Source organism: Mugil cephalus, chromosome 12, assembly GCF_022458985.1.
Source record: "Mugil cephalus isolate CIBA_MC_2020 chromosome 12, CIBA_Mcephalus_1.1, whole genome shotgun sequence".
In the NCBI taxonomy this organism is placed as follows: Eukaryota; Metazoa; Chordata; class Actinopteri; order Mugiliformes; family Mugilidae; genus Mugil; species Mugil cephalus.
In genome coordinates this window covers 6,388,491-6,632,283 of record NC_061781.1, presented here as the reverse complement: position 1 = coordinate 6,632,283, position 243,793 = coordinate 6,388,491, and the positions used below count along the sequence as shown (strand labels likewise).

At 41.6% G+C, this 243,793-nt stretch overlaps 6 protein-coding genes and 1 long non-coding RNA gene across 10 annotated transcripts; 5 read left to right on the top strand and 2 right to left on the bottom strand.

The window, feature by feature from the left end:
* Positions 1 to 6,118: 6,118 nt before the first annotated feature.
* twist2 (twist-related protein 2) lies at positions 6,119 to 9,494 on the top strand. The gene is made up of 2 exons (XM_047600139.1): positions 6,119 to 6,882; positions 8,931 to 9,494. Exon 1 carries the CDS (start codon positions 6,355 to 6,357, stop codon positions 6,847 to 6,849), a length of 495 nt encoding a protein of 164 aa, XP_047456095.1. The 5' UTR covers positions 6,119 to 6,354; the 3' UTR covers positions 6,850 to 6,882; positions 8,931 to 9,494.
* An 8,466-nt stretch (positions 9,495 to 17,960) lies between these two features.
* On the bottom strand, positions 17,961 to 142,047 carry hdac4 (histone deacetylase 4). 3 transcript variants are annotated; one of them, XM_047600382.1, is made up of 28 exons: positions 141,906 to 142,047; positions 127,992 to 128,210; positions 94,399 to 94,461; positions 70,874 to 71,059; positions 70,621 to 70,766; positions 69,312 to 69,462; positions 66,504 to 66,624; positions 65,052 to 65,170; positions 59,708 to 59,836; positions 59,267 to 59,373; positions 58,905 to 59,024; positions 58,287 to 58,500; positions 57,315 to 57,532; positions 53,072 to 53,335; positions 51,186 to 51,366; positions 50,606 to 50,739; positions 49,867 to 49,969; positions 48,164 to 48,210; positions 44,727 to 44,834; positions 42,894 to 42,949; positions 42,421 to 42,508; positions 40,901 to 41,020; positions 40,714 to 40,811; positions 34,770 to 34,888; positions 33,918 to 34,051; positions 24,696 to 24,780; positions 23,189 to 23,330; positions 17,961 to 22,768 (listed from the first exon to the last, which is right to left on the bottom strand). In XM_047600382.1, exons 2-28 carry the CDS (start codon positions 128,011 to 128,013, stop codon positions 22,729 to 22,731), a joined length of 3,315 nt encoding a protein of 1,104 aa, XP_047456338.1. In that variant the 5' UTR covers positions 128,014 to 128,210; positions 141,906 to 142,047; the 3' UTR covers positions 17,961 to 22,728. The 3 variants fall into 3 exon arrangements, with proteins under 3 accessions (XP_047456338.1, XP_047456339.1, XP_047456337.1); XM_047600383.1 differs by lacking the exons at positions 94,399 to 94,461; positions 127,992 to 128,210; positions 141,906 to 142,047 and adding an exon at positions 77,104 to 77,381; XM_047600381.1 differs by lacking the exons at positions 94,399 to 94,461; positions 127,992 to 128,210; positions 141,906 to 142,047 and adding an exon at positions 73,581 to 73,935.
* An 8,700-nt stretch (positions 142,048 to 150,747) lies between these two features.
* Positions 150,748 to 153,601, bottom strand: LOC125017838. The gene is made up of 3 exons (XR_007113892.1): positions 153,484 to 153,601; positions 153,265 to 153,361; positions 150,748 to 151,246 (listed from the first exon to the last, which is right to left on the bottom strand). It is a non-coding gene; the product is annotated as an uncharacterized LOC125017838 (long non-coding RNA).
* Positions 153,602 to 171,685: 18,084 nt separating this feature from the next.
* On the top strand, positions 171,686 to 180,996 carry LOC125017509 (lactase-phlorizin hydrolase-like). Its single transcript, XM_047600779.1, has 17 exons — positions 171,686 to 171,782; positions 172,592 to 172,634; positions 172,725 to 173,403; positions 173,495 to 174,143; positions 174,243 to 175,796; positions 175,895 to 176,160; positions 176,256 to 176,546; positions 176,650 to 176,848; positions 177,076 to 177,278; positions 177,362 to 177,468; positions 177,601 to 177,732; positions 177,837 to 178,060; positions 178,279 to 178,515; positions 178,909 to 178,956; positions 179,392 to 179,439; positions 179,535 to 179,582; positions 179,678 to 180,996. The coding sequence occupies exons 1-17, from the start codon at positions 171,695 to 171,697 to the stop codon at positions 179,887 to 179,889; spliced, it is 5,028 nt and encodes a 1,675-aa protein (XP_047456735.1). The 5' UTR covers positions 171,686 to 171,694; the 3' UTR covers positions 179,890 to 180,996.
* Positions 180,997 to 185,681: 4,685 nt separating this feature from the next.
* LOC125017511 (lactase-phlorizin hydrolase-like) lies at positions 185,682 to 193,781 on the top strand. The gene is made up of 14 exons (XM_047600781.1): positions 185,682 to 185,806; positions 186,613 to 186,655; positions 186,747 to 187,425; positions 187,519 to 188,161; positions 188,261 to 189,814; positions 189,911 to 190,176; positions 190,272 to 190,562; positions 190,663 to 190,861; positions 191,096 to 191,298; positions 191,383 to 191,489; positions 191,684 to 191,815; positions 191,920 to 192,143; positions 192,365 to 192,601; positions 193,039 to 193,781. Exons 1-14 carry the CDS (start codon positions 185,719 to 185,721, stop codon positions 193,248 to 193,250), a joined length of 4,878 nt encoding a protein of 1,625 aa, XP_047456737.1. The 5' UTR covers positions 185,682 to 185,718; the 3' UTR covers positions 193,251 to 193,781.
* Positions 193,782 to 214,557: 20,776 nt separating this feature from the next.
* LOC125017510 (lactase-phlorizin hydrolase-like) lies at positions 214,558 to 223,033 on the top strand. Its single transcript, XM_047600780.1, has 15 exons — positions 214,558 to 214,673; positions 215,483 to 215,525; positions 215,616 to 216,294; positions 216,382 to 217,027; positions 217,127 to 218,677; positions 218,772 to 219,037; positions 219,133 to 219,423; positions 219,523 to 219,721; positions 220,002 to 220,204; positions 220,293 to 220,399; positions 220,575 to 220,706; positions 220,819 to 221,042; positions 221,264 to 221,500; positions 221,935 to 221,967; positions 222,062 to 223,033. The coding sequence occupies exons 1-15, from the start codon at positions 214,586 to 214,588 to the stop codon at positions 222,271 to 222,273; spliced, it is 4,911 nt and encodes a 1,636-aa protein (XP_047456736.1). The 5' UTR covers positions 214,558 to 214,585; the 3' UTR covers positions 222,274 to 223,033.
* Positions 223,034 to 233,288: 10,255 nt separating this feature from the next.
* Positions 233,289 to 242,080, top strand: LOC125017513 (lactase-phlorizin hydrolase-like). 2 transcript variants are annotated; one of them, XR_007113850.1, is made up of 15 exons: positions 233,289 to 233,407; positions 234,154 to 234,196; positions 234,287 to 234,965; positions 235,053 to 235,701; positions 235,801 to 237,351; positions 237,448 to 237,713; positions 238,122 to 238,412; positions 238,513 to 238,711; positions 238,897 to 239,099; positions 239,183 to 239,289; positions 239,494 to 239,625; positions 239,734 to 239,957; positions 240,173 to 240,409; positions 240,638 to 240,686; positions 240,780 to 242,080. XR_007113850.1 is itself a non-coding variant. In XM_047600784.1 (13 exons), the coding sequence occupies exons 1-13, from the start codon at positions 233,314 to 233,316 to the stop codon at positions 240,400 to 240,402; spliced, it is 4,668 nt and encodes a 1,555-aa protein (XP_047456740.1). In that variant the 5' UTR covers positions 233,289 to 233,313; the 3' UTR covers positions 240,403 to 240,410. The 2 variants fall into 2 exon arrangements, 1 of the variants encoding a protein (XP_047456740.1); XM_047600784.1 differs by lacking the exons at positions 240,638 to 240,686; positions 240,780 to 242,080 and having other exon boundaries at positions 240,173 to 240,410.
* The last annotated feature ends 1,713 nt before the right edge of the window (positions 242,081 to 243,793 follow it).

Sequence of the window (243,793 nt, the reverse complement as noted above, 5' to 3'; positions counted from 1 at the left end):
GGGCAGCATGTGGGTTCTTTTGTGAAGCAGACTCACCTAAATAACTTACATAAAACAAACATCTGCCCCCTCAGACTAGAACGGTGACTCCCCAGGAGCCGCGCACCTACCACCGATCGCCATGGTGACCCAGCGTGTTGGCACTTTAATAGCTGTGAAACTCTAGTTAAGTGGCTCACCTGCTTTTCTCATTCCAGCGCCTCTTCTCAACACAACACTGCGCTTTTAGCCTCAGAGCTAATAACTCAGATCAGAGAGCGTGAAGAAAAAAAATGTGGTGTCGTCTCAGGCCGTCCAAGGGGCCTGCGCCGCGAGGGCCTTGTACGGCGAGGGGGGCCACACATTTGAAGCCTCCTCTGTTGAGTGCTGGAACGCTCTATAATGTCCTCCTTGGACCAGAAGTGCAGGCCTCCTGGTGGCCAGAGAAAACAATCAGTTAGAAGAGAAATAAACACGGTCAACTCTGCAGGTTCTCTGAGGCGTTAGCAGGATGTGTTAAGAGTGATATCAGGATTCGCGGTGAAATTAGAAGAAAAAATAAAGGGTAGCCACAGGGTCAGACAGATTTATTATTCTTGAGGATCAACTAGCAGAGCTGAGCGTGTTATTGGTGACACAGGTGACGCTGAAGGAGTGACAGTAGACTGTAAATGCCACCTCTGTGTTGACATCCGGGGATCTTCAGCCGGCTTTTCAGAGCCCAATCAGCAGAACAAACAACAGCCCTGTTTGCCAAGCACTGCCTTCCCCCAGACTAACCCCACTGTAGCCCGGCCCGACCGAGCCACCTGGCTAACACATCGCACTGTGAACCTGGGCCTGCCTTCACGCTAACCTTGGCACCAGGGTCACAAGTGCAGCTCTAATTACGCTAGACTATTTGTGCAGGGGGCTGCCCCATCAGCACCCGAGCGCTCGGCCTTTCTGTCATTTGTTCAGCAAATTTACTCTGACCCCACCATCACGACCCACCCCCCCACACCCCCTCTGTTCGGCCTGGTTAAAGTTCAGATTCTGGAAGTAGTACATGCATAATGAATATAATTGTGTTATAGCCGGCGTAATTGCTCTGGCAACTCTGTTTTATGTAACTGTCAAGTCAGTGAAGTGCATTTACGTTGAGCGCGGCTGAATTTAGCATTTGTGACTTTGTTCCAAGAGCGTTCTCTTATTGGACAAAAGTGATAAAATAAACAGTGTATCCTTCTGCACCCCACCTCAACACACACACAATCCATTTGTGTATACGCGTATAAATATGTAGTTCAGGTGGCAGAGTGGGTCAGCCATTAATCATACGGGTTCAACAGCTACATGTCGACGTGTAATCGAGCCGCATACTGATCATTGTGGAACGGTTTAGGCCACTTTGGACAAATCGCATAACGTAGTGTAATCCATATTTTTAAAGTTTCTTTTTAAAGTGTGCGCACTTTTCCGCTTAATTTTGTCCGACAGGGAGAGTTTTGAAACCAGGGCACCTTAGCTAACAGATACAGCGTGTCTGAACAGAAATGGACACAGAAGTGTAGATCATGATTCCTTCTCTTCGTGCACATCTCCCATAGGGTGTAAAGCCTCGGAGAGCCGCACTTCAAAGCCTGGCTTATCCATTTGATGGCCATAACTCTGCAGGGCAGCAGGGCAGAGTCAGGTATTGAGCATACAGGTTTTTTGGGGGGTGGGGTGGGGGTGGAAGGGGCGTGCATATGTGTGTAGGTGCAGGGAGGTTATTCTGCGCTGTTTCCCCTTCCACCCCAAGATATCAAAGCAAACTCTGACAGTGGGGGTCTCTGGCATCCCAGGCCCCTTTCCACACACAGGAGACAAAGCATCGAGAAGCGAGTCTGCATCGTATTAAACAAAGCCTAAATGCTTCAAGCTGTTACACACTCCCCAGTGAAACCTTTATGAAAGGGCCCCTAATGCGATTTCAGAAACACCTTGTCATCAAGCCTGGGGCAGAAGAATGGAGAGGTGTGGATGTATGAATGAATGGGTCCTTGGCGTTACAGTGAGTTGACTTTTTGAGTGCAGGTCCCCCCACAGTTTTATAGCTCAATATGTAGCTCTCACTGATATTGCCAGTTGTTTCCTCCACCGTAGAAGCCTCTGCTAAACACAGGCGCTTATTAGAAACAAGTGGCAGCCTCACTATTCCTTATTAAGAGCCAGCCTGTGCGTGCGCAGCAGGGACAGTGCATCTGAAGAAGATTCGGTTTTAGCATGAAAGAAAGCTATTGTTGTTTTGTCCTGGTTACCATTGTTCTTTTGAGGTTGTGTATAATCGCTGCTGTTTAAATAAAGGGCAGTGATGTCTTTAAGACATATTTTCTTTAATGCAACAATAAATTTGGATTTCCGTCGGCTCTGACGCGCACTGTTCAGAATTGACTTGTGAGTCACATTTTCACAATTTACTGGAAGCGAGCAGCGCAGTAAAACAGACATAGATGTTGTTTTTCTCAAACTCTGGCTACAAATCCACTTCTCACTGCAGATGACGGTTTCAGACGGAGACAGCGAAGAAGATTTGTCTGTTTTGTTTCCGCTTCAACTGGCAGTTTGTTTCCCATTGATGCGTGAAGCGACTGCACGTGAACGTAGCGGCCATCACCCCGGCCCAGTTCATTTAGTTCAAACAATCAAAATATCCCTAGTGAGTTTGCATCCCAGTTAAATGTGATTTTTGCGTCTCTTTCATCGGGTGTCCTCTGACCAGTTTAGATTGTAGCGTTGGGTATAGGACAGATATGTAAATGGTCGGTCTAATGGTAACACTGGGGCCACAAGTAGCTTTTAAAGCGACTGCACTGCTAGTAATAGACACAATATTGTGTGTGATGAAAACCAGCTGGGCCTTCTCTGCTGAACATCTTTGGTTCATCTTGAATCACTTTCTGACGCGCGCACACACACACTCTCTCTCACACACACACACATACAGTACAAGTGCAATTGTGAAGAGGCAGATGTAGGGACACAGATGCACATCATAATCAGGTGATAATGTACACTGTACATGAGTTTAAAACACACACACAAGTAGACATGTGCACACAATTGCGCATAGGCCATGGCTTCAATACTTTTTGCCAAGATCATTTGGGGTGAGCCTCACAAGTGCTTGGGATGGTGGGGTGGTGCTGAAGTCGGAGGTAAGTGATCCTGGCAGGCACATGGACAGTAAAATTCCACTCATCGCAGCCTCTAACAAATCATCCCTCCCATAACTTCCCTCACACGTCCATAACCCTCCATGTCAGATGAAAGTCTCTAGTGAATCATCGCACGTTCCTGCATTTGGCCTCTTCTGTGTTTTTGTCCCCTTCCTCCTTCTTTCCCTGAACCTGCTCTTTGTCTCTCGCCACCTCTCATTCCCATTCCAGTCATTCCTATTTACGAGGCCGGCTCGAAGGCCGGCGGCAGTGCTTGCGTGCTTGCGTGCTTGCGTGCTTGCGTGCATGCGTGCGTGCGACAAGGATGCATTTCTGCTGATGTGACAGCAGACAGGATCTGAGCTCATTAAGGCCATGCCCTCGACCCATGTGGAGCTGGTTTCCAAGGTGTCAAACAAGACAGAGGTACGTCATCCCGCTCTGCTGAATTATGGCCCGGGCTCATCTTTGATCTGAGAGGCAGGTCACCCCCCCAACACCCCCTCTGTCGCACTTCATTTTGCTGCGTATGCCTCTCTTTTTATCTTCCGTCAGTTCTCTCTTGGGGGTGGGGGTCTTGTGAGACTCATAGAGAATGAAAATTCCTTTCAAACCCGATGAGCACTGGGTGAGATGTACATGAATCATTTACCGTGATCCACAGAGGATTAAGGAGCACTTATAGACATTACAGTCTGCATTTCCCCCATCAGACCTGAAGTACACGAAATGATCAGTTCGACTTAACGATTTGATATCTGATCAATGCAATTGTGCTTTAACTGGGACAGGCTCAATCTATTAACACTTCTATGACGATGTTGACTTACTAAGAGGTTTTAATAGCATCGTTACTTTCAAGCCTTGCTGGTGGAGTATAATCAATCTGAGGCTAGTCCAAACTGTCTTCCTCGTTATGTGTTTCTTGTCTTTAGGTGCTTGCTTGTCATTGCCCAGAGCATACAGTGGATGGAAAAGTGCCGGCTGGGGGGCCCCCGCTCTCACCCCCTTTCTTCTTGCGGAGCGTGTATATGTGGAGCCGACCTCACAGACGCTGCACAGGATCAGTCTCTCACTCTGCAAGTTGCAACCTTCTCCCCTGGGCACGGAGGCCTCCTGCAGCTGAGGCAGGGAGCAGCAGGTCAGGGGTCATAATCAGGGAAAGTGTGTGTATGCGTGACCGTGGATGTGCTCCTGCGAAGGGGCGCGTCCTGCCGGCTAACCCTGCTTGTGTATTTGCATGCGGGACGCGGTAAAGATAAAGATGTTGTATAAACTAGGCCCATAAAATGTGGCCACACGTCGACCTGTGCTGGGGCACGCCACTGTTTGAATTAAGAGCTCTGGTGCTGGGTCATGGTGGTGTGACAGTAGCCATGATCAGTGGAGCCCAAAACACAAAGCAGACGGCTTTTCCTAAAGGCCTGAAGGAGTCGATACCAGGAGAATACTCACTGGTTTAGTAACTTTCAGGAGGTTCCAGCCCATTTGCAGCCTCCCTGGACATGCACACACAGCATGGACACTCCAGATGATGTCATGTGATTATTTTCACAGATTTCTCTAGCATTGAGGTGTGTGGTATAGTCTTAATTAGCACAACTGCTTCCTAATGGACTTGTTCTTACAGTTTGGATAATGACAGGTTTGGTTATTTAATTCACATTAACAGTTAATGCCTGGTTTCCCTAAGTCACAGCATATCATTTTAAGGTCACCTGCACTACTAAATTATGGTAACATTTACATCCCCGCACTCATTTATCTTTGTCGAGGAATGTCATATTAAACACATTATCATAACAAATGGAAAATAAGTTGAAATAAATAATTTTAGGTGCAATTAAATTATATTCTAATCCTTTTTTCAAAAACGTATTTTTATGACATTATGTAGATATATATATATTATGGTTGTTTGATTAATTGTTCATTTATTTTTTTTGCAGTTCATTGGAGCCGAAGTGCGCTGGCTTTCCTCAAAAACCCACAACAACACAGAGCCACAGAAAACTCCAGGGGTCAGTCAGCTGATCTGGACAAACTGCATTTTGGCAGCGGATAAATTCGTCTCTATAATGTGAGCCACCTGTGCAGCCTCGGCGCAGGGAAAACATGACATGACAGATGAAGAGGTGGACCGCTGACAAAACGCACGGAGACACCGTCCACTGGAGGTATCCGCGGAAACCGGAGAGCCCGTCGGTTGGTTTAAGCCTCTTTCCTGTTTGACTTCCACATTAAAGGAAGAGCGAGAGCGCGCAGACTTGATTCGATTAGAGATCAAGCGGATTGATTTCCTCCAGACCGGCGAGTTTGTGCGTAAATCGCCCTCTTGACACTGCAGTTAAAAACATTGTATTTGCTGTAGACGGACGGGTTGACTGCGTGTAAAAGGCCTTACACAGAGGGACTGCACGGTGGCAAAAAGCCATAATTCTCCAGGAACAGTTGGATTTTATGCAACTGTTAATTTGATTGTTTTATTGACCCCAAAGAGCTCTGATTCATTCTTTACTTTTATTAAAATCCAATAACTTTCCGACACATTTGTAGCATATTATAAAATATTGTATTTTTTCCCAAATCAAAGTTTTTTATATAAAGTATTTTTTTTAAATGTATGACAAATATTTCAAAAATCAGCAATTATTTCAGTAAATGCGTAACGAAAAATACATTTGAAACGAGCATAATTAGGTTCAGTGTGGTACAGCTATTTAAAAGTAATAATAATCTAAATAAGTCTAATTTTGTTGTCAGATGAAATGGTCTGTTCGATGGAACTAACCAGAAAAAGCACCCGTTGCTTTTGACAGAGAATCGGTGCCTTCTTCTAGTCATCCAGACACACGAAACCATGACTGGTCCCTCCTGCTTATTAGAGGACCGAGGCGCACACTAGCTCCCCCTTCGCCCTCAAAACCCCTCCCCTTCCACTCTGAAAGCTATTTAGCATCTGAAACCGGGATAAAGTTTCCAAAAAAATTTAAGGAAAAAACTTCCTGAGAAAGGAGAAGCGTGCCAACCGCCAGTTTGAGCTCCCTTCCCTCTGCAGTGAGCAGCGCAGAGAGAGACATCTTGAAATTATTCCCCTCATCTGCAAGGATATTTATACATTTTTTTTTCTGTAACCACGGCTTCAAAGGTGGACACCGTTTTTTCCTCTCTATCCCTGCATTTCTTCAAGAAAGAAATGGAAGAGGGCTCCAGTTCTCCAGTCTCCCCTGTGGATAGTCTGGTGACCAGCGAGGAGGAGCTGGACCGGCAGCAGAAACGCTTCGCGAGGAAGAGGAGGAACAGCAAAAAGTCCAGCGAGGATAGCAGCAGTAGCAGCCCGGGTCCCGTGAAGCGGGGGAAGAAGCCGAGTCCGAGCAGCACGCAGTCCTACGAGGAGCTGCAGAACCAGCGGGTCCTGGCCAACGTCCGGGAGAGGCAACGGACTCAGTCACTGAACGAGGCCTTCGCGTCTTTGCGCAAAATTATCCCCACGCTGCCGTCGGACAAACTCAGCAAGATACAGACTCTGAAGCTGGCTTCCAGATACATAGATTTTCTGTGTCAGGTGCTGCAGAGCGACGAGATGGACAACAAGATGTCCAGCTGCAGCTACGTAGCGCACGAAAGACTCAGTTACGCGTTCTCAGTGTGGAGGATGGAGGGCGCTTGGTCTATGTCAGCATCTCACTAGCACCCAGAGACCTTCATTTACAATGCCAAAGCGGTGGGTACCACAAATGAAACCAAGAAAATATTACTGATATTCACGTAACAGAAATAATACATTTTTAATCATATCTTGGATAGTGGTGAATAAACTATTCCTTCATTGCACAATGTATAAAAAAAAAATGATTATTATAACGAGCACTTCCCTGTAGGCTGACATAGAAGTATATGAGGCAGATTCATGGATTAGAAATTTCTTCACACATTTACATACATTTTATGCAAATTGGGGACTAGTTATGAGTGATTCGGCCACGTGTTTTGTATGTCAAGGGGAGTTGAGGCCAGATGTTGAGGTGATGATCGGCATGTTTCTGTGCATCGGCTGCTCACCAAAAGCGAGATTCCCGAACTGTGCGCGCTTGTGACAGATTTCACACTGAGGCCTAAGCATCTTGTCGGCGCCCGCCTGCGCGCCTGCATCTGGATGCGGGGGTGCGCGGGGCTCGATCCATCAGGGAAGTTATCGCTAAAGGTCAAATTACCGTAAGAATCCAGTCGAACGAGTGTCCGGTTCAGCATGTGGAAATTAGAACACTTGGTTTGTTTTGAGAAAGGGGGCTAGGCGGAGGGAAGTAGGCGGATTAACACAAATAATAGTTTTGGAACACTTTGACATACCAGGGATGAACAATATGCGTCGTCTGTTTCTGTTCTATTTTTTGCGTACAAAGACGTAAAATTATTTTTTTTGTTTTGTTTTGTTTTTTTTTTTTTTGCAGTTTATCCTTATCCAGTCTCCCTTAACAACATTTCATAATGAGCGTGGTGAAAAAAAAGCAGTACTGGTACAAAGCGCAGCTGTAGTGCCACCACGGGTAATTTATATCCACAATGAAGTGCTTTCCTGTGTGGAGACCGCAGGAATGGGCAGCCCGGCTGGACACGAAGGTTCAAGCCAGTGCAAGACAATAAAAACAGAGGCCCTTATTAACAAGCAGTCAGGATTTGGTCACGTTACTTTTGAAGATTCGGAGCCTGGTCTGGAGAGCTCACCAGTGCAGTAAGCTATCCAAAAAAATAGCTAGGAGATGTGTTTGTCATAAAATACGCAAGTGACATGTTGCATAATATAAGAAAAGAAAAGGTACAGGTTTGTTTAGGTCTTCTCTTCTTATTAGATGGTCGGCCGAAAACATTTGGGAATAAAAGCACAGGCCAAATGACACTAAATAACACTTTTCAGTTAAAACAACTGGGAGCAGGGTTTGTTTATTTCTCATGGGCCTGACGTGTAGTTAGCAGACCGCCCAGTCGTAACTGCTCATCAGCGAGGCTTTGTTGTCTTATAAACTAATCCCGGTGCCGCGGGGAGAGGAACGAGCTTCATTACAGTGATTTGTGTGAGCACAGTAAATTTGAAGGTGGATTTAAAAAAATAAAATAAAAAAATAATGTGGAACTTTAACTGGCCCCAGTGAAATGTAAAATAAAGCACTGAGATGTGGAGTCTGGCCTTTAGGACGCCTGACGCGATTTGAAGCTGCTCTTGAAATTCCTCCAAATAGTTTTTTCACACGTAGCTATTTAATTTAAATACATTGTTGACTAATAATAAACAACAGTCGTTTAGCTGCATGGATTCAAGCAGGTGAAAAGCAAAGGAACAAGAAGACATTGTTCGTACGTGCGAAAGGCCTTTCAAAGTAAACTTGAAAAATTGCGCCCTTGGTGAACGCCGTGGCGCAGCTCAGTAAAAACACCTGGCTTAATGGTGCTCCGAGGATTTGGCTTTTTATTGGTTTAGGCTTGTCCGCTAATCCACGGAGAAACGAAAACGCGTGAATTTACTCAGGTGCGCGTCTCCGTGTTTCCATGCAGCTGTGACGTTCAAACGCAAAACCGGTCCTGCTTTTTGTGCAGCCATGTGGTTTTACTCAGCTCAGCGGCTAATAATTGATTCATTAATGACTTCCCACATGCGAAGAGAGCCGGCGAAACACATCACATGTCCTCAACTCCTCACCCGAAGAAGACAACGACCTGGGTATTAAGTACTACGTTCATCTAATCAATATTCTCTCTTGTTTTCCTCCTTCACAGACTGTTTACTTCTACAAAGTACGAAGACCAAAGGGATTATTGGAGAACCCATCGACCTCAAAGGCATGGCGGAGAGACGTAACGTGACCCACAAACTCTAGGGGAGTGTGCGTGGATGCGATTCATCCCTTCTGACTGTCTGTCTGTCTGTCTGTCTGTCTGCGTATGAGGAGGAAGGAAAAAAGACGGAGCCCTGCAACGTAGGCCCAGAAGTGTTACAACGAATAGCTCGGATTTATGCAGAAGCAATCCTTTAATCGTTTCTAGAGGGAAATATATATTTTTAAAGACTCTAAACCAAAAGTATAAATATATATATATATATGAAGAAATGAACGCATACTGTACATACTCGTGTAAGTACGCATGTAGACTGTAAAAGGGACCAATGCAATTTAGACTCTTTCGCTGCATGGATCTATTTCACCAATTTTCTTTTTTTCCCCCCTTTTTTTCTTTTCCTTTCTTTTCTTTTTTTAGCAAATCTCCAGCCAAAATCCGTCCAGTGTACATTTTTGTTGTTTTTTTTTGCTTATTTATTAAATCACGTATTTTTGAACAAAATATGTTTCGTTTTGATTATTATTTCAGACGTTTGAGCTAGAACATACATGGTTCAGCTGAAAACATTTCAAATAAAATACATTAAAAAAAAGTCATATTGAGCCAATTATTTGGTCCAAACTGGACTAATATAACTAGCACATTAAATTTATTTTATTTTATTTTTTCTTTGGGTGTGAGAGATTGGCCTGTAACTCCCCCTCATGTTGTTATGGAAAAAAGCAGCGACTTAAAAAAAACCAAAAAAAAACAGGCCATAAAAAAATACAGCTTCATTAACAGGGCAGGAAATTTCGGGCAAGTTTTCAGCCATATAAAATGTTTGTCCGCTTAAAAACAACGCGTAATCTTTTCAAATGGCGACGCCTTTGGGCCCTTTAACGAGCAGGGAGCCCCAACAGCCGCAGATAAGGACTCAGCCCGCAGCACACCCCAACTAGACGACCGATAAATTGCTTTGAGTCTCTGTTAATACATTAAAACTGTTTACATCTCGTTTTCCCAGACGTGGTTAGATGCAATCTAAACACTAAAAGACCTCATTGTTAACGCGGGGCCGCTGGTGTAAATGGCAGGCTTGCTTCTCCGTGGTTGTTTCAGCTCAAGCTGTGCACTGTGGGTCAGCTGCTGACATTTTTTATTTTAAATAAGTCAGTAATTACAGTTTTAAATCAAACTCTGCATTTCTTATATAAACAATATAGTAGCATATTATATTTAAACCTTTAAGTGACATATTCAGTATTTATCAGCTAGACTCAATGAATGATGTAGATGATGATGACATAAAGTCAGCCTTGTGGAATGTTTTTTGGTACTGGTCTGTCTGATTTTTCTGGTGGTCAGTGAATGCGATCTGATGGAGGAAACACCTGTAAGCACGTGGCTCTATCCTCCTGCTGGTTCTTGAAAATGCTGAGGCGCATAACTCACATTATTATCCAGCCATTTATTCCAAGGTAACACATGAATGAATGCTGCCAGTTCTACAGACTCTGTGTTGCACTTTATTTAAAAAACATGACCTCAGCGATGATCACTGATTAACTCGTTTACCGACTGAGCAGTTCAGAAGGCCTTAGCGTGGACAAATGGCCTGTTTTCATTTCAAGGAATGTTTAAATTGAGTGATTTATGTGACATGAAGTGTGCCGTGACGCCGTGATCTCTGTGACTAACGCTGTGATATCTGTGACGACCTTACCCTGCCTTTGTGAAGACCGAGGATCAAGGCCTTTTAAATTTGAGCGAAGTTTCACTCAAGTCATCACAAGGTGGCGAAGACAGGGTCGTGACAACAACGAAAAATCAACGAGTGATTTCTATTAATGAGCTCAAACAATAAACTCTATTTTCCTTCACGATAGCTAAAGATGAACAGATGCCACAGTGTGCAGTCACTTTTGGCATGGTGGTCCTGGATGCTGTTGGGCAGCCCTTCCTACCAAGGTCGGATTATCCATAGGAGCCTGTTTGATACCTGCTCATTATCCCGGGCCCTCACAGCTGAGCGGCACAGAATCACCCGGGGCCACTGCTCCAGTGGTGCGAGAGATCCAGATGTTTCCCGTAAAATCAGACGGAAAAAGCTACAAAACTTTAATTTGCAGTAAAAAGGGAATAAAGTAAAGGTTTACACTGTGTGCGCGCCTCTAACGGTATTCTGTGTTCGTCTGGTTCAGTAAAAAAAATAAAAAAATAAAATAAAAAAAATCTAAAGGTTAACCTTATACCACTCTGGAGGCTGACGTTGGCTTGACTGCACTTCCCCAGTGTGTGCATGTTTGTTTGTGAGTGCGCTGGCAAAGCTGGAAGTCAGCTGTGTCTGCTGACACCATGGCAATCCGGAGAGCTTTCGTCAGACTTCAAATATTCCTCGATCTTTCTCTTTCTTCCTGGTGGAGGAAAAAAACGGATGAAATGAGCGTATAATAAGGACTATGAAATTAGACTACAATTTGGCAGAAATGTTCACTTTTCATGTGTTTGTTATTTTGTATTTCATGCAGCAGGTAATTGTCTTACAGGAAAGAAAATGCTTCACAAAAGGCCAGCCGGGAACGGACACTGAGAAATAGCATGAAAAAAGAAATTGAGTTATCTATTAATTTAATGAATTATTTTTGATTTATTCATTATATTTATCCACGTATATAATTCAGTCTTCCTGAGCTTCTTGTATAAAATGGTGAAATGATAAAATATAATGGCACATCAAAGCAAAAGTGAAATGTCTGTGCTTGCTGAGGCACTGAATCGTTTTGCATAAGCAGGGCCTCGCTTTAGCTGCAAACAGACAAACTAATAGAGCCATAAATCCTGGCACAGACAGTAAATAGATGAGAAAACCTGTCATGACTGACAGAGTTCAGGACAACACGGCAAAGCTTTGGCTTTCAACATGGCCCGGATTTAAAGGAATTAGCTTTTTTTTTCCTTCAGCTCAGCTCCATCTTTTCTTCATCGCGTTTCTTACTCTGGGTCTCTGGGACTTTCTTCTGCGAGGATGAGCACACACAATTTTACACATTCACCTCAGCGAGCATATATTACATATATGCACAGATGAAGACGTGGAGGTTGAATATGCTGTACACTATGGCCATTCATTAATATCATGAAATGTCGCTCTTAAGAAATCTAATATTATGTGGAAATGTCATAATCTGAAAGAACCAACATGATTGCATACGGACATGTTACTTAAATCTACATGATGATATAGCAACACAATACAACACAATACTGTCTGTGTAGAACCAGTGAACGACTCCCAGTCCCAGACCTTCCCCTCTCAGCCTGCCAGGATCCCGAGAAATCACTAACTCACAGCCTCAAACCTGAACCAACTTGACATTATATGAAACATAATTATACGACTGTACTTGTTGAAGTGTCCTCAAGAAGACACCTCGACCCCTCTCTCTTGCCGCTGTCACTAACCCCAAATGTAATCAGCGTGAACACAAAGCAACGCTAAACGACAAGATGCCACCAGCGTTTCCTCGTCTAAATCTCTCCTCCATTTCTCATTCCACCGAAGCTCACTTTCTATTTATTTATTTATGAAATCACTGAGCGCTAAAGTTCATGTCACTCTCTCGTCTTGAAACTGCGTACTGCATGGCTCATTGGGGGTTTCTCCCTGGATGACGGCTGTGCCGAGCTGGACTGGGAGATTCGGTTGTAAAACGCAGGCCTGCTCGGCTAACGTGGTCTCGCGCGGGTTCCTCTCTTTTCGGAGCGACCGGAAAAACACCTGTCACTTCTGATTTGCGACACACGGATAAACTCCATTGCATTTGATGCTGTTCCCACGTGAACAAAGTCTGATCTGTCATGTTGTTTTTTTTTTTTTTTTGTCTCTCTCTGTATGGGATCAGTGTTGTTGTAAAACCAGGGGACACAATCACTCAGAGCCCTGGAAAGCACAGAGAATGAATGTTTGCCCAGATGTTCTTGTTCATATCCTCTACGAGTGTCTCTCCACAGACTGTCCAAACATAAATGTATCAAGCTCCTTTGATATGTTTCTATAATATCAATGGTTATTACAGGGATGGACTGAGTTTAAGATGAGCATTATTTGAGTGGTGATGCAAACCCAGCCTTTAGCTTGGCACTGTATCACTCTGCTTCTATTGTACAGTATGTAACTTAGCCCTGAGCCTCAGAGCAGATCTTCTCTTCTGGCATTGTCTATCGTCCATCTGGTCTCATCTCACACACTCTCTTTCTGACACATAGCGCTGTGGAAAATAACAGCAACACTCACACTGAATCCTTCCGTTCCTGGATAAATCAGTGTTCTTCAGCCATTCTGGCATATCTGCTTCCTGCAGCAAGAGTCACATGAATCATTACCTTTCAACATCCAGAAAGTTAAATATAAATATATGAATCGAACTTACGCGTCGGTGATGTTAGCCAAACAATAATATCGGCTTCGCTAACCGGTTCAGATGAGGGACGCCTGGAAGATCACGCAAAGCCATAAACAAAAAGCATGAGCGGTAATCTTTTGTCATTACGAATGCATGGTGAATTTAATTAATTTTCAATGTATTCTTTTCCACCAGTAATAAATCACTGCTTTTGTTTGTTTTTCTTGGTCGTTATGATAAAAAAAAAGGGCCTATTGGTGATTTTGCCTTCACCGTGGCAACCATGAGGCTACATCTTAGATTGCCGCCCGGACAACCAATGGACGTGCAAGATTCATTTCTCTTTGCATCCTTATTATCATCGTCCGTCACCTTCAGCAGTGAAACTTGATCCGTCTGTGTAGGAGACAGGGGTCTGTGTTTTTAAGGGAACTTACCGACATGCTCCTCCTGCTTCGCTCTTCATTAGCACTAGCGGTGAGTCACAGGGGTCAGCAGGTCATCCTTCTTCAGTAGCATATACTTTCTCATGTATTCTGTTTTAGATAAAGACAAACTTAAAGTATTTACTCAATATATGCAATCCAGAAGTAAAGATTTTCATTAGTTATTTTTTAGCGTAGAAAAAATGGAGTATTTTAAACTTACTAGGGGGATGTTCATAGTTTAAAGGTCTAGTGTGTAGGTTTTAGGGGCAAAATGTATATAATGTTTATAATTATGCTTTTATTAGTGTTTACTTAGCTGTCTGACAATTACTATACTGTGAGCTCTTTATTAGCTACAGTAGCAGGTTAAAAATCAATCGACACTTTATTTCGGACACAGGGGCAATCCATATAACAATTTAAAAAAATAAAATAAAAAAAGAAACACAATAATAATAATAGACAAACAAACAAAACAGAAACGAAAAGGCTGTGTTCCTACAAAGCTGCCTCTACACTTTGTGTGCGTGTTTTCAGCAGCCACATAACTTCTGCTATTTACTTGGAAAGGGAGGGGCTTTTATTTGGTTGCAATCTGCTAACTCACCACTAGATGTCACTACATTCAACATGCTGGATCTTTAAGTTTTGACTGAGCATATTCAGCGGCTGGTCTTCTTAGTTTACATCTGCACCTTCTAACTACAATCAGGCCAGATCCATCTCCATGGCAATTGGGCAAACTTTATTTGCAGATATAAATGATCTGATGCATTCAACAGTACACATGAAGTCATACACAGCCACAACATTAAAACCACCAATGGGTGAAATGAGTATCACTGATGATCTTGTTACCACGTAATGTTTTTCTGGGAAACCTCCCAGCATTTATGTGGAGGTCACTTTTAAATGGAATTTCCCTTCAATCCTAGCGCCATGTGTTGCCCTGATAAGTGACGCACATGTGCGGGCAACCACTTAATGTAGCAGAAAACATTGTTCATCAGACCAAAGTAAGTGTCAGACTGGGCATTCTGACTTGCCTGTGGCATCAAAGCTGCAAGGCAACGGGATGCAGTGTGTTTTCTGACACCTTTCTGTCAGCATCAGCAGTCTGAGTTGTACAATAGTCTAATTAGACTAATCTTCACTCCCTACATCAGTCCTTGGCCTTGATGTCCCCAGTTCACTGCTTTTCCTCTCTTGGACCACTTTTGATAGGTACTGATCAGTGCAGACAGGAAACACTGTCACACTTTGGCCCTTGACAAGAAAATCTTTTCAACTTACCCATTTCTCCCTCTGCTAACACACCCAAATTGTAGGACAAAGTGTTCACCTGCTGATATGTGCCACCACCAGACATGTGCCATGATAACCAGATAATCAGTGTCATTCACTTGACCAGTGATTATTACATAATGGTGATAAAGATATGGCTGATTTGTGTACTGTATATGCATATAGTATAGAAATATGAAACCAAGAAGCTGAAGGACTTTTTTTTACAACTACAAATAGAAGATACTTTGTTTAGTTTGGGTAACCATTTAATGATATGTCCTTTCTCTACCAGAATAGCATGGCCTAAAGGGAAGTTCTAGAGCCAGTTATGTGACTGTGGAAAGACAAGCAGTCATTGGTAGCATGTGCTGCCACTCATCGGTGAACTTTGCCTCGCTGCTTGTCCTCCTGACACTTCAAGCTGACAGTGACTTAGCCTTGGTGTTATGTTTGCATAGCCCTTTTGATGTCACTGCGCACTGAAGGGCAGACTAAACACACGCAGTAACAAGGCAAGCAAATGATGCACGGCTTTTCAAATACACAACGGATCAGAAGTCCCAACTGGACTGATGGAACATCCAATGGAAAGAAAAGCAAACGGCTACAGGCTCCTCATGTGCGTTTCCATTGTTTCCAAAAATGGTGTGCTCGGGATGAAATGAGTACAGGGAAATTGCAGAATTTTTTTGGATTTTAGCCTTTTTCTTGTCATTTCCTTCTCCAAGTCTTCATCGACTTTACTCGAACGGGCCACATCTACAGTTTCCCAACGTGCCTGTGTGCGCTGATGATCCAAATTTGACTCTAATCACTCTTCTATAATTAGTTTTATTTGTCATCCGAGCAGCTGGCCAAAGCCTCATCGCCCATTTGGAGCCTTCACGAACCTGCAATTAAAAAGCGCGGTGATGAGCACAGCTGGGAGGATGAGGCCTTCTTTGAGCACACGGCGGCCGGGTAATAACAGAGCTAACTGATAACGACCGACGCAGCAAGAAGACGAGCACGGCAAGAGAGCTGCCGCAGACCAGAATGTCACTGCGGCGAAACAAGAGGGGAAAATAGAAAAGGGGGGCTTTCCAAGACTTCATCTCTGACTGACATGTCAGTCCTTTGTTGTGGCAAACAGACAGCCACCATGTGGGTTGGGCTTCAGGAGGGGGTAAAGTTCAACTAGCGGGGCTCCACCTCCTCCCTGACCCGACCTGACTCAGAGGGCGCAGGGGTTGCGTGTCACTACATGGCAGAGATACTGTGAACCGGAGGTGAGACGGGCAGTCTGTGTGTGTCACAAACGCTGTTGTTAGAGCATCCCCAGCCACAGAGGAACCATAAAGAGGGCACATTCCCTGCTTTACGGTCACCCTTTTACTTTCAGCATATGTAAAATGGCAAATATTGTCCCTCTCGTCTGCATTAACCTTATTCCCACAAGAAACCAAAGATGGGATCTTTTTTTTCTTTTTTTTTCTCGTTTGCCTTCGCCGCTGCACAGCGTCTCAAGCCTTCATCATTTACAGGGCTGGTGACGGGGCTACAAAGCCTGGAGGCAGGGGTATTATTTACCCTGTTACTCAGTAAATCCAGAGTTCGACTGAAAGCGGTGGAATGCATGTATGTTTATTTGAGCGACGGCAAGGCGGGATTGGTTTTATTTGCTTTTGGACTGTTGTCTTAGCGTTAGTTCCACCACCAACAGGGATCCACTGCTGTTTATTTGGACACTCACTCAGACCTCTGACCTCCCCAAATGGGTGGTTAATCCCGGTCAAAGCTACTGTGGGGGCCCTTGAAGCCATTTTCACCAATGATGCCTCCCTCTGGACTCAAAGAGGAACTCCACCAATTACAGGCATTTGAGGGCGTTTACAGGTTACACTACTTCCTAAATATGTGAGGGAGCTGTAGTTCAGAGTGCTACTGTAGTATTGACTATTATTATATGTTATTATAGCTCGGGCCTTTGTGGGTACAATTTGCATGTCTTCCCCTCTAAATTGACCCTAGGTGTGAATAGTTCTTTGTTTCTGTGTTAGCCCTGCGATAGACTGGAGACCTGTCCAGGGTGTACCCCGCCTCTCGTCCCCCAACGCCCACGACCCTAGCAAGGGTAAGCGGTTGTAGATGACGAGATGAAGCACTTGGAAGTGCGTAGTTAGAAAGATGTGAGCTTACCAGACCCCTGGAGGGTGCTCCTCACGTGTGACTGAGAGGCTGTGGTCACAGTCGGTTGCATGCTGAAGAAGCCTTGTATGTGGAATAATGTACAGATCTTTTCTCCTTCCGCACCAGTTTTGATCAAAACAATCATCATGAGCAGAGGCGGGTGTATTATATTCAGGTAAAAGTACTGTTACTTTGTAGAAACAAGTACCCATATAGAAGTAGCTGTGCATTATGTGTTCTGTATTCTCTATTCATCAGTAACACAAAACACACCACTCCCCTCCACTCCAGTGTGAGCTTGTTTGCCTGATGTACTGACCTCAGAGCGGCACTCACAACCAAAGCTTGCTGCGTATACTTCAGTAGATGTTTCTGGTTACTACCCACCTCTGATCAGAAGTTTGGCAACGCTACAGGACTGCCAAGGAAATAAGTGCGGTAGTCTTTAAAGCAGCAGGACAGTCGGCCATAGAGTAACATACAGGGCATAAACAAATGTTCACCGGCTGAGGTTAAATCTTCTTTCTGTCATGCTTTACAGTAGTTTAGATTGTGTATGAGGAGATGAGCACATCGCCAACATCTGCCTTTAGGCAAAGCAGCAGGGGACATGTTTCCCCACCAGAGCTAAATTCTGCTTCTTCTTTGCAGAGAAAAGCAGTAACCAATATTACAGACATAAAAACCAGACACTGCAGTTTTTCCAAAACAATACTTTATATTGTAGATGTCAAAGACAACATGTTAGAGCAAAGGTTCCCGAGAAAAATTGACTATTTCTGTAACAATGGTGGAACAAGTCAAAAACATAAGTGATAAAAAAAAGGAATATGCGTTTTATACATATGTAAACCTAGAACTGTTTCTGAACCACAGTGGTCATAGAGATAACTGGCTTATTTATTGGAATGGCGACCGTAACAATGACCAGGCGTCTGGATGGAGCCCTTTGATAAGTCCATATGTGACAAGGAACCAAAACGTCTTCCTAAAAAAAACAAAAACCCACCGAAGTCACATCTCGCCCGGTATTAAGAAAGAAAGTGTCCATTCTGTTGTTGCAGTTTACAAAGCGTCCCACTAAAACTATTGTTGTTGTTTTCTACATAAATACAATAAAATCTATTGTCTGTGCTAGATACATTTTTTTTTCCATTTTTCTTTTTGTAAAATATTCAACTTCCAGGTTTGATGATTCCATATGCTACAGGTATAAACACAACATGGAACGCACCCAAACTCCTCCCCACTAGAAACAAACAAACAAAAAAAGCAGTAAAAAGATAAAGTCAGTATGGATACAGTGAAAGTACTAATGTCCTTCAGTGCTTGATCCCTTGTTGTGCTGGTATGTGGTAGGGGACAGACAGACAGACAGGTAGGTAGGTAGGTAGGCAGTACATGCAGACATACAGATCATGCAGAGAGAGAAGAGGAATGGAGTGGAGTCAGACCAGACCACCTAAATAAACAGTTCTTCAACCTATGAGGGTTAAATAATAAAAAAAAAGATTTGCCTCATAATAAATGGAAATTATAACAAAATGGAATGTAATGCTTTTTTTTTCTTCTTCTCTTTTTGGTTACTGGACATTGTTTTAAGACAGTAAAGACAGATGGCCAGAGTAGCCAGACAGTGCTAGTTTTGGCTGCGTTTGAGAAACCGAAGCATTAAACAGAAGACAAGTCATGACTGGCACCGCTGTGCAAAGGTTCTGGGAATGTTCTGGGCCGGGTTACTCAAAAGCGTCTCTTCAAATGCCAAAGATGTCAGAGTATCCCAGCTGAGGTCATATACAGGATTGCCTGACAATATGCATTTTCTCATGCCGATTACAAATACCCTGTTAAGTATACAAACGTCGCACAACAAATGAGCCAAAAGTCACAGGAGAGAAAACAAGAGAGTTTGAGTAGGTGTCTAGTAGAAATGAATGTACGAAAAAAGCTGAATAAAACTGCCAACGCTTAGAGTTTAGGTATCTTTTGGGCAAAGCCTACCTCGTAGTAATTTACTGCAAACTTGAATCCACAAAAACTGAATTATCGGAGGTGATTTAAGTGATATTGTGTGATATTAAAGGTGTATCAGCAAAGAGACACAATCTGTCTGCTTTTAGAGGTCAGATACATTCAGTCAAATTGAGGGAATCTACTGTGTAGCCTCCACTTCAGTCATGCGACAATTTGCTTCTATTTTTCCCCCATTCCTTTAAGCCAGACACATTGATGCCTGTATAGTAAGAGCCAGGAGTGGAATTTCGTCATCCTCCAAGGATGAAAAGACGTGGGCTGCTGTAGGGATCAAACACCTGTGTTATTTCCTTTCTTTTTTTGGGACACAAGACGTGCTAAACTGCAGGCCACCCTGAAAACACACAGGCACCACCCGCATACCACAGCTGACGAATGAGATTACCGATACAGGCCCGACAGGTTGTAATTGAAATTAAATGTGGGGACATTTGGACCGATAAGAAAATAACTGATGATCATGAAAGCTCATTTGCGAAGTCATCTCTGTGATTTAAAGCGGGGGAACAGAATGGCTGCATTCCAGTTCAAATCCACCCTCCCCATTTTTCTTTCAGAGATGCTACGGGATGAACTTGTAAACCTTTAAGAAGCCAAACACATGTGAGAGAACAGATCATAACATCAGTCATTTTTAAGAAGTGTAGCATTCGGATTTTGAATTATGGTCTCATCTCGCTCTCTCTCTCTTTTTTTTTTTTGAAAATACCGAAACTTAATAGATGTCGGCCAAGATTAGATGTCATCTACGCAAGAAAAGTATGGAATAGTACAAATATGTGCATGAATTATGTGAGGCTGAGCAGAGGGCAACTGCACACCTACTGTAACAGTGTTATGGTACCAAAGGGATAAATAAAGCAAAAAAACTAGTCATCACTATTGAAAGACAAAACGACGGCCAATAAAACGCTGCTCCACCAGGACAGCACGGGGCTTTCAGCAACGCCCTGAAACAGTCGACTGTACGCAAGACCCACGAAAAGTTTTGCAATACCAACTTCAAAAACAAGATCATAGTATTTCATTATGTATAGATATATATAATATACTCATTTCTTTTTATATATAAATCTACTATGAACAGACGGTAAATACACAATTGTCCATCATTATACAAAGTAGAAACATTTGCTTCCTCCTCCTCTCCTGCTAAAAACCCTGAACCCAGAAAACGTGTTCCACTAAAATCAGAGTCTGGGCCCTCACCTGCTCTGAAGTAAGTCAGCTTTACAATGTAACAGAGGAACAGAGAGAGGAGAGAGGGGGAGAGAGAGAGGGAGAGAGAGAGGGAGAGAGAGAAAGAGAGAGAGAGAGAGAGAGAGAGCGCAGGACAAGTACAAAACAACAGGATAACACATTTAAAAAAGTACAAAAATAAGTCACTGGAGTCCACTGAAAGGGCGACAGAGTGAGGAAATCGACTCGGATGTGAGGGAAAGGTAGAAGTAGTCATTGACAGACGTACGTGTGTGTGTGTGTGCGTGTGTGGCAGGAATACTCAGGATATCAGTGTCCTATGTACAGTAAACAACAACGGTAACAGCTTGCAGATGAAATAAAGGCTGAAGGTAGTTGCCCAGAGGGCCAAACACAAGTTGGAAGGATGGTTACAGACAGGAAGTCTGACAGTGGCCACAGCGGCTGGTACAGTCTGACGCTCTCCAGTTACTGAGGCTGCTTCATCAGGCAGCTTTTCAAAGTTCTGCAAAAGGATGTGGTGGTGATTGGTGTGTTGCAGTCTGATTATTTGGCCTGGTTTCTGAATTCTTTTCGGATTCCGTTCCAAAATATTTTGAATACAATTTAAGTACTATTCCTTGTCTTTTTTAAATTTTTTATATTTAGTAATCTTTCCATTCATAAGATAAGATCTGATACAGTATCTGTAACAATAAAACTCCAACCCCACATAGGGTTAAAAAAGAAAAAAAAGAAAAGAGAAGCTGAGCTACATGTGCTACTTAAAGTCACTCAATATATCCGTTTGACCCTCCGGTTGTATCAAAAGAAAATTTGAACTTAAAACAACTAATATGTGCACATGTGTGTAATATTATAAATGTATAAAGAGCAGCCTGTGCTTCACTGTATATTGACAGACAAACACCTGCTTCATAGCACCTGACATTTGGGCAGCAGATGTGTTTAACAAGAGGCTGAAGATGTTAAACCAGCTGTTGGAGCCCGTGCAGGCCCAGTGAACCCTCCTGGAAAATCCCAGGTGGTGTGGTTCTTGTTACCACGGAGACACATTTGTCTTAAAGAGAGGGCTGGTCCAACAAATTGGCCTCTATGAGTAACTCCTTTCAGTCTCTCTGCAAAAGGTGAGACTATTCTGGTGTAGAAAACATCACTGCTATGTCTGTTATGTGTGTGGGGTTGTACAGAGAAGATAGTGTGTCATGCTTTGGCTCGTTATTGTCTAACTACATACATACCGTATGAATAGGATTCTACTTTCCAGGTCTTCTGCTGCTCTAGTAAAGTGCATGCTACTTAACTCTTCCCTCGGTAAAGAAGAACTAATGTCTATATGTTACATGATTATATGATAATACAAATCCCACCTTGAACTTCCTTTTAAACAGAGGCACCTCCAACTTGTGGCTGGGAACTACCTTCCAAGCCGAGATTGAAAATGAGGGAAAAATGTAAAGATGTCGGGAGAGACATTAGGTAAACATGCCAAGGTCCTTCAGTCTATGTGCCAACAACATGCAGGCAGTGGATGTCTTGCCGGGATCGAAATGTTCAAGGGGCTGGGGAGGAGAGACCTCGCTCCCAAAACCTGTTTTAAGGCTCGTTCAGTGGAGTTCAACAAAAAAAATCCACCAGGTCTGAAATAAAGGCACAAATGCACAGTCTATTACTGTCAGTCATTTTGGAAACCCGCTGACCTTTCCAATCTGTAATCTCCAACAACATTGGAAAATTGTTCCTTTCATTGAGACATCTCCATCAAGCGGGAATCCATCCTTAGTGCAGTCACAATCACGATAGCTCTGGTGGTCTTGTTGAAAGTGAAAAGATGAAGCTAAAGCACAGAGAAAACAGAATAATATGAAAAGTAGACAACTGTGTGTGTTTTCCAACTGGCAATCAAAAAGTACACCTGTCTAGTGTTTTAAAAGCACTGGCACTCGGGGCTGTCATTGTGGGACAGTTGAGTCAATCCTCTTAAATCCAACGTCTTGAAGAGCAATGCAAGGCAACACACTGATGCTGACCGCTCTGCTGATCAACGCACGCATCGCTTATCGTCAGTGGTCCGTTTCCTTTGAGTGCCACTTCTGTCAGCTCTGCTCGTCGTCTCCCGTAATAAGGTGCCATTGATACGGCAGGGTGACACAGAGAATTTAGGCTTGAACTGACTGGATGAGGATCAAAGATGAAGACTTGTCTGAGTGGTCACAGGCCAGGGATGTTTCTTTACATAGGACCCTCCTCTTCCATTGGTTCCTCTTCAGCTCTGCAAAAAAAAAAGATAACTTAAGTAGAAATAATGTTTGGTTACAGTACTGCATGTTAGTCTAGTTCTATTTGTGATCTTTTAAAATGACCATATGTGTAGAATCCAGCATGCTTTACACACCAAACCCACTAAACATCATCCTTATATCCTAGATAATACGCATTTCCAACTGCGGTTTAAAGCCAGAACAATGAATCTGCTTGCTTACAGAGAGCTGATTAGGAAAATCGATACCACTCCGCTGGTTTTTGTACTTTAATATTTTTGGACAGAGCCGGCTGTTCACCTGTTTCCACTCTTTGTGCTAAGCTAAGTTAAATGGAAGCCAGTTGGGAATTAGAAGCTGTTGTTGAGCTATTCCTTTAAATGCATAATGAGGTTAATCAGTCTCTGAGAACAGCTACAAACACCACATACCTCTTTCCGATGTGCTTGTTGGCGACAGACAAGGACGCCATGGCAGAAACTGTTTCGGCTTCCTCTGCATCACGCTGGAGGGCTTCGCTCAACGAACAACCCAGTGTGGAGGCGGAGCGCTGCAGTGAACGCCAGTACTTACCTAGAAGCAATGACAGGGTACATGTGTAACTGGAACTCAGTGTGAATAGGAGGCATGTGCATGTAGATGTATGAACAGTCTAGATCAACACTTGGTTTCACTGATATGCTGCGTTCACACTAGGGCCAACAAAAGTTACGTACTTTTTATGAGTGTGGCCAGCTACTGTCAGCAAGTTGTGTTCCAAGAGGTTCTCAAACACTCGTTTTAATTGTTGGATATTGTCATCCCTTTAACCCTTTATAGGGCACTCTAAATTTCAGCCCCAGTGTTGTTATAAGAAGACTTTGTTACTTTTGTGAAATTTTTCAAAATTTCTAGTTTTCATGGAGAAAATTAACATTAATGAATTTATAATTTACAGTTCCTCGCCCTTAGGTGGTACTCAAATGTAAACATGTATTTAGACAATTAGAACATAAGTGCTGATTCAGACACGTTAACATACACATTGTCACATTAGGCCATAGGTCTTCAACAGGGGGTCAGTGACCCTTTGGGGGTCGGTGGAGGTACTGCAGGGGGGTCTCAAAATCTTTGGTTGATTAGACATTTTTTTATATACATTTTTTTTTTAAATTTTACCCCACAAATTTAAAGAGAGCCTATTGAGTCTCCAGGTGAAATCCCATGTATGTAATTATGTTTATGTCAGGTTTGTTTATGTTCATGGCAGTTGGGCGGCCACTCTACTGTTGCACATGTTTGAAATTCAAAAAAATATATATATATTTTAACCTGTGCATTATTTGAATAGATTAATATTGAATGCATATGTACATGATAATTATAATGTGTATTTAAAAATAGAACTAGTTTAATACAGAACACATATAGTAGGTAGGGGATCTTAATCTTAATCTCTCCATGAGTTTGGGGGTCTGTGGAAGACCCTAGCATTAGGCAACTTTAGACCACTTCTTCCTGGTACCTAATAAAGCAGTTAAACTCAGAGTTCATGCAGAGGTGGACCTTGCAGACCACATTTGACCCTAATTTGACCTGAGAATGTTGCCTTGATCTTCTCTGATTGGCTGAGTGAAAACCACATGCTTCTAAACCTCACTGACTGGCACTAAAATGTGTGCCGAAGTTACCATATATGGTTCTTTGCCCCGTAAAGGATTAAAGGTACTGATTGACGCGTCCCTGTAGCTCTGAAAAAAGTTGAAGCCGGCTCAACTCTGATGTGTCACGTCTCAGTTTGTCACTTCGTATTGTTGACTTCCATTGAAAATGGATTGCAGCTCGTTGCCACTTGTGTAAACACAGCATTAAATTTGGCCACATATTATTTATAATGCTATGAGGAAAGAAATGTATCTGCCGACCTCTGGTGTGTGTAGGTGTATATAATCAACTCACTGTGAACTTCTATTACTTTCTCCATAGAGTGCACAGCATTGGCATTTGGTCTCTGTTGCAGTACCTCGTCAGGAATGGGGTCCAGCTGAAACAAACAGAAAATGATATCAAAAAAACATTTCCTGATTAACTTTTTCAATTAATCTTTGTGGTTATTTAAGACACTTGACACTGGACATACTGTGAACATTAGCTAAATGCATTAAATCTCTCAAGGATTTTTTTGTGGGTATGTGCAGACATGTAATTTTATGAATGTGACTGACAGGTGTTTAGGAGCATTGCTCCAAAACCTCATTTGAACTAATATGGTTCCCTTCTGGTTTAAAGGATCATTTCTGAATGTGGACCACAGCCCACCGTGGAGTCACTCCAAGAGGTGGGGAACAAGTTGGAGCTGCTGACACAATAGAAAAAAGGCCTGCAGATGCACATCTCCTCCCACTCACAGAGAGCTTTGCTATTCTTTGACACAAACTACAATGTGTGCTTTGTACTGCGTCCCACTCTAAGGACACATACAAGTGTACACAGATGCACACACTTGGAAACTGTCTGCACATACAAACACACATACTTACACTTGCAATATATCCACGCATACACACACACACACACACACACACACACACACACACCTCAGGGAACATAGTTAAGCTTATAAAACTCTCCAAGCCACAATTCAGAGGAAGCTGGGCTACAGTATTCCCCAAAGTGCCTTCCCTACCCGGAATGATTCAATTTCCCCCTTGGCCGACAAGATTTTGTCAATCTCATACTGCTCTACATTCCACCACAGAAAACATGCATCCAGCTCAGCTCAGTCACAAAACGAAGAGAGTAGAAGACCAACTGAGAAGCATGTAAAAAGAGACACAGAGAGAAAGAAATAAAGATTTGGCCTGAGATTTGGGAATAGAGTGCCAGAGAGGAGAGGAAAAAGTCATAGTTGGTTGGTCTCGCTTGGCCAAGGCTGGAAGTTTTCTTTTAATTAAAACAAATATTGTGTGGGAGGGGTCCACTGGGGCTGAGGGAAAAGGCAGTCTAGGGAGAGGGATACTTTAATCCTGCTATGGCACGACAGGCTACATCATGCGCAGAATGGACAGAGGTGCGTGCACACAGACACACACATAAATACTGTTCAGTCTGTGCACCAATTACATCAGGTTATTTGCTGTTTGACTGACACCATCACCCAGAACACTTTAGGATTCTTAAAAGTAGCATTGGCTTAATGGCCTAATTTGCGTGAAGGACATGACAGGCAATCTGCACATATTTTTCCAGTGACCGCACATCTAACCCTTTGTATTTCAACAATCTGTACATGTAATCAGTCAAACCCAAACTTTTTTTTCCCCACACTGCAATGCTTAAAATCAAGAGGTTACGCAGAAATTTTCTAATGACAAAGAGGGGTTGGTTGGTCCAAAAGGGAAGCATCTCACATGACTCACATAATTGCATGTAATTTAATACTCAAAATCTAAGGCTCACAGGAAGATACCAGTCTTGACACCATTAATCTGAGTTTGATATTTGATACATATGGCATACCACTATTCAGTACAATCCATGGCTTGTCAATAACTAACTGGATAAACACATGTAAACTGTCCATTCAATTCAGCTCACATTACACTTTTTCAGACCAGCAACAGTGTTGATTCACAAAATGCGGATCATTAGAGATCACGAGGAGAGCACTGCGGATGTCTTTTAGAAAATAAAGCAAGCCTCAGCAAAAGTGGCCAGAAGATGTCGGCTAAACAAATTAGCACACTGCTGGTAGAATACTTTCTCATGTAATCTTGACTAACCAGAGCTACAGTCAGCCTGGACGCTTCCTCGCTTGACTCGACTTATGTTGCTTTTAGAGATGGAAATAAATTAATGTAATATGTGTATGTTCAAATGTAATTTTGTTCTCCTTCTCAGTTTAATTAGGTTAAATGGCTGAATGAAGCATGTTAAATGCAAGCAGGTTTTCCATCTAAAGTTGTTATAACATTACTCCAATTGTGTTTACTTCTCCAAAACTCTAAGCTCAGGGATTTACATCATCAATCTTTCATTTAGAACTACTGTCAGGCTACAACCACCATCTACTAAGCCAGTCCTAGCCAAGCCCATACTAATCCAGCTTACCTCAGCTCCCTGTCAGAGCGAGGTCAGGGGTTCTCTGAGGTTTTTTCGGGGTTCACCTCAGAGCAGAGTTAGACAGGGCTAGCCTGTCATCTTGACTGACAGCCGGGCCTCACGCTTATAAACTTTAATGGCTCTTGTCAGGGTACTCCAGGGGCCCCAACACTGCAGGTATGGCAACTACATATAAGCGCGCACACAGACACGCAAGTGCAATATATACAAGCATACGTTTGTCTACCACATCATCCATGGTGACATTCCTGTTTATTTGAGTTTGTGGCCCTGGCCTTGCCTCCTGTATGTCTCCATCTTGGTGCCATCAGATTGGTTGCAGTTTCATAGAGGGGTAGAGAAAAGTCCTTTCAGCAGGATTTGACTGATTTCTGAGGAAGTCTACAGCTCTGTATAAGACAGTCGTCCAAAGCACAAGTTCCCGGTCAACAAAACCAAGACACCATGGAAAGCTATGAGCAGAGAGTGAGGAATGTACCCCGGTAAAAACATTCCTGAGGGAGGCTGAAACCAAAACAGTGGAAAGAAGAGGAATTCCACTTGTTCAGCAAAGGAAAAGTGCACAAGGCATTCATTGTTTACTGTTGTCCATGTGCATATGCTGGCGGCCACTGAAACTAGTTGATTATGTTATGCTAACTGAACAAGGTAATGATGTGTATTGTGCAAAAACGGTGACCTTTTTCTGCAATGGGTGTAGGTTTGCCATGTAGTTGGGGGGGTGGTGGAGAATGGTATGGCCCAAAGGGGGACAGGTGAAGTCGAGCGTCTTACTGTAACTGGAGTGCAAACACACGGAATAACCTCACTGACAGCTGCTAACAATTAGCATATTAGTCAGTTGTTTATCAAATAATTGCTAACAACCGTGGTTCGAACTGAGCCAACATCTGTTTGCGAGCAATCATCAATTAGTCCCGAGTTCAGAGTTGACTAGTGTAGTCGCCAATGTATCATTCATGAGCTATTTAACAAGAGAGACTTCACGATTACAGATTACAGTGGTGGGGGTGAATAAAACAGCCTGTAAAGTCCATTCAGCAATTTTCTTCCCCATAGTTCCCAGCTAATTTGAGCTGCTTTCAAAGGAAACCTAATGCTCATTATAGCAAAGTTGGTCTTAAAGTGCCAATAAAAGCACAGCTATATTTCTCAAACGAGTGAACAGTAAAAACTTAATGTACAAGCTATACCGGTGGGGAGGAGGATAGAAGGAACACCTTCAGGATGTTTTGGCTTCAAAGTGGAGGTTACCAAAATCAGACTTTTACACTTTGATTTTCTAGACTTATTTAAAATGCTGCAACCGTTAATATTGTTTTTTAAGTAACACACGGGACAGAACTGGGTTTTGCTATATTATATCAATTCTAAATTAATCTTTAAAACTCCCACATTAACGTAGTTTGGGGACATATCTGTCAGTAAAACTGGTAAAACTAAAAGCAAGGCTTACTGGTGTAGACAGTGTCATGCAATCCATATTTTGTGATTTAGGCTACAGTAGATATAGTTATGGCAGGGTTTCTGTTATGGTGATGTACTGGGTTCAAGACACTTCCAGACAATACAAACCTTCAGGCGGTTTGAAGCAACATAAATAAAACACAGCTGACCAGCTAATCCAGCTGTGCTCTTATTCTTAGGTCCACTCCGCCAAAACACACAGACAGACAGACAGACATGCACAAACTAAAATATATTCTAGGGAAAAAAAAAAAACCCAACTCATTCAGTCGACTCACTCCAAGAAGTCAAAAAGCGTTCTGACTGTTAGCCAACTGTTGCCCAGATGACCTTGTTTTTTTTTTCAGACTGGTGAGGCCTACCTTTCCCCTTTAGGCTGGAAATTCCTGGCCTTTAACTTCTTTCTAAGACGTGCTATGCTGTGAGGCCATTATCGGACTTTGACAATAAATGAAACTAATGAAACTAAACAAGAAAACATGCCTTTACTCTTTCTCTCTAGATCAGTTCCCCACTGGCGTTTTCCAGCCACATTCTTTGACCATTAGACTGCTGCTGAGATTATGATAAAAACACTTATTTCCTGCTTTTTTGATCTGATCAGAGACATTTTAGCCTCTTTTTTTTCTGCTATCAGCTATCATCACTCCAAGCAACTGAATGATCTGCCTTTGTTCAAACAGCTGACATCACTTGCTGCTAAAGGTCTAGAGAAGTCAAAAACATTCACATTTTTGTTGTTCAAGGCTTTTTCACGGATCTCGTGTTAAGTCCTCTATGCCAATAAGGCCTTTAGTTCTACCTCTTCTGTTGCGTTACCGATCCGACATACTTAGTTTGTTCTTCCCGAGTCCAAAAAAAATGACTGATGAAACAGAGTAATTATCACTTGTGTGACTGTAAAAAGAAAGTTTTCCCAGAAGTTAACTTGAGACTGTAGGTGACTCAATGGGCTTATGGTTCACGTGGACGCATGCCACACATTCCAAACCAAAGTCTGTGGTTGGTAATTAATATGAGGTGCGTTACATTCTAGACATTGTAGTTCTGAACTAAAAAGGCGCATTTTCAATTTCCATTTACTATTTGATCCTTTGACCCAGGCTGACCTGCTTGAAAAGGTGTGAGGGTAATGATTTTCAGATGTGTCTCAGTGACGGGGCCCCGGGTGAGAGGGTGACAAGGTGAGTAGGGTGCCCTGCAGGGCTGAGGCAATTGACGCCTACTGCCTATTTTTAAAGATTCAGATCCCTATGGCACCCATCCAGGGACCTCATACAAAACCCCTGCTGAGGCCGGTGCTCAGTGGGCATCTGAAACCTGAGAAGCAAAGCCTCTGGTCCAATAAAATATTTTTGCTGCAGGGCGGTGTGCGAGTAACGAGAGCATCCTTCAAACTCGAAGTCCTGCACACAAACCTCCCTGACAAGAAAAAGGATCCGCCCTGCTGAGGTGTCCTTGCATTCGTGAGGCCTTAGATGTAATGGCAGTGCTATGGCGGGATACTTTAGATTTGAGTCATTGGTGGCACAGTGTAAGTAACCAGAGTTAAGTTATTAGATTAAGCCTCTAAGTTTGCAAATTTCCCCAGTGCTTTAACTTTCTTTGACAGGTTTGGCACGGAGCAGTGCCTTCATCCAAAGATTAATAACATTGCAAGCATGATCCAAAGTCCAGTAAATAAGCCCCAGTCTGTCCATTATCAATTCAAAGTTCCTTTCAAGTTTAGTCGGTCCGCAGCTCTCAGTATATTCATGTCTCACATGACAGTGAACTTGCACTGTCACAGAGTTTAATTAATGTGATCATTTGTTACAGTTGTGTTTGTTTTGCTTCACATCCAACATCCACATGGAACAAGGCCATATATTTTTCATGAACTTATTTATAGCTTGGGAAATGTGGAAAGCTGGAAGAAGATGTTCATGTATAGATGTTTAGATCTCCAGGAATGAAACAGATAAAATAAAAGGGCTTATTGATTTTATTTATATGAGGTTAACTTGTTTTGATTTTTTAATCAAATGGTTAACATTTAAGGAAACCCAGCTGATATTTAATGTGATCAATACTACTCAAGTGACAGCACTGACTTGTTTCTGTGTAACACGACATTTATAAACACTGATGCTAGGACATGATAAACTGATTTCTATTAGCTGGATTTTTTTGAGTTTTTCTTACCTCCAATGTATTGCCAAGCCCTAAATTGACTATGTACAGTCAAACAACCAGCACACAACTACACTGAGAGGTGCGGTCTATAACTAATTAAAGCTGTAGAACTGAAAAACTGTAGAACTAGATCTCGATCTGTCTGCATTTGTACTGTTCTGAATGCCTCATTGGACATGAGATAATGTCTTTAGCAGGTACAGAAGCCATTCCAGTGACAACCAACACTGGAGGTTGCGCTTGTGGTTAGGCCTGCAGCAACACTTGAGCGTGGTCACTTTCTGAGAACAAAAATAAATAAATCTAATGTAATGTCAGTCTGGATAGTCCCTCCTGATATACAAAGCCTACTTATTCGGCACCCGTGGAGTCTGAGCTTGTATGGCAAGATAATTAGATGTGAAACCTGATTTTTAAAAGTGTTTTCAACCAAGTACAACATAGTGATAATGACACATACATATGTCACGGATGATTTTACATAATCTCACTTTTCAAACAAATATTAAACAAGTCTTAAAAAAAAATCAAAGAGGACAGGGGAAACGTCAGAAGATTGCTCTTAAAGTTAAACCTTTAATGACATGTTTTTAGTTTCCTTATTGTCCTGATGCTGTGATGTTGTGTGTAGTTTATTTCAAATCCATCTGAAAAAGTTATATTTAATTTTTGCAGTGTAGCTCTAACTGTATTTATGATTTCTTTCAGGATTTTTAAAGCAAGCATCCACCTAATGTGTTTGTATGTACAGTATGTGTGGCAGAGAAGATTTCCACAGAGACTTTTGAAGTGGTGACTTTGGAAATTTAGCAGCAGCAACGCACTAAAAGATCCTTAAGTAAAAAGGAGAAACGGAAGGACAGATATAATTGCATGTGTGTATGTGTTATAAATACAGGGGATAATTCTGACACTGGATGGGTGTGGTGAATGAGGGATGTTTGTGTACTACCTTCATCTGACACACAACTGGTTACGAGCGCTTGAGTGAAAATTGTAAACAGAAATCAACAGTGGGGCACTTGTGTAATGATTCATCAAAATCTGTGGTTGGAAAATCCAGTCTGGTTTATATGGTGAACATGTTTAGAGAAAGAGGGCCAAGAGTATGTGTGTTTAATTCCAGTTTTGCACAGAAGGATCATATATGACAATTTATGAAATTAAAATGAATGAAACAATTTTTTACATAACTCCAGATTCTGAGTACGTGTTTCTATAATTTAAGAAGCAACAGTTGAAACCAGAAGTTTACATACACTGTGTAAGAAGACACAAACCTTTTTTTCCACACTGTCTGAAGTTAAATCAGACTAAACTTCTCAGATTACCAAAATTATTCCTATTTGCTAAATGCCACAATAATGAGAGAGAGAATATTTCAGATAATTTGAAGTCAGATGTTTTCATGCATTTCCTTAGTATTTGGTAGCATTTCCTTAAATTGTATGACTTGGGTCAAACATTTGGGTTTCCTTCCACAAGATTCTCGCAGTAGTCTACTGGAATTTTGGTCCATTCCTCCAGACAGAACTGGTTTAACTAAGTCAGGGTTGCCTCACACGCATTTTCAGATCTGCCCACAAATCTTCTATGGGAATGAGATCGGGGCTTTGTGATGGCCACTCCAAAACATTAATTTTTTTTGTCCTTCAGCCACTTTGTAACTACTTTGGCGGTATGCTTAGGGTTGTTGTCCTTTTGAAAGAGCCATTTGCGCCCAAGCTTTAACTTTCTGGCTGATGTCTTGAGATGCTGCTTCTATATTTCCACATAATGTTCTTTCCTGATGATGCTGTCTATAGTGCACTAGTTATTCCTGCGGCAAAACAGCCCCACAGCATGATGCTACCACCCCCATACTTCACAGTTGGGATGGTGTTCCCAGGCTTACAAGCTTCCCCCTTTTTCCTCCAAATGTAACGATGCTCATTATGGCCAAACAGTTCCACTTTAGTTTCATCAGGCCACAGGACATGTCTCCAAAAATGAAGGTCATATGCAAACTGTCATCTGGCTTTTTTTATGTTGCTTTTGGAGTAATGGCTTCTTCCTTGCTGAGTGGCCTTTCAGCCCATGTCAGTATAGGACTCGTTTAACCGTGGATAATGACACTTACCAGCTTCAGCCATCATCTTCACAAGGTCTTAAACATTTGTTCTGGGGTTGATTTGCATGTTTCGGACCAAAATACGTTAATCTCTGGGACACAGAACCTGTCTCCTTCCTTAGCAGTATGATGGCTGGACATTCCCATGGTGTCTATGCTTGCATATAATTGTTTGAACAGATGAAAGTGGCACCTTCAATCATCTGGAAATTGTACCCAATAACCAACCAGGCTTGTGGAGCTCCACAACTCTCTTCCTGATATCTTGACTGATTTCTTTAGATTTGTCAAACAAGGAAGGAGTGTGTTTGAGGTGTGGCCTTAAAATGCCTCCAATTAACTCAAATGTTGTCAGTTAACTTATCAGAAGGTTCTAAAGCCATGACATCATCATCCAAGCTTTCCTTCAGTTACATCTTTGTGTATGGAAACATCTGACTTAAAAGAAAATAATAAAAAGAATCTCTCTCATTATTGTGGCATTTAGCAAAAAGAAATCATTTTTGTAATCCTAACTGACCTAAAACAGGAGAAGTTTAGTCTCCTGTTCAGACAGCAAGAAAAAAAAGTGTCTTTTTACAGAGTATGTAAGCTTCTGGTTTCAACTGTATGTTACTTATGTAGTCTTTAGTACCACTGTAATAAAATCAGTGTCGTAACATCCTGCTTTAGAATAATTTAGGATGTAACTCATCAATACTTGGATTTCCCTGATAGCACAAAAAGTGTCTCTCCCTGTTTCACTGAAGCACCAGTGATGGAGTACCACGGGGTAAGGGTTAAGGCTCCCTGTAATTGAAAAGGTTCCACTGACCATTTTTTTTAAATATTTTTTTTAATACTTTTTTCCTTATATATCATTACAAGAATACTTTGTATTATAATCTTTCTTCTACAAATATAAGCCGCACAAAGCAGTCGAGCATCTATATCTGTCTAAGTTGAAAAAAAAATTGTGGGAGGCTTAGTCTGTATTCTGCTGTAAACCATGAATCACAGTACACAAATAAAGCAGATGTCCCTCAACTGCCTTAAGTTTTTCCATCATTTAAACATACTACACTAATAAACCAATAATGTATTACTTCAAACAGATGCATAATTTAACAAGCATCACACTATATGGCTGATAGGATCTTAATCTTATATATTTTTTTGTAAAAAAAAAAGGGCACAACAAACTTATGTGTCAATAATAGGTGTTATCCTTAGCAGGTTGTGCATTTTATTTAATGTAGCAGTATATTCAAAAACAGGAACTTTTAAAATAATGGATTCATTCCCCCTCTTCTTGGTTCTAATCTTACCTCATTGCCAAGCAGTGCAGAGATGCAGGCTTCAGAGGCATCACATATGGCGGTGAGGTCGTGACCCCCCTCCAAGGCAAGCACCAAGCGACCGCCTGCCAGACCCATCAGCTGCCTGGTCAGGTAGCCAAGGCCTGGACACACAGGAAATGACAGCAAAGAGAAGACACACATAGGGTGGGGGCAAGAGGAAAAGAACGAAATGAGTCCCAAACTTCCTTTTTGGATATTGATCAAAGAACAAAGACAGAAAAAGAGGTTGGTCCATGGATGAAGGAATGGGTGACTGCATCAGAGAGAGGAAAGAGAAAGATAGTGCACTGTGGATTTACTGGAGGCCAAAAAGCAAGCTCTAATATGAGCCAGGTTTAATTTTAATAAATGCAGCTTTGCGTTTAGTCTTGGTCTCAGCCTTTGATGTTTTTCCTCCCAGGCGGAGGGGAGTTCTAATGCATGCATTCAGTCATACTTTATTCTCCCCTAAATTCTACCCTATCCCCTCTTCCTGCAATCCTCTCTAAACCACCCATATCCCCCCCTTTGACAACCAAGACCCCTGCTCTATTTGAGATCAGCAGGACGGTTTTAAAAAAGCTCTTTGCTGGCACGCCATGGTTTCTATCTGCATACCAAAGTCAGAGGCGCAAAATATGCAAAATATGTGCGTGTCAGTCTTTCTTCCATCAGAAATTGGTGTTGCGATGCACAGTAAACAACATGAGTGTAGTGGATATGCATTAAAATGCACTTTCATGATAAAATTGTCAATTGTATAAAAAGGGCATATGGTTTAGAACAAATTAATTAATTGGGTCAAATTAAAACACATTTACTGGATAGCTGTTTTCTTACATTTGGCTGTCAGTGTGTATCCTCCCAGGGGTGGGGCATGTCCGTCCACTGCGTCAAAGCCTGAAGATACCAAGACCATGTCTGGGGCAAACTCGTTGGCAATAGGCATGACCACCGTCCTAGAGTAACCAACAGAAAATCAACAAAGTCAACAAATGAAGGTATTTATAGTGACTATGGTGATGTAAGACATCAAAGAGAAGGAGGTACGTTTTCTGTCATCTTCGTGTTTCCTATATTGTGGCTTTTACAGTGATTGTTGTATAAAAACATTTGTTTTTTGGCTTGCTGTCTTCCATGGGGAAGGCCAGAAAAGAGAGGTTCGAAATCCAATGTGTCCAGTAAGAAGTCGCTGCACAACCCACTGCAAGAACAGATTTCATGACACCAACACTGGAAACTATCCCATGTGAATATAAACTGTTATATTTTCCCCACTACCACATTTCAAATGCATTTAACTATGTCAAAGGACGTGGAACTTACAGATGAGCATAAAGGCAGATTCAGATCTGAAGTACTGGGAGCACTAGTTCTACAAGGCAATGGTAGAACTGAAAGCCAGGTTCTGTGTATATATATATATGTATATTCAGTACATCATGTATGATTTTCATTACTTTACTTTTCAAGTAAAGAACACAAAAACTAATAAAACTAAAACAAATAGCAAAATAAATAGCAAAGTTAGTGAAATAATGATTTGCTTGATATAGGCCTGCTAACAACACTCTGAACATAGTCACCTCATGGCTTCAAAGAGGACGGGTGCAATTTAAGAGTACTAGACTGGTATTAAGATTAAATGTTTGCAGAGATAGTTTCCTTACTGTCCTTGTGATGTTGTGTGCAGTTTATTTTTACTTTTTACAGTATCTTTTGAAGGGATAAGTTTGGAGATGTGGCAGCAGCAACTCACTACAAGGTCCCAAGTAAAAAGGAAAAACGGAAAGACAGATATAATTACATGTGTAACGTGTGTCAAGTACGCAGGATAATTCCAACACTGGATGGGTGTGGTGAATGAGGGATGTTTGTGTGCAACCTTCATCTGACACACAACTGGTAACGAATGCTTGGGTGCAATGTGTCATACACAGAAGCCAAATCAACAGTGGGTTAATGTGTAAATAATTCATTGATTCATTTGGTTGGAAAATCCAGTCTTGGTTATACGATGACCAGGTTTAGAAATAAAGAGCATAGAGGACGTGGGTTTAGACCGTTATGTACCGAAAGATTAGATTATGGAAAATAAAATTAAACAAATTGGGGTGAAACTTTGTAATAAAAATATCAAACCATATGAGATTATCTACACTCTGTGTAGATTAAAAATACGAAACAAATGATTAGAAAACTTAATGTTCTGGAACTTAAAGCGTTTCTATAAATTAGGAAGCAGTCATCATTCACTAAACTAGGCATTAATACTAAGTATTTTAAAAGCCTAACCGACTTTAGGAAAGTATTATGTGTCATGGCATCGTGGTTTAAAATCATTTAGTATATCTTAGTTCATAAATAGTTGGACTTGCCCAGATGGCAAAACAAAATTCACTGTGGGACCGCTAGCCCTGCGCAAGAATTTTTTTGGGGTCTGCGATATTTGGGCAAGTAGTGTTTTGGTGAGGTCTCCGAGTGATGGAGTACCACAGGGTTCCGCTGCAGGTCCCCTGTACTTTGCTGACCTCAAGAACACGGTGCTGGTTTGCCGGCTGTGGGTGAGCAGCATGCCCTGAACTCCGTAGGCCACAGGTTTTTCCAGCTCTTGCTCACCACCAAATTATAACCTTGAGCCGTGCACACCCCACCCCCCACCACAACACAACACTCATACGTACACACAGCTGTCTGAGGGTGAGGCGGGATGTAGCATTAGGAGGTTTTTGGGAGTCCCAGACAGTAAGGATACACGCAGTGCGTGCGTCACTGTGAGCTAGCATGCATCTGGCAACATTTCAAAAGAAAACGTCATGTAAAGAAGATGAAAGAGTCTCAGTGAATAAGATAGAGATGCAAAGAAAAAAAAACAAAGAAAGAAACAATGACATAACTGAGCATGTAAAGACATAAAGGAACACTAGAAGGACAAGGTAAAAATGCCATGTACGGCTACAGAAAATCTGTCTTTGTTATAACATTTCATATACTTCAAGGAAAACAGCTGTCAACAACACAAACATCTTCACGAGAAGAACTCACGGATAACTTTGTGTGAAATTAAGATACTTAATTTTGTTCAGACCACCCAACCCCCGAACACATACACAGAGACTTGGGTCATTAACATTTGGGTCATAAAAGACCCAACACTAAAGGGAGTCGGCCACAAAGGCTTATGTGGGCTGACACACGACGCAAAGGAAAACCTTGACCACCAAGGATATTTCAACCGCAAGGGGCTCCTCCACCCCCTCCTCCAACCTTAAACACAGACAGAAACAGTTCTGGTTGCGATGCTGAGAAATGCTGGTGTCATCAGTTCAAGCTCCCTCCTCCAGGATTAATGTCTTGACATTTAAAGAAACAAAAAGCCGCAGTGATCAATTAGCAGACTGGCATAGAAGGAAGTGAGTGGTTTTGAGAAAGACTAATTGTGCGTGAATCAGAGGCTATGTATGCAGAGATGAAAAAGACTTTTGTTAATTAAGAGAGGGAAGAGTTTACGATGGAGCCGTAAGCTATGGGACATCCTGAGCAAAGTGTTTGCAATTTAAACCACAGTTGGCTCTCTCCCAGTTAGATTGTAGTTTGGATAAAATTACTGGCTGTTTTGTACCATTAACTTCTCTTTAGTATTGTTTGAGTTACCTGGCAACAGGTTCATTTGTCAGTTGTGGAGGTGTGATGAAAGGTGTGTGTGCGTATGGTAGGGAAGGGGGTGTTTGTATGTACAGAAAGCATCAGGAAAAGTTGTTCGGTTGTTAAACTATAGCACTTAGAATTGTAGTTTGTAATATTTGGCGACTTTTGAAAGACACTTTAAAAAAATAAAAAAGGAAATCAATGTGGCAACAGTTAAGGTCTACATTTACAAAGCTAAGACTAAAAGACTAAAAACTATTTTCGCTGGTATTTCCAGTGGTGGATAAACTGACTTTCTCATGGTGGAAGACATCCTTTACTAATGCCAGCATCTCTGCCCGTGCACACACATCCTTCCCGTGTCCCTATAACATCTGCTGGCTTTAACAAGCTCTGCTCTAAATAATTTTTCCTCCACTATTCACAATGAGCACCTTCAGTTTTTGGCACTTGACTACCAAGACGGTTTCATGTGCACGCAACTGTAATCACACAGGTTAATATAGTTGTAAGTCTTGGCATAGTGGTCATTTTTTGAGCCAAGGAAAACTTCCTCTCTAGGGAATTCTCATCTTTGTGTAATTACTCTAGTCCCTAATTTATCCATTGCCAGATCCTGATGATGACTTCTGATGCAATGAAATCCAGGACTATAATGTGAAGAGAAAAGGGCTGAACTATGGCAATGTAGTGAAGCATGGGATAGAAAAAAACAACAAAAAAAAAAACAAACAAATCATAGAAACATTTTTTTGTGTGAATATGTCCAATAATAAATCAGCTATGTCATTCTTTGAAAAGAAAAATAAACATGTACTTCTGCCAAACACCTCTTTTTCCGTGAGAAAACCATATCATCATCTACCTAGAGAACTTTGAATTATGGACTCTGTCCTTTAGAGGGTGCAGCGCTTGTCAAAGCAGCCAACAAATGGTTAAACTGCAGAACTTGAAGGCTTCCCCCTTCGTTCATAAAAAAGTAGAGGAGATTTGTAGGAGAGAGAGAGAGAGAGAGAGAGAGAGTATAAGAGAGCAAAAGAAATCACACACGCACACTTACACTTCAAAGCCCTGTCATCTGGCACTGCGGAGAGCTGGTTTGAATTAAATTTAATTCTCCTCCTCTCTCGTCTTTCCAAGTTCATGGTAAAAAAAAGGGGGTGAAGGTGGGAAGGGGAGGGAAAGGAGAGAGAGCGAGAGAGCGAGTGAAAGAGCGAGAAAGAGAGAGAGAGAGAGATGGCGCTTCTGGTTTTCATTAGGGCCAATTTTCTTATCTTTTTTCTCAGTGCTTTTTGGAGGCTCAGACTTGATCCCCTGCAAATGCAACGTGGCACCGGCCAGCAGAGGAATGGGAAGGTGCTGGCCGCAAGGCACGCATCCCCTCCTCAAGACAGAGGGGGAAGAAGCAGAGGACCACAACACACAGACAAACAATGAGACCCAAAGAGAGAGAGTCTGTATATGCTTACACGTGTATGAAAGGTGTATGCATGCGCACATCTGTTCCACTGTGAATTTGTCCATTTTCATTTGTGCATGTTCATGTATTATGCATTTCTTTGAGCTTGTGTGGAGCGCATTTATACCGTAGATGCACAGGTCTATGCAGCATCTGCATCTGTGTTACTTTGTGTGTGTATGTACAAGCAAGACAGAATTGTGTGTGTGTTAAATCTATGAGACAGAAAACAGGTATGCTGGTGTCCCATGGCGGTTATAAATTGTCCAATACTGCTGAAGCCTCAGGGGATTAAGTCACTCTACCTTTTCCCTTTATATCTTCAGAAATCTCTCATAATGCAAAGATTTACTAACTCGTGTTACACACACAAACATCCACCACATGCATGTTCACTCAGATGCATGAATGCATCCCTGGACAAATATGTCAGAACTACTGTATAAAAGAGTGCTTCCAGATGATGTGACTGGGGGTTTGCTCAGCTTGTTCTTGATGAATTTACTATAATTAGAAATTTTATTATTAACATACATTATTAATGACAAACAAATATTTCTGAGGTCAACAGGAAATATTGCGTGTCCACTCTCACTCAGCCGTCAGTTAATGACATAATTATGCACTGGACAGAGAACATTGCAGATATAATTGTGCAAAGTAGTCCAAAACTTTAATTTTCTTTCTCTTTTGATTTCAGTCTAGATGGAACTATAAAACTACAGCCTCAGCCCAGAGCTGTAGTGACAGCAATGTAAAATTTATGTCTTTTTTCTTCTTCTTCTTTTTCAATATTGAATTATAACAGCAACAACTCTAACGATCCAGCATGATGTGCACTCTCCTCAGCTATGGCCGCCAGTAATGGGTCCTGGATTAAAATTCATAAACAGTAAAACTGATGCTATACAGAGAAATTAGTCTTCATGTATAAGTTAGGCCAGTAGTATTAAACAGCATTACAAAGATCATTACTTTTTTTACCTGCACTGATGGAGCATAATGATATACCAACTTGTGTACAAGGTATACTGCAATAGCTGCTGGTTTTAGATACGGATTATAAATAAAGCCTCTGATATATATTATGCGGTTGTCATCAGTGCACATGCACACAGAAGGAGGATGGGGAGGGGAGATAAGAATAAAAGAGAGAGGGGGAGAGAGTGAGCACACAGGGTTCTGGGGTGCATTAGAAGGCTAAGGTGTGCTTCCTGGGAATTTCGTGCCGAAAGCTGCACTGAGACAGTGGCCTGTCGGTTTGATGTGTCGAGCTCAGGCCAGATGGACACACGGTTGCAAACATGGATTCATCTTCAAAGAGACCTGGAACAAATCCAGGCCTGCTCCTTTCCAGCTGTATGGACTGGAAATGTGTAAGAGACAAGTACGTGTCTGCATTGACTCTCTGCCTGTATGTATGTGTATGTATGTGTGTGTGTGTGTGTGTGTGTGGCAGGTTGTATATAGGCCCAGCTAGTGGACCTAATAGATATCAGACGTGGTATGAGAATGAGTCCCCTGTCTACTAAACGGCTCCTGACAGATAAAACGTTCTACTGTGACAGAAAGAAGTAGATTGTTGACATTTTTTTCAAAATTATTCCCTCTGATACACCGATATTTAAAGAAGTATGTCCATACAGTCGCTCTGCAGAGCACAAAATAATGTCTTACCTGAATGCAGCTAGATACTCCGCATCACCCATAGGAGGTTCCAGTCCTCCAGTGAAAGCCATGTTTACGTTGAAGCCTACACCAGTACCACTTCCCACCTATAATGCACAAACATACATAAATTCATTTGTGATGTCTTAAGTCAAACTTGTGAACCTGAAACCAGAAGGCTACTGGTCCTTCAAACCTCGTCAGGTGCACCACTGCCAGGGAAGAAGTTCCCATCATCGAAGCGATGCAGAGAAAGGTAAAGGACACTGGGGTCTGTGTAGAAGGCCTGCTGGGTCCCGTTACCGTGGTGAACATCCTGAAAACATTAAATAGGCAGAACTTAGAACCTGTCCTTTACTTATGACATCAACAAATGAGAATATGAGTATTTTGAACTTAATTATCCACTGACTCAAACTATCAACTAAACACTGGGGACATAGTAGAAGTTGTCCTGTCACCAAATGGGACTTCAACTTATTTAGAGCATGAATGTGTTTTACCATCAACCACTTGTACCTGCGCTTTAGATAAAGTAGAGATCCCTACACTACCAGACAGATACAATTAGTCTGGATTTGAGCTGCAGCCTGTTACAAAAAAGGATGGCCAGCAGGATTCAATAAAACATTAACTTCAATGGCAGTCCGCTTTTGCCAACAACATGACATCAATTAAATGACCTAATTTTCTATATCCAAAGAATGCTCTAAAACAACAGTCCTAAAAATGTCCCTGTTAGCCTGGGGCGAGTGGCATGACAATGAGCTCGCTAGTTGCGCTAAAAGTTCCCCAGCGACAGACAAGGAGGAAATGAAAAAGCTCTTCAAAGGCTTTTGAGAATGGCCATGACTAGCCAGGGATGCCACTGAAGAGAACTGCTCCTGGACACGACAAAGGCTTTGTCATACCATCTTATAAATTAGACTCTTTGAAAAAACCAGGGCAGTATCTGACCTAAATATTCAAGACCAAAGACCAAGACCAGGCTAAAAGGTCAGATAACAGCTGCTACATTCTTTAACTCGCACATAGATGGAACATTTGTACGAAAGCAAAAATATTATTCTAGTGGGAAATTTTGTCAGATGATGACAAATTTTACTTAAACTAAAATTACCACCTTGTGACTATATGTACAATATATGTACTATATGAACAACATTAGTTTACTTCTTTATCTGTTCAGACTCTATCTATATATCAAGTGAATATGCAAAACATCTGCAGTGAAGTGGACCTTTAAGCTTCATTGAAGCATCACATCATCGTTCTATCCTTTTGGATATTTGTGTGAAATGTTTTCATAATTTAACACATGGATTTGTGAGTTACGTTTATCTGCTCAGATGAACTGAATACCATGTGATGAGGTCAAGCCTTTGATGATCAAACTCTAATCAGTTCATCCTGGAGTCAAAGTGGACATTTGTGCCAAATATAAAGAAATCCCAACAAGCTGCTCCCAAGATATGTCCACAAGATGGGACAGAACCTGAAAACATAATGCCTATGGCCGTGGCTATTGATGGTGCAGAAGCCTAAAACCATTGAACAGTAACTAGCCAGAAGTAGTTTCTCTGTGTTAAGCCTACATACTCTTATGTGTCAATGATAATTAGCTGGGTACAATCACAATCACATGTGGTTGTACATCTATACACAAGAATAAGACAGAATGTAGCACAACCCACTGGGTTGCCTGCGTAAACTCACCCAGTCCACGATGAGGATTTTACTGACATTGAGCCTCTGCTGCAGGAGCTTGGCTGCTATAGCAACTGAGTTAAAATAACAGAAGCCCCTGAGGTCATAAAGAGAGAGGACAGTAAGAAGACAGTGGCATTTCCGGATATTCAGTATATATACACAGACTTAAGAAATACACCTTTCTCACACCAGACATTCAGACTTGTCACACTAGAGAAAGCACAGGTGCATTAATGACGGCTGCATTCCACTTGGAGAGGCCCAAAATCTGTGTGTGTTGGTACATTGTAATAGCTTCCACCTGTTCTTTACTTAATCCGGCAAGTTATAATGTCTGCTGTGAAAAAGGTCTCCAACACTAAGTATATCTTAAAACACAGGATACAGGTAAATAAGGACAAGTCACAAAGGAAGGCATGCAGGGTAGATCTATTTCTCAAAGGGAATTGAATGCAAGAGGATCCTTTTCTTTTACTTACATAGGCGTGCTCTCCTCAGCGTGGTGTCCAGGTGGTCGAACTACAGCAAAACCATTCTGTCAAACAAGACAAAAATCATTCACACCGTGAATGTTACACACAGTTGTTTCCAAAGACACTTTTTTCTTTCTCTTTGAATGATAAGATGGTGCCTTTACAAACCCATTCATCTGGGCAACGCACTGAATATTATATAACATTCACTTTAAATTTATAACTCAGGATCTCCTCATGATCCAGTACAAGTGGTGGCTAATCCTATCACAACTGTAGTTCAAAAGAACATTAGAGACTTACAGTGGATCTGTTAAGGGGAGCTCTGTGAAGTGGATCTGTTAAGGAGAGCTTTGTGAAGGCAGTGTTTCCAGCTCCCACTTCTATGTGGTGACATTAGATCGATGTTTGCTCTGATGCAAAGCGAGGCAAACCGGACTAATGATGTTGAGTCAGCTGCTGTTGATTAGCAGCCAGTCGGAAGATTAGTGTAGCGACAACAGCCTCAGATGGTTTGAGGACACCCGGTAAAAGAACTCTGCACCACACGTACCTTATGTACTGTCAGTGTATGAGAAACATGGAGAAGTGTGATAACTAATTAAAACAGACAAGAAGAAGAAAGTAGCAGTGGATTGAGAGGTTGAAATGTGCGTCTTCTTGTTTTTATTAAGTAGTGGCAGCCAAACTCCAGCGGAACACTAACGGTGTAGGTGTTTTAACTGAGGGTTTAAATTTGTTAAGACATACAAACCCATGTTTGTATGTGTGTGTGGGTGGGTGGGTGGCTTGAGCAGATTTATAGCGTTCTCTGAAGAGTTGTTGGTGCAGGTGGAACTTGGTCACTTGGCGGTGGAGGATCCTCAAAGAACCATCTGCGTGTGTGCAGACTTGTGCGCATGAGCATTAGGAATCCTTTGCATTTATGTGTTGCGATCAGGTTAAGCTGATGGCATCTCAATTCCTGGTTTTAGCAAGAGGTCAGCCACGAAACTGCATTTTTCTTTCGAGTTGTGCAACGCCTTTGGCTATCAAGCTGCGATACTGCCAATCATACAAAGCACTGTATAGAAATGACCACATAGTGAGGGCTGAGAGCTTGCAATTCCAGCCAGAAACCACATGGGTGTGCAGCATGCCATGCTATCGTCTCTCTCCAAGGAATGTGATTAGTCTGTGGTATATTGTGCTAAGCTAACGCTAAGTGCAACGGCTGCTCTGCAGGTGGCTTTGGTGTAATACTAATAAAAGAGGCCTGTTGGTGTGGACTGCTGGCTTTTGCGGTGCCTGTGCACCGGGCCTCCCTGCTGGGTTCAAACAGTAAGCAGCCTTCACCACAGACTCATGAAGGCTGGCTGGGGGGCAAGGCAAGACGGGGTGGGGATGTCTGTCTGCGGAGGTGCTAATGATGGTTCTGGAAGGAGGTTTTTCTTGAGGTGTTTAGAGGTGTGGGCGGATAGCAAAACTCCACTGCTGAGAGGATAGGTTGATCTCATAGTGCTGAGTGTGACAAAGTTTGATTAACTCAGCAGAAATATTTTTAAACACACGAATGGAACATCGTCTCCGCATTGTTGTTTCTGTATGCGGCTAGAACTGAAGGCAGCACAATCTGACATGCAGACTAAAATCAGAACCCTCAGACTAAGTCATGGATTTATTTTGCCCAACACAGCTTGGTTTCACGTTGCACTTAAAGGTTATGACATGCACACACACCAAAAGGCCACACAGGCATGACAAACACACAATCCTTCAGTCAATCCGGTGCCCAAAAATATACTGCAGCCCCAGCAAACAACCATGACTAATTTAAGTCCACAGAGCATCCAAACCGACCTTCAGTTCTCCCGATGCTACTTTGAAGACCAGCTCCACCACAGAGCCGACAGCCAGACGAGCTGCGCTGGATGAATGGACCTCATTCCAAATGGTGTCGCTGTCCACCTGCCAATACACACAAACACACTAACAGTCATGTGTTGTTTATGAGACATTTTTGAAGTGAGCCAAAATATGCAACTTCATACTTCTTTCCATTTATTCATTTATTTATTTGTTTAATAATGGCTGGCACGCTTGATGCCGTCATTTACGATACTTCAGCGGGACAGGAACCGTAAAGCTGTGAGCACATTTGAAATCATTTAGCTTGTGTCATTTCACAGGATCAAAGTCGGTCTGTGAAAGAGCGTCTGCTCTGAGTGAAGAAGCGACAGCGGAGGGCAGGAAAATTTATTTGCAGAGAGAAAACAATAGAGAGCAAAAGTATGAGGCAGTGAGACATATTTAGAAGCTTAACCATACAGTCTACAATCTGCACGTAGCAGGACAGACTTTCTGAACATTTGTTTTGGCCAGAGGGACATGATATTGTAACTTTGTCTTTTAAACAGAACCAGTTTCAGTTATAACAAAATGAAAACACAAAATAATTCATAAAAAAAAACATTATTTACTCACAATCAGTGGCTTATTAATTCTTTCTAACTGACCTGAAATGTTAAATTGATGTGTGATTAACGCATGCACATTCTGATTGTATGACTGCAGCCCAAACCGTAGTTCAGAGAGTAGAAGAAGAAATCACAAAGTGATCAAAGCAATAGATACGGTGTGGAACGCAAGCAGAGTTTCACGTGCTGCCGCAGCAAACAGTTTTATCCCGTGAAAGGGCAGTAATAGGCCCTGTAGTGTCAAAACTGCCAAAAAGTCTCCCAAAGTCCAAAAGAAGCATAAGAAAAGGAAGTCAAAACGTAATTATACAGTCTACTGCAGAAACAAGTGAGCTGAAATAGATGAACAGCGAGTTCCGCTTCAAAGTCCTGACAGATCTCTTGACAAGACCAAAGTTATGGGAATTTTATGTCGACGTGAACCGAGTTATGAACAGAGCAGGGAGCTTTCTGAGCAGCTGATGTTTATAAGAGTAACGCACACCTTTTAAATATCCCAAATAAATATCCTATCGGGGGGAAAAAAGTGCAATTAATCTGAGCTGCAGCGGGTTAACTATGGAAATCATGCGGTGAGATATTTGAATCTGTTGACAGCCCTAATATATTTATTTTATGGAGTGAAAAACAAAATTCCAGATTGATTGTGTGATTGTGTTCGAGTATGCGCAGACACAGGGCAGGCATTCAGTGGTCAAGCCTGATTAATGCTGAGGCACGGCTGGCCTCACAGCCCCAATCACAACAGTACATCCACACACATGCATACAAGTCAAACAGACCACAATATTCTTTGTGATTGATTGTACGCAGGGCCGTGCACAGGATAATATACACACCCTCCATCAGGCATGGCAGATACTGCAGGCAGATGGAGCACATGATAAACAGAGAGAGCAGGAGCTGGCAGAGGAAAAGAAGAAAAGGAAGGTCTGTGTGTCAGCGTGTTTGAACTGTACACACATGTGTGGAGCGGGCCCATGCCAGAGCTCTAGCCAGGCTTTCTGATGGAAACCCGGGGCTCTTCCACTTTGAATATGTTAACTTTAACCTGCCAGTCTGCCCTGTCAGACAGCCGGCCCTTTCATCCGCGCCGATGGCCTTTCAGTCAGTCAACTGGCCGAGTGGAACATTAACCTTCGCCACCCAGTCAGCTCCTCACTCCTCCAACCAGGGGTGTGTTGAGCCAGTGGACAGCTTTTCAGCCAGCCGGCCCACTTTCCCCTTCTCTCCAGTGACGGAACTGATCAAGGCTGGATGATTGCTCCATAATAACATCCACAGAGAAGAAAAGGAGCTCTTTTTAAGTTGTGCCAAGAAAGACTTGAGTCATGAAACAAAACTATGGGCGTTCAGCATAGAGTAAAGACACAATGTATAGAGCCCGTTGTTGATGAGTGACTAATGGAACCGAACTGGAGGAGAGAAAAATGGAGAGTAAGTGGGAGACAGTGTGTAGTAGCTCAGTCAATGACAGCAGGAACGAGCAAATGAAGAGTCAAGTGAGTAAGTGAATGGGAAACTGAATCATATATACAAGTCTGGCTAATGAGCACAAACAGATGCTGCTCTAAAGCAGCATGTGGAGACTGAGTGGTTTATTATTTCCCATGTTGATGTTAGTTTTGCCTCGAGCCAGGAGTGGGACACAAACTAGTCAGGAAAAAGTGAAAGGAGAGCTGTGTGTGTGCGTGTGTGTGTGCGTGTGTGTGTGTGTGTGTGTGTGTGTGTGTGTGTGTGAGGTACAAAAGAGCGGGAACGTGCCGGTATGACGGAATGATGGTTCTCCGCAGGCTGACAGGCTAATTTCAGACCCCCTCCTCTGTGTGCATGTGTGTGTGCGTTATGACTTGTATGTGTGTGTACGACAGGAAGACAACAATTTAGTTCCATTTGCCATTACAAAGAGCAGAAAAGTGCGGTGCGGAGCTCACACTCTTCTCGTTCCCACCGCAGCAGCAGCAGCGGTAACCCCAAAGGAGGGAAGGAAGGGGGGAGAGAGATGGGGGGAGAAAGAAAGATAGCCTGGAAGCATGAGGGATGTGGAAAAGAAGTAGGGATGGAGAAAGTATAGGGCGTCTTTATAACTCCTCAACAATGCAAAGAAAAAGACACACACACGTACAGGTGTAAGAGTCCGATGAGATATCGGTTCAAAAGACAGCACCTCCAACACTAAGCAGCCGTCTAAATCACTGCCTTAGCACACAAACATCCCTAAACACACTGCTATGCACACAAACAAAATCATGCCCCTTGGCGTGCGCACACACACACACACACACACACACACACACACACACACACACACACACACACACACACACACACACTAAGCTCGTAACATCTGGTTATAATTACCAAAGCGGCGGAAAGGCAAGCAACAGCTTTTGTTGCCTCTGGTCCTTGAGGGGCGGTATTTGTGTGCGTGCGTGCAAGTGTGCAGAGATTGTGTGTGCGTGCGTGTTTGTTTGGTGGAACAAGAACAAATGGGACCATTATTTAAGCAGGGGGCAGAGAGAGAGAGAGAGAGAGAGAGTGGGTGAAGGAGAAACTGTTATTATACTACTATTTGATGATTTTGAAAGCAGGCTCAGTTGTTTCATTCCTCAGTCACACGGAGCAGTGCCAGATGGGTATCGATTCGATTAGCATAGTGTTGTGATAAATCACAGCAGTCCATTACGACAATCTTTCCACTGAACACACCAGTGTGGCAATTTCCAAGAAATATCACGCACACAAACTACGAATACTTAATTAGACTGTGAATATTTGTAAAATGACTAAAGAAGGGGAAAAAAAAAAAAAGGGACTTACCCCAATTCCTCCACATGGTAGCCTCACAAACATGGGACTTACTGAGCCTGAAAGAGGAGGAAGTAAATTAAGAAAGAGGGAAAGCATACGAGGTGAAGAGGTAACTTTATGTACTCACAAGCAGGAATGGGTACATGACCCCTAAACCTGAGCGTTTGACTTTCTGACCTTTGCTAACAGTGAGAGTACACAGGGGCATGCTGTAATTGGGCAAGGTGAAGAACAAAACAACCTCACAATCGAGCCTCTCGTCAGACAGAAGCAGGATTTCGGGCCAAAAAATATCAGTTTTGTCGCTTTAAATGGAAAACTATAAATCTACGAACTGAGATTTTTGGCACGTCGGAAAACAGCCGACCGAGTATGACTGGTGTCAAGTGAAAACAACAATTACAATTTTACGTTTTTAACAACACAATCTCATGTTTAAAACTGTACACAAACCCACTGCTTATGTGTATTTATGAGTGTAGCAACGTAACAATGGAAAGGGACAGTGAGATATTTTAATCCAGTACATATTTGGTCAATATTCGGCATTTGCGGTCGCGTGCGCAAAGGGGCTGAGGGAAAGCATGAAGAAGGAGAAAAGAAAGAAGGAGAAAATGAAGACGGGAAGAAAAAGAGAAAGACGAAGAACAAGAAGAAGAAATAAGAAGAAAAGCAAGAAGAAAAAATGAAGAAAGGGAAGAAGAAAAATGAGAGGAAGAAGTCTTCCTCAGGCATGGCTGAGTCTAAGGAACCAAACATGAAAAACATTGAACTTATTTTAATCCGGTGTTGACACCTGAACCAGTGTTAAGCTTCAGGAGTACGACAGCAGACCTCTGAGGCTCAACGGGTGAAACGTGGTCCTCACATTACCAAGTTTAAGGGTCCACGTCTCATTGAGCCAACTACTAACCTGCTAATAATGTGTTCAACAGTGTCTAACCAAAATAACTCCTTCCCTACCACATATATAATATAATCTCTGTCAATACTTTAATCGCTGATAAATTGTCACTTTATATTTTTATAGCAGTTGACATTTTCACGTTCTTCTTCGGCCACACTATCTCTGGTTGTACGCAGTCCCACCTGTTTGCTGAATCTTACTGGAGTATCTGGTAATACTCCTCTGTAAGCAGTAATAATAAGAGGAATTTATGTCTCCACTGGAACGAAAGCTAAGATCACCACTGGGGTTTGCCCCTTTGCTTTGCACATCTACTCACAACTACACACTCGCACACACAGACGGGCTCGGCTACACCTGCACTTCAAGGCCAGACCTAAGTGACTGAGCAGCCTGTGCGACTTTCAGTTTAACAGCTTCAGCGGGTCCTCGCCTTATCGTAACACCTCCAAGACTTTATTAGAGCGGACCTTTTGTTATGACATGGTTAAAGCATTAAAGCAGATTTCTTTAGCAGGTGCTGCAGATTCATGGCGTTAACATACGTGACGGCTTCGTCGGAGACTACAGCCTGCTCAATTTGACAAAGTTACTGAAGGCTTAATGACGGATGTGTACATGTAAAGTGAGGCCGAATGTATCTGTGAGACATGTCAGCACCGCGGTTAGTGTCATTCATTCATATTAGTAAAAAAAAAAATAAATCTTCCACAGTTCTTTTTTTAGACTAAACTAGAGGGAATCTATGCTTGCACATTTGGAATAGATATTGATTTGAATGTGCGTTTGCTCGTGTATGTCTTACAGTCTAGTTTCTGCCTCAGTGGGTTAGTTCCATACAGCAGGACATGCGCTTCAGAGTGAACTGTTTGTAACTCCTCCAGAGAGGCCTTCCTTCCACGGATACACTGAAAACAGAGAAGCATAGAGGAGAAAAAGGAAACAGACATTAGATTAAGTCTCTATAATCGACATCTAAACTGTGAGTAGCCCAGAGTGCTGCGTGAAGGTAGTTACACTAAATCTCACGTTATCTCGTCTTGTAATTACAATGAAATAGTGCATATACAACGTCTCATGTAATCAGGAACTCAGAGACAAGTATTATATAATTTTTTTAGTGTGTTTTAATGGTGAAGTATCAATTGAAAACGGAATAACACTGCCCCCTTCTGGTTGTGTTTACCACCTGCACTTGTAAGGTAAAAATGGATTTTTAAGGGCATTTAAATTAAGACTTTTCAACTGAACAAGTAAACAAACAACACATTACAATGAACACAGATATTGGTAATACATCAATAAATCTCTGGGATGATGCATCTGAAGAAGACTCTTAACATTTTATTCATCTTTCAATAACTGCTTTATTTTTTATTAATTATCCAAATATGCATTCAAACGTTGACAAGGTGTCATTATTATCTGGGACACTGGACACTTAATGGACACTCTTGCACGGAAACATTATTTATTTGTATGTCATTGATAATACACTGACAAAGCCTCACGTCTCCTTTGGTTGAGTCTTATTTTGACGTTACCTCGCATTGCGCCCTGAGGCCCGTTTCCTGCAGCCGGGACCAGATGCTCTGAATGCGGCCAGCGTGCTCTGGATGACTAGTGGTGTTGCCGCACATACACTGGTGCTTCTGCATCAGAGAGTCGTACACTAGGCCTGGAATATGCACACAAAACCATGCACAAATGTGAAAAGCATGCGGGTGAGAAAGCATCATCTGAAAGCAAACGGCTTCAATCAATCCAACTACAATCACAACGCAAGATATGTTGTGATTATCTCATTGTAAACAAAAGATCTTATGTAAAAGGTCCAGAGAAGTGTCGTACTTTATAGAATGAATTACACTCATAATGGTTTATATCGTCAGGGGAGCCGCAGTGCCTAGCAACAGAACTATGTAAATACACGGCTACTGTATGTTGCGTCATCATGCTGTCATTTACAGTGAAAGGTTCCTTTAAACCTGCAATCAGCAAGAAGAAAGCATGTGTCTATATTACTGTCTGGCACTCTGTTCTGTAATTTACTTTGCAGTGAATGCACAAATCAAAAGCAGCATTTCATATATGGCTGTGGTGTGTAAAAGTAATTTAGCAGACCTGTAGTAAATCGAGGCTTGGCTGGAGGCTCAACCATGGGGAAGGAGGCAGAGGCTGGAGAGGACTGAGCCCTGGACAGGGGACGGTGTCCTGCAAAGTTGACTGACAACCCAGCTGCTTCCATGGAGGCTTGGTAGTTCCTCAACTGGTGGATCCGCTGCTGCTCTAATATCAGAGCCTGCTGCTCACACACAGACACACACACACAGACACACACACACACGCACACACACACACACACACACACACACACACACACACACACACACACAGATACAGTATGTAAAATAGTTGGATGCAATATATTTATCATGCCAGAAGATGGCACCAAATAGTTGCACATTCCAAGCTGCTATACTAAACAATGGAAGCTGAATAAATAAAGATACCGTGTTGCACCAGATTTCTGTTATGTATTGATGATGGAGCACCACTTTTTTTTTTGTTTTGTTTTCTTTAAATGACAACCATCACACAAATTCTTAATGTGAGCCTACAGCTGTGAACAGTATGACTTTACCTACTACTATAAAAAGGACATGGGACACTAAATAGAAAACCTCTATAGTCTCAACTTCACATTATGATTTTTTTTCACTATATAATTTCAAAGTAAGCCGCCTCAACCACCGGTTACCAAAAAAGGCAACCGAGTGACCGATCACATATCAGTCCACGTGCATACATGGTCGGATGTGACAGTATCAGATACACGCTTGGAAAGCCTCCGTGCACATCGGAAATGAATATTTCAGTGGTCTTTCCACTCAAAAGACTCTCACCAAGCAGTCTCCTGGTTTTGTTCTGATGGGTGTGTCTGCCTACACTACGGGCGCCATGGCGACAGTGAGAGGAGTGCCTGATTAAATTTGACCGGGCGGACGGCAGGGATGGGCTGGACAGATGAGGACGCGGTGTCCTGACTGTGCACGAGGCCGGCCACAGACTGACTGCTCGCAACGCAGAGATGAAGAATGTGTGCTGTGTGCATCCACAGACGGATGGAGTAAAATCGGTCTGGGTGAATATTTGCATGTGAATCTCCACACAGAGTTATGGTAGGAACTTGCCGGGAGTAATTACATGTACACAACTCATAGCATTAGTGTAGCATGTGTTTTTTTTTAGTGCATTATGCACAACGTGGAAAAGAAATGACCGAATCTGCATCAGTCTGGGAGAAAGACAGATGAAATGACTGTCTCAGTCAGTCACTAGAAGGTCCGTGTGCCACTGATGTCAGGCTGTTTTCATCCATTTACCTCCATTACAAAGTGACTGCATTTGTGTGATTTGTAAATCCTCCGCAATGACTAGTTACTGTCAGTTTGGACCGTTATGAATATACAGCACATAATGAGATCATGTAATACAGTCAAATGTGATGGCACCTTTGGGTGCAATAAAGACTTTTATCATTTTTAATTTATGTTATCTGCATTTTAACTGACTCTAATCTCATGCCCAGTCATTCTTCAATTACCTTTATTAACTCTTTATCTCAGTTCTCCTTTTTTCATTTGTTTCCTCTTTCTTCATCCAAATGTCGCAAAGCACCATTTGGATTTTATTATGGGCCATGTTTCAACCCATACAGAGAAAAAAAAAAAAAATCTCTTCATGCAGCTGTCCAATTAGAGCCATTTTGTTGTTTACAGTTTCAACTCCACGGTAATCAGATACCATGGATTACTACGTTATTACTCTTCTGTTTATCGCCCCATAAATCCCACTCAAAACATTTGACTGACCATGCAGATCCGTCCCAGGGCATGAGCATTTGCCACCACAGCTTCCCGGCTGGTTTCCTTTTACATCTGCCCCCTCTTCTACTACAACTCCCCTCTGCGCCTTTCCTTCGCCTGCTCCCCACCCCTCACTCTTACCTGTTTAAACACAAAGTCCTGCTCAGCCTGCCTCTCCCTCTCTTCCTGCTCCTGGGGATCTGGAGGCTCTTGCTTGATGACAACCCCCCGTAGCAACCCCGCATCCTGCGCAGAAGTGGAGGAGGATGACGACGAGGACGAGGAGAGTGCCTGGTGCTCCCTGAGCTCCTCTTCTGTCTCTTCTGGGTGACTCTGGTGCTGCCTGGCCGGCCCCGAGGCACTGGAGCCCGCAGCCGAGACCTGATCACCCGGCTTTGACATGATCTGGTGGATGAAAAGAAGAGGTCAGGTCAGATGTCTGACAAGGCATCGCTGTAATTAGGGGGTCTGATCTTCACGGTGTCGTGTGCGCTCACATTAACACGGAGCGCTTTCAAATAAACGTCAGGCTGAGATAAAGGTGGTAATTGCTGCAGTAATAATGCAGCGCTATTAATAATAACAGAATCCTGTCAGGACAAAAGGACAGGTTTAGCTTTAACAGCATGAGAGGAGTAAAGTCTGGGTTACAACTTAAAATCCATCACGGTCAAAACTGTTTGAGAACAAGACAACTTTTAACTGATTGTTGGCCCATTTAGGATGTTTTCCATTCCAAAAATAGATGAGTAATCTGTCTGGGTATAAACACAATGTAAAAGACCTTAAGGTTAAACAAGCAAAATCTAACATTAGCCAGGCCCTCTTACTTTTTGCACACATGGAGATAAACCTGCTCTGTACTCTGGACTCAAACTAGCTGGTCCTTTATTTGTTCAAAGCACCAAGATAGAAAACAGACTTTTCAAAACGAAAAACTATTTGTAATTCATATCGCTCGCCATGCTCGAGCCTGCAAGAGAAAAGGCAAACTGAGCAGAGGGCATGAGGGAGGAAGAGTGGAAGAACTGTGGAGGGGTTATTGTAGTAATCTTGTTGTGGCAGCTGTCCCTGTCCATGTCGTCAAAGACCTCAGCCTTGATGTGCAGGTCATGATTGGACTGGACCACTGTTTGTGCATGGAACACACACACAAATATGCACGGACAGACACATACACACACCCACGTACACACACTTGGCTGGCATATTGCCCAGGGAACGGTCCATTGACGTCAGAGAGCAGGCTCTTGCCTCATCCTAGTCCCTCTTCTCCAAACAAACTCAAAACACTCATCCACTCCTGCTGCACTGATTCTCACTCGTCCTCTCCTTCTTGTTTTTCTCTCTTTCAGTCTTTCAACCCTTCCTTTTTAACAGAGGAAATAGTTGCTGGGATATGAACCATACGGGGGACAGGCACTAAATAAGCCTGTTAAATCAGCTGGAAGATGGAGAGCGCGGGAGGTGGAAAGGGGAGGTGGTTGTATACACAAACACTTGACACTAGTTGACTCTATGTATCTATCTCTCAAACTTCAACAACAATATAATGTGAGTGAGTATACCGCAAAATTGTCTTAGCTGTCTCAGGTAATTAATGGCAGGCAGCAGGCTCAGGCTGGAAGTATTTCAAGATTCTTTCATTGCTGGCAATATCTCTGACTGTTAAAGCCAAAATCTGAAAGGGCCCCATTTCACTGCTGCCTGCTGCTTGACTGAAACATTTGAACGAGGAGGACTGCAGTTGAATCTTGTTTCAAGTGTTAGATATTAAAGGACAGGGTAAAAAATGAAACTGAAGATAATATTTACAAAGTAAACTATAGTTAAAAGTAGCACTACACTTGTAGGAATTGCATCTACTTCCTTGTGTCAAACACAAAGAGTATGTTAGATTTTGAGAACTTGACTTGAAGCAAGCAACATTACTTTGGTCTCGTTTTAAATTTGCTCTTGAGTGAGTTCTTTAAAGGGGTAAAACAAACAATGACTAGCCTGGGAAAATATGTTACTCTAAGAACGGGACAACTGGAGTTACAAAAGCCCAGACTGCTACATGGTACATGTTACAACGAGAAAGCATCCAATCCATTTTAGTAATAGATCAGTTTTATTCAGCACGTTAGCAGTATCTGGGGTGGAAGTCAGCACCTCCAAGTGTGAGACCACAGTGATCCGCAAGTTTAACCATGTCGGGGTCTTGTTTACAAGTGATAGTAAAATGGGGCACGACATAGACAATCAGGCTGGTGTGGTGCCAGCAGTAATAAAATAGTTGGACGTGACCACCTTTGGTGGAGAATAGAGAATGGAGAATAGGGAACTGTGGAATAACCTGATTAGTCAGCTGCCAATGCAACCCAACTTTGGATAAGAGGACGAAAGTGGATAGTTGCACTGACATCAGCCAGAGCAGCCACAGTAACACGCCTTTAGGTGGAATATCTAAAATTAGCTTATCCATATGACTTGGGTATATTGTGGACTTGATTTAATGTCACAAAGCTCCTTTAAGACGCCGTCTAGCCTTTTGTTGAAAGAGGCCATTAGCATATGAACAGAACCTTTGTAGTTCCTCCCTGTTGTTAAGGTAATTCCTTGTAGAAGAACTTCTGTTGTTCTAGGTCACAAACCTGTACAGCAGTGATTAAGTCCCCATCATTTTTTTCAGCTTTTGGTGGCATGATGTTACTCTTCCTTGAACTGAAAAGCAAGGCCTCAGTATTTTGACTGTTCCAGCAGGTGAGAGTCCAGTAACTTTGGAATAGAAGTCCCCCACAGTAGGATAGAGATTGACATTAACCCAGATTAATTTTCTAGGGGAGATATCACAGAGGTTTATTTTGATTTTAGTTGGACTGTCTTAAATCCAAGCACTCAGGACGCCGTGCCAGACAGGAGGACACTATTCAGAGGCATTCATTCAATCCATTCACTGATTGCCAAATCTTTATTACATGTCCTGATAAGATCTTCGGGTGTAAGCGGTGTGAGGTTTAGTGCCTAATGTGTTACCAAGTGATATTTAAAGTATTGGGCTTGAAATGACAGATTCCATTTTTCACTGTTCAATAATATGAAATGCATGAAAGTAGTACCGAGTGTCTCCTGGTTCAAGTTAACCGAATGACCACCATTTTATACACAGTAATTTTCTTAAGATAACTTCATCTTGTCATGGTAGTTAACACTGTGGGCATCTTCTGAAAAACTGACTTGGTTCCTTTTGTTTTAAATAGAATTAAAATGACTATTATTGTCCATGGGCCATGGGTTGGTTTGAGGAGCTTACAGAGGTAGTTATCCTGCTGATGCGGAGGTTTACACATGTGGTTCGCATTTATAGACATTATAAACATTTGTGGCTGAAGTATATTACAGCAAGAATTGTTTGAGAAAGTGCCAAAGTACATTTCCATGTTTTCTGTGATCACATCTGAGTTTTTTCCTCTAACTTAACACTAACATGGGTGTGGTCAAAACAGACAGACAAATCACAGATGTTTGAAGATTTCTGCATTAAGTATTGCGGATTGTGAAGTATCTGGTGCAGATCCAGCTGAATATCTGAGAGGTCAGAGCATGTGTAATATGAAGTGCCCGTTATTGATTTTGCACAATGTTCCTTCATGATAAATGGTGATGATACTATTCAGGCTGGGAATAATAAATCACACAGCTACAACCCAAAGCAATATAAATGCAATCTTGTGATAACATATTATGACTTTTTTGACTTTTTTGGTTTTTTTAAAATGCCACGCAAAAGTAATTTTATGTCTATTTTAAAAGAGCATTAACACAGCTGTCAATGTTATATAAAAAATGACCTGGTTTAACATTAGAGCTTGACTAATTACATGGACGCACAACAGTAGTCCACAAGCAAAGCGAGTCACGAACGGCCCGACAACACAGCATAATGGAGAGTAATCCTCTGAGAATTACAGCACAAACATACACAGAGACACACACACAGACACACCAATGCATACAAAAACAATCATCTCCTTCTCTACAATGACTTTATAATGTCAAAACACCCAGCATCACCTTGCACACATACACACACTTCCACAGAGAGTCAATGAGTCACATTTCCTGTGTGTACATATATGGAGGCAGCTTCCTCTAGTGCACAGTTGCCAGGGTGACAGGAAGAAGTAGGGACACAATGAGCGCAGACAAGAAAAACTGGCTAAAAGACGTGCTGATTGCAGCCTGATTCATCCTGCTCTTGGAGAAAAGACAGGATTCACAGGAATTAACCGAATCAGTGTCATATAGATGGACAAATACTCCTACAACTCACACACTCACGCTCACACACACACACACAGCTGTTGCTTCTTATACGCCACACATGCACATGTGGAGATACCTTGTTGATGATGTGCTGTTGCTGCTGCTGCTGGAACAGTTGCTTGTGCTTTTCCAGGAACTGCTGGTGCTGCTGCTGGACCACCAACTGCTGCAGGGCCTGGGCCTGTCCACACTGCTGCTGAGGCAGAGGGGCCGACTGGGTTCTCCCCAGGGGACGGTGGCCCCGTACAAGCTTGGACACGGAGGGTGATGGCAGTGGTAGGCCACCCAGCCCAACTATAGAAAAAATATAACAAAAACAGAAAGTCGTCATAAGCATTTTGAATAAGCTGGGTACACAAAGTCCTAATGAAATAAGGCGTATTTTACGTCATTTTATCTCCTAAGACACATTAACTTTAGACTGTTTGTGTGTTCCTTTTCACTTCCAAGTAGTTTTAACAATTACTCTGTAGAAGTGGCCTTCTATAATCCCTTGTATTGTATGTTTTGTGCAGCAGTTCTCCTAGAATCCCTGTAATTATGTTGAGGAGAGCAAAATTACTGAAAGGGATGTTTTGAAACATCAAAACGTGTGTTAACTGATTCAAAATTACTGTAATCACATCAACCAGTAAGAATATAAAGCATGCATTAAATATACTGTAGTTACTACACTCAAGTATTTGTACAGTTCTAATGTTGAGGCTCAGCATTTCAGCACATTTTCACATCTGAATTAAACTGCCATGCCTCAAATTTACTCTTAGTAGCTTTACACCAGCGTAGAAGGTCACTGGAAAAAAATACCACCTGTATAAAGTTCAAACTCAAATCACTTAAATGAAATCACTGACTAGCACCAGCTTTGTATCTTCCCTGCCTTGTAACTGTTCCTATGCCTGTTTCTGTGTACATACACCACAAACACAAAAGACTACGTGATAACAGCAATTTGCAGCATAGTATTCTGGAACTGGATTCTTCTGGCGGCCCACACAGCGTCAGTAATTTAAACACCAGCCAGTGACCGGCTGCGGCGGCTACTGACCCATAGGACTGTGGCTCTGCTCCAGCAGCACCATGTGTTGGAGGAGGGGGTTGTGACCTGCCGTGCCCCCTCCAGCACCATCTCTCTCCAGCGCTGAAGATGCCAAGTAAGGGGGCAGGTGGGCAGTGGGCAGGAAAGGAGGGGTCAGTGGAATGCCCTGCTGTAACGCAGGCAGTGCCAGATGACTCTCACCATCTTGATGTCCTGAAACCACCTGCAAGGAGACGGATTGAGACGCGAGGGTGAGGCGAGTAAAGAGGCGGGCCGAAGCAGAGAGAGGCAGACAGTCGGCAGAGTCAAACGAGGCAGAAAACAGTGAGATGGTGAAAGATGGAAAGACACACGGAAAATGTGCTGATGTCAAAAAATCACAGATGGGACAAAATCCACTAATGGACCTCAAACTCCATGTGGCTACCCAAAATGAAAACTCAATGATTGCTTGATTACTCAATTATTACTCTCTGCAGAAAAAAAAACTGAATGTTATCAGTTAGTTTACATGTATTCCAATACCCTCTGTGATCCAAGTTTGGTCCATGTTTTGCAAAGTAAAGACTCTTCATGAGTGATGTTACATTTAACCATAATATAATATTGCATATTAAGTGTACTCACAGTGCTAGCAGGACCCGTGGCTGGCAGTCCCAGGGTGATGTTAGGCAGAGAGGGTGACGTATAGAGAGACAGCTGGCTAAGAGAGCCTTCTCTTGCAGCCAACCTCTGAAGCAGAGCGGCCTGCGGACACACATCCACATAAGAGTCGATGCTTGCACACAGAACACACTATTACATACATCTATTCAACTGCCCGTACTTCTCTCTCAACCACACACACACAAACACACACAAGACAGACTGAGATTGAGGGCTCCATTAAAATAAACTGATATCTGACATCCTGAAGTCCTCTGGTCACCTGCGTTAGGGTTAGGGTTACATACATGCTTCATTCACACATGGGCAGCCATGCTGTTTACCTCTCCTGGGCTGGTGGAGACCGTGACCCCATTCTCATTGGGGATGTTACTGGAGCTGTTGTTGGGGGAACTGGGACCTGAGCCTGGGGCACTGTTGCATACTGACTCTGGAATAGACATAAAACACAGGACATTACACAACACATTACATGTTTTCTGATTTACATCTAACCAAGACAAGAGAGCTTTCTGTAGTAAAACGAGTGTGACCATCTATTTCAATGGTGTGTATATTTATAGACAATTGAAAGACAATAAATAAACTATATATTTGGACAAAGATGAAGATAACTATTTATTTTATGTTACATGACAAGATTTGAAGCAACACGGGTACAAACTGTGGTTCCAGGTGGAGTATATTTTTCACATGATTATTGCATACTTGATGATGATGCCACCTTCAAACAACAAATAAAATCCCAGACCAAGAGTACCCACCAGCCACGTCCATGGAACGCTTCTTGGCAGTAGTGATGGGTCCGTCTTTCCTGCGGAGCAGAGGGCTGCTGCGACGCTCTGTCACCTTCTGCTTTAGCCTTGAGCGAAGCTTTAGGTTGGGCTCAGAAGCTGACGAGACACAGACATCACCAGTGATTTCATTGTACGCCAACATGAGAGCTGAGCAATTTAGACTTTCTGTTAATTTGAACGAAAAAGAAAAATAGACGAAATCCATTTGTGCTTGTTCCAACTCATTTACCACATGTGTAGCAGATAACTAAGTGGATAGATCTGAGCAGCGCCGGGGTTAATTTTTTTTGATTTCCTACCGAGCCCGTGATTCTAAAAATACTTGAGTGTTACAGCCACAATTAGAAATGAATTTAAAATCGCAGAGTAGCTCTAAGCCGTTATTCTGGTAGATGGTAGGGTCACACAAGTGCAAGCTTGTTTGTTGGCATGTAGTGGTGCTAACAAGCTTGTCCCTACAGGCCACACTGTATGCACTGGCCGGCGGATTCAAGAGCTGGGGTTAGCCATCATCATGTGACAGTGGGAAAGAGTGCAAAACCAGAGGAATCTGCCAGCTGGCAGCTTTCTTGACCCGATGCTTAATGATGCTGCCTCCATGCTCTGCTAATGAACACTGCTTGTTTCCAGACACTTCCAATTACAAAATAACAAAAACAGCAAATATGTGTGTCTGTGTGTTTGTATACTTATGACGTTGAATGTGTGGTTCTATATATATGTATATATATATAAATATATATCAATATAAAAATGTAAAGGACCTGCAAACAGATCCTCCTGTCCTGGATTGCTCGTGCGCTGTGGAGGTGCATTAGCATGTGTCACATGAGTGCAAGAATGAGAAGAGGCAAACATAGAAGGACAGGCTCTGACGTTTTCTGGACTGGTCTTGCGTCGGGTGTCTCTGTGCCAGACTGTACCAAACACAGGCAGTTTTATCCACTCCTCTACTGGCTTCCTTCCGTCCGTTCAATTAGTTAAAGCTGGATGGTTGACCAACAGCTGACCCCGTGCTCGTCCCATGACCTTGTATCAAAGAGGCCATGCTACGTTCAAAAGCCTCACAGACGGAGGTGGGAGTTGTTGGTACAGCCAAGTAGACGCAATTAATTCTTCTTTGTGTATTTTTTGTTTACTCCATATTAGAAGATGTATTCTGGGTCAACACAAACCCTCTGGCCCCTGGAATGCCTATCGCAACGGGGTAGAGGATGAAGTTTAATGCACTTCAAAGAGGCTCAAGCTCTCACTGTAGCTCCTCATCAGCGGAGGAGATATTGTCAATATGCAGCGCCTAAGTACTTTTTCAAATGCACTCTTGACTTTAAAGGGAACAATGTTGCTGAACTTATCACAGTCAATTATTTAAAAAAGACCTTCTTCTAAGTGGAGGGCACTCTTTCAAAGTATTTGTTAAAAGGGGTGGGTCAGGAGAAAAAGCCCTGCATTAGTTAGCTGGAGAGGACGCAGGAAGAAATGCAGAGTGCATCAAATTTTAATTTTCGTCTGTTGCGTGCTCAATTGTAATAGATTGACCAAAATCTAATTTTCTCTATTACAATTAACATATCGTTTTACCGACGCAGCACATGGAAGCACAGCAGATAGGCACATTATATGAACAGCAGCATGAACATGCAACAAAATCTGATATTCTATGCTGAAACCTTTGCCATCAAAAAGTAGACCAGAGTACCGCATGCAGTTTTTACAAAGTCAATTAGGTGTCACAGGAAACTTTCCCTCCACTGTGAGGAACAACCTGGGCAACCGAGGTGATAGGAACTGTGGACAATCTGGTAGGAGCCAGGAAAGGAGAAACGAGGCCATCAGAGATAGAGGCAGGGGCGTTCAAGGTTGTTTGCGCGTCCTGAGTGATTACAAAACGGACAAATGAAAGGAGTGGTTGGAGAAAGAGGCAAGCTAAGTAGAAATTGGAGATTAGAGGGGCGGTGGGAGGACAGCAAAGGAGACAGAGAAGGAGTCTGGAGCAGGAGGGGTGTACTTTACTGGGCACCGGTCGCCATGCGGGTGTTCACCTCAGGACGCAGTGACTTTGAAGGGTGTTAATGCCGACTGGGCAAAAGCGCACCAGCCTGCACACGTGCGAACACACTCGCTGCAGAGGGCCCAGACTGGTTTTACTGCTGATGCTGGCATTTTACTGCAGCCCTTACTCCCTCCTTCACCTCCATCCATCCCGTCCTCTTCTCTCGCCTCCTCTAATTCCCCACGTCTCGCTTTTCTCTGGAATTACTGCCTCTGCCCTTCACTGCTGTGTCTTTATGTGCAGACTTCAAGTAGCCATTCTCCAATGGGTAACTGTCCTACTTTGTGAAATTTATGACCTAAAAAAGCATTTCTAAAACAGTTACTTAACTTCTCATCCTTTGTTGTCAGGACACAAGAGCAGACACCATCGTGTGTTTTATGTGATTCCGTAGTGGTAATGATGAGCTTGACACTTGGTCTACAGCTCACTCCTGGGTGATAAAATCTCCTTTGTGTGTATTTTATTACATTACATTTTAATTGTGTTATATGACCAAAACTTGTCAATCTTGGAATCTGGCTTTAAATTACACACCTCATAAGAAATATCGATGCTTAGCGGCTTTAGTGATTCTCTCTATGTGATTTACTCACATAAAGCTGCTCAAGACAAAAAAAAACAAAACAAGATCTCTCAGTGATCTGCTCTTATACTTCAAGATGGCCATTAAAACTAAACAAAATCCAGATTAAACATCTGCATAAGTGGTACTCAGTATTTCCATAGGGACTTTCCACACGAACTCATCAACATAGCTTCCAAGAAACATCTCATGTGGATGATACATTAGAGAAATAGATGGGATGGACATGAGCAGAGTGATGGACCAGGAAGGAGTTGGCCAATTTGAACATGAAATCAAAGGGATCAGTTCAAACTTGACTGCATTTCAGCCAAATTTCTGTGTAAATTACATATTTTACGCACTCAATCTTATCAGAACCTAAAGCTGGGCATGTTTCAACTGGTAGAGAGAAATAAAATACCTCTCCACTCAATCGGATAGCCCTTTGATGAATCAGAAACATCTCACGGTTTAACAAAAAAAAAAGTAAAAAAGCAACTACTATGTCGTCGTACAAACAATAGGATTTTCAACAGAGTATATACCAAGTGGTTCCACTTTCCACTGCAAATATGTTGCGGGTTGGGGATGTCGAGTTGGCTTTTCAGCTAACTAAAATACGGGCGTTCTTAAATTTGACATTTGACATTTTAGTGCGCCTACAAAAAAGATATATCACAGAGCCGGTTGACAGTTCCTCTCTGATAGTTACTGTACAAACATGAGGCCTTCACGGGGTTTTAAATCCCGTGGGTGGGTTTTACGTTGCACATATCAAACTGAAACTGAAAACGTACCAGAACAACCGGTAAGTGTCACTAGTAGACCCAATGTAAATTCCAGCGCAAACAATCTATACAAAAATCAGCCTGTGTGTGGGATCAAAACTAGCAAGATGATTCCAAATAAGTGACTGATGGTTTTAAATGTAGGACGTGAGGGAGACTTTCATGTTGAGAGTCGACACGTTCGCTTTTTTCCGCACTGAGGCAGAGATTTGCCACCTTGCCAAAAGTTCTCCGCATCAAATGCGATGGCCAAACTGTAATGATCTTAAAAGTATGAAAGTGTAGCTGTTGTCCAGTGCAAAGTGTGCTCCAGGAATGTCTGTGTGTGATAGTGCGTGAAACAGTGAGGGAGACCGAGGGTCAGCATGACAAGTCTGCCTCTGTCATGAAGGCCTTACGGACTTCCTGCCACAGCATTCAAAGTAGCCCTCTGTGTTCTGAGAGCCATCCTCACAAGGCCTCTCGGACATGGACAATGAACCCTGTTGTAATAAACTGTACGCCTCAACATGCTAGACAGAAAAAGAACTTTTAACGCGGATTTATAATTTGCACGGGTGTGTGAGCAAAATGTAGCAAAAACGTCATGTGTGACGGCTCCAGTCGTCAGAGGAGTGCGCAACTGTGGCGACTACTGTCACGCGTTTCCTCTCGAACAGAGTTCCTATCTGTCAGCGAGGCTAATCTGATCTATGTCTGCTCACTATTGACACAACAGTTCCTCAACAGCTGTGTGCGCCTGTGTGCAGTCAGCATTCTCTGCGCCTCTCCTCTCCTCAGACTAAGACTCAGACAATGGCCAAAAAAGACATGTCACAGTCTTCACATATGCACTGTGACGTGTGTTTAACAAGCTGCTTGTTAAGGTCTGCCTCAGTGAGAGCTGTCATTCGTCAGCAGTGGATATTTCTCAGAAGAAAATTCCTGAATTACACCTAAGTGTCACAGTGAATGTGCGTGCCAGGAAATAAATATCATTCCTGCCTTCAGCTCATAGCGGGTGGGCAAGAGTGCAGAGTACACAGAGTTTGGCCTCCAGCTGTGAAAGCAGCCAGAGATACCGCCAAAGCAGCTGCTGACACTAAGTGAATAATCACAACTTGGCCATACGAAATGTGGACAGATGGACATAGTCTGGTGCGTCTAAAAGGCAGAAACTGCAGTTTTCCGTGCCTTCTAGGACATTTCACAAAAGTATTAAAGAGTAACATTGTTGGACATAATGTAATCCCTGTGAAAGAAGCTGTGGGATGATATATGTGTCATAAATTCTATACTAAAAGCTGACCATAAGTAAGTGATTCATTTCAGTTTCAAATCCTTAACTACTTCCACGTTACTGACTGTAGAGTCTCAGAGCTGTTTAGGATCAATCCCCTCCTTAAGACTTTTAATTTCCTGGCAACTTGTTTGGCATTTCCATTTCTACACTTAGGCTTTTTAGATTAAATAAAAACAATATCATGTGTCATGTTAGTGGATGAACTTTGCGTCCCACTGGATATAGCCAGATTAGCTGTTTCCCTCTTTAGGCTAACTGGCTCTTGACTTCATATTAATCGCATATTTTCATCAATCTCAAACATTCCTTTAACTTATTGTGAAAGATCACAACATGGAAAACGATTTTCCACTAACCCCAACTCTCATTTACATAAAAATGGTTGAAAAGAAAGACTTTATGAAATAACTTTTGAGATCTTTAGAATATTTCAGGAGCTCCTATTAATCCTCCCATGGCTGACTCCTGGTTCCTGACTGGGAAACCTAATAAGCCAATTATACTTGCAGTTTCTAAAGCAGGAAAAAAGGAGATTAGTGCGCTATTCTCAAGGGGCAAAGAGGAGGAGGAATGCGGATGTCAGAATGAGTTGTACGTCAGCAAGGCCTTTCAGTCCGTACCTGTTTTGCGTAGAGGGAAGTCGTCCTTTGAGTCATATGTGCCCAGCAGTTGATGGTTGTAAGCTGACAACGCTGTTTGGGGAGGGGAGCTCTGGTCCAAAGAGCTATGCTGGGTTTTTCTACAAAAAGACAATGAAGAAGGCAATTAACCACTTTGACCCGAGAGCCCCCTTACAAGCTTTCATATAACGTGAAAGTTGCGCAAGTCAGTCCAAGCGAGGTCTGGCTCCAACACTGTGCTTGACTGTTCATACACAGACACAAGAGGAAGTGAAAAAGCTGGCTCCTATCTTCCTCTCCAAGGTCAAAAATGCAGCCGAGTCTGGACAACAATGTGCGTGGAATGAGGAAAGAGGCAAATAACAGAGAAATCCTAAAATTTAAAGCCTTCTTTGTCTTTATCACTTTGAGACAGGAAAGAGATTGAGGTCTGGTTTGCTGCATGAAGAAGCATAAAGACAAAGTGAGAGATGCAAGATGACTAGAAAGAACGGAGGAGAATATCAACAGGTAGAAGAAAGGGTGAGGAGACTACAGAAATGAGAAACGGTGGATATAGATCCACTGGCAGCGCAGTCCTCAGATTGTTCTCTCTCCTGTCTCGGTTGAAATGCTTGACTGCTTAAAGCCTCTTCAAATATTTAAAGCGGAGGAGATGTGCCATTGTCTTTTTTTTTTTTTTTATTCTCCCTCTGCCCACTTCAAACATACGCGCACGCCACGGCACACCTCAAAGAGAGCCAGCTGTCAATCACCCACGGCAAACACCGGCAGAAGAAAGCCTCACCGCCTCAATATTTTCTCTGCGCTTTAGCTCAGAGGGGGCTAGTGTTGATGTTGGAAACTTGACGTGCGCACAAAAGCACATCAGTGACAGACGCCCACACCACAGGGGTTCATAACAGCGCAAGGGTTTGCCATGTTTGCAAAACCGGGATGAGGAGAGACTTTTTACGTCGCTCATCGCCGTTCGATTAAGTTGCTGCCTTTTGTTATCTAAGCAAAAAATGAAATTGCCAAACTCGGAGAAATATCAAAGAGTTGTAAACGTATGAAAAACGATACATGCCGCCTCATATCTGATAGTGGTGAAAACAAAAGTGGAGTAATACACAGAAGATACTGATCTAGAGTTATTTCAGACGTAAGACTTTTAAGTCATGCAGCTGCGTTTAAAGACGGTTACTGTGTGGTGACGCAAAGAATACAGGAGTGTGGTTTTTATGTGAAATGCACACCTATCGGTTATGCTTTTGTGTTTGTAACCACAAATAAATTCTCAGCTCATAATTTAACAGACAAATAATCAGACCAACCATCTATTCCTGTATAAAAAAAAACTATTTGGCATTCATGTACTAGTCTAAAATTGGATTATAGAGTAAAATACACTTGGTTTTTGCTACACTCCTGGTCACGTGAGGTTCTGTAGTGGTGGGCGGTGACACTCACCCATACCAGTAGCGTGGGTCGCTGGGCAGACAGTGGTTTAGGTTTCGCTGAGCCAGGGCTTTCTTCTTGTTCAGGACAAACTCCTGAAGTCGCATCTTTACCTCTGTACTGGCAACTGCACCTACACGGAGACACAGAGGCCAGGAAAACAGTGAGCGTAGGTGAATGTACCAAAATTCTTCTCTTTTCACGCACAAACGCACACACACAGCCCTTTGGCCCCGCACGATAACACATCTTTCGGTGTTTAATGAGAATTTTGGGCCTCGGGTTCAATTTGTGACACTAACAGAAGATTATAACAATATCCACCCGCACTGCAAATAATAGGGTCCTGTCTGCAACAAGCAGCGCGCGCCATTATGCATCGTTTTCACCGAAATCCCACAGAGACGACATCCGCGCTCTGTAACTCGCCTCGTAGACGCACATCAGGAGTTTCACTCAGCTCCTGGTCTCTCCTCAATTATCACCCTCATTTCACAGCTACAAACATATTGTCCAGGGAGGTGAGTGAGCGGGAGGGAGAAACCAAGACTGAAAAAAAAAAATAAAAAATAGGTGTTTTCAAAAAAAAAAAAAAAAAAATGGAAAAACAGTGGAGGTGTGTTTTTATTAGACCGTGACAGTGGGGGTGATAACAGGTGATGTGTTGAGCTTGTGACAAGAAGAAGTGGTAAATGTGGAATGTGGAAGTGGCAGCAGCTAATAGATGTTCTCTAAATCATGGTGCAGCCGAGAGTGCTGACATCCCAATATGTCTGCTTTGCCGCGGAAGCAAATTGGCTTTTATGAGACTGCCTTCTTTGCAATTTAGTGCAGTAGTTAACAAAGCATCCCCTGTTTACTGCCTCAAACTGTAGGCTCACTTTGCCGAGTGCAGAATGGCAACAACAAGTATGAATAGAAATACTATTTTCAATGTATGGAATGTAAGTGTTAGCCATATCCAAAATACGACGCACCAGTCAAAGGTTTGGACAAACCTTCTCTTATGGAAATTTGTAGTTTAGGTTCTTCAATGTAGCTGCATTTCTCTTTGGTGACAGCGTTGCACACTCTTGGCATCGACAGAATGCCAAGAGTGTGCAAAGGTCAGATAATTGTGGATGGTAGGTCACCCTGTTCATTCTTGGCAGTCTCCTAATCAGCTTCATGAGGCCACTATGGAATGGTTCTCCAACAATCTACATGGAGTTCCCAAAGGTGTCGAGCACCTGTTGGCTGCCTTGAGTTGAGTCCAACTCAACCAAAACCATCTGAGACGAGTATATGTCAACATACCTCCTGGGTATGTCAGGGCTATTTAAGCAAGGAAAGGGATGACGTGTTTTGCGTCAGATGACCTGACCTTCACAATCACCTGGACTGAACCAAGATGAGACAGTTTGGGATGCGTTGGACCACAGAGCAAAGGCAAAGAATATGACGAGAGTTCAACACCTCTGGGAACTCGGTCAAGACTGTTAGAAAAACAATTCCAGATGAAAACTGACGGAGAATAGCAAGATTGTTCAAAGCTGTCGTGGATGCAAAGGATGGCTACTTTGAATAATTAATTCATTCTGTTATCAATTTGCTGTAACCACTTGTCCTCTGGAGACCATCCCATCTGTCATTGTGTGAGAAGCAAGGTACACCCTGGACAGGTCTTAGGCCATTCACACACACATGTACGCCCAATTAAGAATCACCAGTTAACCTAATCAGCATGTTTTTGGAGAGTCAGAGGAAGCTGTAGTACCTGGAGATAGCCCACTTTTTAACACTATTCCTTCATTGTTTTGATGTCTTCAGTTTTAATCTGCAATATATAACATGTTAAAAATCTAGAGAAAACCCACTGAAAGAGAAGTCCAAACCTGAGACTGGTTCTGTTTACTATTTCTACCATGAAAATATGTGCATATACCCACTGACATGATGACAGGGTGAATCCTTCCCAGTTCCCACAATATAAGACCAATTGAAGTAGCACAGAAAGCGGGTGAAAAAAACATTTTTAGTAACGTGTAGGGGCAAACTCACTTTTATACTCACAAGCCGAGCCAAAGTCAAGCCTTTAATGCCGCCTTCCATTTATGTACTATAAAATAATTACAGGAACAAGAAAAGCAATTTGCTTGGCACTGCTGAAATAAATGCCACTAACATTCGCCTCTGCCAGAAAAATACGCAACTGTATTAAAGCTCTTTTCAGTATCAGTATCAGCAGAGTCAGTCCAAGTAAGAGCACTCTGCAGCTAGGTCAACATTACGTGCTAATTAATTCAGATTAACTTTGGTTGCGTTGGTTTTGTCTGTTAGTAAGTCGATTATTTGATGAGATTTGGGAACGATTTTGCACAAATAAAGAGACAAATGTGTTTGGAAGAGGAAAACATGAAGGACTGTAAAACCATTAACCCGGCCTTGGCCGCCTTATTCTGATATTCCCTGCGGTGAATGTGTGAGGTCAGGTTGTTCTAAACTACATTTGCTGTGATGGAGGGGTTAGAAGAGCCAAGTCTCATGTGTTAATATGACGTTTGTGTCTCAGTGCAGGTACAAAAGATGTTGGCAGCATACAGGAGAGTGGGTATATGCACGATCGAGCGTGATGGCTTTATTTTGAGTTCACTGGAGTACAAAAACATTAGATTTGAGAGTTATTATATTTTATTCTGTGTTTTTCAGATGTCAGAAACCCTGGTGGCATTCGTTTACTCTATGACAACAACTGCTCTGTATTTCCTTGATAATATGCTGCTCACTGTCTTTAAAAAAAAAAAAAAGAAAAAAAAAATGTCTCTAGCAGTTTCTACTTACTCTCTTGTCCCCTCTCCTTGTTTTTGAGCTGCTGGAGTTTGTGTTCCCGCTGCTGCTTCTCCAGCTGCTGCTCGTGACGTTGTTGCTCAATCTTCCTGTGATGCTCCAACAGCTCTTGTTGGTGCTTGAGCGCCAGCATGTCTTGTTGGTGCTAGCGGAGAGAAGAGGCCGAGGACATTGAGGGAGACAAACGGGACAAAGCAGACACAGGACGTGGATTAAGGATGCTGCACAATAAACAAGCAAACATCGACGCTGAAACATGCTGTCTGGACGAGGCGTAGCCGCAGCACTTTAAACATCACATCAGGGGGCTCGAGTGTTGAAGCGGTGAGTGAGCAGATTGGAGCACACGCATTAGAGTTATTTTCAGTTTGAGGCGATCTTCCTCGCTGACTGGTTTTGCGGTCGTGGTAACACCAGAGTGAGGCTTTTTAGACCTGCATTAACACAAGGTTTACTGGGGCAAGGTTCCCATGGAGATAACCAACCGGCCAAAAACTTGCCTCCAGGTCAAATAACGGTACACCATGCCCAATTAAATGCACATATCAACTTGTTTTTCTTCTTTCCTCCACAAGGTGGAAAGGAATCTTTGTTTTTTTTTTTAAGATTTCAAAAATCCCTTTATTGACCAATTACAGGGAAACAAATAATTCCAATAACCATCACTACAAAATAAAACAAGGATCCTTTTTTTCCTCTAAATTAGCATAAATTAGAAAAAAATGAAACCAAACTTGTCAACTTTTCAACACAGTATGTAAGAAGTTAGCAACCAACCCTTTCCAAAAGAACATAAAATATCCCCAACAGCCCATTTGTCACTGCAGACGTGTATATCGTCTACCATCCTATAACAGGAGCGCTCCACCCAGAACAGAAGCCGTAACAGTCCCTCCAGAACCAGCACCGGCTGCCAGAAAGACAGATAGTTCACGAGTGTACGGAAACTCTTCTTGTAGGGACATAAATAAACAAATGAAAAGAAAAAAAGAAACTTCCCCAAGACCCTGAAACTGTCGTTTTAAAAAACGCAGTCAGTGGAGGACACGGAACAAATAAATGTACCAAAGTTTCATTCAGTCAACAGAAAAATACACTCCTCCTCCAGCTTTGGATCAAGGTGTGCTCTGTATCTGTCTGTAGCTACTGCCCCATGTGCAACCCACCCCTGGAGGTCTGCTGTCAGCTCTAACACGAGAGACTTGTACAGAGGCCGCCAGCTGCCTTTCAGGGAAACGTTGGTGCCAAAAAACTCACACCGCCTTGAGGAGAGGAGAGGAGAGGAGAGGAGAGATTAGCTCACCTTGATATGTTCTTGAAGTTGGGCTTCATGTTGTCTTGAAAGTTGTTCATGCTGCCTCTGAAACTCTGCAATCAGCAGCTGCCTCTGGAGCTGCTGCTTGTGTTTGAGAACCACCAGCTCCTGCTGCAAGTGCTGCTCCTGGTGACCTGCAGGAGGTTTGGAAGACCGCATCAACCACAGTGCGTAGAGAGAAGAGTGCATTGCAGACAACGGTCAGGATGTCTTAGAACAACCGGGGATCAGCGCCACCTACCGATGACTGGCCCGTGGCCGGTCTCGGACGACCCTGCGGAGGAGACCGGAGTGGGGTGGGGTTGGGGGACCAGGCCAAAGGGGGGCTGCTGGTGGTGAGGGTGGTCCACTACGCGCAGGTCCATGGGAAGGATGGCTGTGGAGGTGGGGGGCACCTGCGTGGGCAGCACTGCTGTGCTCACATCCACTGATGGAGAACAAAGACAGAGAGGGAGGAGAAAATGTCAACAGAAGAAAATTCGGGTCATTTTGCTTTTTAGATTTTCCTATGACAGTAAAATTATGCAACTATTTGAAGGTAATTTCCTTTCACTTCTCTTTAACAGCAGTCAAAACACCCTCTTCACATCAGACAGATGAACACAGTTACACCAGCTGGCCTGGCGCTGCAGCCTTGGCAGTTGCGCTCAGCATTACACTTCGTACTAGTTTGTGGTTGCTTGTAATGTTTGCACACTGACGACTTAAGTCCGTTTTATACTTGTACATATTGGATAAGAGCATTAGCGCAACACCAGAAACATAAAATGTGTCTGAGATCACCAGAGCATCAGCCGGCGCTGCGGTGGGAGAGCTGTGTGTAGGAAGCCTCCCAAATATAGCCTTTACATAAATCCATGCAACCCCATCCCCACAACACGAGTGGCGTGCAGCGAGGATTTATTCACTTCGTGTGCGCTAACACTTGTACTGAGTACTACTCTACATTTTCAACTTGCAAGCGCAAAGCTGGAAGACATGCCAGGCGAAATACAAGCAGCAGTACGTCCAAAATACACAGCAGTTTTGTCGCAATTAACTCAAAAACTCGAGATTAGACACAATCTGTAAAATCTAAGTGCCTGATACAAAAAGATTAACGTTTGTTTGCCTGCAACATTTAATCTGCTTTATATGACTAATCCAGTGCGGCAGCACAAGCCTGTCGGGATACGGAAATATGAATAGTGAGAGCAAAATTTAAAAAAAAAAAAAAAAAAAAAAAAAAAGGGAAAGGGTAATATCCCTGCTCAAGGGTGACATGCAACAACTAGGTCACAAGTGCAATCAGATTATATGTCTGCAACAAGTAAACAACGCTGAAGTTACATGTTACTTCATACTGGAGAAATACGAAGAAAATGCTAATCCTGTACCAACTTGGCATATGATTGAAATACAGCATGCTGGGATCAAACGCAGCCAGCACACTGCCTTATTTGAACTGCTTTTGGGTTTAATTTTGCAGTCTAAAACTGAGCTTGACATGAGAAGGTGTGTGAAATGTGGGCGACGTCAAGAAAAACCTGTTAAAGTAAAAAACAAAAGGGGAAAACGAGTCATCAAATGCATTCAGCCCTAATAAATTCAGGACTTCGAGATCAAAACCTCCTGTGTATCATTCAAGTCTCTCCTGATCAATATCTCCTCAGTGGGAGAACCACCTTGCAGCACGCCAAGCCCCTCTGCTCTGATCAATACCATGAAACCAGTGCAAAGCACCCCCCTCCAACCCCCCCCACACACAGCCTATCGTGGATGTCCGGGCATCCCCCAGTGACCAATGAGGTGGCGATGGAGTTGCAGTTACTTGCTGAGATAGCCAATGACATCTTTGGTACCGGGCAGGTTTTCAGTGCGGGAGGAAACTTGACACCACCCAGTGGGACGGCAGGGAGAGAAGAAAGGGTGTGGCCAGGCCAGACATGCTGGTGCTTCACTGGCTCGCTCTGGATGTATCTCTCTACGTGTAAGGACTTGTTCGAGAGCTGGACGTCGAGTTACTTTTTTTTTTTTTTGTATTCGTTCGCTTGAAAATACGAAGGATCTGTGCTCACGTTCAATGGAGCAAAGGTGGAGGGGTTAATTCAAAGAGTTTAGTGACCAACCACAGACTTCTGAATGTTGAGAAAAGTAGAAAGTCAGGTGAATTTACTCTAGCAGTGAACGATACTGCTAGATTTGGGATCGAGCCGATACCAAGGAAATACAGGGCCAGTATCACCGGTATCAATATCGATACTTTTTTTTTTTTTACAATTAAGTGAGACTCATCATTAACCTGAATCAATCTGAATATAAATTATTGTTTTTGTGATTTGCCCTTCTGATTATTAAGTAGTTTAAATCCTGCAAAGTTCATAAGTAAATACTAAATACTTTATTATCACAATTAAAGTTTATGTCCAGGAACAACACAAAATTATAACTTGAGAATTTTGAGTGTTCAGAAACTATGATACAATTATTAAACTAAATCTCTCTCTTCACTTCTTTGTTTTTTAAATAAACAAAATTATCATATCAGCCGTACAAGAGAGAAACTGAAACTTAAGTGTCGATCTAATTACACTGTTATCAGTCAATGTTGGTACAGAGCTGGTACAGCTATTTGGATCGATCCATTCACCACTGGCTATCGCGGTGACGGGATGGAGGGGAAAAAAAAAACTGCGTGTACATGTTAAGTCATGCCTGGACCTCTGACATACGAGCGGGTACGCTTGTCACCTCATTAGAGGATGCCACTGGTCGTCAGCGTCACTCCGAGTGGTCGTTGCCAATCACCCGTGCTATCCAAACAAAGGCGTTCCCACTGACCCAGAGTAAACTTCCAGCCCACCACTTCTCGCATTTGCCGTGCACGCATGGATTTACACAAACATGCCTGTCAACTGTTTACACACATACTTAATAAGCGCCGGACATCAAGGTCAAACAAACAAAACCTTTTGTGTGTCCACCAGCCACGTCGGTCACTTTCAAACGGAGCGCCACTTCGCACACTGGGGTCCGTTCAGAGGGGTCCAGGCCCCGGCGGCGAACACGCATGTCACCTCGGAAACACCCTCATACGTGCATATGGAACGGTTTCCCCATATAGACGGGAGACGGCAAGGACACGAACGCCATCCCAACTTTGCGTGCCCTCGACCGGCTTCCTCTGTAGAGATTCACAAAGGCTGTTTGTTTTCACCGACTCAGACAAACTACACAAAGAAAAAAAAATAAAAATTGCATTCTGCTTCCAAGCTTTCACATGCACACACAAAATCCAATCAATCCTTACTGGAAATGCACGTTTTTACAGCGTCTATGAAAATATAACAGTTACTTTTGCTTTCAGGAAGTTTATCTTGAAACATTTACAGTAAAGAGGAAGCTCTTATTGTTACAGAATATTCTTAGATATACAGCGAACGCTGGCACAGAAGGCGACGTGCAGTATCGTGATTCATAAGACAAACAAAGCGGAGGGAGGACCGAGTCTGCTGTCAACGTTTGTTTTCATGGATGTGTGGTTATAATTTTAATCAGGTGCGGCCCCCACAGTGTCCAACTCGGGAGAAATTAGCCTTAAAGTTATCAAACAGGATCGACCAGAAAAAAAAAAATATGCACGTGTGCACGGCTAAGAATGTCAGAAATGATGAATGTTGCAGCGGCAACTGTACGGAACGATAAAAACTTTTTTTCAGCGCTGAGTGCCTGTGTAGGTGTTATTGTGTTAACGTGGCCGGACCTCTGATCAATGGCTGCAGAGGCTAAAGCAAGGCATGAAGAGAGAGAGAAAAACAAAATAATGATTATGGCCACTTATCCTCAAACCGAGGGGCTGCGAGTTCAGGCGGCACAAAGGGAGACAGAGATGGAGGGAAGAAAGGAGGTGGTGTAATCACTGCTCTCAGAGGCTAACCGCACTGGCTGGCACATTAAGACAACACAGAGACCCACTGCTCGCTGCAGATTGCGATGTTGTATGCACGCACACACACACACACTTAGGAACCTTTTGATAACCAACGTGTATTTACAGCATATTAACACATGGGCCTACACCTGATGTGTCCAATCTGAGACATTCATCGCATTCTGACATTTCGTGGCGACAGATAAATCGCGGCTTTTGTGATGTTCAGTTGCCCCGTGATAGGAGAATTTACGAATTTAAAGAGCCGCCTGAAGTTTTGAAGAATCCTTCTCGTGTCGCCGACAGTTCACGGTCAAGCTGACACCGCTCTGAAGGCTCACATCACAGCTATAGCGCGGCAGCTCTTCAGAACAACAATCGTCAGTGGCGTGTTTACTGTAAACAAAGCCCTGGCAGCGGCTCGCAGACAGGCAGGGGTGACACGCAGCAACACAGCAGAAGGGGTGAGGGGACAAGGCACCTGTGAAGCAATTAGCCCAGCCGACAAGGACGCCACTCTGCGACTGTGCGCGCGGGGTTACGGCGCCGTGTCACCGGGAGCAGAGGTGCCTGCATGAGCTGAGTCACCGTGACAACACCAGACACGAGTAGTCCAAACATACCTGCCGCAGGCAAGGCCCGAGCGGCTCAGACGTCAGGGAAGCTGACATTTACCGAAAAAAAAACACCAGTCTGATGTGATGCTGTAAGAATGCGTGTGGAGACCACTTATGCAGTTGATCAGATAAAAACTTACATGTTTCCTACGACGCCGCGGTTTAAAAATGGATACAGCGGGCTCAAAGTGTGTTTAAGCCCAGTGATGCTCAGCGGCCTCTAGGAAACATTAAAGCTACGAAGGACCATTTAAGCTATGAAGGGGCGGAAGTGAGATAAACTCTGTTGATTTCCAGACAGGAAATTGTGTTTACTTTGTGAAAATCCCGTCGAGTTGCGAGATTTCCCTTCCATAGGCACGATGATGTGAAATCTGGCTGAACTCGCTGAGAACAAGGCCGGGGCTCTTCTTCCCTCTCTTTTATCTGTGCATCCATCACTTGCTGCGTCCCTCTATCTCCGACTCTGCCCATCCCTCCCTCCCTCCCTCCTCTCACCCCCTTCTTCCCCCACCCCCCCCACCCCCCGATCAGGCTAAGATTATGGATCACACAGACGGAGTTATTTATAGACTGGGATTCCCGAGGGAGTTCCTCGCCCCACAAGGCATCTGTGCGCTCAGAGCAGCCCCATGCATGTTTACTCAGCTTATGAGGAACAGGCCGTGCACGCTAATTCACAATTCAAACCTAATAAGTTAGCGCGATGGAAAAAAATAAATAAATAAAACACAGCTACACGGTGGCAGAAGTGACATCAGCGTAAACGCTGCAGATTGGGAATGAATAGCAGTCGCTGACATAATGTCACCCCGCCGCGAGTACCACGGACACAGGTGCTCACGGAGGAGGGAAGCAAACACCATGGTGACTGTGGGATTGTGGCCAGTGGTTGGTTGGACAGTGGAGGTGAAGGAGGGAGGGAGGGGGGACGGGGGCGGACGGCGAACCAATGACGGTTGACAAGTAAGTCAACAATTGGCTCGCATGTGCATTCAGCTTTACTGTCAAGCGTGGCCTGGGCGTGTGCAGCGTGCGCGTCGGTTAATGTATGTCTCACTGCACGTCCCTGGAGCGCAGTAATGTGTTGGAGCCTGCGCCGCCACCTCTTTTGTTTTCTTCCTCTCTCTTCTTCTCTGACGACAGCTAGTCAACGCTCCCACACACTTTTTCAACCGAGATCCAGTTCTTTAAAGAGCTGCCTCAGTCTAGAGGGTTCTCGTTTGCACAAGAGCTTCGTGATTTTAACAGCTGAGCTTTGCAGACACAACACATGATCCGAGACGGATGAGGCGACGCAGCGTGCACGGTGCAAACTAAAGTTTCAGCGTGCGACCTTTCGAAATGGCAGATAATGTAATCTGGAAATAAATAAAGAGAGCGAAGAGCAAAAGAAAAAATGTAATTTGTGTACTTTTTCTGTGAAAACAGAACTGATGTTGAATGCATTTTAAGTGCTGTTCAAATACATAAACTTTCATGCGTAATCCAGCGCCAGCGTGAACGCACACTTCGCTCGTGCACAATAGACTGTGAGGAGGGACAGACCGCTGCCATCTGCTCCATTCAGTTAAAGGCTGCGCTGAGTGGTGCTGAGCGAGCCTCCATACATCAGTGCCATTCAATAAACACTGTCACCGCTCAAAGCCGCACACACCCACACGGCGAGCGGACGCGCACGCACACACACGCGACCGCACACACTCCTCCAGTGAGCATACATTCACAGGCACACATCCATAGGCTATCTACTCAGCACATGCAACCACAAACTCAACTCAAGCAGCACAGCAGGCCAACGCACAATTGATCACTTAACACAACAAACCCATTTCTATCGTCACAAAAAGCATCTCCAAACTAACTCGGCACAGGCGGGTAACAGCGTTCCCCTACGAGCTATTTAAAGAGTAATTCTCACATGAAAAAAAAAACAGCTCTTACCCATCAAACTGAGCCGTGCTGTCCGGTTGTTGCACGTCTGAGTGTGGTGTGTAATATCTGAGCGAGGGAGGGACAAAAAAAAAAGTGTGTTTGTAGCCAGAACTCTGAACGGATCTGTAAAGTCCACTGCAGCGCAAACACACAGCGGAGCAACCGGGATTACAGTGTAAGAACCGAGGTGTCTCTGCCTCTCCGTCTTTCCCACACTCCGTCTCTCACTCCGTCGCTCCTCTCTGCTCCTCTCACTGACGTGTTTTGCTCTGCCCTCCAGCTGCCACTCGCTCTCCCTCCCTCTGTTGCTCTGGTCCCGTCCCCTCCCACTCTCTCTCTCTCTCTCTCCCTCCCTCCCTCTCTCCCTCTCTCGTTCTCTGTGACATCAGAGGGCAGTCTCAGGCATGTCGAGCATTTTATGAGCGTCGCTCTCTCCTAAATCATCGACCAACAGTGAGGCACACTGCGTCACACTCTGGCCACATTCTTAGGTGACTAGACAAACTCTGCTTCTCTGCCTTTATTTTTGACTGAACGGGGCTCAGTGTAGCGCCTCTCGGTCGACTTGCTGCACAGGCACACTCGCGTTGCTGTCTCCTCTCCATCGAAAAGCCTCCTACACACTAGGAACGCCGACTGTTTTGTGAAGTTGACTTGCCAATAGATGAAGCTCGGTTGTGGACTACTCATACAAATAAATACTGACTACAGGGAGGGTTTGGTATGAGCCTCGTACTTACAGAGTAGACTTCTACGTCTTTCAGGTCTATTTTCAAATCACACTTATTTTAGTAAGTCATCACTTTCCACTGTATATTACGCCAAAATGCTGTGATTGAGAGGGAGAAGACTCAACCGATCAACATGAAATGACAGTGAAATACTGAAGCGAGGCTTCATCAGATTTATGCCCGAAAAGTGAGTTGAGTATTAGCGAGTTCTGGATTGAATGATAATGAGCAATTAGATCAGCTGAAGGACTGCCTTATCGAGTGGAATCAGTCCACTAATGACAAGTGCTCCTCTGTGGGTGTGACGAGTATCATACTGTCGTATCAATAGCCACTTTGATATTCAGGGAACAGAAGTGTGCAGAAAAAGCCAGGATGGCTTGACTTAAAACTGAAAAGATGTTTACTGAATGAGTGTGCAATTGTATCAGGTAATGGCAAAAGAGTCTGCTTTGTGATTTGCGATTAGTCATAAAGACTCATTGACTGGAGAAGCAACAGCATGTCGGTAATGACGAAGAGAGAAAAACAAGTCGGACATAAATACAGAGAAGTTGACTTGACGGGCAATAAGCGCCACAAATGACAGTTGAACTAGCTTCGGTTTTGCGGGACACGTCAACGATCATATGCATTCTCTTCCATTGTTTTATATGAGCAGTCAATGTCTGTCCCAAACAACGCCTTTGCTGACAGGTTTTGTTACGTAGTAGTAGTAGTAGTAGTAGTAGTAGTAGCATAAGTAGATTATCTTGTCCAGGTGCCGGCGATGGAATATAGAGCTAAAAAAAAAAAAACATCAGTGTATATGACAGCTATACATTACATTTTTATGTGATTTTGTAATTTGCGATTGTTTTCTAGCTGGTAGTTAAGCAAAGTCCAGCACCGCCAAGATGGCGACAACCAGACCCACCACACTGCGCTTCAAAACAACTCTTCAGGAATGCTATGCAGAGCAACGTAGGCAATCCTTAAAGTCACGACTATGGCAACCAGTAGTGTTTGTTTTGATTTTCATGGGAAACAGTTTTCTCTCCCACTGAACTACATAAAGAGAAAATGAAAAAGATGTGATGTTAAACAAAAAAAAAAAAACTTCCCTATTCTATGTACATTACAACAGTAGATAGCTAGAGATCACGTGATAGGTGAGAATATGCACGAGTTAACGAGGCATGTGTATTAAAAACAAGGAAAAATGGTGTCTTTAGACCAGCAAGAAATGCAACAAGTGAATGACACTGTGAAATCCAAGTGCACGTAACCACAGTCTAAAGCAGTGAATGTTTTATCCTAATTAATTGGACTCCATCTCAGGGTGAGCGTGGACGGAGTACCGCCGGAATTATCGACCGTCGCCTCTGTTTAAACAAGCGACGATTAACTTAATTTGTCCGACACTCGCAGGTAAAACAAAACTAACAGAGCGAGGGAGACGTCAGTCAAGTCTGCACAGGCCCACGCAGTCTTTAGAAGAAATCTAATGAGGCCAAATTAGAGGAGACACCTGCCAGGGCTGCCGTAGGCGACTCTGCAAATTAAGGGATCAGGCTTATTTATACTTCTTTGTTTAGTTTCAATTCTGTCGTAATCAAATGTTATTGTTTTCAATTTCGTTAATGCACAGAAGTGAAATATCTAGTCTAACACAACTTGTTTATGTGAAGAATGAAAACAACTTCAATCACTAATCAGATTATCTAAGTGCATGTGTACATTGTTCACACACGTCAATCATTTTTTGGGTGCGCGTCAACAAATGTGTTTGTGCGCACAGGTGTGCATGTAGGTGCATGTGGGGTGGACTGCTTCCATCTGTGCAAGAACTATTTTTAAAATTCGGCGTAGAATCCAGGAAGCCGAGTTATGTTTGATCAGACAACACACCTACACACCTGGCTGAGATAAAGGTCTGCATTATCAGCCTGTTCTATGGCGCTGACGTCAAAGCTTCATGCAGTCATGACACCGATAACAGCCAATGCTACTGATCCCAAACTACAACGGCTTTCACACACGCACACCTTTACACTTTTAGAATGGGGAGAATCCCTTGTGGAGGGGGCTGATGCAGTAGGCAGGCTGGTGGGCCGGTCTCACAGGCAAGAAACGGTAGCAGTGAGTATGCAAAATGAACAATGCGACTCATGCGAACAGCTTCTGGAAATGTGTTTGGGTCAACATGGCATGCAAATAAGAAAGCTTGCTGAAGGCTGCCCATGCATGACTAGGCCTGCTGAGGAGAGCCACAAAGTATAGAAGCAATTAAAGTTAATTTGCGTACACCAAGTGGAAAAACACATATATGAAAAGACCTGAATCCAGGGCAATGTGCATTTCACAACAAACAAAGCTGCGTCAAGACAAAGAAAACACACGTGAGATCTTGTTTTCAGTACTAAACACTTGAAACTTTCTCATGAAGCTGTACACGGATCAGCCATAACATTAAAACCGCCTTATAGCACCTCATAGCAATGTCACTCGTTGATGGCAGCAGCCATCCCCAGCAGGATGCAGCCTCACACACATGCAAAAACGGAACAAATGAAAAAGAACAGCACAAGGTGTTGACCTGGCCTCCAAATTCTGTGGGTTGATCTACAGAGGCCCCTCCCCTCAACCCATAGGACCCAGCGGCCCCCGCTAACAACATCCTGTGTCATTCCATTCGCTGATGACTCACAACTGTTTTGGAGGCATAAGGGAGACCAGGTGGTCAAAATGGCACACTTGATTGTTGTATATTATGTTGTACAGTGTTTTCAGTGGTTCAAACTCTTGATTCTGAAAAGCAGCAGCAATTTATAAATCATATCTGAGAACTCCAACTGTAAAAATATATGAGTGGCTGTGATTTGTTCATTTTGAGGCTGCGAGCGAGGGCGTCCTTCATCTGACGCCGTCATTAAGGCTCTTGTTCAAACAGTGAGAGACAGCTGTTCAGAGCTTATCAAAGACCAAGGCGATTTATTGTGTTTAACTGAAGAAGAGTAGGATATAGGCTGCAATGTTCCAGTGAAAGTGGATTTTAATAAAGACAGCAGATGTCAGAGGATGAGGTTATGGCCAAGCGATTCAAACAGAATAAATATCTGGTCCACAAAAATTTCGTAATATTCTCATGGCTACGGCTGATTTTAAAGTAGGATACTGCTTCAAAAAAGAACTCCTAACAAAGAGGAAGTATGCTGCTATGGATAACAACACCACTGATCAATACACATGCGCATGTATCGGCAATCCCAGTTTTTAAGTTAATGGCAGGAAAATATCACCCAATACAGGACCACGTACCGGGACTTGAAGCATCTAATGAACATGGGTGAGGCATGTTTGCTCATTCGTTCAAAACAATATGCATGAATCTGTATGAAAACTAGAGACCTTCACCTATTGTTGTCAATATATGAATCTGAGGCTTTTGCAGTTATTTCTAAAAGCCTGAGAGGGAACCAGAGCAGGCGATAAGTGAGTGTATCTGAGATAAATAGCTTGTGTAGCTATCTGCATCAGAGTCAGTGTGCATGTGTGCCTTAAATAATGCATGTGGCATAATGATTGCAAGGCATGCTGAAGTACACAGTGTGGCAACCAGGCAGACAGGACTGATGAATAAGTAATGGATGGCGTCCGACTCGTAATGTACACACATGAGCGCGCGTTCGCGCACACACACACACACACACACACGACGCATGCATGCAAACCATAACCACAAGCCTGCTCATTCTCATGAGGAGGGGAAGACAGTCACTCTTATTTTTGTACCTCCTAATGCTCTCGTCTTCCCCCCTCCTCTTCACAGTGACAGGGGGATGGTGGGACGGAGGGGGAAGGGTTGCTTTTTTCATCCATCTCCCCAGAGAACCCCCGACCCAACTCCAAATATGTGAGATGCTGTGTCTTTTATTATTGATTTGGGTTATTTATAATACAAGCGCCGACTCCCTCAATAAACCCCCCTTCACGTCTCCCTCTCTCTTCACCTCTGTCTTCCATCCCATTCACCGGTGTCTTGGGGATCTCAAAATAAACACGATAAATCTTCTATTTAAAAAAGACCATTAACAAGTTCTAAATAACACCTTTCTTTGTTAAATAAAAACATAGAGAGGATTTCTACTTGTGTCAAGTTGACAAAGAACATAACAACTCCGGGCTTTCGGTGATTTCCCAATTTTATGGCATATGGCAAAATAAAGTGGAAGTTTACACAAAGTTTGTTGTGGTGCGAAAATCCTGGGCACGTTTAAAATGAAGCAATTAAGTTTGCTTGTGATCATGCGTTTCCCGAGAATTGTGAATCACACCGACACACAAAAAGGCAAAGAGACAGAAGATCAATATACAAAGCTATAAAACTGGGAGCTGTTGTCTCTTGTTGAATAGACACACATTCATAGATACAAACAGATTTGGCTGAATGACAATGAATTGTAGAGAAGTTAATACAGGAGAACATCCTCAGAACCAAGATGCTGTCCCGCTGGGCTGTACACAGTGTGCATTTTAGCAGAGGTGTCAGACATGATAACACATACAGGGAAAATAGTTGCCAGCCATTCGACTGTTTACAGGAGCATGCCTCCAAAGCGAAGCAGTTCATTGGATATTGGAGTGTTCTGATGGCTAAATGGAAATGGACAGGGAATCGCTGAAAACAGCAGCGGTAAAGTAGCACAGTATCAGAGGGTCATGGTAAAGAGGGAGCCCAGTCAGTTTCCATTCCTACATTCACCTGTGGTGATCACCTTCAGTAGTGGTGACAGAAGGAATACCATTGGGGAGGCTGAAATGAGGTTCCTCTGTAGGGTGGCTGGCCATAAAAATGAGGCGAGGACCTCCGGTTCCTCAGATTCCTCAGAGCGCTCCTATGAGTGGCCTCATGTAGGCTGATGTGGTTCAGGCATCTGGTGAGGATGACTCATTTTTTGAGGTTTACCAGGTATGGACAGCTGGGAGGAGACCAGAATTCGATGGAGAGATTACATGTTTCTTTTTTTGGATTGCTCAAAAAAACTGGCTAAACAAGGTATGTCCCTTTCCCTAGCAACATATTCTAGTTGCTAGGGAAAGGGACATACCTTGCTTAGCCTGTTGGCAGCTAATGGAAATGAATAGATCTCTAAAAACTGAAAATGACACATTCATATCTTTACATCTCTGATTATCTCCGATTATATTGGCCAGTATTTCCAGTCCATTTTACACAGAAGACACCACTCGTAGGCACTTAAATCAAAGATCTAGTTGGATTTAATGTCCTGAGAAGTATGCACATAACAGTATCTATCTCTGTCCAGCAAGATATGATCTGAAATTTTAAATTGTACTTGCAACTTTTATAAACTCAGTATGATCATGGAAGGAAATTTCTTCTCATGTCATAGCTCATGCATGCAAATCAGCGCAAACACAAGCAGTCATGGTCTTAGTGAGGTACTTCCCCGTATTGTTTATTCATATAGGGATATTTTACACCGCTAAATTCACCCTCTGTTATATACATAAATGACTGGGGGTCGGATGCAGCTCTACAACGCACTAAACAGTATTAAGATCAAATTTCTTGTAGCTGCCAATCTAGCAAGATCTACTACAACACGTGAAACAAGAATCAAATTCTTGTGGGAGAGGACCTAGAAACACCAGTGCTTCAAAACACATTCTTAAAAACCAGACAAGGAAACAAAAGGAAAATATTTGAGCCGTTAGGTGCAGTGGGGAGCTCTCATTCATTCATATTTTACACCCTCTCCTCCCATCTCAATGGTAATGCCTTCCCCGTCTGTGCCGAGCTCACGGCAGACACAGAGCCATTAGCCGTCAGCGATGCTAAACTGAACTTATGAAAGATGTCAGCTCGCCACACTTCTCCTTGTGCTCTTAAAAATCACATGGGTCACAGGAGTGCCCTTGTGCACAATACTGAGATCAGTCTACGAAGTCTTCATAGAGGGAGTGCGGGCGAAAACAACTGGTCTAATATGGGCTTTGTCAATAATGTAAACAGAGAGAGGTAGTAAAAATAGTTACAGGTATAAATGGAGAACCACATTCAGGCGTAACACAACAAACAAAGAATAGAAAAGAAATATCCCCGCCAATAAATTAGTGGGAAATCAGAAGGTTAACGGTCTGCAGGTGATAATATAGCTACTTTCAGAAGTGTGATTATTTTGTACATCAGCGGGCTATCTTCCGTCTTCTCAACTGGTCGCAATTCTATTTCACTTAGAAAACCGCTACAGATAATCGCAGAGAGCCAACCATCATCTATTTCTTCACTTAAATGCGCCTGTGGTCAAACACAGTCTATCACTGACAGCCATTAGGCTGTGGGTTTGTGTGTAATAAACTCCTCTTCCCGGACCAAGCAAGGCTACCCCCTGGTTGTGATGGTGTCCTGGCCAGATGCTAGCAAAGGTCTGAACCTTGGAGTGGTCATCCATAATAGATAGCATCTAGAGGTCTGCTCTAGGTCCATATGGTCCTGACTGAGCTTTTAAAAGCCTTAACAAAACAAACACCTCTGCATTAATGAGCAAGTTTAACAGGAAGTGAGAGGGTAAAGCATAGCTAGAGTCAAATCTACATACTATCTGTCGGTTTATCTTAACATACACATTAAGAGAAGAGACACACTTCATTACTATTGAGCAACTACTTGAAACGCCTACATTTAGAGAAAGCTACGGTGATACCTGTCCTCCAACGAAAGCCGGTGTGTTGCCCCTGGGTGATGACACATTGGTGAACTGGTAGTACACTTCTTTCTTGAGAAGTTCAAAAGTAATGAGACAGGGAACAACCAGAGCAGCAGAGTTCATCACATAAAGGGCAACACAAAAAAAGGACACAAGCACAAACAAGTAGCCCACAGACAACGGCTACATTATAAAATTTGCCTTCACTCCACAACAATTTCCTGGTACAGTTTATTTTCCTATGGCAGACAAAAAGCTACATAAAAACAGCACAAAAAAGGTTCCCCGTATTTCTGAGTGGAAGCAGACGGCTACGACAGATAGATGTGCAACCGGAAAGGTCGTACAAATGTTCTGCTGGAGCTTTAAAAAATGGCAGCTGCCAATCAAAATGTGTAAAAAAACAAAACGAACCATGCTGAGCTTGATTGCAGCAGTTGCTGGATTTATTTCAACACTTCGATTTAACAGGATGACAATATTCCTACACCCAAAGATAAAATGACAACCTGAACGTTTCAGACTGAAATCCATTCATAGGGACTGCCTCAGTGATTTCATTTGAAGTTGTTTTAAAGTTTCCAGCTGAGCTGAAACTTATGGTAGCCACTAGGGGTGTAACGATTCATCCACTACATCGATGAATCGATTTATTTTCCTACGATCCAACTACATCGATCTGTGCTCGGCAAGTTGGCTGTCCGGACGACATACATCGATCTAATATCGATTTAAAAGGTCATCAATCGACTGGATCGATACTAGGAAATAACGCATTGGATTAAGCACATCAGAGGATCAGCTTAGAGTATTTACTTGAGAAACACTGTAAAACTGGACAAACTAAATTTACAAATTAGTTTTATATACCGAGAACACCGTTATACAAATATGCGCTAGCTCCCGGATAACGTCAATGGCAAAATTAATTATGCTAATGCTAACATTCGCCTTCACGTCTCCTTGCCTCTCCGTCTCATCCCACCAGCGGCACACAGTGACCTGAGCAAAGGGAAAACAACTCCATGAAACGTCGGATGATTTAACGTGCAGTGTCGGTCACCACCATCAACAGAAGAAGGTCAGCGCTCAATAGAGGAGATTATAAACAGAAACGGACATGTGGTGTTAAACTTCTGGGTCATAATAACCTCGTTCTTTATTGATGAACTGAGCGCCATCCAGCAGATCAAGACACTTGAGGAAGTTCAAAAAAAGTGACTGTAACCGGTAGATTAAGAACCCAAAGAGTAGATACTGAGCGAGATAGTTATCTGTTGGCGGCCTCTCCTAAATGAATGTAGAGGAAACACTGAGTAGGTATTTATTTCAGTCACACTGGTTTAATTTTTGGCTAAAAAGTTACTGAATCGATTTCAAGCCACTGAATCGTTTCGGATCGTATCGTTCTAAATTAACTAAAATTGTCCTTGAATTGTATCGGCAACCAAGAATCATGAATAAAATCGCTGTTAAAACGAATCGTTACACCCCTAGTAGCCGCTGCTTTGATTAAGTATTTAATGATTAGAGTAATTAAAATACTTTGTGTAAAGACAGATGTTCACGTTTAGTCTTTTGAGGGGATTGTATTGGGGTGTCCTAGTAAACAAGACATGAAGACGCAAACCCTTCAGTCTTTCCCCTTATTTACTATACTCTATATCCTCTCATTATTATGCTGCTAAGTTCTAAACCAAGTTAACGATTTAGTATGTATTCATACAAACAGACTGACCAAAGAATGCTCATTCTCCAGATGTCTTTGAAGACCACACTTGCCAAAACGCACCAGGTCATATGCAAAATTTATAGCATGGCAACATGGTAAAATCTTCCTCCCTCCACACAAGCTCTCTCACAACCTGCTGGAGCTGTCAGGATAATGGCACTGATGCAGACAAAGTAGGTTAAGGCATTGCCTGTTCTGCTGGAAGACAAAAACAAGTCTGGCTCTAAGCCCTCTGCCATACTATCTTAGACCTGAATGTGACGAGCATGTTTCTCTTTTAACAGGGTTGACATGAAGGCCACTACCTCAGGCTATGTCTGTAAATATAATTAGACACTGGAACACTGCCCTGAATTCCCCGTTTAACTCCAGTCTTTCTCTCAGGGTCAAATTCAGTTTCACCTTGTGCTCTCTGACAGCCCTAGCTTTTTTGTTTACCATGCTACCTTAAACCTATTCATTGTGACTTCCTTGTATCATATTCAGATATCAAATGTAGGTTCTGAAACAGTGCGTGAAAGGAAATATAACGATACATTCCTGAGTATGAGATGAAGCAGAAGATTTCCAAGTGAACAATTTAGAAAGATCCCTTGGGCATGACACGGTCTTTAGTGTGCGTGTGTGTGTATGCACTTGTCTGCAATAGCAGATTAGCACAAAACTAGCAGCTGCCCACCAACTCAACACGTAATTGGCAAAAAGAAGCGGAACCCATGCCAGGTCAGGGAGTGAGAGAGGTGGAGAGGTTGTTAGGTGGCTCTGGCGGCCCATCTGGGGGGGGGGGCTTGGACCAGGGCCTGATAACCATGTGGGCCCCCTGGTGAGCATGTGTATTCAGTACAGGTGGTCTTCCATGGGGAAAAGTGGCGATTTGGGCAGGTGTATACTTTGAGTGTCAGTTTTGGGGGTGTTGGACTTAAAATTCAATATAAGGTTACGTTGTTTTATCTTTATTTTATTACTTTTTTTTTATTATTATTCTGGGGATTCTGAAATAGCATTGCTAAACACTTTAATGTCCCACACCGCTGCATTAACTGTGCCGAAATAGTGACGAATAAGTGAAATCGCTGCTGGCAAGTCTCAGGCTTTGCGCATAAAAATGACTGCAATAAAAACAGAAATAGTGATAATAGGAGACTATGAATAGAAATAGATGAAAATGAGCCCGTTACACAACTGAATCCGACATGTCTCAGAAACCCACCCCTCCGAAATCGTCATCCTCTTACATTAACAAAGTAAAGCAAACAAACGCTCATATCAACAATGTTAGGATTAAGGTCACGCATTCAGTCATGCGTAGAGATACAAAAACGGCATGTTCCTGTGAGTAGGGAGGGAGGCAGCAGGGGTCTGGCTGGCAGACAAGCGTCTGGTCATGGTGACCTACAGAAGGGCTGTCCTCTGGAAGACACCTCGCTCTCCATCTCGGGTTTTTCTACACTAATCTTGCCCGCTTTCAGCAGCACTCTCCCCTCTCTTCTCTGCCCGTATCTCGTACTTCCAAGTGCGCGCTGCATTGTGTAGACACGTTCAGAACCAAATTTCTGCAGCGTCAGGGCTGGGATAGGCATTTAATTGTGATTGCTAAGATTATGAACCACGGCGTCCTCTCAAAGATAGAAAGTGCGTAGCGTGCAGTGAAATAGAAATGCAGAGTGAGAAAAAAAATTGGCCCAGTCAAAAAGGGGAAAAAAAAAATAAAAAATGTTTCCCTTCACTTTTTTGTGATTTCCTTTCCAGAGTTTTGAAATGGTAATGAGTGCGGCGACATTAGCATAATGTGCCTTTCCTCACCCCTCTTTTTCTACTTCTCTGGGCCCTCTTCTCTCCAAATTGGTCGCCTCCTCTATCTCCCTCTTTCACCACTCCACCCCCATTCATTGCATTTATCCTCCACACTCCTGCCTCTGCCACTAACTCGCCCTCAGATTCTTAAGTGCTCATAGATTATTGACAACTCTAAATAAATATAAGATTAGCTGCTCAGCCAGAGGACAGGAGTTGGCCAACAGGTCCGCCACTTCCTGCGTGAACCGCTCTGTCAACTTGCTCCCCTGCCTCTTGTTTCGCTAAGCCTTTATATCGGGACTTTGCAGACAGAAAATGGACATGTGTGTTAAAGTCTTAAGACTAAAAAAAAAAAAAAAATTTAAAAAAAGACACAACTGTCACTTCTCTTGCAGATTACCAGTGTGCACACCAGGCAGACCCTGATGAAAGGAGCCCTAACGAAGCCGTTCCGTAGCTACGAAACCACTTCTGGTTGAAATTATCCATCACTTCTGCTCCTTCTTCACTCCACTCTTCTATTTTTCCATCCTCTTCTCTCAATTTGTCTTCCTCTCTCCTCCTCCTCCTCCTTCCTCATCACTTCTCTCACCTTCCCCTCCCTCCCCCTCACTCCCTGCAGCGTCTGTGCTCTGACAGTTATGTGTGAGTGGAGCGTGGGCTGCTGCTAATTTGTGCAGAGTGGGAGAAAGCTGTTTTGGCTCGCGGAGAAGACGAAAAAAAAAAAAAAAACACAGCCCAGTTTAGCCTATGCGGTGGAATGGATGGACAGACATGGCATGCAAACACACACAAACCCACACACACACACACTCATTAATACATGTTTGTTTAGCCTGTACGTCGTCACTCCCCTCACTTATGTCACGTGCATTCACAGGTACAGATGCTCAAACCTACGTTCGCATCCGTGTGTGGAAGTGACTCCGAAAGGTGCTGACTTCTGTTCCTCTTACACTACCTCCTCCTGTGTGCAATTTAGTCATCCTGATTAATATGCACCCAAATCTGTCTCCATCAGAGAGCCTTCCTCATCATCCTCTTCCTTGATGCTCCTCTCCATCCGTTTTTAAATTCCACTTTAGATTGATCACCGACTCTGATTAGCGCTCATTTCTACCTTTGATTGAAAAGAAGAAAAAGTACACAACCTCACACTGACTGATGACTTTAAGGTTGGCGCCAACTGCAGCTGCTGCCGCATCATTAGGGTGTTGCTGAAATGGACTTTATAACATAGAACATACAGGCACCAGCGCGCACACACAGGAAGTGTCACTCTTGCTCTTGGCACACGGTTAATTCATTCCAACACATTCTATGAACGTGTTAACAGAGCACTGGATTGCACTTATTCCAATAAAATGCCGTTGTCCTGATTTTGGCAGGCATTTAAACATTTAGTTATTCTTAGGGCTGGAACAGACAGCGCTTCTCAACTAAATGTATTCAATCTTGTGATGCGGCTGTATATAAATGTGTAATTGGTAACAGGTGACCAATCCCCATCTGGACAACTTTCATCCGTTTGTCTTCAACTTCAGCAAACTTCAACTTCTTAGTATTTACATGAATGATATATATAGGACTGGTGTTTCTTTGTTTTATATTTTTTTGAGTGCATGTGCAATTTGGGTAGTGTGAATTACAAAAGGTTTTTCTTTCTCTCGGGTTCGGTTTCTTAGGTCCTCCAAGAACCAGTGACTTCACTCAGTGCAAATACATGCACAGGTTAATCGAGCTGTGCTCAAAATTCAACTTTCTGAATGTGGTACTTGTTCCAGTTTACATGCAGCGGAGAAAATCGAATAACTGACAGGAACACGTCCTCCTCCTCCACACTAGGTGGCGATACTTTCAGCAGGTTAATCCCGCCTTATACGGTCATATAATAAACAACCGGAGTCCATTGCAACAGACCGGCATTTCAAAAAACAACAAGATGGATAATAGTCCAGTTTTTTAAATCTCATACATAATGTGCATGCTGCAGATAGGCTGCACGCTAACCCTCAGGTGGTTCTTCTACTGCCTCTGGTTAGCTTCTTCTTCTGCAACCGTGTTTCTTGAATGTTTTTGTTCCAGGGTCATATGCCAGTGCAGCGGTTGTGGAGCATGCGCACACGCGTTGTCTAGTTAAAGTCTGATTAAGGCGTGTACATGCCGGAGAAAAACTATTTCCACTCGCATTATCCTGGTGTCTTAGTTGGATAATTTTAGTCGAAGAAACAGTTTACATGCGCTTAAGTTATCCAGTTAAAGTCGGATCGAGGCAATCTTTTTTTTTTTCCATGTGAATGTAAATGTACTGACTGGTTCCCAGAAAAGCTAGAAGCAGTTTCAGCACCTCTAGGAATCCAGGTGGGGTGCTCTAGTTGCTTGCTGGCATAGCAAACTACTTGTGTTTCCAACAACAAAAATACCATATTTGGGTGCAGAGGATGCTACAGATAGACAGCCAGCGTATTTATTTTATGCAACGGGGTGAGGACGAAGCAACACAGAGGACTTGCAGTGGACTTGCGAGTGGACGCAGCCAGCAGGGGCCGTCCAGAAACAAGAGCAGCCCATAGCACAGTAGCGTCTGGTGGTGTCTTTGCTCAAATCGCTCTTTGACGCCAACAGAAATTGAATCATTCTGCTGTCAAGCATTTCGGCGTGGGTTGTTTTTGTTGGACACTGACACCAATGCCAGCACTGATGGAGCCTGTGTGTGTGTGTGTGTGCCTTACAATGCACAAAAGTTTCAATACCCATTTGGACAGACGTGTCCTGGTGAACTTCTTCAAGATCCCAAAGATAATTTGGAAAACACAACCAAGACCAGCAGGACCAAGGGCAGATGACCACCGAGTGACTAATGTTGTTATTGTCACGTAACGCCATGTTTGGCCAACAAAGTAATATCTACAGGCTAGAGCTGTGATACACCGCAATGTCGAAGCACTTGTCTAAAACATGCTGCACTATTTACGAGGCTTTTTGTTACCCAGATGTAGTGTTGACGGATTTAGTGTCAAGCGCTTGCATGCAACACATCCTAATACATGACAGCAGTGAACTCGGCTTTCTCTGTCAACGAGCCACTGATCCAATATTTTCATAATAGCAGGGAAAGTGCAACAAACCGCAACAGGCCATGCTTATGACAGCAGTGTACTCAAGGTCCTGGTTCCATCTACATGAGACAGCTGTTAGAGGTTAATCTCTAGCTGTCACTATTACAAAAGAACATGGGCTTACAAACCACAGAAAAACCGTGCTACGTTACCAAATACCGTGAACTCACCGACCAATACGCTTCTCCATCTCTCAATATGCTCACACACCCACACACCCAGCTCAGTCTCTCTGTCATTAGGGAGAAACTTAAACTACCTGTAAATGTCAAAATCATTAAAATAATTTCTACTAAGACTTATGTTGGTGTAAATGGACTATAAGTCTACCAGGCCTACTTGCAATTTGTTTTCTTCACAGAATAAAAAAAAAAAAAAAAGAAAAAAAAGAGAGAGATATCTTAGGGAGTACTACAATGTTCTAACCAGTCTAAAATCCCTTTTCCTCCCAAACTATGATCCTTAATTAGGCTCCTTCTTTAATTATACTAAAACAAAAACAAACAAACCAATAAAAAATGTATAATGATGTAATATGTACTATAGTCCCTGGTATATTGGAAAAAACACATTCAGAAAGAAAAAAAAGAACATAAATAATAGGTTTCGTTTTCAGACACAGAATTCTTAGATAATAGAATGATGTTACTTAAACCTCGACATGTTTCCGCCAATGGTAAGTTGACGTAGTCTTATCACCTGATGTTACCGAGGTGTGACCTGTCAGTTTTGACAGCGGTCAATCCGATTGGACAGTCATGTTCCTCACTGTCCAGGTGTCCGAGTATTCAGTGTGAGTATGACAAGTATCTCTTGTCTCTGTCCATCCTCCCCAGGCCTCACTTCTCTGATCCAACGTTGGTGTCTGTCGTCTTCTGTGCGGATGACTATAACCTTGTTCCAGTCCATGATATGATTTTCTCTTCTGCAGTGGTCGGTTATGGTTGATTTGTATTTTTCTATGTGCGCCTTTTCTTTTATTGCTCTTGTCTTTTTTTCCACACCTCATTTGCATCAGCTGATAAGACCACGTTACCATCGGTGACACTTCTGAGCAAGGCCTGAACATGTCAAGGTACGAGTAACATCATTCTATTATTTAAGAAATCTGTGTCTGAAAAAAGGAAAACAAAACCTATTATTAATTGTAAAAAAAAAAATAACAGCATCAAGCTAAGAACGTCAACGCATATGCCTTCCAGTTGTCGTCTGGGACAAATATGACATGTCCTCAAATGTTTTTATATCACATCATTTCATATAAATGTGGAAAACCACCCATGACTTCAGAAGAGAGGTGTCTTGTAATTAGTTGAAAAGAAGTTGGCTACACACATGTAGCACCCAATTAGGTGACACATTATACTTTAGGCTTTATAAATAGTCAAAAAAACAGGGTGAGTTTGGCTAAAAAAGAAGGCAATACAGAGGTTAGCGTCTTGTTTCTCTTTAGGTAGTAACGATTAAGTCCACGATGCTGAGGTCAAGGTGGCTCCTTCATGTAGATTCAGATTTTATTTGGGGGATAGTCCATAAACCAGGATGGATAGACAGGTAATTGTGTCTATGAAGCAATCTGAGTACCAATAGTGCATTTTTATTCTATAGAAAAACACGGCTGTTTACCATTTACTAATCTGATGTCTACTGATGGCACTGCGGGAGGGGTTTAAATCATGTGTGCAACGCTTTACGCGTGTACATGTGTGTGTTTATGCCATTACATGTGTGACTCCTACAGGCTGTGAAACATGCCATTAGCAGACTACGGTTCCAGGTTTTGGCACCCATATCTGTGACATCACTGCTGCATCAGCATTTCCTCCTGCCACATGGAGCAAAAATACCGGTTGTGGGTTGATGACATGCTGATGTGGCGTGATCATCCTACACTCCTGTCAACAAGGACATGAAGTTCAAGGAAAATCTGTTCTTCTTTTTTAAAAAGCGTGTGCACATGTGCGTTGACATACAGAGCGCAAACTCTAAATGGAGTTGATCTCTGAACAACACATTGGCAACTAAGTACTAACTAAAAAACAACAAGCAACGTCAAGTGGTGGAAATGATTACATGCTTGGGACCAAATGACAAGTGTCCTCATAAACAGACTCTGACAGAGTGTTGTCTTAAGCCACACATTAGCAAGTAAAGGTATGACCGCGGTTATCACCAAATCCCTCTCCGAGCGTCAACGTTCTGTAATCACACGTGCTGCTCCACACGAGACTGGATCCAACACTCGTATTTTTAAACCGCCACAAATAGGAAAATCTGTTCCCATGTAGGTTCTAAAAAAAAGTCTCTGTTCCTTCTGCTCAATGTAAAGTATGTCAATCATGTGAAATTTAACTGATGGGAAGCGAGGCATGAGACAACTTTGAGCAACATACACCAGTCAGACATTACATTATGACCACCTTCCTAATACTGAGAAAATGAACCGCTAACAGTAAGGGAAACGGAGAAGTGAAAGCTTCATTCTTAATTTCTGAGCTCCCAAAAAAAAAAGAAAAAAAAAATCTGGCAGTTGAAATGTTTTGGCTTACTACAAACTTTCAACAGAACTATCCCTCATCTATATTTGGCCTCAGACGGGAACAGTTGGCATTGTATAATAAATCTTTTTTATTTCCCCCCCAAAATTGGAAGTCTGTTATTCTTTGATAGATACACTGATCAGGCATTACATTATGACCACCTTTCTAACATTAGTCGTCTATAGTCGGTCTCTTTAGTAGGTAGTCCTGTAGGTCTCCCCTTGTGACTCATTAGTGAATAGACATGGGTCTGAGGGTGTCCTGTGGTGTCTGGTAACAGAATGTTGTTGGGGGGGGCTTTGGGTCCTATGGGTTGAGGGGAGGGGCTTCTGTGGATCAACCAATAGATAACTGGTCAGTCAATGTGGTCAATTTTTAATGTTGTGGCTGATTGGTGTGTGTTCAAGGATTTTGCACTAGGTATAAAAAAATATTATTTGTTCGACCAATAAATCACAGCATCTTTAGAGCAGCAAACGTACATCCTTTAATAAATAAGACTGAGGAGGCATCTCATGGACCCTGTCTATTAAGGTAGTTTGTCTGTGCTCTTTTAGTTTGAATGAACCCAACAATCGCTACAGTGCGACTTAAAACCACTGCGATATCAGTCCATCACCACTGATCCAAATTCAGTTTACACTCAGACACACACACACATAGAAGTCCTACCAAAATGGTTGCGTGAAGTCGGTTTAATAAATTCCAGTGGTTCCTCCTTGCTGGTCAGGCCACCTGTCAGAGAGTAGGAAAAGCCAAGTTAAGCATGATCATCAGTGCGGCAACAAAACTAACATCCAAACGGGCTTCAAATGAATTCTCAATTATGCTCCACTCTGCAGCGCTGGATTAAGCTAAATAGCATTCATTTCACCCCTTCTAGCCCTCATTAGTGAGAGTATTTACCCTTGGATTAGGGCGCTGAGGAAATTAGGATTAGTGTAATCTGAAGGAAAGTTAAGAAAACAATGGTAGAAAGACAGAAAAAGAAAAGAGATCACGAGCAACATGTCAAAGCCCTTACTTAAACTGATCCACATTTCAGACTGCCGTCGATTCCATTTGCATATATGCAATTGTTCCATTAATGCAGGATATTCTAAAAATGTTTCATGTCTATGCCCGAGAAATCCAACGTGATTAATCTGGTGTAGGAGACTGTCAGGAGCCTGGCCCTTAAATGTGTTTTCAAAGCCTAAACAGACACAGGCCTTCGTCTTACCATAAATATATAGTGCAGTCGATGATAAAACATAACAGCAATAAACAAGCGATTAAATACCAGAAAGACCAGCTTTTAAAAACTATGGTGGGATACACATGCAAACATGTAATCTACCCCTGCCATAGTTGATGTATTTAACTGAACTGACAAATTCAAGATAAGTATCAGGATCTGAGTCTGGGGCATTTTCTAGCCTATACAGAGAAAACTATACCTGCGTGTAATTGAATTGTTCTAAACTGTCTCAACAAATACCTTATTCGATGAACTGTTCGTCCTTTAAAGTTATTTTGTCAAATTACTATCATAACTGTTAAAAACTAATTATACAGTGAATGAAATGTACGCACATAGAATAAGATTATGACCATCTGTCTTTGCAGTAATAACGTGGATATTGGATTTAGCGACAAATAGTTCAAATGTGATGGTCGTCTGAACTCAATCTGAGCTCCTTATCAGATTTTAAACAGCGTTGGTAACGTCAACCTTTCTGAGCAACCAACACAAATAGCTTCACATTACATGAAGCAAAGATGTCGTCTGTGCCGCTTTAGCTTCAGTTTTTGAGTTGCCATTCATTTCCCCTGCAGCCTTAAATACATGAACACATCAATGCCCGCTAAGCAAAAGCAAAACTTGTCCCCATGTTTCAGGAAACATAACTGGGCTGATATGACACAGTCACTACTGTTAAGACTGGCAGCTGGTGCGGATGGTGGGGTCAGTAATCCTGCAGTCATCACCACCTTCAGGAAGCAAACTCTCATCAAGTTACACATTTCCAACTGTGTCTGTACTCAGTGGGTGTCTGCAGATAGAGAGCTCAATACTCCAGACAAAAATCGCGTCTATGACTCGTAAACATTTTTAAAGACGCCCGCGCTTTGCTGACTGTAGGGGAAACGGTACGTAAGTTTGGAAATGTCGCTCATGCAAAGATCGAAAATGTTAATCGCCATCATTCCCGACTCAGTGGAGACAAACAAGAGGAAAGAAAGTCTAGAGGGGAAGAAAGGAAAATGTGAAAGGAGACCATGTGCTGTGTCACACATGAACGAGCAGCAGCACATGACATACCCACAACTACTATGGATTCTGTTTTTCTGGGTTGCTAGGCGCTATTTTCAGCCTAAGCAGACTGCTCCATGATTAATACATGACAGAGGGAGGGGCTGAATTAAATATTCATATTGTACATACAAACACATACACCGCATGCACTTCCTCAATGTTAGATTATGGGCGAAGCTCGCTTCCTTTTGTTTCTTTAACAGAGAAGAGAAGAGAAGAGAAGAGAAGAGAAGAGAAGAGAAGAGAAGAGAAGAGAAGAGAAGAGAAGAGAAGAGAAGAGAAGAGAAGAGAAGAGAAGAGAAGACTTGAGCCGAGTATTATAAGAAAGCTGAATACAGTATGTGCATGCATGTCAGTAGGGTGGCAGTGGCAGATGGCAGAAAGATGACACCAGAGCTTGATGGGCAAGAGACAGGCCAAGCAATCACACACTCAAACACACACAAAGGAAGAGCTGGAAGTGTAAGTGACTGTTCGGCATCTTCCCTCTGTTGCACAACAGCCATCGCCTTCGTTTTTCACGTTTCTCTTGAAATCCCCTCAAACAAACACAAGACATACACCATGATATGGTATGGGGAAAGGGAGCGTGGCGGAAAATGTGAATGGCAAACATGCATGTGTGTGCGGGCTGGGACGTGCAGGGAGAGACTGTATGGAAATACAGAGGGAAGAATGAGTATATTTATCTGTGTGTACAGGAAACGTATCTCATGGAAAGCAGGCAGCTTTATAGGTTGTCCACAACGACCTCTGACGCCTGAGGAGGAAGACGGGTCAAGTGCTTTCTGCCTTTACACACAGTGATGAGAGAAAGTCTCCATGGGAACCACAGCAAACAAATACACAGAGAGAGAGCGAGAGAGCGAGAGCGAGAGCGAGAGAGCGAGAGAGTGAGAGAGAGACAGAGAGACTTTTTTTTGTTTTGTTTACAGATTAAGAGTGTTCCTTCACATCGAGTGAGTGCTATAAATACTAGCACTACTCTTAAAGAGCCTCAATATCAAATAAACTGGGCATGGTTGCATTTAAGGGAACAGTGTGTAGGGGCTTCCATATATTTTATGTTTCCATTATCTGGAAATAACCCCGTCAAATCTACCTAGGGAGCTGGTCCTTGTCCAGGGAGCCTTCCATGATGCATGCACCATATTTCTATAAACCAAATACTGCCTTTCACGTTTATACGTAGATGGCGTCCTCCATAGCAAAGGTATGAGTGAGGGAGGGAGGGGTATTCAGTTGGTTGCAATCTGAAACCTTACCACTAGATGTCTCTCAATTCTGCATGCTGGTCCTTTAACAGTACGTGGCTAGAGGAGCACTCACAGTGCTAGCTATATGGGCTGAATAACATTTTGGGCAAGCGGTTTCTCTCCATTATGTGAAGCAAGTTTTGTTGATTACACTTTACATCAAGAGACACATTACTGTTCTCATGGAGAGGGGGAGGAGCGAATATTGTTGATGCACACTGCTTATCTCTGCAGAAAAGTACAATCTATGACACATAAGGTAGCCGTTTTATTTGGGAAAATATGTAGTAAAAAGGAAGCATCTTTTAATCTCCAAGTCATCTATCATGCACAAATTGTAAACACACCAAAAAGGAATATGTTTTAGTTTCCTAGAGCCTCACATTGCTTGATTTGTATGTCACTGTTTCACTTTAACAGGACTGGATGATAAGAAGTGGATTTTCAATTTGTTAATCAATAACTTACATCTGGATAGCTACTCCGGTGACAGTATGGAACCCTCCAGCCTGGTCTAATTTCTTGTGCCCTGCTCAAAGCATGCTGTTGATTAACTGTCTTCAGCGGCCAGTCGTAATAGATCGGGGGCCTATGTGCACAGTCCACTGGATCCGTGTGCAAGTTTTTACTAATCCATAATGTGCAAATCACTTCGCTATTGTTTCACAGTTTCGGTGCAGAGAGGACCTTTATTCAATAAAACTATTATCTGCATTTATGGCAGTAACAAGAGATAAAGTTCAAGAGGGATGAGAGAGACAGATTCACTGACACTTACAGCTCATACTGTGGTCTGAGCTCTGGCTGTTTTAGACTCCATGAGTGACAAGAGGGCCACTTCAAGCAGAATGAGGTTGTAGTGGAGCATCACACTATCACAGGAGGTAGCTTTGCTGCGTTAACAAAAGACTCATTTGGTATCGACAATTACTAGTTAGAAGACATGTTTGTTGCGTTTCTTTTGTAGCAATATGCGATTATCAAAGTAAGTAATGTCCTGTGGGGTATTTTTGCAGCTTGGTGATTGCCTTGTGTTACACTAATGTTTTGACCTGTGCCATATGCCCCTCAGGAAATGTTACGCATATTCCCGAGTAGACACATACACACGACCATAAAAGTTATGACAAAGCACATGTGTGCCTTCAAGCCTAGGCCGGAAAGGGATTTGCTCTTGTTCCATGTGACATGTCCATTTGTAAAAGCCTAGATGTATCGACAGACTTCCTTGTGGATAGACATACGTGATCACCACATGGAAAAGGAAGAGGGGGAGTGCCAAGTTACCGATGCCTGGCAAAACGACAAGTTGGCTCAGAGGCTAGGGCAGGAAGCAGGAGTGTCTGGTTCAGTAGATACACACCCGGTCTACAGTGCTGAGGGGAGCCCTTTCGCAATGCAAAAAAAACATACACACAGAATACCTTCAGAAATATGCACATAGAGAGTGGCACACAGTATGGTCGGAATATGTAGACGAGCTCTCTTCCTGCTAGTACACCAAGGCACAGAGTTGCCTTGTTCTGGGAAACCTTTACCTCTACCTGCCCATAGCCGCCATCCCAACACTGTGCCAGTCACGCCAACCTGTCTAGTCCACTGTATCTCAGTCTGGTGTATTCTGAGCCCTCAATATCACCATCAGAGCTCTGCCACCCTCCACTCCTGCCAACTATGCCATCCTGTCTGCTGAGGCTCCACCAAAATTGCCCTTCTGCTACAACCAAACTCTGAGCCAGTCTGAGCGTGTGCCAGCAACGCCAACCTGTCACCGCCACTCTAAACCACAAGATAATCTGCTGAGAAGCCAACATATGAAGAGATTCATTCCAAAATGAGAGATCCATCATGTGACTGAAAAAGTACTTTCTACCAGATCAACTTCCAATTTGCTGCATTTAGAGGAGAGACTCGACTCCCTCTTCGAGGCGGTTTACTCGAGGGGATTTAAGTTTTATGGCACGAAAGGACGTCATGTGGTTTAGAAATGACCCCCTGCATCTGTGTTGCATGCTTCACAGAGGCCCAGGAAAAGCTACCTCTGTGTTTTACTCAAATCTTTGAGACATCACCCCCAGATATGATGTCAAGGCTTTGTTCATTTACGTTTCCACTTCATAAAAAAATCAGATAAATACTGTATCACGTGCATATTTGTAACTGCTTCAGTTAATTTCCAGGTCCGGATTATCATAAACTGTATTTATTCCCTTATTAATCCCTCATGGGGAAATTCTTTCCCTGCATCTATTCGTTAACACAGTAGTGTGTACACTTGGAGCAGGAGACCACTAGCATAGAGCCCAGGGAACAATTTGGGGGTTAGGTGTTTGCTCAAGGCTCCTTGGCCATGACAAGGTGGATGACAACTGCATGACTGCATGGATTCGTACATGGCTAGTATTATCACAGGACCTTTAAGTATGGAGAGACATAGCAGGTCATTTGCTGTGTACTTTTCCCTTTACAAATGGCAGGCGTGGCTGATTCATGCATTTGATTCTTGCAAATTACTAGAGGTCTCCAGGTAATACTAGTCCACACATGATGACAGTCACACTTTAGCCCCATCCGGATAAGATTAGTTTTACCTGTGATTTAGAAATGACCCCCCTACATCCCTGTTTTATGTGGCACATTTGCATGGGATAATAAAAAAAAAACTCTGTGGTTTACTCAAATTTGCTATCCATAGACATCTCTCTGCTACTTTATGCTTCACTCACTAAAACGTCAGAGGACATTTTACACTTTTTGACAGCTTTAGTTACTTTGCAAATTTACTTAACTTATAATAACTTACAATAACAAATGCATTTTAAAAAATAAGGCATGATGAGGAGGAAATTACAACCTGGCAGTATGTCAATCAGCCCCACCTCTTCTGATGTACACGTTAATGTTTGATTTATCCGTCTAAATGGGTACATGGGTCAGTGACATCTTGACTTTGTTATGTTACGAGAAATAGGGTGGGTAATATGTGGTATAACATTTAATGTACAATTTACAGACATGGCTGATTCACACGAGCTCAAGGTCAAAGACAACCTCCGTTACCATTACAAATCACTGACGGTTCCAAGGTAAAACCAGTCCAGTGCGAAAACAGCTTTAAGAGTGATAGTCACTGAAGAATAAGCCTGTGTGGCTTTCAACCTCTGAACAACACGGTCGGGTTCCGGGCGGAAATTTGTATTGGTCAGACAATCCCGGGCTTCCTGGATTTGTCCCATCATGAAAACACCACGCTGTTTTCCCACATGCGAACTTATCCAGCCCAATGACACTGATTAACACCTCGTGAAAGAAGAAGTAATCTGCGAGGCTGTCCTGTTACCGTGGAAACTTTGTAAAACGAAGGTGGCATTCCATCTAAAAACAGGAGGCTAACTTGCCTGCGCTATGATGATCGACTTTTACGTTAAGTCGTTGACTCCGAGTCTGTTGAAATTACTCCACCTACAATCACTGATCAGCTGAAGGTACGATTTCAGTCAGATAAGTCTTTAGTTATGTGGTCTTTGGACAATAGCACTCATCATCATACGGGAGATCACACACTGACTTTCAGAAGGAACTTTTATTACCAGGTCATTAGTTAAATTAAAATTACCAAAGATCCATCTATTGCCACGTTTTACTACAGCAGAAGGAGTAAGAGTATACACATAAGAGTATACTGTATGTCATGTATTTATGTAAAAATAATTGGTATTTTTTGTGGGTTCGAATACCCATGGTGAAAGCACACGCAAAGACAATTAAAAAACTGTGTTAGTTTCAATCCATTACAAAACACATGACTCTTTACGCTTACTCTGTGCTCTGTTTGATAAGTTGAATAATTATGAATAAATGCACGTAGGCAAGTAATGAAAGAAAGGTGTCATGTTTGGGTTTCATAACACACAAAAAGCGGGAGATATTCTTTGTTTTTCCTGTGAATGAAGCACAGCATATCTGGAGGTTTTTTGGCTCCTTCTGCTGCCCTCTGAACGTATGCGCAGGACGAAACCCATGAATAACATCTTACCACTGCGCTGCTAAAAACCACTTGTTGGTGCTGCGGCCATGTTTACCAGCTACTCATCACTTCCTCTGGGCATTTCAAACCTACAAGACGAACCACAAACTTGACTTTATTTAGACTGCTCCGTCTTTTTATGTGTGTGTTTATGTGTGTGTGTGTGTGTGTGTGGTCTTCTGATGGTTTTAAAGGACAAAGCAAGACTATAATGAGTTTATAGTATACATACAAAATATGTTTGTGTGTAGAACTACAATCATACAAGGACGGTCAGTGGAAGCTTCTGTGGAAAAGAGCGTTTCCATACAATATAACAAATTTGATATTTCATAAAAATAATATTTCTTTTGTGCTCTTTAATTGCCACCTTTACTTAGCAGCTGTGGCTCAGTAGGTACAGCAGGCTTGTGCACAAACCAGAGGGTTAGAGTTTCAATCTCCTGCTCGTGGACGACATGCGCTGAAAACAGAATTGCTCCCAGAGCCCGGCACTGATGAGGCAATGAGTGCTTGCATGAACGAGATGTGTCATTGTGACTGTGCACTGAGTACCAACAGGTAGAAAAGCATTGTATACATACATTTACTTTTACAAAAGGATACAAATGCTTGTATATTCAAATGTGTGTATTCAACATTTTCTATGAGATGTACTTAGTTTTCTAAATGTAGATATTCCCAGTATTGATTCACTGTGTCAGCTGTTACAGTCTCCAGCTCTCCTAGATCCTTCCAAAGTAAAAGCCGGCAAAGCCAATCACTGGGTACTGTATATTCACGTGCAGCATCACAAACACACAACAGAATCAACGACTTAGCAGGAACATCAGTCAAACTTTAATGAAACCATCTGAATCCAAATATTTCCATAGTGAACTGCCACAAACTGTCTAATAAACCAGTCCACCCTTAGTACAGTGCACATGTCTATAAACTGCAACGATCCACACTGACCTCAACCAGGATAATCACACATACACACACACACACACACAGTTTAGATTTTAGATTTTAGTCAGATGTTCTGGTTTCACAGTTCGTCCCCCTCACTGCAGCTCAACACACACAATAACTGCTCCCAATCAGAGGCCATGTGGTCTAGCAGCAGGCAGACAACATGAAGTGAGTCCACAAGGGAGACAGGAGATCCATGTGACACGTAAGACACCAGCTATCCGAGTGTGTTTATGAGAGGCCTGAAAGTCTACTAAAAGAAACAGAGACATCTGCACGGGAGCGGAGGGGTCACTGGGTAAAGAGAAGGGCCTTTCTGTTTGGAAGAGGACGACACATGTGGACATCACATGGTAGATTCCACTAACTGGCTACACACTAGGTCACAAATGCTGCAGTATATACAGCTGTATACAAAAGTTTCAAGGGCCATGGTCAAATACTATATTTTATAAATGTTTCAAGTGAAAAGAAGTAAATAGAGTCAGCAGAGCAAATACTCATAACAACCATAAATGTTACTGCTGTTACTTTTAAGGGTGTTGAGGTATTATTATGATATGCTCACTATGCTCCAAGACCAGTTGTTATACATCTGCAAAGTAACTCTCTATATCAGATGTTAAAGTAGTGCGCCCAACCCACATGCATCACGGTTATTCTTCTGAATTTCAGTGCAAGTTTGTTTTGTAAGCCCAGCTGACAAAGGGAAGGAAAAAAAAAAGAAAAAGTAGAAGAAATTCCACAGAAGATCTCAATGCTACATAACTGGCCTATAAGGTGTAGCTTTTAGCTTAACTGAACACCTGAATATCAAGGGCTAATCTATTTCTCCTCCAAAAGTGAAAGAACAAAATGGATTTTTCTCAAGCCGAGGTGGTCAATAGATCGTACTGCACCGCACGCCAATACCACCTGCTCAAAAGACATGGATGAGACCACATGATGATGAAAAAAAATTTTCTCTGAGTATGAGTATGAGTATGAGTATGAGTATGAGTATGATGCCCTGCTACAGCACCTTGCAGGCACAAGGCTACATTTTAGAGGTCAAGAGAAACTGAAACTGGACCTGAAAAGCCAGTGGAGTTAATTACACCTTTTGTGTACTACAGTCTGTTTTCACAAGACCTGTATTCACTGTGTGTGTTGATGCCTGGAATATGGGTGTGATTCCCAACGTGTCCCGACATGCTGAATTATGTTAATTGTGTGTGTGTGTACGTGTGCGTTTCTGTGCGTGTCGTAGAGGCCTGCGATTAGCTAGTGTTCCTCTACAGGTTTGCTGCGTAAATTTGTGGGTTTGCCCACAAAGTGAAAGCAGTGGTACGCCCAGGTTTCTAAGTCAGATTATGGGAAGTGGTTGGGTTCTTGCCCATTCTGTATTCCAATTTCATTTTATATTACTGAACAGGTTTTTCCTGGATAATGAGCAGTCTAGGTCTATGTTGTACCCTACAATTTTAATTGTCATGAATGGGTTTCACGAATATTAGCCATTAGACTGACTACATCTTCGGGGTCTACACTTTTTTATACTCACACTCCACAATAAACTGACAACTACAACTTAGCCGATGACCGGTAAAGATGGAAGAGCGACGTGAACGTGATTGTTTGGAGCAAAGTGGTTCAAAAGCTCACCAAGTTACAACGGAGAAGAAGTTACGATGCCAACTTCAAGATAATGGTAATTAACACTACCGAGTCATCAAACAGCTGCCAAGCAGCGTGAAAACACGGAGTCACATAATGTCAAATGGCGAGCACAAAAAGAAAACCTTAAAAACATGAACAGACAGAGAAAAGCATTCCGGAGGCCGCTGTAAAGAGACTGACACGAAATTGTGTGAGTATGTTACCGAAAAATGTAACAAAGGCTTCCCCATCACCAGTAATGGACTGACCTTACAATGCAAGTATGGTATCATACTCAATGTATGGGCATATCAAAATTCCTCATGTAAATAAACCTCTGTAATCTTGATGAGAATCTCTGACACTCAATAAGAAATTAAAAACTATTTGAAAAGATTGGAAATAGGTTGGAAAGTAGTAGCAGAAGTTGCACATTTGGTGCAAAATTCTTTGCAACTTGGCATCGTAAGGCAACCCTGTTTATCTTAAATGGTCATTTAATCATTCATTGCAAACTATGTTGATTTAATCACCACGCAACATTAATCCACAAACTCTGCCCAAAACTCTGAAATCCAATTCACTCTCATCAGCGATACAAGACAACGGTAGAGAAAATTAAGCTGAAATTCAAAATGAAACTGAAATGGAAAGTACTCCAAAGTCCTCAAGGTAACTGACCTACGTTTCTTTCCAACTGGACGCAGAGTAAAAGCAAACAGACGCCACACACACACACACCCATACCCCCACACACACACACACTTCAGATATTTCAAGACAAATGATCAGCTTCACAAGTCCACCAACAAATCATTTGACATTGCTGTATGACTCTGGAAATAAGACAATAAAAGTAAACTTTAATATTGTACAAATCAATACTTTTACTGTGAGGAAAAGCAAACACCTGTCCAATAACTCAGGTTTGTCAGTGGTCCTGAATTAATACAAATAAAAGACAAGGATGATGCTTTTGAGACAGAAGAGAGCACAACATTTTCATGCAGTGTGAACCACTGCATTAGTTGATCCTGGCAATATTGTCAATTACGCACAACAGCTGAGATAAGGTGCAGGATATCCTGGCTCACCTCAGCCAAGCATCGTGGTGTTCCCAAATTCACTGATAATTTAAACTGGAGATGAATCATACTCCCTGTATAAAGTAAGCATGCTACACATACAGCATTAGGCAGTTGATCGCCTCCTTTCTCTTGTCTGTTCATTCCATTTTGGTTCCTCCACTAGAATGTGTCCAACCAGTGGCTGTCCCTAACTAATAAAATTCTTCCAGAGGGAGAAAGAAAAAGCTTCAAAGGAATTCCTCCAGTCGATATGAGAGCCTCCATAAATCCCCAAGTCCCGCTCTGTCTCCATTTTCAGCACAAATCCTCCGTGTGTGTGAGAAACCTACTCACACCTCACCATCACACTCCTTTCTTCTAAATCAACTCTTTCTACACTCATTTCAGCCAATCTCCTTCATTTTAAAACTAAGGCACTGCAGTACAGCTCTAACGAGGACCTTTTTCCACCTTTTGCCTTGCTTTGCATTGGATTTAATGGCAAGCAAAGATTGGAAAGTCACAAAAGACCAAAATGTTGTCAATATTCAGCATTCTTTCAAATAAACACTAAAGGCCAATAAAAGCAAATACCACCAAAGGAGATAAAAATGACATATGATCCTAAGTGTACCTGGAAATATTCTGATGGGTAGACCTTGCATAAACTAAACCTTGAAAGAAGAAAGCCTCCATTTCTGGCCAATTAAATGACATATAAAACGATTGCATTGGGATAAGATATGTCTTGTAAATGTTGAATTTATCTGTTGGTTTTTGGTTTGAGGTATAGCATACAAGTAGCTGTAAATTCTCATCAAATTGTGGTTTAATTTCTCGGGGAATAAAAAACAAACAGATGTAAAACATTATGCAGCAAACAGTACCGGGCAATCATGTAAAAGACATACCACAGATCACACCAAAAATATATTAAATGTATTGGATTAAATATGATAAAATAAGCGAAATGCAACAGATGGCACAGAGAAATAAACTGTAGGTATCTTGGGGGATTTATCAGTGGATGACAGGAAGGCACATGATCCATCTGCCTTCAGATGTAACACAGAAATGATTCATACTGACCACAATGAAGTTTCAAAACATGGGAGTTCTTTTCTGTCCCAGGGTGGGGTTGTTGCTGAACGGAATTAAGAGTTGATATCGATATGGTGTGCTTTATCAGCATGTTAGCGCCTTTGAGAGATAATATGCTGGCCTTGCAGGAAAATCGTATGATGCAGTCCAGAAATACCACAATCTACGCCTTCACAAAAAAAAAAAAAAAAAACAGTAGCTGGAGAAAACTCACGCAACATGCAAGAGGCCATGAACCAGACTCGAACCGGACCTTCTCGCTTGGAAGGCATCAGTGCTAAACACGACACCACTGTGCAACTGACGACATATCATCACATCAATAGAACCACCAAACGGCAGTGTTCAAGAGCTCACTGTAACAACAACAGAAAACACACCCAATACACAGCAATCAATATATAAAGTCACCACATACACTCACTGGCCGCTTTATTGGGTACACCTGTTCAATTGCTTGTTTACACTAATAGCTAATCAACCAATCACATGTCTGCAATTCAATGCACTTAGTCACGTAGATGTAATCAAGACAACTTGCTGAAGTTCAAACCGAGCATCAGAATGGGGAAGAAATGTGATTGAAGTGACTTTGAACGTGGTATGGTTGTTGATGCCAGACGGGCTGGTCTAAGTATTTCAGGGACTGCTGATCTACTGGGATTTTCACGCACAACCGTCTCTAGGGTTTACAGAGAATGGTCCGAAAATAACCAGTGAGCCAGAGTTGTGTGGACGAAAATGCCTTGTTGATGTGAGAGGTCAGAGAACAGTAACTCAATACCATCTCTGAACACATAACATGTTGAACCTTGAAGAAAATGGGCTACAGAAGCAGAAGACCACACCGGGTGCCACTCCTGTCAGCTAAGAACAGGAAACTGAGACTACAGTTGGCACAGGCTCAACAAAGATTGGAAAAATATTGCCTGGTCTGACGAGTCTCGATTTCATCTGCAACATTTGGATGGCAGGGTCAGAAATTGGCATAAACATGAAAGCATGGATCCATCCTACCTTATGTCAACGGTTCAGGCTGGTGGTGGTGGTGTAATGTGGGGGGATATTTTCTTGACACACTTTGGGCCCCTTTGTACAAATTGAGGATCGTTTAAATGCCACAGTCTACCTGAGTATTGTTGCTGACCATGTCCATCCCTTTATGACTGATTATGCACTATGTAACAAAGCTCATATCATCTCAAACTGGTTTCTTGAACACGACAATGAGTTCACTGTATGCCAATGGCCTCAACAGTCACCAGATCTCAATCCAATAGAGCACCTTTGGGATGGTGGAACGGGAGATTTGCATCATAGATGTACAGCCGAAAAATCTGCAGCAACTGCGTGATGCTATCATGTCAATATGGACAAAAACCTCGGAAAGCATGCCACAAAGAATTAAGGTAGTTCTAAAGGCAAAGAAAACTTTCACTAGCAAAGTGTACCTAATAAAGTGGCCAGTGAGTGTATAATATACCAAAGCCAAACAGCCATTTCAGCTCCACAGACAGGTAAACAGCTTGGTTGGTTATGTCCCCCACACACACCCACACATGTATCACCAGTTACACGTTACACAAATTCCATTATAGTTCAAGCAATATTTAAACTAGATTATCAATTCCATTTAGATTAAAAATAAATTAGACTTACCAAGCCCTTTTCGACAGCTCCGGTTGACCAAGTTTTCTGCTTAAACCACTCCCGGTTGAATGACCTAGTTTTGTCTTTTCCGCTTGAGAAATGATTAAATCCTCCAGGCGATGTGGTCTCAAATCTTTTATCTCCAACTTCTGCTCAGGTAGTTAAGTCCTACATTGCACACTAGCCAGGTAGTCAATTCGATTCATCACGCAATCAATGAATGACACATGAATTAGTTCCCGTTAGGTGCTATTATGTATAGTCAATGATGTTAGCCGAATTAGCGAGACCTGTGCAGTCCCCGCCTGGGGATTCAACGAAATGAAAAGCCACTACCCAAACTGAAATGTGAGCTCGTGCACCGTGCCCGCGCATTCACGCACAGCAGTTCACCTGTCCACAACAATGCAGACCAGGGCCATCTTGGCTGTGCCACACCGAGCGGAAATAGAGACACAGCATCAGGCACAACGAACTATTCACACACAACTCCACTACGATAAGTGTCTACAGAGGGAATGCGTTGATCAAATAAAAACTGCAGACTATTAATTCGGAGCAAAGTTTAATTTATTATTAACTTACACCGAAAACTTATAAAAGTGTATAATCCTCCCCTGCACAGCAGCGCCCTCTGGTGGGGCCGTCCGAATGCAAAGACGCCACTGGTCGGCTCACACCATTCCTACCACAGTCAATCAATTCCAAAGAAGGCATGGCCAAAATCCTGGTAAAAATGTTACTGGAAACTGTACGCTTCAACCCCTTTGAATCAGGGCGTGGGTTACCAGGTTGCAGTGACAGATGGATAGAAATTGTATGCAATCTGTAGTTCATTTGTTCCTTATGGACAATCTGACAACGTCAGTAACATCACACAAACAAAACATATGAATCCATGTGTGACAACTGCTCCACGTGAGCAAAGGGCCTGGCAAACTATGGGAGTTCCCTGTAAGAAACAACAATACTGGAGGGAGCAAGTATTGGCAAGTAAGCTCAAAAGAGGAGATGCTAATTTATTGTGACAATAAATGCATTGCAAGTAAATGACTGTTGTTTGGCACAAATATATTAAAGGGAATAGCTGGCAACAACAATAAAGAATAAGCCTAACCCATTTCAAACTGTTGTGAAAAGAAAGCCATGAGCAGCAGTCAGTAACCTTTCCTTCTTCCAGTACATTCCTGGAAAGAGTTATGAGAGGTACAGCAAAAAGTCTCGTGGGTCAGCAGAAATAATCTAAACACATCAGCATTAGAGCGAGAACCAAGGCCTGAAGAAGTAGGTGGGAGGTGTTACTTGGTCATTTTAAATGATCTACCCCAATTTTATAAGCTGGAGTGGAAGAGGGAGGAAGGAAGGAAGCAGAGGAGGGGGAGAAATAAAGAGGAGAAAAGGGTGGGTTGAAATCTGAACCACAGAGGAAAAGGGAAAAAAAAAGACCTGAACAAGGGAGGGTGTTAACTTTTAGAGCTGGTTAATTTATAAGAACAGAAAGAATTAACATAACACTCTGGTGCCATAAACTAAAGAACAAAGAGACACATATTAAATGATGAATATGGAAAATTTTTATACAATAAGCCAAGGCATTCCCAGTAATTAGGAAGGAATTTCTTACATGTGGCTCTCTCTGACGTCAATCCTGTACCTTCCCAGAGTTTGCTTTCTCTTCCCCGGCGCTGTGAATGTTTAGTGTTAGGCTGCTTTTGGCACACCTCCTGGACTTGGGTGCTAGAAGAGGTTTAGTGCGGAGGGTGGGGTTTCTTTGCTTTTTTAAAAAGCAAGCAAGGATGAGCATGGTAACCCCAGTTCAACTATTTGGCTCTACTGTGCTTCTGCACTGTGTTTATATGTACATCACTGAACGGCAAATGAGTGGAGCTGAAAGGGCCCAAAAAGTTTTAGCTATTTAGAGAACGCTGCTTAAAAATCAGTGCACTTCAAAAGACATCTTAACAGACAAATTGTGGATTGGCGCAATCTAGCAAAATAAATGCTGCACGATGAAGGCCATGAGGCCCAGGTTTGGAAGAGTCTTCAGAGATTAGATTTTGTCAAACATAATTACTGCTGGATATATGTAATGTAATATATTTCAATCTATACACACGGATCGCTAATCCAATCGAATCGAATCCAATACACATATTAACGCCAAGAGCATAAGTCAAAACATGATGATTTAACGCTTAAAGAATAGTGCCAGGACCTTGTGTAAGAAAAAGTAAATGAATAGCAGCAGATCAGGGTGAGTAGAAGGTTGGGTCCAAACAGGAATTCCAGCAGTGCAAAATAATGTATGATGGCGTGATATCCTTCAGTAAAAGTAATACGGGGCCATACATGCGAGGTCTTTGGCAGCATCCATCCGGCACCGCATTAATAAGACTAAAACAATCTCGTAGTACATTACACACAGCAGCCATCTGCTTTGCACTGTGATCTGTGCGGCTGCTGAAACTGAGACAATAGCTGAAATGGACTCAGCCTGGAAACAGAATGGTGTTAATATATATTTGTGTGTGTGTGTGCACGTACTTTAGCCATGCACTCACCAGCACATCACATAAACCAGACCAGGGGATTATCTGTAATAATACTGACTCACTCAGGTTTTAGCGAGAGTTTACTGTGGGATTACAGAGCAATCTGATGCTGGGTGGATTGTGCTGTCATTATGATTATTAATATCCATACAGGGCCCTGATTTATACTGTATGTTTCCTTTACCAGGTGTCCTGTTTGCACGAGCATGCAAAGTCACACTACACTAGAACTGCGACCCTAGATATACAACAAAAAAAGCTAAATAGAAATAAAATAAAATAATATATGTGTGCATTAACCAATGGAAAAGTGTTTCAATGCATAATATCAATGCGGAACCTAGATTACAATTGGCTAAAATATTATAAATCATTTAGTTTGGGTGTTTTATTTGAGAACCTTTTCATTTTCTAATTATCTGACTTAAAATGGCTCAATAACAAATCCATTCACGTTGTTACAAATTGTTGGATATTTCCAACCAAGTCCTTCGCTGACGACCAGGATGCCCCTGAATCCATCCACTTTCCCAACCAAATGTCTATGGGAACAAGCCAACTGTGGGGATACTTACTTTGGGCTTAGTTTATTTGCTTTTCCCCCTCTCTCTACGTGCCCGCTGCAGGTTTGCTTGGGCTCCTTCGCTGAGCCTTGTGTGTGGATTCGTAGTTCCCATGCCATCTGATGTCAACAAGCTCCTTCAGCAACACTAATCCACTCCTGAAACCCCCCCAGATCAGTTAGCAATGGCAACAAACTGAAGGGCAGCCAAGTTTCGCAAAAGTGTTGTTTAGAACTCAAGAAATCCAACCCAGTGCACTGCCCATAACTTTTGTATAGTGAAACAAAAAAGAAAATTTGAAAAATAAATCCCAGTGATCAGATAAATACTACATAAGGCTTCCATATGATACTAAATGTTACGATGAGGTGAAAATTGTTGTTTTCACACTAATGGTAAGAAATGGAATGAATTCAGGTCAATGGAAAAACATCATGTGTAAAAGAAAACATCTAACAAAAATAAAATTAGGCATTAGGCATTAAGGCATTCAGATGCATGTGAAAAGATACGTCAGATCACATTTTCATCCTATGCAATATAGAGGGTGCTTTCCCTGTTCAGAAAACTTAACTAACCTCCAAGGTCAATCTCCACGCTCCTCTCCACTAGTGAGCAGTCCATTAGCCAGCTCATCTTTCCTTAAACTGCTGGCATATATGGAGAGCCAGTGCTGGGGAGGGCTGTGCTGAGATGACAGAACTGTCAACAGGGGCCCCTGACGACGCAGAGCACTGCCATTACTTTCATCTGAGAGGATGGGTTAATTATAAGATTTAGTTTCTAATATGGAGCCTTTCAGAGGAAGTGCAGAGCTTATACCCGGTAATTAGACATAAATCGTTTGACTGAAGCAAACGCAGGGATGTGGGGGAGGGGACGGTTGAGTAAGATCACATGTTGTCTGTAGTAAGGTAGAGATACAGTTTAATCTCCTGAAAACACGAACTGAGAATTTTAAACGGCCTGGAAAAATAGTTATTAGCCATGCTAGTGGTCTTCCTACAAGACGGTTGCACTGTGTTTCGGTCCCTATTAGGTTACTACTCTAGTCCACACTGATCTATTTTAACAACTACTGATGGATTATCATGAAATTTGGCAGAGATAACCACAGCACCCAGAGAATGAATCCAAACTATTTTGGCAATCCTCTGCCTCTGGAGTAAAATAACTACTGATCCTGCAGAACTACAAACAGATTCCCATCACTTTGTGTTTACTGCTCACAGCTAGTCAACATGAAAACATGAGGCACTTTCGTACCAAGCAGTTCTGGGGATTCTCAGAAGTTACATAGCTACATAGCTCCAGGGGCTATTTTTCTATCCCAAGTTTACACCATCAATAGGAACAGAGATGTAACAATATATTCAGCAAGGTAGTTGGTATAGCAGTGCATCTTTGTTTTATGCACCATACATTACCAAACAGCAACCCTGTATATGGGCTCAATAAAGTCTGGATTTCCATTTCTGATCCTGCAGTAAACATCAAGAGCTGTGGCTTCCATTGGGAACACCACCCACCTAGACCAGACCAGGCACCCCCACCCCATAGCAATGACACTTCATCCCCAGCTGGATGCAGCCTAACACACGCACACACACAAATGGTCAAGGAACAACTCAACAACATGAAAAACAGCACAAGGTGTTGACCTGGCCTCCAAATTCACTAGATCCCAAACTAATCAAGTATCTGTGGGATGATTCAGAGGCAACCCAACCCCCTCAACCCATACGACCCAAAGACCCCCACTAACAACATTATGTTCCCAGACACCCTTAGAAGAACCATGTCCACTCTCTGATGAGTCACAACTGTTTTGGAGGCACAAGGGAGACCAGCACAATATCAGGAAGGTTGTTCATAATGTTATGCCTGTTAGGTGTATATCTCTGAACATCCCTAATGTGTGGGGGGAAATTAAAACAAAATCACAAAGAAACAGCATAAAAATGTGGTTCTCAGTTATTGCAATGGGGAAACACGAATAATGTGATTATTCCAAAATGACCTTTGGTGACACAACATCAGTATATTGCAGCAGTTTGTGCAATATACTTCCTATTATGTGAAGATTCAAATAATTAAAAATACAGTATAGTGCATTCGTTTGGACCATAGTCCAAATCTATAAACGGATTCTATCAACTGTGTCGAGGCAGCATAATAATACCAACTACACAGCTAGCTCAATTGGGCACTTCTGTTAGAAAAAGGTCCTCTGATTCTCCAAAAATGCCAGTCTAATTGGAAGTGCTCACACACTGACCTCCTCAAACATTGGTGAGAACACCGGCGGCCTCACTGAGTAGAAATGCTTGCCGCATATTTCGAGAGATTGATGACGGTAAGATGTCACAGTCAATGAAATGATATCACGTGACTCATGTCAATGAAGCAGCTACCGAAAAAAGATAAAATTAAACACTCTGGAAGTCTCTCACACTAGCTAATGTGTGACTAAACACGCTACAATTACAGCCTTTTACCGCTGGACTCTGAAGCGCCATTTCAAGAGTCAGTCATGATAGATCCGTTATTCAAATAAAAATGGAAAAATGAAAGGGACTGACTGTGCTCGTCCTGAACAAATACACAAGGAGCGTATCTGCATATACAAATAGATAAACACTCAGGCTTGGCTCAGTCCTTACACCAGTTTCCTCACTCTAATTACAATTAAAATAGTCACGCTTGTTTTCATGCAGCATAAGCAGAGCGTAGAGCTCAGAATGGCTCACTTGTTTGTTGTGGTCGTGATGACAAAAGGGTTTTCAATAGTGGGGGCCTATATCCAGCCTGACCTCTGCCAGCAGAGATAGACGGTTGTCCCTTTCCCTGGCCAGAATATTAGCACACTGGTCCTGTACGCCATGCTGGAGCTGAGTGGTTGATTGTTCAAACCCAAGTACAAGTGCTTTCCTTGAATGGGGAAACCAATGAATTGTTATCATGTCAACTTCATGTCAACACAACCCTGCAGAAAATCCATTTTGACAGGGATCTACAGAGGATTCTGCAGCCTCAATGCAGAAGCTCACCTCTGACCTTCATTTCAGTATCCCTACCTAATTATGCACATCCTTCAAATCGTTCCAATGTGCTGCTCAAAACATACATACACAGCAAAAAAACAATATACCATCAAATATTATATGATTGCAATTTGCTTTTTAGTGTTTTTGTTTGTTTTTAATGACCTGATTAAGGCATCTACTTTTATTTGTTGTAGAAGCAAAGTCTCTGGTTAGATGGTAGTCTAATGGTATTAACGCTGTCAGTGTTGTTAGAGAACTTTACCTCATTGGTTACTGCAACAGGCTGACCTGATCCCTTCCAGCAGACGTAATACTAAGGTCATAATAACACCACTTGACTCAACTACTTGGCTAAATTAAAAATCATTTTGAAAGTTAACTATGATAGAAGTATACTGTCTACATACATTCTGTGGTAAAACCCACTTTGACAAAGGCAACAGTAAATCTCAGCCCTGAGCTAGACTGATGGGGTTTGTGTATTTGCTTTTTGGCATAAGACTACCGTGTGTCTGGTGAGAACAAAAGGGAACTGGGGGCCCAATTAGATCTGTGCTTGCAACAAAATGTCCTCTGTTCTCAAAATAAAATACATGTGCGAGAGGGGGAAAACACTGGAGAGGGAAGATGACTGGTATCTATTTATAGTGCCCTTCCTGTCCTGTCACTAATAATCATTAACGCAACTTGCATCAAAATAAACTTGGCATTTATTTGTTAGTGCTGAAGTGGAGTGTACTGTGCTATAATTGCTAAATAGATTTTAAATGCAGAGCGTTTTCATTTTGACGTGATGTGTCGCCGCATATGTCAATTTAATGTTCAGCAGATGGTCTTGAACAAATGCCCCTGATCTGTTTTAGTCTAGTTTGGCATTAGGACACAATTAAACATGCATCAACTAAATGGTTCATTTAAAGAACCGGCAAGACATAATTACCATGTATTATTAACTTTTTTCATTATATTTTATATATCGGCCCTTTTTCGGTTATGGGCTTGGTACAAAGAGTCACAAAAAAACAAGTTAGTAAGGGGTCTAAAGTGTTATAAAAACAAAAACATGTTTTTGAGCCAAGACACATTATTGCATTAAAAATACATTAACGTACTTCTCTCTTCCATCAAATCTCCATTAAAGGCTGCAGCAACCTTCAGCGCCTAAGTGTCGCTTTCTACACCAACTGTTTGCTACGAACCGTTCAGTCCACATGGCGCTCTCAGAGTGCATCTTTGTCAGGTCAAATCAACATTCCCACAGAAGGTCCAGTGTTTTGCGTGTACCACACGACATGTAAGCATGTTCCTTTGCATTTCCATGCGAGGGAAATGCTTACTGTGTGGCTTGCCATTGCACGGACGCTCATTAGACTGTTAGCTCCCGGTGCAATCGTGTGAGAATGACAGTAGGCCTGATGGATGCAGACACAAAGGCAACTTCATAGTCAGGACGACAAAGAGGAGACAGTTTAGTGTGAGCTAACCAGCAGCGACACTTCACTAAGCTGTAGAGGGAGAACAGAAAGAAACTTGTTTCTCTGTAAAAGTTTTACATCATTTTACAGCAAAATCCACCTTCTATAAAACCCTTAACTATGCCATGTATACTGCATATATGACGACATTAATACGCTGACAGAGGAAGAATAAATCAATGTAAGTACAAATCTTTTTGACCATTAACTGTGGTGACAAGCTTACAAAATAACCGGTCACAGTGAGCCATATTTTTTATTCAACTAGCGTGTTCCCACACCTAATTTATCTAGCCAGCAACAAGTCTACACCATACCCTTGATGCTTCATTCATCTAATAGGCCACTGCTTCTGAAAGCTGGAGAAATGAGCTTGTATGTTATGCTAATGGATGGAAGAGAAGTCTGGTAAATTACCAAGTGGGAGGACAACAAACCTAATTTTCAAGCAATTTGACTGATGACGAGAGCTGCTGAACTCAGTGATCTTGCATAGATTGTTATAGCAAGTTTCCTGGTGAACCACAGTCTTCACATGGGCTGTGGGGAGAGAGGATGCAATGAGAGCTTTATAAAGGTATATGGCCACACAGGATAATAATGTGCTATATATTTCTGGAAGAGTGGGTAGTGGGGAGCACGGACACCACACAGCGAGACGTTTTTGGGTTCAAATCTAGAACCCCAGCCTTTCTGTGAGGAGTTGCATATTCTGTTGCGTGTTCTCTGTGGGTTTCCTCCCACAGTCCAAAGACATGCTGGTTAGCTTAATTGCTGATTCTAAATTGGCAGAAGGTGTGCACGGGAGTGTGAATGGTTGTTTGTCTTTCTGCGTTAGACCTGTGATAGACTGGTGACCTGTCTAGGGTGCCTGGTGATAACTGGGATGGGCTCCAACTGCCAGCATTCCTCCTGAGAACAAGTAGTAATAGATAATGAATGAAAGAATATCTGTGGAAGAGATATTAGAGTAACTGTTATTACTGAAAAAAACAAAGAGTTGTTGCATTTATTTGAAAATAAACCAATTTAGTCCCGAGTGGTAGAAGAATTTAACACTGAACATATAACTGTGGATGAGCTGTAACTATCTAAGACATTGTAAGTCATATGCAAACAATATACAGCATAGACTGAATGTGTTGGCTCAATAACACTCGTCTGATTAAAGTTTAGATTAAAGGGTCAAAGGGCATAAAGATGACCTGCAGTTTAGGTTTCTGTTATGTTGACACAGAGGCTACAGCGTTAATGAAGACCCCTACGCAAAGCCTAGTGCTGTAACTGAGCAACACCTTCCCAGAAATGAGTTAAAAAGGACTATGGACTGTAATCCTACGGCGCACACGGTTGCTGCACAAACTCCGCCTCTTCTTCTTCCTTTTTCAGCTCAGTTCTTCAGCAGAAACAGCGCCACACACATGCCTGGGATATGTATGTATGGGATATACCTTTCTAAAATTAGATGTTGTTGGTTGGTTTTGCAATGGAACGACCTTCACGGAGAAATTCTCAAAACGATGCCAAGGAAAACTGGAGGGAAAAAAAGATTGTTTTGGTATGTGTAAACGTGGCCTAAATGTCTCACACCGCGTTACTGCGTGTAGGTCCTACAATACCCTAAAGGCGCCTTGAGACGTAGCAGAAGTTATTCACTCTGTCCACGCAGGCACTGCTTAAAAATAATCACACCGGTCCTTATGAAAATGCAAAAACACAACTGAAGCAATGTGAAGAGCATGAGAACAGGCTGTAATACGGCTCTAAAGCCATGTTTGTCAATCAGAGGGCTGACAGAAAAGCATCAGTTCACCAGTATCAGCTTCAACAGTTTACCAATGGATTATGTATCAGCGGCCTCAACAGTGAAAGAGTAACGATGTAAAAATAAAAACCTGTTGGCAAGATTTGCATCAGCGCTGTTTTATCCATGCCATACGAGATAATTGTACACTCAAACCAAAAACTCTACACATCAACTTTGCAAGGAGTTTTGCCAAACTTTCACTTTCAGTGACCAAGCCCTGTATTTGCATGCAGGTTAAGCCTTTATTACGCAAAACATGTGGGATTTAATTCATGACTCACAATGCAGTGTTTTGCAGTGTGATCCTCTAGTGTACACTTCAAACTGATCTTTTGTTGTTTTTTTTTAGCGTTGAAAAGAAAAATCAATCTCACTGAGATAAAAGGTTTGTTCTCATCTTGATAGCTGCTTGCCCCTTCTCTGAAGATGTGGTTACACAATCTGTCCTTAGTCTTTGTGATACACAAGAGATAGCCCATTAGATGTTTCTCTCAAATATCAAAACATGGAAAATTTTTTATTACTGTAAAATTTTTATTCTACAAAAAAATAATAGTGACAATACAGCCTTGCAGTTTGAAGGCAAACCTTTTGAAATTTGCCATTTCAAATAGTGTCATCACTGGTAGCTAGAGGAGATATCGATTTGAGGTCTATTGGAGCATGCACAACATTATGACCATAACGATCTTGTGACAATTCAACGTTCTGCTGGGAAGCGTTTTGACCTGAAAGTCATTCATGTGGATGTTACTTAGACATGTACCACCCACCGAGACCAGACCAGACACCTCCATCACACAGCATTGCAACTCCTTGATGGCAGGATCCATCCCAAAAATGGTTAAGGAACAATTCAAAATAGACGAACAACAGCTCAAGGTGTTGACTTGGCCTCCAAATTCACTAAATCCCAAACTGATCGAGTATCTGTGGGGTGATCCTCCCCTCAATCCATAGGCCCAAAGACCCCCACTAACAATTTATTCTGTTACCAGACACCACAGGACACCCTCAGAAGGTCCATGTCCATTCTCTGAGGTGTCACAACTGTTTTAAAGGCACAAGGGAGACCTACACAATTTAGGAAGGTGGTCATAATGTTATGTCTGATTGTGTAAATACGGAAGCAGTTACCAACAGTTCCAATCAAAGTCCCTCTGAGTTTTAATCTTCCTGTTTCCCCTTAATTCGCCCTCTCTGTAATGAGCTATGTTGTTGGCCACTTCTATTTGTGTTTTTATCCTCATTTGACTATTTAAAAGTTCAGAGGTCTTTGCAGTTCACTCTGTGAGGCTAAATATACCTGAAACATAAACTTGACATTTTGAAAATAAGCCACCCACTCATTTCTCTCCCAACATCCAAAATAGCAAGCTTGTTTATCCAAAACACTGATAATGTCCCAGTACTCCTCTTTATCTCTGAACAGTGAGTCCAAAAAGTATAAATATACAGCTAGTTGGTCTGGGGCGAGGGTGTCCAGACTACAGCCCGCGGAATATAGCCCAAACATGGGACTTGCACTTGACTATAGTGTATTATTTAGTTTTGAGACCTTGCACCTTAAACGCAGCAATGTCTCCACAAAAAAAAAAATCAAAGAAGACTTACTCCTGCCCTGCCTACCATCTTTTAATCCAAAGGGCACTGAAGCTGACAAAGAAAATCTTAAAATGAAAACTACCTGAAAGTGGAATGTTTGTTGGTTTTGCAACTGACATTAAACAATCATTGCAGTGTGTTTTAATAATTCAGGGAACTCTATGGGTAATTATCTTAATTGTTATTTAAGAGATATTTTCTAAGAATGAAGGCCTTTTTTTCAAAAACTACGCACATTCACACGTGCGAGCTGCCAAGAGCAACCACAGGAGTCTACTCTTGGAAACTGAGCAGCTCCACTGGAGCAGTTGCAGTACAAAAGTTTTGGGGAAAAGCTCAGAGAGACGAACGTAATACATAATACCACTTATGTCCTTAGATGTATAAGTGGGTCAAAAAAGACCTAGTGAGGTCGTTTTCTTGCCACATCTTCGTAACGAAAAGTTGTTCACTTCATATTTCATTCATTTATTCTTTTTTTGTACTACTTCCCCAATTGGGTCAAAAATCACCCACCTTCATTTCCAATGGAATTACATGGGAACCTTTGTCGATATCAGTAAAAAAAGCAAATATCACTCGGTATATCGGCCAGCTGAGATATCAGTCAATGTTTAAAATATTTTTTAAATAAGTTAAAAAAAAATGTTACAAAATTAAAACTAAAAATATTACAAACATGAACCCATTCTTGTGGGAACCAAATTATAATACAACATATAATACAAATTATGAATGTCATGATGAATTGAATTTCATCAAAACCATGAATTATGAAAAAAAATCATAAAAGTGGCATAAAAACACATTAATTCTAGCCCAGGTCATTTTTGACCCACTTATAGAAAAGCGTAGGGTCCAGTCACTTGTGCATCTCAGAATTACACAAAACCTTCTATCCCTGGTTCAATCTAACCTATTTGTGATTTGACTTCCTCCTCCTCAGATAAGAGCGGTCGTACACCATGTGTGGCATATTAAGACTAACCTCTTGCTACAGACTGAATTCTAAACACTTATCTGGAGACATGATGGTTTAGTGCTTTTAAATGCGCTTATAAAAGCCATAAGCATAGCTCCACTTGGAGAAGGCTGGTTTGCAGCTCTGTGCAGTGAAAGCAACAAACTGGCAGGGTTTGATGGACTGTGTTTAATCATGATCTTTCAAGCAGGCCAGGAGTGTAATACCTGCTGCTGCTGGGGGCATGGACACCAGCTTCTGACAGAGAGAAGGCTCATATCCAGAAAGAGAAACAAAACTCTACAATCTAAAACTAAAGTAGATAACTGTATTAGCTGCAATGGCTTCTCAACAATCACGTGTTGCGTCACTTATCTTCTTCCTACAACCACCAAACAAGTAAACACCACGTGAATGTAATCGATGGTCAATTATGCTGTATTTAAAAGTTCTGCACTCCACAGTGGTTATAACCACCTTTATATCAGCTGAACCACGTGAAAAGATTTTGAGAATTACATTTAGCATTTGATGTCGACTGGGACGTGGATGTTTTAGAATTAGACAGTCAAGTAAATTTTCCTGAGCCTCCAGTGACATTCATTATCTTGTCAAAAAACAACATTTTGTTAGGAAGTCCGTGAAGGAATCCATGATCAAACCACAATTTGAGGGTTGAGATAGGAGTCAGGATTTTTATGTTTTGTCACGGCTGCGGGCTGGAGGAGGATGGGTGAGTCACTTATAACTGATTGAAAATCTATGGAGCGGAGTCAGTCTGAAAGGCATAAACCTCTGAAAACATGCAAACTTTCTGTATTCATACATTTTCCCTGATGAGCAGGACCTGCCTCTTTAAACCACAGCTACGGTGGGCACAAACCTGTGAGGGACGCCAATCGTTGTAAACACAACAGCTCCATGGGGCATTTCATGCATTTTTAGTGCGCTGCAGCACACAGAAGAGTCTGAAGGCCTCAGATTCAGGGCTTATGCTCGGATTAGTGCCTGAAAAAGTTCATTCTGCCCTGGGAGACCCAGGGAGCACTGAGCCCTTCCTAACAGGGATTGTGTAACTGCTGGGAACTTTTGATTTTGTTTTGTTCATAGAAGCAGGAGGATTACATCCTCAGAGACCCACCTGACCCGCCTTTCTCCACTCAGTTTGTCCCCTGTTGAACCCATACAGCAGATTGCACCTTCCAGCCAGATGGGAAATACAGCAGCAGAGGGATTCTCTTCTATTACAGTGTTGGGGATGTTCGCAGGGCATTGGTTTTTAACAACAATCTTTCGCTCATATTGTAAACTTGGCAGCAGATGTGATTCCTTCAGGGTTAATCCTCAAGGTCTTGCATGTTGGTAATCTCCTTATGACAGACTAGGCAACTGGGCTATTATGACAGCTGTGTAATGTCATCAAAGGTCACTGGCTATATATATTTATAGCGTTGGCTTGTGTTGTTAGCAGAATGCCCGAGTTCGGCCTCAACTCTAAGCTACGGTCATAGTTTTGCCGCTGCTATAAAACCCACCGAGTGGCAATTACATGTTGTTCCCACAAAGTAACAGCACTTGTGGTACGTGTAGAGTTCCAACTCAGATCTCTTTACTAGGCTGTCTGCTGAACCATGCAGCGTCAACGAGGATAAAGGTAGACACAAACACAAGTTATCGTTATGGTCCTATTTAGCAACCAAATCAAGCATAAAAGCATTATCCAATTACACAATGATCTTTGCTTATTTTAAATAACGCCGCGCAGCAGTTCGAGCACAAAACCATAATTTAATTCTGAGCCTCTCTTCTAGCAGAAGCTTTGAGCGCTTAATAAATTCTTCCTAAGGCCACACACTTGTTTTATCTGACAATAAGATTACTCGAATGGAATATCCTGGAAAACTGTGGAGAGGAAGACAATTAAGCAGCAGTAATCTCATTTCTCCACAGCAGCTTCCATTGTTCTCCCAGAAAGGCTTCGGTTTAGTCCGCTCCAACTCTCATTCCAATCCATCTTTCCATTGAGAAATATTGTGCGGAGCCAAGGATAAATTAAAACAATAACATTTCGGCTCCACTCAAACGCAGCAATCAAACGCGAATAGGAGAGAGAGCCTTTGTATCCCTCAGGCTCTTTGAACAACCACTAGATAACAGCGGCCGCTATGAGTGCGGCTCCGAGCACACTGAGAACAGTGTCACTCTCTGTTAGACGGCCTTAATAACTTCCTCTGAATAAGCTCCTCTCGCCTTGGTGTGACTTCAGTCATCTTTAGACAACTTTCAGAACGTTCAGACTAAAACCATCAATTAACACCCCGAGCCTCTTCCTTGTGACAGTGGCCTCTGTAAACGAGGAATCATCAGCGTGGGCCAGCAGGTGTTAATCTCCCTTTTTGAAGATTATGCTTCACTTTCAGCCGCCTGGCCCAGACACTATCCACTCTCTTCTAATCCACCACTGCAGGCTTTTGATAGCTCCCACTGCGAGTCTTTATTGCAGTCACTGATTAAAACTGGGAGCCGGAGAGAGAGAGAGAGAGAGAAAAAAGGCAGATACAGAAATAAGACTGACGGAAGAGAAGGAAGGGCAAGTGAATAAATTTAAAACTATTTCACAAGCTAGAGCCTAAAATGCCTGAACGGTAGCTGCCTTTGATTGCCTCTAAATCTAATACTTAAGCTTCAATTACATTTAAGGAAAAACCTGACCCAAAATGTCAAGGTCCAAAACATTTATTTCACATTTTAACGAGAAATAACACCTCCAGAATATCTTAAGAAAAAAAAAATCAGACCTCACATTTGTGGTTCAGTACTGCAACATACTGTATATACAGCACTATTAATAAATTACTAGAACTAACTTGGACAAGACATGAATTTAAATCTGAAAATAAGATTTTTCCAATTCCAATATAACAAATATCCAGTATTGTTTTATAAAGACACTGGATAGTTTTGTTTTGTTCTGTATTTTTTTGCTTTATTTTGTTTTTCATGCCATTTCTTACATCCTGTCATCTGGCATCTTGCGAGACTAGTTTGACAACACTGGTCTGGTGCAATGACATTAGTCCATGAGTGACGAAGATCCAAAACACACAGGAGAACACCGTTCCGCCTGAATGCTGATGTGTGCCAGCATCTTGGATTAAAAAAAAAAAAAAAAAAAACAGAGACGAGCAAAACCATATGAAGGATGTCTGCCAACCAGAGGTAAAACACTGCGGGAAAACCACAATTCTGAAAAACTGAAACCTCGCTAAACGAGAATCGGACCGGTTCAGGAAATCAGTGGCTGTACCCTGCCCTAGAAAACATTCATGTCTATCATCACTGCAGTAAAAAAATTGGAAATTTAATCCTGTGGTGGCACTGCGAGGCTCCCTCAATCACAACAGAGAAAACAACAGTCTTATCTGGCCTTAGCTGTTAACACTCCAGGATCACTTGTAAGGCACTTATTGTGCTCTCTTTTCGCTCGGTCGTGTCTCTCTTCCTCTCTGAATAATCGCTTGGATAAAATGTAGACATAGCTGTGTTAGTCCCAAAAACTTGACATGAATTATTCACAACCATCTGCCACAGATCAGCAGTCTGAATAAGAGTAAAAAAAGTGAGGTGTGATGCTTTTTTTTTTTTTTTTTTTGGTTCATCCAATTTTAATGTTTTTGTATCTTAAGCAAAAAGAAACACGGGCCTCCAATATATTACCTTTTGATTCAATGTAATATACAGACACGCTGTTCGTGATCAAAGAGCAATTCTCGTGTTTATCTTCAAAACCAAGCTCGCACCTGGTACCTCGACGCTACCGCTCTGCTGCAGCTGCAGTTCCATGCAACCAGCTAGTCCAAAAACTGCAAAGAAAGTGAAGGGGTTTCCTTCCGAGCACGGGGTGTAAACGAATGTCAGGATGGAGACGTGAGAGAGCAAACAGGCACATATATTCACTGGATGAAAGAAGAACAGCAGAACTGTCCAAAAACAATAAAAGCCCGAAGAGAAATTCAGCTATGACTAAATCCAAGAGGGAAAAGGAGTTGTCTTGGTCTCACTTTGCAAACACCCAGAAGTAAGCAAAAAAAAACACACATTCACCAAAAGCATAACTACCAGGCAGCAACCAATACATCATCATGTACACAACACGAGGAAGATGCTTGTAGACGAGTCATAGAAGTAAAAACCGTGACTGAGTCCTAAACCCAGCATTAGCTTTTTAACAGACGGACTGTACGGGGTCTGCTCAGAGCATTTAGAACGCTCTATACAAGGTCTCCAGCAGCAGACGGCCCCTCTCTGTTTGTGTTCCAGGTCGGGGAGTTGCTGTGCATGACGATTTATTGACGCAAGACCCCCCCCACCTCCCACCCACCCACCCTCAGCCAGGACCTGCCGCAGATTACTGCTGCTGGAGAGAGGAGAAGATGGGAGGGAGGGGTGGGGAGGGAGGTGAGGGGACAGAAGGGGAGGGGCTCGACGGGATGAGAGAGTTTTTCTGTGTGTGTGTGTCCCAGCTCAGCCTCCAAGGCCATAAACCCGGCTCCAAAATGCCAAGCAGCATGTCAACATGCCAGCCTTTGCCACCCAAGTTTAAGTCGGACAGAAAGGCCCCTTCATTGCTCTAAAATAGCGGTTTGAGAATAGGAAATGATGATCTGTCATATGTGGAAAAAAGCCTTCGCAATACTGCGCAGACCGGAGGGCGACAAGGAGAAAATGAACTGCTAACAGGAGGGGAAATAGAACAGTGAAAGCTTCATTCTTAATTTCCGAGCTCCCAAAAGAAAAATCTGGTGGTTGAAATGTTTTGGCTTAGTACAAACTTTCAGCAGACCTATCCCTCATCTATTTTTGGCATCAGATGGGAACAGTTGGTATTGTATAATAAATCTTTTTTTCTCCAAAAGTTTGTGTTATTCATTGATAGATACAGTGATCAGGCATAACATTATGTCCACTTTCCTAATATTGACTCCTGTGATGTCTGGCAACAGAATAAGTTGTTAGTGGGGGCCTTGGGTCGTATGGGTTGAGGGGAGGGGCCTCTGTGGATCATCCCACAGATAGTTGACCAGGTTGGGATCTAGTGTACTTGGAGGCCAAGTCAACACCTTGTGCTTTTCTTCATGTTTTCTGAGTGGTTTCTACACCATTTTTGTGTGTGTGCATGTATCAGGCTGCATCCTGCTGGGGATGGCTGCTGCCATCAACCAGTGTCATTGCTATGGGGTGGGGGGGTGGGTGGTACATGTAACAAGTGACATCCACATGAATACCAGGTCCAAAACTTTCCCAGTAGAACATTGTGATGCCACATGGTGGTCAATTTTATTTACTTCTACCAGTGGTTTAATGTTGTGGCTGATTAGTATATGTCAGCGATCATCGACTGGCGGCCAACGGGCCAAATCCAGCCCACCAAACCGTCCAATCCGTCCCGCAACTGGATTCCAAAATTGTAGATCAAGCAGAAAATGCGGTCCGCACTATTAAAGCAACTGAAAACAGCAACAACTGAGACTCTCAACTATCAGTAATCTCCGCCATATACGGCACTTTTTAATGAGGACAAACTCGCTGCACTGTTTAAACACAGTTTCACACAGTTATAGTTACACAGATTTTTACGTAAGTAACAAGTAACGCATTTCTGAAGGTTGGCATGGTAAATGCCTACTTTTCAGTCCATTCGCCATTAAAGGATCTGTTTTCCCCATCAACGTTTTGAGAGTGCCATTTTAGCCTACCTGTACTAAGAGGCCTTTTCCTTCCACTAACTAAAACTGTACTGAAACCAGTGATGACCCCATCGAGGCTTTGTTTCAGCTGTGTTTGCTTTTCAAGTGGTCTATTAATAAAGTTTACTTGAATTAGGTTGAGGCAAAATATCTCTAGCACTCCTGGTGGTTGACTGTGGTATAAGTGATAGGGGCCTGACTCATAAAGGCTAAAAATGCCTTGAAAGAAATTTCAAACTAGATGGGAAACTGTTAATTCAGCTACTCGGATGGGTAATGAAACGTCTTCATGAAACTCTACTAGTCCAGTTGCCTTTATTCAACGCCTTTTGGATTTATCAATAAAAGCGCAAGCAATAAAAATAACACCAAAAATTATATCACAGAGAAATTGTAATCCTAAACCAAATTTTAAAAACTTGAAACATAATAGACTAATCAGAGACACAGCATGGAACTGATCAAACAGGAGGGAAATGAAAGAGGAAAATATAATCCATGCTGTTACGTAAGTGAAACTTGCATAACGGCATGAAAAAAAGAAGAAGATGAGGGAAGGAATCACAGATATCTTTGGCCTGTGCCAGCATTCGTCACTATGTGACAACCTGAAACATCCACTCCAATTTAAACCCCTTTGGCTAAGAAAGTGACCATCTTTACAAACAGAGCCCAAGAGAAGGTGACGCCAGCAGGCCCCACTGAGCCACACAGGGCCGCTGGTACCGGAACAATGACTCAATGGTAGTGACATCAATCTGCTGAACACGACCAGGACAACCAAAGCATGATGGGGAAGGACACAATTGGCCTTTTGTCGATGTTGGGCAGTAGCTGCGTAGGAGGAAAACCCGGATCTGTACCATGGCTGTGTTTGAGGGAAAAGGTTCTTAAGAAGACCACATGAGCAGCCCTCATTGGTTGAGGTCAAGCACACGTTCCAGTTTTAATTATGCGAAGGCAGATAGACATCCAAAGAGAAGTGAAGTGCATCCAAAAAGACATTTCAAAAGAAAGTGGATTTGGGGAAAACCTAAAATGAATTCTGCCTGTGGAGAAGTTTTTGTTGTAGTAAAAGGCAATCAAAAAATAAATGAATGGTAGTGATGTCATCTTGTGAAAAAGAAGACTTTGAGTTACAGAATACCTTGAGAATACACACTAATCCATGGATGGAAAACACAAAGGATGGCTAAAATAATAAAAACATCTCCACAATTCAGTGTTCTGCTGGGAAACTTTTGGGCCTGGCATTCATGTAGATGTTTCTAAGACATGTACCACCCACCTAGACCAGAACAGACACCCCCACCCCACAGCAGTGACACTCCTTGGTGGTGGCAGCAGCCATCCCCCAAATTCACTAGTTCCCAAACTGTGTCTGTGAGATGATCCAACCAAATTCCCCCACTAACAACTTTCTGTTGCCAGACACCACAGGACGCCCTCAGAAGACCCATGTCCATTCTCTGAAGAGTCACAACTGTTTTACAGGCACAAGGGAGACCTACACAATACGAAGGTCATAATGTTATGCCTGATCGGGGTATATAAATAAAGAGCTGCATAAGTTGTAAAAAGATAGTGTACTTCTGCCCACCTGATACTTTCGTGAAACATGCCAGTGACTGAATGTTGGGGGTTTAAAGCAGAGCTACAGAAAGGAAGTGTGACACACACGGATAAGACAGCAACACAACTCAGAGAAAAGATGAAAAGATGTCATTGAAGACAGTGCACCAAACTATTCCAAACCACCAAACTATTCCACTCTTTTGGATAAAAGCTTCATGCACTCCACAGTAGAGGGATCAGCCCCCCCATCAGAAAACCAAAAACCAAACTGCTCCTATACCAGTGAAGATCAGAGCCTTCTTTAATGTTTTGCTGTTGGCTTAGATCAGGGGGGTCAAATTCGTTTTAGTGCAGAGGCCACATTCAGCCCAGTTTGATCTCAAGGGGGCCAGACCAGTAACACAATGCCCTATTAACCTATAAATAACATCAACTCCAAATGTTTGACTGTTTTTAGAGCCAATAAGTACAAGTGGAAGGACAGTTCATTAAATGCAAACATTTTCATAACAATAAATGTAACGAACAACTGGACATTCCTTAAGAAAAAGAAGTGCAATAACTGTTTAGTTCTAGGTCTCACTGTTGAGTTATGTCCACAGCTTTTACTAATGCTGTGTGAATATTAGGAGTAATAGGAGTTACTGTCATTGGAAAAACTGCAGTTAAAGTCTTCAATGCACTTTGCAAATTCATCCTGCAGGCCAGATTAGACCCTCCGCTAGATTGATGTCGCTTTCATCAAGTGATTCTAAACTATGCAGCTACCCACTCCATGTAAAGAGCATTATTGACAAAGAGCATACTACGACTACAGTAGTATTCATATTCATATTCGTATTCACATATTCATTTCTGCTGTAGATGTTACATTATGAAAGCAAATATGTACAAGAAAACAGTTTCCCATTGTAAAATCCAATATTTTTAAAGCTTACCTTGTCGACTATGAGAGCTCATGGTTAGTGCTGGTGAAGACTAGCCTGGGAAGGACAGGAGAGCAGTGGGTTTGTCAGTGCGTCTGCGTGGCCGATGCAGTGACCACCATTTAGGGCCAAGAAGAGAGGCAGTCGTTTCTCAGGAGTTCATCACGTCGAGCCACAGGTGGAGACCTCGGTCATGAGCAGAGGTAGAATTCCGTCCACCAAACGATCAGACTGTGAAAAGCAGATGCAAATTAGCATATTCATATACACATGATATTCCAGACAGAGGCTCATGTACATATGCACACATTTTTCTCTCTACCAACCCTTGTTTACCTGAGACCATGTATGGTCATTTTACAGACCAGAAAGGAAAACGCACCTGCATGTTCCAATCGTTCAAAGAACTAATGCATGAGTTTCCCTGTAAGTTTATTTTCCACCAAGACTTCCTCTAAACTTTCTGCATAATGTCAGGTCTACTTTTTTCAACCTGTCTACCTTGATCTAGATTCTGGCTAATAAGGCAGCTGATAGCAATTACTGTGAGCAAATTTAGACAATATAAAACAATTGAATTTTAAGTGCAGTAAAACATTCTAACTATTGCGACAACAATAATCCTATTTAAACATTTTACAAATCAACTGTTTGATGCTAGACACCAAGTACAACTGAACTTCATTACAAATCTTATCGAATAAAAAACAAAAAGTAACTGGATTTATTATGACAGAAAGAAATCATGAGAAACATATTGGGTAACCACATTTCTGCTTTTTATTAAATGTTGATCCATCTGGGTTTACTAAAGTCACAGCAAGTGGCAGTCAGCACTGTCTGTCTACACCATAGACTTTATAAATATGGATGGCGGAACAGCTCCTCTAAAGTGAAGCCAAAGCAAGTAGAGCTCCCCCTGGTGACTGAGTGCAGTGTAAGTGATAAGCTCCACCTCAACCATGTTAGTGGGCGGGACTGGGACCAAATTAAAACACTAAAATACAGTCAAACACATTTTATTTTAAGAATGGTTCTAGTCATTTTAAGTAATTCATGTAATGTTGACGCATGTTCAAGCTTCATTTTTTCAAATAAGTTTTATTTTAGTTAGTTACTTGATGAAATAGATACAGGATGTGACACAACTGGTGGTCGCCATGCCAAACTCTCCATAAAGTGGTTCTGTGAGAGTTGTAAAAACAATGTGTGCAGTGTATATTCCTACATTTCCTATTACCTGGTGGAGGTAGAACATAGTATTCATAATTAAAGCATTCATAATTAAATGAAAACGAGAGTGAGTCGTGTGCTCGGGTCTGCACACAGTCATGAAAGGCTTCTGAAGAAAACGTATACACCAATCAGGCATATCATTATGACCACTGACAGGAGACGTAAACGTCCACCATCGTAGGACACTTCAATGTTCTGCTGAGAAACTTAGACATGTAGGACCCACTTAGACCAGACCAGGCACCCCCACCCCATAGCAATGACATTTCGTAATGGCAGCAGCCATCCCCAGCAGGATGCAGCCTGACACAGGTACACACACAAAAACTAATTCTTAGGAACAACTCAAAAACATGAAAGGTGTTGACCTGGCTTCCAAATTCACTAGATCACAAACTGATCAAGTATATGTGGGATGATTCACAGAGGCCCCTCCCCTCAACCCAGAGGACCCAAAGTCCCTCAGAAGACCCATGTCCATTCTCTGATGCGTCACAACGCGCCTGATTAGTGTATATTATCAAGTGCATACACTTCGTGAAATATCATGTGTGTATTAAATGCAATTAGGGCTTTGCAAGAGTTTTAACACTGGCTGGCTAAATCTTTCCTTCCACAGCTTGCACGGTCAGCTGGGAGAGTCAGTGCCTAAATAAAAGGCTCTTGCCAGTCATAAAATCCTAAATTAAATGCAAACAAAGACCTCGTGAAAGCTTAGACTTACCTCTGAGTAAACAGCAGAAGAAGAGGAAGAAAACTTTTTGTACTGTTTGTATGCCTCATGCAATCAAAGTTTCAAGGAATATGTAAACACACACAAACACACACACAGAAGGCTCCGGCTATTCAACCCTAACTGGCAGAAACAAAGATCCACCTCTGTCACACTGAACAGGTGTCAACAGAGCACAAGCAAGTGGCAGGGAGAGCTTACATAAATTCACATTTCATTTGCTCTGATTATCACTTTAAAGCTACTGAACAGAATCATTGGTGGGAAAAAAGCTCATTGTGGAGCAGAGGCAAAGTTGTATAAAATGTCATGGAAACACATTTCTTTAGGGTCATACGCCGCTTATTGGGGATAGCCACTGAAATCTACAACAACATAAAAACACTTGCTGCCACCAGATTAAAGTGACAACATAGACATTTAAATGCACATTCTCATCTTTCATTCCTTCAGCGTGATTCTACAACAAAGTATGTCATTCATTCTTAAATTTGAGCCCAGCTCCTTTTAGCATCCTTCGGGCCAGAGGTGAAATAACCAGAGGGGAGACGTAGATGCCTGTGTGAATGTCTGACATGGGTGCATGTTTAGTCAGAAGCATACAGACAATACTTATATGGCCGAGGGGGACACTCAAAGAGGGTGTTGATGGATTTGCTGAAGCGTGAGGTGCCAGAATAAAAGTGTCTCAGCTGGACGGCAGCGGTGCTATTCTCAGATCAAGTTGCCCATTTTTGTCAAAGGAGTCGTCTGTCACATGAGAATCCAGACTGTGCTTTTACAGCCTGTAATGCTGTGTCAGTGGAGACCTCAGGCAATTAGTCCTCTCACACCCTCCCTCTTTGAGACGCGGAATATACATGTGTGTCTAAGGGAAGACAGAAATATTCCTTTACAGACGGCATCAACCTGTTGTCAGAGGTAATTTTAATTTCTTCTAGAGGATTTTACTTTATTTTCTCAAATTTCAACTGTTACTCAGGGATCACATTAAAAATAGACCCTTGTACAACCCAAAAGGTATTTTTCACCTCATTTTCACAGACGGACACCCTCATTGGACGAGATTTATTGCTCTCGTGCACTACAGTCTGAATCTGGAAAGGTTTCATGCTGCTTGACAGGAAAACAGCTCTCAGGACCCCTTAATGGACTTCATTTCCCAAGCACTCCGAGCATTGCCGGGAGTAATCACAATGGCATAAAAATAACATGTGGTCGGATAGCGAGCAGTAAACAACAATTAAGAGACCCCTTGCATAGCTTATGAAATGAATCATTGAAAATGCACTTGTGCCATGAAGACTGCCTCAGCCTTTCTGCTCTAATTGACTATAAATTATTCAGATGGCGAGTGGGATTAGTGGCATCGCTAGTATGCCACGGATTGACTGACTTTTCTTTGTCGACAGCAAAAAAATACTTAAGGTTCACAGCCAGATGTTAGATACAGATATTCGGTTAGTTTTCTTTTGGGGAAAAATGGAAAACCTTAAGAAAAAGCTTTGCATTATCACGTTCAGCAAAGCGAATGTCAACATGTCTGACGGCCGCCGATTCAGTTGCAGACATGACTCATCTTCTCTGAAAACAGGGAGGCTCAAAGACAAGTCGTACAAGTGACTGGGTGACAAAGACACCGCTACACTGGAAGAACGCAGCACGAGCGAGTGGCTGAGCACACGATCGAGAAGAGAAAGGGACACGTCACCTGGCGCGAAGGGATCTGCAGAAAGGCATCATTCGCTCCTGCTTGTTTGCAAGCGAACACGGTCACTAATGACCACAAGACATCACAAGAATCAACTGTTGGCTAAACTGAGACAAGATCGCAAACAAGACGGGCCGCTATCAGATGGCACAGGGGGATTATATTTTCCTGCTGATGCATAGCTCTGATAGCTTAGGGGGGTGTTTACAATGACCAAGCACACGTTCAAACATATAACAGTGACTAATGTGATAACATAAACTATGAGTGGTGCTTACGTTTAAATGTTAAGTATGATAAAACACTGAAAAAGAACACTCATTGTGGCCACAGTCTTCCTATTTTCCCTTGTTTATACTGATACTAAGTAATGTGTCACTACCTCTAGTAGGTAACAGTGATGCACCTCCAACCACCATTAATCAAAGGAAGAAGTACATCTTACTGTCATGTGTTGATAGAACCTGAGTTTAGATGCCACCGTGAAAACTGAAGAAATACGCAAAGCCAGAGACTACTGCACTAAAGGGCTCTGTACAGAACTATGAAGTTAGAAAATCACGAGCAGACTGGACTGTTTCCCGAGGAAGCTGAGATCCTCCAACCTGTGCCTCAAAATGCTGGACATATTTTACTTAATATTTTTATTTTTGCTGTGGCAGGCACTCTGGTGGTCTGCTGGGGGAACAGGGTTGATACCAGTGACACCACCAGGCTGTACAAACTGATCAGGGAGGCTGGGTCTGTCATTGGTTGGAGAAAGGAGACTTTTAAAGCGGTGGTGGAGGCTAGCACACTGAGCAAACTGTTATCGATCCCAGATACGATAACCCTGACTACCCTCTCCACCATGTAGACAAAGGAGCACCGTCTCTAAAAGGCTCAGACAACTTTGTCGTCTCAAGGAAAGCTACAGGAAATCTTTTCTGCCATCAGCCATGAATCTGCACAACTCATCTGTGTGTGTGACGGATGACATTGGACTGAGCTTAATGGGCACAAACACAAAAAAAATTATTTAATGTTTTTGAAATGAGGCATCTTTGTGTGTTTCACAAGTGTAATTTTTTCTTTTCACACTGTACATTTATGCATACATGACAGAAAAAAAGAAAAACCGGTAACATACACACAAGTCCACTGATGGTAATGCGTAATCACATGTGCCGTTACCTCGGAAACAAAAGTGGATCTATTCTTGGTCAAATAAAAAGCAGGAAGTGGCATGCTGTGAGCCAAATTCTACTTATTTAACAGAAGCCCAATCTACTTCCCTTTCTTTATTACTAACATTCTTTCAAGACCACCCTCACTGTTACTAAGTAACTTTGTAGTTTCGTTTCAAATACCGTATCTACAATACATAATTACCCATTTCACAATTTAGAAATCTTCCATTCGGCACAGAGAAGATTTTTTCACGACACTTTTCTAAGTGGGGTGTAACTGAAGAAGTTCAGTCTTGTGTGGCCACTGTGAAAATGAGATGTTTTCACATGATCAGACCATAAAATGAAACCATTTTCTGTGGGGGAGGCAATGACGTCTGACCTGGAACAAATCTAGAACTTAACAGTAAAACTGCTTAAGAAAAAGGTAACATCGGGATCAGATTCTTTTGACTTTTTTTACACTGTTTACTTTCGTTGATCTGGATTCATAGTGTGACGTTTACCAAGTAAAAATCTTCTTTACAATCAGACACTAAGAAGCAACTTTCGCCACAGGCATCCAGTTTTATGAATAAACAGAGCAGGGAATGAAAATGACACAAAATCAAAAGACGCAGTGAATGGAATCCAAACTAAAATTACGATTTGGAGAGATGAAAATAAACTGATATTTGGAACGTCGCTTCCCCTTTCAAGCAGCTCTCTCATCACTGGAAATGCTTGAAAGTAAGAGAGATGAACAGATGGGTTTCTGTGCAGAAGACGTCATTACAGAGGCATAGAGGCTTGTTAATAGCCAAGTCAAGCTCCAAAGTAAAAGTCGTTTTATAGTAAACTGTAGCAACCAACACGTCGATGGAAAATGTTCAATGAGTCAACAGGAACATGTAAACACGGAGAAATCTGTGTTGGTAACAACAGTTGATTTTGATCTTATGACCTGCTGCCAGATCAGCCATGATTCCTCTCCTTTATCGTCTCTGTACTTCCTTTTAATCACTCCCTGTGTGTCACTATCATCTCTTCCGTGTTTCTCCTCTAATCATTGAGCAAAAAAAGAAGAACGATGAACCAGTCAGATGCCGTCATTACACTGCTCACCTGTGATTAGCCAGACTGTGTCACGTCAATGAACACATAGTAACGTTATCATCAGGCCACTGAATGAAATAACGATCATTTTTGTTAGCAAAACTAGCAAATGCAGTGACGGAGGGTGACGATTTAGAGTATGTAGTAAAAAAAACATTCCACAAAACTCTACAGCAACAACTTAAGATAAAATCTGACAGCAGGCCAACGCCTAAACTAAAGGTATTCAAACTTTTAATGTCTCTCGCCCAATGACGACTGGGATGGGCTCCAGCAAACCCCCCGCGACCCGAGTGAGGATAAGTGGTAGCAGAAGAGGAGATGAGAATTACATGTGCACTGAGTGGTTGCTGGTAGCACTAAACGTATTATTTTGCTGGCCAGTGGCCGCTGAAGTTACATGAAATAGAGACACACAAGCTGCAACACACTTTTTTCTGTCCCTTAACTCCTAAAAAAGCAGATAGATTAGAGTTTTTGTCTTAACTGAAAAAAAAAAAAAAACACTGTTGAATATTAAAGAACTTGGGAGGATATTTTTGCAGTCAATCTGTAAACACATATAAAAAAAAACAAGGTAAAGCAGCTTTCGGATCAAGATCTAATAGTGCATCTGCGTATCTGTCAGTGAGTGGGACGTGCTCTTCAAAGCCTGCTGAAATCCAGCTTTCCCGGCCTTATGTAACATTATCAAGTTTGTGCACGGTCAACAATTGCAATAAAACCCTACCAACCAACCCCAACCATAAATATGTTGATACTGCAAACTGGCTTTGGGCTGTTTTAAGTATTAGCACCACATCTCTTCGCATTTTGTTTGCAACAAAAAGTTGCATGCCAGAGGACCACTGGGGCCTATTTGACTGTGACAGTGCGGTGAGGGGGGGGCAAGGTGGTGGGACAGTTTGCACATTCCTGCTGGTTGAGTGTGTTTGTGCACCACAGGTACCGCAGCTCATACCCAACACTGCCGTGGCATTAATGGAGTCTGTCAGCGTAACGTCCATTGCGTGTGTACAAACAAGCATGCCTTCCCCAACTGCCAACCACTTGCTAACTGATTTTGGGGGACTGTGATGGGTTCAAAGTCAGGGCAAGGTTCTGGCAAAGCCCAGACGAACTAAAACGGGTTTATTATTGGAACTGTGAGGCACGGCAGGGTGCATGGGGCTGAATGTGGGAGAATGATTCATACACCACGAACTCACTGGGTGACCACAAAGATCAACACAAGGATTCATCAAGCCTCAAATCACATCAGTTGAGGCAGAAACTGCCGGTATTGTTGCCCAATGAAAGCTCTAGGTCTTTGTGTGCTTTTATTGCTGATTCTTCCTCTTTTCAACATGTACTGCTGGTCAATATCCAGCAGTTCTTTTATTATTAATTTGCATAGCCTAATGACAAATGTGAATTGCCTGTGCAATGATTGATTTCCCTGACCTTTTGTGTGTTAATGCTTATGTAACCCAAAAATGGATTTCTACTTCCTCCCATTTTCAAAAACTAGTGATGGTGCATATTAGCTAATTTGCCAATTCAAATGACATCATCACCATCATTGGTGATGGATTTAGCCTTTAACTGTACTAGCGTCTTCTCCACATTGTGTGTAATCGAGAAACCAATACAGATGTCTTTTTTTCCTCAGTCTTGAACAGAGTAATATGGTGAGCCACAACGAGCAGAAGAGAAGACACATCGGAAGCCTTTACAAATTCCTGTTGGGTTAATGTGTCTGTGAAGTACAGGGAACTGTCACCTTACTTGTCCCCGAGCACAACCGTGGTATTAATAGACCCCATTAGAATCCATTAGCGTGACAACATCCAATAAAATGTCCACAAACAAGGAAGCAAGTATTTCTAGTGCCAGTTTGTGCAAAATAATGGGTTAGAAAGTCAGAACTGGGCCCTGACACGGCGGCACAGCGGAACTGAGCTAAATGAGCTTATTAATGAGATTATGAAAGGGATGGTTCAGGACGTTACAAAAAAAAAATCTGTGCTTCCTAATTGGTAAGGTAGGAGGGCTGCACGATAAATCGTTAAAAAAAATCGCAATCTCGATTCACACATGCACGTGATCGCATTTTGAAACATAACGACTCTTAAGCATTTTGTTCCACGAGCACATCACAAACAAATGCTCCCATATCTTCCCGCCCCTAAAGGCAGCACTGCCGCTGACTCCTCCCTCAACCTATGGTGAAGCTCTTTACAACACTGATTCTGTCAGTGGAGGAAGCGCCTGAAGTTGAGTGTGTGGAAACAGTGAGGGAGAGAAGCAGAGAGAAGTCAGCGGTAAAGACAGTTAAGTGGATGGCGAATAAACTCCAGGTGGTAATGACGAGAGTCGCCCACAGACACGAACCCAAAGGTTCGCATTCAGCACTGTAGAAGTCTTTTGGATTTAAGAAGTCTCAATGTTTGATGCTCTACTTGAATGACCATTTGAATGTTTTTTTGTTTTGTTAAAAATTATCAGTGCAATAAACATTCTGTAAAAAAAAAAATCGTGCCGAAGAATCATGATCTCAATTCTAAGCAAAAAAATTGTGATTCACATTTTTTCCACAATCGTGCAGCCCTAAAAGGTAGAGTTGTGCAAATTAGTCCATGAAATGAATGGTCCAACATGCTGCAATGACTGCAAACTAACTTAAAGATAGACAAACGCAGTCGATCTCCCAGGTAGAACTCCAGTAAGTACAAAAGCTGATGTGTAGCAGAATTTTGGATTTAAATTGTATGTGAAACACTTGTGTGAAAATCTCTTTCATTATTGCATGTGTTCAATTTAAAAAAAAAAAAAAAAAAAAAAAAACAGCGTTCCAACTGTGTGTTTTGCTCTTTGAAGAAATTTGGAGTGGTGGCACTAATTGCAATAGAGATAATAAGACAGAGATAGTAACAACAATCTGACCTCCACCAATATAAGTCATTTAGCTTTCAGAACAACAACTGCAATGGGAGGAGCATCGATTTAACTGTGTGTGAAATACACTTAAATTAATTTCATTATTACGTATCGAATATTATTGAGCTACGTCTCATGAAGCAACAACTTTGCAACAAATTTGCTTTAAAATATCATTACGTTAAGAAATACTGTCTTTCCCATGCACCCACCCATGTAAAGTATGGCCTAAAATCATACCCCAGATTCAAGATTACAGATTAAAGCAATGCAGTGACGACTTTTGAATAACTGATGAAGAACTGTAACAACACGTGGCTGTGACTTCGTAAATATGACGTCTGCATGAACTAGGATGACGCGTCACGTTTACATTCACCCCCAATTACAGCAGCTCCTTAACATCTTTCATGCTACCTCAATATTCACCCACATATCAGCTTTATTAATCATGATGATTAACTGTGTAGGTTTCCCACAAATAGGCACGTGTGGTTTTGTCTAAGATCTAATTTAACTATCAATTACTCTCAGTTACTCTCAACTCTCCAACAAAATCAGAACGCAAAAGCGTCTTTAGACTCGCACACACAACGGGAACTCTGCTAAAACAGGAAACGTTCTTCCTCTCTTCCCCATCAGTGGTCTGTAAAGGCCGACATGCAGCATATTGTACATTCAACAAATAGCATGACAACTGAAGTGATTTACACAGTAACAACAGAAAAACTGCAAAGTCAAAGTTATCTGGACACTTCCTCTTAGTGCAAGACGTAACAGGACTCTGATCACTACGAATGATGTTTCAATCACACAACTCATTCAAGAAACAACATCTCTTGTGGCTGCTTTTCACTGCGATCTAATGAAACCCTTGCAGAGAAAGTGTCATCATCCCCTATCCCTCCACAATGAATTATTTCATGTGACCAACGAATAATTACAGCCTGGCGTCTTTGCTGAGTCCTTTAATAAGTGCTTGCTCTCTGTTTTGCACAACAGAGCCTGACGTGTGTTTTTTTTTTTTTTTTCCCACATGTGAAAATCTAAAATAACTCCAGTGTTATCTTGGGCATACCTGACGGCATGCCAGGTATGTCTTCATTAAACAACTAAATAGTAGCAGTCCAGGCTTCCTGGAAAGTTAAGACTAAAATAACTGGATGAGCATTTGGATACATTTGTATTCCCCGTCTTCTCACTCACTTGCTGTGTTTACATCAGTGCTTCAAGTGTGACGCTGCTCTCTCTACATATTACACTCTGGTGTACTGGAAGTTTTCTCATCACATCAGCAGTTGTCACAAGCAGCTCATACTGTCTCCTTGATTCATAACGGCCTTTATACTTCGTTACCCACGGGAACAGCACACGTCGCTCACTTCTTCCAGTCCTCTCTGACATTACATACTGCTCACGTGTTTGTTCCCGAGTAAAGGCTCATTTAACCCTCCTATTATCCCCGGGGTCAATTTGACCCCAATCAGTGTTCATCATTCAAAAAATTAACAGTAGAGGGAAGGTCAATGTACTGGTAGCATGGGGTTATTTATGCAGTCAACAAATAAACAAAGTGCCTGACACAAAAACTTGGTCAACGAGCTGGTGTAAATCTTTTCTTTAGGGAAAAATGTGTTAGTAATATTTAAGGATAAGCAATAGGATATACTGAAGCAGATACATACCACTACCAAGTGGACCAAACACAGCTCTTGCAGTTTGCGCCACCACAACGCGCATTACATTTCTGTGGAGGTGCACGTCAGCCATGGCACTAGGGTCTGCGTACAGTTTGCACCGTCACCATAGGTTCTGCATCAATTTCATGCAGACATCTAAACTACTAGTGTTACGCCACGCACCGGCACCAACAGAGTCCTCCATTGCATTTACTGCACCACACACCAAAACCAGTTTGAATAGCTAGAGAGTAGTTCACTCTGCCAGAGGGAAAACTGGACATTAAGCATAGTGTGACACACCAGTTTGTTGAATAAATTTAAGGTGAAAAAACTTTTCATATGAACACTACATGAACGGCCGTGCTCAATTATTGGCGGAGCTAGAACAGGCTGGCCGGCTGGGAAGGAATTTTTAAAAAGACTGTGAGGGCTGCTGAAAACCTTTGATAATTCAGCAGGAACATAAGTACCCAGTAAACATTTCAATGCGGGGTGGGCATCAGGGGACGTGACAAGCTCCTGGGAGATGCACGTTCTCACCTGAACAGAGGAAGAAAAGATATATGAAGTGGTCAAAACTCCCACTTACTACACTTGTAGTATAAGCAATTCTCTTATTAGACAAAAAGTTCAGGCCATTCACTGAGTTTCTGGGAGGGACGGACGCATGGTCAAAATAAAACAGTAGTAGCAAAATGTTCAGAAAAGTGTAAAGACAAACAAAGGTGGAATCGACAAGGGAAACACCGTGGAAAACAACGGAATGGTCTTGGTGTTGTCACTAAAGTTTGGGACAAAACTACCTCTTAAGTCTTTTTTTGTGCATTTTTGACGTTTCAAGGTGGGAAGAAACTCCTTGTGCATGACAGAAATGTTCTACTTCAATAATGTTTTGCGGCATGTGAAAACGTACGTTCGCTTACCAAAACATTAGGTACTTTATGACTGTGAAGGTTATCAGTAAACTCCTCACCAGTCCGTCAGAACTGAAGAAGCTACTCGGATGGATGGTGAAACGTCTTCAAGAACCTCCACAAGGTACATTAGTGAGAATGAACGCGTTATAGTGCAACAGACCTGAACTAAACCCACATTCTAATGTTCAGTTTTTGTTGAAACTTGGAATGAAAGGTGGCATTGGTTCTGTAGGATCATAGCTTGTGGTCGGGCTGGATGTAACTACTGATTTCCTGGAACCAATTCGATTTCAATTCACAGGGTCCAGATTTGATTTGATTCATGAGGAGATATTTCAGCTTTAAAAGTAAAACTACTTTTAATTCCAGAGGTTTGTGATATTTTCACAATATTTTTATCTCTGCTTTGCTTTTTCCCAGCTATTCTCTGTTGTCACGGTTTTAAATGAAACCAGCTTCAGGCCTGACTGTTCTGTCATGATTTGGATATGTCCTCACACGTGGACTGATCTCACTGTGCAGACTTGTGACATTGGTCATGCAAATACCAGCCTCACAAGATATTTCTACAGAGAGGCAAGGAATGTTTTTCTTTTTTTTCTTTTTTTTTAATTGCTCCAAGGATTTTATGAGTCAATGTCGGCTCTTTCATATCAAGATAGAGCTGAATTGCAAAACTTCTTCTTCTTTCTTTCTTTTTAGCTCAAACTTTGTTGTAGTGTAGTTAAGTGTTTCTGTTATTTAGCTTAGTCCACTGTGTGAAATAGGGCGATGAAAATAACAGAAACATGTGCCGGTTCAATACAATACAATTCAATAATACTACAACCCATCCGCCTGCACAACATCTGCATGGGACAGATGACACTCTCAGTTATTGTTTTTGCACATTTGCACAATGGTTGTTTGGTTATTGGTTGTAAATTGATTTAATTTCTTTGCAATTTCATTCTTTTTATTTCTTTTATAATATTCACTAATTTATAATTCTTGTAAATACTGTGTATACAGATTTAGTTTTTCTATTTTTTTTTTTGTGTCATCTATTATACATGCTGTCGAGTGCCTGTACATTGCTGGTGCAACTGTGATATTTCCCAGTTTGGGATTAATAAAGTATCTACCCATCTACCTATCGATCTATCCATTCATCCATCCATCAGTCACAACCTCCAAAATGAAAATATAGCTGAATCTACAGCTCTCTTGGTTGTTTCAAACAAATGCTGAAGACCAAACCCTTCGTGAAGCTCAGATTTAGAGCAGGATTGTGAAATTAGAATTAAGCCTGAAACTGTTTATTCATAAAATTGAATGATTTCAATCAAGGTGAAGAAATATAACCTTTGTAAACATGGCCACTCTATGTAGGAGTTAAGCTCCTTAAAAGCTTCAAAAATAATAATAATAATAATTAAGCATTAGCAGACTATCAACCGTACAAAGAAGTGCTCTAAAGCGAATATCTACTTGACAATACTGACAGAGCAGATCATAGTTTTCATCTGCATAAATCAGAGCTCTGTTCTCAGCAGCTCTTCCTTTATGAGAGGAACTCAGACTTCTTTTTTTCTCTCTCTCTCTCTCTCTCTTTTCCAGAGGGCTGCTGTGACCTTGTTCCTGTGGGGCCTGGAGTTTACAAGCATGCGCCAGCAGTCCTCCAGAGCTTGTAACGCTGCTGAGGGAATAGTTTCCACTAGTGAAGGCTTACGAGAGTCTTAGCAGAGCAGAGGCGCAGCCCCGCCGCTGCTCTCCCGTGTTTACACTAAAGGGAGACACAAGTTTACACCCAGAGCTGTGGCAGCGGCGGTCCGACCTCAGCACGAACCTCCATCACACAAACACTGCTTTCTCCTCAACGCGCACGGTTACACGTGAACGCAACCCGAAGGACAACTGCATGTAATCCGGAGCAAAACCGAAGCACAAGGAGACGACTCATTTAGTGCGCTAAATGTCACGGGGGAGACAAAACTCCCCACTACATCTGGCAGCTTTTATGCTAACCCCTTACTTGGTAGGAAAGCAATGTTGACAGCGTACGGCGCTGTTACACGCAAAAAAGAAAGTGAAAAGTTTGGATAACAGTGGTCGTCCGCTGTCCATAAAGTTTACTTCGCCGACATTGCAGCCGGGTTTTAACTATAATGCTAGCACTGGAATTAAAACTCATTCTCAAACCGAGCAGCTAAAGCCGAGTAGTCCGAAGTTTAGATTTTTTGCTTTTTTAAAATGCACTCCAAACTGTCTGCGAAGATAGCATTGCGCAACATTTACATTACACCTTGCTTCTGCTAAATATAAAGTCCCTATCGACGTCCCATGAAAAGTCAGGTACAACAGAGCAACTTAAGACTCCGAAAAAAAATGAAGGTGCAACAACCAAGAAAACAAAAACTACTTTTTTTGAGACTCGTTCTGAACGTTCACACCAAAAGACGACAAAAACAAAGACGGAGACTACCTGAACTGAGCACCCTCGGGCGCAAATTGCTGCTCCTCTCCCACTCTCCAAGAGAGCATCCGCGGTGCAGGGTTTTAGGACCCGTCGGTACTGTGAGAAAACCATTCAGCCTAGCCAGCAGCAGCTCCGCCATACTGAAGTAATCACGTGCCGGGCTGCCTCCTGGATTTCCGTAGTGGGCGGGGTCTGAGGGGCAGTATGATTGACAGCGAAGAGGAGGAAAATCTGTGAGTGTAAGCATGAATGAAGTCTGTCCATTCTGACAGTATGCCACACCGTTGTGTATCCTCTAACTCAGGGCTATTCAGTTACAAATTCAGTCGGGCCAAATTTAAAGTTCGAGGAATTCCAGACATTTTACCTATAAATCAATCTTTTAAATGACAAGGGCGTGTCGAAAAGTGCACAAACCACAATAACAGAGTTGTGATTTAACAGAAGTAGAAATATTTTTTCACTTTATTAAAACTAAACTAGCAAAGTGCATTTAACTGAATAAAAGTCTTTTAGAACTCCAACGCCCTCATGGCAAATTAAAAACAAAGGTTTGAACTCAGCGGTGAAATAAGTAAGCGTTGTCTTCATTTGTCAAATCTACATCAGTGTTGAAAAGGACACATTTTAGACCCCGAGCAATATTTCAGAATATTCACAGCCCTCTGCATTTCTTCAGTTCAGTTCAGTTCAGTTCAGTTCCGTTCAGGTGGGCGAGACAACAGGCTGGGTAAGGGCTGGTCCTGGGCTGCATGTGGCCCATGGGCCGCTATTTGAATAGACCTGCTCTAACTAATCAGCAGCAAGGGTTAAATACTGTGATGCTCCTTTACAACCAAACACATCAGTAACTGTATTTTTATCGTTCATTATAATATTAGTTTGATATCCCGTTATGCCACCGCTCCTCGTTAAAGACTTTACAGTGAACTCTTTCTTTTTGTGACAGGATTGAACGCTCCTTTGATTTCAATTATTTGTTTATTTATTTATACGCAGGAATCATCAGGTTTTACATGTTACTGAAACTCTTGACACGCTTCCCAACTCCATACCATACAGCACAGACTGTCCTCCAGCAACATTTCCCCTCAGTTCAATGCACTTCTACCGTGACTAGATATTGTAACCCGCTTCCTTGTGCAACCTCAGTCTGCCTCACCTACTTTTGTTTCCCTTGGCGATTCCCAGGCAACCATTTCCAGGAAGACTTCCCAAAACTGCACAGAACGTGTATCAACGTGTCTCATTCAGCAGTGGGTTTAATGCTCAGGTGTTGGAGAGATGCAAACCAGCAGCAGATTTTCCAGACCAGAAAAGTGAGGCTGTTTAAGTGACGTACAACGTGTTTGCTTACAGAGGTTTAGCAAAGAAGAAGACAAACACGATACTATTGTGATAAAGCTCATGAAAGAATGGGGATGGCGCGTCTTTGAACAAAATGCTCCCTCAGATGTAGGATGATTATGATCAAGAAAACCAGTTGGTGCTTTCAGTTACACATATTTGCACGTCTGTAAGGTGAGAAGGTCAACTCCAACTTCCTCCAACGGACTGGAGCAGGTCTGTTTTGTTGTTTTTGTGTTGTCTGATCTAAGCTAACTATCAGTTTTCACCTGTTTCACCAGTTTTTAGCCAGTATTGCGTGTGTCACACTCCGCCCCACAGATACTTGATCAGTTTAGGATCCAGAGAATTTGGAAGACAGTTCAACACCTTATGATGCTCTTCATGGCTGCTATGGGGTGGGGGTGTCTGGTCTGGTCTAGGTGGGTGGTACATGTCTAAGTAACATCCACACGAATGCCAGGTCCAAACGTTTTTTGTCTTTTGTGGCTGATATGAATAGTATTACTATTTTCTAATGTGATTTAGTTGGACAATGTAGAAATTTAAGCAGTTTTTGTATTTTATTAAAAGAAAAATATTATGAATGTAGATCTTGAGGGAAGCAACTTATCTTAAGGTACTAAAGTCATCATTAACAATACACAGCGCTAACTGTTAGCGGCCTAATGGTTCATTTTTGAGCATTGGCACACAAGACCCTTTGTATAACCGCACACTGAGACACTTTGGATCCACTCTGAGACACTTTAAATTACCTGTATATTCTATGTAAATTGGACTGTATATTAATTTCTGTAATTCTCACTACCTCATTCTTATTCTATTTTTAAAATTATTTTATTTATTTTTTGGCTCTTATTCTATGTCTATGTCCGGTTTATGTATATTCTTTGTTATCTTGGGAAGCTTGGACAAAACAATTTCCCTGTGGGCATCAATAAAGTGATCTTGAATCTTGAATTGATTTCCACTTAATAATTTGAGTGCTTTGAAATCAACAGTTTACTTTAATAAAACTTAAATTGAAGGTGTATTGCTTTTTTTTTAGAATGTGTTAATTTTTCTACTCAATTATTTGTAAAATACTTAACAACCTAATAGTATGGTTTCAGGAAAGGTAGCTTTTATAATCATCAGGCGGGAGTCCACAGGGCTGTCACAGAGACAAACAACCATTCACACTCCAAGAATCACCAATCAACCAGTAACCCAGTTTCAGGGAGAACATGCAAACTCCATCCAGAAAGGCCCCTTGAACCCAGACCTTCTCGCTGGGAGGCATCAGTGCTGACCACTGTGCTGCCCTATACAAAGGTCCAATATCCAAAAGAAGTTCAATTTACATGCTCCATGTGCTCCAGTAACATGGAGCATTGCCATTTCTTGGCCCAAAGGACTTTCAGGACAAAAAGACATTTGGCCAAATGTGTTTCTGAAAAAAATCCAAAAAAACGTCCTGACATTAGGCGCACAAAACAAAACCAAAATAAACTTAACTCACACACTTTGACTTGAATAAAAATAGTAGGTAATCGAAGTGTAATTTCAAGTTAATGTAATCCACAGAAGCAAACTGCCACGACTAAAGCATGACTAAATAGTACAGTTTATTTTTATTAAACAAAGAACATGGGAAGACACTATTTTACACGACACAGATTGACGAAGAAATGTAATGAACTGGAGTGATGTCCTGTTACGTGGTACCTGTGTCCTAATTCACCAGCATCTCGCAGCGCACAGTGTGTGTGCATAGTCAATGATCCGATGTAAGTGTTGCACAACAGTATAAGTGTCAAGCTTGAAAGGACACCTGATGCTGCCACAAGTGCTGCAGCAGTAAGACTGAGATTACGTTAACGCTGACGCTCCAAGAGTGCGGGCTCATCTGAAAAAGAGGACACCTCAACCTAGCGGAGCCTCTCTTCTCCAAAGAAAAACACTGACAGCATAATAAGTATCCGCTCAAACAGGGCCTGTCCACATTAGCAAGTGAAGGAAGCTGATTTGGACACGGATGGGACAACTCAACCCAGCCACACTCTCCGCTGACAACATAATAAGTACTCTCCGGAACTCCTTAGTGGCTGTGCAAAATGGAATACATCCAGATTGTCTTCAGTAATGGAAGCAGCTATGGCTCACACCATATGCCATAATATGACAGTTACAGAGACTGTGTTAAGACCCACTTTTTTTGTTCGTCAATATAAATTCTAAAATGACGCACTGAATGTGCACTGGAGGTAGAGGAGTTAGACATACCTCTCGGCAGGTGACAGGACTGTTACAATATGAGGCATGGTCTCGTTAAAGAAACCGATGCGGACACCTCCTCTTCCTGTACCCGCCAAACAGATTTAATGCCAAAAGAATACAGAAGACACCACTTCAGAGCTGTGGGTTTGCTTGATTTGTTAAATTTCTGTGAATACCTGCCTGCCTGCAGTTTTTGAGCTTCTCTTTTGCACTTTGCTTAATACTCACATTTCTTTCTGTGAATTTGACAATAAAACAACCACCGTGGTTTGTCCATTTCTCTAATCCGATGCCCCGTAGTTTGTATCTATTGACGCAGCCACGTTCACAAAGTCCTCCGGGGGATGGATATTGATGCTAGATGCACCAGCATGGTCACTGACATGTAATGATGAGATATTTGAGAAAAATGCTGTGATCCTCTGTGTGATGTCCTGCTCCCCCTACAGTTCTCTGCTTGGATCTGACTTGCTATGTCATGCCTGTGCCTCTTCGATGCCAGTTGTCACCCCTTACGTTGATCTCATAAATTTATATGCGCACATTCCAGCAGGCTTGGTAGACCTGACAAACCAGTATGTGGTATATCAATTTTACAAATAAAGCTGTGGTTTCTAGAGAAGGGTGTGAGAACTTCAGACTGCTCAATCTCTGTATTAGGTCCAAGTCAGCTATTCTAACACAAAGTTCAGAAAACACAAAGGACAACACTGGTGGAAGTGGGTGCAAAGTTACGTTCTTGACAATGTTGTGTCAAATAGGACACCTTTGTCAAAGAAAGCCCCTGGCAGTTGTTCAATTCAGCCTGGTAGAGTCTTCTCTTTGGAGTCTAGAAGAAATCGTCAGGATCATCAGCATTCATTTTGATCTTCATTGCCAGCAACAAAGGAGAGCAACATTACAGTGCACACAAAGTCCACCACAATCCTACTCTGAAGTGTAAAGGCCTTTGTTACACTGTTAGAAATTGTCATCGTCACTGTTGCTGAGGCTTCGTGACCTTGGAAGCCAGGTGGTCTCGTTTATCTGCACCATGGGCTGGAACGTTGTGGCCCTGAGAGCCTAGTGTTCATTCTAATGCAGATTCTTGATTTCTTCCAACTACCTTTTAGGTTTTTCTAGGTTCATCCACTTGCATTACACCAACAGCTTCAGACACAGGCTTTACAATTACACTATGACAACAGAGGGATCCTGCACTAAGAGACTGAAGCTAAAGCCCTTGTTATCAGGTTTTACCGTATTCTCATAGTGTCAGTCCTTTGCAGCAGTGGGCTGCTCCCATATTAAAACTAAAAAGCCTATAACAAACACAAACTAGTGAAATGGATGTACAAATGTACAGACTATGTGTGGTTACAAGTGGAATGTGGAAAATGGTGAAAACGCCCGGCAGTGTTCATGACGACTGCGTAGTGGCAAAGTCAAACATTCATGACTATGAGGAATTGTGCTGGAGGATGAAGATGTACTATGATTCTTGTTTTTATTCTGGTATATACTGCATATTACATGATGAGGGAATATACCATGAGGTGGTTAACCCACACAAACTGTACTTCACCTTGCTGTACTTCAGATGCTGAACGCTGCACTAGTGTTATACTGCATATACGAAAGCAATTCTCCTTTGTATTTATGGCTGCTTTTGCTCAACAGTGTCTGCAAGACTAGCAGTGACACTGTCCCTGAGCAAAATGTTACTGCGGCTTTGCAATATGACAGACTTCCAACCTCCCACTCAGCCTTGTAACTCCAGAACAGACTGCAATTTGACTGAGCCCAGAAGAGTGAGAAATGTACTCACTGAATTCTTTCATCCTTAATTAACCACAAATAAGCAGATTGTGTTTGCTTTGGTCGCTCGTCTGCCCTTGCTTTGAAAAAGGTGCTTACTGATCATGATTCACCCTCAATACATGTGAGTGGTTGTCGCCATCAGCCACTGGTCCAAACTGCTGCGATCCCGTGTCCTTGTAAAAGAGGTGCATGAGGTGGGGGATTTTTTTTTCCACTGCAATTTTCATCATGTCTGTCCTCCACATGTTTCAGGGCAAATGAGAGTACAACCACTCCCCTCTGTTTTCTTCTTCTTGACTTCACTGCCTGAATATCTGTGTCAAATCGCCTTTAGACTCATTGTGAAGATGTAGCTTTGATATTGCCTCCACTATGTCTAACCATTTTTATTCCCGGAGACTTCCGTGGTCTTGTGGTGAGAGTCCAGCTCTTTGACCGTGTAGGTCCTGGATTTGTATGTAGGCACGAATCCCGATCCACGTCGCACACAGGATTGGATTGCAACCCTCCACCAGCCTGTAAAGTCAGGGCTTACACCCGCGTCTGCCTTGACTCACAACGTGTCTATAGAAGATTAAATGTATTTAATAAAAAGCTATTAAGCGTGGCGGAGCGGAAGTTATAATTGCACTGACATTTAGAAACATGCAACAACGAACATGCTGTGTTTACTATAGAGACAATGATCACACAGTACAGTGCGCCGATAAGGAACTTGTGCTCAAAATCAGGAGAACCAATGCACTTGTGGTGGACTACCAGAGGAGGGGAAGTGAAGATGGTAGGGTGATTGTCTGAACACCAGGATCTTTGACCACCTAATTCTATTCATTCAAAACGTGAAGAAATTCCTCAGATAGAGTGTATGTGTATACACACACACACACACACACACACACACATATATATATATATATATCCGTGACGGAAAAGTTTTGTAGTGCGAGACCAAGACACCAAGTGAAAAAATTAAAATACAAAGAGGGCCCCCAGAACCCCCCGCCCCAGATTTATGACTGCAATGACAATCATAACCCATTTAGACCCTACCATGCATTGACGTCATTCCCCTTCCATTGCCATTGCCTGTTTTAATGTTCTAGGGTGAATAGAAATATTCTTCAAAACAAGCTTCAAATGCTTGGTGTAGATGGATGATGCATCTACATTGAGGCTTTTGCTACAGCTTACAAAGTAAAGAACAAATACCCAGACATGTACTTGCTCAATCTGTTTTATCACGGGTGCATCAGGAAGGGACTGTTGTGGACTTTTGGTAGAGATTTGTCAGAATTCGTTTCATGAATGAGTAAGCTGCTGTTCCAAATCCAGAATGGACATCCTGCATCCTCCATCCTACACAATGTAGACTTGAAGTCCAAACTACCAAGTAAGCAAGTCTGAAGTTCATGTATTTGGTACTGATAAACACCTCATGTCTTTTCTTCTATAGCACTATTATAATGTTGAATTTTTTTATCCGACATATTTAAATAACAATGGTGTCTATTGCAATGGATTATGGTACAATTAGGCTCTTCAGCACCACCAAGGTAAAAAAAAAAAAAAGGTATATGTAGTATTTTTAGGGTGACTATAAACAGCTAAAAAATAATGACATCTCTATCAGCACAAGCTCCAATCTGGTCAGGTAGCTTTTATCTTACCAGTTATAGTTTCCCTGAAAATATTATTAGCCTTGGTTTCAGGTGATAAAAGATACCGTCAGGGAGACAAAATATTAATCCATCTTTATTGGATTTATGAAAGTTAAAGGATTAGGGGGAAAAAAGAAACGGATTTATCATTATCACATCATTAATCATTATCAAAGCATACTGACTTAAGTGAGGACTTCTATATTGATATCGATTACACAGGCTAACTTTAATGTACAGTATGCATATGTCAGCTGATTTCCCAACACGGGGGTCAGGAAGTCTTCCCCATTACATTTTGAAATGTATTACTAAAAAGAGTCCATTTTCAAAGCGGTGAAATCACTTCAGGTGGTGCCCGGGAATCAATAATGTCATAATACATAGTAATAAATGTGTTTGTTAGTCATGTCATTTAAAATAATAATCAGAATGCAGTCAGTGTCGCTGTGTCTGTTAAATTTAACAACAATGGATTCCAAGAACCCTTTTAAGCTGAAGCCATACTGTAACTAACAGAACCTACCATTCGCGCAGAACTGTCCTGAAAGCTTTGCAAACATTAACTGCCAACGTATTCCATTTTAATCAGTCAAAATCATGTGTTTTATGTCTTTGTGGCAAAACACAAATAAGCCACAACTAATTCCTCTCTGCTAACAGAAGCAGCTTGTGCACCCGGCCACTGTCAACATCTCTCCAGAAAAAGCTCATACGGGACTTTCAAAACACCTGCTTCATTAAATCTGGCTGTGCTTCTTCCAAACTCTAACTGGTAATTGTATTTGAGTACCCAAGCCATCCAAGATCTCCAGGAAACACACTCTTTATGCCTCTGTAATATTGCTTTGACAGCAGAGGATGGATTTCCTGCACGTGATGACGGGAAGATCAATCCCTCCAAACCAAACGATAACAGAGCATTCTCCAGAGAGCACAGCGTTGTCTTTTAGGAGATAAGCTAACGTTTGCACATTCACACGCTGTAAGTTAATGCCACTCAAAGTGGGGGAGAGGAGCTAGGACGGATGCCAGGACATGCAAATGTGGCACACATCATAAACGGGGGAAATTGCTGGTGCTGCTATACTGCAGCGCAGAGAACAGGGTTTTACTTGTAACCCTTCTCAAATAATCTAATAAAGTTCCTCTTTGCCATTATCTTATTTAATTTTAAGATTTCAGCCACCCACAGAAGAAGGGAAAAAGCTAACAGGGCGTGTGTTGGTGCATCCAGATAACGTAATTAAGGCAAGGGTTTTAGTCCTTTCTGTCATGAATGCTCAGCTCATTGATTTAGCGCATTCGTCCAGTGCAGAGACAACTTACTGCCAGACACAAGGGACTTGTATCCAAGAAAGGCAAGATTTCTGACTCTAAATGATGCACGTTTGGTATTACAGCACACTGATCGTTACGTCAATTGGTTTTATGGGAAGGAGGAAGAGGCCTGTGGACTGTAATTTGCTATTTGGCCTTCTCAGGTGTCTGATCAGACACATTAAGCTAATTAAAGAAGATAATTGAGTCCATGTTTTCTCTCCAACACAAATTATTACACATCATTTAGTCACTGGCTCACATTGGGGAACACTTTAGAGGGACATACGCAATTAAAGTGCTGGTTTTAGTGCAGACGTAAAGCTGTGGTTTCTGTGAAACTATTTTGCCTCAGATATTAAACACTTTTGGAAAATGTTTCCAAAATGGCAACAAGGAACAAATGCGTAGCACTTTAACAAATAGGATCAAATATAATTCAGCGTAATGGGACACAAATGTAAGCCGTAACAACATGCTCCTGTTTAATCAAAGCAATCGTTGGAACAAAAGACTGGAGAAGTGGAATATGATTAAAGGGAGTATAAGAACATACATAAGTGGTTTGGGACGTTATAGCTTTTCCTCTGCTGCAGGTTCAAAGAAGGATATCCAGACAAGGAGAGCAACAGCACACTTCTACACTGTGCATCCTTCCTCCACACTTTAAGGTGTAGTGAGTGGATAAGAGGGATTAATGGTCTCCATGGCACCGAACACCAGCCAATCCTGTTAAGCCAAGCCAGGCACGGTCGCAGTGGTTCGTATGTGCGCGGTTTCAGTGATCCCTAGTGTGCCTCCTGACGCCAAGGATCGGTCCAACGGCTGCGATCATGCCAGCCTGCATGCTGCATCTTGGACGTTCCACTGGGTGTTTCAGGCTTTGTCGCTCTCCTCTTCTCCCACTGAACGTTCCGGTGCAATTCATGAGACTTGGGGATGGTGTAGTTTCAATTGAACCTTTTAAAACAAAGTAACAAAATAAAACACTGAATTTCTTTTCAATTTCATAATCTTTAATCAGCCTCGTGACCAGTCCATCCAGCAATCCAAGTTCTTATCCCATTCCATTCACAGACCATTAATGCTGGACCCTTGTGATAATTAGACATCACTGACTGGACTACTACCAGCACCAGTATCAGTTCTGCTCTAACAGCAACACAGACATTCAATTCTAAGCGCATCCATCTGACAAATCCTCCCTTTGATTTAACATAAAACCAGAACAGTTTCTAATTTTTCTCTCTTCTTTCTCTTATGTTTTCATTAGATTTAGCTTAAGGGTGGATTAGGTGCATAAATGTTTCTGGAATCCAACAAGCCCCTGTTTTTGTTGGAGCAAATATTTGGTGTTGCAGTGCCTGCGCGCCTACGCAGAACCCGAAACAAACGATATACATTTTCTCCTTGTATTTAGCTTTTAGGTTCCAGACTTCATGCTTGTTTCCGGGCCTGTGCAGCAATGCTCTTCAGAAGCATCTGAAAGGGACTAAAGAGGTGTGGAGAGCACTTCCAGCAGAGTCAAAGTCCTGTGACAGTGTGATAAACAGAATGCCACCTTAATCCGCCCGACAAGTTGAACACATGAGAAAGAGAGCTCCAGGAATGACAGTGAGGTGGGAAAGGCTCTTTCGCGTTTGCAGTCTCCAGATGTGAGCAGCATTACTGTGGTAACAGTGGATTATCAATCATCTATTACATAACCAGAGCTGTGCACTTACTCCCTCTGGATAAAGAGTCGCATTGTGCTGCTTTTGTTGTACAGTACAGGGGCAGACTGCTTTACAGCAGTTAAGTGCTGTGCTGTTGCAGCAACAAACGCAGGAGGGAATATGTGCATACAGGTCATTTCCAAAATCAAGCAGCCCATCGGCTCTCATCGCGCAATTTCATTCTTTTGTTCATGATGGAAAGAATACATTTGCATCATTCATCGCTAACACAGGCTCCCATATGTTCCACTTCTCTGCATTTACAATGCATGCATGTTTAAGGTAACCGCTCATCATGCCGGACTCAAATTACATGACTGCTCGAGCCAATTAATGTTCCCTCCACTCATTCATGCATTTAAAACCACTCAGGTCTGAATAATAATTAGCTGTATTTGAATATGTACATATTGCTCATTTCAATACTGGGAAGGCTTTAAACAGACCTCCTATTAACCACGATGTGCATTCTTACTGCATGCATAGTACGTGTTATTACCATGCCTATTCTTTTTTAGCGGCGTCCAAATTATTTGTGGCGTCCCAAACTGTGCATGTAGTGTATGCGCTCGTCTTTAAATTGCATTTTTGTCAGCACTAAAACTATAGAGTATAATGGTTCATCACTCTGGCTGCAACTAAAACTCTGTCATGTAAGTGGAGGCATCATGCACAAAGTTCCAGCCATCGCTCTGCTGAGTTACTGCAAATCATGTCTGATTGTCTGAGGGCGTGACCTTTGAAAGTAAGTGCCACTCAAGTAAACACATAAGCACTTGATAAACATGTGAAGCAGGCTGGGCTTGAAAACCTAATTAGAGTGAAGAGGCTCATACATTATACAGTATTTTGAACAGGTAGGTTTTTCCAGATGTAATAGTTCGTCTTCGTGATGAATCGTGTTGCGTTCACCTCAGCGCACTCTGGGAGCCAAACAGTGAAGGTCTACAGGGAATGCAGGTCACTCCAGTCAACAGTCAAATCCCCCGGGGCAAACCTATCTCTCCCTGCTAATTAGTGCAGTCCCCGGTGAAATTTAAACTCATTTATTCTTTCTGAAAGCACTTTTAATTTTGATTGCGTGCTCAAATCAAGCAGAAGAAATTAAGCCGAGTGCTTTATTCACAGCAGGGCTGACCCTCATGCTGCAACAAGTGGTTCCATTTAAGCTATCTGTTAGGTCACTGTTGGCATTTCCATAAAAAAAACCTAAAACTCAAAGATAAGCGTAATCCAAGCTATCCAAAAGAAACTAAAACTCACCATATATGCCTTGTTTAAAGAACTACTGGTGCCACAACAAAACCCTTAACTGCCACAAATCCAAAGGGCCAATCCCACTCCAGCGATCAGTGCAGCACTTAAAGACAAAGGCAAGTCTATTAAATACAAATATAACATAAAAGAAAACGCTAATCACAGTCAGGAGAACGACTGTTGTAAACCTTTACTAAAGAACCACTAAGTGAATGGCAGACTCACATTTTATAAATAAAATCCATCTGCAATCAAATTCAATCCATTTGATGTTGTTTACATCAAACAGTCCAATACCTATGTAGTCTGGTTTACTAAGGAGGCAGGTGCAGAGATGTGATCACAGGAGGAAGAACATATATCACACACCTGTGCTTCATGAGCCTCTTAATGGTAGAGGTGCTCCCACCCTAATTGGCCAGATTACCCCTGGGTCCTAGTGTTCCTGATCTGGATTCAGAAATCTCCCTCTGTCCAAGCATCCCCAGAAGTCTTTCTAGTTTTTACTGCTGCAAAAAACCTCAGACACCATGCCAGTCAATTTGTAAGTAATTTGGTTCCGCTCATAGAACAATGCAGCATCACAATATTGCCAATTATTTTTAAGTAAAACACAACAAAAGCTTCCATTATACACCAATCAGGCATAACATTATGACCACCGTCCCAATATTGTGCTGGTCTCCCTTGTGCCTCCAAAACAGTTGCAACTCATCAGAGAATGGACATGGGTCTTCTGTGGGTGTCCTGTGGTGTCTGGTAGCAGAATGTTGTTGGTGGGGGCCTTTGGGTCTCATGGGTTGAGGGGAGGGGCCTCTGTGGGTCATCCCACAGATACTTGATCAGTTTGGGATCTCCAGTTTAGAGGTCAGAGGCCTGTATCACAAAGTGAGCTCAACTTATCAGATTTTACTCCAACTTATCCAACTGAACCTATCCAGAACAATGACGATCTGTCAATCTGTCGAGTTGATAAACAGTTAACACTGGTTATCAACTCGTTTGTCGGTAACACTTTCTATGAAGGTTGTATTCATAATGCCCTATGAATGCACTCATAATATTTTATAAGGTGTCTATAAAGCATCATAATGCTCATTATTACCATCAATACATATTCACAAGTCGTCATAACCAACTTCATCATGCATTATGACAACTGGTTATGAATGATTATAATTTTAATCTGAATAGTGCATTATAAATATGTCAATATCTGCCTAGTCACTTGTTAGTTTTATGATGCATCATAATTACTTTGCTTAATGTGTATAGTGATGCATAATGAGTTTTGACTTCTACAATAATCCTTTATATCTGTAGCTATAAGTATATGTAATAAAGTTATAATTATGTATACATCTCCCTACAGCATACACTTATAAACAGCTATGCAATATCATAAGTGCTATTTGTCAGCTCTAAGTAAAGTGGCAAGAATATGACACTATTATTAACAGATATAAGTTACTATGAGTAATTAAAAGGTGCAATGAACTTAGTACCGAGTCTGGCATCTTTACCCCATATGCACAATATTATAAATGACTATGTTAATATAATAGGTGTTATTTGTCAGCTTTAGGTAAAGTAGAGCAAATGAGGTGTTGTTATAAATAGATATAAGACTATTCAGAATGATTATCAATGCTCTGAGCACATTACACAAACACATGAATCACATGAAACAGGCCACAAAAGTGGCACGGCGTGGTCCTATACTATGTCGTGGTGGTTATCATTGGAACAAAACTCACAATGCCACTGAAATCTATCTTGGGTCATTATGAAATTTTCCATATGCATGCCAGTCTTGCAAATGATGTGATGCAGGCATAAAACCTGTGTAAAATCATATAACAGTAAATAGGCCAACAGCCCAACAGTAGCCACCAAGCGACCTAATTATTGACTTCCCCCTAATCAAAAATATACCTACTCAGCACTCATGCACATTCTATTTATATATAGATACTACTATTACCCGTTTGTCTTGTTGTGAATAAGTGAACACACACGTATAAGGGCAGGTTCCAAGGCAGCAGATCAATCACAATCATGAGCACTAATTCGCCAGAAAAAAGGACAGTATACGTCTCCTATGAGGAGCAAAGACTGATTCTCCTCAAAAATGAAGAAGAAAAGTAAAACTCACTCAAAATCTCGAAAAGTCAAACACTGTGTAATCAAAGAGACACCAAATGGCATGGTGAAGGACTGCAGGTTGCATAAATGTGTAAATTACACATCAATGGCTCAATGAGTTTACATTTAACGAAGCCACGAAACCCAATCACGGTGCTGGAACCGCGTCTATGACATTTCGTCTCATTCCCCCACATGTAAGAACGTGGGAGCAAATAAAAACCAGGCACAAAAACATAATTTTATCTGGAGAGTTTCTTAAGATTTCTTAATTCTATAATGTTATGTGGGCTACAATAAAGCTGGAAGCTGATGCCACAATTACATCATATCAATACAACAAGTTGTTGTCCTGAATGAAATTATCCTGATTCTGAGCTGTGTTTGAGCTTAGCGGGGACAAATGGCTAAAATATACTAGTCTTTGTGTGATTATCTCCTGGAAGATGCGTTCACGCCGTAACACTCTTCTTGTGATTTGGGCTCCAATCTCAATCGGGTCTTCAATGAAAGGGCACGTCATTCTTTCCCAAACACCTGATTGGCCGGTGGGTGGAGCCGTTGATGGATTCACATAAATCCTGAAAGTTACCCTGACCCGAGGCAGGTTAGTCGTTAAGTTACCATGGTAACTTACCTTGATAAGAATGAATCCAGCTTTGTGATACCGGAAACCCAGGGTTTACCCTGAAGTTACCTCACTAAGTCTGTAACCCTGCTTTGTGATACAGGCCTCAGATCAACGCCTTGTGCTGTTCTTCATGTTTTTTGAGTTGTTCCTTAACAATTTGTGTGTGTGTGTGTGTGTGTGTGTGTGTGTCATTGTTATGGGGTGGGGGTGTCTGGTCTGGTCTAGGTGGGTGGTACGTCTACATGCCCAAAAGGTTTCCCAGCAGAACTTTGTACTGTCACAAGGTGATCAGTGTTATTTACTACACAATGTTATCTCTGACAGGTGTACAACTTCATGAGAAACATTCAAGACTTTAGTACTGAATACAAGATCTTATGTGTCTTATGTTGTTGTGAAATGTACACTGCATTAGATTCATGTATGTCATGTGTTTTTCCACTTGTTGTACGCAAATTAACTTTAAATGCCTCTATTCTTAGTTGCTCTTCTCAGCAGACCTAGTCATGCACGGGCAGCCTTCAACAAGTTTTCCTATTTGCATGTCATGTTGACCCAAACAGACTGAATTGTCACAAGATGGTCAATGTTGTTTACTTCTCCTCTCAGTGGTTTTAATGTTGCGGCTGATTGATATAGTTAGCTGAAGTGGTAGTCGGCGGAAGGTCAACTGCGAGTTCCTCATCCATTAAATGATAAAGTTATTTTTACTGACATCAGTGCAACGCACAATGGAGAGAAGACCTCTGAGATAATGGTGCATAAGAGGCAGAAGGAGGGAGAATTTTCTGTACTTGTCCAGACAGTGAAAGACAAGGACAAGGCAATGCATTTCAGACCAATCACAGTCATTGCCTGAGTCACAGCAACGCGCAGTTACCTTTCCAGAGAGGTGAACATCAGGCTGCAGCATGCCTGCACAATAGAGTTGATGCAGAAGCATAAATCTACCATTAGATTTTGCAGCTATGCTGGCGGATCAGTGGGACTGTAGCAATGCACCGCAGTGCTTTGAGCTCAAACAGTAACATTCACACAGTGGAAAATACATGCTGATGTTTGGCAGTTAATGTCCACTTTACCATGGTTACAGTGTTAGCTTAACATGCGTGCATGCAAATACAAAGAACAGCTGAGGCTGATGGAAATGCTAATGACCAAACCCACATGATGGAAATGTGGGTTAATCATGAACAAAAACTCTCAGACACATGAATGCCTTAACTTAATAATGATAATAACAGTGAAGTGAAAAATGATGGGATTATTAAAGATATTATCTCCTGGCATGCTATCCACTAGTTTTAGATGAGGCAATCAAACCTCAAATAGGAAGTCTCTGGGATTCATCATCTAGGGATGTATGTCCGTGCAACAAATGGCGCCAAGCAACTAAGTGCCAAGAGTGTTTGTGGAAATGCACAGTGAATATTTGTATCATATTTTGATACAAATATTCACTGTTCACTAGTGATTGAAATATTTCACTTAAAGCAATAAAGTCGTCATCTCAGTAGTGTCATGCACCTTCTGTCCATGAATGTCTACCCACGACTCCATGGCAATCCATCAATAAGCAACCAACTTTTCAATTCCTGGGGTCATAATGCTATCATGGCATTAATTCTCTTGTGCACTGCTACTTCTGTACCATTCATTTGCTTTGCCAAAAACAGTTATGGGTTGTTTGGAGGAAATGGAACTGCAGCCAGAGTTACAATCACTGTGAAGTTTATGTTTTCTAGATCAGGAACTGTGACATCTATGTTAAGCAGCAGGCAACAGAAGACACAGGTCCTTGACACTGTAGAGCTGTGGTTGGCGTTGAACTGTTTTAAACTACTTTGTTTACAGGAAATGATTCAGGTTTTGAATAGGTATTGAAAATGTCAACCAGTCCTCCTTTGTGTATTTGACCGTGTCTCATATGCGCTGCAGTGGAGGCAATGAATGGCATATGAGTCAGTCGGTGACTCATATGGATTCAATTGGTGGCTCTACAAAGAAAACCCTCAGTGTAACCCAGTTTAATTTTTTCCACTTTCTGCATTTTTGCCTTTATAGCGTAGTGAAAGGAGGGGGAGCGAGAGAGAGACGACAACATGTGGCAAAGGTCACTAGCTGCGATGTTTAGGTTCAGGAGAAGAAGCTGATGAGACGGTTTCAGTGTTGTTTGACTTGACTGTCAAATACACTGTCTACAGCAAGCTCACCAGGTCTCTTTGCTACTTGTTAATATACAGCATGTCTTGTAAAAAGTTGGAATTGCCCCCCCTCCCTCCCCGACGGAGAATCTCCGTCAACGCTTGTCTTTCCTATTTAAAGGCTTACCTTAATTTTGCAGTGTGTCTGTATTTTACAGTTACACAATTGTACTAAAAGTACGGCATCTGCTTGACTCACACGCAAGAGATACGCGCTTAAGGTGGTAACATGAAGAGCTGCCATGTAATAGCAGGTGGTTCAGAAGTTAGTCCAAACAAAAGAGAAATCCACTGGAAGGTGCTCCAACGAAAGGTGGTCCAGAATTATCTAAAAAAAAAAAAAAGTCAAAAAACACCAAGAGCTGGGAAACACTAGGAAATGCCGTCAAGGACCAGAGAAGTGAGGAAACAGACACATGGATGACTGATGACTAAATGATGAAGGACAAGGGAAGAGACTGAACTATATGACTAACGAGGCACAGGTAAGACTGAGGGAGGAACGCACAAGGAGAAAGCAATCACATGATCATCCCAAAGGAGGGAAAACACTGATGGAAAGTAAAGCAGTACATGAAACAGCAAAAGAAGATGTGAAGAAACAGGAATAATTTAAAAACACTGTATCAAGTCACACTGTCTGCCTGTAGCCAACAGCAGCGGTGCGTCATCATTACCGTAATGGCAGCTTTTTTCTGAGAAAGCGCAACTTCCTAGTGTTCAGCCACACTGAATTTTGTCCATTGGTGAGTTACGGTAATTCAGATACTGGAAGCTTTTTTTTTTTTATGCACAGGCGGATGTTCAGGTCTTAAAGCGTTAAAGCATATCCAGTATTTATTTATTTTTTATTAATTTTCAGCTACTGAGAGACGTGGATGAGCAGTGTATCATGTACTTAGCCCTCGAGGTCGTAGTCACCAAAGCTGAAATACTTACTAAATCAGCCTGGGACAATTCCACTTGTTGATCATCTTCCACCTCCTCTATCACTGTTTAAAAAAGATTCTTTGCAGATGTGTGTTATTGAGAATGGAAAGCTCTGACGGGCCTAGCAACAGTAGCCATGGGAGGCGAGCTAAACAAACAGCTTTAGACACGTTTGTAGAAAGGGTATTTCAGCAACTTCAAAAAACACCACGTTATGAATTATTTGCTGAAGTAGTTCCTGAATTTAAAACGATGAGTTATCCACAGAGCAAAATCACAACATCTGTGATACTGAAGGAAAATGAAAGAAAAACAGCTTGATAGCATTGCCTACAGTCCTTTATTCCACGTTATGTGCGGCAAGGCTCTCATAGAACTAATTAAATCTCTCCTCTACCTGATGATCCCGAACGTTCTTGAGTGTTCCAGTGTTCATCGGTTTGTTTTTCGGAGTGAGGAGACGGTGGCACAGGTTCTGCTCAGCGGGATGAGTGAGCCTGGTGGGAGGACGGCCGACTGCATCCTGTCATGGTGAGGCTGTTTCTAATTGTTTCCCGGAGACCAGTGGCACACCAGACAGCCAGACCTAATTAGGATTTACAAACAATCCAACCTGCCAGACAAAGTTGTTGAAGCCCATTCTGTGGGTGGAGGCGCGTAATGACTTTGCAATTATCTTCTCAGAAATGTGAATTTATAGTTTTGTGCACTAATAGTTACGTCACAGCCTGACAGCTGACTGCATGACGGTTGTCATGATATATTCAGGGGAGAGGGACATTTTGCTTCTAGAAAAGTTTATTTTGGCCACTTATCGGCTCTCTCACGGCTGTCTCCTTTGGTACACTGCGAGCATAAAGCAAAGGCGGAAACAAAAAATGTGAAATGCAGTAATAAAAGCAGCATGTGGTAACTCGTGTTTCTCTTTTCCCTTCTGAAAATTAAGTGCTATAATCAGCAGAGACTCGAAACTGGTTTTGGCACACAGTAAACATTAGTGAACAGTCTGAAGCCACAGAGAAACACTAAGCTGCATACCAGCTGCTGTGTGCATCCTGCCTCATGTCCTTTGAAGTGCTACAGGCAACCAGGCCGCGTGAAGAACGAGCCAAGATGGACTGCGGATGCCAAACGGCATACACTACCACGTCAGAGCCCAATGCAATCGAGCTCTGAAGCGGCAGCAGTTTTATGGATAATACAACATTACATGTCTGACCAGAATTTTCCCCGAAAGAACTATGAGGATTATTACACGCGGCGCACATACATCTGAGTGTACAAGGCTGGCATGTTTGGCGGAAATAGCAGTAGGCACAGCAGTCTCCACAACACAACAGGATCCCTCTTTTCAATTTCCTGCTCCACTTTCCATTCCTGCTTTATTTCGTGCAGGGACCTGTAAAGGGGCATTCGCGAAGGGAGAACGCAACATTTAGCTGATATGGCACCACAGAGCACAAAACGAGGAAATTGACTCTGTCAAAGGCAATACTCACGATAATGATCTCAATAAAAACAAAGTGTGATTCCAAACGGGGTTGGCAGGATTGCCCCCAGAGATTTTACTCGTAACACAGATGTGGTCTCTAACTGGCTTTAAAACAAGTGCTGTACATGTCAAGCTTTAGACTAGCCTGTTGGCTGAGGGGTAATCGCTTCCCTTATCCAAACTAAAGCCTGTCTTTAGTAGTTTGATATCAGAGCTGAGTTGAGCAGTGTTGATGTGTATCCTTTCCTGGCAAACACCTCGTGTCTGGTGGAGAGACGTTCTCACATGCTAGGTTGTTTCAGTCTGTATCAAATTAACGGTATACGTACGATGAGGCCTTATTCTGGACTCACGCCTCATGGACTTTGTTTTACACCAATCTCATGTAACTAGAGTACTGCCTGAGTGACTCAGATTGTCACTCTTTACAATAACATTTACAATAACCTAAAGGTACCCAAAGTGCTTTACCAAAGCCATAGCCACAAAACAATACATAAAAACCCAATTGCAAAGTGCTACAGTGCTGCACGGTGTACAACAAACTCACGGAAGTACATGAAATAAGTACACCTAAAAACGAGACTGCGCTCAGAATTAAATCTCAAAATGTGGATCTTCAGCTTTGAATTAAACAGGCCCAGATGAGTAGGGGTGTGAATGTCGGCGACTGCAAAAGAACGATCACCCCACTGTTTGCATCTCGACCTTGGGACTTCTAAGAGAAGCTCACCTGAAAAAAGCAGCGGCCCTGCCATGATCGCAGTGACACAGTAAATCACTTGAAGCACTGTGCAGGATGTGGGTGGTTGCCTTTGAAATGTAATACAGTTTTGATTGTGCTTTATGCTTTATACTGTAGGTTGTTTAAGGCGATACACCAATCAGCCACAACATTAAAACCACTGATAGGAGAAGTAAATAACATTGACCATCTCGTGACAATACAGTGTTTTGCTGGGAAACCTTTAGACCTTGTATTCGTGTCGATGTTACTAAGACATGCACCCCCACCCCATTGCAGTGACACTCCTGCGGAGTATCTTAGCTATTCCTAGGACTCTTTTGTGGACTGAGGCTTCAGGTGATGGGAACTGTTGGAGCCACTCTCCCAGGTTCTCATCTGTTCTCTCTTCTTAACCTGCTTATGATCCCAGCGGGGTGCCTGATCTGCTACACACACGTACAGTGGTGGAAAAAAGTTTTACAGTAATAATGAAAGTAATATTTAGCAAAGTTCAATGTGTCATCACAGACAGCGAGGTGACCAAGACCAGCAGCACTCATGCATCCCCAAACCACGAAACTGCCTCCACAATTTATGACAGTATGTACTGTGCATGCTGGAGATAATGCTTGGCCTGGCCTTCTGCCTTCTGCGTGCTCTCACATTAGCAGGAGGAAGATAAAGCTGGAAACTGGACTCATCTGACCACAGAATTTTCTTCCTGTTCCTGACTATCCACTTCTTGTGTGCTTGTGCCCAATAAAGCCGGGCTAACCTCTGTCACTCATTGATCAGGGGCTTCTTGACAGCCTTGTAGGACTTTAAGCTATGATCTAAAAGTCACCATGTACAATAAGGGTGGAACACTGGTTTGACGACTGCGGTTGGAGCTCCTGTGATGTCATTCAGCAGTTTTCCCTGCACATGTGGACCAGGATGCGGCCATTTCTTGCTGAAGAAAGCCTTGGACGCCCAGATCTTAGTTTGTCTTCCAAGCTGTTGGTTTGTCTGTATTTCTGCAGAATGTATCCAACTTATATCCAACTGCTGAAGGACTGCATCTGCATGTCCGGGCGGTCTGTCAGCAGCTGTTCCCCTCCTGGCTGAGAATCTGTATCTTCAGGTGTGTTTTAGCCATTTTTGTGTGTGAAGAACTTTCAAATGGACTGGCTGTACACATACACGAAGCACGGCAACAGAAAAATGTGTCTTTTAATAAAAAGTGATATATATATACAGCATACAGACATATAGTGGGGTTGTCTGCCTCTCTGTGCCTCCGCACCCCCACCCGTGACCCTACAGAGAACAAGCAGTTACAGAAAATGAATGAATAAGTAATTCATCACAGCAAGTTCCGTATCAGAGTGGATAATATGTCATTGTTGCGTTTACAAATCGTTTCCACAATGTTGGAAATGGACAAACTAGTGGTTGAGGCGCACCAAACACCCAAAACATTCCCAGTCGGAATCCACATTTGCTGCCATGACGCTCTTCTTATTGCCTGGCAGCTGTTGAGCTGAGCTGCAAATCTAATAAATAATTGCAACAAGATGTACTGATCTGGTGCTTTCTGATGCACTTCGACAATTAGACTCATAAAAGAAACACACAGCTACACACTCCCCAACCTGTCAGTCTAAGCTCAAGATTTGTGTTACAGAAGGTGCTGGTTCCAACAGCTCAGCTGGAAACATTCTTGAAGTATCACATTGCTATTACTGGAATGAAAATAGTCCTCCTCCATTTTGGTAGGCTCTGGTTCCAGTGTCCCATCCCACACAGTTCTTTAACAATAATGTTATCCTGCGCTAGTATTTCCAATGGGAAGATCTCTGCATCTTTCATGGAAAGACTGAAAGGGTAAATGCACTCCCGCTTTCCAAAAATCCAACTCTTTGCTTTGCAGTGTAATTTAAGCACTCATTGCATAACAGACTGGATTAACACACGAAATGTCAAATCTAACTATGCGTCACACACAGGAGAATATGTTTTGTTTTGTTTTGTTTTGTCATGGTGCGAGTAACTTTTCCATCAGCGGAGGTTTTAGAAGGGAGCAAAGATGGCGTGTAGCAGTCTGCAATCACCATCGCTCCCCCTCCATGACACAAGGGGGACACTTCCACACAGCAAGCATTCGATTAATGCAACCGTCTCATCTTTGTACCAGTGCAAAACACAGCATGGAGAAGTTGCACAAAGCGTAGCAGATGTATTGTACATTTTTTTTATGTGACTGCGTGTTTGTGCATAGGGTGTTGTCATGGACACAGACAAAAGCTTAAAGTGGCACCTATTGTGACATAAGATGAAATTTAAATGTAAATGAATTCTTCTATGTAAGAGGCTTATTCTGAGTTTATCTACAACTGTACTCAAATACACTGATGAGAAACCTTCTTTTATTAGATTTTGGGTCTGCATGGGTTTTCTCCAGGTACTCCGACTTGCTGGTTCACTGGCGATTCTAAATTAGGTGCATGCATGTGAGTATGAATTGTTGTCTGTGTCTCTGTGTCAGCCCTGTGATAGACTGGAGACCTGTCCAGGGTGTAGCCTGATGTTGCATGGTCTAAGTTGATACTGATTGTGCAGCCTGTTGTTTTTTATTTAGTGCACACACTGTGGATAATTATTGAAATCGAATACAGTTACACATAAATGCACATAACCCAGACAGCAGGAGGCATTCATACATGTGCAAGTGATCGAACATTTATGCAAGTTAATCAACTTGACCTAAAAACATTTCATGAAACTCAGAGCAAATGTGTTTTCCTGCAGCGTGACTCATATCCCATCCTGACAGACTCTGGGGTTTCACATATTGAACAGACCCCGTGGTGATTAGAGTCGTTGAGGAACAAGCCGGGGAGATGCATGCACAACAGACACCCGCCGTGCGTTAACACATACATCCCGTTAAGAAGGCAGCTCACTCTGCACACCAGACGTAGGTGTCCTGGCAGGTGGGAGCAAAGAAGATGTGTATTTTCCCTCCACACTCATGTGTCAGGTCACTGGTGAAACCAACAGGATAGAAGTGTGGATGCATCTTTAAAGTGCACATTAAAGAGTCCTGGGAAATTAAATTAAATAAAATACCCCTTCTCAAAGAACTATCATAAAGATAGACCTCAGTAAACTCAGTAAAAGATTAAATGTTTTGCTCATCGTGGTCAAAATCACAATGAATGACTATGTGGCTATTAAATGTTTCATTGGATGATTCATATTGGTCTCTTCATGTGCTCTCCTTATTTTATAACTTTATTTAACCTTGATTTACATTTCCGTTATTTATGAGTGTTTATCAGAAGTAAAACTGCTACATCATGACAGATGCAGTCAGCGTCTCCTGCCAAGCTATTTATTGGCGCCATCCAGAGGCCATTCACTGGCACTGACAAACTGAATAGAGCGCAATTACAGTCTTCATTCATTCATGCATTTTCTGTCACCTGTTGTCCTCTAGGGGGTCGCTGCAGGGCTGGAGCCTATGCCTGCTGTTACTGGGCAAGAGGCGGGGTACATCCCGAACAGGTCTCCAGTCTATCTCAGGGCGAACACAGAATATTGAATATTGCATTTCACCAAGTAGACTCCTTGATACTAACTTCTGATTAATATTAAGGTAATTCGACCCAAACTCATACAGCAAGTACATTTGAAATGTGAGCTCAAATAAAAGTATAAAATGGGAAACTTTGTTTTGCATTTAAGAGACTTGATTGAAGGAAGAGTTTACATACGCTCATTTGAGCAATTTGAGTTATGTTCCTAAATCCAAATGGAGTGATCATAGAAACCAAAATGTAGGAACTCAAACATTTGTTTTGCTTCATGTTTATGGAATCAAAGTCCTTTTACTACTTCACCAAATGACACCCTCAAACCTCAAACTACTCATATAACGTTTCATAGGGCAATAGGATTTGAACTGTGTAAAACTTATTTTTTTATTGTATCTTGATTGTTCAACCAGATAAAGAAATCTTCTTCGTTAAAAAATAAATAAGTGCCTCTCCCTCAAGAATTCGTACTGAATTGCCTTCAATCAAGCCTCTTAAATACAAAACAAAGTTTGCCATTTTATAGTTTTATTTGAGCTCAAGGTTCAAGCACATCTGAGTTGGGGGGAGGGGGGTTAAGCAGTCATCAAATGTTACAAAGAGTCACGTTTTACTTGTCTGTGTGTTTTTTCCTGAGCGTATTACTGGGTTTATATAAACAGGAATGTGGTGTTTCCTGAATTTCTCCAATACAAAACGTAAGGGATGACGGTGTTCTTCCTCCTGTTGTCCTCCTCTTCTCCGTCCTTTCTAGGATGTCTTTTTGAGCTTTTCACAAAGGCCCACTTGGGATATCCACAGTTTCAGAGTTTGTTTGATGTGTTTCTGCTAGTGGTTGAACCCCCTACACTTTATGCAGGAAGTAATAACAACATAGACGCCATGTTGATGAAGATAGGTGAAGAGCCCCGTGTGCCGTTGCAGCAAACTTATAAAGTGTGTATAAATACGTCCTCACAAAAGATGTAGCCCATACTACCGTGACATGTCAGTCCTGAAACACAACCCATGTACTACTAACAACTTCACGTGCAGTAACAGAGAGACAGAGGCTGCAAATCAACAGTCCTTTGGTGAAATTAATTGCCTTATTACACCTTTAGCTGTTGTACACAGAAGAGACTTTGGAGATATATCACTTTTTTATCCTAAATGGTATCATCTTACAACACACTGTGAAGTTCTATTAAACACTATTGGCGGTGCAGATTTAAGGCTAAACATATCTGCAGTGCAGAGTATTCATAAGCGCATGTGTTAATGTTCAGTGTTATGTTCTATTAGTTGACATTGTCGCTGTGGTTGTAGAATGCCTTTTTGCCAAGTTACAGTCGCATATAAACCTACACACTATCTTGGGCACAACTTGAAACTCATCATTTCTTCTGAACTTTCAATTTCCCTTAAATAGATCTCTGAAACTGCCATCTCAGATCATTTCCCTGTTATCTTCAAATTTATAGCCCCTTCACCAGGCAGCAAGCCTCTTGCCCCATCCTGGTGCATCATCTCATTATCACTTCCCCCATAGCATATAAATTCACTGCTGCATTCAGGGACTCAGTTTTTTTCCCCGACAACATTCTTTCCTCCTTCCACACGATTTGCTCTCTATTGGACCATATTGGCAAAAATATACCAAACCACGAGCAGATCCCAGACGGGACTCTCGCTGATTATCAGAGAGCTCTATGGGAGGCAAAATCTTAGTGTCTCTCTGACATCATTTCTAGCAGCAGTCACTGTCCCAGGGTGCTATTTAACACAATCAGTCCCTTTGTAAACCCATGTACTTCTGCTGTAACTGATGTCTGAAACGCCATTTGTGAAACATTTCTTCACTTTTTTTATTGACGAAGGGAATTCTGTCAGACAGGTTGGGAGGAGGAGTTTCAATGAGGATTTTTCTGTTGCCTTAGCTTATTCTGACGTGTCTGGGCAGTTTGAGTTGATTTCTCAAAGTGTTGACACCAAGTGTCCAGTTGCCTTAGTGCTGTTGGATTTTTTTACTTAAGTGGTTTATGCCTTACTTGTCCAGCAGAACCTTTTCTGTAATGATCAAAGACTTCTCTTTCCTGTTGGGCCCCGCAAGGTTCTATTCTTGGACCGATTCTTTTTTTTTTTTATTGCACGAATTGTATAATATTTACAATTACCTTGCAGGAAAGCCTCAGTAGCTTCTTTTGTGTGAGATGCTACAATATGTATTGCGGGCAAGAGTACAGATTTCATTGTTGCAAAGCATTACATTCGACTGTGTTTTAATGTGTAATATCATTGACTAGTCAACGTAGATTTGACTTCCACCACATATTAGTTGACTTTAAATAATCCAAAGATGTTCAACCCCTAGTTTCTGCTCCTTGTCCTCACAGTCCAATCTTGTGGCTGCAGAAAGCATGAAAGTGCTGGGATTTAAATTGACAAACGAGATCATGTGTTCTGTCATTCTTAGAATGGTATCTGTAAGTTAAAACCTATTCCCTTATGCACCTTTGAAAAATAGGTTATCACCAAGAACACCTACCCTCAACATAAATCACAGTAATTATTCTCACATTTTTATCTTTAACTCAGTGATGATAATAGAAATCTGACAGCACAATAGTTTTAACCATATTGTTATTCCATCCATCCATTTTCATCCTCTTATCTGAAGATGGTGTGTCAATGGTTGTTAACAGGTTGGGTAAGGTATTCCAAATGTTACGTACTCTTTTTATTGTTCATATTTTTCATGCTGAACTGTCTCAATAAAATCTTGTACCAATTAACATAGCATTTTATGAAGACAATCGTGCAGGTATTCACTGTGCTGATACCAGAGTTATCACATGTTCTAGATTATGACTTCTTTTATTTAATTGTGTTTTCTGCCCTGAAGGTTTCTAGCACCATTGCATTGTTAGTCAGGTTGGATTACATCTCTTTTTACTGGAAACCTTCCACTGGTTTTATGTAACATAGAACAGACAGTGCTTATCCATTATAAAAGAAGCTTTATTGTTTGGTTAGTCATTTAAATTTGCCAGGATGAGTTATCTGTTTCCAAGTCAAATCCAAGTCAATCCACTCTGAATCTCCTTTGAGTTCGAACTTCACTCCCAGTGACACAAGAAAATAAGAAGAAATGAATGAGCAATGCAGCCAAATGTGCGATACAAGGTTCTTACAAGACAATACTTTTTAGTGGCACACACACTGCTGATACAACTAAGAGCCATCAAAGTCAAGTTCACATCTGAGCCATCTTAAGTAAAAAAAATGCATTTAATTATAACATCTCTGTCTATATCAGGAAGTGCTGTGGGCCAGGATGCAGAGAAGCAATGGTGATCCATAGCATCATCAAGCTTAATCAAACTATCACTTGCAAGAAAAGTGCCAGCTGCTTCCCCCCTAGGATGACAAGTGTTCAATTACATTGTTGATATGTATGTAGGAATATTTATATATATATATATCCTCCTCATATTCTCTCAATGTCCAGTAACTGACAGGCTAGAGATATTATTTAGGAAAAAAGACATCTGTGGATATAGTATGAAATGTATTATATACAAGCACTTTTCCACACAGTGCCATGTAGGTCTAGATTTTTTCCCCTTAGTAATAAAAACCTTCATTAAAAAAAAAAATAAATAAATCTTCTAAAAAGTCTCATATTTACATTTGTTTGATGGTCTGAAACATTTAGGTGTGACAAACATTCAAAAAAAGAAAGAAAGAACTTAAGAAGGGGCTAACACTATAGACTCACGGCTGTAAGGCTATACATATCTGTTGTTGAGCGAGATCCGCATATTAGTGTCAAACTGATCAATGTATACTTCAGAGTTGAAGCTTTCTTCCCTCTTCTATGTGCACAAGACAGTCCAAGAAGGACAAACTATCTGCAATGATGATAGTTCAGAGTTCAGAGATTCCCCTTTCAACCTCCACTCCCCACCAGTCCCTTAGAACTGGAGAAAAAACTTGGATGAGTGGCAAAACATCTTGTCAATAAAAAATCTACAAATTCAGTTTCCCTTTTTAAACACTTTTTGGACATACCATGACCTGGATGACTGAGAATCCTCACAGACATAAGTCTTAGTATGAACATTTGCCAGGATGTCACATAACCTACAATGGATGAAAGAACTGAGATTTAAATCGACAAAATGAAGTATGTGTTTTGTCATTCTTGTCACGTGATGATAATAAAAATCTGATAGCTCAGTAGCTTTAACCATATCTTTATTCTATCCATCTTTGTCCTCTTTTCGGAAGATGGGTCTTACTGGGTGTTAACAGGTTAGGTTAAATATTACAAATGTCCAAATCTTATGAAATACTGCTTTGTACTCTTTTTGTTGTTCATTGTTCATATTGTTCACACAGTCTCAATAAAATCTTGAACCAATTAACATAAAGTTTTATGAAGACATATGTGCAGGTTTTCACTGTGCTGATACCAAAGAAATCACAGTCCCGCCTAACAAGGGCTGGACTGCTTTTTTACTCTATCACTATGTACCCTACCGTTAACTTAGCTCCTCTGTTGGGACACCCTTACCCTCCTGGACTCTCCATTTCTCCAGAGATCTACACAGCATCCCCCTGGACCCCGTCAATCCTGAGTGAGGTGACTTGGAAAGGACCCTACACCCACCATGTTCCTACCAGCAGCACATGCTTCTCTTCCTCTGTCAATCCTTCCACATCTTTTCTGTCCTTTGATCTCCCCGAGGTGTAACACTGTCCTATCTGCCGCACAAGATCACTACACTCAATAAAGATCAACAAACTAGCTCCCACAGAGGGCTGGTGATGGCCACACACACGCACTGAAGCAATAAAATATTCAGCTGCAAGACTATAACTGCATCGGTCTCATATAATGTTGACTCCCTGTGGTGTTATCTTTGTAGACGAATGCAAAAAAAAAAAAAAAGTAATCACAAGTTCCGGATTATGACTTTTTCGCTTTTTCATTAAATTGTGTTTTATTTGTCCTGAAGGTTTCTAGCACAACTATATCATTATTCATGTTGGATTAAGTCTCTGTTTTGTGAAGATCTTCCACTGGTTTTATGTAACATAGAACAGATAGTGTTTTTCCATTATAAAAGAAGCTTTACTGTTTGGTTAGTAATTTAATTTTGGGTGGAGAGCATCTCCAAGATAAAGTAGTTTTATAAGCTGTAATGTACCATGTTCATGGTCATAGTTGGCTGCAGTAATGTTAAATGAATAAAATCATCATCTTAATCTCTGAATCCTTTGTCTTTGACCTTCACCCCCAGTGACACAAGAAAATAAGAAGAGGGGAAATGAGCAATGTAGTCACATGTGTGATACAAGTTTCTTGTACCATTTTTCTTGAATTACTACTTTTAATTCTTCTAAATTCTTTGGTTTGCACTTTGAAACACACATTTTGGTAATCCACCACAGATTTTCAATGGGGGCTCATGTCCAGGAATTGAGCTGGCCACACTAAGACCAAGTTCTACTGGCCCTGGATGTGCAGCAAGGGGCATTTTCTTGTTGAAACATCCAGTTTCGACCTCGACAGAACAGTGCACGTGCAGAAGGGAGCAAGTGGGTTTGGAGAATGGCACCATATTTTGGCATTGGTTCAATGTTCCATCGTAGACAGTGAGATGACCAACACTAGCAGCACTCATGCATCCCCAAACCATGATACTGCCTCACATTAGCAGGAAGAAGATAAAGCTGGAAATTGGACTCATCTGACCACAGAATCTTCTTCCTGTTCCTCACTGTCCACTTCTTGTGTGCTTGTGGCCAATAACGCCGGGCTAACCTCTGTCACTCATCGATCAGGGGCTTCTTGACAGCCTTGTAGGACTTTAAGCCATGATCTAAAAGTCCACCATGTACAATAAGGGTGGAAGACTGAAAACTGGTTTGGTTGACCACTGCTGTTAGAGCTCCTGTGATCTTTCTTAGTTTGTCTTCCAGTCTTTTAGTTTGTCTCTGTTTGTGCAGAATGTATCTCACTTATATCCAATTGCTGAAGGACTGCATCTGCACTTCCTGGTGATCTGGTGGCAGCTGTACCCTTCCTGGGTGAGAATCTGTATCTTCAGGCGTTTCCTTCATTAGGTTCCTTGTTTTAGCCATTTGTGTCTCTGAAGAACTTGCAAATGTACTGGCTTTATATAGACATGAAGCACGACAACAGAAAAATTAGTTTTTTAATAAAAGCCGGCCTTCATCAGTATATGTGTGTGTGTGTGTGTGTGTGTGTGTGTGTGTGTGTGTGTGTGTGTGTGTGTGTGTGTGTGGAATCACTCTTAGGTCTTTAAGTGCAAAATTTCTTTTAGTACAGTCACAGAGAGCCACTGATGAAGGCCGGCTTTAATTAAAAAACAAATTTTTCTGTGTGTGTGTATATATATATATATACATACATACATATGGGGTTTGTGTATGTGTGTATTATAGATAAATATGACAATTAGTAATGAATAACCTAAAAAAATCAAAAAACAGCCTATTTCAAAATCGAATTTCAAAGTCTTCAAGCACGAGTTGGAAGCAATTATCACTTGTGTGAGTCCAGAGTCTCTCTGACAATAACACACACTGCAAAATTATATAAGTACTTGGATGTGATATTGATCTTAATTGTTTAACAATCCAGTCAGTAAAAAACACTATTGCTTTAAATACCATGGTTACCACTGGATAATTTTAGTCCATCCACTGAAAGCCACCATGGACAAGCAGTTGGGGATTTTGTGTGTGTACTTTTTGTGTTTGTATGGAAGTCTGAGCAGCGGGGTGAACGGAGATTTTCCACAAGGTAATTGTCTTTACATAACTCAGTTAATGTGATATGGTTAGTGATTATTATCAAGAACATACAGAACAGAATATTTCTCTTTTATGTATGTAGGTGTATATTTCTTGTAGATGTGTAGTTTTCTACTTTTCATTCATATACATTTAAGTACAAAAATCGTCTCTTTCTGAAAACATCATTTGTTGTGACGAATAAACCAACAGCTGAAAAATGAAATCATAAATCAAATCAAGGAAAAGCTAAAAGTCTTCTACAGTTAAATTCATAGTGAAAATGTCTCCGCCTGGTATCACCCTCAAGTGTACACATCTAACTAATAGCATATTTATTTGATATAAAAATAAAAGCTCTAACATAAATTGCACATTTACGTAAAGATGCTCAACAACATCAAAACAATGACCAAGACCATTGGAACCAATTCTCAGAATTTTCCAAACCAAACAAATTATAACGGAGCATTAAAACTACAAGTCAATGTGCAAACTGTAATTAATACAATTAGATTCTTGAGAATATTTTCATATTTCAGCATTGGCAGTAATTAGTTCAAATTGATCTTTATATGGACGATTAAACTTGTACAAGGAAAATCACACACAAGATGTACCACAAACTTATTACCGGTACTTGCTTTTTAACAATCTGTAACACTTAATTTCAGATTTGTTATTTAAACTGACATTGTAGACGACTACAGCATGAAATTCTAAATGCAGACTGGTCAAATGAAGATTAAAGATGATGCCATATTTAATTTACTCAATGACAGTATAATTGTCAGTAACTCTGTCTTCAACACATTACAGTCCTGAAGAACAGCAAGCTGGACAAGCACGATGTTCGAGTCAGGTAAGAGTTTATCCCAGTAACACACATATGCCTTTCCAGTGATGTTTTCATGTGTAATTATGTTTTTTATGCATATCTCTTTCCTAAAAGTCTGAATGTTCCAGACCACACTGGGATGACAGTGTCTGGAAACAGTTATCAGAAAGTCTGGCAGAAGTTTGGGATCCAGAGCACAACTGAACGAGATGCTTTCCTTAATGAATCATTCCCCACTGGATTCAAATGGGCCACCTCAAGTGAGTCCTTCAAGGTTGAAGGTGCCTGGAAAGCAGGGGGGAAGGGAGAGTCCATCTGGGACCATTTCGGCCATGAAAGGCTAGCCTATGGGAATCAGACGGCTGACTTAGCTTGTGACAGTTACAACAAGGTGGATTACGATCTCTACCACCTGCGAGGTCTTCAAGTCAACACCTACCAGTTTTCCATCTCCTGGGCCCGTATTTTCCCTTCAGGCCTCCGGGGCAGTCAATCAGAGAAAGGGGCTCTCTACTATGACAAGCTGATCAATGCTCTCATTGAATCTGGCATAGAGCCTGTTGTTACTCTCTACCACTGGGATCTGCCTCAGGCTCTCCAGGTCAACGGTGGATGGAAAAACACTGCCATCATTGAAGCCTTCAAAGACTATGCAGACTTCTGCTTCTCCAGATTTGGAGACAGGGTCAAGACCTGGAACACATTCAGCAGCCCTTGGGTGGAGAGTTATGCTGGGTATGGCACTGGTGAGCATGCCCCCAGCATAAAGGATTATGCTGTTTCGTCTTATCAGGTGAGAGTTATGTGCTAAATATAATTAAATTGTATGTGGTTTAAAGGTTGCACTGATGCATTAACCTTATAATTTGCTTTTGCCTTTTAAGGTCACTCATAATATGCTCAAGTCCCATGCTGAGGCCTGGCATGTCTACAATGACAAGTATAGAAGCACTCAAGGTGGGAAAGTGGGCATTGCACTGAACTCTGACTGGGCTGAGCCAAAGGATGCGGTCAGACCTGAAGACATAGAAGCTGCTGATCGCTACCTGCAGTTCATGCTAGGCTGGTTTGCACATCCCATATTTGTAAATGGAGATTATCCTCCAACACTCAAAGCACAGGTTGAAAAGAAAAGAAGTGATTGTCCACCCGCTGTGGCTCCAGTACTTCCAGTATTTAGTTCCTCAGAAAGTCAGAGGATAAAGGGTTCTGCTGACTTTTTTGGATTAAACCATTATACTTCTCGTTTGGTCAGAATCAGTAATGGTGGGTGTGCTGCTAATCCTCAGGGAGTTGGTGACTTCCACACACATGTTGACCTCTCATGGCCTTCTACAGCTTCTGACTATATCTATTCTGTACCATGGGGACTTAGAAGGCTCCTAAACTACATTTCCACGGAATACTTGAATGTTACGAAAGTGCCTATTTACATAACTGGGAATGGGATGCCAACAGAATACAGTGGGGACAGCCTGAATGACACCAGCAGAATTGAGTACATGAAGAGTTACATCAATGAGGCCCTGAAAGGTCAGTGTTTGGAAACATGTCTGATAATAAATATAAATAAATATTTAATGTAGGTGGGATTAATTCTTACTTTGTGCTTTATGTGCATCCATTTCATAGCAATTGTCACTGATGGAGTGGATGTTCAGCGATTCACAGTGCAGTCACTCATGGATGGATTTGAAGGAAAACAAGGCTACAGCCAGAGATTTGGTCTTCACTATGTCAACTTTGAAGTTCCAGATAGACCAAGACTCCCAAAGCAATCAGCCTATTTCTACAACCAGCTGATCAAGAAAAATGGTTTTGGTTCACTCAAATCTAAAGTTTTCAGAGGGGTAGAAATGCCACTTACCCACCGTTCAGCAGGTTTACCAGCATCAGAGGTTCCAGCTAAATCAAAGGTTGTCTTCGAGAAGTTCTCACGTCAGTCAAAATTCCAGAGATCAGTGTATCACTATGGCAGTTTCCCACAAGGCTTCAGTTGGGGAGTTTCATCTTCAGCCTATCAAATTGAAGGTGGATGGAACGCAGACGGGAAGGGGCCCAGTGTCTGGGATGTCTACACTCACAAACCTGGCAGTGTTGCTAGTGATGCTAATGGAGATGTAGCCTGTGATAGTTACAACAGACTTGATGAAGACCTGTACATGCTGCGAGCTCTGGAGGCGAAATCTTACAGATTCTCTTTGTCCTGGTCCAGGATCTTTCCTAATGGTAGGCGTTCCTCCCTGAACCAGAAAGGTGTTGACTACTACAACAGACTCATTGATGGCCTCTTAGAATCCAAAATCACCCCCATGGTGACACTCTATTACTGGGACCTCCCACAGGCTTTGCAAGACATCAGTGGATGGGAAAATCCTCAACTGATTGACATTTTTAATGACTTTAGTGACTTCTGCTTCGCTACCTTTGGCAACAGAGTGAAATTTTGGATGACCTTCAACCAGCCTCACACAATTGCGTGGTCAGGATATGGAATTGGACAGATCCCACCGAATGTTCATGAACCAGGAACTGCTCCGTACAGAGTTGCACACAACCTGATCAAAGCACACGCCAAGGCCTACCATACGTACAATGACAATTATCGCAATTCCCAACGTGGTTTGGTTTCCATTGCCCTCAGTACTGATTGGGTTGAACCTAGAGATGTCAATGATATCCGTGAAGTGGCGGCTGCTGACCGTGCATTACAGTTCCAACTGGGTTGGTTTGCACACCCCATTTTCAAGAATGGTGACTATCCTGATATAATGAAGTGGCAAGTTGCAAACAAAAGTGACCTACTCGAACTTCCACAGTCAAGGCTACCTTCCTTCACTGAAGAAGAGAAGAAATTCATCAAGGGAACTGCTGACATGTTCTGTATAAATCATTACACAACAAAAATTGCAAGCCACATTACAGCTCCATTTGACCCTCCGTCCTATGAATCTGACTGGGATGTTTCACTAACAGAGGAGACCAGTTCGCCATATACGGCCTATATGTACCAGAGAGCTGTATCGTGGGGCTTGAGAAGACTCCTTAACTGGATCAAAGAAGAGTACGGAGATCCAGACATTTACATTACAGAGAATGGAGTGCCTACAAATTCTTCTGTTAACATCTGGGATGATATTGAAAGAGTTTTTTATTACAAGACCTATGTCGACGAGGCTCTCAAAGGTGCACTGCTATAAACAGATTTCATAAAACACATTTTATGATTACCATAGCTGTTTTACATTTTGATAGTTATTTTTTGTGTGTGTTTGTATTTAAAGCCTCTCAGCTTGATGGTGTGAAGGTGAAAGGCTACGTGGCAACATCACTAATGGATTCTTTGGAGTGGCGGAATGGATACAACTTTACATTTGGTTTGCACCATGTGGACTTCAGTAACCCAAACCGGCCAAGGTCACCCAAGTACTCTGCTCATTACTACTACCACATCATGAAAGATAACGGTTTCCCTACAAATTTAGAGGAGAAGATTTATGGACATTTCCCAAAAAAATTCATTTGGGGTACTGCTACAGCTGCATACCAGGTAACTGTTGAAATGACGCCCCAACATTAATGCTTGAATTTCAAGTACTCTGTTTTCATCTATTGGAATCTTTCTTATACATTTGCTGTTTACAGATTGAAGGGGCTTGGAGAGCAGATGGAAAAGGTCTCAGCATCTGGGACAAGTTTGCTCATACTCCAGGGAAAATGGCGAATCAGGACACTGGGGACTTGGCCTGCGACAGTTACAATAGAATAGAAGATGATATTAAGTTATTGAAGCAGCTTAACGTGTCCCATTATCGTCTCTCCATATCCTGGCCAAGGGTACTTCCTGATGGCACCACCAAACACATTAATGAGGCTGGAATCAACTACTACCAAAGAGTGTTGGATGCTCTGCTTGCTGCAAATATCCAACCATGTGTATGTTTGATCATTTCCAGCATTTTAAAAAGAAGAAAAAAAAGACCCTGTAATGGTAAATTGGTCAATTTGGTAATCTTAACTATTTTTCCTTTACTGTCAGGTCACCCTGTACCATTGGGACCTTCCGCAAGCTCTGGAAGATGTTGGGGGCTGGGAAAATGAGACTATTGTTGACAGATTCAAGGAATATGCTGACCTAATGTTTAGCCGTCTGGGCCCCAAAGTGAAAGTTTGGATCACCATAAATGAGCCGTTCAATGTAGCTTATATTGGTTATGGCATTGGAATTGCTGCCCCAGGTATGTTTGAAGCTTTATTTTTTTTTAAAAAAAAAAAGAAAAGAAAAAATGGTTCTGAGCATTTTCATGACAAGTTATTTAGCAAGTTTAAGTTTTACCCTGCAATTTGTCATTGTTTAGAAACAAATTGTACTCTGTAAACCAATTATTGGCCAAAACATGGTATTTGTAAACCTAATCGAGCACATTGGCTTCAAATGTGTCTATTAATCTGTCTGTTTTAACAGGGTACACTGACCGACCAGGCACTCTGCCCTACATTGTTGGTCACAACATTATTAAAGCACATGCTGAGGCTTGGCATGTCTACAATGACAAATACCGGGCCCAACAGAAAGGCATGATCTCCATTTCCGTTAACTCTGACTGGACAGAACCCAGGAATCCCTATAAGCAGGAAGATATTGATGCAGCTGAACGTGTACTGCAGGTACGCCAATTCTTCATTATTTTACAAGATATCTGTACGGCAACAATCTCAAACAGGCTCTTATTTTGTCTCTTTTTGTGCAGTTCTTCATTGGGTGGTTTTCCCATCCCATATTTAAAGGTGACTACAGTGAGATGATGAGGACAATCGTTCGAGAACGGAGTCTGGCTGCTGGTCTACCACAATCCCGGTACTATACAGACTGAAATTCTAACCAGAAAGAGAAATAAAGTATATACAAGTGTATGTTTAGTACATTTGCCAATTATGATTTTAAATTGCTATTTCTTGAGTAAATTCAGTTTCTCCTCCATTGTTTTAGACTGCCTGAGTTTACTCCAGAGGAGATCAGAAGAATCAACGGCACCTATGATTATTTTGGATTCAACCATTACACCAGTGTCCTGGCATTCAATGTGGACCATGGAAACAATCAGCACTACGAGGCAGACAAGTAAACAATACCATCACCTTTAAATGCTGATTAATTCACATAATTTCTCTCTTTATTGTGCATGCTGTCGGAACTTTAAAATCCAACTGATATGACCTTTACAGGGGTGCAGCAGTAATGTCTGATCGTACCTGGCTGGAAGCAGGTTCGCCCTGGTTGAAGGTTGCACCATTTGGATTCCGCAGGATACTGAGGTTCATCAAGGAAGAGTATGGAAATCCACCACTCCTTGTAACAGAGAATGGAGTGTCAGAGCATGGCCCTGTTGACCTAAATGACATTCACAGGATCTACTACTACGAAAAATACATCAACGAGGCACTCAAAGGTATCAAAACACTCTCGTGGAATATAATTAAGACCAGGACAGAGGGAAGGGAGAGACAAAGATAATGATGTCTCATATAAAGTATGGCTGCAGGAAAATAGTTTGTGGCAATTCTGTTCTTTCTAATAAAAAACTAGACACTGGATTCTAGTCATAAGAAATAAACATTCATCATGAGTATTTGCAGTTTTTAGAAATTGATATTTGTGTTCTTTCAGCTTACTTGCTGGATGGAGTGAATCTTATTGGTTACACTGCTTGGTCAATGATGGACAACCTGGAGTGGAACGCTGGCTATACAGAAACATTTGGCCTTTTCTACGTCAACCGCTCAGACCCTGCACTTCCTCGAATGCCCAAGGCCTCAGCATCATTTTATATCAACATGATAAAATGCAACGGATTCCCAGACCCTGCCTTAGGACCCCATGAGTGCTTGAACCCTGACACTGGAGGTAACACAGATTTGGTCGTTACCTGTTCTGAAAGATGAATGGATGGTGCAAACGATAAATGCATGTATATGAATACCACATTCATATTGTGTGCACAAACACTTTAAAACTGTAAAAACAAGCAGATGCGAAGCTTGTGAGAATGCAAAGCAACTGCCTTTTAAACCAACAAAATAAAGCAAGGTATAGTGGAATTAGTTAGAGGCACTTGTTTGCAGATGTTTTTTTTCTTTGGACAGAGTCGGGCTATTTTTTATGAGAGATTGGTGTTACTGTCCCAACCCAGCAAATAAGCCTTCCCAAAATAATGTAACCCAGAAAAAAAGTTTACATTTACTGTCATCAGCTTGTTCCAAATGAAAATTATGTCCTTGTTGTGTGTCTTTTGTACAGGAACAACTACGCCAACGACTACCACCACTGTGAAACCCGTGACTGGAGGTAAATAGATGTGGCGGTTAGCGCTTCTGAAAGATGAATTAATGAATGCAAGGTGCAAACATTGACTACATGCAAACAAATACCACATTAATCTTGTGCATACAAAAACTTCACTGTAAAAACATGCTAGTGCAAGTTAAAGGAGGACTATTTGTTTGCCAGCTGACTTCCTAGAGTCTTGCTATCACTGTGAGAATGCAAAGCAACCCCTGTTAACAAACAAAATAAAGGAAGGTATACTGTTAATTAGTTAAAGGCTCTTGTAGGAAGACGTTTTTTCCTTTGGACAGAGTCAGGCTAATTTTAGTAGAGAGTGGAGTTACAACCCAGCAAATAATCCTTCCCAAAATTATGTAACCTGAAAAAAGTTTAGTTTCACTGTCATCAGCTTGTTTGAAATGAAAATGACATCCTTGGTGCCTGTCTTTTGTTCAGGAACAACTAAGCCAACGACTACCACCACTGTGAAACCTGGGACTGGAGGTTAAGTGACACAGATTTGATGTTTACCTGATCTGAAAGATGAATGGTTGAGTTCAAAATAAAAATAACATCTTTGGTGCCTGTCTTTTGTTCAGGAACAACTAAGCCAACGACTACCACCACTGTGAAACCTGAGACTGGAGGTAAAGTGACACAGATTCGATGTTTTCCTGATCTGAAAGATGAATGGATGTGTTCAAAATGAAAATTCCATCCTTGGTTCCTGTCTTTTGTGTAGTAACAAGTGGACCAGTCACTGACATTGCTGTGTGGTTCCTGGGTATAAAGCTCTCCGCCAGTGACGCTGAGGTTGGACTCAACACCATATTTGCTCTACTGGTTGTCGCAGTGTTGGGAGTCGTGTGTTTGTCCTTGTTCGCTGTTAAGGCAAAAAAACACTCCAAGGGAAAGCTCAATTTTGAGAGTATGCGCCTGGAGAAAAGATTTTAAGGGTGAACAAACTCAGATGTAATAGTCCAAGTCCTTATCATAGGCACATATACACAGGTTAACTGAAGGCAGCCTATGACACTATTTATTTAATGTGTTTAGCATACATGATCTGCATTACATTGTGAAACAAAAGATATTGAACCACATGTCCACGCTTGTGGCGATTTTCTGAAGTCCGTCATCTGTTGTGCTATTTATCAGTACCATTTATTTTCTGTTAATAATCCAGTTTCTTATGTGAAATAATTTGTTTATAAGGTTAAATATAATTGTGTTGTACAGATTAAAATCATATCATGTCTTGATGAATATTCAGTCTTCCAGGTCATGGTACAAAAAAACTAGCCTGAACAAGGGCAAAGGGACTTGTAGAGTTTCCTGAAGATGTTTTACCATTCATCCAAGAAGACTCTACAGTTCTGATACACATAGCTCCTCTTTAACCTGGAGCTGTGTGGCGCAGAAATCACTCAATGCCACTAGAGGTCACTGTAGGATTACACTGTCACAGTCTTCTGAGCACCTGGCAACCAACCTCACAGTTAAGGCTCTTTCAATGTGCATTACTTTACGATGGAATCAGTATTTTAGTGACAAGCATATGTGATATCGATGCTATAAAATGGTTTTCATCTGTTTATCCAATAAGTTAACAACTACAAGATACTGCACCTTTAATTCTGGACGATGTTAAGGTGTTTCTGACATTTGTTGTACAAACTAATTTCATGTTTTAGATACTTGAGGCACTGTATTACTGATTATTCAGTACAATAATCATATAACATGCTTCCTGTGATAATTCTACGGTATAGTTACATGTTTTAGTGGTGTTCATCAGTTAGTGTTTACTGCAAACATTTTCCAAAATAATTTGGCTTTAAACTAGTATTATGTGATATTATTCAGATCATGGGACACCACTTTAACAAGAGTTTATTTGAATCTGTTCTCATTTTCGTGTAGAGTTTAGGATGAACTTGGCTTGAATTTGCAAAGTATCGGATTAGAAAATGTATCACCTCATCCAAATAAAGATTTTGCTGTATGATATTCTCCAAAAACTGTCATTGTCTTTTACAAATATAGAAGATTTTTTTGTGATTTTCTTTGTGTGTTTTTGAGTGTTGTGAATCCTGTCATAAAAAACACACCTGGGCTACTTGAAATGTGGCATCTGTTGTAAAGAAAAAACACTGACCAAAGTACCAAAGTACTAGCAATACAAGAATTATTTATTTATTTATTGTGGTATGAAAGTAGATGTGAGTGATTTCTACATTGAGACATGTAATAGACAGTGCTGATCAATTATAAAAGAAGCTTTATGCTATTTGTCAGGGTGGAGAACATCTTAAGAAGATAAAGTTGTTTTGTAACCTGGAGCAAAGGTACCATGTCCACGGTCAATGCTGGCTGCAGTTGATTCATTTAAAGTGATCTGTTTCCAAATCAAATAAATAAAACCACCAGGCACATACAGATGCAGCTAATTTTTAAAACCGAGACAGAGAGTATTTTATCTAGACAATACTTTTCACACTGCTGATACAACTACAGGCTATCAGAGTCCAATATATTTATATCTAATACATCTGAACCATAGATAGATTCTGGTAATCTGGTGATTCTGTAATAATAATAATAATGAATAATGCATTGGTTTTATATAGCACTTTTCCATTCTAGATGTTCAAAGTGCTTACAATTGATTGCATTATTCATTCACTCACACAGTCACACCCTGGTGGCGGTTTACAGACGGAAACGTAGCTGCCAAATTTCAGCAATGCCCTCTCCAACGAGCACCAAATATCACTCACCTACAAGCACACACCAGGGAGCCAATGTAAACCTCTATCTTATTATAAAACATGAAGTCTGTGCAGGTCAAACTGACACACACGCAAGCATGCACGCACACACGCACACATCTACCTACCTACCTACCTAAAGTTTGACGTAAGAGGGCCCATTGTATTATTGTAAAAAAAAACAATAACATGATGACTTTGATAATATGATTGACACCTGGTAGATATCTCATCTTATACTACCACTAGAGTCGAGGGGGTTGCTGGAGTCTATCCGAGAGAGGCGAGAGAACAGGACAGGTAGCCAGTCCATCGCAGAGCTAAAGCAGAGACAAAAAAACATTCACACTCACATTCAATTTACAGTCACTAATTAACCTAACAAGCATGTCTTTGGGGGTGGGAGGAAACATCATCTTAAGATGATGACCATACTGGATGTAAGCTGCTATTGTGTGCATTTTCTTTTACATATTTTATTTTTTTAAATACTGGAGAGTAATTATTTTTGTCATTTTAGGTTCTTAGAAATGGTGACCAGAGGTGTTTTACGTTGGTGCTTAAATCTAAATTACTTAACCACATATATTTAGTCAATATCAATTACATTTTGTCAGATACATACCAAATATTAATTGATTTTTGTTGAATAATTGCTTTGTATTTACTAGATATTCTTGAGCTGTGTTAACAGGGATGGGGCTATATACACCCACCTGGGCTGCAGCTCTTTGTTTTTTAGACTGCTGCCAACTTGTAGTGTTATTTCATCAAATTTCATTTTTACAGTTCCAGTTAGGGTACCTCCCTTGTAATTGAATACCCTAGTTGCACTACAGCAACTAAATTAAACTGTATCAAGTTCAAGTTCAGATGAAAAAATTCTCTTGTGAAATATTTGTGAACCGTTGACCTCCATCTCAAAGAATCGGAATCGAGAATCGTTTAGAACAGTAATCAAAATGAAGAATCAGAAAAGGAACCGTTAAAATCCAAACGATGCCCAACCCTATTGACCATTGCAAACAAAATAAAATAAAATAAAAAGGTTATTAAGATGCTCCGCTAAGCTCCTTCATTTGGAACAAAAGGGAGCCCTGTCTCAAGATGACAAAACTTCAAGGTGGTGGTGGTGGTTTTGGCAGTGGCACTCACAGTGAACAGGAACATGTAGTAGAACCTGGGCAGTAAGGCCCAGTGAAGGTTTCCAGGCAGATTTCTATAACTCCAGCAACACATGATGACTGAAATATGATTGGATGAAATCTCAAATGCAAAGTTGCACTGGCAGAAGCACTGTAGCTGAGAGGCAAGATGTTATTGGAAATGATCTAATAAGATTTAAAGCTGATTTGTGCACTTTTTGTGATTGATATTGTTCAGACTGAACTACCTTAATGAAATAATGTACCCATTAACATGGCAGTTTGTGCAGACATTTATGGAGGGTATGGTTTCATTGTGTTGATACCAAGGTAATCACAAGTTGTGGTTTATGAATTATTTCAGTAAATTGAGTTTTATCTGGCCTGAAGATTTCTAGTACCACTGTATTGTTAGTCATGTTCGATAAGTCTCCTTTTTGTGAAAACCTTCCACGAATTCTACGTAACATAGAAGAGTGAGTGCTTATCCATTATAAAAGAAAGTTTATTGCCTGGTTGGTAATTAAATTTGTAACCTGGAACAAAGGTACCATGTCCATGGTCATTGCTGACTGCAGTAGGTTCATTTAGAGTGGCCTGTATCCAAGGCGATTTAATAAAAACATAATATGTCTTTGAACTTCACTCCCAGGAATGTTAAGTGTTCAATCACATTATTGAAATGTGAGAACATTGTGTGAAGGCTTTCATAAAATATCCTCTCAATATAGATAATGGGAATCCATTGTCCACGACCTGATGAGTGTCCTTGGACAGTTCAGATTCAAGTAATCATTAAACACAGACAGCAGCTCGTATCACTCAATAAGAATTCGGATCTGTGAAACATGACAGGATAGAGATATCATTTAGGAAAAGAGATAACACCAGTGGATACAGGATGTAATATGTTCCACAATAAGGTACTTGGTGATCACGCCAAAAAATCTGGCGTATTGTGCGTGTCATAAATAAGACAGTTAGTAATGCATTATTAGACTCTCAGATGTGCTTAAAAACTATACTGTATATATACACATATACCAGCCATATTCTCAATGTACTGGCAAAACAATGACTAGTCCTGAACTTTTATACAAATTTAGTAACTGAAATTAATCCTGTAATTCTGCCCAGTGGGACGCTGTAAAACAGGTGGGACGTAGTTATGCAGATGTCATGGTGCTGCCACTCACATGTGAAGTCGAGTCTTTGAGTGATTATGCAGAAAGTTTTGTGGTATTTCTGTTAAATATATTGAAAAGCAGCACAGTCAGAGAAAATGGATAACAGCCTTCATGCAGTGATGTGTTTCATGATTCACTGAATCATTTAGTCAGCAGTCAAGATATTTTTAGATTGAATTATTTTTTACATTTTGTCAGACAGTCTCATATTGATGAATTTATTTATGAACAGGTTCAAGAAATAGCTTATGGTCTACTTTTAAGTTTAAATAACGTACTTACTATGATTAATTTACCTTTTTTATATAATAGAAAAAATAATATGATTATGAATGATTCATTTGTTGCTTGTTAAAAACTGCATTCAAATATTCATGTGGTCCAGGATCACAAAAGGTTACAGCAGGTGAAGGCTGTTATCATAACAACATGTTATACTCTGTACCAGGTGTCTTGTCTATAAAATGACCTTACTAGGAGGTCCTCTATAGATACAGGTTCATTTTATGAGAGGGTGACAGATCAAATTAACTCTGTGGGTGAATCTCACCTGAAATCAACATGTATATTTCCTACTGCAATAACAGAAACTCTAAACAATCTTAATACATTTTAAGCTTTGTGTTTAAAATATATCCATATCAGACTGATCAGAAAATAGCTACATAAGCTTAGCTACGTGGTTGAGCTTGAGAAACAACCTACACGTGTCCAAGGTTTAGCATTAACTTAACCTGATTTCATGTTATGTTCATACTGATTTATGCAACCTGCCTGCTGGTCCCTCCACTGGACATCCAATAGAAACTCCAGGATTTGTTTTGATTCATATTTATGGAACCAAAGTCCATTGACTCCCCCACAAAACCTGATATTAATTACACCAAACCACTCACATAATGCAATTAGATCTGGATTTTATAAGTTTTACCTATCATTGAACCTTGAATGTACCAATAGATAAAGAGATTATTTCCTCTGAGAGTTACTTTCTGTCATTGATTATTAAAAGTACCTTTGTGTTTGTGAAATTGGTTGCATAAGGAGCATTTCACTGGCCGTGCAAGTACTCAGAATGATGAATAAGTTAAATGCCACAGGACACATTTAAAGTAAAGCAAGGACATTTGTTACATTATTTTTTTCTTATCATGCACATTTCATAAAAAAACACCTGTAAAACACACAAAAAAGTGAGTGAATTCTATGTTGGCGATATTTAACCTCTCATAGATTCGATTAGTCATGTTTCTGCAGCTCAATAGACTGAGTATGTTTGGAGGTAACAGTTGGATGGATAGTGTGTCAGAGATTTGAGTTGACCTTAAAATACTTCATACTTATATACTCTATTGTTTGAACTTAATTTTCTACTAAGATACATTATTTACGTGTGTGTTTAAATAAGTGTTCTACTCCCTGCCTCATTGCTTGAAATAAATTAATATTTATTGTATTTCAAGGTCTTCAAGCATGAGCAGAAGTCGGAAGCAGTTATCACATGTGAGTCCAGAGTGTCTCTGAACTTATGACACAGCTGCAATAAAACACTGCACACGTGCAATAATTGTAATGTCACATTAATCTTAATTGTTTAACAATCTACCCAGAAAAAAAAACTGTTGCTTTAAATACCAGGACTACTACTTGATAATTTCAATCCATCCACTAAAAGCCACCATGAAGAAGCTATTGGGGGTTTTGTGTCTGTATTTTTTGTGTTTGTATGGAAGTCTGAGCAGCGGGGTGAATGGAGATAATCTACAAGGTAAGTCTTTACATAGCTCAGTTAATGTGATATGGTTAGCGATATTACCAAGAACATACAGAACAGAATATTTCTCTTTTATGTATGTATGTAAGTGTATATTTCTTATAGATATGTGTTTTTCTACTTTCATTCATATATATTTAGGTATAACAATCTTCTCTTTCTGACAACATCATTTGTTGTGACAACTAAACCAACAAACTGCTAAAAAACAAAAAGAATATATCAAATAAAGGAAAAGCTACAAGTCTTATACAGTTAAATTCATAGTGAACTCATATCTCTGTCTGGTATCACTGAAAAGTGTACACAGATAACTTGATAAAAATAAAAGCTCTAGCACAATTTGCAACATCTGCTGAACAACATCAAAACAATGACCAAGACCATTGGAACCAATCTTCACTATTTTCCATAACCAAACAGATTATAATGGAGCATTAAAGCTACAAGTCAATGTGCAAGGTGTAATTAGTACTACGGGATGATAACAATAACAGTTGCAATTGTTGAGAATGTTTTCATATTTATCACATATCAGTGATTAGTTCAAATTGGTCTTTATATGGACGATTAAAGTGTTACAAGGAAAATCACACGCAAGATGTACCACAACGTTATTACTTGTTTTTTTACAACCTGTAACAGTCAATACAGATTTGTTATTTAAACTGACATTGCAGACGACTACAGCAAGAAGTTATAAATGCAGACTGGTCAAATAAAGTTGAGAAGATGATGCCATATTTACTTTACTCTATGACAGTGTAATTATCAGTAACTCTGTCTTCAACATATTACAGTCCTGAAGCACAGCGAGCTGGACAAGCAGGATGTTCAACTCAGGTAAGAGTTTATCCCAGTAACAAACATATGCCTTTCCAGTGATGTTTTCATGTGTATTTATGTTTTTTTATGCATTTCTCTTTTTTAAAAGTCGGAATGTTCCAGACCACACTGGGATGACAGTGTCTGGAAACAGTTATCAGAAAGTCTGGCAGACCTTTGGGGCCCAGAGCAGAGTGGAACGAGATGCTTTCCTTAATGAATCATTCCCCACTGGATTCAAATGGGCCACCTCAAGCGAGTCCTTCAAGGTTGAAGGTGCCTGGAAAGCAGGTGGGAAGGGAGAGTCCATCTGGGACCATTTCGGCCATGAAAGGCTAGCCTATGGGAATCAGACGGCTGATTTAGCTTGTGATAGTTACAACAAGGTGGATTACGATCTCTACCACCTGCGAGGTCTTCAAGTCAACACCTACCAGTTTTCCATCTCCTGGGCCCGTATTTTCCCTTTAGGCCTCCGGGGCAGTCAATCAGAGAAAGGGGCTCTCTACTATGACAAGCTGATCAATGCTCTCATTGAATCTGGCATAGAACCTGTTGTCACTCTCTACCACTGGGATCTGCCTCAGGCTCTCCAGGTCAACGGTGGATGGAAAAACACTGCCATCATTGAAGCCTTCAAAGACTATGCAGACTTCTGCTTCTCCAGATTTGGAGACAGGGTCAAGACCTGGAACACATTCAGCAGCCCTTGGGTGGAGAGTTATGCTGGGTATGGCACTGGTGAGCATGCCCCCAGCATAAAGGATTATGCTGTTTCGTCTTATCAGGTGAGAGTTATGTAACAACTATAATGAAATTCTATATGGTTTAATGGTTGCACTCATGCATTAACCCTATACATTTTGCTTTTGCCTTTTAAGGTCACTCATAATATGCTTAAGTCCCATGCTGAGGCCTGGCATGTCTACAATGACAAGTATAGAAGCACTCAAGGTGGGAAAGTGGGCATTGCACTGAACTCTGACTGGGCTGAGCCAGACTCCTCTAAACCTGAAGACATAGCAGCTGCTGATCTCTACCTGCAGTTCATGCTGGGCTGGTTTGCACATCCCATATTTGTAAATGGAGATTATCCTCCAACACTCAAAGCGCAGGTTGAAAAGAAAAGGGATTGTCCACCATCTGTGGCTCCAGTACTTCCAGTATTTAGTTCCTCAGAAAGTCAGAGGATAAAGGGTTCTGCTGACTTTTTTGGATTAAACCATTATACTTCTCGTTTGGTCAGAATCACTAATGGGGGGTGTGCTGCTAGTCCTCAGGGAGTTGGTGACTTCCACGCACATGTGGACCCCTCATGGCCTTCTACAGCTTCTGACTATATCTATTCTGTACCATGGGGACTTAGAAGGCTCCTAAACTACATTTCCAAAGAATATCTAAATGTTAAGAAAGTCCCTATTTACATAACTGGGAATGGGATGCCAACAGCATACAGTGGGGACAGCCTGAATGATACCAGCAGAATTGAGTACATGAAGAGTTACATCAATGAGGCCCTGAAAGGTTAGTGTTTGGAAACGTGTCTGATAATAAATATAAATGAATATTAAATATAGGTGAGATTAATTCTTACTTTGTGCTTTATGTGCATCCATTTCATAGCAATTGTCACTGATGGAGTGGATGTTCAGCGATTCACAGTGCAGTCACTCATGGATGGATTTGAAGGAAAACAAGGCTACAGCCAGAGATTTGGTCTTCACTATGTCAACTTTGAAGTTCCAGACAGACCAAGACTCCCAAAGCAATCAGCCTATTTCTACAACCAGCTGATCAAGAAAAATGGTTTTGGTTCACTCAAATCTAAAGTTTTCAAAGGGGTAGAAATGCCACTTACCCACCGTTCAGCAGGTTTACCGGCATCAGAGGTTCCAGCTAAATCAAAGATTGTCTTCGAGAAATTCTCACGCCAGTCAAAATTCCAGAGATCAGTGTATCACTATGGCAGTTTCCCACAAGGCTTCAGTTGGGGAGTTTCATCTTCAGCCTATCAAATTGAAGGTGGATGGAACGCAGATGGGAAGGGGCCCAGTGTCTGGGATGTCTACACTCACAAACCTGGCTCTGGTATTGCTGGTGATGCTAATGGAGATGTAGCCTGTGATAGTTACCACAGACTTGATGAAGACCTGTACATGCTGCGAGCTATGGAGGTGAAGTCTTACAGATTCTCTTTGTCCTGGTCCAGGATATTTCCTGATGGTAGGCGTTCCTCCCTGAACCAGAAAGGTGTTGACTACTACAATAGACTCATTGATGGCCTCTTAGAATCCAATATCACCCCCATGGTGACACTTTATCACTGGGACCTCCCACAGGCTTTGCAAGGCATCAATGGATGGGAAAATGTTCAACTGATTGACATTTTTAATGACTTTAGTGACTTCTGCTTTGCTACCTTTGGCAACAGAGTGAAATTTTGGATGACCTTCAACCAGCCTCACACAATTGCGTGGTCAGGTTATGGAATTGGACAGATCCCACCAAATGTTAAACAACCAGGCACTGCTCCGTACAGAGTTGCACACAACCTGATCAAAGCGCATGCCAAGGCCTACCATACATACAATGACAAGTATCGCAATTCCCAACATGGTTTGGTTTCCATTGCCCTCAATGCTGATTGGGTTGAACCTAGAGATGTCAATGATATCCGTGAAGTGGCGGCTGCTGACCGTGCCATGCAGTTTGAAGTGGGTTGGTTTGCACACCCCATTTTCAAGAATGGTGACTATCCTGAGACAATGAAGTGGCAAGTTGCAAACAAAAGTCAGCTCCAAGGTCTTTCAGAGTCAAGGCTACCTTCCTTCACTGAAGAAGAAAAGAAACTTATCAAAGGAACTGCTGACATGTTTTGTGTAAATCATTACACAACGAAGATAGTAAGCCACATTATGGCTCCATTTAATCCCCCGTCCTATGAATCTGACTGGGACTTTTCACTAGCAGAGGAGACCAGTTCACCAGTTACAGCGTATTTGTACCAGAGAGCTGTATCTTGGGGCATGAGAAGACTCCTTAACTGGATCAAAGAAGAGTACGGAGATCCAGACATTTACATTACAGAGAATGGAGTGGCTACAGATTATATGACCACCTGGGATGATATTGACAGAGTGTTTTATTACAAGACCTATGTCGACGAGGCTCTCAAAGGTGCACTGCTATAAATAGATTTCATTTCAACACATTTTATGATTACCATAGCTGCTTTACCTTTGATAATTATTTTTTGTGTGTTTGCTTTAAAAGCCTCTCAGCTTGATGGTGTGAAGGTGAAGGGATACATGGCAACATCACTAATGGATTCTTTCGAGTGGCGGAATGGATACAACTTTAAATTTGGGCTGCACCATGTGGACTTCAGTAACCCAAACCGACCAAGGTCACCCAAGTACTCTGCTCATTACTACTACCACATCATGAAAGATAACGGTTTCCCTACAAACTTAGAGGAGAAGATTTACGGTCATTTCCCAAAAGATTTCATTTGGGGCACCGCTACAGCTGCATACCAGGTAACTGTTGAAATGAAACCCTGTCATTAATGCTTGAATTTCAAGTACTCTGTTTTCATTGATTGAAATCTATCTTATACATTTGCTGTTTACAGATTGAAGGGGCTTGGAGAGCAGATGGAAAAGGTCTCAGCATCTGGGACACGTTTGCTCACACTCCAGGGAAAATGGCGAATCATGATTCTGGGGACTTGGCCTGCGACAGCTACAATAGAATAGAAGATGATATTAACTTATTGAAGCAGCTCAACGTGTCCCATTATCGTCTCTCAATATCATGGACAAGGGTACTTCCTGATGGCACCACCAAGCACATTAATGAGGCTGGAATCAACTACTACCATCGAGTGTTGGATGCTCTGCTTGCTGCAAATATCCAGCCATGTGTATGTTTGATTATTTCCAGCATCTCAAAAAGAAAAAAAACACCCTGTAATGGTAAATTGGTCAATTTGGTAATCTTAACTATTTTTCCTCCACTGTCAGGTCACCCTGTACCATTGGGACCTTCCGCAAGCTCTGGAAGATGTTGGGGGCTGGGAGAATGAGACTGTTGTTGACAGATTCAAGGAATATGCTGACCTAATGTTTAGCCGTCTGGGCCCCAAAGTGAAAGTTTGGATCACCATAAATGAGCCGTTCAATGTAGCTTATATTGGTTATGGCATTGGAATTGCTGCCCCAGGTATGTTTGAAGCTTTATTTAAAAAAAAAAAAAGAAAAAAAAAAGAAAAGAAAAAAGGTTTCTGAGCATTTTCATGACAAGTTATTTAGCAAGTTTAAGTTTTGCCCTGCAATTTGTCATTGTTTAGAAACAAATTGTACTCTGTAAACCAATTATTGGCCAAAACATGGTATTTTTAAACCTAATAAAGCACATTGGCTTCAAATGTGTCTATTAATCTGTCTGTTTTTACAGGGTACACTGACCGACCAGGCACTCTGCCCTACATTGTTGGTCACAACATTATTAAAGCACATGCTGAGGCTTGGCATGTCTACAATGACAAATACCGGGCCCAACAGAAAGGCATTATCTCCATTTCTGTTAACTCTGACTGGACAGAACCCAGGAATCCCTATAAGCAGGAAGATATTGATGCAGCTGAACGTGTACTGCAGGTACGCGAATTCCTTGATTATTTTACAAGATATCTGTATGGCAACAATCTCAAACAGGCTCTTATTTTGTCTCTTTTTGTGCAGTTCTTCATTGGGTGGTTTTCCCATCCCATATTTAAAGGTGACTACAGTGAGATGATGAGGACAATCGTTCGAGAACGAAGTCTGGCTGCTGGTCTACCACAATCCCGGTATTATACAGACTAAAATTCTAACCAGAAAGAGAAATAACCTCAGCTAAATGTAACTTGATGATTGTCTAAGGTTTTCCTTTGAATATTAGCCTCTAAAAGTATCTATACAAGTGTATGTTTAGTACATTTGCCAATCATGATTTTAAATTGCTATTTCTTGAGTAAATTCAGTCTCTCCTCCATTGTTTTAGACTGCCTGAGTTTACTCCAGAGGAGATCAAGAGAATCAACGGCACCTATGATTATTTTGGATTCAACCATTACACCAGTGTCCTGGCATTCAATGTGGACCATGGAAACAATCAGCACTACGAGGCAGACAAGTAAACAATACCATCACCTTTAAATGCTGATTAATTCACATAATTTCTCTCTTTATTGTGCATGCTATAAGAACTTTAAAATCTAATTGATATGACCTTTACAGGGGTGCAGCAGTAATGTCTGATCGTACCTGGCTGGAAGCAGGTTCGCCCTGGTTGAAGGTTGCACCATTTGGATTCCGCAGGATACTGAGGTTCATCAAGGAAGAGTATGGAAATCCACCACTCCTTGTAACAGAAAATGGAGTGTCAGAGCATGGTCCTGTTGACCTAAATGATACTCACAGGATCTACTACTATGACAAATACATCAACGAGGCACTGAAAGGTATCAAGACACTCTCATGGAATATAATTAAGATCAGGACAGAGGGAAGGGAGAGACAAAGATAATGATGTCTCATATAAAGTATGTCTGCAGGAAAATAATTTGTTTGCAATTCTGTTCTTTCTTATAAAAATAAACTCGAAACTAGATACTATTCATATGAATTAAACATTCATCATGAGTATTTGCAGTTTTTAAAGGTAATATTTGTGTTCTTTCAGCTTACTTGCTGGATGGAGTGAATCTTATTGGTTACACTGCTTGGTCAATGATGGACAACCTGGAGTGGAACGCTGGCTATACAGAAACATTTGGCCTTTTCTACGTCAACCGCTCAGACCCTGCACTTCCTCGAATGCCCAAGGCCTCAGCATCATTTTATATCAACATGATAAAATGCAACGGATTCCCAGACCCTGCCTTAGGACCCCATGACTGCTTGAACCCTGACACCGGAGGTAAAGTGACACAGATTTGGGGGTTACCGGTTCTGAAAGATGAATGGATGAATGTAAGGTGCCAATGATAAATGCATGTATATGAATACCACATTTATTTTGAGCGCACAAAAACTTCACTGTAAAAACAACCAGGTACCATTAAGGGAGGACTATTTGTTTGCCAGTTGACTTCCTAGAGTCTTGTTACTACTGTGAGAATACAAAGCAACTCCCCTTTTAACAAACGTCCAAAAAGTGTAATTAGTTCAAGGCTCCCGTAGGAAGATGTTTTTTTCCTTTAGACAGAGTCGGGCTATTCTTATTAGAGAGTGGTGTTATTGCATAACAAACGAATAAGCCTTCCCAAAATAATGTAGCCTGAAAACAAAGTTTAGATTTAGTGTCATCAGCTTGTTCAAAATGAAAATAATCCCTGGTGTCTGTCTTTTGTGTAGGAACAAGTGGACCAGTCACTGACATTGCTGTGTGGTTCTTGGGTATGAAGCTCTCCGCCAGTGACGCTGAGGTCGGACTCAGCACCACATTTGCTCTACTGATTGTCACAGTGGTGGGAGTCATATGTTTATCTTTGTTTGCCTTTAGGGCAAAAAAACTATCTAAGAAAAAGCAGAACATTGACAGTATAGGCCTGGAGAAAAGATTGTAAGGGTGAACAAACTCGGGTATAATAGAAGCACAATTTAACTGAAGGCTTTAACAGCCTACTTACAACATTATTTATTTAATATGTTTAACATATTGCATATTTAATGGACATGATCTGCATTGCATTGTGAAACAAAATATATTGAACCATGTTCAAGCAAGTTGCAACTTTCTGAAGTCCATCATCTGTTGTGCAATTTATCAGTACCATTTATTTTCTGTTAATAATCCAGTTTCTTATGTGAAATCATTTGTTCATAAGGTAAAATATAACTGTGTTGTTCAGATTAAAATCATATCATATCTTGATGAATATTCAGTCTTCCAGGTCATGGTACAAAAAAACTAGCCTGAACAAGGGCAAAGGGACTTGCAGAGTTCCTTGAAGATGTTTTACCATTCATCCAAGAAGACTCTACAGTTCTGATACACATAGCTCCTCTTTCACCTGCAGCTGTGTGGCGCAGAAATCGCTCATTGCCACTAGAGGTCACTGTAGGATTACACTGTCACAGTCTTCTGAGCACCTGGCCACCAGCCTTACAGTTAAGGCTCTTTCAATGTGAATTATTTTACGATGGAGTCACTATTTTAGTGACAAGCATATCCCAGATCCCAGATCATGGGATACCACTTTAACAGGAGTTTATTTGAATCTGTTCTCATTTTCATGTAGAGTTTAGGTTGAACTTGGCTTGAATCTGCACAGTATCAGATTACAAAATGTATCACCTCATCCAAATAAAGATTTTGCCTTATGATATTCTAGTAAAAGTTGTTCTTTTTATAAACATTGAAGATTTGTTTTTTGTTTTTTTCTGGACCATTGTCGAATACGTAATAAAACCCACATTCCGGCTACTTGAAAGGTAAAAAAAACTGACCAAAGTACTAGGAATACAAGAAGTTTAAAAAAAATAAAATAAAAAGTATTACAACTGCCAAAACATAACTTGAGGTGATGCTATTTGATTCAGCACTAATTGGGGTGCTGGTATGATTTAGAATACGAAACACTAGCATCTTATTGAAGCTCATTCAAGATCATAGAAAGTGCGTGTGGGTGATTTCTACATTGAGACATGTCATAGATAGTGCTGATCAATTATAAGAAAACGTTATCCTCCACTTGCTAAGTTAAATTTGTCAGGGTGGAGAGCATCTAAAGAAGATAAATGTTTTGTGACCTGGAGCAAAGGTACCATGTCCATGGTCAATGCTGGCTGCAGTTCATTCATTTAAAGTGATCTGCTTCCATATCAAACAGATAAAATCAGCAGGCACCTATGAAATTCTTTTATTATAATAACTTTGTCTGCATAAGCCTGAAGATTTGCTGCTTCCAGGGTAGCCAATATGCTGCAAGTGTATTCTTATAGATACACTTGCACAAAGTCAGGGATCTTGTAGGATCGTAGATGCAGTGGTCGGCCAAGGAAACTTGATGAAAAGACATCAAGCCTATTTCCTTTCAAAATTGGAAGATGTCCAGCAGAATCATCAGCTCAGAACTGGTAGAAACCAGTGGGACCCAGGTACACTCAGGAGGAGACGCTGTGTATGACAATTCGTCTCATTCCCACAGATATAAACCCTCTGGAGTAAAAACAACATGGGACAAACCAACCACAAAAACATCATTGCATCTGGGGAGTTGGATTTATTCATGTTATATTGGTTACAATAAAGCTGGAAGCTGATGCCACAATTACATCATGTCAACAAATCAAACTATCCTGATTTTGGGCTGTGTTTGAGCGGAGGGGGGACAGATGGCTAAAATATATTCTTCTTTGTGTGGTTATCTCCTGGAAGATGCATTCACACCATAACGCTCTTCTCACGATTTGGGCTCCAATCTCAATTGGGTCTTCATGAAAGGGCACTTCATGAAGACCCGAACAGCTGATTGACCAGTGGCTGGAGCGTTTTATGGCTTCAGATAAATCCTGAAAGTTACCCTGACCCGAGGCAGGTTAGGCGTTCAGAGTAAGTTACCATGGTAACCATGGTAACTTACCTTGATGAGAATAAATCCAGTTTTGTGATACCGGAAACCCAGGGTTAACCCTGAAGTTACCTCGCTAAGTCTGTAAGCCTGCTTCGTGATACAGGCTTCGGGTTCTTAGCCTGGTCCTGAGCAGGCTAGCTCAATCACCATGGTTAATTGTCCAGGATAAAGTTATGCTGCTTTTGTGCAACCAACTTGAAGCTAAATTCATCCAGGATAACCAACACATCCAGCATTAATCCCTTATCCTGGTTTTGTGAAATAGCTCTCTGTGCTGTCTGCAGCAAGACAGCAAGAATCTTGGTTTGTTTACAAAAAATCAATAAATGATATTACTGAACATATATATATATATATATTACTGGGAAAAAACATTCAAGGGGATAATGTGGTTCATCCTAAACTATTATTTCTGTTTAAAAAAGAATTTAATTAGATTTTTTCTAAAAATTTTACTTATAAGGGGTAAGTTGGATACAGATCAGTAGTTATTAAAAATATCAGGATCCAAATTATTATTCTTCAGAAGAGCAGACTCAACAGCTAGAATTTTTAACAGTTTTTAACCCACAAGTTGGAGGTGTTTTTAGTGGATTTTAATTCTCAGTCGTTCTGTCTGTGCCACCCTGTATAAAATAGCCTACTCTACTCAATTCAGTTCATTTCAATTTTATTTACGTAGTGTCAATAACACCACAAATTGGGGTACCTTTCAGTACCTTAGCAGCTGCAGCTGGAGGCTGAGTTTAGGCCGGTGCAAGATGGCGGCGATGTTTCTCGCACTGGAGCAGTCAATGCTGTGTCTACTCTTTATTATGCCCATGAATGCAGCGTCTCTATTATGTCCACGAATGCGGCGTCTACTCTTCATTGTCCATGAATGCGCCGGCAACTACTCTTTATTACCGGTATGTCTATATAATCTCTTGCCTGCCGTCATTTCAAATCAAGCTACCAGGCCAGCTGTGAAAGGCATGTGCAGTCGATCCGTGCACTCATGGATCGATCAACCAATCGGAGAACGTTCAGCCAGTGTGGACAGCCCCCTTTATTTGAATAACATTTCATCATTTCATTCTGAAGTGCGTGCATCAATAAAATATAAATACATAAATAAATGGGTAAATAAATAAATAGTATTTCTGGCATATATTTAGGTATTTATTTATTTGTTTATGGCATATATTTATTTATTTTCTCGTAATTACGAGAAAATATCTCGTAATTCTGAGATCTTTTTTCGTAATTACGAGATAAGGTGTCTAATTTTTTAATTAATTTCTTTATCCAGTAAATGCAATGCGCTTCCATACAAAACAACTAAAAAGCACTTAAGAAGCATTTGCGGTGCCAGAGTACACACCATAATGGCGACGACAACAGCTCAGAGGCCCCAGAGAGAACCACAACCTCATTTGAAGGAAAACTGTCCTCACTAATCTCGCAAATTGTGGAAGTGGAGGAAAGAGTGGAATGGCTGGAAGACATAAAAAACTGAAGGCGTCATTGGACACTAGCCCGCTCGCTACCAAAGCGGAGGTAGAGGGTCTCCGCGACAAACTCGCAACAGGCGCAATAATCTAAGAGTAGGGGGCCCAGAAGGTCAAGGGAACGGGGATATGACGGTGTTTATGCAGACACTATTGACATCGACCCTTGGCTTGAACGAGACAATGCAACCACTGGAGATAGATCTGGCACACAGAGCCCCGATAGTTTGGGGGGGAGACCGCGCACGATCCTGGTTTGCTTCCTGCGCTCAGCTGATAGGGGACTCATTCTAAGCACCCGCGGAATAAATCTGAGCTAACTTGGGAAAGTAACCGTACAATGACATTCCCTGACTTTACACGGGCCATGCAGCTGAAAGGGGACAAATTCAGGGAGTGCAAGAAGGCTCTGCGGGACCGTAACATGAAGTTTGCCCTCCTCTACCCTGCTGTTGTGAGGATCGATCACAGCGGAACCCAGAGGCGCTTCAATGGAGATCAAGATGCTTTGGAAATGATCGGGCCCAAAAGAAAGTGTGTTTTGGACCTTATCTTCAGTTATGAGACACAATTTCCCAGAGAAGGTAACGGGTCGAAGGAGACACTGTGAATAATTGGGGAGATGAATGCGGGACATTTAATTTTGGTGAATTAAGAGCTCTTACGCAACTCAAATATGATTACATATTATATAGTATATTGTCTCAAAAAGTAGAATTTTTACTCTTCAGAATGAGACAAAAATATTACGAATCAGGCGACAAAGCAGGCAAATTATTGGCAAAAAGTTTGAAGCAGAAAGAATTATCATCTATGTTTTTGGCAGTTAGATCAGAAGAGGGGGAATTTAAACCTAAAACAGTGGAGATTAACAATATGTTTAGAGAATTCCATGTGAATTTATATTCAGCAGACAATCAGTGCAATGAAGAAGATATGAAAATGTTTCAAAGTTGGGTTCTTCCCAGATTATCCTATCACAAAAGACAGACCTTGATCGACCGATTACCAGTGAAGAAATTATTGGGGTAATTAAAGGTCTACCAACTGGTAATGCCCCGGGACCGGATGGCTTTACAGCTGAATTTTTTAAATGCTATGCCACAGAAGTGACACCTCTCATACTCTGTATGTATAATGAAGCATTTGTAAAGGGGGAGTTACCAGACACTTTATCAAAAGCCTTGCAAATAGACTTGAGAAAGTAATGACCTCGGTAGTGCACGGAGATCAGGTGGGCTTCATTAGAGGTCGCAGCTCAGCAGACAACATTAGACGCTTCGTTAATATTATGTGGGCAGTCTCAGACTCTAATTTGCTGATTGCTGCTGTATCGTTGATAGGGTAGATTGGGCATTTTTGTTTAAAACTTTAGAAATTTTGGGTTTTGGAGAATTGTTTATAAAATGGATACACCTGTTGTAAAAGGGACCACAAGCAGCAGTACAAACTAATGGATACATCTCTTCATATTTTGAGTTGGGGAGAGGTACACGCCAGATCTCCCCTTAGCCCGCTATTGTTTTGTTTGGTGTTGAAGCCTCTGGCGGCCGCAGGTAGGAGTGATGATAATTTTCCGGGGGTGATGTATAACTATTCTGCCCACAAATTAATGATGTTTGTGGACGATATTCTACTACTGGTATCAGACCCTGTAGGATCAGTACCCTCGCTGTTGAACATAACTACCTCCTTTTCGAAAATTTCAGGATATAAGGTAAACTTAGATAAATCTGAAGCTCTTCCTTTAACGAAATGTTTTCCACCCACACTTTTGCAAGCCTAAACAGGGGCTACAATATCTTGGAATCCTTTTCCCCTCTAAATTAGAAGATATTATTAAGGTGAACTTGGACCCCTTGATACATGGACTGGACATTGATGTAAAAGGTTGGTCGCCATCACATCTGTCCTTATGGGGAAAAGTTAATGTCATTAACATGAACTGTCTCTCCAGGATTAATTATCTGCTTCACTCTCTACCATTGAATATCCCAAATAGTTACTTCAAGCGACTCAAAAATATATTTAAGGAATTTCTGTGGAACGGACAACTGGTACGTTTGAATATGAAGAAATTACAAAGACCAGCCAACAGTGGTGGTTTAGGACTCCCAAACCTGTTGTACTACTATTATGCATTTATTCTCAGGCACTTGGCACACTGGGCTTTACCTACAGAGAGAGCACCCCCATGGTTCAGCATAGAGCAACCAGTGTTAGCTCCCCTCCCTCTCCTCCACTGTCTGTCCACTAAATTATCTAAACATAAAAGGGTTCACCCAATCATATCTCACCTTCCAAGTATATGGAGGAGGATTTCAGGGTTTATAAATTTTGACCCTTATTTAAACAAAACTGCTAGCGTCCTAAGTTAAATATTAATAAAAAAACAACATTCATTTGGAAGGACTGGGTAGAAATAGGCATACTTGTATTATAAAATTTATATAATACTAATATATTTAAAACATTTGATGACCTTAAACACGAATGCAATCTACCCAAGACTCAGTTTTGGCGCCAAAACTACAGGGGACTTTTAGATCGAGGTTCTAATTCAAAGGCTAGGCTGAAAGTTTTAAGTGGACTTGACTAGTGTGACCAATAAGAGCTAGGTGTTGGAGCTACCATTTAAGTCGCCTATAGTTTTACTGTCATGAGTACCAGTGAAAAAGGAGAAATAATTGTCAACAAAGTCTTCTGACCTTTAGAGCCAAATTTTATTTGCAGGTTCAGCTTAAGCAATTGCAACAGCTCAATAAATCAATCAAAACCAAAATCAGATATTTGTTAAAATAATGTTTAAAATTAAGATAATCATTTAAAAATCAATTATGTAATAACTAATCAGTATAATCATATCATCATATTCCAATCTAAAAATAATTTATCAAAAAGAATTACTTATGAGCTGGGCGGATGAAGTAGTGGTATGGAAAATGTCCAAAACTGTCCAAAAATCCTTTTGAGGAAGGACAGGGTTCGAGTGAGCCGCACGGCTGATGCGACCATAACCTAATTCAGTCCTTTTACTGCCGCAGTACAAGTTGGTAAAATAGGGAAGTCCTGATGAACGATGTTTCTGTCCTTTGGTAAATCCCTCAAGTCCTTCACAAATGTATTCCAATTGGTCTCCTTGACTCCGTATGAAGTCCAAGGAATAGAAATCCAAAGTGTGACAGATAATCCAAACCTTGATTGCTAGGCAGTCCAGACCAAACTTTGAAAGCCAAAATAGCACTGCGAGGGAGTTGGCTCAGTCTGCATGCAGCACAGTCCATGTCCGAGGCGAAAATCCCACAAAACACTTCTGTATTACATCTTTTATACTCTTATTTCGAGACACATCCTATTTTCCACACATCATCATGACTAACCATCTCCCCACTACTTCCATCCAATAAGAGTGTTACACCCATGACTTATTAATTAATACGTGGACATTAGATCATCTTTTGTACTTTTCCACTACTTGTGTGATGGACATGTTTTGACCTGTCTCCAGGCCGACAGATTATAGTTCCCCTTTTCACCCCTCCGCCTAGTGCAAGAGGTGTTTGCTTGATTACATACCGTTTTGCACGGTCTTGGGGTCATAGTCACACTTGGTCTGATGCCAGTCCAACCGTACCATTCATTAAGTCCTTCCCCTGTGGAGTAGACCATAGCCACATACTGATACTTAACCCAGTAGTTCTGGGTCTTTGACAGGCATGATAAAACCCAGGCTTTAGTTTCTTACTTCTGCAGACGCCACCACGGTTGAGTCTTGTCTGGCTTGTCCCACCATAGCGGCCACTGCTCCAATACCCCCTTCATGGTGTTATGGCCCCGCAGTCGAGAACAATTATAGATCCAATATCCTTCTTCTCAGGCTCCTGCCTGTGTGATATCACATCTACATGATGACCAGCCGGATGACCTGATTCCCTCACCCTGGGAGTAGTCTTTACCATCACCATCACCACCACCATCACCACCATCTTCACCATCTTCCCCAAAACACATTTGTCAATCTTATCAAAATCCCCTGAAGGTACAGACCATAGATCCTCAGGTGTAGGGAACTCCGTACATTGGACGTACATCTCCGTCTGCTCAGGGCCTGCCAGATGTTTAGGCTGCGTTGCAGTATCAGTAGTCACTCTCAGGTGGGCCACCGTTTTCCTCCAAACCCATGGCAAGCTGTGGTTCAGCCAGTCATCAATCCAGACTGTTCCAGACTCTGGTGGATCGCCTCTCACGGTCGTTCCTCTCTCAGTCTGGCGACTAAGGACCAGATTCCCTGCAGACAATAGGCCCCAGGTTCCAGTAACACGGATACAGTTTAAAGGATGATGAGACCCGTGGAGGCTTCCCACTGTCCGGACTCCGTTGCTGGCTGCCGATGTAGTATTACTATCAGAGGTTGGATAGCAGTCCCCTGTAGTAATGACATCATGTCCTTCAGGCTGGTCCGGAGCTGGCAGATCCCGTATGTGACAGGTCAGATCCATCTCCCCAGAATACCTCCGGCCTCGGGATCAGCGCATGACATCGCTGCTGGAAATGATGAGCAGGTGAAACTACCTCCTCAGCCCAGTAGGTTATATTCCTTCCTTCGACACATGCCTGTGTATAGTACCAGTACGGGTTCTCTCCATCCACTTGAATCCAATTAACTTGCACTGCGCGAGTCTCACGCTGCTGAGGGAGGATGCCATCCAGAACCAGTCTTTCCCCCTGGAGCTCCACTGCTTCAATCACTCCCCCTCCTTCGACTCTATGGGAGTCAAAAAACTGCATTATTGTTGACAGATTAAAATCCTCAAAATCGCAGGAAATATCGTCAGTGCTTAATAGAAGGATCCACTGTACAGAGCAGGGAAAAATTCTTTAACGTGATTACTTCCCTTTTAATCTCCCAACAGGTCTGATTATACTTCTTCATAGAGATGAAGCTGATCCTCACGTGTCCATCTTCCCAAAGACCATTTCCATGGCAATACAAAAAAATCAAAATCGATAAAAGATCTACAAAGCTGATACTAAACTTATAAATAATCCACTGGGTGGGACAGGATAGAGTTCCACCAGCCATCTTGACCCCTCCACTTACACTGGAGCCCCAGATAGTGAGTGTGTCCATGTCCCATGCTCCTTACTCTTAACTACAACCAGTAGCTCCTCCTCTTCCCTCCAGGCTCCAATGAAATCACTGTCACCTTATGTCGAGGCGATCGCAAGTCTCCCTTCAGGTTGCGCCACACTCGTCCCCTCACGAGCCAGGTCATTGCTGGGAAGGGATGGACGCCACTGCAATTATGCACTTTGAAGCTGTCCCGAATATACGGATCCAGTCCCCTCCACATCCAGTGATAACAAGTGATGATAACTCGCTCAGTAGGCCAGAGCGGGCCAAAACAGGTGGTATTAGAAAGGAAAGCATTGTTCTCCGACTCCTGGTAATCTAGCATTTGATCCGGAGGTATTTCATTCCTCACCATTGCAAGCTCCGCAAACAGGGGCTCACCATGATGATCCACAAGCTCCACTAGTTTTGCCCACCGGTCGGATCTATTGCACCCCGAATCAAGCGACCCGTCTCATCTTATCGCGGGCATCCTGTACATGGAATATTGATGGTCAGGAAGATCCCTCACCTGCACCCCCAGCCGTTCAGTCTGGTTTCCAATAACAATCCTTTTCTGGATCATCAACTCTTTGCTTTAAACACCTGTAGGTCCGAAGGCTGGTAGTCCACATGAGTGAGTTCCCGAGCCACACCTCCATGTACGGCCCTAACCACGTTTGGCAATGGTTCACTCCCAATCTCAGTTTGATCATTTCCTGTCCAACGCCCATGTACAACGTATTAAGTATCAAGGGCATTCGTTTAGGACATTCAGGTACTGGCTGGTTTTTCCATTCCTTCCTACAGAACAAATACAGGGAGATATACTGCAACTCCGATCCCCCATACACTCTTTCTCCCATCTGACCCTTCTCTGGTTTAGTCAGATCGGCCGACCTGGTCAGCTCTATGTTACTGCAACAGTAGGCTCCAGATCCAAACACACATTATACAAATAATCCAGAATCGTTTTTCTCAAATATATCCTTTCATTTGGGAGTTCTATATTGGGTGCGGGGTACGTCTCCTTCGCCTCTTATCCCCCTTCCCTTCCGCTCGAAGTGGCGCCTGAGCCCCGGTTACTGCTGGGGCCTCCAGCTCCATTTCTTTAGCTTGAGCCTTTGGAAAAGGTTTCGTCCTTCTTTTCCTGCCTCGACTGCACCCTCAGGCTTCGGCGGTTCCCCCAGGCAGGTCACTACTGCTCCAACCGAGTACACTCCTTGAAATGGAATAACTACTGACTGGACTGAGAGCCGCACCCTGGTGAGCTGCTCTAGAAATGTGGGGGTGGCCGATTGGCTTCGGCTCAGAGCGGTTTGTTTCTTCCTGGGCCTTCCCACTGAACACCCAGATTGGTGGGTTTCCAACACACCACACAGTTATTTTTAACTTCTCTCCATTAGTAGAATTTCCTTGTCATCTGTTGAAATCCCCTTCTTAGCATATTCCAATATGTTGAGGACTCTGCCTGCCCAGAGCCCAACAGTACTGCATCTCATGACAACCACCCCTTTAACAGTGGCCAGTCTGACAAAGGGTGGTAGGCACGGTATGCTGCTGGCCATGATTTTAGCTCCTAGTCACCTAGTCTGGAACTGGTTTCAGCTGCTCTACTCCTTGGCCTTGATGGCCTTTCATCCCGGTGTCTGTCATTCAGGGTCCTAACCAGCGACAGGACCTGAGTACTCCATTCTTTGCCATTGGCATTCTTTCCAATCCAGCTCTTTACCAGTCCAATGGTCCGTTCCACCACTCCGTTGGCTTGTGGTGTGTACGGTGGTGAATACACCCTAATTACCCCATTCTCCTGACATCACTGATCCACCTTCGCGTTGCAAAAATTAGTCCCATTGTCTGTTCTGAGCTCTTTTGGTATTCCAAGACAGCAACACACCTGGTCTAACATGCTGACAACATTAGTGCCGTTTGCCTGACACGCAGGTCTCACTGCAACGTATCCTGACATAGAATCTCCCAGCACCAACAGGTATTTTTCTCCTCTCATACCTGTTATTCCCAAAGGCCCTGCTACATCCATGCAAACTGACCCCCACGGGACGGTGCTCTTGATGGTAAGTCCTCCCGTTTGCTGTCCTCTCCGACCCGCGTTTTACCGACCACACTCAACACAGTCTTTGAGAACGCGCCGAACCTCCTTCTCTGGAATCCAAAGCTGCTGTCTCTCCAGCTCCCTGTGCGTTGGGACAGCTCCAGCATGGCCGAGTGCCTCATGCACTGCCTGCGTCACCCCCTCCACACAGTCTTTTGGGACAATCTTTCCCTTAGGTGTACTATCCCATTTCTCAATCCCGACAAAGACAATTTTCCTCATCTGGACGAAACGATCCACTTCTTCGTTCCCTCGCCAGTGAGCTCCCTCTTTGGTGTGTGCTTTCTGGTGCACCACTTCCAGGTCCAGGTTCAGTCGTAACTCCGCAATCTTTTTCCACAAATCCTCATGGGCCACCCTCTTCCCTTTCGCGGTTTCATATCCATTCTCTTCCCAAATGGTTAAGTCCTCATTCAGTGCCTGGGCACAATAGTGACTATCTGTTATAATCCTTGCTCGTTTAATCTTCCTTTTCTCCAGCTCGAGTAGACCCTCTAACACCACCGTCACTTCCCCAGCCTGTGCGCTGCCAGGTGCCTTCCCCTGCTGACGGTACTCTTCTTTCCCCTTCAGCTTGAGAATAAACCCCCAGAACGCTGTGTCGTGGGGGCCTTTCCTCGAGCCGTCAAGAGTCCATTCATAATCCTCTTGAGCTGGTTTCTCCAACGTTGCAGCTTTCAGTGCTCCCTGTTGCAAGGGTCCAATCTTGAGAACGGGTACCCACCCTAGAGTGGCCTGTTTTGTGTACATTCAGAAAGAATCATGACCAGCGCTTGTCTGAAAGAAACGCACCCTTTCTTAAAGTTCTGGCCAAGGCACACCAAAGAGACGAAGGATAATATTAAGGGGGTGCTCCCCAGATCTTCTCCAGACGTTGTGTGAGATCGCGCTGAATCTTTTGAAGGGAAAAATACCCCTTTCACCGCAACATATCAGAAGTTAAAAGATATAAGAAAAATATCAGACTCATTGCCGATAAGAAAACCAGCGTGAAGAGTAAACGCAGGGTGTTACAAACAGGAGGCTTCCTTTTCCCTCTGCTTACAGCGGCCATTCCTATTATCGGGGAATTAATAGGAGGACTCGCTAGACGATAATCCTCCCTCCTACTCCCATGGCTCTGAAGACGACGCAGAAAAATGTTTTGGTGTCCCCGCATCAGTTAAACGCCTGAGTCAACCCACAGTTGCTACAGGTAGCCACATCAGGCAAACAGCCCAGCAAAGATTTGGATGTAAAGATGCGTGAGATATTAGAGGAGAGAGGTTTAAATCCTATGAAAAAATTAAAAAGTACAACGCTTTGCTCCAACGCTATCTCAGCCTCAGCAGACAAGGGTGAGAATGAACTTCAAACCCATAACTCTGAGTCTACCGCAAGAAGAGGTACATCAGGCAGAGAACGCAGAGGTGAAAGGTCAGGAAGTGGGGGAGGAGGAAGATGTTTTAAAAAGTCTTCTGACACGCAGTCGAAAAAAACGCAGAGTATGTGATGAAAAAAACTATCCAAGAGCCCCAGTAGCTGGACGCCGAGAGGTGAATTTATCTACAGGGGTAAAGCATTGAGAGGTTCTCATATGCTTATCTGGTAAAACATCTGACCTCTTCCTATAAGAAAGTGAATGATCAGCCACCGGAAGGATGGATAGAATTTCTAAGTACTCTGTCAGAGCTCAATATTCCCGAGAGCTCTGTGACTAACCCCCAGGCCCGTGAGCAGTTCAGGAGACTCAAAAACTCTGGCCCCCTGCAGACGCACGCTGCTGCTGCTGCTGCTGCTGCTGTTGCAGAGTCCCCCTCTGTTCATCGAATGAGGGGGAGAAAAAAGAAAAAAACGTCCGACTATGGAGTGGACGGATTTCTCTCCTTAAGATCACCAAAAAATAAATAAATGATTGCGATAATGTACGACAATAAAGACTCTGTAAATCAGTCATTGAATAATAATAAAGCTTTATTGAATCCGTTCAACGTTGCAGACTTTTTTCCTTTCACAAACGGTAACAATCTTTAAACATTTGCAGAGAACAGGCTAGCTGGTTAGAATTCCCGCCGCAGGGGTATGCTAGACATTTTTGATATTTTTTAACAATTCAGATACCATGGCATCGTTGCGGACAGGATCGTCTTTATAGTGAGATAGCACGTCGGCGTAGGATAGGCCGCTTCCTCTCAGACACAAATAATATGCACAGTGCTGACCACAGACATCCGATAATTCATGCTGGAGCTGACGATTGTGATGCAGGATCTGTTTTATTCCACGTTGACGTTCCAGGAAACGCAGGATGCTTGTAGGATAATATTCAAATTCAGGGGCTTTAGTCCGAAAGAGTCAAAGAATGTGGCCTTTTTCCATGTTTTTCCACAGTGAGCGCTAGCCAGTGCTCTCCTGGCAGATGACGAGGGTGGGTGTTCACGATATAGTATGCGGGCAGCGAGGGTTGTAGGTGGGTAATTCATCGAAGCCCATGACACCACGGAATACTTACCCAGTAGTCCGCTCAGGAGTGTTTTCCAGCTCAGTAGAATTCAATTGTTTCAATAATAATCCACCAGCACCTGTCGTTTTGAATTGATCTCCAGAATGGAGTCGTAGCAGCGTAGACACCAGGGTCAGAGTGTGTAGGTAAGGGGACTCGAAATCTCATTTCCAGCCTCAAACTCCCGCTGGATACTGGGGAAAGAGCCGCCCACTTCTTCGTCGGGGCTCAGGTTGAAAACAAATAAAGTATATCCTCTTTCGAAATCTTCGCGGTCGATGGTCAGAGGTAAATCTTTCAAATGTCTCCCAGTGGCAGTAAACATGTTATAATATTCTCTCACGGAAATGCCGTTGTTAAATTGGGGCTGGAAAGCTTTGGCCGGTACTTGTCGACCGTTATGACACAGAGCCAAGTACTCCACGTCATTGTGAGTAAAGTTGAAAGGCGAGAGATCTCTTCTTCCCGTGAAAGCGTGATGGTTCACCATCCCCAGAACAACGTATTTAGGCATGACACCCAGAAACAGGTTCTCCTGATTGCATAGTCTGGAGTTTTGAGGAATGGAATAGGTTTTCATGGGGTAGAGGGCGTTGCCTTTCATCAGAGCCGCTGAATGACCTAATCGCACTGCGGGGGACACGGTTACTTTTTTCATAAACAGAGAAGGTCCCAGTATTTTGAGGCGGAAGTTGGCGTTGGCCTGACTCATCAGACAGAAAGCGTCACTCGCCCGAGTTAGTTTAATCCGCAAGTCGACGCTGTTCAAAAGAAGTCTCTCGCTAAAGAAGATGTCCCCGTGCAGGGGGCCCATCACGTGAAACTCGCTAGAGGCAGCACTAAACTGAGCTCTTTTAACCAGACCCTGATTCAGACCGTCAGCCGCCTCCACGGTTGAATCCATAAATCCTGTGTCTTTATAAAACAGACCGGCTGAACACTGACTAGCAAGTGTTTCATGACTGTAGTTCAATAAAAGCTCTATCAAAGCTCTGTAGGGGTGTGTAGCGCTGGACTGAGAGATTAATCTATCTCCCAGGGTCACGTCGACCTGTGAGAAAATGGTGTTGAGGGGATAGTTGATCAGGCCCACACGAGCGTCCTGTGCCAAGTTTGTCCCATCCTCGTTAGTAATTTGTAGACGCAGGAACAGCAGAGTGTTGGCTAGATCCAGATATTTCTCTCCATCGCCCGGGATAAAAAATTCTATGGGACCGGTGTCCGTGAGAGCCGATAAAGGGGAAATCTCTGTATACTGACTCTGCTCGATAGACATCTGCGTCACCGGAGCAGCAAATAAGTCCAGTTCCGTCATGCTGCATTCTGGTGATTTGTGATGTAATAGAGCCATTTTCAGGAGAAATATCTTCGGCCTTCCTTCCTCTGGACCTTCTTCTCTGCACTGAATTACTATTAGCGGTTGACTTGCGCTTTTTATGAGCTGCTACGCGACGCCCGGGGGGTCTCTTCCCGGCTCGTCGAGCAAGAAGCATAAGTCCTGATCCTTCTTGGTTCTCTTCCTCTGAACCTCTCACGCACTGAACAACCCTACTGACCACGTCAGATGCTATGTTCTTAGCGGCGTTTTGAAGATGAGGTTTTGCAATGGTAAAACCTTTTTTAACCATCGGCGTCACAAACCTAAATAGTTTTGAAAATATGGATCCCAGCCCCCTACCGTACATCATGGGGGCTCCATGAAATCCTGGCAGGCCACTTCCCACTTGATCTTCATAATAACTTACAAATCGATAAAGATCAGGGTGAGGCTCCACCACCATCATTTTCAGCTCACTGTTTTACACGGTTTAAAATGTAACGTCGCAACCACTTTCCCGAACTTGAAATCTACCAGCCGGTTCTGATCGGTCTTGAGCTCGACGCTGATGTTTTCAATATGTCTTTTTGCTACCGGTAAGTAATAGGCGGGGCTGAAGGTGTGTGAAATAACATCTCCAAATTTACCCTCAATTTGAACCGTTCTTAAGAGCGGGGCATAAGCGTCGCCCACCGCCTGATGCTGAACCACGTCGCTATAACAGAACATATGATAAAACCCCGCTTTTATATCAGCGGTTCGAGGAGACTGAATGAGTAACCCGCTCGTAAACCACTCACCGGGTTTTAATCCTAACATATAGGCCATGGGAGGGAAAAAACGTAGTCTATAACGGCCGCTACCTAGCCACTGAAACTTATGTTTACATTCGTGATATAGTAGAGTAACATCGCTGTTAATTTCCCTCATACAGGCAGATCATACAGATCTGTTTCATGATCTGCTCTTTGTCATCATAATATCCGCTTTCAAAACGTTTGACGTGCAGGGTAAATCTTTTCTCGTCCAATTCGATAACGGGATCAATCGCCTCCGGGGCGCCATGTTCCCATACGTCAATCCAATGAAAGAAAGAGTTGTCTTTAGGAGTATTATACCACGTGTGTGGATAGGAAATTTCCGTCAGTGCCACCTGCCATGGGCCCTCCAGGTGGAGATGTTGTGCTAAATCCACTCGGTAGCTGGCTATAGTGTTTTCAGTAAAACACATTGAGACTGGCGTTAGAGGGTAAAGTCACGTAAAAACCCTCTTCTGTTCTCGTGTCCATGACTGTTTGTGATACGGAGACTGTCGCGAGCAATGACTTTATACATCAATCAGCTGACCTGCGGCTACCCAGCTATTAAATTTCTCAGGCCAGTTTTTCCAACGCACCAGAACCTGTTTTCTACCACGACTAGTGCACTCATCCAGAACGGCTTCCACTTGGTACGGTTTATCCTCGGTAACAGTTACTTTTTGTAGTTCGGCCTCATAAAAGGTTCCGTCGATAGGTTCCCCATCATAGTCTTTTATTTTGTACACTGGTGGAAGGCGGGGAATACATTCTGATACGGTGAAAAGCTCATCCGTGTAACTCTGCTCATACTTTTTGTCAAACACATCCCTCAGCTTGGAAATCCTCACTACATCACCCTCTTTTAAATTAATTTTCCACGTGTTTTTGTGACGAAGAGGAAATTTACCGTACAAGTTTTGAAATACCGCAGGAGAGTTCTCAGCTGTGACGTCGTTCGGTTTCATTTTTATACTCGTATGATAGCTCTCGTTATAACTTTTAAGCAGATCCTGCAAAACATCTACATATCGACGCGTGTTTCTGGCCGTAAAGTATCGCCACATTCTAGTCTTTAGCGTACGGTTGAACCGCTCGACGACGCAAGCTTTGAGGTCGCTAGCGGTGGAGAAGTGAGTAATACCGTGCTTCTTCATCAGAGCATTAAAAGTCTTGTTATAGAATTCTTTACCCGCGTCCGTCTGTAACTTTTCAGGTACTTTGCTCTCCTTTAACACCGAGGCAAAAGCCCTGCTCACTTCACTTCCCGTTTTTGTCTTCAGTGCTCTAGCGTATGCCTTCTTTGAAAAAATATCGATGACCGTTAATAAATACTTATACCCATCATTGAACTCTGCTAAAGCTTGCATATCACATAGATCCGCTCGAAACTGGTTCAGGGGTCGTGATACAAATACTCTGTTTCTAGCAAAATGTATCCTGGCCGGTTTGTGTTAAGTGTAGGCATCCTGCTTCGATAAAAAATCTTTTACTCGATCAATTTTTACTTTAGCCCCGCCTTCGTCCTGTACAGCTCTCTGAAGCCGCTCTACCCCTCCAAAACTTCCCGGATGTGAAGGTGTATAATATAGCTTTTTCATCAGGCGTTCTTCCTTTTTTCTCCATCTTTCACCCTCGTACGTTAAAGAATGACGAGACCTCTTTACTGTTTTCGACTTTATAGTTTATTAACAAAAGGCAGAAAAGAAATCATTATTATTATTTCAACATTTTCCAGGTTTGGATGAGAACAGCGGCTGTGAATTTCCGATGTATAATAACATGCAATGTTTGCAGCATTTGTAAGATATCATCGCTCGACCGATCTTGAACGTAATGGGACAATGCATCGACGATCAGAGCGTAAAGTGCCAACAGGTGAAACACCTTCATTTCAACAGTTTCATCATCATTGATTATACCACAGAATGTATCCATCACAGAGCTTTCAAAGAATGATGTTACAGCCTTTTGCACAAACACTTCCCATTCAACATTTGTAGCCCGAGCACGTACTAAATCCAAAAACATTTCTAATTTTTTAACTTCATCAGGTTTCGGGCTACCACTGATTTTAAATTTTTTATCATCGTTCACTTTGTTGGCAACAGCTTGCTCTAGTATAGCAGATAGCTCCCACACGATGTACCTCAGCCTCACAGCCCTGAACACTATTCTCAAACAATTCCCCATGGTAAAGAACAAAAAAACAACAGCGACAAAGATGTAGATAAATGCACATACAAACTCAAAAAAGTAATCTAAAGATAAATGTGTTCTAAATAAGAAATTTATTCTGGCGGTTTTCAGGCTCCTCTCCAGGTATCGGCGACCATACAAAGTAGAGCTATTTTCATGATGTCCTCTCCAACCAGCGAATCGTACAGCTCACCGATTGTCTCAAAGATATTCTCACAGGACCTCAGGTCATGTAGCATGGCTTCAGCCGCACCTTGAATTCTGGATTTATCAACGGAGATACGAAGGCTAGTCAGCAGCTGCTGCAGGGCCGGTATAAACTTCGGTGTCCAGAGTTTCCTCATCAGCCGGTGAAAGTGACTCCTGTAGAAGAAGCTGGGGACCTCAAAGAGGCACTCATGGTTCGTCTGGCTAGGGTGGTCTACCTGACAACCGAAGCAGATCTCACGACGAAACTCCTGCAGGACAATGTTCAGCAGATGGATGATCCCGGCTTTAATATTTTCTTGGAGGGTGGAAGACAGCACCCCAGCATCCAGCTGGTCTTCAGTAGTAGGCTTGGGGAGGCACACCACAGAGCTCTCCTCTTCTTCTACGCCTGACCCAGGAGATGAAGGCGGAGTGGATGGTGGAGTCTCCTCTTCCTCTTCCTCTTCCTCTTCCTCTACGAAAGGAGATGAAGGAGGAGTGGGTGGTAGAGTCACCTCTTCCTCTACAAGAGGAGATGGAGGTCGAGTTGAGTCAAAGGCGAGAGACATGATGCTCAAAGTTGAAGTTGGTGTCTTCTTCGGACCTGGGGCTCGGGTGTTCAAATTTATGCTGCGGTCAGGGAAGTGGGCGCGTTGGGGGGAGTGGCCTTGTAGTCCTAAAACAGATGAGAAATGTCTTTTCTCACCAGCGTCACATCCTTCCAGAGGCGACTGTTTTGGAATAGAGCGGTGATGCGATCGGCCGATTCATCCAGCATCTTCATCCACTCAACAACCGGCACACTCAGGCACCTGAGAAATACCCCATTTTCAGAGCTGAAACGGTCCAGCACCAGGTGGCCGCCTGGACTTTTCTTCCCGTGAATCTCCAATTTTACTCGGTAAAACCATTTACTGCAGCTGTCAGATTTGGTCTCCCATATTATCTTGATGAATTTTTTGATTTCTTCTTCTCCCTCATGGAACTCAAAGGGATCCCCCTCCTCCTTCAAATGGGCTTCTCCCTCTTCGTTTAGCATGACACAAGATGGAATGCTCTCGCCTCTCATGCATCTGGCCACCAAGCCGTTCAGTACTCCCCAGTCATTGGAAGTGATTATGGCATTCGGTGTGTCAGGACTGAAGGTTTGTCCCGGATAGAGATGATACATACAGACTTCAGCGGTGTGATAGTTGAAAGAATAGCCAAATTTCTCACCCGTCTCCAAATGCCACTCTTTCTGGAGAGGGCCCGTTGGCGGCTGCTGGAATCTGAACTTAAAAACCATCAGTTTTCTCGGCGCCATCCCTGGCAAGGCTTCCTGAATGACGCTCACAGGCGTCTCACTAATGATACCGGATGTGTAAGTTCTCTTGCTCATTTTTATTTTTCAAGTCAGGCGCGGACTGGAGAATGGGGCTGCAACGATCTTCGGTTATCATTAGCTTTTCACTTGGCCGGAAGCATGGGCGGGGTCGGGTGGCATCACGTGACTTTCATAGAAACATGTCTGTGTGTCTGTGTGTGTGTGTGTGTGTGTGTGTGTGTGTGTGTGTGTGTGTGTGTGACTGGGGTCTGCGCGTGTGTATCTGCCTGTGTGTGTGTGTGTGACTGGGGGGTCGTGACCCCGCTGACTCATCTTAAAAAGATTCTCACACAGACCCCGACTTCCTACCCCCAAGGAAAGTGAAATGCCACAACATCCAATCAACGCTGGTTACGCCCACCTTGAACGTTGCTGACGCCCACTTCCTCAGTCACGCCCACTTCCTCAGTCACGCCCACTTTGAAAATTGCTGACACACACTTGATCGGTCACGCCCACTTTGATCCATCAAATTCATTCGATTAAAAAGTGACAGATGGTGTTGTTTTTTATTTTTTTTATACGAATTTAGTAACTGAAATTAACCCTGTAATTCTGCCCAGTGGGACGTTGTAAAACAGGTGGGACGTAGTTATGCAGATGTCATGGTGCTGCCACTCACATGTGAAGATGAGTCTTTGAGTGATTATGCAGAAAGTTTTGTGGTATTTCTGTTAAATATATTGAAAAGCAGCACAGTCAGAGAAAATGGATAACAGCCTTCATGCAGTGACGTGTTACATGATTCACTGAATCATTTATTCAGCAGTCAAGATATTTTTAGATTGAATTATTTTTCACATTTTGTCAGTCTCATATTGATGAATTTATTTATGAACAGGTTCAAGAAATAGCTTATGGTCTACTTTTAAGTTTAAATAACGCACTTACTATGCTTAATTTACCTTTTTTATATAATAGGAAAAATAATATGATTATGAATGATTCATTTGTTGCTTGTTAAAAACTGCATTCAAATATTCATGTGGTCCAGGATCACAAAAGGTTACAGCAGGCGAAGGCTGTTATCATAACAACATGTTATACTCTTTATCAGGTGTCTTGTCTATAAAATGTCCTTACTAGGAGGTCCTCTATAGATACAGGTTCATTTTATGAACAAATTAACTCTGTGGGTGATCTCACCTGAAATCAACATGTATATTTCCTACTGTAATAACAGAAACTCTAAACAATCTTAATACATTTTAAGCTTTGTGTTTAAAATATATCCATATCAGATTGATCAGAAAATAGTTGCATAAGCTGAGCTACATGGTTGAGCTTGAGAAACAACCTACACGTGTCCAGGGTTTAGCATTAACTTAACCTGACTTCATGTTACGTTAATACTGATTTATGCAACCTGCCTGCTGGTCCGTCCACTGGACATCCAATAGAAACTCCAGGATTTGTTTTGATTCATGTCCATGGAGTCAAAGTCCTTTTACTCCCCTACTCACAGAACAGGATATTAATTTCGCCAAAGATTTACTCACATAAATAGTGCAATTAGATTTGGATTGTACAACTATTACCCATAATTGGACTTTGAATGTACCAATAGATAAAGAGTTATTTACTCTGATAGAGTTACTTTGTGTCATTGATTATTAAAAGTACTTTGTGTTTTTCTCTACCATCACTGATGATATTGGCTACAAAAGTGAACATTTTACTGGCTGTGCAAGTACTCAGAATGATGAGTTGATTAAATGCCACGGGACACATTTAAAGTAAAGCAAGGACATTTATTATGTTATTTTTTCTTATCATGCACATTTCCTCACGGCACTAATTGAGGAAATGTAATAAACACACACAAAAAATTAATTAATTCTAAGTAGGCTGATCTTTAACCTGTCAGTAGCCATGTTTTTGCAGCTGAAGAGGCTGAATTGGTTTGGAGGTAATAGTTTGATGGATGGAGTGTCAAAAATTTGAGTTGACCTCAAAATACTTTGTACTGACCTCAAATGATACTTTATTTCATTTAATATTTGAACATTTTAAAAAGCGTACTGAGACATCGTATTTCAAGGACTTCGAGCATGAGCACAAGTTGGAAGCAGTTATCACATGTGAGTCCAGAGTGTCTCTGAATTTATGACACAACTGCAATAAAACACTGCACACGTGCAATAATTGTCATGTGATACCAATCTTAATTGTTTAACAATCCAGTAAGAAAAAAACACTGTTGCTTTAAATACCATGACCATCACTAGATAATTTCAGTCCACTCACTGAAAGCCACCATGAAGGAGCAGTTGGGGGTTTTGTGTGTGTACTTTTTGTGTTTGTATGGAAGTCTGAGCAGCGGGGTGAATGGAGATAATCTACAAGGTAAGTCTTTACATAGCTCAGTTAATGTGATATGGTTAGCGATATTACCAAGAACATACAGTACAGAATATTTCTCTTTTATGTATGTATGTAGGTGTATATTTCTTATAGATATGTGTTTTTCAACTTTAATTCATATGTATTTAGGTATAACAATCTTCTCTTTTTGACAACATCATTTGTTGTGACAAATAAACCAACAAACTGCTAAAAAAAACAATATATCAAATCAAGGAAAAGCTAAAAATTTTCTACAGTTAAATTTTATAGTGAACTCATGTCTGTCTGATGTCACTGAAAAGTTTACGTAGCTAACTAATAGCATATTTAATATAAAAATATTTGATATAAAAAGAAAAGATCTAGGACAATTTGCACATCTACCTAAAGAAGCTGAACAACTTCAAAACAATGACCAAGACCAGTGGGACCAATTCTCTGTGTTTTCCATAACACAAGTCAATGTGCAAGCTGTAATTAGTACTACAGGATGATAACAATAATAGTTTACATTGTTGAGAATATTTTCATATTTCAGCATTGGCAGTGATTAGTTCAAAATGGTCCATATATAGACGATTAAAATGTTACATGGAAAATCACACGCAAGATGTACCACAACCTTATCACTTGTTTTTTTACAACCAGTAACAGCTAATACAGAGTTGTTATTTAAACTGACAGTGCAGACAACTACAGGATGAAATTATAAATGCAGACTGGTCAAATAAAGATGAGAAGATGATGCCATATTAATTTTACCCGATGACAGTGTAACTATCAGTAACTCTGTCTTCAACATATTACAGTCCTGAAGAAAGGCAAGCTGAACAAGCAGGATGTTCGAGTCAGGTAAGAGTTTATCCCAGTGAAACACATATGCCTTTCCAATGATGTTTTCATGTGTATTTATGTTTTTTATACATTTCTCTTTTCTAAAAGTGGCAATGTTCCAGACCACACTGGGATGACAGTGTCTGGAAACAGTTATCAGAAAGTCTGGCAGACCTTTGGGGTCCAGAACAGAGTGGAACGAGATGCTTTCCTTAATGAATCATTCCCCACTGGATTCAAATGGGCCACCTCAAGTGAGTCCTTCAAGGTTGAAGGTGCCTGGAAAGCAGGTGGGAAGGGAGAGTCCATCTGGGACCATTTCGGCCATGAAAGGCTAGCCTATGGGAATCAGACGGCTGACTTAGCTTGTGACAGTTACAACAAGGTGGATTACGATCTCTACCACCTGCGAGGTCTTCAAGTCAACACCTACCAGTTTTCCATCTCCTGGGCCCGTATTTTCCCTTCAGGCCTCCGGGGCAGTCAATCAGAGAAAGGGGCTCTCTACTATGACCAGCTGATCAATGCTCTCATTGAATCTGGCATAGAACCTGTTGTCACTCTCTACCACTGGGATCTGCCTCAGGCTCTCCAGGTCAACGGTGGATGGAAAAACACTGCCATCATTGAAGCCTTCAAAGACTATGCAGACTTCTGCTTCTCCAGATTTGGAGACAGGGTCAAGACCTGGAACACATTCAGCAGCCCTTGGGTGGAGAGTTATGCTGGGTATGGCACTGGTGAGCATGCCCCCAGCATAAAGGATTATGCTGTTTCTTCTTATCAGGTCAGAGTTATGTGCTAAATATAAGGAAATTGTATGTAGTTTAATGGTTGCACTCATGCATTAACCTTATAAACTTGGTCTTTTCAGGTCACTCACAATATGCTCAAGTCCCATGCTGAGGCCTGGCATGTCTACAATGACAAGTATAGAAGCACTCAAGGTGGGAAAGTGGGCATTGCACTGAACTCTGACTGGGTTGAGCCAGACTCCTCTAAAGCTGAAGACATAGCAGCTGCTGATCTCTACCTGCAGTTCATGCTGGGCTGGTTTGCACATCCCATATTTGTAAATGGAGATTATCCACCAACACTCAAAGCACAGGTTGAAAAGAAAAGAAGTGACTGTACAGGCTCTGTCCCTGCCGTCCTTCCAGTTTTTAGCTCCGCAGAGAGTCAGAGGATAAAGGGTTCTGCTGACTTTTTTGGGTTAAACCATTATACTTCTCGTTTGGTCAGATTCAGTAATGGTGAGTGTGCTTCTAGTCCTCAGGGAGTTGGTGACTTCCACGCACATGTGGACCCCTCATGGCCTTCTACAGCTTCTGACTATATCTATTCTGTACCATGGGGACTTAGAAGGCTCCTGAACTACATTTCCAAAGAATATCTAAATGTTAAGAAAGTCCCTATTTACATAACTGGGAATGGGATGCCAACAGAATACAGTGGGGACAGCCTGAATGACACCAGCAGAATTGAGTACATGAAGAGTTACATCAATGAGGCCCTGAAAGGTCAGTGTTTGGAAACATGTCTGATAATAAATATAAATAAATATTTAATGTAGGTGGGATTAATTCTTACTTTGTGCTTTATGTGCATCCATTTCATAGCAATTATCACTGATGGAGTGGATGTTCAGCGATTCACAGTGCAGTCACTCATGGATGGATTTGAAGGAAAACAAGGCTACAGCCAGAGATTTGGTCTTCACTATGTCAACTTTGAAGTTCCAGACAGACCAAGACTCCCAAAGCAATCAGCCTATTTCTACAACCAGCTGATCAAGAAAAATGGTTTTCGTTCACTCAAATCTAAAGTTTTCAAAGGGGTAGAAATGCCACTTACCCACCGTTCAGCAGGTTTACCAGCATCAGAGGTTCCAGCTAAATCAAAGACCGTCTTCGAGAAGTTCTCACGTCAGTCAAAATTCGAGAGATCAATCTATCACTATGGCAGTTTCCCACAAGACTTCAGTTGGGGAGTTTCAACTTCAGCCTATCAAATTGAAGGTGGATGGAACGCAGATGGGAAGGGGCCCAGTGTCTGGGATGTCTACACTCACACACCTGGCAGTGTTGCTGGTGATGCTAATGGAGATGTAGCCTGTGATAGTTACAACAGACTTGATGAAGACCTGTACATGCTGCGAGCTATGGAGGTGAAGTCTTACAGATTCTCTGTGTCCTGGTCCAGGATCTTTCCTAATGGTAGCCGTTCCTCCCTGAACCAGAAAGGTGTTGACTACTACAATAGACTCATTGATGGCCTCTTAGAATCCAAAATCACCCCCATGGTGACACTTTATCACTGGGACCTCCCACAGGCTTTGCAAGACATCAATGGATGGGAAAATGTTCAACTGATTGACATTTTTAATGACTTTAGTGACTTCTGCTTTGCTACCTTTGGTGACAGAGTGAAATTTTGGATGACCTTCAACCAGCCTCACACAATTGCGTGGTCAGGTTATGGAATTGGAGAGATCCCACCAAATTTTAAACAACCAGGAACTGCTCCGTACAGAGTTGCACACAACCTGATCAAAGCGCATGCCAAGGCCTACCATACATACAATGACAAGTATCGCAATTCCCAACGTGGTTTGGTTTCCATTGCCCTCAATGCTGATTGGGTTGAACCTAGAGATGTCAACGATATCCGAGAAGTGGCGGCTGCTGACCGTGCATTACAGTTCCAACTGGGTTGGTTTGCACACCCCATTTTCAAGAATGGTGACTATCCTGAGACAATGAAGTGGCAAGTTGCAAACAAAAGTGACCTACTCGAACTTCCACAGTCAAGGCTACCTTCCTTCACTGAAGAAGAGAAGAAATTCGTCAAGGGAACTGCTGACATGTTCTGTATAAATCATTACACAACAAAGATAGGAAGCCACAGTACAGCTCCATTTGACCCTCCGTCCTATGAATCTGACTGGGATGTTTCACTAGCAGAGGAGGCCAGTTCACCAGGTACAGCCTATATGTACCAGAGAGCTGTATCGTGGGGCTTGAGAAGACTCCTTAACTGGATCAGAGAAGAGTATGGAGATCCAGACATTTACATTACTGAGAACGGAGTGCCTACACCCTATCCGACCACTTGGGATGATATTGAAAGAATGTTTTATTACAAGACCTATGTCGACGAGGCTCTCAAAGGTGCACTGCTATAAACAGATTTCATAAAATACATTTTATGATTACCATAGCTGTTTTACATTTTGATAATTAATTTTTGTGTTTGTTTTTAAAGCCTCTCAAGTTGATGGTGTGAAGGTGAAAGGCTACGTGGCAACAACACTAATGGATTCTTTGGAGTGGCGGAATGGATACAACTTTAGATTTGGGCTGCACCAAGTGGACTTCAGTAACCCAAACCGGCCAAGGTCACCCAAGTTCTCTGCTATTTTATACCACAACATCATGAAAGATAACGGTTTCCCTAACAATTTAGAGGAGAAGATTTATGGACATTTCCCAAAAGATTTCATTTGGAGTTCCGCTACAGCTGCATACCAGGTAACTGTTGAAATGACGCCCCAACATTAATGCTTGAATTTCAAGTACTCTGTTTTCATCTATTGAAATCTATCTTATACATTTGCTGTTTACAGATTGAAGGGGCTTGGACAGGAGATGGAAAAGGTCTCAGCATCTGGGATACGTTTTGTCACACTCCAGGGAAAATTAGAAATCATGACACTGGGGACTTGGCCTGTGACAGTTACAATAGAATAGAAGATGATATCAAGATATTGAAGCACCTTAAGGTGTCCCATTATCGTCTCTCCGTATCCTGGCCAAGGGTACTTCCTGATGGCACCACCAAACACATTAATGAGGCTGGAATCAACTACTACCAAAGAGTGTTGGATGCTTTGCTTGCTGCAAATATTGAGCCATGTGTATGTTTGATTATTTCCAGCATCTCAAAAAGAAAAAAACACCCTGTAATGGTAAATTGGTCAATTTGGTAATCTTAACTATTTTTCCTTCACTGTCAGGTCACCCTGTACCATTGGGACCTTCCGCAAGCTCTGGAAGATATTGGGGGCTGGGAGAATGAGACTGTTGTTGAAAGATTCAAGGAATATTCTGACCTAATGTTTAGTCGTCTGGGCCCCAAAGTGAAAGTTTGGATCACCATAAATGAGCCGTTCAATGTAGCTTATATTGGTTATGGCCAGGGAGGTATGGCCCCAGGTATGTTGTTGCATCTGGACTCTCTGTATTACACAAACTAAACTGTTATTGTGTGTGGTGTGAAAATCTGATTTAAAGTGGAATTCACACAATGGCATTAATACTGAGTATATTTTGTTAGTGCCATCAAGTGATAAGTTGTTAAGTAAAATTAAATGTTGCTCTGCAATTTGTCATTGCCTTACTGGCCAAATCATGGTATTTATTCTCTATAATAACAAAAAAAAAAACTTCAGTATATTGGCTATAAATGTGTCTATTAATCTGTCTGTGTTTATAGGGATCAGTGACCGTCCAGGCACTCTGCCCTACATTGTTGCTCACAACCTTATTAAAGCACATGCTGAGGCTTGGCATGTCTACAATGACAAATACCGGGCCCAACAAAAAGGCATTATCTCCATTTCCGTTAACTCTGACTGGACAGAACCCAGAAATCCCTATAAGCAGGAAGATATTGATGCAGCAGAACGTGTACTGCAGGTACGCCAATTCTTCATTATTTTACAAGATATCTGTATGGCAGTAATCTCAAACATACTTTTATTTTGTCTCTTTTTTTTTTGTGCAGTTCTTCATTGGGTGGTTTGCTCATCCCATATTTAAAGGTGACTACCCTGAGTTGATGAGGACAATCATCCGAGAGCGAAGTCTGGCATCTGGTCTACCAAAATCTCGGTATTATACAGACTAAAATTCAAACTAGAAAGAGAAATAATTTCAGTTAAATATAACTTCATGTTTTTTTTATCTGTTACAAGTGTATGTTTAGTACACTTAGCACAAGTGTTGCCGATCCTGATTTTAAATTTCCATTTCTTCAGTAAAGTCAGTTTCTCCATCATTGTTTTAGACTGCCTGAGTTTACTCCAGAGGAGATCAAGAGAATTAACGGCACCTATGATTATTTTGGATTCAACCACTACACCAGTGTCCTGGCATTCAATGTGGACCATGGAAACACTGTGCACTACGAAGCAGACAAGTAAACAACACCATCACCTTTAATTTTACTTTGAAATTCTGATTAATTCAAATAATTTCTTTTATTTCCATGCTCTCGGAACTTTAAAATCCAACTGATATGACCTTTGCAGGGGTGCAGCGCAAATGTCTGATCGTACCTGGTTGGAAGCAGGCTCAGACTGGCTGAGAGTTGCACCATTTGGATTCCGTAGGATACTGAGGTTCATCAAGGAAGAGTATGGAAATCCACCACTCCTTGTAACAGAGAATGGAGTGTCAGAGCGTGGCCCTGTTGACCTAAATGATACTCACAGGATCTACTACTATGACAAGTACATCAACGAGGCACTGAAAGGTATCAAGACACTCTCATGGAATACAATTAAGATCAGGACAGAGGGAAAGGAGAGACAAAGATAATGATGTCTCATATAAAGTACGTCTGCAGGAAAATAATTTGTTTGCAATTCTGTTCTTTCTTATAAAAATAACCTAGAAACTAGATACTATTCATATGAATTGAACATTCATCATGAGTATTTACAATTTTTAAAGGTAATATTTGTGTTCTTTCAGCTTACTTGCTGGATGGAGTGAATCTTATTGGTTACACTGCTTGGTCAATGATGGACAACTTGGAGTGGGGCGCTGGCTATACAGAAACATTTGGCCTTTTCTACGTCAACCGCTCAGACCCTGCACTTCCTCGAGTGCCCAAGGCCTCTGCATCGTTTTATGTCAACATGATAAAATGCAACGGATTCCCAGACCCTGCCTTAGGACCCCATGAGTGCTTGAACCCTGACACCGGAGGTAAAGTGACACAGATTTGGGGGTTACCGGTTCTGAAAGATGAATGGATGAATGGAAGGTGCCAATGATAAATGCATGTATATGAATACCACATTTATTTTGAGCGCACAAAAACTTCACTGTAAAAACAACCAGGTACCATTAAGGGAGGACTATTTGTTTGCCAGTTGACTTCCTAGAGTCTTACTACTGTGAGAATACAAAGCAACTCCCCTTTTAACAAAAGTCCAAAAAGTGTAATTAGTTCAAGGCTCCCGTATGAAGATGTTTTTTTCCTTTAGACAGAGTCGGGCTATTCTTATTAGAGAGTGGTGTTATTGCATAACAAACGAATAAGCCTTCCCAAAATAATGTAGCCTGAAAAAAAAGTTTAGATTTAGGGTCATCAGCTTGTTCAAAAAGAAAATAATCCCTGGTGTCTGTCTTTTGTGCAGGAACAACTGCGCCAATGACTACCACCACTGAAGGTAAAGTGACACAGATTTGGTCTTTCCTGTTCTGAAAGATGAATGGATGAGTTCAAAATGAAAATGACATCCTGGGTTCTTGTCTTTTGTGAAGGAACAAGTGGACCAGTCACTGACATTGCTGTGTGGTTCTTGGGTATGAAGCTCTCCGCCAGTGACGCTGAGGTCGGACTCAGCACCACATTTGCTCTACTGATTGTCACAGTGGTGGGAGTCATATGTTTATCTTTGTTTGCCTTTAGGGCAAAAAAACTATCTAAGAAAAAGCAGAACATTGACAGTATAGGCCTGGAGAAAAGATTGTAAGAGTGAACAAACTCAGGTGTAATAGAAGCACAATTTAACTGAAGGCTTTAACAGCCTACTTATAATTTACAATTTATTTAATATGTTTAACATATTGCATATTTAATGGACATGATCTGCATTACATTGTGAAACAAAATATATTGAACCATGTTCAAGCAAGTTGCAACTTTCTGAAGTCCGTCATCTGTTGTGCCATTTATCAGTACCATTTATTTTCTGTTAATAATCCAGTTTCTTATGTGAAATGATTTGTTCATAAGGTAAAATATAATTGTGTTGTTCAGATTAAAATAATATAATGTCTTGATGAAGATTCAGTCATCCAGGTCATGGTACAAAAAAACTAGCCTGAACAAGGGCAAAGGGACTTGCAGAGTTCCTTGAAGATGTTTTACCATTCATCCAAGAAGACTACAGTTCTGATACACATAGCTCCTCTTTAATCTGGAGCTGTGTGGCGCAGAAATCGCTCATTGCCACTAGAGGTCACTGTAGGATTACACTATCACAGTCTTCTGAGCACCTGGCCACCAGTCTTACAGTTAAGGCTCTTTCAATGTGAATTACTTTACTATGGAATCACTATTTTAGTGACAAGCATATCCCAGATCCCAGATCATGGGATACCACTTTAACAGGAGTTTATTTGAATCTGTTCTCATTTTCATGTAGAGTTAAGGTTGAACTTGGCTTGAATCTGCAAATCATCAGATTACAAAATGTATCACCTCATCCAAATAAAGATTTTGCCTTATAATATTCTAGTAATAGTCGTTCTTTTTATAAACATTTGTTTTTTGTTTTTTTCTGGACCATTGTCAAATACGTAATAAAACCCACATTCCGGCTACTTGAAAGGTAAAAAAAACTGACCAAAGTACTAGGAATACAAGAAGTTTAAAAAAAAATAAAATAAAAAGTATTACAACTGCCAAAACATAACTTGAGGTGATGCTATTTGATTCAGCACTAATTGGGGTGCTGGTATGATTTAGAATACGAAACACTAGCATCTTATTGAAGCTCATTCAAGATCATAGAAAGTGCGTGTGGGTGATTTCTACATTGAGACATGTCATAGATAGTGCTGATCAATTATAAGAAAACGTTATCCTCCACTTGCTAAGTTAAATTTGTCAGGGTGGAGAACATCTAAAGAAGATAAATGTTTTGTGACCTGGAGCAAAGGTACCATGTCCATGGTCAATCGTGGCTGCAGTTCATTCATTTAAAGTGATCTGCTTCCATATCAAACAGATAAAATCAGCAGGCACCTATGAAATTCTTTTATTATAATAACTTTGTCTGCATAAGCCTGAAGATTTGCTGCTTCCAGGGTAGCTAATATGCTGCAAGTGTATTCTTATAGATACACTTGCACAAAGTCAGGGATCTTGTAGGATCGTAGATGCAGTGGTCGGCCAAGGAACATTGATGAAAAGCACATCAAGCCTATTTCCCTTCAAAATTGGAAGATGTCCAGCAGAATCATCAGCTCTGGTAGAAACCAGTGGGACCCAGGTACACTCAGGAGGAGACGCTGTGTATGACAATTCGTCTCATTCCCACAGATATAAACCCTCTGGAGTAAAAACAACATGGGACAAACCAACCACAAAAACATCATTGCATCTGGGGAGTTGGATTTATTAATGTTAATATCGGTTACAATAAAGCTGGAAGCTGATGCCACAATTACATCATGTCAACAAATCAAACTATCCTGATTTTGGGCTGTGTTTGAGCGGAGGGGGGACAGATGGCTAAAATATATTCTTCTTTGTGTGGTTATCTCCTGGAAGATGCATTCACACCATAACGCTCTTCTCACGATTTGGGCTCCAATCTCAATTGGGTCTTCATGAAAGGACATTTCATGAAGACCCGAACAGCTGATTGACCAGTGGCTGGAGCGTTTTATGGCTTCAGATAAATCCTGAAAGTTACCCTGACCCGAGGCAGGTTAGGCGTTCAGAGTACCTTGATAAGAATGAATCCAGTTTTGTGATACCGGAAACCCAGGGTTAACCCTGAAGTTACCTCGCTAAGTAAGCCTGCTTCGTGATACAGGCCTCAGGTTCTTAGCCTGTTCCTGAGCAGGCTAGCTGCAGAGGATAAATCACCATGGTTAATTGTCCAGGATAAAGTTATGCTGCTTTTGTGCAACCAACTTGAAGCTAAATTCATCCAGGATAACCAACACATCCAGCATTAATCCCTTATCCTGGTTTTGTGCAATACCTCTCTGTGCTGTCTGCAGCACGACAGCAAGAATCTTGGTTTGTTTACAAAAAAATCAATAAATGTTATTACTGAATATATATATATATATATTACTGGGGAAAAAAACATTCAAGGGGATAATGTGGTTCATCCTAAAATATTATTTCTGTTTAAAAAAGAATTTAATTAGATTTTGTCTAAAAATTTTACTTATAAGGGGTAAGTTGGATACAGATCAGTAGTTATTAAAAATATCAGGATCCAAATTATTATTTTTCAGAAGAGCAGACTCGACCGCTAGAATTTTTAACAGTTTTTAACCCACAAATTGGAGGTGTTTTTAGTGGATTTTAATTCTCAGTCGTTCTGTCTGTGCCACCCTGTATAAAATAGCCTACTCTACTCAATTCAGTTCATTTCAATTTTATTTACGTAGTGTCAATAACACCACAAATTGGGGTACCTTTCAGTACCTTAGCAGCTGCAGCTGGAGGCTGAGTTTAGGCCGGTGCAAGATTGCGGCGATGTTTCTCGCACTGGAGCAGTCAATGCTGTGTCTACTCTTTATTATGTCCATGAATGCAGCGTCTCTATTATGTCCACGAATGCGGCGTCTACTCTTCATTGTCCATGAATACGCCAGCATCTACTCTTTATTACCGGTATGTCTATATAATCTCTTGCCTGCCGTCATTTCAAATCAAACTACCAGGCCAGCTGTGAAAGGCATGTACAGTCGATCCGTGCACTCATGGATCGATCAACCAAACGTTCAGCCAGTGTGGACAGCCCCCTTTATTTGAATAACATTTCATCATTTCATTCTGAAGTGCGTGCATCAATAAAATATAAATACATAAATAAATGCGTAAATAAATAAATAGTATTTCTGGCATACATTTAGGTATTTATTTATTTGTTTATGGCATATATTCATTTATTTTCTCGTAATTACGAGAAAGGATCTCGTAATTCCTTTGAGATAAGGTGTCTAATTTTTTAATTAATTTCTTTATCCAGTAAATGCAATGCGCTTCCATACAAAACAACTAAAAAGCACTTAAGAAGCATTTGCGGTGCCAGAGTACACACCATAATGGCGACGACAACAGCTCAGAGGCCCCAGAGAGAACCACAACCTCATTTGAAGGAAAACTGTCCTCATTAATCTCGCAAATTGTGGAAGTGGAGGAAAGAGTGGAACGGCTGGAAGACATAAAAAACTGAAGGCGTCATTGGACACTAGCCCACTCGCTACCAAAGCGGAGGTAGAGTGTCTCCGCGACAAACTCGCAACAGGCGCAATAATCTAAGAGTAGGGGGGCCCAGAAGGTCAAGGGAACGGGGATATGACGGTGTTTATGCAGACACTATTGACATCGACCCTTGGCTTGAACGAGACAATGCAACCACTGGAGATAGATCTGGCACACAGAGCCCCGATAGTTTGGGGGGGAGACCGCGCACGATCCTGGTTTGCTTCCTGCGCTCAGCTGATAGGGGACTCATTCTAAGCACCGCGCGGAATAAATCTGAGCTAACTTGGGAAAGTAACCGTACAATGATATTCCCTGACTTTACACGGGCCATGCAGTTGAAAGGGGACAAATTCAGGGAGAGCAAGAAGGCTCTGCGGGACCGTAACATGAAGTTTGCCCTCCTCTACCCTGCTGTTGTGAGGATCGATCACAGCGGAACCCAGAGGCGCTTCAATGGAGATCAAGATGCTTTGGATACGATCGGGCCCAAAAGAAAGTGTGTTTTGGACCTTATCTTCAGTTATGAGACACAATTTCCCAGAGAAGGTAACGGGTCGAAGGAGACACTGTGAATAATTGGGGAGATGAATGCGAGACATTTAATTTTGGTGAATTAAGAGCTTTTACACAACTCAAATATGATTACATATTATATATTGTCACAAAAAGTAGAATTTTCACATTTCACATTTTTAAATGCTATGCCACTGAAGTGACACCTCTCATACTCCATATGTATAATAAAGCATTTGTAAAGGGGGAGTTACCAGACACTTTATCAAAAGCCTTGCAAATAGACTTGAGAAAGTAATGACCTCGGTAGTGCACGGAGATCAGGTGGGCTTCATTAGAGGTCGCATCTCAGCAGACAAGTTTAGACGCTTCATTAATATAATGTGGGCAGTCTCAGACTCTAATTTGTTGATTTCTGCTGTATCACTGGACGCTGAAAATGTGTTTGATAGGGTAGATTGGGCATTTTTGTTTAAAACTTTAGAAATTTTGGGTTTTGGAGAATTGTTTATTAAATGGATACACCTGTTGTATAGGGGACCGCAAGCAGCAGTACAAACTAATGGATACATCTCTTCATATTTTGAGTTGGGGAGAGGTACACGCCAGGGATCACCCCTTAGCCCGCTATTGTTTTGTTTGGTGTTGAAGCCTCTGGCGGCCGCAGGTAGGAGTGATGATAATTTTCCGGGGGTGATGTATAACTGTTCTGCCCACAAATTAATGATGTTTGTGGACGATATTCTACTACTGGTATCAGACCCTGTAGGATCAGTACCCTCGCTGTTGAACATAATTAGCACCTTTTCGAAAATTTCATGATATAAGGTAAACTGAGATAAATCTGAAGCTCTTCCTTTAACAAACTGTTAAACCCACACTTTTGCAAGCCTAAACAAGGGCTACAATACCCTTTTCCCTCTAAATTAGAAGATATTATTAAGGTGGACTTGGACCCCTTGATACATCGACTGGACATTGATGTAAAATGTGTGTAAAACTGTGTCTCCAGGATTAATTATCTGCTTCACTCTCTACCATTGAATATCCCAAATAGTTACTTCAAGCGACTCAACAATATATTTAAGGAATTTCTGTGGAACGGACAACTGGTACGTTTGAATATGAAGAAATTACAAAGACAAGCCAACAGTGGTGGTTTAGGACTCCCGAACCTGTTGTACTACTATTATGCATTTATTCTCAGGCACTTGGCAAACTGGGCTTTACCTACAGAGAGAGGACCCCCATGGTTCAGCATAGAGCAACCTGTGTCAGCCCCCCTCCCTCTCCTCCACTGTCTGTCCACTAAATTATCTAAACATAAAAGGGCTCACCTAATCATATCTCACCTTCCAAGTATATGGAGGAGGATTTCAGGGTTTATAAATTGACCCTTATTTAAACAAAACTGCTAGCGTTTGGCTAAATCCTAAGTTAAATATTAATTCTAAAAAAAACTTAATTTGGAAGGACTGGGTAGAAATAGGCATACTTGTATTGGAAAATGTATATTATACTAATATATTTAAAACATTTGATGACCTTAAACAAGAATACAATCTACCCAAGACTCAGTTCTGGCAATATCTTCAATTGCGCCATGCACTACAGGGGATTTTTGGATCGAGTCTACACCCCCCCAAATCAGCAGATAAATTAGTCAAAATCCTTCAGACAATAGGTAAAGGTCATGAAGCAGCAAAATATTATCGGATGCTGATGGAATGTGAGGGAGAGATGGGGATCTTGGCCCTGAGACTTTGCTGGGAAAGAGACTTGGGGCTATCATACGATAAAGAGGAATGGGATACCGTTTGTGGTAATTCCCAAACAATGTCAAGGGATTTGAGGGTTAGGCTTATTCAATTTAAAATTCTGCACAGATTCTATTGGACCCCGAATAGACTTTTCAGACTTGGTTTAAAAGATTCAAAGACTTGTTAGAAATGTTGTGTGGAACAAGGTACAATGTTACATGTTATGTAGTCATGTCCTCAGATTAAGAAATACTGGATGAAGATTCATGGCTCCATTGTTGGAATCCTGAAGAGACAATATGCATTGTGTCCTTATATATTAGGTGACTGTAAAGTGCTGTTTGTCTTTCTCCAACCACTAATATCCTGGACAAAAACTGTTGTCATGATTGGTTGACAGATTATTCTTAGAACTGGAAGAAACAGAGGGAACCTCCTTTCCTAGACTGCATATGAAAGGATGTCATATAGGATGCAGGACAGAATAGATAAATACTGTCGAAAATGGGCCATGTTTCTTGATACCATATCTGATACACTGTAAAAAAAAATTTAAAAAAAAGATATATAAATAAGAGGCTGTTGAGATCTGAGTTGTCTAGGAGATGTGAGGATTAGGCGATTATTAATCCTATTTGTACCACTTGTCTTGTTTCTTGTATTTTTAATTTAATTTTATTTTTTATTTTTTATAAGTTTTTTGTTATTGGTACTTTTTTTGTCATCTTTTATATTATTTACTGTGACATGTTTGATGTAACTCTGTGATTTTATCTGAGTTTGCTTGTGATACACAAAGCCACTGTATGTTTAAGATGACCCCTTCTAGTTATGGATGGGTAGGTGGGAAGGGTGGGAGAAAGTATCTGGTGTTGAGTCAGAATGCATCCTGTATTCGTTATTATGCTACTGATTTGTACATATTTAAAAATAAAAAAATGCAAGTCAAAAAAAAAAAAAATAAATCTGAGATATTTTAACCTTTGACGGTCGGGCAGCTCAGCGGCTAGCACTGTGGGTTCGAGTCCAGCTCGGTGCTTTCTGGGTGAAGTTTGCATGTTTTCCCTGTGTCTGCATTGGTTTTCTCTGGCTTCCTCCCACCTCCAAAGACATGCTCGTCAGGTTAATTGGTGACCCCAAATTGACCCTAGGTGGTAGGGCGAATGGTTGTTTGTCTATGTGATGACCCTGTGATGGGCTGGCGACCTGTCCAGGGTGTACCCCGTCTCTCGCTCTCGATGACAGCTGTGATAGGCTTCATCAACCCCCGTGACCCTACTCAGACGAGCTTCTTCACATGAGTAAAAAGTAGACAATAGCTTAAAGATGTTCACTAATGTTAGGAAGGTTGTCAGTCGTCTAGGTCAAGGTTAATCTAAAAGGCATTTGAAAAAGGCAACTGGACTTGTAGAATTTGTGGGAAGGCATTTCATCACTCATCCAAGTAACTTCTTCAGATCTAAAGAAATTTATTTCTGTAAAGAAGTTTAACATTTTATTGTGTCAGCTTGAAACCACACAACTATGAAGTGCAGTCAAAATGTGCTTGGCAAATCAAATCCCATGGTGCAAACCGATAAATGACATCTCGATTGCATTACATTATATTCCACTAGATGTCCTAATCGAGCACTGTGTCATTGAAGCATGGAGTAATAAAACATTTTATTTAATCGTGTTCTTATGGTTAAATCCTCATTCATTGTCAGCACTCACCTCCTCCTGGTTGTCTCAGTTTGGTGCAAAATAGTTAGGCATGGCTGATCACCTGCTTTTAAACACTAGGTTTAAACATTTTCACCAGTCGAGGCAATAGATCATAATTAGTATTGATTTAAGTAATTAGTTTGGTTCCTTTATACTATTGATATTTTGTTGTGGTTGGTGTTGTGTTTTTTATGGTGTTTCTTGTGATGTAAATATTAAGTGTTTCATTAGATGATACAGTATGCCCTGTAAATATACCAGTCCTGCACCACCTGGGGGAGGAGGAGGGTATAAAAGGCTGCCAGTTGCTTCCCTCTGGAGGTGAGTGTTGGTTGATTTAGGTTGTAATAAACTGTATGATGTCTCGCTAGGAGGTAATAAATAGCAAAACCTTTCCATGAAATTAACTTCGGTCTCAAGCCTCGTTTTATAATAAAACTCGAAGCCTCCGCTGATTGACCATTGCAAATAATCCCTGTCTTATTATAAAATAAGGTTATTAAGGTGCTCGGCTAAGCTCCTTCATTTGGAACAAAAGGAAGACCTGTCTCAAAATGACAAAACTTCAAGGTGGTGGTGGTGGGAATAATTTATTAAGATTTAATGCTGATTTGTGCACTTTTTGATGGTTTGAAATTGTTCAGATTGAACTACCTTAATGAAATCATGTACAAATTAACATGACAGTTTGTGCAGACATTCATGGAGGGTATGGTTTCATTGTATTGATACCAAAGTAATCACAAGTTGTGGTCTATGAATTCTTTCAGTAAATTGAGTTTTATCTGGCCTGAAGATTTCTAGTACCACTGTATTGTTAGTCATGTTCGATTAAGTCTCGTTTTTGTGAAAACCTTCCACGAATTTTACGTAACATAGAACAGTGAGTGCTTATCCATTATAAAAGAAGGTTTATTGTGTGGTTGGTAATTAAATTTGTCAAGGTGGAGAGCAGCTAAAGAAGATAAAGTTGTTTTGTAACCTGGAACAAAGGTACCATGTCCATGGTCATTGTTGACTGCAGTAGGTTCATTTAGAGTGGCCTGTGTCCAAGTCAATTTAATAAAAACATAATATGTTTTTGAACTTTACTCCCAGGAATGTTAAGTGTTCAATCACACTGCTGAAATGTGAGAACACTGTGCGAAGGCTTTCATAAAATATCCTCTCAATATCTGATAATGGGAATCCATTGTCCACGACCTGATGAGTGTCCTTGGACAGTTTGGATTCAAGTAATCATTAAACACAGACAGCAGCTCGTATCACTCAATAAGGATTTGGATCTGTGAAACATGACAGGATAGAGATATCATTTAGGAAAAAAGATAACACCACTAATTGTTGACCCTGAACTGACCCTAGGTGTGAGTGTGAGTGTGAATGGTTGTTTGGTTCTGTGTTAGTCCTGTGGTAGAGTGGAGACCTGTCCAGGGTGTACCCTACCTCACGCCTGATGACAGATGAGATAAGCTCCAGCAACCCCCACGACCCTAGTGAGGATAAGCAGAAGTAGATGAGATGAGATGAGGATACGGGATGTAATAGGTTCCACAAAACAAAGTAATTGGTGATCACGCCAACAAATACACTGTGTGTGTCATAATTACAACAATTATTAATGCATTATTAGACTGTAATTTGTGCTTAGAAACATATATATACATATATATAGCCCTATTCTCAATAAACTTTCAAAACAATGACTAGTCCTTAACTTTTATACGAATTTAGTAACTGAAATTAACCCTGTAATTCTGCCCAGTGGGACGCTGTAAAACAAGTAGGATGTAGTTATGCAGATGTCATGGTGCTGCCACTCACATGTGAAGTTGAGTCTTTGAGTGATTATGCAGAAAGTTTTGTGGTATTTCTGTTAAATATATTGAAAAGCAGCACAGTCAGAGAAAATGGATAACAGCCTTCATGCAGTGATGTGTTTCATGATTCACTGAATCATTTAGTCAACAGTCAAGATATTTTTAGATTGAATTATTTTTTACATTTTGTCAGACAGTCTCATATTGATGAATTTATTTATGAACAGGTTCAAGAAGTAGCTTATCGTCTACTTTTAAGTTTAAATAACATACTTACTATGATTAATTTACCTTTTTTATATAATAGGAAAAATAATATGATTATGAATGATTCATTTGTTGCTTGTTAAAAACTGCATTCAAATATTCATGTGGTCCAGGATCACAAAAGGTTACAGCAGGTGACATTTACAGCAAGCAAAGGACCTTACTAGGAGGTTCTCTATAGATACAGGTTCATTTTATGAGAGGGTGAAAGATCAAATTAACTCTGTGGGTGAATCTCACCTGAAATCAACATGTATATTTCCTACTGTAATAACAGAAACTCTAAACAATCTTAATGCATTTTAAGCTTTTTGTTTAAAATATATCCTTATCAGACTGATCAGAAAATAGTTGCATAAGCTGAGCTACGTGGTTGAGCTTGAGAAACAACTTACACGTGTCCAAGGTTTAGCATTAACTTAACCTGACTTCATGTTACGTTAATACTGATTTATGCAACCTGCCAGCTGGTCCCTCCACTGGACATCCAATAGAAACTCCAGGATTTGTTTTGATTCATATATAAGATAAGATAATACTTTATTGATCCCCACTGGAGAAATTGTAATAGAATCAAAGTCCTTTTATTCCCCCACAAAAACTGAAATTAATTACAGGAGACAACCCACATAACGTCTTATAATGCAATTAGATTTGGATTTTATGACTTTTACCTATCATTGAACCTTGAATGTACAAGTAGATAAACAGATTATTTTGCCAAAGAGCCTTCTGCCACCTTTATTAAAAGTAGCTTGTGTTTTTTGTCATCACTGATGATATTGGCCACAAAAGTGAACATTTTACTGGCCGTACAAGTACTCAGAATGATGAATAAGTTAAATGCCACAGGCTACATTAAAAGTAGGCAAGGACATTTGTTACATTACTTTTTTCTCATCATACACATTTCCTGAAAGCGCAAATTGATACAAACACACAAAAAATTGAGTGAAGTTGGCGATGTTTAACCTCTCATAGATTTGATTAGTCATGTTTCTGCAGCTCAATAGACTGAGTATGTTTGGAGGTAACAGTTGGATGGATAGTGTGTCAGAGATTTGAGTTGACCTGAAAATATTTCATACTTTATTGTTTGCTTTGCTTAAGTGTAGAATCAAGGTTACACAGACAAAACTGTCATGATACTGAACTTGATTTTCTACTAAGATACATTATGTACACGTGTTTAAAAAAACACACTGAATATGTACTCTACTCTCTGTCTCATTACTTGAAAACATTTAATAGTTAAACATTTTAAAAAGCATATGCCAGCATCGTATGTCAAGCTATTCAGGCACGACTTGTGTGAGTCCAGAGTGTCTCTGAACTTATCACACAGCTGCAATAAAACACTGCACACGTGCAATAATTGTAATGTCACATTAATCTTAATTGTTTAACAATCCAGTAAGAAAAAAACACTGTTGCTTTAAATACCATGACCATCACTAGACAATTTCAGTCTACTCACTGAAAGCCACCATGAAGGAGCAGTTGGGGGTTTTGTTTGTGTACTTTTTGTGTTTGTATGGAAGTCTGAGCAGTGGAGCAGCAGTGAATGGAGATTTTCCACAAGGTAATTGTCTTTACATAACTCAGTTAATGTGATATGGTTAGTGATTATTACCAAGAACATACAGAACAGAATATTTCTCTTATATGTATGTACATGTTTCTTGTAAGTATTTACTGTTCTACTTTCAGTCATATCTTTTCTTCTAACAATACAATTTCTTGTGACAAATAAACCAACAAACTGCTAAAAAAAACAAAAAAACAATATATCAAATCAAGGAAAAGCTAGAAGTCCAAAAATAACTGAGCATATTTAATATGATATAAAAAGAAAAGCTCTAGGACAATTTGCACATCTACCTAAAGAAGCTGAACAACTTCAAAACAATGACCAAGACCATTGGAACCAGTTCTCAGTATTTTCCAAACCAAACAGATTATAACGGAGCATTAAAACTACAAGTCAATGTGTAAACTGCAATTGATACTACAGGATGACAACAGTTGAGATTGTTGAGAATGTTTTCATATTTCAGCATTGGCAGTGATTAGTTGAAATTGGTCTTTATATGGACGATTAAAGTGTTACAAGGAAAATCACACGCAAGATGTACCACAACCTTATCACTTGTTTTTTTACAACCTGTAACAGTTAATACAGATTCGTTATTTAAACTGACATTGCAGAGGACTACAGCATGAAATTATAAATGCAGACTGGTCAAATAAAGTTGAGAAGATGATGCAATATTAATTTTACTCGATGACAGTGTAACTATCAGTAACTCTGTCTTCAACATATTACAGTCCTGAAGAACAGCAAGCTGAACAAACAGGATGTTCGAGTCAGGTAAGAGTTTATCCCAGTAATACACATATGCCTTTTCAATGATGTTTTCATGTGTATTTATGTTTTTTATGCATTTGTCTTTTCTTAAAGTCTGAATGTTCCAGGCCACACTGGGATGACAGTGTCTGGAAACAGTTATCAGAAAGTCTGGCAGACCTTTGGGGTCCAGAACAGAGTGGAACGAGATGCTTTCCTTACTGAATCATTCCCCATTGGATTCAAATGGGCCACCTCAAGTGAGTCCTTCAAGGTTGAAGGTGCCTGGAAAGCAGGGGGGAAGGGAGAGTCCATCTGGGACCATTTCGGCCATGAAGGCCTAGCCTTTGCAAATCAGACGGCTGACTTAGCTTGTGACAGTTACAACAAGGTGGATTACGATCTCTACCACCTGCGAGGTCTTCAAGTCAACACCTACCAGTTTTCCATCTCCTGGGCCCGTATTTTCCCTTCAGGCCTCCGGGGCAGTCAATCAGAGAAAGGGGCTCTCTACTATGACAAGCTGATCAATGCTCTCATTGAATCTGGCATAGAGCCTGTTGTCACTCTCTACCACTGGGATCTGCCTCAGGCTCTCCAGGTCAGTGGTGGATGGAAAAACACTGCCATCATTGAAGCCTTCAAAGACTATGCAGACTTCTGCTTCTCCAGATTTGGAGACAGGGTCAAGACCTGGAACACATTCAGCAGCCCTTGGGTGGAGAGTTATGCTGGGTATGGCACTGGTGAGCATGCCCCCAGCATAAAGGATTATGCTGTTTCGTCTTATCAGGTGAGAGTTATGTGCTAACTATAATTAAATTGTATGTGGTTTAATGGTTGCACTCATGCATTAACCTTATAAACTTGGTCTTTTAAGGTCACTCACAATATGCTCAAGTCCCATGCTGAGGCCTGGCATGTCTACAATGACAAGTATAGAAGCACTCAAGGTGGGAAAGTGGGCATTGCACTGAACTCTGACTGGGCTGAGCCAAAGGACGTGTCCAGACCTGAAGACATAGCAGCTGCTGATCTCTACCTGCAGTTCATGCTGGGCTGGTTTGCACATCCCATATTTGTAAATGGAGATTATCCACCAACACTCAAAGCACAGGTTGAAAAGAAAAGAAATGAGTGTCCAGCCTCTGTGGCTCCAGTACTTCCAGTATTTAGTTCCGCAGAGAGTCAGAGGATAAAGGGTTCTGCTGACTTTTTTGGATTAAACCATTATACTTCTCGTTTGGTCAGAATCAGTAATGGTGGGTGTGCTGCTAGTCTTCAGGGTGTTGGTGACTTCCGTGCAGAGGTGGACTCCTCATGGCCTTCTACAGCTTCTGACTATATCTATTCTGTACCATGGGGACTTAGAAGGCTCCTAAACTACATTTCCAAAGAATATCTAAATGTTAAGAAAGTCCCTATTTACATAACTGGGAATGGGATGCCAACAGCATACAGTGGGGACAGCCTGAATGACACCAGCAGAATTGAGTACATGAAGAGTTACATCAATGAGGCCCTGAAAGGTCAGTGTTTGGAAACATGTCTGATAATAAATATAAATAAATATTTAATGTAGGTGGGATTAATTCTTACTTTGTGCTTTATGTGCATCCATTTCATAGCAATTATCACTGATGAAGTGGATGTTCAGCGATTCACAGTGCAGTCACTCATGGATGGATTTGAAGGAAAACAAGGCTACAGCCAGAGATTTGGTCTTCACTATGTCAACTTTGAAGTTCCAGACAGACCAAGACTCCCAAAGCAATCAGCCTATTTCTACAACCAGCTGATCAAGAAAAATGGTTTTCGTTCACTCAAATCTAAAGTTTTCAAAGGGGTAGAAATGCCACTTACCCACCGTTCAGCAGGTTTACCAGCATCAGAGGTTCCAGCTAAATCAAAGACCGTCTTCGAGAAGTTCTCACGTCAGTCAAAATTCCAGAGATCAGTGTATCACTATGGCAGTTTCCCACAAGGCTTCAGTTGGGGAGTTTCATCTTCAGCCTATCAAATTGAAGGTGGATGGAACGCAGATGGGAAGGGGCCCAGTGTCTGGGATGTCTACACTCACACACCTGGCAGTGTTGCTGGTGATGCTAATGGAGATGTAGCCTGTGATAGTTACAACAGACTTGATGAAGACCTGTACATGCTGCGAGCTATGGAGGTGAAGTCTTACAGATTCTCTTTATCCTGGTCCAGGATCTTTCCTAATGGTAACCGTTCCTCCCTGAACCAGAAAGGTGTTGACTACTACAATAGACTCATTGATGGCCTCTTAGAATCCAAAATCACCCCCATGGTGACACTTTATCACTGGGACCTCCCACAGGCTTTGCAAGACATTGGTGGATGGGAAAAGGTTCAATTGATTGACATTTTTAATGACTATAGTGACTTCTGCTTCGCTACGTTTGGCGACAGAGTGAAATTTTGGATGACCTTCAACCAGCCTCACACAATTGCGTGGTCAGGTTATGGAATTGGAGAGATCCCACCAAATGTTAAACAACCAGGCACTGCTCCGTACAGAGTTGCACACAACCTGATCAAAGCGCATGCCGAGGCCTACCATACGTACAATGACAAGTATCGCAATTCCCAACGTGGTTTGGTTTCCATTGCCCTCAATGCTGATTGGGTTGAACCTAGAGATGTCAACGATATCCGAGAAGTGGCGGCTGCTGACCGTGCATTACAGTTCCAACTGGGTTGGTTTGCACACCCCATTTTCAAGAATGGTGACTATCCTGAGACAATGAAGTGGCAAGTTGCAAACAAAAGTCGGCTCATAGGTCTTTCAGAGTCAAGGCTACCTTCCTTCACTGAAGAAGAGAAGAAATTCATCAAGGGAACTGCTGACATGTTCTGTGTAAATCATTACACGACAGTGATAGCAAGCCACATTACAGCTCCATTTAGGCCTCCATCCTATGAAAATGACTGGGACTTTTCACTAGCAGAGGATGTGGATTCGCCAACTACATCCTATCCGAACCAAAGAGCTGTATCGTGGGGCTTGAGAAGACTCCTTAACTGGATCAAAGAAGAGTATGGAGATCCAGACATTTACATTACTGAGAGTGGAATGGCTTCAGCCTATTCCGTCCCCTGGGACGATATTGACAGAGTGTTTTATTACAAGACCTATGTCGACGAGGCTCTCAAAGGTGCACTGCTATAAACAGATTTCATAAAATACATTTTATGATTACCATAGCTGTTTTACATTTTGATAATTAATTTTTGTGTATTTGTTTTTAAAGCCTCTCAAGTTGATGGTGTGAAGGTGAAGGGATACATGGCAACATCACTTATGGATGCTTTCGAGTGGCGGAGGGGATACACCTTTCAATTTGGTCTGCATCATGTGGACTTCAATAACCCAAACCGGCCAAGGTCACCCAAGTTCTCTGCTCATTACTACTACCACATCATGAAAGATAACGGTTTCCCTAACAATTTAGAGGAGAAGATTTACGGTCATTTCCCAGATGATTTCATTTGGGGTACTGCTACAGCTGCATACCAGGTAACACCTTGCCTGACACAGTTAGACATGCCACATCAGTAGCCATCTTTAAAAACAGATTAAAATCTTTTTTCAACAGCATTCTGCTGAGCTGTGTGTGTGCATGTGTGGTTGTGTGAGTTTAAGTGTGTATGTGGTGAAAATGGCATACATATGATTGTTTACTTATACCTTATACACCTATACCTTTCAATTGATTCTAAACTGATTTTTATGTAACTGTTTGTATTGTAACTATGTATACCTCTTGTAAAGCACATTGAGTCTCCCTGTGCATGAAATGCGCTTTATAAATAAAATTGAATTAAATTGAATTGAAAAACTGTTGAAATGAAACCCAAAATTAATGCTTGAATTTCAAGTATTCTGTTTTCATCTATTGAAATCTTAAACATTTGCTGTTTACAGATTGAAGGGGCTTGGAGAGCAGATGGAAAAGGTTTCAGCATCTGGGACAAGTTTGCTCACACTCCAGGGAAAATGGCGAATCATGATTCCGGGGACTTGGCCTGTGACAGTTACCATAGAATAGAAGATGATATTAAGTTATTGAAGCACCTTAAGGTGTCCCATTATCGTCTCTCCATATCCTGGCCAAGGGTACTTCCTGATGGCACCACCAAACACATTAATGAGGCTGGAATCAACTACTACCATCGAGTGTTGGATGCTCTGCTTGCTGCAAATATCCAGCCATGTGTATGTTTGATTATTTCCAGCATCTCAAAAAGAAAAAAAACACCCTGTAACGGTAAATTGATCAATTTGGTAATCCTAACTATTTTTCCTTTAATGTCAGGTCACTCTGTACCATTGGGACCTTCCGCAAGCTCTGGAAAAAGTAGGGGGCTGGGAGAATGAGACTATTGTTGACAGATTCAAGGAATATGCTGACCTAATGTTTAGCCGTCTGGGCCCCAAAGTGAAAGTTTGGATCACCATAAATGAGCCATTCAATGTAGCCTATATAGGCTATGGCATTGGAATTGCTGCCCCAGGTATGTTTTAATCTTAATTTAAAAATGACAAGTTATTCAGCAAGTTTAAGTTTTGCCCTGCAATTTGTCATTGTTTAGAAACAAATTGTACTCTGTAAACCAATTATTGGCCAAAACATGGTATTTGTAAACCTAATAAAGCACATTGGCTTCAAATGTGTCTATTAATCTGTCTGTTTTTACAGGGTACACTGACCGACCAGGCACTCTGCCCTACATTGTTGGTCACAACATTATTAAAGCACATGCTGAGGCTTGGCATGTCTACAATGACAAATACCGGGCCCAACAGAAAGGCATGATCTCCATTTCCGTTAACTCTGACTGGTCAGAACCCAGGAATCCCTATAAGCAGGAAGATATTGATGCAGCTGAACGTGTACTGCAGGTATGCCAATTCTTCATTATTTTACAAGATATCTGTATGTCAGTAATCTCAAACATGCTCTTATTTTGTCTCTTTTTGTGCAGTTCTTCATTGGGTGGTTTTCCCATCCCATATTTAAAGGTGACTACAGTGAGATGATGAGGACAATCGTTCGAGAACGGAGTCTGGCTGCTGGTCTACCACAATCCCGGTATTATACAGACTAAAATTCTAACCAGAAAGAGAAATAACGTCAGTTAAATATAACTTGATGATTGTAATTTTTTGTCAAAAGTTTGTCATTTGTATATTAGCCTCTAAAAATATCTTTAGCATAGCATATGTTTAGTACACTTAGCACAAGTGTTGCCAGTCCTGATTTTAAATTGCCATTTCTTCTTCTCCATTGTTTTAGACTGCCTGAGTTTACTCCGGAGGAGATCAGGAGAATCAACGGCACCTATGATTATTTTGGATTCAACCATTACACCAGTGTCCTAGCATTCAATGTGGACCATGGAAACAATCAGCACTACGAGGCAGACAAGTAAACAATACCATCATCTTTAAATGCTGATTAATTCACATAATTTCTTTATTTCTTTATTGTGCATGCATTAGAAACTTTAAAATCCAACTGATATGACCTTTACAGGGGTGCAGCAGTAATGTCTGATCGTACCTGGCTGGAAGCAGGTTCGCCCTGGTTGAGAGTTGCACCATTTGGATTCCGTAGGATACTGAGGTTCATCAAGGAAGAGTATGGAAATCCACCACTCCTTGTAACAGAGAATGGAGTGTCAGAGCATGGCCCTGTTGACCTAAATGATACTCACAGGATCTACTACTATGACAAATACATCAACGAGGCACTGAAAGGTATCGAGACACTCTCATGGAATATAATTAAGAACGGGACAGAGGGAAGGGAGAAACAAAGACATATAATCACATTTCATATAAAGTATGGCTGCAGGAAAATAGTTCAATTCTATTCTTTCTAATGAAAAGCTAGACACTGGATTCTTGTCATAAGAATTAAAAATTCATCCTAAGTATTAGATTTTTTAAAGGTAATATTCGTGTCCTTTCAGCTTACAAGCTGGATGGAGTGAATCTTATTGGTTACACTGCTTGGTCAATGATGGACAACCTGGAGTGGAACGCTGGCTATACAGAAACATTTGGCCTTTTCTACGTCAACCGCTCAGACCCTACACTTCCTCGGATGCCCAAGGCCTCAGCATCATTTTATATCAACATGGTAAAATGCAACGGATTCCCAGACCCTGCCTTAGGACCCCATGAGTGCTTGAACAATTAGACTGAAGGTAAAGTAACACAAATTTGATGGTTATCTGTTCTGATGGTGAATGGACTAATCGAAAGTTCAAATGTTGAATACATGTATATGAGTACCACAACAAAGTGTTATTGTTGTCGTAACCCAGCAAATAAGCCTTACCAAAATAATGTAACCTGAAAAAAAAGTTTATATTTACTGTCATCAGCTTGTTCAAAATGAATATGACATCCCTGGTGCCTGTCTTTTATTGCAGGAAAAAATTAAGGCAGTGACTAGCACAACTGTGAAGCCTGAGACTGAAGGTAAAGTGACACAGACTTGGTGGATACCTGTTCTGAAAGTTCACATTCTTTGTCTGAAAAATAACATCCTTGGTGTGCCTGTCTTTTGTGTAGGAACAAGAGAACTCATCAGTGACATTGCTGTGAGGTTCCTGGATATGAAGCTCTTCACCAGCAATGCTCTACTGATTGTCACAGTGGTGGGAATTCATCTTCGGGGCAAAAAAAAAAAAAAAAAAGGAAAAAAACAGGATAAGTAAAAAGAGAATTTTAACAATATAAGCTTGAAGAAAATATTTGGTGAACAAACTCAGGTGTAATAGAAGTCCTTATCATAGACAAACATATAACCAATTTAAGTGAAGGCTTTCACAGGCTACTTACGACATTGTATTTATTGGATATGTTTAACTTATTTGGTGGGCATCATCTGCATTACATTGTGAAACAAAAGACATTGAACCACATGTCCAAGTGTGTTGTGACTCACTGAAGTCTGCCATCTGTTGTGCTATTGATCATTACCATTTATTTTCTGTCAGTGACCCAGTTTCTTGTGTGTTGTGTGTGTGAAACTTGAATGTGTTCATTCAAGTTTAAATATAATTGCGTTGTTTAGATTAAAATCATATTTAAATAAAAATATATAAAAACATATATAAAATAAATAAACAGCTGGAACAAGGGGACTTGTAGAGTTTCTTGAAGATTTTTTACCACTCAGCCAAGAAGCCTCTTCAGTTCTGATACACATGGTGTCTCCAGAAGCTCCTCTTTAACCTGGACCTGTGGGGTGTAGAAGTTGCTCAATGCCACTAGAAGTCACTGTACCATTACTTCTGAACACCTGAGAACCTGCCTTATAATTTAGGTTTAGGATTATTTCATGATGGTAGGCTATGTGAATTTATGATGGTATGCATATGTGATATATAAAGTGTTTTTCATCTGTCTAGGCAATAAGTTAACAATTTCAAGATATTGCAACTTTAAATGTGGAGGATGTTAAGGAGTTTCTGATCTTTAATGTCTAAATTGATTTTCACGTTTTGTGTGTGAAGCTGTAAGTCATAGATAACAAAACAAGAATCATATACTGATGCACTGTATTACTGATAATTAATAATCACATAACATGTTTCCTGTGATAATTCTTAAGTACAGTATCATGTCTCAGTGGTGTTCATTAGTTAGTGTTTACTACATTACAACATTTTCTCAACAAATTAGCTTCTAACTAGTATTATGTGACATTATCCAGATCATGGGACACCACTTTGACAGGAGTGTATTTGAACCTGTTCTCATTTTTATGAGTTTAAGTTGAACTTGGATTTAATCTGCAAAGTACCAGATTGGAAAATGTATTACCTTATCCAAAATAAAGATTATGCTGTATGATATTCTCCAAAAAAGTAATTGTCATTATTTTTATAAACATTTAAGATTTGTTTGTGATTTTTCCTGGACCACCAGGAATTTTGGACCACATGAAGAAAAAAAAATCACTTTGGCTCCTTAACCCCTCATCGTAAAGGTTGAAGGGTCAGTCTGTGTAGCATTCGTTCATTTGAATTTCAATTCAGACGTGAAAACTAATAAAAATGGACATATCAAATGTTAATGTTAAATGCTAAAATGTTAATTTTAAAGTAGAAAATCAAGGTCAACGAAGGGACCATATATGGCAACTTGCCCTTATGTGGTAAAACTAAGTCCAAGAACATGAAACCTGAAAGTAATGGGTATTTTATACCAATAAAACTTTACTTTTTGAATATTAGAACACTTATAAACATGCACATTATAACAACATTCTTTACACATGTACAAATAAAGACATTAGGCCATTGCCTGTGGTACTAAATGCAGCAGTTACATTCAGTTTTCATGTAGCGGTGGACCCTGTAGACACTGCAGATCACATTTGACATTATGTTGCCTATACTCTCAGATGACATCAGGTTGACAACTTGGACCCTGGCCCAGTGGTCTCCAACAGCTAGAAGGTCAGCTATTCTCACGTTTCTACTCTAGTCTGAAGATGGCTACCCTAGCCACGGCACAGTGTAGACTCGCTGCCTCAAAAGCTGCCACTGCAGACTTTCAGCTTTAATTTGAGGGTAATTACATTCAAATCAGGTGAATTACAACAGTTTGTATATGTGCCTCCCACTTTTTAAGTCTCCCCCTGTGCAGAGCTATAGAGTAAAACAGAGTTACGACACTTCCATTGACTCCCATTGTTAAAAATGGCAGACGTCACTTCTGGGTTATGAAGGGACCAATAGTTCCAAACAAGGGACTGAGCTCCATTGATCTCAATTGCTCGTCAAGAACAATTACTGGTAAGTTGATGAAGTAACGGCATTTTAAAAGTTTTTTTTTTTTTTTTGCATTTTTAAGCATTGCTATCAGAGGTATACTCTTAAACATTGTTATTTTTACATTTGGTTTGCATAAAATGTCGATGTTGATGTTAAAAATGTCATGGATTTAGGGACCTAACTGAACTGTTGTCAGGTGACATTATGTAAAGTTGTTTTGTTGTTAGGTTTGAAAACATTACCAAAATACTACCACTACTGCTAATACTAACATGCTACTGCTATTATTCCTACTATTACTTAAATGCTAGCTGTTTTACGTCTGCTGCTATCACTACTACTACAATAATAATAACCTATAATAAGGTTTTGTATCCTGGTGTGCCTGCTGTAAAACAAATTTGAATTTCCTTTCTGATGGTCTCATTGCCCCACCGAATCACCCCTTTTTTCTTTTGGCTGAGTGCATGAATCTGGTCCTGACTGAAAATTGAAGTAAACTTTTGTTGAAGGTTGTTGTTTCTCCTCCTAAGTGCCAAATTGATTCTTTTTTGTTGTGCTATAATCATCTCTGCTTTCTCCTCATATTTCTTTCCTTTTTTAATTTCCTCAGCAGGTCCACACTGGCCCTGTCATGACCCTGTTTACTTTTTTACAGGATACAGATGAAAAGCATGAGAAGGGTGTGATGAAAAGCATGGAAAGGGTGTGAATGGAACTTCACCTTTACAATCTCTGTCCATTTATGCCACCAGCTTTTAGCCGCGTCCCAAGACATATGCAGGAGCCCTTTTCCAGGCA

Excerpts from the sequence above, each read along its gene's own strand:
- twist2 (XM_047600139.1), top strand. The coding sequence starts at position 6,355 with ATGGAAGAGGGCTCCAGTTCTCCAGTCTCCCCTGTGGATAGTCTGGTG.
- hdac4 (XM_047600381.1), bottom strand. The coding sequence starts at position 73,683 with ATGCGTGTTCGCCGCCGGGGCCTGGACCCCTCTGAACGGACCCCAGTG. Across the intron at positions 42,509-42,893 it reads GCTGAGGAGAGCACGCCTAT|GGGCTTCTGTTATTTTAACT; the intron begins GTAAGTAAAAGA and ends TTATGACCTCAG. Across the intron at positions 41,021-42,420 it reads AAATCCTCATCGTGGACTGG|GATGTTCACCACGGTAACGG; the intron begins GTGAGTTTACGC and ends TAATGTTTTCAG.
- LOC125017509 (XM_047600779.1), top strand. The coding sequence starts at position 171,695 with ATGGACAAGCAGTTGGGGATTTTGTGTGTGTACTTTTTGTGTTTGTAT. Across the intron at positions 176,849-177,075 it reads CATTGGAATTGCTGCCCCAG|GGTACACTGACCGACCAGGC; the intron begins GTATGTTTGAAG and ends CTGTTTTAACAG. Across the intron at positions 177,733-177,836 it reads CAGCACTACGAGGCAGACAA|GGGTGCAGCAGTAATGTCTG; the intron begins GTAAACAATACC and ends TGACCTTTACAG.
- LOC125017511 (XM_047600781.1), top strand. The coding sequence starts at position 185,719 with ATGAAGAAGCTATTGGGGGTTTTGTGTCTGTATTTTTTGTGTTTGTAT. Across the intron at positions 191,816-191,919 it reads CAGCACTACGAGGCAGACAA|GGGTGCAGCAGTAATGTCTG; the intron begins GTAAACAATACC and ends TGACCTTTACAG. Across the intron at positions 192,144-192,364 it reads CATCAACGAGGCACTGAAAG|CTTACTTGCTGGATGGAGTG; the intron begins GTATCAAGACAC and ends GTGTTCTTTCAG.
- LOC125017510 (XM_047600780.1), top strand. The coding sequence starts at position 214,586 with ATGAAGGAGCAGTTGGGGGTTTTGTGTGTGTACTTTTTGTGTTTGTAT. Across the intron at positions 220,205-220,292 it reads CAGCAGAACGTGTACTGCAG|TTCTTCATTGGGTGGTTTGC; the intron begins GTACGCCAATTC and ends TTTTTTGTGCAG. Across the intron at positions 220,400-220,574 it reads TCTGGTCTACCAAAATCTCG|ACTGCCTGAGTTTACTCCAG; the intron begins GTATTATACAGA and ends TCATTGTTTTAG.
- LOC125017513 (XM_047600784.1), top strand. The coding sequence starts at position 233,314 with ATGAAGGAGCAGTTGGGGGTTTTGTTTGTGTACTTTTTGTGTTTGTAT. Across the intron at positions 235,702-235,800 it reads CATCAATGAGGCCCTGAAAG|CAATTATCACTGATGAAGTG; the intron begins GTCAGTGTTTGG and ends TCCATTTCATAG. Across the intron at positions 237,352-237,447 it reads TGTCGACGAGGCTCTCAAAG|CCTCTCAAGTTGATGGTGTG; the intron begins GTGCACTGCTAT and ends TTGTTTTTAAAG.